We start from the raw sequence: 288,358 nt of genomic DNA on the forward strand, positions 1-288,358 counted from the left end.
CTCACATGCGCTGTCTCTCTCTCTCTAAAAAAAACAACCATTAAAAAGTTAAAAAATAAATATTGAAAACTTGCATTAACCCATATGTTCAACACATATTTACTGAACATGTGCTATATACCAGCATTGTACTAGGCACTGGAGATAGAGTTCTGAACAAAGTCTTCTTGGAAATTTGAAAAACATACAAATAAAGACAGTAGTTTGTAAAAGTGCTATATACAACTAAGAAATGATAAGCTGAAGGAAAAACAAATGATAGGCTCAGGTGTCAGTAAAGTGATGTTAAAGGGAAGTAGCAGTGACGGGAGAGAGCAGCATGTGCATAAATATTTCATAAATAGAATGGATAGCAACTCGGGATGAAATGTTTGCGAGAAGAATGTTGTAGAGATCATGGTAGGAACAGATTAAGAGTAGCCTTCTGGTTTGTTGTGCCATTGGGTAAACTATGGCACTATAGAAAATTAGTTCACATAGGGGGAAGATGAACTTGGAATGGGAAAAGGCAGTATGGCAGTTACCTTCAGATCTGTTCTTCCCTTTGTTCACCTTGTATATACTCCAGGAGGCTGACCTGTATGAAATATAGGTTCTCTTGTCCTCCAGCCTCCAGTTGGGTTCAGGCAATAGTGAGAAGATGGGAGGAGATATTCCCCTGAATCCCTCCATAAAGGCCTACCTTGGGCTGGCTGCCTCCCTTGACAGAATGTCACAGTTTCTATCAGTGTGGCGTATTGTATATGAATCTCTCCTTCTGTGTTCCAGAAACATTTCCTTTTCCCTTCAGCATTAGCAGTATTAATGAGTAAATCAGCTGTTACTAGTCTTGAGTTCCCGAGTTACAGGATTACCCCTCCTGGTGTTCTGGTGTTCTACAACTACCTACACCTGTGTAAAGACTCCCTCAATCAAATACTTTTAGAGTCCTCCAGTTTTAGATAACTTGGACTTTATATTAATTTGAGGATACTATTTGTTTCCTTTTGGATCCCCAATTATCCTGGTAATTAGGGGGATATCCAAGTGGAGGTATCTAGTAGCCAACCAGAAAATATGGCTGTAGGACTGAGATCTGAGCTAGTTCCATTGACTTTAGAGTTTTCTAGGATCTTCCTTACATACCTCTCTCCCCGGATGAGAAAACAAGTTTACCACCAGATGGTGCCTGTGATTTCTGGGGAAAAAAAATTGGGAGAAGAGTTGCCAAACCACAGACTTCTCAGAAAAATGCAAACCTTGATGAAATTCCCTCTACTAGTCTGGCTATTTCAGTTGTAAGTTTTTGTGCCTCTAGCTCCTTCTGCATAATTTACTCACAGCCTCTTTTTCTCCCCAGAAGTGTTTGCATAAAATCCTACAGGCACAAGGAGTCAGCAGGGTGGTATCAGCTGAAACTAAGCAAGGTCAATCAGAAAGGCTTGCTGGGAAGGGATTTAAGGCGGAAGGAAGGACTTTGTAGTTGTTGTAAAGGTGGGATCATATCTATTCCTACTTCTGATTTCTCTGTGAGCGTTCTGGAAACATCTTGTGGGACTTATTGAAATGTGCATCCCTTTCGTTGCCATGTACAGTGAAATGAAGATAATTTAAAGAGTAAGTGAAGGTTTCTTTTTACTTTTTTTAGAACAATCAAAATTGTGAGCTCTATAGCCAAAGAATAAAATCTAAGGAACTGATGGTCGTAATGATGGCACCACTGCTTTAAGGGCATGCTAGCTTAGCATGTACATTTGGTGCATAACCACTAGTATTTTTACATGTCCTTGTCTAGTATTTCACACTTTGCTCCTCTTTAAAACTTTGAGATGAGTACTTGGCTGTAATCATTTACTACACTTGGGTTTCTCAAGTTACTCCCTCAATGCTGTTTTCGGACTTGAGTGTTCATTCAGACCACACTGGTTGCACCCAGAAACCTAATGTTGTAGAACGGATGTTTCCAAAGCTTTTCTACACAAATGAGCTTCAGTAAAGGTATTCTCCTTAATCGGGGATTTATAACACAGATACTTACTATCTTTGTTGTACAGAAAGAAGGCAAATAGGCCTTTAAAATATCAATTTAAAGTTTTAGTTAGACAAGATTGTCAAATTTATTTTTAGACAAAGCCATAAAACTTCATGAAACTGTGGAATTTCTCCAGCTAGTGCATACAATTATGTCAATTTGTCTATTAACCTATGAAAAATGTAACTGTCCATTTTGAGCATAATAGACTATTTGCTATCTGCATATAACTTGAATTTTACCAGAGACAGCAGGGACAATTAGGTAAAATATTTTATAAATCTTTTATGTCTAGGTAAAAAAACACAATTATAAATACAAAACAGCCATCTTTAGGGTACAGTTTTTCATTTGCAAGCCTAGGGTTTGTGTGGACATATGTTTACAGCACTAATTAAGGAGTTTTTAATTTCTCATTTAGTATTTTGTGTGTGTTTTCATGAAGTTATTTTCTGTTTTCTTAAAAATACTTGATTTCCTTTATGCAATGGTTTAATATTTTTAACACAAAGATCATTGTTTTATTTCCTATGGATAGAACTTCTTAACAAGAAAGGGGTTGAGGAGGATGCATTTTCATGATTATTAAAACAATATTTTCAAAAAATATGAGGAAAAAGAAAATGGATGCATATGTATTTAGGAGGCTAAATAATATACTTTGAGACTTAACTGAATTGTCTATTATGTTGTATAATTGGTTTTACAGAAATATAAGGTGAGTATATTTTTATTGAAAGTTTACATTTATTATATATATATATATATATTTTTTTTTTTTCTTTTTGAGACAGCGAGTATGCATGTGCATACATGAGCAGGGGAGGGAGGGTGAGGGAATCAGTCTTAAGTTTCATGCCCAAGCATGGAGCTCTACACAAGGCTTGATTTCACCACCTTGAGATCATGACCTGACCCAAAATCAAAAGTCAGATGCTTAACCAGCTGAGCCATCCAGGCGCCCCAACATTTATTATATTCAATATTGTGAAACAAACACAATTGCTGCCCTTGTGCCCAGAAATCCTAATTTAGTGAGTTCTTGAAAGTAATGTGCCTACTAAGAATAGCAGAAGTTATTATTAGGGCATTGTAAACATAAGCAAAGAAATAGTTATAAACACAAAAGTAGAATTAGTCCTCAAGGAAGTATCCATACACATCAACGATCTATGATGAATAAAGTAACTTAATTTTGGTTTTGGTAGAAATGTAACTCATTGAGATCTGGAAATGATGTTATTGACTTGGTGGAGACAGAAGCCCAATGATAGTGGAGTGAAGAGAAATAAGTGAGAATATGAAGATAATGAATATAGACCAGTGTTAGAAGTTTTGCTCTTAAAGATTATAACAGAGGTGTGTATGTGGAGTTTGTGTTAGTGTGAGGGCATCAATTGCTACCTAAGAGGAATAGATGGGAGAAGGAAGAGACCTTGTAAACTGATAATTTTGGAATGGATAAATTCATTATGGAAATATTCTAGAGGAAACATTTCTAAGCCAATCTTGGTTCAAATCTTTGTTGGCCCTTGTTTGGGTCAAATTACTTAACTTCTGAAGTTTTGCTTCCCTCAACTTTGAAAGTAGGTTAATAGAATTTTTATCTTATAAGGCTTTGAAAGGAATAAAAATTATGTATATATCCTGCCTGGCATGTGCTAAGAAGTATATGTGGGCTTTCTACTATATAATTACTTAGAATCACCTGGGATATTTTTGGTCATAAAATACGTATTTCGAAGTTGGGTGATTTTTGCCATCAACTAATCAGGTATGAAGAGCTGAATTTTACCACAGTTGAATTTTTGCAGGTAAGTTCAATGAAGGGAAGAAGGGGAATGGAACTTAATTAAAAAATAATTGAATCATTTTGGCAATGACTAAGACCCAAAACAGGTTATAGACAGGGTCATATCTCTGTGGTCTCAGTGGGGATGAATAGTTGTTGGGTGCACTGTTGGTACAAGAGAGATAGAAAAATGATTCCTGAATCAATTTCACAAGTTAGTTAATAGAACCGTGAGGGCGTCAACCTGAGTTGAAGGGGACATTAACAAAAAGGTCTTAAAATGAAGCTAACAAGGACTAAAATGCCAGGTGTTAGGTATGTTACCATCACCAAAGAATAGCACTGCGGGGTGGAGTTGGGGGGGGGGAGGGGGGGGAGAGCGAGCCAGGCCCTTGAGTCTTCGTGAGTGACAGGGAATTAAGAGAATAGTAAATGACAAAGACTCCGTATAGTACCTTGACGAATCAGATAATGGGTAACTAAATTTGATCATCCTCTCTGCAAAGATTTGGGGTATTTTGAAACAGCAACAAGGAGAAACATTTTGGAAGCAGAAAGGGAATGAAGAAGAATGTAAAACCCAACCTCTCGTTCCAGAATGATGTGAGTTTTGTGGCAGAAAACTCCCTAAAATCAAGAGGATGCCATTCATAGGCAATAGTTACATTGATCCAACGCTATGATTCTTAAATTCAGTTCTCATGGAGGGCTTGTGAAAAACGGCTTTCTGGGCTCCATCCCTGGGTTTCTATTTAACTGATCTGGGATGAGGTGAGAATATGCATTTCTTACAGGTTCCTAGGTTATGCTGCCACTGCTGGTCTGAAGGTCACACTTTGAGAAACACTGATACAGTGGCTCTCAACTCTATTCTCACTTGGGAGACATTTAGACTTAGTCAATATCCATGTTCCTTCCCTCTGGATTTAATTGATGTGACATAGTCCAGAGAATAAATATGAGTTTCTATCATGATTCTAATATGCAGCCCATGATTTAGAATCATTGGAGAGCAAGGAGGAAGTAACAGGTGGAAACGAAAGATACAAGATGAGTTTGTTGAGGACTGACTCTGATTCCTGAAACCCGGTAGAAGGATATGGAAGACCAGGAAGGAATGAAAGGTGGGATCTTAATAGGAAAGGATCAGAGTGAAGGAATAAGGAAGCACAAAACAATGGATGATCTCGGCAGCTAGGCCTTGAATAGCATGTGAAACTGTCCTGGAAATTACGAAGCACAAAGAGAATGAAGACGGTGTAGTGACCTCTTGAAGCCTGAAATGTGGCCATTGGCAAAACTCAAGGGGACTGCTCTTGGCCCTAGCTGGAGAGATTATTATATATAAAATATTCTTTCCCAGTGTTGAGAAGAAAAGTTATCAAGGGAATAGGAGAAACAGGCAGTGTCCCAAGCCTCTGAACACTGTGATCTTGTATGTGTTGAGCAATTACTGCTGTGTTTTATTATTCCTAGCACTAAAACACAATCCAGAAAAGAGAAAGAGATAAACAATGATCTGATTCCCTGCTGCCCTATAGTAGGATACAATGAATTTGTTCACCTGAAAAAACAACAAAGTATTTGTATGCTTACTTCACCAAGCATTTATAAAATCTGTGACTACAGGAGAAAACGTGTTCTTCTGATCCACTGATAAGTAATACACATAGGAAACGTTAAAGTTTTAGTTAAAATAGAAACCTAAGTCCTATTTCCATCATCTCTTGTTGAGACTAATGTCTTAGCCCCTTTTTAACTCATATACGTGCTTGTCCCTCCAATCTGTCAATGTTATTCCCTGCTTCTCCATCTATTACTTAAAATGTCTAAATGGATTCTCCTAGCTTTTAGGCTATAGAGTAAATTTCTTAACATAGCCCTAAAGCAATAATTAACAGAACTTAGTGGTGGAAAGCATACTCCCCAGAGCAAGACTCGCTGGTGTGGAAGCTCATCATTCTATTCCAATTAAGTCAGTGAGTTAGGAAAATTAATTAGACTCTCCATGCCTCCATTGATTATATTAAGGAATCATTAAGGATATCTTTCATAAAGTTAAGATTGAATAACTTTATACCTATAAATTACATAATACAGTGTTGGCAGGTAACAGGAGCTCAATAAATGTTAGCAATTATTTTTTACTGGCAATACCGATGTGAAGACCCCTGCCTACCTCCCCTAGGCTAATGTTCTATGAGGCTTCCGGCTCATTCACACTTTGTGTTCCAGCCACAAAGCTTTTGTTTTCATCCCTTACAATTGAGAAGCTCTTTGTTCTTACCACTTACTTCTACCATTTAGCTCTACCATTCATCTTCCTCCCCTCTCCACCAAGGTAACTGCCATGCAACATCAGGATTTGAACAGCTGCTTCCTTGGGGAAGCTGTCACTGGCCTCTCTGACTAGCTCGGCAGACCCTTTGATAGTACTGTATACCTCTCATGTGTAACCATCACTACATTTGTGGTCACATATTTGTGGGATAATTTGATCAGTTTTCTCCTCTCTGGCTTCAAGCTGTTTGAGGCCACTGACCAGTTGTTGGGTTTTTCGTTGTTGTTTGTTTTGTTTTTCTTACCAGTACATTGGCTGTGTCTTGTGCAGCTCCTGCTAGTTAGGTAAATGTGTGGTTTTTGAATGAATAAGAAAGGACATTTAGACATGTACAATTCCTACAACTGAGTGAACTTGAGTTAAAATCTTTGTGTAATAGACTTTTACTAAGAATCTTGATATCCTAACAAAAGCAAGAATAAACAAGTAGACTATATCAAATTAAAAAAAACTAATACAAAGCAAAATTAAACAATAAACAAAATTGAAAGGTAATAAACAAAATGAGAGAAACTATTTGCAAATCTTGTTTGATAAGGGGTTAGTATCCAAAATGTATAAGGAACTCCAACAACTCAATAACACCAAATTCCAGTTTTAAAAAACAGGAAAAGTGAATAGACAATTTTTAATCTTTATAAAAATGACCAAAGAGACATGAAAAGATGTTCAATATTCCTAATCATCAGGGAAATGCAAATCAAAACTACAATGGGATATCACCTCATACCTGTTAAAATCGCTGTTAGCAAAAATAGCAAGAGCTCAGTCATGTCAAGAAAGAAGAGAAAAGGGAACACTTGTGTACTGGGACTATGCATTGGAATAGCCACTATTGAAAACAGTATGGAGTTTCCTCACGAAATGGAATACTATCTACCATATAATGCAAAAGTCACACTTCGGGGTATATATCCAAAGGAATTAAAATCAGAATCTTGAAGATTTATCTGCACTTGTATGTTAATTGCAGTACATTAGCCAATACATGGAAACGGTGTAAAGTGTTCATCTATGGATGATTGGATAAAGAAGATATACATACATATATACACACGTGCAATGGAATATTCAGCCATGAGAAGGAAGGAAATCCTGCCATTTGCAACAGCATAGATGGAACTTGAGGGCATGATGCTAAGTGAAATACGTCAATGACAAACTCTGCATAGTATTATATTCTGGAATCTAAAAGAGCTAAACTAGAAACAGTATAATGGTGGCTTCCAGAGACTAAAGTCTAGAGGAAATGAAGAGAGGTTTGTCAAAGAGTAAAAACCTCCATTTATAAGACGAATGAGTTCTCGAGATGTACAGCATGGTGATTATCATTATCAATACTGTATTAGTATTTATAATTATAGTTGCCCTATAATTTCAGATGTACAACATGTGATTCAACAATTACATATTAATCATATAAGCATGGGTTAATTTCTGGGCTGTCTATTCTGTTCCACTGATCTAGGCGTCCATTTTTCTGCCAGCACCATACTATTTTGATTACCATAACTTTGTAGTGTAGCCCAAAATTGACTGTGATATCTCCAGGTTTGTTCTTAACATTGCTTTGACTATTCAACATCTTTGGTGGTTCCATATAAATTTTAGGATTATTTGTTTTAGTCATGTAAAAATACTATTGGTATTTTGAGAGGGATTGTATTGACTCTATAAATTGTGAATAATACAGACATTTTAACACTTCTGTTGCAACCCATGAGCATGATCTATCTTTCCATTTATTGTTGTCCTCTTAAGTTTCCTTCATCATGATCTTAGAGTTTCCAGATTATAGATCTTTCACCTTTTGGTTAAATTTATTCCTTGGTATTTTATTCTTTTTGATGGAATTATAAATAAGTTTTTTTTAATTTCTCTGTCTAGTAGTTTGTTAGTAGTGTTTAGAAATGCAACAGATTTCTATTTTTTTGGTTGCTGTATCCTATAATTTTACTGAATTCATTTATTGGTTTTTAACAGCTTTTGCTACAGTCTTTAGAGTTTTCTCTCCATATATTGTCATCTGCAAATAGTGACAGTTTTTTTACTTTACCAATTTGTATGCATTTTGTTTCTGTGTCCAATTGCTATGACTAGGATTTCTAGTACTGTGCTGAATAAAAGTGGTAAGAGAGGCATCCTTGTGTTTTTTTCTGATCTTGGAAAGATTTCAACTTTTCACCATTGAGTATATTAGCTGTAAGTTTGTCCTATGTGGCCTTTATTATGTTGAGGTATGTTCTCTTATACCCACCTTGAGAGTTTTTATCATGAATAGTTATCAGCTTTTGTCAAATGCTTTTTCTGCATCTGTTGAGATCATCATAAGGTTTTTAACTACGATTTTGTTAGTGTGGTGTATCTTGTTGATTGATGTGCAGATACTGATCTATCTTGCATCCCCGGCATCAACCCCACTGGACTGTGATGAATTGTATTTTTAATGTATTGTTTAATGAGGTTGAAGATTTTTATCTGTTAATCAGTGATATTGGCCTGTATTTTTTGTTTTGTTTTTTTGGTTGTTTGTTTTTTGGTAGTGTCTTTATCTGGTTTTGGAATCAGGTTAATGCTGGTCTTGTAAAATGAATTTGGGAACTTTGCTGCCTCTAATTTTTTGGAATAGTTTGAGAAGGATAGATACTAACTCTTCTTTAAATGTGTGGAAAATTTTATCCGTGAAGCTGTCTGGTCCTGGACCTTTATTTCTATAGGGAGTTTTGATATTACTGATTCAATTTTGTGACTACTAATTGGTCTGCTCAGATTTTATTTATTCTGATTCATTCTTGGAAGATTGTATGTTTCTAGTCTTGTACACTGTCCAAATTCTTGGCATGTGTGTGTGTGTATACATATGTGTGTGTGTGTGTGTGTGTGTGTGTGTATAAATCTTAAAATCCTTTGTATTTAGTTGGTGTCAGTTGTGATTTCTCTTTTCTAATTTTGAGTAATCTTTTTCTTTAATTCTGGCTAAAGTTTTACTGTGTCATCAATCTTCTCAACCTAAGCTTTTCAAAGCATCATATCTTAGTGTCATGATCTTTTCTAATTGTTTTTGTCTCTTTCTCATTTGTTGCTGCTATAATCTTTATTTCATTCCTTCTAACTTTTGGTTGTTTTTGTTCGTCTAGCTCCCTTGTGTGTAAGATTAGGTTGTTTGATACTTTTATTTCTTGAGGTAAGTAAGTATCCCTCAACACTAACTCTTAGAACTGTTATTGCTGTATAAAGATTTCTGAACTATTTTTTTCCATCTTTGCCTCCAGGTATTTTTATTTTTTACTTTTCCTTTTTGGTTTCTTCATTGACCTATTGGTTATTTAGTAGCCTACGGTTTAGCCTCCACTTGTTTGTGGGGTTTTTTTTTTCTAGTTTTTTTTTTTAAACTGACTGCTAGTTTCATGCCATTGTGGTCAGAAAAGATATTTAATACGATAAGTTTAATCATCCCATTGAGACTCATTTTGTGACTTACCATGTAATGTGTCTTGGAGAATGTTCCATGTGTACTTGAAGAGTGTGCATTTTGTTTTCGTATGGAATGTTCTGTATCTATTAAGTCCTTCTGATGTGTCATTCAGAGCTGCTATACCCTAACTTCTGTTTGATACATCCGTTGATGGGTGTGGTAGTATTAAATCCCCGTCATATTGCATCATTGTCAACATCTCCCTTGATGTCAATGTTTGCCCTATGTAATAGGTGCTTTTATGTTGGGTGAACAGATACTTAAAATTGTTTTATCTTTTTTTTTTTTTTTTATGGATCCTTTCATCATTATGTAATGCCCTTCTTTGGCTCTTGCTACAGTCTTTGTTTTTGTTTTTTAATCAATTTATTTGAATTCCAGTTAGTTAACATACAGTGTAATACTGGTTTCAGGAGTAGACCCCTCAGTGATTCATCACTTAGACATAATACCCAGTATTCATCCCAACAAGTGCCCTCCTTAATGCCCATCACCCATTTAGACCACACTCCCCTTTAGTGTTGTTTAGAGTTGTGCCACACTCTTTAGTGTTGTGCTTGGATTCCTGTCTCCAGTGTTTGTGGATCTATTATAGGCGTTTGTTTTTTGGTTACCATAAGGTTCATATGTAATACCCTATGTATACTAGTCTATATTAACTTGATGTTTGTGTAAATTTTAACACATTGTAAAAGCTCTACATTTTTACCCTCCTCTGCAGTTTGTGTACATGATGTCATATTTTACATCTTTTTATTTTGACACTTTTCACTAATTTTTGTAGATAGAATTGATTTTATTACTTGTATCTTTTAACCTTGATACCCAATTTATAAATGCTTGATCTACTACCTGTACTGCATGCTTGCTTTTACCAGTGGAATTTTTGCTTTTCCAAATTTTCTTAACTTAAGCTATGGCCCTTTTCACTTAAGTTCTCTTAATACTTCAGACCAGTTTAGTGGTTATGAACTCTTAACTTTCATTTGGGCAACTCTTGATCATCCCTTCTATTCTGAAGGATATCCTTGCCAAGTAGAGTACTCCGGTTATGGGATTTATTCCCTTTTTTTTTCCTTTTTAACACTTTGGATATATCATGCCACTCCCTTCTGGTCTGAATAGTTTCTGATGAAAAACTACCTGATAGTCTTATGGGGTTGCCTTGTAGCTAACTGGTTGCTTTTCTCTTTCTTTTCTTCTCTCTTTCTTTCTTTTCCTTTCTGTCTTTTCCTTTTCCTTTTCCTTTTCCTTTTCCTTTTCCTTTCTCTTTCTTTTCCTTTCTCTTTCTTTTCCTTTCTCTTTCTTTTCCTTTCTCTTTCTTTTCCTTTCTCTTTTCGTTTCTCTTTCTCTTTTCCTTTCTCTTTCTCTTTTCCTTTCTCTTTCTTTTCCTTTCTCTTTCTTTTCCTTTCTCTTTCTTTTCCTTTTTCTTTTCCTTTCTCTTTCTTTTCCTTTCTCTTTCTTTTCCTTTCTCTTTTTTTTTCCTTTCTCTTTCTTTTCCTTTCTCTTTCTTATTTGCTTTTCTTTTTTTTAATGTTTATTTACTTGGAGAGAGAGAGAGAGCTAGAGTGCTTGCAGAAGAGCACAAGCAGGGGAGGGGCAGAGAGAGGGAGAGAATCCCAAGCAGGCTCCATGCTGTCAACACAGAGCCCCATGTAGCGCTCAATCTCATGAACCATGAGATGGTGACCTGAGCCCAAATCAAAGGTCAGCTGCCCCTGCTTGCTTTTCTTTTGCTGGTGTGTGTGTGTGTGTGTGTGTGTGTGTGTGTGTGGGAGAGAGAGAGAAAGAGAGAGAGAGAGAGAGAATTGATTGGGTTGATTGGGTCCTACCTGTTGAGTTTTGGGTGCTTTCTGGACATGATGTCTGTTTCTTTCCCCAGGGTAGGGAATCTTTCAGCCTTTTTTTTTAAGTTTATTTTTTTGGGAGAGACCAAGACAGTGCAAATAGGGAAGGGCAGAGAGATAGAGCTAGAGAGAGAGAATTCCAAGCAAGCTCTGTTTTGCCTGTGCAGAACCTGATGTGGGGCTCAAACCCACGACTGTGAGATGAGGAGCAGAAATGACAAGTCAAAGGCTTAACCTACTGAGTCAACTAGGCACCCCTCAGCTATTTCTTAACACGTTTTCTGTACCTTTTTGTCTCTTCTCCTTCTGGGACTTCTGTAACACAAATGTTAGTATGCTTGAGGTTGTCACAGAAGTCTCTGAAACTATCTTTTTTTTTTTCTTTTTCTTCCTGCTTGTTGTTGAGCTTGGGTGCTTTCTACTATGTCTTCCATATCATTGATGCATTCTTCAGTTTCTAATATGTTGTTTGCCTCTAGTATGGTTTACATTTCAGTTCCTGTATTCTTTAGCTTTGTTTCTTTTTCATACTTTCTATGTTGAATTTCTCAATGAATTCATCTACTCTTCCCTCAAGATAGGTGAGCATCTTTAGGACTATTACTTGAAACTCTTTATCAAGTGAAGTGCTTATCTCCTTTATTTAGCTCTTTTTTCTGGGGTTTTGTTTTGTTTGGATCGCAATTCTTTGTTGCCTCATGTTGTTTGACCCTGTGTTTTTTACTATATATTAGATGGCTATATCTCCTGGTCTTAGGTAGAAGGCATCATGTAAGGTCCAGTAATGCAATCCCCCCCTAGTCACCCAAACCAGGTGCTCCATACGTAGTCCCTGTGTGGGCTGCGTGTGACCTCTTGTGGTGAGGCTGTGACTGCCATGGCCATCAGCCTGGCTGACTGTAAAAACCAGCTGTGACTGCCATTGGTGCATTGTTGAGCAGAGCTTGTCTGGCTGCAGCCTTTGTGGGTGTGCTGGTGGGTTGGGGTAGGTCCCCACCTCTACTCCACTAGGCAGGAATATTCCAAATGGTTCAGGGGGAGGGTGGTGCTGGTCCTAGTGATTGCTGCTGGTCAAGTGTGGTGGGGCAGTACTAGCTCTAGGGCATGCTGGCCCCAACTGAGGCTACCTGCTGAGTATGGCAGAGAAGGAGCTGCTTTAGAGGATCACTTTCTGGTGAAGGTGGGTTGGACAGAGTGGAACCTCAGGGAATACCTGGGCTAGGCAGGCATTGCTACCAACATGGATGGTGTCAGAACTGGCTGTCTTAAGTGTCAAGTTAGCTAGGCTAAAAGAGGGCAAGAAAAAAAAATTACCTGACAGCACCTCTGTTATCAGAGAAGGCTCCTGCAGATCCCTGACCCTCCAGTACACATCTTAAAATTGTCAGTGATTCTTCATGGATACCCCCACACACTGCTCAAACTGCTGTTTCCATGCTGGGTCTCAGGCCAAGTGATCTAGCATAGTGCCCTTTAATAACAGAGATTTTTTTTCCTGCAGCCCTCTGGCTCTCCTAGAGCTAAGTACCACTGACTTTTTTCGAAGCCATAAGTTGAGGGTTTATTTTCCCAATGAAGGTCCTCAAGGCAGCTGTTGCCTGATTGAGGGCTCAACTGCCTTGTTTCTCATGGAGTGCCTCCATGCCTGTGATACCCTGGTGTGTCAGTAATCCACAAGTAGGGGTTTGGTTCTTAATTGTACCTCTTATCCTTGTACCCATCTTGATGTGACTTTGTGGCCTTTTCTTTATTTCCTTTTAGCTATTGCAAATGTGCTCTGCCAGTCTTAGGTCATTTTTACAAACACTTAGGTTACATATAGTTTTTCTTTTTTTTCAGTGTGTCCCTGAGAGATGAGCTCAGGATTCTCTTTCTCCACCACCTTGCTCTCTCTATCCAAACATCATAACAATAAAACAATTTCTCACCACACACACACACTCACACACAAAAGGTGGTAATGATGCAAGGTGATGGAGGTGTTAACTAGCCCTAATGGTAGCAGTCATTTCTCAATAAAGAAGTGTATGCTGTCATCACAATGTAGACCTTAAACTTACACAATATTAAGTCAATTATATCTTGGTAAAGCTGGGGGGAAAATGTTGATTTTAATCACATCCACAAATAGATTCTATGTGTTTAAGTCTGAATTATTTAGTAAAAAGGAAAGAGATAACTACTAAATAACTTTTCTGTATAAATATGAAGAGAAGTGGTGAAGATAACTAGTTTTTGGTTATGGCTCCTCCAAACATAGGGCCTAAGCAATAAGGTATAATCATTAATCTGACTGCTTAATGTGAGACACCTTCAGACAGGCAGCTTGCTTATTTGAAAGCTGGGCCAGTTTTCATTCCCTAGAGAGTCTCAGCCTCCCTGCATTCTCCGGAGGGGCAAAATGGTTCTCTATTCTCTCTGCCTGTTGTTATATTATGCAGCATTTTATTGGAATTAACTTCAATCCTTCCTTGAGTCATGGCTTACTTCCTGCTGGAGTTTCAGTGACATGTTGGCTTGGCAATATAATTAATGTATGCCTTTCCTGAGGGAAAAACAGTAAGATCTCTTAAACTGGCATTTTCCACAAACATACACGGGTGTTAACATTGTTCCTCATTTCTGGGTCACCTGGGTGGCTCAGTCGGTTAAGCATCCAACTTCAGCTCAGGTTATGATCTTACAGTTCATGAGTTCTAGATCCGTGTTGGGCTCTGTGCTGACAGCTCAGAGCCTGGAGCCTGCTTCGGATTCTGTGTCTCCCTTTCTCTCTGCCCCTCCCCTGCTCACGCTCTGTCTCTGTCTCAAAAATAAACAGTAAAAAAAAAATTTTTAAAAATCGTTCCTCATTTCTTCCTTGGTACCAAGCCCATGGTAAGTTCCAACGTGGATGAAGTGGGGTAGTCATTGAGAGAGGGGGAAGTAGTGGTTAAGAAGGGGTCAGGAAAGGATACCAAAGTGGAACCTCCTATTTCTGCCTTTCTCTTCCCCTCATGAAAATCTCTATTTAATGCGAACTTTTCTTGCACCATATTCTCCCTATGTTTTATGCTATGACTGTTAGTACAGCCCTACTACTCAAATGTAAGTTAATAAAATTGAAAAAACACTGCTCTCTCAACAAAGCCTGGTTTTCCATGCTATTGTTACTTCATGTGTTTGAAAAGATTAGATTTTGAGCTCAAATTAAACAAGGACTTTAGTCTAAGACTGTACCCTTAGTCTTAGAAATGAATATTTTTGCTTCATTCATTGTAGAGTTGTAGAGAATCAGATTTCAAGGGAAATGAAGGAAAAAAATTGATGGTTTAAGATTTTTCCATTATGTTCCTGTTACATGCAGTGGTTCATCTAAAAGCTGGAGTTAATATAGGAAAGAGAAATAAGGACAAGCGAAAATAAAAAGAGTAGATGAGAGCAAGTGAGAAAAGAGAAAAGGTGGGGTGCAGGCAGTGGGGGACTAGGCCCTGCCACCATCTCCTTCCATTTCACAGACAATCGTACCTCTACTTCAGGTAGTAAACAAGAGTGCCTGTTCTAGTAGGGAGCACCCCTAGGACTTTGGTGGTTGTAGTTGCCTCAATGTTTTGCAGGTAACTATAATCATCATAGCCACAGGTCAGAGAAGACCACAAATCACCTAATCTCCTCACACTGGATTTAATTTGCTAGTCACATACATACGTACATACACATAGTTTTTTTAAGTGTGAAAATCCATGTGACATGGTTCCTATTTCCGAACTAGTAGTTTGATTGCCCTCAGTGACTGGTTTATTTTTATTTAAAGGACACCAAATCTAGTATTTAAATGTTTGCTTGTATAATGTGGCTGATGGAAAGTTGAGTTTAATTTGTGTGTTACATTGACAAAGTATCCCTGATTCTACAGACTTTGATAATTTCACGCCTTCATTATTATTAGTTGTAATAGTAATAAGTACACCAAACAGAATAGGTTAGGTTACTCTATAGGATCAAGCAGCCACAAAATGTCAGTGGATCACAATAATAAAGGTTTATTTGTTCCTCACACTACATATTGAGTACAATTAAGTTCTAACTGTGCTCTGTTGCTTTCACTGGGAGATCCAGGCTGATAAAGCAGCTTCTCCCCAGAACACTACCAGAGGGAAATGAGAAATCATGACAAAGTACATCTGGGGTCCTAAAACTTTGATCTGAAATAACACCTGTCCTCTCTGCTCATATTTCATTAGCCAAAGCAAATAAGGCTCTGTGAATCAGTGAGGCAAGGCGGTACAGTGTTGATACAGAGAAGCCCAGGACACATTTGGGGATAGTAAGTCCGTCAAAATAAGTAGCATTTAAGTAATTATTCAGCACCCAGAATTTTTCTAAGACTGACATATTTAATACTCATCAGAGTTCTGTTGGGTACATACTAGATGAGAATATTGAGTTTGGAGAGTACGAAATGTCTTCAGGTTTACAAAATTGATAGTGGACTGAATTGGGATTGGAACTGGATTTGTTTCTGTCTCCAAACCCAGTCTCTATTTTTTTTTTATTTTACTGAATATGTTTTCAGAAGTTTTTCTGGGAAGAAAGGTGTTGAAATTTAAACCTCAGCTGATGAGAGGCTGAATGGTCCATATTACCACTCAAGTGTTAAGAAAATCCATTTTGATGGTAATTAGTTTTCCTCTAAACCTGTGTGAGGAATCAATTGCCAATAGGCCAAAGTACCTTCAAATGAGCCAATGATTTTCTCTCATTAGTAACTAATTAACCTGCAGCTTGGGGGCACTTGTCAGTAGGTGTTCAGAAAAAACAATAAAATGAGAGGTCAACTAGGGTAGCTGGAAAAGGTCAAAACAGATTTCTGAAATAAAGTGTACATGATAATGTATATGTGACAACCAAAGGTAGTATTAAAATCAAATCAATAAATTGTCTTTGTATTTTTTAAGATCCCTCATTTTATGTATGAAAACAGAATGGTAGTGAGCCATGCATGGGTTTCCTGGTCTAACCAATCACTGACCACAGTGCTTAAAAACATTTTTGGGTTGTTAGAATAGGTAGCTTTATAATTTTCTGGATGCCATTTTCTTTCACATACAAAATTTCTCTTGGTTCCCATTGTCCTACTCCAATGTAATTTCTTAAGGCACCCCTGAAAGTATATGAAGCCAACATAGTGAATAATTATTGAGATCCAATTACATACCCATGCTTGTGGTGAACCTGGATGTGGAAAAAAAAAAAAACCTTTCCCCCTTGGAGCCTAAAGTCAAGTAGGATGACTTAATGTGCAAAGGTGTTGGTGTAATTAATTTAATACCAATCACAGCAGCATTAAAGCATTTTGACAACACATTGGATTTGCACTCTTTACTGGCTGTCCTGAATTAAATAGGAAAGTAACAAGAAAATTCATTCAATTCAACTCTAGTATCAAGTTGTGGACTGAATAATTGGATTTCTTCTGAAATTTGTATTTTAAAATCCTACCCACACCTCCATGTGCTGGCATTGGGAGGTGGGCCTTAAGAAGGACTTGATGTCATCAGGGTGGAGCTCTCAGGAATGGGATTGGTGTCCTCATAAGAAAGACCCAGAGAGCTCTCTAGTTTTCCTTTCTCCGTGTGAGGATGATAAGAAGTCGGCAGTTTACAAACCTGGGAGAGGGATCTCCCCAAACCTAACCATCCTGGAACTCTGATCTCACTTTCAGCCCCCAAAACCATGAGAAATGAATTCGGATATAAACTATCCAGTCCATGGTACTTTGTTATAGCTACCCAAACTAATTAAGACCTACTATGATTTAACTTACACTACTTAAAAGACAGGTATTTGTTAGACTTGATTATTATTAATGCCTAGACAGTTATATAGCAAAGATTTGGAAATAGATACATCAGATTTGAAAATTTATGCATTTAATCTTAGCATTTTTGAAGGCTTAATATTTTCTCATGAAGTTAAAATTATATTTAATACTTAAATTTTGAATGTTGACCTAAAATTTCAACTATAATTGTAGGTAAACACAAATGTTGCAAAGTATCTTGTGTTAATTAAAATTTGTTAACTGAATTACGTTACTAATAGACTCCTTTTGTTGTCTGTGAAAATGGTACCATACATTTAATCTTACTGTAATAAAAAGCCTTACGTTTTCTGGTTTCTAGAATATATGACCATATATTCTCATCCTTGAGTACCTTGAAGCACCCTTGAAGCTTAGCGTAAAAGTAACAGGCCCTCAAACAGGTGGGTAACATAATTTTCGTTTTCCTAATGTATAACAGAATCTAAATTGCATCTTGCCTTCATTTGAAACCCAACCATTTGGTTATGGTAAACTGTCTTGATGGGAAGTTTATCTTAAGACTTATGTAATCTCTGCCCCTTGTGTATCATGATATTTGGGGAATATATTTTCTGGGGATAACATATGGTGGAACAATCTTTGAGGTTACCTGTTGTGACCCTGAGTTTGCATTATGGGGGAAATATGCTTCCAATTAAAATTGTCCTATGGGGATGCTATTCTTTATGAATTCAGGGTGAAGAATAGCTAAGGAGTCTGGTCTGTGTCTGACAGCTGGTGCAAAGCACCTTGAATCAATAAAAGTCTTATTAATTCCATTCTAAGTACTTGCTATTGGTTCACATGGACATGATTCTACAAAGAACTGTAGATTTGAAAACTTCTAATACAGGTTGTTGAGAACAATGCCAATATTCCTGAAAAAAAGCCTACATACTGACAAAAACAGCATCAAGTAAATACCTACATATCAGCAGTTTGTAGTCACTGTTTTAAGTGCTTTGAGGGTTACAAAGAAGTTGAAAGACATAATTAATTCTTTAATTGATACTTCTAGAAAACAAGACCCAGAACTTTAAGGCTATGTAGATTAGGGTTTATAGAAATTCCTCTCAAGTACATGAATTAACTTTTTGTTGAAAAGGATCCAACCATTTATGAATGATCTAGGTTGCCCCATGCATAATGCTAAACCTATTACACATTCTGCAGAGTCAAATAAAACTTAATTATAGGAAGATTTATTTTTCCTTACTGTTCTCCACGCTCTCACATTGTTCCATATTTAGTTTATTATCCAGTTCAAAACAGGAAAACACAAAGTCATATTGATTCTCCACTTAGACTTCATTATGCATCTCTAGTCTGTCGCTATACCCCCATTGATTTTTGTGGAACATATTCTACTATTTTATCATCTCATTCAGATATGAGTGTCCAGATACAAAGAAAAAAATTTCTCTTAATGTAGATACTACAGCTCCTCACCTTCAGTAGAAAATCAAATTTATGGTCAGTAATTTGGAAAGAGTTGAACATTCATTCCCTTTTCCCCCTTATAAGAATCTCAAGATGATTTTATAAAAGATCTGGTTCTCATTCTTAAGGTTCCTTAACAGCCAGTCAATAGGAGGAAAGGTCTATCTTCTTCATACTTGCTTAGTCATAAGGAATTGGGTGGTGGTTGAGAAACATTTATTGAAATGATATGACATGGCAAAATTCTTAAGTAATTGAGTAATCTTGGGGTGCCTGGGTGGCTCAGTCGGTTAAGTGTCTGACTTCGGCTTAGGTCATGGTCTCATGGTTTGTGGTTTCCAGTCACATGTCGGGCTCTGCTCTGACAGCTCAGAGCCTGGAGCCTGCTTTAGATTGTCTCCCTCTCTCTCTGCCCTTCCTCCTGTTCGTGCTCTGTGTCTCTGTCTCAAAAATAAACATTTAAAAAAAATTAGTAATCTTAAAATTTCTCCTCCTACTGAACCACTAGATAGGTGCAGAGTGATTACTGTGTTAAGCACTGAGCACATGGTTTTAGAAGAGCTTTGAAGCTGTAAACATAATTCCCAAGTATCTGCCCAACTGAATTCCTTGTGTTTATGAGCTCTTTATTAACCAGCTCATGTCCACACATCCATATTCCCCCATTTTTCCCTGTGCTTTAGCTGCACTAGACGCCTTTGAGTTTCCCATATGCACCCTACCCCTTCCTTGCAAAGGGTTTTAACACATAATGTCCCTTTCACATGCAACGGTCTTTCCTATCTTAATATTTTTTAGACTTCATCTCACGAACCATGCCATGTAGACGGACGCATTTGACAAGGTCATACCTTCCACTATATGAGGTTGGAAAAAGATAAATTTCTTCCTAATAGCACTTATTACAAGTATAATTGTCATTTGATGTGATTTTGATTTCCCCCTATTAGGCAGTTCTATAAGGAACCATGGATGATTTGACTCATAGTTACATCTCTAGCACATTGTACAACATGGCCCCTATTTGGCCTGGTTGACAGTTGCGTTCTCAGGATCCAGTCTCACTTCTGTACATAGAATTACGATTTTGTTTAGGGTAGCAGAATGTCCAAATGAAATGCTTGAATTCCCTGACTCTTCAACAACTAAGTATAGTGATGACACATTTCTGGCCAATGACAATGGAAAAGCTATAATTTTCCAGATAAAGAGGCAGATGTAGCAAGAACGCTAATGCCCCCTTTGCTGACCTTGAACGTGAATGTAAAGATTGGAGCTATAGAAGTTATTTTGAGACCAGAGGAAACCAGCATAAAGATGAAAAATAACATATTTTCAGCATGGTGAAGCAGAAAGATACCATTACAGTATCGTGATCACTTATACAGATGGGATGGGCTTTTACCCAAATTGGTTCAAATATTGAGACTGATGCTACTACATACACCAAGAAGATACGAAGAGCTATATTCCTCATATCTTGAATCTTTCTGATAAGATTAAGGAAGATATCCAAGCAGATATAAAAATGGCTTGTGCAGACGCAGGGGATGATTGGCCCTGGATTTTGTGGCTAGGAGGTAGAGTCAAGGTGGAGGTTCCTGTAGAGTTGGAACTTAGTTGCTGGTGATTGCATGGTTTGAACTTCACTAGCCCCAATGGAAAGCAAGTGGGCTTTCTTTTTAGCTTGACCAGATGTGGCACAGAAGGATAGGGAAGGGAGATTTAAAAACTGCCAGTAGTTATACACCAAAAAGGGAGTCAGACATTTTCTTACCTATGACACTACATTAGTAACTGCACCCATGTACCTCCATATTGATAATAGGAGGCAATCACAATCCTAACTGTTGAATAGGCCCTGAAAAAATACATGCTATTTGTTCTTGAGGTATAATTGAACTATAACATATTTCAAGTATATAACATAATGATTCAATATTTGTGTATAATAAAACGATCACAAAATGTCTAACATCTGTCATCATACACAATTACAAATAAAATTTCCTGGTGATGAGGATTTTTAAGATTCATTCCACTGGCAACTTTTGCAGATGCAGTAGAGTACTAACTACAGTCACAAAACTGTACTGCATCCCTGTGACTTATTTTATAACCAAAAATTTGTACCTTTTTAATCCTCTGTACCTGTGTTGCCTATCTTTCCACAACCCCCCCACCACCACCACCTCTAATGCCCACCAATATCTTCTCTGTATCTAAGAGCTAGTTTTTGTCAATTTTTTCAAGATTCCACATACAAGTGAGATCATAAGACCTAGGTCTTTGTCTCACCTCCTTTAGCATAATGTCCTCAAGGACCATCCTTGTAAATGGCAAGATTTCCTTCTGTTTCATAGATAAATGATATTCCATCATATATACATAGATATACACATATATGCATGCACATATGTGCATCCTATCCATATATCCACATTATTCATTCATGACTCAATGGACACTTAGGTTGTTTCCCTTTCTTGGCTCTGCAATAAACATAAAGGTGCATATATCTTTTCAAGACAGAGTTTTTGTTTCCTTCAGATAAACACTCAGAAGTATAATTTTTCAACTATATGGTAGTTTTCTTCTCTAATTTTTGGTGGAAACTCCATACTGTTAACCATAGTGGTTGCACCAGTTCATGTTCCCACCAGCAGTGCATAATGATTCCCTTTTCTCCACATTCTTGCCAACATTTGTCTTTGTGATGATCACCATTCTAACAGGTGGGAGGATACCTCATAGTTTCGATTCACATTTTGCTTATGCTTAGTGATGTTGAGTATCTTTACATGTACTTGTTTGCCATTTGTATGTCTTCTTTGCAAAAATAACTATTCAGATCCCCTCATCTTTTAAAATTGGATTGTGTGTTTTTCACTATTGAGTTGCAGGAGTTCTTGATACATTTTGGATACTAACCCTCACAGATAGATGATTTGAGAATACTTTCTCAGATTCATTAACTTACTTTTTCATTTTTTTGCTGATGGAGAAGCTTTCTACTTTCAGGTAGCCCGGTTATTGTTGTTGCTGCTGCTGCTGCCGCCTTTGCTTTGTGATAAAATCCAAAAAATCATCACCAAGATCAATGTCAAAGAATTTACTGGCTCTTTTTTTCTAGGAATTTTGAAGTTTCTGGACCATTCAGGTTTTTAACCCGTTTTGATTTTTTGTATATGGTATAAGAAAGTGGTCCAGTTTTATTCTTTTGCCTATAATTGTCCAACTTCTCCAACACCATTTATTGAACAGACTGTTTACCCCACTATATATTCTGGTCTCCATCGTTGTATATTACTTGACCATATAAACTTGGGTTTATTTTGGGGAAGTCTATTCTGTTGTATTGATTTATGTGTCTGTGCTAGTATTACACTGTTTTCATTATTAAAGCTCTGCAGTATATTTTGAAATCCAGGATTGTGATATTTCGAACCTTGTTCTTTTAAGATGGCTTTGACTCATAAAGGTCTTGTGTGGTTCCATACCAATTATAAAATAATTTACTCTCTTTCTGTGAAAAATGCCATTGGAACTGGTGGGGATTGCATTAAATTTTCATGTTACTTTGGGTATGGACACTTTAACATTATTCTTTCAATCCATGGTAACAAATATCTTATTTATTAGTGTCTTCAATTTCTCATCAATGTCCTGAAGTTTTGGGTATACCAGTCTTTTACCTCATTGGTTAAATTTATGTCTAAGTATTTTTGATGTAATAAGTGAAATTATTTTAATATTTTCTGATACAGTTATTAGTGTAGAGAAGTACAAAAGATTTTTATACATTGATTTTGTATTCTGCAACTTTACTGAAATTTTTACCAGTTCCAAAAGCTTTTTAGTGGGGGCTTTAGTAGTTTCTATATATGTCATATGCAAATAGTAATAGTTTTACTTCTTCCTTTCCAATATAGATTTTTTTTTCTTTCTCTTGCCTAATTGCTCTTGCTAGGATTTCTTCTATTATGTTGTTTAAAAGGTAAGAGTGAAAATTCTTGTCGTGTTCTTGCTCTTAGAGGAAAAGCATTCAGTTTTTCTGTTGGAGTATGATGTTAGTTGTGGCCTTCTAAAATACAGCTTTTATTGGGGTGCTTGGGTGGCCTAGTTACTTAAGTGACCGACTTCAGCTCAGGTCACAATCTCCTGATTTGTGAACTCAAGCCCCACGTCGGGCTCTGTGCTGACAATGCAGAGCCTGAAGCCTGCTTCAGATTCTGTGTCTACCTCTCTATCTCTCTTCCTGCTCCCTGCTCACACTCTGTCTCACTCACAAAAACAAACATTGAGAAAATTGAAAAAAAATATGCCTTTTATTAAGCTGGAATATTTTCCTTACATATCCACTTCATTGAGAAATTTTTAAACTGCAAATGTATATGGAATTGTGTCATATTTTGAGATGATTATAGGATTTTCATCCTTCATTTTGTAAATGTGTCATGTTGACTTTCAGATGAACTACCATCCTTGCATTCCTGAAATCCCATTGATCATGGTATCATCCTTTTCATGTATTAATAAATTTACTTCTCTAATATCAAGGATCCTCGCATCTGTGTTTCTTAGGAATCTTGTCACTTTTTTTTTTTGTGTGTGGTGTGCTTGTCTGGTTTTGATATCAGAGTAATGCTGGCCTTGTAAAATGATTTTGAAAGTATTGCCTTTTCTATGGTTTTAGAAGTTTTTGAGACACATTAGTATTAACTCTTGCTTAAATGTTTAGTAAATTGATCAGTGAAGCTGTCTGGTCCTGGACTTCTGTTTGTTGGGAAGATTTTAATCACTGTTCTATTTCCCTATTAGTAATCTATTCAGATTTCCTATTTACTCATGATTCAGTCTTGTTAAGTTGTATGTCCAGGGATTTAACCATGTCTCCTACGTTGTTCAATTTGTTGGTGTATAATTGACAGTAGTCTCTTAAAATGCTTTGTGTTGCTTTGGTATCAGTTAGAATATGTCTTTGTTTATGATTTTTTTTTTTATATAAGCTTTATTTTTTCAGGTGAGTCTAGCTAATGGCATGTCAGTTGTTTTATCTTGTCAAACAACCCTTTGTTGGTTCCATTGTTATTTTTTGTCTTACTATTCTATATTTCATTAGTAAATACTTGATAAATGGTGAAAAAAATCAAGTTTATAAGGTATCCAAAGGCTTAGACTTCCAGAGTTTCAAATTTTATATTTTTCAATATATACTATGCTCTGTAACTTGGGCTGAGGTACCTTCCCAGAACTAGAAGGTAACATTGATACAGGTAAGGACTTCATCTGTTTTGTTTACTATTAAAACCTCAGAACTTGCTAAATTGTTTATTTAATATATGTGCTCAAAAATACTTGTTAAATGAATTAATAAAATTTACCACTCTGATACATATAGGCAAGAACCCTGATTTGCACTTGTGCTTTTTTAACTCACAAGAGAGTCTATAAGTTTTATTAACAGCTTACTAACTTGTACATGAGGCACTTGGAGAAAAAGTGACTCAAACATCAAATATATCTTTGCTGTTAACTAAGATTCTGCTGAGATCCCCCCCCCCCCCCATCTTCAGGGATTTTTAAATAGTAGGTGAAATAGAAACTGTGAAGAGGTGACTTAATAGTGAGAGCTCTTCCAAATTAGGAAATAAAGGCACAGTTTGCCACAACAACATAGTCTTAAACCACTGAGGGCAGGGCATATATTTTGCCCTATACATCTCACTAACAACTGAGACTGTTAACTAATGAAATCAAATAAGTGAAGTTGATAATAAATCCCATATTATCAAGATACATTTGGGGCGCCTGGGTGGCGCAGTCGGTTAAGCGTCTGACTTCAGCCAGGTCACGATCTCGTGGTACGTGAGTTCGAGCCCCGCGTCAGGCTCTGGGCTGATGGCTTGGAGCCTGGAGCCTGTTTCTGATTCTGTGTCTCCCTCTCTCTCTGCCCCTCCCCCGTTCATGCTCTGTCTCTCTCTGTCCCAAAAATAAAATAAAAAAAAGTTGAAAAAAAATTAAAAAAAAAAGATACATTTATGTCAATTATTTTAATTCATGAAACATTCACTCATGAGGCCCTATCTAATATATGTTAGATACTAGGAGAGGCAATGGGGATATACAGGTCCATATGATAGAGGCTTTGAATTTCAGAAGACTACAGTCCAGTCAGATACATGGGTATGTAACAAACAATCACACAGAAGAGTGATAAGGTATGAACAAATTACAGTGGGAACATGCTGCATGCAAGCAGGAGAAGGTTATCAAAGGCCAAGGTATGAGCATGAGGAGAAGCAGGACATTGAGAAGTAGTGATTTATTTTGAGGGTTATTTCATTAGAGGTCTTAGAGGGTAGGGTAGTAAAAGATAACAAAGTTAAACTAGAATGGTAGATGAAGTCCATATGGGGAATTGTCTTCTGTGTTGTGAGAAGTTTTTAAAATAGGAGAACAAATAAATCCTGACCATGACAATAATGCCTACAGAAATGTTTATTGAGAAAATTGCATGTAAAGTAGAAATTTTCACTCACTTTAGAAAATCTGGGATCTTTAACAGCCTATCCCTATTCGTCTACATAAATGGTACTATATTTGAGTTACGGGATAAAAAAAACAAAACAAAATATATTTTTTTAATTTTTATTTATTTATTTATTATTTTTTTTAATTAAGATTAAAACAAATGATACCCCTTCAAAACTACTGACTTGCAACTCTGGACACCTATTCATTTTGCAATGAAGCTAATGTTTTTTTGGCTCACTCAAATTGTTTTGGAAATTTTTTTACGTTCTTTTGAATTATCTGAAAAGTAGAAAATACCTCTTGCGTCAGTCTGCTTTGGAGTTTTAGAGACAATTGAAAATCATTTGGATAGAAACTTAGTGAATAATGTGGGTGCTTGAATTGGTTAATGTATTATATTAACAATATTGATGAAACAAAAAATATAGTTGATACTATCTTTGTTAACAATAGTAACATAATATGGAAACTGAATGTGACTATACATTTGTGAAATTTAATTTTTTATTTGGAAAAACACAATATAATTCTAATTGTAAAAGATAGTATCATTGGGACACTTGGGTGGCTCAGTCAGTTCATGATCTCAAGGTTCATGAGTTGGAGCTCTGCGTCAGGCTCTGTGCTGACAGCTCAGAGCCTGGAACCTGCTTCAGATTCTAGGTCTCCTCTCTCTGTGTCCTGCCTCCCCCCAAAATAAACATTAAAAATTTCTTAAAATAAATTAAAATTTTCTTAAATAAAAGATACTGTCACTGACCTGGATGCATGACTTTCCCAAATGACAGTTTTGAAGGACAACCTTTCCTGTACACACAAAATACTTAATGATGGTGCTGCACTGAGTCCAGTGGGTCTAAGTAATAGCCTCTACTCACCTAAGTGGTAAAAGGCCAGGAGGAAGAAGCAGAATAAGAGCATGGCAATGTCTGTGTTGGCCATCATCTTTCACATGCGTGCATAAACCCCTGGAGAAAAACACATCTATCCCTATGCATGCTTCTAACATTTGTCATCACATAATTCTCCCTTCTTATTGTCCATAATTCTACCCTGAAATCCTCTGATCCTCAACATCTGTGAAGACCTTAAGAGATGACAAACCTAAGACATACTGTTTTTTGTTTAAAACACAGATTTTTTTTTTCTTTACGCAAATGTTAAAGGTAACTCAGGGTACTGAGACTGCTGTAAGAAAGAGACAGACATGCAGAATTCATAGCTCAATGATGGAGCATCATAAGCATGGGACTTTGTCAACTTGAGATTACATGTTTCTGGGATTTGATGGTGATCTATCTCTTTTGGAATCATGGCAAGCTCTTCAAGACCATGTCCCCTTTACATGGAACAGGATGAAGGATGATCTTTAATAAGAGCCTGAGCACTAAACAACTCCTAATGGAGGAGGAGTTACACTCTAAGGGCAGTTCCATAGCTAGGGATAGTAAGTGGTCAATAAATGTTAACTATTATCATTTTTACTACATGTCAAGTACTTTGTCAAATGCTTGTAAGTATTTCAGGAAATAAAACAGCTCTGTAAACAAGGGGTACTATTTAAGTTTTATAGGTGAAGGAACTGAGGTTTGAAGTTTAAAGTTATTAGGTAAAATGACCAAGGTTTGTATAGCCATAAGTAATGTATCAGATAGTACTAAGAAGACTCAAGACTGATGGATATGCAGTAGGTCCGTTATACCTTCTCTCTCCTTGGGCAAAGTAGTTTCCATAACAGAATGAATCTTCTTCCCTAAATTGAGGCATTATTTCTAGTTTTTCTTTATAACTATTCCAAATGTTCCTATTACTCATTTTAATTTACTTTTATACTTAAGGGTTTGAAGAATACCATAGATAGAAAACTGGTGGAATTTAGCTCTGACCTAAGTCTCCTGGAGAAATTCTTATGATTAGCCTGTTCACCTAGTTCTTGCATCTTATGGAGCTGGCAAACTGTCAAGGGGAGGAATGTTATAGGAGACGTTGACATTTGTTTTGTATATTCTGTTGATTCCCCTGTAAGATTTTTTCACATTGGAAATGGCTGTTTGGATTTTATGAGTGTTAGTTTGAAAGGATGCTTTGCTGTGTGAATGTGAAACATGTAATAAACTGACTCTGGTCTATTCCCCGCCCCCCCCCCCCCCCCCCCCCCCAACTGCAAGGGTGGTAAATCACTGTTTTGGAAAGAAGTTCACTCTAGCTTCTGATTTAGTAGATTTGACTTGGGGCCCAAGAATTTGCATTTCTATTAAATTCTAATCACATTCTAATGAATTTGTATTACATTGCTTTTCCTCATTTCTAGAGTATAAACACATTAATGGTACAGATTTTGTCAGCTGACTCCTAAATGATCTGGGTTTATCTGGGTAAAACTTCTAGGAAAAAAAAGTAAGCCATGTTGCTGATGCTGCTTGTCCTGGAAACAGATTTTTAAAAAACACTGTCTTAGAGTGGAGATTTAAACTCTTGCTTCACAGGAGACTACCTTCTATACATTAAAACCAAACAAAAACATAAAACCAAAAAAATTCATGCTTGAAGTCTTATTCCAGACCAACTACATCAGAATCTTTGGAGGCAAAGTCCAGGTATCACTATTGTTGTCCACACCCTCCACACTCTCATCTTTCACTGACGGATCAAAGGTGCAGCCTGAAGTGAGACCATAGACAGTAAGTTTGTGTGTCAGCCGTAGAGAATTGAGGGTGATATCTATGTTGAGACTTGATTCTGAAATACCTGTAAATGAGAACTACTGTAGGAACACTGAATCAATGAGGCCTTGATATCAAATCATTGTGGAACTTTTATATCTCATGATTACACAGATGACAGCTGACTTAACACAATTTCTCTCCTTGATGACCTGTTACAGTGGACTTATAAATAGGCAATGCAGTTCTGGTTCCTTGAATGGTTCTAGAAAGTTTAGATGATAAAACTGACCCTTACTGGCCCAACTGGAATAGTCATTTATGCTTTCATGAGACTGTGTGTGTGGTGTGTTTGTGTAAGAGAGATGTAGAGATAAAAAGGAATTACAAGTGCTTCTTATGATAGCTAATATCTTTCTTCCATCTCAGGAAGGTTTTCAATATTACCACTTTTGGACCAATTTTATGGTTTATTCCTGCTTAAAAAAATTACAATTTCATAACCTTCTTGATGTATATATGTTTCCATTCCTTAGTGCAATCATTCAACATAGATTTTAAGTATTGAATAAAAATTGCTGTCAAATTACTAGGAGACAAATCCTAAAGAATGACTAAGGGCTCAGGGAAAAATTAAATATATTTAACAGGCAGACTTCACATAGAATGGTTCCTTTGATTAAATTATTAAATATTTGATTTAAATTACTTCCTATTTTTATTTTTCCTTCTAACTAACATTTACTAGACATCTATTGTGTCAGGCCTGAGCAGTGTGTTCTGGGCACTAAGGAAGTAAAATTAAAGAGGGTAACAAAGCCCTTGTTCTCATGGAGCATATATTTTATTGGGGAAAGAAAGATCATAAACAACTAAATAAACAAAATTTTATAATAAAAGTTCAAGTTAATGTGAGAGAAAGTAATCGAGGCCTTTCCTTAAATTGGGTTTTCCACAAAGACTTACTACAGAGGTGATATTGATGCTGAATCTGAATAACAAGAAGGAGCCAGGCTAAGAGCTAGGAAAAGAGCATTACGGGCAGAAAGAATAACTAAAATAAAGCATCTGAGGTGGGTCTGAATCTTGCCTTTTCAAGGAACAAAGACATTGGGCCATAGCACAATGCAAGAGGGGTAAGTGGCACAGGTATTTTGAATACACAAAGCTTCAGGGGTGTCTGAGTGGCTCAGTTGGTTAAGCATCCAGCTGTCAGTTTTGGGTGAGGTCGTGATCTCAAAGTTTTCTGAGTTGGAGCCCTACATCAGGCTCTGTGCTGACCGTGTGGAGCCTGCTTGGGATATTCTCTCTCTCCCTCTTTCTATCCTTCCCCTGCTCATGCTATCTCTGTCTCTCTCAAAATAAATTAAAAAATTAAAAAAACAAAAGCTTCCGATGCCCATTAGACACCCAAGAGGAGGTATCAAACAGGCAAGTGCTTCTCTTCAGTGAGCATATGAGTCCTGTGAGGATTTTGGCCTGGGATAGAGCCTGAGATTGTGCATTTCTCAAAAAGTCCCAAGCAATGATAACCCTGCGGGCAGTGGAACACATTTTGACTGGTGGGCATGTAGGCAAATTTGTATGTGAGTCAAATAGGAGACAAGGAAGAGACCAAAAATTTTGAGGTGGAGGACATGGGACCAGAGAGATAGTGGGAAGTGCATAGAGTGGTCCCCAGAAACCAGGATGGGCTTCCAGTAGGTGGGAGTGTCAAATGAAGTGGTAAACATAGCATGAGGACCCATACTTGCATTGAACATATAACAGCCCCTGGAAAAGTTGGATAGACTAAGTTAAATTGTACTACTGCTCTAGGTGAGTTTCAAGCTTTACCATTCTTCTCTAGCCCTCACTCCACCCCCAACTAATGTCTGAAGACCTCACTTCCTGTATTCATTTAAAAAATTAGCAGGGTTAGCTACTTTCCCCCTTAAAATCTATACCCTTCAACTTTAAAAACTTTTGTTTCCATCCTTTGCTCCTGAGAGGAGGTAAATATGGTCCTTCCTTATGCTTGTTAACTCATTAGCCTCAACTCCCCTATCATTTCACCATAAAATGTGCTCTGCATCAGGTTTTTTTTCCCCCACTATTTCACTGATCTGTTAAAGGTGATCAGTGACCATAGTTGGTCTATTCTAATGGCTTGTTCCCCTCTCACCTTACCTTTAAGGAAGGAACATGTAATGAAGTTACTCCCAGTGAAACATGAGAAGTTTGGGATAGGGGTGTGAAAGAAAGTCTTAATTGATTAAACAAAACAACAAAACAAACAAAACCACATTCACAACAAAACCCTCCACAGTGGCTGAGCACTGTGTGGGATGTGAAGCTGGGAAGTATACTGACCATCTTGTGACCCTGAGGAGCAGTAGCCTGAATGTGAACCAATACCTTGAGACAAGAAAAGAGGAAAGTGTAGACAAACTTTTGCTTATAACATAATTGAGCTACTGAACTAAATGATGGTGAAAAAAACAATATTTCTAAAATATTGGAGAGAAGTTTTGTTGCATAAGCCTACTGAGTAAAGGCTTTTTGTTATGTTCAATTTATAGCAGCCTCGCTGATGGACTCCACCATAGCAGAATGTGCTTTCTATTAGAGCTGTTCAAGACAGACAATAGTTTCTTAACCCCCTCTCCTTTTCTTTTCTTCCACCTTTATTCCCTCCTTTTCTGAACCTCTCCTCCTTCCCTCTCTCTTGCCCAATCTCTTCCTCCCTTTTTCTGTCTCCAAAACTATTCTTTTAATTTCTCGATCTACCCCACATCTACAAAACTTCTATCTTCTAGTCTACAAAAGCAATTTGTAAATGATTATTGGTATTCACAGCAATTCTTCACTTGGCTGTTACTTCAATTTAGATTTCTGGCTGGCGCCCAGGCCTTTTATCTCTTCTTGACAATTCTGATAGGGATGATATTTGTGGCTAACTTATTCAATGTTGTGCAACTTGTCACTCTCATACCTGGAGTTGATCATTTCGGAGACATAAGATGCACATATATAGAAATGAATAGCCATGTAAGTCCAGCTAAATGTTAATCAGAATAAATAACATAAAAGGGCAAGTTGAATTTTTTCAGAAAGTCAGTCAGTTTCCTGTTTATTTGCTTTGTGAATTTCATGAATCTGGAACTTAGAAAATTTGTAGCTTTCAGAGGACTTCATCTTAGTTTCCATCTATAATAGGCCATCAACATATACATGTAATAAAATATGTTACATATTCTAGAACACAGGATATTTTCCTTAAGGGCAGATTCCACAAGATTATTTTGATAAGTATTTCAATAAAGGTCATAATTTCTTTGCCATTCTAAAGACTTTCCCCATGGCTAACTCTGACATGGGTTTCTGTGCAGGTTGTTTGGGTGGGTCCTACAATGATTCCAGGGTTTCCCGGTTAGTTGAAATATGGCTTTGGTGGGATTCTGCCTATGGACTTCAGGTAGCTTTATGTGCTTAATTGAGTTTTTCACCACAAATCAGAAATAAAACTCTAATTCAGCAGAAAGGTTTATACGGTTTGGGTGGGGAAAGGATAACAAATAACTAAAACATGGACCTTCTTGTGAGTGTGAATAGGAAACATTGAAGGATTCTCGGAACTGAATCTGTAGATTGATATTTGCGCTGTTTAAGTGTGTGCTAAGCTGCACCTGGGGTTTCCGATTACTTGCTCTGCTTACTTTCCGATTACTTGAAGACTGTATGGTTTGTGTTTCAAAACAGCAAAGTTTTGATCCTGGCTGTTTCTATAAGCAGTTTGTACCAAAAGATCGGTTTCCGGATATCTCATAACTAAGAACTCCACAGTTCTAGAAGAGAGGAAAATTCAGTCTTTAGAACATGGGGTACATTGCCAGCTGCGCACACTAGGGCAGGTGTCCCATTACTGCCCCACTGCACAGGGCTGTGTTCTCTGTGAAAAGAGAGACATAAGGGAGACGTAGCAGGCAGATCCATGAAGTTCTGTGATTCTGTTTGCCCCTGCATTACCTCCCTGCCAACACTAATCCAAATGCAAAGAGTTAGCACTCTAGATGACAGGCTCCTGCTCTAATACCCATCTCAACCTGATAAGCTGGCTTCTTCTTGGGAATTTAGTTTGGTTTTGTCAATTACCAATATGTTTCCCTTGAGACTTTTATTACGAATATCTTTAAAGTTAAGTTAGTTGTAATCAATAGTTCTCGTATTTTTTAAAATTTTTTATTTAAATAGTTGTGATGAATATTTATAGAAAGTCCACAGTGCTCACTTTCATATTTAAAGTTATATTAAAATTTATTCAAAGATAAGATCACCAAGTATTACTGGAGAAGACTACATAAATAGAACTGATGATTCAGACCCGCATTTAATAATTCTGTCCCCATATGATTTGCATAGGTTACAGAAATGCTTTTTCTTAACATAGTCTTTCTGCTCCTCCTCTCCACTTTGACATATTAACTTTTGCTATTCCTGGCAATGTTTTCTATTGCAAAAGATAAAATTTCAGCCATTTCAACATTAAAAATTACCATAAAGTCAACCAAAAGTGATCACATTTAATCAAAGTACCTGGAATCAATGAAAACAGTTTTGTTTTATTTTGTTTCATGAATTAAAAACTGCCTTACTATTCTTAGGATCATAGTGACATTTCCTCAGGCAAATTTCAATGTGACCTGAAAATTACCAAGGTGGATTATACTCTATGTATCAATCTGTTCTTATCACTGCAGCTGAGACACTGAGATGACAGTTGAACCTTATATTTTTCAATAGTTGAGTAACACCATGCTTGTTTTTACTAAACTTGATGAAAGAGAACGTATGGTAAACTGGATGCATATCACAAACATGGGAGGTCGTAATGTTTCCAGCATATGGCATCTTGCCATTGACCACAGCCTCTTGGAACAAGATAAAGTCGCTGAAATAGTTAACAGATGTTAGCCATACTTGAAATATAAAAGTTCTATTGCTAAAAATTATGTACGGTCAGATGGAGATTTGGCGCTTGGTTCATAATTTAACTGACTTGGCAAATGGGAAGTTGAGATCCAGAGGCATAACGCATAGGACTGAGGCCACACACTTTGCACACTACGCAGAAGCTCATAAACCACTGACAATATGTATACTGTGCTAAGCCAGCTTGATTAAGTATTAACACAGTATTTGATACTTAGGGAAACCTGAAGTTAATTTTCACATCTACTAAATTAAAAAGTTATTTCTATTGGAGCAAAAGAGTAGACTTTTCTCCAAGTTCAAAAGCATATCTACAAATTGTAGTGTTTTACTTCAGCTTCCAATTTACCGATGACTGGATATTACTTTCCACTGATTTCATAATTTGTCCAGTAATATACTTTAAAATTATATCTTTTTTCCCCCACTCTTGTCTATTACTTCACATTTCAGAACAACTTGATAGTAATGATTTTCAGATGAGTATCTGTAGATGAAATGGATCTTCTCAGCCTTAAGTCACAAATTTATTCAAGTCAAGCATTGAAGGAGGCTTGTGCTACTTTAGAGTTTGTGGTTTTATTCACAGCTTTGCAAATAAAGTCACCAGCTTCCATCACTTTGTAAATATTGACACCCTGATAAGGAAAAGAAGGGAGACCAGTTGGATTAGGGAGAAAGAAGACAAAACAGATTTCCGTTTATTAGTAGTTAATTCACAATTTGAAAATTATTAAACAAAATGTTCATTGTTGATCTAAAGGCAACATTTGTCTCCATGAATTCTGAAGTCAGCATTTTAGTTTCTTATGTTTTAATAAAGTATATCTTGAATCTGCCCTTTCTATAAAATCATAGGCTAGCCATACCTGAAAGACCTCAGAGTAATTCAAGGTTGTACCTAAACTCTAGGAAGGACAGTAACAAAACTAGAAACAATGTACAAAATACCAGTGAAGGGCAATTAAAATTAGAATGGTTTGGAGGAGTTCATAGATAAGGACTTAAGAAAGAAAATCTTTTTACTATGTAAAGAAACAAACTTGATCAACCTATAGGAGATAGAAGAAAAGTGAATGCATGATTTTAACCATATTCAGAAACACTATCAGTGTGATATCGAAGGAAGTAGTTGTAGGTCAAATAAAATGAAGTAGTATTTAGTACACATCTGGAACTTGTTTGTGAGGTTGTACTGGCTGAAAGCATAAACAGGATCAACAAAGGCTTAGATAAATCCACGAATGACAGATAGGCAGTTGGGTATGAAGGCCAAGTTTGGGGCATATCCCTCATCTCTTGGGCTTGGTGTAACAAAAGGTCCCTATCAAGGTTTCCACCCAGCACTTCTACTGTCACTAGGGGAGACAGAATTAGGTAGATTACCCAGAGGTTGCCCTCAGGTAGCATTTCATAAACTCTCAAGTCCTCCCTTAACATGGACTAGAAACTGTATGGACTTAAAATCGAACAGACTCAGGCTTTCGTGCTATTAAGTAATTCTTTTGTTTTAAATTTTTTAAATTGTTTTTATTTATTTTTGAGACATAGAGCATGAGCAGGGGAGGGGCAGAGAGAGAGGGAGACACAGAATCCGAAGCAGGCTCAAGCACACAGCCTGACATGGGCCTCGAACTCATGGACTGTGAGATCGTGACTCGAGCCAAAGTCGGACGCTCAACTGACTGAGCCACCCAGGCACCCGACTATTAAGTAATTCTTAATATTTATGTACAAGTCCATCCTTTTCTTAAAATAGACAAATATAAATATTCACAGGGCCTTCTCATAACAAGACTCATAAGGAGATCATCATTTTAATACAACCGATTTCTCTCTAGAAACTTGTAGAGCAATGTTTCCTTTGTAGTTCTTTGTTTTTGGGGAATGATCAAGAGAAATGTTTTGTAAAGTGACACTTATAAATGATTTTTATTTTAATTTTGCTATAAAGTTGTTCTAGGGTACCAACACTTGCTTTGGTCTGAGTTTATTGGTTGCGTCCTGAGAATGGCTTTAGGTGGAACATGTTAGGCACATCTTACTTGATATCCTAAATCCAGTGCTACTTAAGTTTTGTGAATAATTAGCTACATGTGTCTTTCATTTTTGAATTACACCCAGGAAGGAATAATAGAAAGATAACCAGTCTTCTTTGCTCCCCAAGAATTCCATTGATAACAAGTATGTACTGGAATTTGCTGACATTTTACCCAAAAATTTCATTTTGACCTTTCTCTCTCATTTTACTTAACAGAGACCATTATGAAATAACATTGCATGTTTAATATTGAGTCATTTGTCAGATGCTTAAATAGGTCTCATGTACTATGATATGTTCTGGGGTTTCAAGAACCTCATGGAGAATAAAGTTTCTGTCCTCAGGTTGTTTACAGTAAAGCAGGCAATGTGGAGCCCTGTTGAGGGGAGGGGGGGGACCCTGTATTATAATTAAAGACACTGACAGAGTAATGCCCAGCTGATTACGAGGGCAGAGGGTGGGTTAGTCAACCCACTGAGGATAAGAAAGTAGTGAGGAATGTGTCAGGAAACTGTGTCAGGAAGGGTAAATCCTGACTTGAGTGTTACCTGGGGAGTATAAGTCTTTGAGAAGGAGGACCAATGGGGCACTGCAGGCAGAAGAACAGTACAAAGTACCTGGAAAAAGGGATACTATATATGTAGGATGATAGGCAGAGATGACTTGAAAAGTTATGACTAGGCGCTATGAGGTGACAGAACACAGCTTTGCTTTTCAGTAAATGAGAACCCACTTCTGGGTGCTCGAGAAGAAACCAGGCATATTCACATTTGTATTTTGGATGAAATCCTCTGATAGCAGCATGAAGATGGATTTAAAGGCAAGTCAGAAGCCTGCACACCAGTGTAGAGGATGAATACCCAGAAAAGAGATAAGGGATTGTGCTGACATAGTAAGGGTATTAAGGAACAAACAACCAAAGTAACTTACAAGTGGCTCTTGGTAATTGATTGGACATGGGAGCCCTGGTGACACGGGAATTCTACAGAGAAGCTTGGCTTATTAGCTGGGTAGCTGGTTGAATTGCAACTCCTACCCAGTGTAACAATCCTCTCCTTAAATTGTGAATTCTTCTGAATGAAGCTATGGCTTATTTGCATTTCAGCCCCCAAAGTCTAGAACATGACCTGGTACATAATAACCATGAAAGCATCAGCTAAGTTCAAGTTGGTCATCTAAGTCACGGCCATACATTTTTACTGGAAATGATTAGGGAATTTTGTAAATGAAAGAGTTTCTCCTAACCAGGGAAGACAGGCTTTTGGTGTTAAGTCCCAGGTGATATTACCTATCACCCAGTAAATGTCACTGGAGCATCTCTGTGTAAAGGGAACAGTTGTAATAATCATTCACTGGCTGCAGGGGGAGCTAGACACATTATACATTATACAACCTCAGGGTAGGTTCAGAGATAGTAGCACACAGGTTGGCATAGAAACCCAAATGTGAGGAACCCAACAGTATGGACCTGGGGATCAAGCAGGGAGACACTAGAAGAGTTTTTGAAGATGGTAGCACTTCACTCTTCAGGTGAAATTGAGTATGGGGAGTAAGGCCAACCAAGTGGTGGTGGCAAATGGTGCTGCAGGACCTTTAATGTAAGTAGTGTGAGGAGAGAGAAAAGATGAGAGAGAGGAGCAACATTCCATTTTGTAATCCAGATGATGCTTTCAAGTAATGTTAACAAGCATGTGGTGGGATGCCTGGGTGGGTGGCTCAGTCAGTTAAGTGTCCGACTTCAGCTCGGGTCATGGTCTCACCACTTGTGAGTTCTAGCCCCACGTCGGGTTCTGTGCTGACAGCTCAGAGCCTAGAGCCTGCTTCAGATTCTGTGTCTCTGTCTCTCTGTCTTTCAAAAATAAATAAAGTTAAAAAAAAAGCATGCGGCAAAACTAATCAGTAATTTAGGTGAATATTGTAGAGGATGTGACTTTCCAGGTACTTTTTTTTTAAAGAGACTATTCTTTTTTAAAGAGACTAGTGTCTCATGCGGTAAGTACTGTTAAGCTCTCCTTTTTCCTGACCATTTCAATAGTGCCCTGGGCCCTTTTCCAGAAGCCCTAGTTGTCAGTGCAAGAAAATCAAGATCTCCATTTCCTCCTAGGAAAACATCCATCCAAAACAAAACGGCAAAAATAACAATCCTAACAGCAAAGACACAGGCTCTGACTCACAGTGTGTGAAATCAAATCAGATGATACATGAAAAAGTACTTTGGAGGTCATGAAGCACCATAAAAATGTGACATGGTAGCATTATTGGTGATGGGGCTATAGCAATAAGTTACTTTATAAAGCCCCCTAAAGAGTTTTTATTGTGTTTTCCCACTGTGCATTTTAGCAGATAGCAAAAGTGTAGTAAAACTTTGACCTCAAAATTGCTTCCCAAATCTGAGACACATTCCCCTTTGTATCTGCAAGGCATGCATGAATATTAAAATATGTTAAATTACTTACTGTGTTGAGCCCCAAGCCATTAAGCATATATATCAAATCCTCAGTGGCTACATTCCCAGAGGCACCTTTTGCATACGGACAACCACCTAATCCTGATACTGCGGAGTCCACCACATTAATTCCCATCTGGAAAACAAACCAGAACACTCAGGGCTTGTCTATTTATGGCACGCAAATTGTTGAATTTCTATTTAACCTGTTCCAAAGAGCAAATAAGCGAAATCTAAACCCATTATGCAAACATACTCACTTACTCACCTGCTGCTAGAACAGTCCCTGGGGTGCTGATTTCTTTTCTATCTAATCTTGTCTGTTAGGCTAATGGAAATTCTAAGGATCTCAGGAAGGAGAATAATCTTAGATAAAAATTAAAATGGTGTTATTCATAGGGGGTGAAGCTTGAAGTAAGATGAATTCACTCTCAGGTCATATATATTCTCCAACCAATTCTCTAGCTCTATCCTAGTAGTATTATATAAACACAAAATATTTCCAACATCCTAGCTCAAAGTCAGTGTGCCTTAGAAGACTGGTCTTAGTGGCAGGGTCACTGTATTTGAAGTAGTATTTTAATGGACTCAATTCACCTATTCAATTCACTCGATCTTTATTGAGCCACTATTTTGCATACCCAAACCTGTTGCTTTGGGAGAACTGAAGAGACACTTGTAAGGCAAGCCATTCACTGCCAATGCTAGCTCCATGTCACAGTTATTGGGTCCTCATTAAGTGCTAGATGTTCCTCCTAACATCTTAGGAGTATTAACTGCTAACCCTCACAAAAAAAACCTCATAAGGAAGATATTCTTCTATCCTCGAATCACAGATGAAGAAACTCAAGTACGGCAGGATTACGGAATTTGCCCAAGGTCACCTCTGTCTCCAGAGAATTCAACACTGGGATTATGGTCTCTGGAAACATGCAAATTGGCACAGGTTATGTAGGTAGGGACAGGAAAGCTAGAAGGTGTGTGTGCTGGAGGTGGTTTGGAAGACATGATCACAGTGGGGTCTGAAAGGGGTGTTGGAGATCGGGATCGGAGAAGACTGAGAAGACAGGGAGGCATGTATGCTTCTATAAAATGTGACAAGTGGATAATCACATGCTACCAAGAGGCCTAATCTGATTCTTCATCACCTGGGAATTGAAGAAAAAGTAACATGGTCTTAGCTAAAATGAGAAGTACCTGAAATCAGAGCTCTTGGGTGGCCAGCTGGCTTGATAATCTGAATGTTTCACAAGATCCCTGATGCTGCTCTTGCTGCTACTCTGGGGATCACACTTCCTTTTGCTTTTCTTTATCTTTTCTGATAAACTTTTTGTTTTAGAATGGTTTTAGATCTTCAGAAAACTTGTGAAGAACAGAGCATTCCCATATATTATGCACCTAATTTCCTGTGTTATTACATTATTTTACACTATTAGGGTAAATTTGTCACAGCTGATGAACAAATATTGGTATGTTATTAAAGTCCATTCGTTCTTTAGATTTCCTTAGTTTTGAACTTAATGGCCTTTTCTGTCCTTTCATTTGGGTTTGTCTGATTTTTTTTTTAATGGTTAGACTAAAATTCTGAAATATTTCAAGAAAGACAACAGAAGTAAAATGCCCTTCTCAATACACTGTATCAAGGGTACATATGATCAACATGTTTTATGACTCATATGCACCTTGATCACCTGGCTGAGGTTGCGTTTGTCAGGGTTCTTCTGCACCAGGAAGTCCCCACTCCCCACTTTCTAGATTATGCTCTTTGGAGGAAAGTCATTATGTGCAGCTCGCACTTAAGAGGTAGAGAGTATCTACAGAAATTATTTGGAATTCTCCCATTTGGGGGATTTGTATATTCTCCTCTATCTATTCAAACATTATTTTTTATCAGTAGGGACTCATGGTATTTTTTTCAGTTTGGTGTACAATATTACTTTCTATATTTGTGGCTCAAGTTGCTTGAGATTTGGTTTTTAGCTCCTGGGTCCCTTTGACATACCAAGGGGAGGGGACTGTGCTTTTTGAATCACTCTTCTAGATATTCTCTTAAGAGTTAAGAGGATATCTACCAAGGCCTACAAGTTTAAAAAAAAAAATTGGATGATAGACCAAAACGTTTAACAGTGGTCATCACTGGGTGGTGTGATTACAGGTAAATTAATTCTGTTTGTCTTTGTTTTCCAGTTTCTCCACAATGAATGTTAATTATATATAAAGAAAAAAAAGGCTCTGTAAACCGTAGTCTGTAGTAGAATGAGAATGAACATAAATGAATCTAAGATTCGTTTTCTTGATTAAAATCATTATTTTGCAATTAACTGATCTTCCTAGCATGTGAGACTGCAGGGTTAATCTGCATACAAAATCATTGAATACAGACATGATCTGAGTGAAAGGTTACCTGGAAAATTGTCTTTACCTCTTTCCTAGCATCAGAATAGCTGTAGACATGGGTTTTCTGTTAGTAAGCTCTATTCCCAAATTAATTGAATCAATTCTATGCAATATGTGACTTTAAAACAAAGTTGAAGAGATTATTAAAGTATACATTACCTGCGAAGGAGAACATTAAGATATTAGTGCCTTTTAAATTGTCTCTCCAAAATAAAAAATGACAGTACTATTTTAAAAGTATTTTTTTATGCAGTATCTCCTACATTCTGATCTCTATTAAATGTGCAGTTCTGTTCCCTAGAAATAACTCTTAATGGATAATGTTGACCATATACTAAGATTTTTAAACAAGCTGCTTTGGAAACTTCTAGTCTTAGTCAACTAAGCAAATTTGGTTTTACTATGTATGTTTTCTTTACTTCCCTATTCCATTAGAAATGATACATACTATCATGTAAACAAGTTCTTGACCCAATAGGAAGAAAAATATTTGATTCTGGATGGTAAATAGAAGGATGTTTTTGTACTTAATTATTGAAATCATGATATTATTGTAAATGTCACTACTTTTAATATATTACTATCATGTATTTGAAAATAATAGATAGGCTTTTAGATGATTTTATCATAAAGAGATTCTTTGCATTAAAAGATCATTCTTAGAAACCCCCTTCCCAGGTCTCCAAACAGAAACCACTACTTTCTGGTTCTTTGAGGTGTGTGTGTGTGTGTGTGTGTGTACACATGTGTGTTCCCGGGGTGTGTGCACAAGAGGTTTTCTTGCACCATAGATCGCCAAACAAAGCATTTGCTTTTTGTTTTGGAGAAAAGGTTATCTTTAGATGAGTAGCCACAAGGTGGCAATGCAGCTTCAAAATCCACCAAGTTAAAGTTAAGCATTTACAACCCTACTGGGTTCCAGCCCCCCAAAATGGCAAACATGTAAATAAATCACTTTATATTATACAAATAAATATTTTCTCTTTAAGAGAGGGAACTTACAAACTGTGGTTCAATATATTCAGTGTATGTTTTATTAGTCTTCCTTTGAATAGAACATATTTATGAAGTGCATTCTATGTGCCAGGAACTTGGAATACATACAAAATCCTGTAGCTCATGGGGTTTAGCATTAGAAATTAAAATTACTATATATTTTGTCACTGAGAAGTTATCAAACTAGAGGTCATTTTCTCTAGGGTAAGAGAACTAATTCTCCCTAAAATAAAACTCAGAACTCAAAGGGTGGAGGTGTGCTTGGCTCCCACATTTCTCCAAGCCTATGCTTAAAGCTATTAATCCAGTGACCAGGAAATGATAAACTTGTTGAGTTCAGTTACATGTGCTCTGTCTGCTTGAGCTCTGAAGTTATGCGCTTGGACTTAAGGGCTGAGAAAAATGAATGAAATATTAGGACCCACTTTTTCTGGAAAATGGGAAATTATAGATCTACCATGAGCATATCACTCTGTGCTACAATCTTAGGTGAGCTCTATGGAGTAGTAATCTTGTGTACTGCTTAGATGCCCAAACCATGCTGATATTCTAACAAAAAGTACATCTTGACTTTTTCTTGGTGCTTGCTGTAAGAACTTCCCAAACAAAACTGAAGAATACTTTAAGAGGTGTCAAATCATTTTGCAAAATTTACAATGTCCTATATGTTCATGATTTCAAAATATCTAATGGAATCTAAAATTTTAGGTATTGAGGATACTAAAATCTTAACATACCAAAATTCTGTATATTCCTTAAGGTTTGAAATAGCATTTAATTTCTTTACCCCCTGAGATCAACTTTCTCTTTAAAAATAACCGTTATGTTAGATTTAATTTAAAAATAAGGTAATTTCCGATGGTGTAAGTTACACATTTTGGATTTAAGTTACTCAGGGAAAAAGGCAAATATTCATGTAGGATACCTATTAAAAATATACTCATTTTTCTAATATTTGTCTCCTTAGCCATTCCTCATAGCTAGTATCCCCTCTAACTTAGGATTGCAATTTTCCATGCATGAGGGGCTACTTGTCTTCCAGGGGTCAGACCAGATAGCACTTATGGACCATGACATTCTTTCAAATAAGCCCAGATCTTGCCTTGAGATACTTCTCAACCAGTACTCTAAACAATTAGTATGTATTGAGTTATGATACCACCTGAGAAATAGCACTCTATGCCATTCATGTGCACTGTGAATATAACATATTACATAAATCACAGATAATGAACACTTAGCATACATGAATAAAGTCCAGTGTTTTAATTAAGTGACATATATACCAAAATTGGTATGTAAATGATAATAGGCATATAAATTGCTGTTGGGGGATAACTAAGCCATTGGTGATTGGTTATTAATACTTTAATATAATATCCTTTATCTTTGAATAGATTTTCTGACATCATTTTTTTTGCCTTACTATACATAATGAGATAGATTATATTCTTACATTCATTTAGTATATTTCAAATGGAGATAGAAATGGGACTGTGTACATAGGAGGGGGTAAGGAAATGGAAAAAGAGATAACAAGGAAATTCTCAATTGCGGTAAGACAAAATAATAAATACTATTAGTGAAAATTTATTGAATGTTTATTTCGTCACAGATGCTGTGTCATATGCTTTACATATGATAAAGTCACACAAAGTTAGTGTGAAATGGGTGGTAACCCAAGACCATTTTACTGATGAGGGAACTGAGCCTCCAAGAAGTCAAACACTATTTCTTGCTTTTTGCAGTAGCTGTGTGCTACTGCCCAATATTAATTGTTAACGTTTAATGAGCCCTGACTATATGCAGGGCAGATGACTAAACACTTTCCATTTAATCCTTGTAATAACTTCAGGAGGTGAAGTGTGAATTAGGAAGAAAACACTGACAAATCAAAAGCCTTCCCATTTCTTATGACGCTTTCTTCAACTTTCTAAAAAGTCTGTACACAATTTAGTAACGAGAGATTTGAGAAATTAAATGATTGCTGTCCAAAGGTTTTTTTTTTTCCCTATGAAGCTAGCCCAAGAAGATAGCCAGAAATGTTAATATAGATTTATGTTCGAGTAGATATTCTTTGTAGCATGATTTGTAACAGGAGAAAGAAGGCCATAAGTTAAATGTCTGATAATTGGGAAGTAGTTAACACATTAGATAAGATGGACTATTTATTATGAAATCATTAGATACCCACTGAAAAAACACATGCAGTGAGGAACAAACCTCCATATGTTTGAGTCACTATTCATTTTGAGGTGTGCAGTAATATTGGCACAGCCAATTAGAGCTGATATACCAGCTGATGAGATAGGTTAAAATCTACCATTTTGCAGCTAGTTTCTATTCTATCTTTTCTTTTGTTAATGGAGCATTTCTTAATTTTATTTTATCTTATCTCTTATCTATTATCTTATCTATTTTATCTCTTGAGATGATTTCTCTTGGCATCATCTACTTTTGCCTGTTCTTGAGTGGACGGTGCTACTATACCGCATTTCTCCAGTAACCTGTAGAAAAGGACAGAAAAATGTCCTTTGAAGTAGAGTGAGGAGAGGATGGACACAGGTACAGAGATGTGTTAAAGCAACACAGACCTCGACGTTTTCAGGAAAATAAATGATCAGTAATCTACCTCTTTAAATTGTTTAGTAGTTACCCTATGGTTTACAATAGAAATGTTTAATAAGTACCTTCAAATATCCATGCCACATATAATGAAAGACCTTAAGACAGTAGATTGTCCATTCCATCCAACCACCCTTTGTGCTTTAGTTTCCTTACCTTTACTTTTATAATCCCCTAATACATTTACATACCCATAACATGTTGCTACTCTTTTTGCTTTAGGCAGTTATCTTTTAGAGCAATTAAAATAAGGAAAAGAATTCACTTTGATTGACTCCACTTTGAGTTCTCTGAAGAAACTTGACAAGAACATCAGAGATTCAGATCACAGTATTCAGTTAACACTTTTTGGAGGTGGATGAAGGAAGATGAGTTATTGAAAGAGACAAGGAGTTCAGGAGGAGGTCCAATGTCACAAGAGAGTGGGAAAATTTTCTCTAAATACTTACACCACAGTAATGAAGGCTTCACAGAAGGAGAAGGCTTTCTATTTAAGGAAAATAAGAGCCTAGAAAAACTACTGGATATGAAACTGACAAATTTTGAAATGGATTGTTGCAGCATAGACAGGACAGGGAGAGCTAGCAATTACTTGAAAAACAAATGGAGAGCATACAGCCTAGTACTTAAAAAACCAGTTTAGGGAGACCTGTATTTGAACCTGGTCTGCCACTTGTTAACTGCATGACGTTGATAATTTTACTTTACTTCTCTGTCCCACTAACTGTAAAATGAATATAATAGTACTAAATGATGGCTTGTTCACTATTTTGTGAGATCTTCCATGGGAAGTGCTTACCACATAGTTTGGCACATAACACTCTGCAAATGTTGGCTTTAACAAGGATAGGTCAAGAATATAGAGACAGAGGGCATGTGGTCTTAAAGAAAATTAGGGCATAATTGGGGGTATGTGAATGGAGAGATAAGGGGAATATCTGAGACCTATAACTTGGAAGCCTTAAGGGACAAATTAAATGAAGTAAAGAATGATACCAGGGGCGCCTGGATGGCTCAGTGGGTTGAGTGTCTGACTTAGGCTTAGGTCATGATCTCACAGTTCGTGGGTTTGAGCCCAGTGTTGGGCTCTGCACTCCTCCCACCCCCAACCCCACCCCCATCTCTCTCTGTCCCTCTGCCACTTGCACTCTCTCTCAAAATAAATAAATAAACTTTAAAAAAAAGAATGATGCCATACATAGAAGAGAAAATTCACAGAGCAAAACCCTTAGGGGATGTGGATGAATTTGGGATTAAGGCAGAAACATGGAGTTGAGCTAGAAATTAGTGGAGAAAACTGTCCTTTGACGTAGAGTGAGGAGAGGATGGACAGAGGTACAGAGATGTATTAAAGCAACATGGACCCTGAAGTTTTCAGGAAAACAAATGATCAATAATCTCAGAAACACAGTGACTGAGTTTATCTGCTGAGATTTCAGAAACAAGTTATGTCATTTCTGGCTCCCTGATACTAGCTTCTCTTAGGCCCAGCCCTACCCTGCTCTTCCCACACTCTTTGATGTGTGCACAAATAGGTAGATGGATAATGGGGAGGAAGAAAAGTGGACAGATCAATAAATAACACTGGAAACAATAAAAATTGTACCTATACATTTTTCATAAGAATCTGTAAACTATTTTTCATAAGGATCTATAAATTCAAGAGTTTTACAACAATGCAATTTAGTCTATTTCCCTTGTGATTAATTGATTTAAAGGGAACTAAGCACCTGAGTTCTTTGTGGGGTTACCAAAAGTCACAGAGGTCATTAGTTCTTGAGGTGGATCTGGATTCTAGAGGTGGATCTTGTCTCTGGAATTTCACTAGTAGGAGGCAAATAAATTCTAGTTCCAAATGAATGTTAGTGGGAAGACTATCTAATGGTATAAATATGCAACTAAATATTAAGTTTTAAAAAAGTTAAAATAATGAAAGCACAGTGATGCTGACAAGAATTAAGTGTCAATGTAACCAATACTCATAAACCAAGAAGGGCTTGGGATAATAGGAGGACCAAATTTGGGGGGCAGTGGAGAGTCAAAACAGCAAGATATATATATTAACTGTATGAGAGCAAGAACGTTCCTCTATCTCACTTCATCATAGCCTCAGTATATGGCATAGCTCTTAGAACATAATAAGTTATTACTCAAATATTTTTGAAAGAATTGGACAAGTAATGTATCTAAAACAATACATGCAATACCAAGACCCGGTGTAAGTATAACTACACATGATAATAAATGAACTTGATACAATTCGATTGGAAACACAGAACTACGTAAGGAGGACACTAAAATAAATGAAATGGTTCAGTGGTTCACTACCTATGTTGTTTGTTCCCTAAACCTCCTTTTCTTAGAACCGTCTTCTCATAAAGATGGGTTCCTGGAACCTGTTTGTGTGTTCAGTGACTCCTTATTCAGTGCAGTTGATGGACCTCAATTGAGTCAACCACAGTCTCCTCTCCCAGAACTCATAACGGACACAAAGATAGAATTCACCTTTCTAAAAGGTCAGAGGTACAGCATATGAACTATGGAGAAACAACTTTTTATATGAGCAATGGAAAAACAGAGAAATTCAGTCTGCAGTAAGAGGGAACAGGAAGCATCACTGAATCAGAAATGTCACCTGAATTTCAGACAGCTTCTCAGTCTTTCTGAGGTCCAGTTTCACTTCCTCTTTACCTTTGTTTTTGAAATAACTTTTAATCAGAGCTATGTCAAGTGTCTTCAACCATATAATATTCCTAGGAAGTAGGTACTATCATCATTTTATAAATGAGAAAACTGAGTCACAGAATGTTTAATATGACCATGCATAGTGTTACATATTTGATAAGTGATTAAGCTGAGATGCAGGATTAGGTGAAAAAGTCTCCAAATGTCTGCTCTTGTGTGTGTACTTCTTTAGGAGGTTTTCATGAGACATCCCTGTATCCTCATAACAAAGGGTCCTTTTTGCTTAAGGTAGTTTGAGTTGGCTACTGTGGCTTGGAAACAAAGAGTAGTAACTAACACATCATTAAGTTAATGACCTGGCAGAGAAGATACTCATAAAAACAAAGAACTATAATACAAAGTATAGTGTGGTAGTTATTATGAGAATTATAAACAGAGCTATTCAGAAACACCAGTGAGACAGTTTCTATATTTTGTAAGGGAGCAAGGAAGGAGGGGCAGGGTGAAAAGGTTGATGAATAGTTTGGCTCAGCTTTGGGCCTTGAAGGATGTTGACAAGTGGGGGATGGTGAGGGAAAATATAGTCTACAGAGAAAGAACAGCTTGAGAAAAGGCACATATGATGAACAGGCCAAGGATGTACTGAGAATATTTTAATGAGTCCTGTACTGTAGGGGCTGTTGAGGTGTGGAAGGAGTGCGGTTCCAGATCATTATAGGCCCTGGATGCCTTTCTCTGGGGTATGAGCTTTATTTCCTACAAAATAAAGAACTACTTAAGGTCCATGAATAATCATGGCATCATAAGCATTTGTTTCACTCAAAGTTTGTTATCAGGGGAGCAATAATGGAGATGGATAGAGGTTAAGAAATATGTAAGCAGAAGTACTTGTTAGAAAAATTAGGGCAATGTATGAAGCCAATGGTGATGAGTATTTAAAATGAAGCTTTTGTCATTGACAAAAGCAGACTTCTAGCTTAACAGCTAATAGAAGGATGATCCATTAGCTGGAATGGGATACAGAATCAACTCTAGTAAAAAGTAGAAAATCATTATAGATATTTAAAACAAAACTGGATATTTAACATGTCATTTCTTAAAGCATTCATGCTTGTTCAAAACTAGCATTAATTCTTCTTAATCTTTAATTGTATACCTATTTCTTCTTGCTCACTTATATCTGGGGCGATCAATGGCTTTGGTAATGTTCAAATTAATGGTTAAGCATTCTTATAACCCAAAGAATTGACCTCTCTTGGGCAGTGAAACAATTAAAAAAGATATGGCATCGTGCTTCCTGGCTTGAAGATTTCTCCTCTCTGTTGAGTATGAGGGGTGCAGTTGGGGTGTAATGGGTGATAGAAATTTCAGACAGGTTAAGGGAAACCCTAGAATGCATGAGAGTGGTCCTGCTTATAAAGGTGTATTCTGGGAGTGTATAAGACTCAAAAGCTCCCATCCAACTGGCTAGAATGTCAGCTCAGCAAAGGTGAAGTGAGGAGCCTGGCAAGTGGGACCCAAGGTAGCCTCAAGGACAATAGAGCACTCAAACCGGCCACAGAAAGCATACAACAGTTTTGTATATCCCTCACCAGAGGTAAGAGAGCACAAGCAAATGTGAGAGAACTAGGATAATGACCAGGAAGGAGCCAAGTACGAGCCAACATCTATACACCATGATTACCTATCACAAGGGGCAAGGCTGAACAGGATGGAGAGATGCATCAGAGGAGATGAGTGAGGATTGAGAATGCCATAAAACCAGGTAACCCCTGACTAATGGTGGATGGGTACTCAAACTCCCTTCAAGTAGACAAGCTCATAGGAACAAAAGGCAAAGAAGGGCAGGGGAAACTTGAGGCACTGAGTTTTAAATGGAAATGATTCAGCTGATTTGACTTCAGCCATTTATTAGGAGATATTTGGAGCATTTAAACTGGAGGGATTATTAAACTGAACATTGTCACTTATTTACATAGAAAGTTTAAAACATTTCACAATGTTATATCACTGTATGATTACCACTCACATCCTTATTGTTCATTTCAAATAGTTCAAGTTCATTCTGATTCCCAAATGACTTACCAAAAAACTTGCTTACTCTAGAGACACCATTGATCAGAATATCTCACGAGATATTTATGGTTATAATGGTGTTAAGTTTTCTAAGCAGTGAGTATAACTTGAAAAGAGAGAAAGCTGAATATACATGAAATCAAAATGCATTTTCCTCCAGTTGAAGCCAATTATTCAGAGAATGTAGGAAAACAAAAGTATACACTTAAATATATAGCAGGTGAAGTGGGTTTGGAGCAAACCAACATATCTGGAAAACATGATAGGATCAATAGTTGAGGCAATTGTGAGCATTTTGGATAAGGCTCAGAGGTAGATAATAGTTGTAGTTACATAGTTCAAGATCATTATGTGGTCAAGAAACTAGACATATTTTGTATGACTCCCCAGGAAAATGGACAGAAGTAGATTTTGCTTGATTATGAGAGAGAACTCGGTAGCCATTTAAGGCTGCCCCAAATTAAATGGTTAACACTCAAAATAATGATCTCCATCCCACTGAAACTATTAAAAGACGGTCTAAAGATTGTAGAAAGAATCCCTTCTCCAGTGAGTGAAGCTATTGGCTTTGAGGCTCTCTAGGATTTTATCCAATCCTAAGGCTTTCTATAAATGCATATTTAACTTAGCTTGCTCAATACCATCTAATTTTGTCATAAAGTTATAAACGTAGATCACATTCAAATATTAAGTGTTTCTGCTATTGTGATTTGAGGTAACACATTCCTGTGGTAGGTCCATTCCTTGGCATCTGTACATGACAGGCAAATTCTAAGCAAAGACACAGTGACTTCTTGGGATGGTAACATTCAATAATCTTCTAGATGGCATACAACTGTGTGTCCAGTGCTAATAGCCAAGAAAAAAGACTTTTAACACACAGTTTAAGAATAAAACTTGAAGAGTCTCCTAAAAGGTGTCAAAACCATACATATTTGGTGTATATGGCAAGCCTGCCAAATACCACTACAGTTACAAAAGCTTAGGATTTGTTTTAACTTTAATACTTACAAGCACCTAAGATTCAATGCCATCCTTAGTTAAGAGTTAAAATAGAGAAGCAGATAGGAATTTTTAGATATGAGTCCAAGTACTATTCTCTCTCTTGGCTAGATAACATTCAGAGAAAAAGAAATCACTTATGAAATAAGTAGGAAAATACAACATTAACCATGGTAAAATGGATTGATATGGCCAAATATCCTGTTTGGGTGAGAATAAAGTTAGACTCCTCAACTTTTACAACAGAACGAGAAACCTGCCACCTGCATCTCTGATTCCAAAGTGTGTAGCCCAGTGATACTCAAGTGTCTGCTTGTCTGCCCCTTTTTGGTTCCTGGTTTTGTTTTGTTTTGTTTTTTATTTTGAGAGAGTGAGCGAGAACATGCACATTGGCAGGGGAGTGGAGGGGGGAGAGAGTGAGAGAGAGAAAGAGTGAGAGAATGAGAATCCCAAGCAGGCTCCATGCTGTCAGCACAGAGCCTGATGTGGGGCTTGACCTCATGAACCATGAGATCATGACTTGAGCTGAAATCAGGAGTCAGAGGCTCAACCAACTGAGCCACCCAGGCACCCCACCCTTTTTGGTTCCTTAACACAGGGGGCTGAGCTGTGTAGCCTGCATTCCCCCAACTTCCATGTCAGCTAGATTCCAACTGGTTCAGCCAACAGAAGGCTCTGATGGAGGAAGAAGCTAGAACATTTTCCCCTCTGTTTCAGGTGGTATTTTTAGCACAGCCTGTTTCCTCATTATCTCTAAATGTTGACCATGGACAGGCCCATCATGGTTTCACTTCCGTCCTGGTGACTCTGGATGGTGGGCTCCTATAACAATGTCGTCTTTGTCCAGCCTCATGGCCTCACCGATGTTGCAGTGTGATTTCCTGTTGCTGCTAATCTCAGGAGTGCCACTTTAAAAGTGAGAGCACCAGGGTGCAAGATATAAGGAGATATCTACTCTCAGGGTGGAGCAAATACAGTTAACACCTGAAAATGAGTGCACCCTGAGCACTGGGTTACCCTGCCCTAACCCAGATCTCACTCATCTTTGGTTGCTTTGCTGCCTAATGTTTAGTTTTATGGTTCTCCTTTCACCTGTACACAATTTCCTGGATTCAGTTGCTTATATGGCTCCTGCTTTCTGGCTGGACCCTGAGAGACTCAAGCATCCTTTTCATAGAGTTCAATTTGAATTTGTTTCCACCTAGCTGTTGTCAAAGGCAGATTGAGAAAATATTAAAGGAAGACCTTTTAAGAAATATACAGTCCCCCCTCTTCTAAGTATTTGAATTCTAGTCTTAAATGAATTTAGTTTATCAGAAAGATCTATACCAGGATCTCATCAGCTCAGACTCCTGCAGAGATAGCTTCCCTGAATCCTATTTTAAGGTTATTTTCTTTCATTTACTGATAGTCCTTATAAAACATAAAAAATAAGTCTCGTGATGGACAATTTTCCCCCACATATATCTTAAAACCTCCTGATGAATATCCCATTCATTAATTTTACTATATTGTATCCTGTATTAATCAGGATGATCAGGTTGAATTACTTAAGGGAATAAAAATGGGGGAAATGTGTTGGTTCACTTAAGTGGACTGCGGAGAGTTCCCCTAATCTTGGGAAAGACTGGACCCTTTCTGTTTCTTTCTCTCTGTCTCTTTCCCTACTCCCTCCCTTTCTCTTCACCCACCCCCATCATTTATTTTCTGTGTTGGCTTTATTTTTTTTTCATATATTCTATACCAAAGGTCACAGAATTTTATGTAAGAAAAGTGAGCACTTTTTCATGAGCTCCAACCAGGAAACTACTGGGAAAGGGATATTCATTGAGCTCCCTTGAATCTTATGTCCATTTCTAACTAGTTATTGAAGCAAAGTGCACTAGAGTACAAAGATTTCTTGTAGGATGGCCATGAGTATACCATTTCCTATACTTAGGAGGGGTGGTGTGTATGTGTGTGTGTGTGTGTGTGAGGATGGGGAAGGTGCTGTAATTTCTCTGCCCTCACAAGAAGTACATGGTCAGCCTGGTAAGGAAATGGTTTCTTAGAAGAAGGAAGGTGTTATTTTCACAGATCAAACAAGAATTCTTCAGTAAATTGCTTTTGTGGAAGCCACTCATTATATTCCATTTAAGTGTCAATACCATAACAAGATTTGTGTAACTCTTTAGGTCTTTGTTTTTAGAAAACTCGCAACATCATTTAATGCTCAGTAGTGCAAGTTTTCATCACGTCATTTAACAAACATTTGTTGAGTTCCTACATTGTTCTGGGTGTCAGCTCTAGAGTAGTGGAAAATAACATGTACATAACATGTACAAATATATGCTTTTATGGAGCCATCTTTCTGATGGAGGATAAAACACTTAACATGGTTAAACCACAAGATAAGAACGATGCAGGAAACAATTTACAGGGGAGAGATGCCAATGTACACCATTATTCTTCTACGGAACACTGCTTGAGAAAGGAGTATTTGAGCTGAGACCTGGGTGAAGTAGGAAAATGAACTAAAGAACTTATATGAAATAATTGCCTATAAGGCAAAATGAACAAAGAACAAAAGCCTTGAAAAGGGATGATGCTCTGTGTGTTCAGAGCAGTGAGCAGACCACAATGACAGAGTAGTAGGAAACAGGGAGACAGTGTTAGAAAATAACACCAGACACTTACCAGGGCCAGATATTGTACACAAGTATATTTTAATAAGGTGTGTATCATTAGGATAGCAGATGGGAGTCTCAGCATTTTTTCAATGATAGGAATAGAATGGAAAACATCTTGGGGCATTATACTTTTTTTCCATATCACAAAACATTTTACTGTATGATAGGTCATGATGTTTTGGATTAATAAACTACAGTGGACTAGGGAGAATGTTACTGGCCAAAGCTGATGAAGCTATTAACAAATTAATTGAAGACATGTTTGTGTTTCCTGTCAAATAAAACATGTTTACTTGAATAAAAGTCTCCTGTAATTGACTACAGGCTATGTAGTTTCTTACTTGGACGATACAATATGAATTTCATAAATATCCATTAGTTGAAATAGTTCTGATTTCACAAGGAGACCTCTTCGATCAAAATGACTATGAAATGATAGCTCTTATGAACATATTCAGCATTGTCAATCAACCAATACTTACCAAATACACCCTTACAAAGGCTCAGCATACCAGTATATTTAAGATACAGTTCTTGATAGAAAAAAAAAAAACCTTATAACCTAGTAGAGAAGATATGATGTACATATGAATACACAGAAGGACGACTGTGAGAAGTACTAATTCAAGTCAATTAGGAAAATATAAGAGTTCAAGGAGGAAGGAAATAATTTCAGGCCACGATAATCAGGGCAGGTTGCATGGAGGAAATGACATCTGAATCTGGCCTGAAGAGTAGGATGATTTTACAGAGTATGGCACTTGGGAGTAGTCCTTTAAAAAGAACTGAAAACACCAATGACTGAACTTGTTAATAACAGTTTCCTGTTTATTGATATTTAACATGAGCTCGATTCTTCCCACGATGTAGCCCAATTTTGTAGAAGTATCCAAAATATTATTTACTATGAAAACATTTATTAAGTGGTTTCTATGTACAACTCACTAAATGGGACAAAAATAAAGGTTATATGCAATATTATAAGTCTAGATGCTTAATGGAATGGGTTCTTAAAGGATTGTGATACGTACATACACATACTTTTTAAATTTCAGTCAAATGCTATGTTACTGAATATGTTTAAGATAGCTTATATATAAATACAGGAGATACACATATCCATATATAGCTATCAGTGTGTGTGTGTGTGTGTGTGTGTGTGTGTGTGTATTTCAACCATATTACATAATTACTATTTAATTTAGAACCTCAGAATCTTCTTTGCAGCTAATGTCCATGAGATATCTGTAAATACTATTCCATTTCTTAATAGAATTACATCTGTTCTTTCTCAGTATTTCAGGCCAGTGCCTAATCTTGTATCAATTACTCACATCATCTCACATGTCCAGAAGGAACTTATATCAAAGTTTGTAAGCCATCTAACAAATGCATGAATGCTTCTCTAAAGTATAGCTGTATTTGAAATTTTACAGAGGAGGAACTCTTCCAAGCATCTTATCTCACTAAGGATAAAAGAAATCCAAAACTTTACACAAAATAAAGTACATCATATAGTTGTCTATGGAAAATGTGCTAGTTATTTATTGCGATATATGTAAAACTAAAAATATCATGTCAAGTTGGTATTTAACTCAAAACTGAACCAGGTACGTGAACAAATAACTCATTTTTTCTTAACTGAAGATGAATGACAATTGAGAGTCATAGCACTGAGGTTTAATTTTACCCAAGTTTTTGTCCCTTTCACCAACCACATATTTATAAACGTCATTTGCTACCAGACAAGGTTTGGGGGAACACAATAGACAGGGGCTTTGACTTTGCTTTCAGTTCTTCAGTTACTAGATATTTGACTTTGGAAGAGTTACTTTACTTCTTTGGGTCTCACTTTCCATATTTGAAAAGTGAGTTGGTAAAATAGTTCCCTCTTGAGGTCTTACTTTTAGAGTATATAAAAATATTCTCTAAAAAAAGAGGAAGGATAGAGTTCATGGTTACTTTTCTAATTATAAAGGAAATGAGAGATGCTTAAGAGCTCCCTATAAAGTTTTAATAAAATGGCAATCAAGGTGCTAATATTATACCTGTCAAATATCATACATTTATAGCAGAGGTTTGTACATGGTAGGCAGACAGTCTATATGTGTTAGGTGATTGGGTGAGCATATTTTGTGCTTCTAATATATTATTCTACTGATAAAAAATGTTACAGTTAAAATGCATATTTAACATTAAGGGAATAACTTGTTTATTGCACTATAAATCATCATGCTTCTCAATATATAAAAAAAAAACTCTTCTTCTAAGTCACAGTTCCAAATGTTTTACAAGTCATAGATTCCTTAAGGAATCTGAGGAATCTGAAGAAAACATTATAACTTTTTGCTAGAAAAACTCAAAAAAGACACACATTCAAAACTGAATATACTGATCCGATCCATGGGCTGAACACTTTTCTAAAATAAATACATTGAACTCACTTGTCACTTTTATCCAAGGGAGGAAAAATACTCCATTGTTATTAGTGAGCTGTATAGCCCATGTATCTGCACATTTTTGTGTGTCACTGTTTTTTAACCCAGAAATGTCTGAAATTTGGAATGAAGATAGGTTTTAATATCAACGTTTCTTATTTATTACTAAAACACTAGCAACATTTAAACATTTATCTGACCAAGTAACATTAAGTAGGAAATCTCTATGAGACATAAAATATAAGATGTAATATCTGCTCATGAGAAACAACTTAATGTGTTTTATTAAGACTTTTGCCCTTAGGGTGCTGCTACAGGACTTGGAACCAAAATCATTTAACTCTGTGCCCTGAATATGGAGGAAAAGAAAAAGAAACACAAAAATCTAATTTGTAAAATTATTCTGTTGTGCTTTGTTGGCAAGCAGTATAAACATCCTAAAGAATAATGATCTGTTGTATTTTTTAGTCATCTAGACATTCCTTAAGGTAGTAAAGATTTTTTTTTTTAATTTTGAGAGTAAATTGTTTTTTGGAGAGTCAAAAAAAAGAAACATGTGGAACACATTCCTTGGCTTTCCAAAACCTCCAACTGTGAGTGACACATGTACAGTATTTTAAAATTTGCAAAAAAAAGAAAAGAAACAAGAAAGGAAAATCATATTATAATTCTCCAAATAATACTGTGTCTACCAAACAGTACTGGTTTTGCAAAGGTTTAGCTAGTGTTTCAATGCCTCATAATCAATAAGGTAGTGGGAAGGACTAAAACCAAATAGGCAAAGATTTGCTAAATTTGAAACACCCTTTGAGTAGAATACTTGGCACATAGTAAGAACAAGAATATAACTAATTTCTTCCTTCATGTTACTTCAACTAGTAAATTTACTTAATGAAAATTAATGTATTTTGGTATTTCCCTTAAAACCATCCTTTGAATAAGATAAGAGAAACCAACCATCACTTTATCAGAATTTCAAAAAACCATCAAATTAGACCATCATTTTACAAATTAATATTTTATATTTTAAATGTACTTGGACTCTGAACTTAAACTGAAGAAGTATTCAAGACAGTCAATAATGCCACTCTGGCAGCTGCAAAACTACCCTAAATACATGAATAATGAAGTCATCCTATTTATAACTTAGAGACATTAAATAGTAGCAAAATTTAATAAGAATATAAATGGCTGTGGGGAGCCTGGATGGCTCAGTTGGTTAAGTGTCTGACTCTTGATTTCAGCTCAGGTCGTGATCTCAGGGTTCGTGAGACTGAGGCTCATCTTGGGCTCTGTGCTGACAACATGGAGCCTGCTTGGAATTCTCTCTCTCTCCCTCTCCCTCTCCCTCTCCCTCTCCCTCTCCCTCTCCCTCTCCCTCTCCCTCTCCCTCTCCCCCACTCCCCACTCCTCTCTCTTCTCTTTTTCTCTCAAAAACAAACATTATATATATATATATATATATATATATATATATATGTGTGTGTGTGTGTGTGTGTGTGTGTATGTATGTGTGTGTGTATACATATAAATATATGTGTGTGTGCATATATATGGCTCTTTACTAATAGGGTATAAGAGGGGCACCTGGGTGGCTCAGTCTTAAGTGTCTGACTTCAGCTCAGGTCATGCATGATCTCATGGTTCATGAGTTCAAGCCCGGTATTGGGCTCTGTGCTGACAGCTCAGAGCCTGGAGACTGCTTCAGATTCTGTGTCTCTGTCTTTTTCTGTCTCTTCCCCATTCACACTCTGTATCTCTCTCTCTCAAAAATAAACAAACATTAAAAAAAAACTACAAGGGTAGAAAGTTTGTATGATTCATTGTGATCCATATGAATGACAAATACATCAAATCAAGACATTCAGTCCCATCAGATATGCAATATATGCATGTGATTATGGGGCCTTTGGGGCATAACTAATACAAATCTCTGCCATAATTAGAGTCAATACTTGAGAAATTTTAAAAAAGATATAATAGGTAGGGTGTTTTGTTTCTCTATGCTTACTTTTTTAAGAGAATTACTTCCTTTCTCAAAAGAGGCAATTTGCTCTCTTGGGACCTTGCCTTCCTCAAAACCTTCACCTTTGTATATTGGAACTGTATACAAAATCATTTCCGTTCTTCCTGTGCTAAACATGTATGCTCTCCTCTTAAACTTTGTTTTGTTCTCTTCTTCATTTATATGGCATCCTTCCTTTCTCCTCCCTGCCCACTCTCCCCCCATGACTTCCAAAACTCTCCTCTCTCCACACATCTGCCTTCATCCTCTTCAAGCTGGAATAACAACGATATGATTTTAATTTCATCTAGAGATTTAAGTTTCAAAATGTAATCCATTATATGTCAATATAGAATCTTATAAATTCTTTTGATCAGTTTAGATCAATTTAAAGTAGAGCATGCAAATGATCAATGAAAATGCTAGTGTTCTTTAGCTGTACTTGGATAAACTACTGTAAAATGGTCTAAGGATTATTTTGAATATCACCTAAGACCAAAACTGATTATGCAAAGTTTCTTTATTATGAGCATGCCTCAGATGCTTAGATCTCATATTGCTGCTATATATTTCATCTGGTAGACTTCTCAGAAGTAACGTGCAAAACGGGTACACCTAACACGACTATCACAATTAAAACATGGCTCGTGAAGGAAAATTGTGCATGGATGGTACAAAGAGTCTCTTCCCACACGGAACAATACATGTTGTCAAAAGTCACAAAGAGATTATGTTCGGGTTGGGTTGGGGTGTTGAGTCCATACAGTCTTTATCTGAGAAAAGAGATAAAGATATGTGGGAAAAAATGGCCTTTGCAATGTAAACAATTCTGTAACTCTTTTAAAGCAAATGAAAAGAAATGTTATAATTCCTAATTTAAATTACTTACTGTTAGGCCTTTGTTTTCATTGTTTCATTGTTTCTCTTTAATAGTTAGAGGGGTGTCTGGGTGGCTTAGTCAGTTGAGAGCCACTGACTTTGGCCCAGGTCATGATCTCACGTTTCACAAATTCAAGCCACGCATCAGGCTCTGTCCTGACAGTTCAGAGCCGGGAGCCTGCTTCAGATTCTGTACTTCTCTTTCACTCTCTCTGCTCCTTCCCAGCTCATACTCTGTCTCTCTCTCTCTCTCTCTCTCTCAAAAATAAATGAAAACATTAAAAATTTAAAAAAAAGAACTATTAAAAATTTCTAGAAAAGTTACACTAGAACATAGAACTTTCCAAAGTGCTCCTATGAGACAATAAAATATATTTTGATACAGGCATTTCAAAATATAATAATAGATACAAATTTTGGTCTAAAACTGTAAGTCAACTGCAGATTTTCTAATATCTCAAAGTATCTACTTCTGTTACCTAAATGTAGTAACCCCTGGCACTTCTCCAGATGGAATCATCGCTGAAAGAAAGGGAGCTTTGTCTTTTGTTCTGTTTCTGATTGAGCTGTTCATCTTTCTACTCCACATACTCTTGTGTTCCTGACAGAACACATGGGACATGCTTTCAGTATAAAATATTTCCAATCTCTTTTGAACGCCTTGGGTCTCACCTTTAGGGCCATACTGTGTATGTACAGGCTCATTAAAAAAAAAAATGAGTATCCAAAACATGGGCATCAGGAACCACATAAAACTTTTTAGATAAAATGTCTCATTTTATTTTTATTGTAGCTTGTTTTATTCCTTAATTTTTATTTACTTTAAATATTGGTAATGAGACTCTTATATAGTCACCTAGGATTAAAATTTCTGTCAAGATACACATTTCTAGAAACAATGACTGTGAACAATATTAACACTAAATTCCAAGAGAAATTAATTCTCTTAATTGTTAATATGTGATAGCAACTGAAAAACGTCTGTATCATTACAGTTTCATGAGGATGATTTGCTGATTTTAAAAAAAATGACATTATATAGGAAAAAATATTAGACTCCTAGCTGCAGAAATCAAATTTTAAAAAGACAAAGTGAGAGATGTAAAGGTCTTATTCTGCAGCCATAACAGTGATAATGTGACGTAGTGATTTAATGTTTTAAGAAAGCCCTCTACTGTCAGGCCTCTATATACCCACCTGGATATACATCTATAGGGTATTTTTAATAGATATAAACTAAAACAAAGTTCTCCAAATATAAATAATATGGCAGTAGCTGAACCTGACATTTGGTTCTGTGACTCAAATTCATTCAGATTAATAACCTAGTGAGGATTAAAGATAAAGTTTCCTCTGTGTGGATTACCATAGGTAAAACCCAACACCCTCTCCTACTTTGTAGACTTTTAGAATTAATTAACTGTTGATCATTGTCTCAAGCATTCTGATCCTATCTAAGCTCCAGTTAAAATCAGTCCTGAAGGCTTCTGTGTCATAAAGAAGTCTTTCCTTACTGGAATTTGATAAGGCAATTTCTCCTATCTTGTTTTAAAACTTTTCTTGTTTACTCTGCCTTTTGTTTTGTTTTATTTTTCTTATTACATTAGCTTTATTGAAAGATAATTGACATGTAACATTATGTAAGTTTAAGGTATACAGCGTGCCAATTTCATACATTTACGTATTGCAAAATTATTACCACCATAGCATCACCTAATACCTCTATCTAGTCAATTACCATTTCTTTTTTGGGGTGACAATATTTAAGATCTACTCAATTAACAACTTTCAAGTACATAATATAGTATTATCGGCTATGGTCACCACACTGTACATTAGATGCCCAGAACTTGTTAATCTTACAACTAGAAGTTTGTACCATTTCACCTCCCCATTTCCTCCACCTGCCAGTGTCTGGTAACCATTGTTCTACTCAGTTTCTCTGAGTACAGCTTTTTTAGCATTCACATATAAGTGCTATCATACAGAATTTGTCTTTTCTGACTAACCTAACTAACGTACTGTGATGCCCTCAAGGTGCATCTAAGTTGTCAAAATTGTCTTTCCCATCACTAAGTGTGTGTTCTACACCACATCCTCATCCATCAAAGGACACTGAGGTTGTTCCGTATCCTGGCTATTGTAAATAATGCTGTAATGAGCATGAGGTATAGGTAGGTCTTTTTTTTTTTAATCTTTTATCAGAAAAAAAAAATACTGCATAGGCCTTAATACCTGAACATCAAGTATATTCATGAACAGTGATATCTTCTCGTAAACAGTTTTCAGTATGAGACCCAGATGGTACCCCTTAGGGTAAGAGTTTTAGCCCCTACCCCAATAAGCCCCATCTCCTCACAGCTCAACTCTGCAGTACACATTGGGGTGCAAACCAAAGGTAGCTCCCGGGAATATTTTTTCTTCAGGTCTCAAAGATCCCCAAGTGATCTCAACATCCACCCCTTCCTGTTTTTACATTCGCTTGTCTGCAAAATAGCTGCTTAGCACAGGTCAGTAGTGAAGCTCTAATCAAAAATATATAATATACAAAAACAAAGAAGAAACATATTTGGCCCCTTAAGAGAAACCACCTCGATGACCTCCCCATCTCTCCAGGGCCACTCCTAGGAGCATAGATGTCTTGGAGAGGCCAATGCCACCCAGCTGCTCTCCTGGCTCTGTCACACCACTGTCATCTTAATTGTAACAATAAAAATAAGCATGTACAACATACACATCCACCCAGAAGTCTGGTTGGCCCCTAAGCCTTTGTTTCATGTTACAGTACTGGGGAGCATGTGCCCCCAAATAATGGTAGCCACCTGAACATCGCAGTAAGCTTCCTAGGAAACACAGTGGTCCCCCCCCCCCCACCACACTCATCGTCCTTCCCTCAGGTGGCTGTTGTCCATTTTCTAACACACAGGCATCAATTCTTCAGGTCCTGTCTGTCCATGTCCACCCCAAAAGTTCAGTGATGTGTGCCATGGGGGTAAGGTCTGTCCCCAGAACCATGTTCAACTCTCCTCAATGAGCAGCCGTTGGGAGCTGTACAGATTTTTCTTGATGATTCAGAAGCCCATGCCCAGGGTCTGGGACTGGCTGAAGCCAGAGATGAAGGGAGAGTTGGCAGAGCTGAACAGCCCCTGGATCTTAGGCCAGAGGCATTAGTCCACATGCAGCACGAGGGTCAGCTGGAAGGTGGGTACCAGGATGGGGTTGAGGGCCATCTGACCAATGCTGTGGCAGCTCTTCCCCTATTTCACGCAGACATCCAGCAGTGCTCCTCACCAATCACCGGGCTTGTTTTAGGCCATGAGCAGTAGTTCCTTGCCCACCTGGCTCACCAGCTGGCTGGACATTGATGACAGCCATTTTAACAGGTATGAGGTAATATCTCATGGTTTTGATTTGCATTTCCCTGAAGATTAGTGATGTTGAGCACCTCTCTCTTTGTATCTGCTGGCCATCTGTGTGTCTTCTTTAGAGAAATACGTGTTCAGTTCTTTAGCCCATGTTTATTTGGGTTGTTTGCTGTTGAGTTGCATGAGTTCTTCATGTATTTTTCTTATCAATCCTTTATCAGATATGTGACTTGAAGATATTTTCTCCTATTCCATAGGTTGCCTTTTTATTTTCCTGATTGTTTCTTTTGGTGTGCAGAAGCTTTTAAGTTTGATGAAGTCCCAAATAGCCTTGTAGTTGATTTTCTGTTTTTGTAGCTTGTGCTTTTGATGTCATATCCAGAAAAATGCTTCCATGACCAATGTAAAGGAGTTTTTCCCTGTTTTCCTCTAGCAGTTTTAGGGTTTCAGGTCTTCTAAAGTTTCATCCATTTCAAGTTAATTTTTGTCAGTGGTGTACGATAGGAGTCCAATTTCATTCTTCTGCGTGTGGTTATCCAGTTCCCAACACCATTTGTTGAAGAGACCATCCTTTCCCCATTGAGTATTCTTGGCTCCCTTGCAAATATTAGTTGAACACATATGTGAGAATTTATTTCTGTGCTATGAATTCTGTTCCATTGGTCTGTGTGTCTATTTTTATGCCAGAAACATACTGTTTAGCTTTGTAGTATAGCTGTATAGTAGAATTTGAAATCAGGCAGCATGATGCCTCCAGCTTTGTTCTTGCTTCTCGAAACTGCTTTGGCTATTTGGGACCTTTTCAGGTTTTTTTTTTTTCTGTGAAAAATGCCACTGGAACTTTGATAGGGGTTACATCAAATCTGTAGACGGATTTGCACAATGTGGACATCCTAACCATATTAATTCTTTTTTTTTATTTAAAGATTTTTTTACTGTTTATTTACTTTTATATTAAATATAATTTGTTGTCAAATTGGCTTCCATACAACACCCAGTGCTCAACCCAACAGGTGCCCTCCTCAATGCCCATCACCCACTTTCCCCATTAATTCTTAAAATCCACGAATACAAGATATCTTTCCATTTGTTGAGTTTGTTCAATTTTGTTTATCAAAGTCTTAGAGTCAGAGTAGAGGTCTATTACCTCCATTATTGAATTTATTCTCAAGTATTTTATTGTTTTTGTTCATATGAATGGGTTTATTTTCTTTATTTTTTGGATGTTTTGTTGTTAGTGTATGGAAACACAATTGTTATCTTTTGATTTTGTATACTGCAACTTTATTGAATTTAATAATTCTAGTCATGTTTTGATGGAGTCTAGGATTTTCTGTATATAAGACAATAGCATCTGTAAACAAAAACAGTTTTCCTCCTTTCTTTATTCTTATTTGATTGCTCTGGCTAGGACATCTAGAATTATGTTGAATAGGAGTGGTAAGGGGGCACTCCTGTCTTGTTCCTAATCTTAGAGGAAAAACTTTCAACTTTTCATCTTTGAGCATGATGTTGTTCGGGTATGTCATAAATGACATTTATAGATTTTGTTTTTAAGTTTCATGAACAAAGCTGTTAGAATCATTTCAAAGAATATAAACTTAATAAATCAATATTGGGATACTTTTCATCTTTAAGACAGTGAATTCTCTCCCCCATGAACATTATATATCTAGCTGTTTATTCTGATTTCTTTGTATTTCTTGAATATCGTTTTTAATTTGTGCAGGTTTTCATCAAAAGTTCAGTATATATTTGTTTTGAACACATATTTGGTTTCTTCTAGTATTCTATAGATTTTTTTAAAATTTCTAACATGAATATTTTATTTACTCTGTTATATCTTGATTGATAATTACTCTGTGTAGGAACACTATTTTGAATATTTTTTAGCCTGAAACTTTGCTGAATACTCTTAATACTATATATATTCCCATTCCCACAGCCACACAATGGTTACTACATATGATAGGACTGTCTACATGAAAATCCAAGAGAATATATATTCCATCACTATAAATAACCATTTGAAAATACATATGATTTTTAAAGTCCTAATTACTTTTTATTTCTTATTGTATTGGCTAAAATCTATACAGTGCTAAAACAGCAATAGACATCTTATATTAGAAACAGGATCAATCAAAAAATAATCATTTAGTATAATATTCATTGTAAGGTTTTGGTAGATAATATTCATGAATGCCATCTAGGAAGGTATCCATCTACTCTTAGTTTAAAGAGGGTTTATCACGAGCAAGTATTTATCAATTTTTGTCTGCATTTCTTAAATTGTTTTCTAATCTATATATGTTATATATGTTCACTTTCCTGTTATTGAAATAATCTTTCATTCATTTCTGGTATAAACGTTGGTGTCTTAGTTTGGGCTGTTACAATACTATCAACCACGTGGCTCATGAAACAACCATTTGTTTCTCACAATTTTGGAGGCTGGGATATCCAAAATAAAGGTGCCAACAGATCTGATGCCTGGTGAGGTATCTCTTGCTGATTTTCAAATGGCTGTCTTCATTTTGTATTTTTACATGACCAAGACAGAAACCACCTCATTTCTTCTCCTAAGAGCCTAGTCTTTTTCATGAGAATTCTACTCTTGTGACCTAAGTACTTACCAAAAGTTCCTATCTTCTAAAAATATAACATGGGCTTTATGGTTTCAACATATGACTTGGCTTGGAGTGGGACACAAACATTGAGTTCATAAAAATTGGTCATGTTCTATTTATTCTTACTGCTTAATTTTGTAACAGTTTAAAATCTGTGGTGTTAAAAGTCTTCATGAGATTTTTTTTCTTATTTTGTATTGGCATCTATACCCATGTATGTTTTCAGGTTGGTCTGGCTCCAAAACACTGCACTTAATCTCTATGGTGCACTATCATGAGTAATGGAAGTTGTTAAATAGCAAAAATTCAACAGAGTAAACTTTAAAGATCCAATTTGCTTTATTAACTGATTAATGAATCAGGCAGCATCCCATCTAGCAAGTAGATGGGAGCTCCAAAGAGTTACAGGGGGAAAGAAAGTTTTTAAAGGTAGAGAGGGAGCAGAAAAAATGAAATATTATTAGCAAAGAATCCACTGTTTTGGGCAAGGTCAGCCTCCTAAGGAGAATAGAAGGGGTCTATCAGTAAATTTCCCATGTTGACTGGTTAAAGGTTTTATTCCTCGGGGGTTGAAACTGCAGTTAAGTTAGGAATTAAATCTTGATTTACTGACTTGGGGCTTTAAACTAAGTGATGCCATTTTGGGCCTGTGGTTTCCTTTTTAACAGACTATAAGATTCTTAAGGGCAGAATCTATTTGTAGACCCTCTGAGGCTCAGTAGTGAGCCCCAGAACCATACTCCGTAAACCTCTGTGGTTAGTGGGCCAGACATTTGAGAAAAATTATGCCAGATGAGCCAAATTATTTTCACTAATCAAGAGGCAGTATCATCAGCCAAGCAGGAAGAAAACATAGTTTTGTAGGAAGCTGATAAGGGATGAACCTTTAGAATAGTGGTAGCTGAAAGGAATGAAGTGCCAAGTTAAGAACAAGAGCTTTGTCAGTAAGTGCCTCAATAAATAAGGGGTGAGATTTCACTTTGTGAGCTAATATGACAACCTGAAATGATTCCTGTGCTTTAACTTGTCTCTTTCCACTGCCTCTTCCACAGTTCAGGCACAATAGTTCTCTGCTCCGAAGGAAAGCAATAGCAGTTTAAATGTATCTACATGACAATACATACGGTTTGATCATTGACCATCCCATTACTCCTGCAAAAAACATGGGGATCAATCAGCCTCCTCTCCCTTTTTCTCTCTTTCTTGCCTTCCTAATTTAGCCAATCATGAGGTCCTATTAATATTAGCTCCTAAATAAATTTCCAATAACCCCCTTCTCCTACTCTGCATTGTATATGCCCTAGACACAAACCCATCAATATCTTTTGTTTGATTCAGTAAAAGAGACTATCACCTGATCTGCTCTGTCCTATGTTCCTGGAATCAACCCTTTACGGATCTGCCAGAAAATTTTTTCTAAAGTACAAACTTAAAGTTCAAATATCATTTCCTTGTTTAAAATCCTTTGTGGCTCTCCATCACCTACTGGATGAAATCCAAGACTGTTACCATTGCTAGGGAGGCCCTTCATGTTTTGGCATCAGGACATGTTGTACTGCCCCATCTTTTATCATTGTCTTACATTATGTTTACATGACCATTTTCTTTGTTACCATTATCTTGAAGTTCATATTTCAACAACTTAAAACTTCTGGTAGATTCCCTCACAATATCTGTAACTTCCTTGTTCTTACCACAATATCTTTTCTGCCTGGAAATTTGCCTATATATGAACTAACTCTTCCTCATCTGAAATATTACTTATTCTAAGAAACTATGTTTTTGGAATAAAATTATGACTTCAACTAATAAAGATATCATTTTAAGGAGTTCTTAGACACATGTGAAAACATTTATTTCATGGATTTCCATGCCTGCAGTTTAAACTGTACTGCCTATATTCAATATAGAATATATTTCCTCTTTGTATTTTTTTCATAGTTTCTTTGCAATTGTTTCAACAAGAGTCATATCAGATTTCTTTTGTATAGGCATCTATAATTAAGTTGTCATGTTACCTGAATGGATATTACCTAATTCCTGTTCCACCTTAGATCTAACACCAATTAAAATTGAATTAAATAATCCAACAAGAGCTCACATAAGGAAAATTAGCAGACCTAAACAAAACAAACAAACAAACAAACAAAAATCAGCTTCTGAATTGTTCACCGATTCACAGACTCCCCAAGTATCCTCACTGAATACAGGTGTTTTGTTCTTTTTGTACCCTTAGGTACTATAGTATCAGGTAGTCCTGTTTTCCACAAAGAAATCAAGAAAAAAATTCCTTTTTATATAAGAGATAGAGAGTTTCTATTGAAACTGTATATGTTTAGCAATATTTAGTCACTTTGAAGATAGGTATCAAACACTAAGTAATATTATGTGTTAAACCCTGTGTTAGATGCTGTGACTATGACACACACAGTCTTTCTCCTAATAAGTGGAACACTGACATGTAAATCAGCTGTGGATAATGCTGCAATAAACATGGGGGTCCAGATATCTCTTCAATACCCTGTTTTCAGTTCCTTTGTATATATACCCAAAAGTAGGATTACTGGATCATATGGTAGTTCTATTTTCAATTTTTTGAAGTACCTCCATACTATTTTCCACAGAGGCTAAACCAATTTACATTTCCACCAACAGTGCAGTAGATTTCCATTTGTTCCACATCCTCACCAGCATTTATTATCTCTTGTTTTTTTGATGGTAGCCATTCTAACAGGTGTGAGGTTATATCTCATTGTGGTTTTGACTTGCATTTTCCTGATAATAATGATATTGAACACTCATTATGCATAATAGTTAATATATAAACACCTGAATGTCCATGAACAGATTAATGCATAAACAAAATATGGAATAAATATGCAATGAAATATTCTTCAACTATGAGAAAGAAATCTCTCATTGCCAACAACATGGATGGACCTTGAGGTCATTATGCTAAGTGAAATAAGTCAAACAGAGAGGGGCACCTGGGTGGCTCAGTCAGTTGAGTGTCTGACGTCAGCTCAGGTCATGATCACAGCTTATGAGTTCGAGCCCCGCATGGGGCTCTGTGCTGACAGCTCAGAGCCTGGAACCTGTTTCGGATTCTGTGTCTCCCTGTCTCTCTGACCCTCCCCGTTCATGCTTTCTCTCTCTCTGTCTCAACAATAAATAAATGTTAAAAAAAATTTAAAAAAATAAATAAACATTAAAAAAAATTTTTTAAAAAGTCAAACAGAGAAAGACAAATACTGCATGGTATCACTTGTATGTAGAATCTTAAAGAAAAAAAAAAGAATATGGGGCTCCTGGTTGGCTCAGTTGGTGGAGCATCCGACTTAAACTCACGTCATGATCTCACAGTTTGTGGGTTCGAGCCCAGCATCGGGCTCTGTGCCGACAGCTTGCTCAGAGCCTGGAGCCTGCTTCGGATTCTGTGTCTTCTTCTCTCTCTGCCCCTCCCCCACTCGAGCACTATCTCAATATGTCTCAAAAAAATGTAAAAGAATTTAAAAAAATTAAGAAAAGAACAGAAAGTGGTTAACAGAGATAGGGTGGGAGTGAGGGAAATAGGGAGAAGTTGGAAAAAGAGTACCAACTTCTAGCTATGAGTGAGTTCTGAGGATCTGATGTAAAACATGGTAACTATAGTTGATAATATTCTATTGTATAATTAAAATGTGTTACAGGCACCTGGGTGGCTCAGTCAGTTAAGCATCCAACTACTGATTTTTCCTCAGTTCATCATCTCACAGTTCGTGCATTTGAGCTTCAAATTGGGCTCCACTCTGACAGCATGGAGCCTGCTTGGGATTCTCTTACTGCCCTTTCTGCACTCATGCTCTCTCTCTCACAATAAATAAATAAACTTTAAAAAAATGTGCTAAGACAGTAGAACTTACGTTCTCTCTCTCTCTCTCTCTCTCTCTCTCTCTCTCTCTCTCACACACACACACACACACACACACACACACTTACATGAAGTGGTGGATGTGTGGGGAATCCTTTCACAATGTATGCATATATCAAAACACAATGATGTACACTTTAAACATATATATTTTTGTTATTTATATCTCAAATTTAAATTAAAAAGAAATAAGCAGTGGAAATACTGTGTGGACAGCAGAACTGGGGATATGCCACATGTGTGGTACAGGAACATAGTCCAGAAACACCTGTTAATGAAGTCTGTATAACTTGAGACTTTGGAGACAACTAGAGATTGTCCAGAGAAGGAGGCAGAAGTATACCGTAAAGACCAGCCTGCCTATGTGAGGCCTCCAGCCCAGGGGATTTGAATGAGGGGGAGCATGACAAGCAGTAAGGTTGTGGTGGCAGGCCTAGGGCAGCCTAACAAGGGGTTGGAGATCTATTTTGAGAACGTAAGGCTACAGTGGAATCACTAAAGACTTGAAGAAGAATGTGAGATCTTAGGTCTAATAATATACTTCATAAGGTAGCAATAGATTCAAGTTGAATGATTTTGAAATTATTGGAAAATTAATGATCTAATATCCTCTCACAAATACACAATTAAGTTCGATAGCAACCAATTTCACCACTTAGTAAAGTACAATATCTTTTTTCATTGCAGTATAATTAACATACAATGTTATGTTAGTTTCAGGTGTATAACCTATTGATTCAACAACTCTGTACACTACTCAGTGCTCACCACAATAAGTACAGTCACCCTCTATCACCACACAACATTATTAAAACATTATTGACTATATTCCCTATATTGTACTTTTCATCTCCATGACTTACTAACTTTGTAACTAGAAGTCTGTACTTCTTAATCTCCTTTATCTCTTTTATCCATCCTCCCACTCCCCTCACCTCTGGTAACCACCAGTTCTCTGTATTTCAGAGACTGTTTTTTTTCGGTTACTTTGTATTTTTAGGTTTCACATGTAAGTGAGATCATGATTATTTGTCTTTCTCTGACTTATTTCACTTGGCATAATACCCTACAGGTCTCATCCATGTTTTTGCAAATGGAAAGATTCCATTCTTTCTTATGGCTGAGTAATATTCCTGTGTGTGTGTGTGTGTGTGTGTGTGTGTGTGTACAACATCTTCTTTATCTGTTCATCTACTCATAGACACTTGGGTTGCTTTTATATCTTGACTATTATAAATAATGCTATAATGAACATGGAGATGCATATATCATTTCAAATTAGTGTTTTTGTTTTCTTTGGGTAAATACCCAGTAGTGGGATTACTGGACCATTTGATATTTCTATTTTTATTTTTCTGAGAAAACATGACTGCACCAATTTACATTCCCACCAGCAGTGTATAAAGGTTCTTTTTAGGCTACAACATCACCAACACTTGTTATTTTTTGACTTTTTTCTTTTAGCCATTCTGACAGGTGTAAGTTAATGTGTTACTGTTGTTTACAGGTGAGGAAACATGGGGCATACGGAAGTTAAGTAATTTCCCCTAGGCCACAGGGTCAAACTTGGAACCTAAACATTTAGATTCCAGAAGCCCTGCTTGGAACTTGTGTTCTATATTCTCCCACTCAGGAGCTAAGATGCTATAGATTAAATCAGGAAAAACATTGAGTTGGCTTATCAGAAGCAATAGCTATGCTATATTTTTTCATTAGGTATTTGTGTATTTGCATATTTATTTTGATTAGGGACCACACAGGATGTTTGAGGATAGAGAAAGCTAACCTCTTGTGTAGCATGGATTTATAGACCTATATTTAGTCATGCATATTTCTTTTATTTTCTAATTCACGTTATGAGTTTCAATCGAGGGCTTTTAGGATAGTATTTTGAAATTGGGACAAATATATTAATGCTGAAAAGAGGAACTTAGTGGAAGTAAAACACACACACACACACACACACACACACACACACACACACACACAAGATGTAAAATGACAAAAGCCCAAGCCATGAAAAAGCAATTTGAAGCAAGGGCACATGACGTCAGGAGCAGTAAGCAGACTGAACCCACACTGAAGCTGAAGTGAGGAATAAGAAGTCCAAATCCTGGCTATGTTTTACTACTGTTCTGCATGCCCTGTAGATACTGCAAGATATAGGTGCAGCTTCTATCGCCTATTGATCTTGAAGCCAGACATTCATGCAGTGACCCTAAAGGTGACCGATAACGTGGAAATATATATTTGAAAGTAGTTGTGTCATTTTATTCCACTGATTATTTGAAATATTTAAAGTAAGAGCAGGAGGGGTGCTTGACAGCTAGTTAGCAGAGGAGGGACAGACAGAAAAGGGGAGAGGGGTGAAGGAAGGAGAGGAAGAGGAGCAAAAAATACTTGCTACTGTTTTTAATTTTCACTGGCCAAAGGGCACCAGTGTAAAGGGGGCAAATTACTAAACCCAAGTATAAACAAAGAATCCAGGGGCTTCTTATATCACGGGATTGACACAGGTGCATATTCATCTTTTGGCACATTTGGGAAATGAAAGTTCTACTCTTTATTCAAATACCATGAAGTTATTTACAACTAGATCTGGAGGCTTCATATTTATTATCATGAAGTATAAAGCCAAATGTCCCTTTTTCAGGAGCACCAAAGATTAACAGATTAGAATGTTTTCCACATGTCCATTTTTACTGTCAAGAGAATTTTAAAGTTTTCCAGCTTCCGCAGCTGAACCAGATGTCAGTGGATCCCACAGTGAAATAAAATTGGCAGAGTAGCCTTCTCATGACCCCGGTGTTGTTTTATCAGGGATCAGTTTTATGTCTAAGATCCATTCCTTGCTGAAGACTGTAAAGTTTTTGGGTCCAGTCTGCCACAATTACTGAAATCCGCTGACTTGGTTGAACCACTGAAACTAAGCAATATTTCTTGTAACTTTTCTCACATGATGCTATAATTGTTGTTTGTGTTGGCACAAGAAAAGTAAAGGGTCTTATTTCCACTGTGAGTTTCTGGTCTCTGGTTTCAGAAACATCAGTAGAGAATATTTTACCAGCCACATTTTTTGTTACGTAAATAAGTCCTAGGGATTTACACTATAGGTTCCTCCATTGTGTTCGCAAATGACCATGGGCTGAAAGACAGTGGATAGACACTTTGTAAGATAACTGTAGGAGGTAACGCAATACAAAAGTGTTTTATTTTCATTGCTAGCTTTGGTTCAGGATTTCATGACCAGAAGTCCAAATGCAGTTATATGGATATATTTCATTCTTTTCTTTCTTTAATTTGTAATTTGTCACTGTTAATTTAAAAAGCATAAAGTAGACATGTAGTTTAAAACATAATAATATGAGGGGTGCCTGGGTGGCTCAGTCAGTTGGGCATCTGACCTTGCCCAGGTCATGATCTCGTAGTTTGTGTGTCTGAGCCCCGTCGGGCTCTGTGATGACAACCCAGCCTGCTTTGGAGTGCCTGCTTTCGAGTCTGCATCTCCCTCTCGCTCTCTGTCTCTGTCAAAAATACACAAACATAAAAAAAATAATAAAATGAACATCCTGCTTACCTTACAGTTTAAGATAAAGCATCACTAATATATTTTTTTTATTTTTTTTTAGAGAGACAGAGCGTGAGACGGGGAGGGGCAGGGAAAGAGGGAGACAAAGATTCTGAAGCAGGCTCCAAGCTGTCAGCACAGAGCCTTATGTGGGGCTTGAACCCACAAGCTGTGAGATCATCACTAATATTTTTGAATCCCCCTGCAAGCTCTACTTGATGACATGTTCCCTCCTACAGAAAACTCTGCAAATCATGCTTTTGTTTTTCTTTATAGTGTTAAAATGATTGCTAATTTTGTCTATTTTCAAACCTCACATTTTTACATAACAAACATTACTTTAGGCATTCTTGAATAATTTGCTTTTTTCACCCATTATTAATTTTTGGAGATGAATCCTGTGATTACACATAGCTCTTAGATATTCCCTACCATAGCATATTTCATTATGTGAATATGCAATACTTTACCCAATTCATTTGAGATGGAAATTGGAGCTGATTCAGTTTTTATTATTAACATTTTTGCTATAAACTCACTGTATCTCCTGCTGTACATGTACAAGAGATTTTCTAAGTATATATCTCAATGAATTTCTGGATCATAGGGTAGGTACATGTTCAAAATTACTATAAAGAGCCAACCTTATTCAAAAGTGGTTGTATCACTACATAATCTCATTAGCGGATGTGAGATTTTCTGTAAATCAACAAAATTACCAGCACTGGATATTCTGGATATCCAACCCTGGATATGTCTGACTTTTAGCTGCTTGGCAATATACAAGGAATAAAATGGAATTGCTTATTTTCATCTGCATTTTTCTGATTAATAACACGGCATTTGTGTTCCCTTTTGTGTGTAATACCCAGTGGAGTCCTTTGGCCATTTTCCTACTGGTTTCTTTCTTTCAAGTATACATAGAGAAAGGAGCACAAATCATAACTGTACAGATCAACGAGTGTGCATAAGCCCACCCACATCAGAAAACAGAATCTCACCAGTCTAAGATGCCCTTCTCACATCGCCCCCCCCCCATTATGCTATTCCCATCTTAGCATCTATCACTAATGGATGAGTTTTATATGTTTTCAAATGTTACATAATATAATATACACTTCATCATGTCTGTCTTCTCTTGCTCAACAACTATTCTTGAAATTCAAACATGTTATATGTAGTACTGTTTTGTTAATGATCATAAATGATAAATGCAGATACCACCATCTATATACATTCAACTGCTGACATGGATTTGAATTGCTTCCAATTTGGGGCTATTACAAAGAATACTAGTGTGAACATTCTTGAACACATTTTTTGGTGAACGTGTGTACATTTTGTTAGTATATATTTAGGAATGCAGTTGCTGAGTTTTAAGGTATGCATATGTTAAAAAGTGGTGGTATCAATTTAAACTTCCACCAGCACTGCTTAGGAATGTCATCTGTTCAAAATTCTTGCCAATACTTACCAGACTCTATAATTTTAGCAATTCTTGCAGCTATACAGTGGTATCTCACTGTGGCTTTAATTTACATTACTCTGATGATTAATGGAGTGAGTACCTCTTCATAGCTTATCAACATTAGTATACCTTCTGTTGTAAAATGTCTTTTCAACTCACTTGTTCATTATTCTATTGGGCTTTTAATCTTTATTTTTTCATAGATTAATAGGAGTTCTACATGTAGTCGGTATACTATACCTTTGTCAAATATATAAAGTGCAAATATCTTTCCCCATGTCGTGGCTTGTTTTCTTTGTTGCTGTTGTTGTTGTTTAGTTTCATAATGTATCTCTTTTTGTTTTAATAAACTTAGTATTTTAGGGCAGCTTTAGATTTTCTGAAATGTGAAGATAGTACTGAGAATTACTATATTAACTGTACCCAATTACCATAACCAGTTAATCCTATTATTGATATATTTTATTAATATGTATCCTGCTTTCTTTGGGTGGAAAATTCTACAAATATCACTTAGAATAAATGGGTTGATACTGCTATTCATATCAATTCTAATTTTACTGATTTTCTGCTTGCTTGTAATATCAATTACTGAAAGAGGTAGGTCAAAGTCTTCAAATGTAATAGGCAATTGGTCTATTTCTTGTTTGACTACTGCCAGTTTTGCCTCATAAATTTTGATGCTGTGTTGTTAGACGCATACAGATTTACAATTGTTATTTCTTCTTAGATAATTATCCTTTTGTCATTATGTAATATGGAAATTTATCCCTAGTACTTTTCCTTGTTTTGAAGTCTGCTTTGTTGGAAATTAATATTGCTACCCCAGCTGTCATTTGATTAGTATGGGAGCCTTCATGTTTAAAGCAGATTTCTGGTAGACAAAAAGTAGTTGGGTCTTATTTTTATCCACTCTGACAATCTCTGTCTTCAAAGCAGTGTAGTAATACTATTCACATTTGAAATGATTAGAGATTATAGGTAGATTATATCCACCATGTTTGTAAATGTGTGTTTTCATTACCTTTTCTCTTTTCCTACTCCCTTTTTTTCAGGCTTCTCTGGTTTTAACTGAGCATTTTATGATTCTATTGTATCTCTTAGTAAATCAATCGTAGTTCTTTTAAGAGTTTTTAGTCATTTATTTAGACTTTCCAATATACCTTTTTAACTAGTCTAAATTCACCTTCAAGTAATACGATACCATTTCATGGGTAGTGTTGATACCTTATAACAGAGTATTCCCAATTTCTCCTCCCATCCTTTCTAACATTGCTGTCATTCATTTAGTTTATCATTAGGCTAATATTACTCTATCCTTTGTAACTATTTCTACTTTGAACCAACAGCTGTCTATTAGATGAATTAAGAATATTTTAAATAAAAGATTGTATTTTACATTCATTTATTGCATCTCTGCTCTTCCTTATGTAGATCTGATTTTTTCTGTCATATATAATTTTCCTTATCTATGAAGAATGTCTTGAACATTTCTACAGGGCAACTTACTGATGATGAACTCCCTCAGGGTTTGTCTGAAAAAGCACCTGTTTTGAATGGGGGCCAAGATGGTGTAGCAGCATGGAAGTTCTTGGCTTTTTTCATCCCTGAAATGCAGCTAGATAAGCACCAAACCATTTTTGCACACCTAGGAAATTGATCTTTGGAATAACACAAAAATCTGCATAATGCAAGACACAGAACTCAGCAGGTATGTAGTGTGGAGAGGTGAGGTGGGGGAGAGAGAAGCCTCAGAGAATAGGGAGATGTTTTTGTGGAGAGAGGACAAAGAAGAGGGAGAGATTGTGGCACATCAGAGAGTACAGGAAAAGGACTCCTCCCAAAAGTAGCTGGAGAGGAAGAGTGGAAATTCTCACAAGGGAATGAACAAGAAATCTGTTCCCCAACACCATTGATGGGGAGAAGGAGAGGGTTGCAATACCATTAGGACCCTATAAACTGGGGAGCGCAGAGTTGCAAATTCTGGAGCTCAATACCTGGGGGTGCTCTGGTAGGAAGGGCGAATCCTTGGGAACAGGCAGTGTGAGGTCCGAGGGATCCATGGGCCACACAGGGAGAAGCGGTTTCCCTTTTTGGAGGGTATTTGGTAGAGGCCACATAGCCTCCTCACAGGCAAAAGTCCCAGCAGACCCCAGAGAGCAGCCATGTTTGCTGGTATTGGAGCAAAGTCACCAGAGTGTGGTGAAACCTGGTGCCAGCTGTGTGTTGTGATTTGACATAATCTCTGAACCACTGCTGCTATGCAATTGCACACACTTTTTTCTGGGTAAGCTGGCACCAACCACAATCTCTGAACCTCTGCCACAGCATGATCACAAAAATGTTCTCTGGGGCAATGTGGCCCCCAGCCATTGCTCTGTGAGATCCTCCCCCAGAGGGATGGAGTGGGTCCAAGCTGCAGTGTTGTCAGAAGTGAGGGGTTTGGAAGCATTGCCCATCTGAGATAAAATTCAGGAGGGAGGTGTCACTTGGCAGGCTGATGGCTTGGATATTGTGGGAAAGTGTGGATACAGTGTAGAAGTGAGGAATGGACAAAAGCCTGAGACAAAAGAGAGATGTTTGGTTGTGGGTCAGTGAGAAACTCACAACCAGTGAAGAAATTGAATCATTAATCAAAAATCTCCCAACAAATAAAAGTCCAGGGTGGATGGCATTCCAAACAAATTCTACCAAACATTTAAAGAAGAGTTAACACCTATTCTTTTGAAGCTGTTCCAATAATAGAAATGGAAGGAAAGCTTCAAACTCATTCTATGAGGCCAGCATAACCTTGATTCCAAAATGAAAGATCCCGCTAAAAAGGGGAACTATAAAGAATTTCCCTGATGAACATGGATGCAAAAATTTTCAACAAGATACTAGCTAAGTGGATCTAATAATACATAAAAAATTATTTACCATGATCAAGTGAGATTTATAACTGGGAAGCAGGGCTGGTTCATATCCACATATCAATCAATGTGATACACCACATTTATAAAAGAAAGAATAACAACCAAATGATGCTCTCAGTTGGTGCACAGAAAGTACTTGACAAAATACAGCATCCTTTCTTAATAAAAACCCTAAAGAAAGTAGGGATAGAAGGATCATACCTCAAGATCATAAAAGTCATATATGAAAGACCCACAGCTAATATCATCCTCAATGGGAAAAAACTCTTAGTTTTTCCCCCAAAGGTCAGGAGCACAATAGGGTTGTCCACTCTCACCACTGTTAATTCAAAATAGTATTGGAAGTTTTAGCCTCAGCAATCAGACAACACACAAAAAATAAAAGGCATCCAAATAGATAAGGAGGAAGCCAATCTTAAAGTCTTTGCATATGACATGATACTCTGTGGAAAACCCAAAAGATTCTGCCAAAAACTGCTAGAACTGATTCATGAATTCAGCAAAGTCGCAGGATATAAAATCAATGCATGGAAATTGGTTGCATTTCTATACATCAATAATGAAGCAGAAGAAAGAAAAATCAAGGAATCCCATTTACAACTGCACCAAAACCAATAAAATACCTAGGAATAAGCCTAACCAAAGAGGTGAAAAATGTATACACTGAAAACTATAGAAAGTTTATGAAAGAAATTGAAGAAGACACAAAAAATGGAAAAATATTCCAAGTTCGTGGATTAGAAAAACAAATATTGTTAAAATGCCTACACTACCCAAAGCATTCTATATTCAATGCAATCCCTATCATAATAATAGCATTCTTCACAAAGCTAGAACAAACAATCCTAAAATTTGTAGTGAACCAATCCCAGACTTTAGCTTCTATTACAAAGCTGTAATCATCAAGACAGCATGGTATTGGCACAAAAACAGACACATAGACCAATGGAATAGAATAGAAACTCCAGAACTAGACCCACAAAAGTATGGCCAACTCATCTTTGACAAAGCAGGAAAGAATATCCAATGGAAGAAAAACAGTCTCTTTAACAAATGGTGCTGGGAGAACTGGAGAGCAACATGCAGAAGAATGAAACTAGACCACTTTCTTACACCATTCACAAAAATAAACTCAAAATGGACAAAGGACCTGAATGTGAGACAGGAGACCATCAAAACCCTAGAGGAGAAAACAGGGAAAGATCTCTCTGACCTCAGCTGCAGCAATTTCTTACTTGACACATCCCCAAAGGCAAGGGAATTAAAAGCAAAAATGAACTATTGGGACCTCATGAAGATAAAAAGCTTCTGCACAGCAAAGGATACAATCCACAAAACTAAAAGGCAACCAACAGAATGGGAAAAGATATTTGCAAATGACATATCGGACAAAGGGCTACTATCCAGAATCTATAAAGAGCTCACCAAACTCCACACCCAAAAAACAAATAATCCAATGAAGAAATGGGCAGAAAACATGAATAGACACTTCTCTAAAGAAGACATCCGGATGGCCAACAGGTACATGAAAAGATGTTCAGCGTCGCTCCTTATCAGGGAAATACAAATCAAAACCACACTCAGGTACCACCTCACGCCAGTCAGAGTGGCCAAAATGAACAAATCAGGAGACTATAGATGCTGGCGAGGATGTGGAGAAACGGGAACCCTCCTGCACTGTTGGTCTGAATGCAAACTGGTGCAGCCACTCTGGAAAACAGTGTGGAGGTTCCTCAAAAAATTAAAAATAGACTTACCCTATGACCCAGCAGTAGCACTGCTAGGAATTTACCCCAGGGATGGAGGAGTACTGACGCATAGGGGCACTTGTACCCCGATGTTTATAGCAGCACTCTCAACAATAGCCAAATTGTGGAAAGAGCCTAAATGTCCATCAACTGATGAATGGATAAAGAAAGTGTGGTTTATATACACAATGGAGTACTAAGTGGCAATGAGAAAGAATGAAACATGGCCCTTTGTAGCAATGTGGATGGAACTGGAGAGTGTGATGCTAAGTGAAATAAGCCATACAGAGAAAGACAGACACCATATGTTTTTGCACTCTTATGTGGATCCTGAGAAACTTAACAGGAACCCATGGGGGAAGGGAAGAAAAAAAAAAGAGGTTAGAGTGGGAGAGAGCCAAAGCCTAAGAGACTCTTAAAAACTGAGAACAAACTGAGGGTTGATGGGGGATGGGAGGGAGGGGAGAGTAGGTGATGGGTATTGAAGAGGGCACCTTTTGGGATGAACACTGGGTGTTGTATGGAAACCAATTTGACAATAAATTTCATATATTAAAAAAAAACCCATGAAAGAATTTCAAAGACTCTCTCTTCTTTCCTGGCTTTGGGAAATGTTAGAGTACAAGTACTGTGTTGTGTGGTTTTGTTTTTCAAATTCAAAGCTTGTTTATTATTTAAGGAAAAAATCCTATAAATAATAAATATAAATTAAAAAAATTTGTAGTGAACCAAAAGAGACCTCGAACAACCAAAGAGATCCTGGAAAAACAAACAAACAAAAAACCAAGGTTAGAGGCATCACAATTCCAGGCTTACAAAGCTGTAATCATCAACACGTATGGTACTGGCACAAAAACAGACACATAGATCAATGGAACAGAATAGAGAACCCATAAATGAACCCACAAACGTATGGCCAACTAATCTGTGATGAAGCAGGAAGGAATATCCAGTGGAATAAAGACAGTCCCTTCAGCAAACAGTGCTGGAAAAACTGGACAGCATCATACAGAAGAATGAAACTGGGCCACTTTCTTACACCATACACAATAATAAACTCAAAATGGATGAAAGACCTAACTGTTAAGACAGGAAGCCATCAAAATCCTTGAGGAGAAAGCAGGCAAAAACCTCTTTGACCTCGATCATAGCAACTTCTCACTCACTATGTCACGAGAGGCAAGGTAAACAAAAGCAAAAATGAACTATTGGGACCTCATCAAGATAAAAAGCTTCTGCACAAAGAAGGAAACAATCGGCAAATCTAAAAGGCAACCGGTGGAATAGGAGAAGATATTTGCAAATGACATATCAGGTTAGTATCCAAAATCTATAAAGAACTTATCAAACTCAACACCCAAAAAACAAATAATCCAGTGAAGAATTGGGTAGAAGACATGAATAGACACTTTGCCAAATAAGGCATCCAGATGGCCAACAGACCCATGAAAAGATGCTTAACATCACTCATCATCAAGGAAATACGTATACATGGTGTGCACACACATACACAATGAATATTACTTGGCAATCAGAAAGAGTGAAATCTTGGCATTAGCAACAACATGTATAGAACTAAAAGGTATTATGCTAAGCAAAATTAGTCAGAGAAAGACAATTGTCAGGGCGCCTGGGTGGCTCAGTCGGTTAAGCGGCCGACTTCAGCTCAGGTCACGATCTCGCGGTCCGTGAGTTCGAGCCCCGCGTCAGGCTCTGTGCTGACAGCTCAGAGCCTGGAGCCTGTTTCGGAATCTGTGTCTCCCTCTCTCTGACCCTCCCCGTTCATGCTTTGTCTCTCTCTGTCTCAAAAATAAATAAACGTTAAAAAAAAATTTAAAAAAAGAAAGACAATTGTCATATGACTTCACTCATCTGTGGAACTTAAGATACAAAATAGATGAACATAAAGGAAGGGAAGCAAAAATAATATGAAAACAGGGAGGGGGATAAAACATAAGAGACCCTTAAACACAGAAACCAAACTGAGGGTTCCTGAGGGGGTTTTAGGTGGGGGGGATTGGCTAAATGGACAAGTGGCATTAAGGAAGATACTTGCTGGGATGAGCACTGGGTGTTATATGTAGGGGATGAATCACTGATTCTACTCCTTAAATCATTATTGTACTATATACTAACTAAATGGGATGTAATTATTCAATTAAATAAATAATAAACAAAATACAGCTAGATTCTCATATCTTCTTCTGTATCCAGTCTCTTTTGATGTGACATTTTATAGGAGCACATGAAGAAAAGCTAGTCTTATTTAAATATGTAGTTGGAAAAGTAAGACTCTTAATAACCTAAAGTTTATTTCAATGTTGAGTCCAAAATCATGTCAATAAGTTTTTTTAGTCTGTTACCTTTAAACCTGTTGGAATATTTTTCACATTGAATGGATATTTTACCCATGTAGAATTTTGGAACGTCATGCATTAGTCACTTGGTAAATGTTGGTTCACAGGTACGTATAGATCTTGGCAGTGTTCACACATTTAGTTATATAATATGAAAGATCAAAATGAAAATTAATATTTTTTAAAAAGCATTTGTTTCTCCAATTCCTTTGAGGAATAATTCTGTTGAATACATAATTCTAGGATTCTTGGGTTTTTTCCTTCAACATTTTAAATGTTATTTTTTGAGAGAGAGCGAGAGAAAGTCCCTGTGCATGAGGCCAGGCCGGGAGACAGGGAGAGACAATTCCAAGCAGGATCCACATGGTGAGTGCAGAGTCCAACATGGTGCTCGATCCCATGACTATGAGATGATGACCTGAGCCAAAATCAAGAGTTAAAAGCTTAACCAACTGAGCCATCCAAGTGCCCCTTTCCTTTATTTTTAATATTTCACCCCACGTTCCTATTGGTGGCACGATTTCTAATGAGAAATCCAGTGTGATTCTTATCTATGTTCCTATATAGGTTAAGAAGTTTATTTTCCTTTGGCTTCTTTTAAGGTTTTCTCTGTCTTTAGTTTTCTATAACTTGAATATGATGTGCCTAGGTGTAGATATTTTTATATTTATCCTGATTGGTGTTCCCTGAGTTTCCTGGAGCTGTGATTTGGTGTCTGCCATTAATTTCAAAATTCCCTCTGATATTGCTTTAAATATTTCTTCTGCTCTCCTTTTCTTCTTCTTCTCTTATTCTAAGAACACATATGGTGTACCTTTCAAAATCATCCCACAGTCGTTGTATACTTTGTTTTTTTCTCTTTGCATTTCAGTATTATGAAGTTTCTATTGACATATTTTTTAATGGTTATTTTTTGAGAGATCAAGAGATTGTGAGGGGGTGAGGGGGCAGAGAGTGAACGAGAGAATCTCAAGCAGGCTCCACATTGTCAGCACAGAGCCCAAAATGGGGCTTAAACTCACAAACTGTGAGATCATAACCTGAGCCAAAATTGAGTACAATGCTTAAGCAACTGAGCCACCCAGGCACCCCTCTATTGACATATTTTTAAGCTCACTGATTATCTCTTTGGCCATGTGCAGTCCACTGATGAGTCCATTCTTCATTTCTGTTTCTTTTTCCCTCCTGCAATTCCTTTTAATATCTTCTTAGATTTTCCATCTCTATGCTATATTCACATCTCTTTTTTGCATGTTTCTACTTTTGCTGTTAAAGCCCTTAATATCATATTCATAGTTACTTTAAATTCCCTCTCTGAATATTCTAACATCTGTATCATATCTGAGTCTAGTTCTGATGTTTTGTCTCTTTAGGCTTTTTTTTTTCTCTTTTCTGCATGGCTATTGGCTGGTTTTGTGATATTTTGCTGTTGTTGAAAGCCAGACATTTTGTATCTGATGACAGAAACTGAGGTAAATAAGCTGAACACATGTGAGAATTTGAGAGTTTAGCTAGGAGTTTGGCTATTTTGAATGTTGTAGCTGTAACAGCCAGAGGCTTTAGTTTCCTTGATTTTGTCTTACCTCTTTATGTAGAATTCCCTAAGTATTCCTTCTCAGAGAGAGTTTATATCTTGCAGCCCTTTCAGCTTTAATTCACTGCTAGTATGCTAAAGACTTGTTGGTGTGATGATAAGGTGTAGGGGAAGGGAAAGACTTTATAATCTTAAGACTCTTAGACTTTTAGTGGGCCTGTATCTGAGATGACCTTCACAAGTGTTTCTCCAGCATTATCAATTTTTTCTACTCTCTTAGTAAGACATGAAGTCTAACAGGGAGTGCAGTGGGATGGATGTCCTTCCCCAGCTGGGATAAGTTTCTGGTAATGTCTTTTTCCCTAGAGAATAGGCTTTTGTAGGGAGAATGTTTTGGTAATATTACACAGTGAATATTCTTCCTCTCTCCTTGCCTAAACCACAAGATCTTTCTCGGCTCCTCACTATTGGAACTTGAAGTTCCTTGAAGTAAAACTCATGAAATTGTGATGACTCCTCAAGTTTGGAGCTAGAGTTTCTCCCTCTCCTTCTTATCCATGCTTCCCCTCCAGCAGCTGGTCAAAATACCATTTACATGTTTCTACCGGATAAGGAGATCTCAGCTGTGCAACTCTGGATTTGTCTATCTATCTCCAGATTTCAGGATAGAGGTTTGCCCTGCAATCTCAGTTCTCTGATGGTTCCAAGAAAAGTCATTTATTTTCAGTTAGATTTTTTTTCTTGTTTTAAGAATAAGGGTGATGATTTCCAAGCTCTTTACACCGGACACTGATAACAGAGTTTTATATCTTTTTTACAGACAGAAAATTCTAGTTTTTAATGTAATCTGCTTATTGATCTTTTGCTATCTTGTTAGCTCTTTATTAAATAATACACCACTGTCTATGCAAATCATTTTTTCTCATGTTGTTTGCTTCCATGCTTAGAGTTAGGAGGCATCAGGAATTGATACTATGTACAATGTAAGATAAGGATTAGGATTTTTTTCCCCCATGTGGATATCTAGTTGAATAAGCACCATTTATTGAAAAGATCACACTTTTCCCAGTTTCAGACTTGCTTTTAAATTTAAGGCAAGAGAAAAAAAATGGAATAGTGAGAAAAACTGAGCACCAAATGTATGGTATAGATACATTATACACTGAAATAACCATGTCTTTTTCTTTTTAAACTGTAAAGTAGTGATTTCTAATACATTTTCTAATGTTGAACCTAACTTGAATTCATAGAATAAAACAAAGTTCTCAGTTTATATGTTACCTTCTTATACATTATTGTATTTTGTTTATTAATTATTTAGGATATGGCATCAATGTTCATGAGTGAGACTGGCCGTTATTGTCCTTTTATATACTGTCCTTGATTGATTTGGGAGCCAGAAGTATATTACTTGTAAAATGAAATGGAATTTCATTTCTGCATTTCAGTATTGTCTGAAAATGTTTGTGTAATAGAGAAACGACTTCCTTTATGTTCAACATAACTCACCCATAAAACCATTTGTGTCTGATGTTTTCATTGTGGGAAAAAAACAAACTATTGTTTCAATACCGATCTATTTCTTTTTTTCCATTTCTGATCATTTATATCATTCCATGAATTTTCTTTTCACATTATTTTTCAAATATGTTGATGTAACAATTTCTTACATTTTGATCTATGCTACATCTGTAATAGTGTACATTCCTTCCATCTTCTCATTTCTCCTTATGATATCAAAAGTGAGATAATTTAAGCCATTCAAAGTTTCACAGAAAACTAATAAACTCTTAACAGAAGTTACAAAGAAACATAAATTTCCATATGAATTTAAAATAGAGAAGTGAAAAAAGAGTACATATGAATGAATGTAGGAATTTATCTGTCAGATAATGATAGAGAGGTCTTAAACATTTACAGACCAGCAACTTCTTTGGGTGAATGGATTATAAAAGAATAAATATGTGTTAAAAAGAGATTACCTAAATATTACATATAATCAAAATAGTCCTAAGATTAAAATACTATTTAAAGAAAGTATGAAAACAGACATGAATCTAGGTTAGTAACCACACAGATGTTTAAACACTTTACATATATGTTTAGTTTTTTAATGACGTAGCAAAACTCTCAAGTCATTAGTGAGGCACCATTGCAGGTCAGTCTCCTGGTCTTATGCAGAGTCAAAATTTGCATTTGAAATGACATCTTGTTTAATTGTCATTAAATTAATGTTTTCCGGCTTTATTGAGAAATAGCTAACATACATCACTGCATAAGCTTAAGGTGTACAGCATAATGACTTGACTTACATTTATTAGGAAATGATTACAGTAAGTGTAATTAGCAACCATCATCTCATAGAGACACATTAAAAAGAAACAGCCAAAAGAGAATAAAACTTTTCTTGTGATGAGAACTCTAAGGTTTTACTCTTAATTCTGCTGTATGATACATATGAAAGTTGTTAACTATAGTCCTCATGCTATACATCACCACACTTATTTATCTTATAACTTGAAGCTTGCACTTTTTGAAGATACTTTCCCAAGTTCCCTACTCTTCCCGCACTTCTGATAACCATAAAACTGATGACTTTCGTCATGAGCTTGCTTCCTGCCCCCCCCGCCAAGCCCCTGTGGGTGTCTTTTTTCTTTTTTTAGATTCCATATGTAAGTGAGTTTATACACTATTGTCTGTCTGCCTTATTTCACTTAATGTCCTCAAGGTCCATCCATGTTGTCACAAATGGTAGAATTTTTTTGTTCTTATGTCTGAGTAATATTCCATATTATATATTATAATATTCCACATTATATATTCCATTTTATATATAATATTTACATTATATATTCCATATTATATATTCCATAGCTTCTTTATCCACTTATCTGTTTTTTCCATGTCTTGACTATGGTGAATACTATTAGTATACATGTGGGGTGCACGTGAGAAGGTTATGCCAACATTTTTAAAAAGTTAGATGAAAGTAAAATTCACATAATGATATAAATGATCAGAAATGGAAAAAAGAAACAGAACTCACTAAATGATAGTTTACATATTTAATTTCTTTGACTATATTCTCAGAAGTGGAACTGCTGGATTATAAAATAGTTCTATTTTTAATGTTTTGAGGATACTCCATTCTTTTTTCTATAGTGGCTGTATCACTTTACAATTCCAGCAACAAGGCAAAAGGATTCCCTTTTTCTCAACATCCTCACCAGCACTGGCTATCTCTTGTCTTTTTGGTGATGGCCATTCTAACAGGCATGAAGTAATCTCTCATTGTGGTTTAGATTTGTATTTCCCTAATGACTAGTATTCCCTAATGAATAGTGAGTATCTTTTCATGTACCTGTTGGCCATTTGTGGATTGCCTTTGGAAAAATATCTGTTCAGCTATGTTGCCCATTTTTTACATAGGATATTTTTGTTAGTTTTTTGCTATTGAGTTGTCGTTCTTTATATATTTTGGTATTAACTCCTTATCATATATGTTTTGCAATTATTTTTTCCCATTCCATAGGTTGTCCTTTTACTTTGTTGAAAGTTTATTGGGCTGTGCAGAAGTTTTTTAGTTTAATGTAGCCCAACTTATTTTTTATTTTGTTGCTTGTACTTTAGGTGTCATATCCAAAGGGTCAGTGCCAAGATCCATGTTAAGGAGATTTCTTTCCAGTTTTCTTTCATAAATTTCATGGTTTCAGATCTTATATTTCAGTCTTTAATCTGTTTCAAGTAAATTTTTGTGAATGGTATAAGTGTCTAGTTCTGTTCTTTGACATGTAAGTATCCAATTGTCACTGCACCATTTACTTCAGAGACTGTCTTTTCTCCAGTAAGTATTCTTGGAATCCTGATCCTATTAGTTGAACATATTTCTTGGGTTTACTTCTGGGCTCTCAATTATATTCCATTGATCTATATATCTTTTTTAAGTTTATTTATTTTGAGAGACAAAGAGACTAAGCAGGGGGTGGGGCAAAGAAAGAACGGGAGGATCCCAAGCAGTATCTGTCAGAGCAGAGTCCAATGCAGGACTCAAATGCACAAAAGTGTGAGATCGAGACCTGAGCCAACATCAAGAGTTGGATGCTTAACCAACTGAGCCACCCAGGCACTCCGTCTATATGTCTTTTTTTAATGCCAGTACTATACTCCTCCTTTTGCTGTTGTATTTATTTTTTTTTACTTGAAGTATGGCTGACAAACAATGTTACATTAGTTTCAGGTGTAGAACAGAGTGATTTGACATTATACATCATGCTCACCACAAGTATACCCACCATCTGTCATCATACAAGACCATTACAATACCACTGAATATATCCAGTGCTGTGCCTTTTATCCCCATGACTTATTCATCTCAACTAGAAGTCTGTATCTCTCACTCCCCTTCACCAATTTTGCCCATCCTTCCACCCCCTCTCTCCTTTCACCATCATCAGTTTGTTCTATTTAGGAGGCTGTTTCTGCTTTTTGTTTTGTTTTTTAGATTCCACATATAAGTGAAGTCATATGGCATATTTCTTTGTCTGACTTATTTCACTTTACATAATTCCCTCTAGGTCCATACTTGTTGCAAATATACCTCATTCTTTTTAATTGCTAAATAATATTCCACATCTTATTTATTCATTCATCTATGGAAGAACCCTTGGATTGCTTCAATATCTTGGTCATTGTAAATAATGATGCTATAAACACAGGGTCCATATATATTTTCAAACTAGTGTTTTCATTTTCTTTGGGTAAATAGTAGTGGAATTACTGGATGATGTGGCATTTCTACTTTGTACTTTTTGGGAAACCTCCATAATTTCTTCCACAATGGTTGCACCAATTTGCATTCCTGCCAACAGTGCACCAGGGTTCCTTTGCCTCCACATTCTTGCCAACACTTATTTCATGTCCTTTTGATTCTAGCCTTTTTGAGAGGTGTAAGGTAATCTCTCATTGTGATTTCAATTTGAAATTCTCGGATGATTAGTCATGTTGATCATCTTTTTGTGTGTCTGTTGGCCATCTGTAGGTCTTCTTTAGAAAAAGGCCTATTCAGGTCCTCTGCCCATTTTTCATCTGAATGATTAGCATTTGGTTTTGAGTTTTACAAGCTCTTTATTTTAATGTTACTTTTTATCAAATACTTATGAATATCTTCTCCTATTTAATAATTTCTTTATCAATTTTTATGATTTCTTTCGATGTAAAAAAGCTTTTTATGTTGGTGTGGTCCCAATAGTTTATTTTTGGTTTTATTTCCCTTGCCTGAGGAGACAATCTAGAAAAATAATGCTAAGACTGATGTTAAAAAGATAACTGCCTTTTTTTTACTTCTAAGAGTTGTAAGGTTTCAGGTCTCACATTTAGCTCTTTAATCCATTTTGAGTTTATTTTTGTGTATAGTGTGAGAAAGTGGGCCAGTTTTGTTCCTTTGTGTGTATTTGTCCAGTTTTTCCAGCACCATTATACAGATTGTATTTTCCCTATTGTATATTCTTGATTTCTTTGTTGTATATTACTTGACCATATAAATGTGGTTTTCTTTCTGGACTATTTTGTTCCACATATTTATGTGTCCACTTTTTGTGCCAGTAGCATACTGTTTTGATTACTACATCTTTGTAGTTTATTTTCAAATCTGGCATTGTGATACCTCCAGCCTTGTTCTTTCTCAAGTTAGCTTTGGCTATTTGGGAACTTTTGTGATTCATAGAAATTTTACTATTATTCTAGTTCTACAAAAAATGCTGTTGGCATTTTGAAAAGGATTACACTGAACCCATAGACTGCTTTGGGTAGTGTGGACATTGTTACAAAATTAATTTTTCAAGTCCATGAATACAGAATATCTTGACATTTGTTTGTGCTGCCTTCAATTTCTTTCATCAGTGTGTGAGTTGTCACAGTATAGGTCTTTTACCTTCTTGGTTAAGTCTAATTACTTAGTACCACATTGTTTTGATGGCATTGTTGTATAGTTTGAAATCAGGACGTCTGAACTCTCCTATTCTGGTCTTCTTTTTAGGATTGTTTTGGAAATTCAACATCTTTTGTGGTTCCGAATAAATTTTAGGATAGTTTTTGCTGATTTTGTAGAAAAAAAATGCCATTAAGATCTCAATAGATCGTAATAGATCATGACAGGCATCACACTGAATCTATATATCGCTTTTGGTAGTATTGACATTTTAACAATATTCGTCTAGTCTATGAACAGATGATACATTTACATTCATATGCATATTTGCTTTCATTCATTAATGCATTTTGGTTTTAAGAGCAGAGATCTTTTTACTTCCTCAGTTAAATTTATTCCTAATTTTTTGTCCTTTTTGATGCTATTGTAAATGGGAAAATATTCTTTTTCAGATAATTCGCTGTTAGTGTATACAAATGCTAATGATTTTTGTATGTTCAATTTGTATCCTTTAACTTTACTGGATTTGTTTTTGTGTATTCTTTGGGATTTTCAACATATAAAATCATGTCATCTACAAAGAGAGACAATTTTACTTCTTCCTTTTCAATTCTCATTATTTCTTTTTCTTGACTAATTGCTCTGGCAAGGATTTCCAATACTGTGTCGAATAAAAGTGGTAAGTGGGAACCCCTGTTTTGTTCATGATATTAGAGAAAAAGCTCTCAACTTTTCTGCATTAGGTATGTTATCTGGAAGTGTGTCATATAAGACCTTTTTACACTGAGGTTTGTTGTTTATATCCTAATTTAAGTGGTTTTAATGATGAATGGATGTTGAATTTTATCACTTTTTGAATTTCTCTTGTAATGGCCATATAGTTCTTCATTTATTTTGTTAATGTATCCCATTGATTAATTTGTGGTGGTTGAAACATCCTTGTATCCCAGGCATTATACCCATTTGATTATGGTGAGTGATCCTTTAATGCCCTGCTGAATTCAATTTGTTAGTGTTTTATTGGGAATTTTTGCATCCATATTGATCAAGAAAATTGGTCTGTAGTTTTCCAATAGAGACTTGTTCTGGCTTTGAAATTAGGGATATTTTGGCCTTATAAAATGAGTTTACAAATGTTCTCTGATTATTATTTTTTTTAAATGTTGAGGATTGGTGTGAATTCTTACATAGGTGTTTGATAAAATTCATCAGTGTAGCTTTCTGATCTTGGGTTTTCCTTTGTTGGGAGGTTTTTGATTACTGATCCAATATCCTTACTATTGACTCAGTCTCTTATTAGATTTAAAAAATTCTTTCTGATTCATTCTTGTAGGCTGTATGTTTCTAAGAATTTTTCACTTCTGCTAGTTCAGGTTGTTGCATATGTTGATAGTGGACTCTTATGATCATTTATTATAAAGTTTATTATTTTGAGAGTGTGTTCATGTGAGTGGGGGAAGGGAAGAGAGAGAGGGAGAGACAGAATCCCAAGCAGGACCTGAGCTACCAGTGCGGGGCCCATTGAAGGGCTGACCCCACAAACTATGGGATCAGACCTGAGTCAAAATTAAGAGTTGGATGCTTAATCAACTGAGCCACCCAGATGCACTGATCCTTTATGTTTTTATGTTAGCTGTTGTAATGTCTCATTTTTAGTTTTGTTCGTACGGGTTCTGTCTTTTCTCCTTGGTTAGTCTAAATTAAAGTTTGCCAAGATGGTTTACATTTTCAAAGAAATGATTCTTGGTTTGGTCAAACTTTTCTTTTCCTGTGTTATTTTATTTTTATCTACTTTAATTTTGATTCTTTTTCTCTCTTCCTAATTCTGGGCTCATTTTGTTCCATTTTTTAAGGGAAAGAGTTAGGTTGTTTACTTGGGATCTTTTTTTGTAATGTGGGTATTTATTGTTAGGAACTTTCCTCTGGGAACTGCTTTGTTGCATCCTATGTTTTGATATGTGGTGTTTCCATTTTTGTTTGTCTCAAGATACTTTTTTATTTGTCCTTTCATTTCTTTTTTTGTCCATTGGTTGTTTAGGAGAAAGTTCCTTAACATACATGCATTCTAGAATTTTCTTGTTTTGGTCTTTTTATTTATTTCCAGTTTCATACCACTGTGGTTAGAGAAGACACCTGGTATGATTTCAGTCTTCCTGAATTTGCTAAGACTTGTTTAGTGGCCTAACATGGACACACCCAGTTAATGTTCAATGTGTACTTGAGAAAATGTGTATAGGCATACCTCATTTTATTGTTTGCTTTATTGTACCTCACAGGTAATATATCTATATCTATCTATCTATCTATCTTTCTATCTTTCTATAGAAGGTTTGTGTAAACCCAGAGTCAAACCAGTCTACTGGCATCAGTTTTTCAACAGCAACATCACTTGGTATTTCTATGTTATATTTTGGTAATTCTCTCAATATTTCAGCTTTCACATTAATACTTTACTTGCTATGGAGTCCTATCACCAGTGTTTATGACTCCCTGAAAGTTCAGAAATTTTAGTGATATTTTTTAATTAAGGTATGCATTTTTTAAGACAACATGCTATTGCACATTTATTAAACTACACTATAGTGTAAACACCACTTTCATACACACTGAGAAACCAAAAATTCATTTGACACATTTTTCAATAATCACTTTATTATGGTGATCTGGAACTGAACCCCAAATATCTCCAAGATATGTCTGTATTCTCCTGTTATCAGATGTATGTTCTGTATATGTCTGTTAGGTCCATTTGGTCACTAGTGTTGTTCATATCTGCTATTTACTAATTGATTTTCTGTCTGGTTGTAATATTCATCATTGACAGTGGAGTATTAAAGTCTTTATTATTGTACTATTATTTGATTTTCCTTTTAGCTAAGTTTATGCCTTATGTATTTAGGTGCTCTGATGTTCAGCACATAAATATTTAGTTGTTATATCTTGATTGACACCATTAGCATTATTTAATGACTTTTACTGGATCTTTTACTATTTTTACAGTTTTTTTGGTCTAATATAAGTATAGCTACATCTGCTTTTTCAGTGGTTAACATTGAAATGAGTTTTTCCATTACTTCGCTTTCTATGTTGGTCTTTAAAACTAAAATGAGTCTCTTGTTGGCCACACCTTCTTGGATCTTGTTTTTTTGTTTTCCATTTAGTCATTCTATGTCATTTTAAAACAAGTTTATTTATTATTTTTGAGAGAGAGTGTGAGCTGGGGATCGGCAGAGAGAGAGGGAGACACAGAATCTGAAGCAGGCTTCAGGCTCTGAGCTGTTAGCACAGTGCCCAATGTGGGGCTTGAACTCATAAAACGTGAGACCATAACCTGAGCTGCAGTTGGGAGCTCAACCAACTGAGCCACCCACGCATCCCTCTATGCCTTTTGATTAAAATTTTTAATACATTTAGGTTGAAAGCAATTACTGAAAGGATTTACTATGAACAGTTTGTTTATTGTTTTGTGGTTTTTTGTGAGTCCATTGTTTATTTTTTTTTATCCCACTCTTTTTGTGTTTTGATATCTTGTGGTATCAGTATGCTTTGACTTCTTGATCATATTCTTTTGTCTGATTATTACAGGTTTCTATGGTTATAGTGAGGCTTACATGATATATCTTAAAATCATAACCTTCTATTTTAAACTAATAACTTAATTGCAATGGAATTTCTATACTTTTGACTTTACTTTTACTTCCCTCACTTTTTTAGGTTAGTGATGTTAGAATTTACATATTTTTATATTCTCTAAAATATAATATTGTCATAAAAATAAACATAACTACATTTAATGTTATTTAAATAGAGTTGTAACTGAATTATATACCCTCATTACCATAATACAAAATTCAACTTTCACTACATATTTCCATTACCAGTAACTTTTATATTGCCTTCTAATGTTTTTTTATGACTCAATTAGCTTCCTTTTTATTTCCATTCAATTCTATAGCTTTTTTTTTTAATTTTTTTTTCAACGTTTTATTTATTTTTGGGACAGAGAGAGACAGAGCATGAACGGGGGAGGGGCAGAGAGAGAGGGACACACAGAATCGGAAACAGGCTCCAGGCTCTGAGCCATCAGCCCAGAGCCTGACGCAGGGCTCGAACTCCCGGACCGTGAGATCGTGACCTGGCTGAAGTCGGACGCTTAACCGACTGAGCCACCCAGGCGCCCCTCTATAGCTTTTTTTATAGGCAGGATTAGAAGTGATGAATTCCCTCAACTTTTTTTTTTTTTTTGGTGAATACTTTCCTTCAGAAATTGAGACAAAGTTTTGACATGCATAGAATTCTTGGTTGTTATTTTTTTTCTTTCAGTATTTTGAATATTGTCATCTTCTCTGGACTGAAAAGTTTCTGTTGAGACATCTGTTGACAGTCTTATTGTGAGGGTTCCCTCATAGGTAACCTCCCTCTTTTCTCTTGCTGTTTTGTCAGAAGTCAAAGAATTTTAAATTAATTATGTCTTGGTATAGCCTTATCCATGTCTCCATTGGGTTCTTTGGGCCTCATGAATCTGGATGTCTATTCCCCTCCTCAGCTTTGAGAAGGTTGTCAGCTAATACTGTTTAAAATATACTTTCTTTCCTTTTATCTTTTTCTTCACCTCCTGAAATTCCAATGATGCAAATATTGTTTCTTTTCATTGTGTTCATAAGTCCCTAAGTTTTCTTCACTTTTGTTTTGTTTTTCTTTTTACTGCTCTGATGACGGATAATTTCAAATGCTTTTTCAGGTCAGCACTTCTTTCTTCTGCATGATCAAATCAGCTTTTGAATCTAAGTAATAGATTAGTTAATTTACTGTATTTCCTAGCTCTAGATTTATATGTATGTATGTGTGTTGATAGCATCTCAAACTTCTAACTTTGTTCATGCATTATTTTCCTAATTTAGTTTGTGTTCTTATAGTTCACCGAAGTTTTAAAAGAAGATTATTCTGAATTGAGACTTCATACATCTTTATTTTAGTATCAGTTATTACAGCTTTTTAAATTTCCTTCGGCAGTGTCATATTTATCTCATTTTTTCAAGATCCTTGATCCCTTATGTTGTTATTTGAGCATCTGAGTAAGTGGTCTCCCTCTTTCAGACTTGGCAGGTTCTCTTTGTCAGAGACAATTCTCTACGAGTTTGTTCAGTTTCGGTTCTAAATATGTCTGATTTTAATGTCCTTGGCCAGGTGGTACCCATGACTATTGTCTATTTTAGGGCAATTCAAATGGTCACTCTTGAGGTAGAGTGTGAGAGAGTGTGTCACTGGCTGAAAAGAGTTGGATAGGACTGCTAATTTGGTCCCTTGCCCAAATGAGGCTGTAGAATGGGTTCATCAGTTGCCTTAGTCATCTGGTCAAATTTATTAGATGGTCATGTCTGGGTAGTATAATCAGCGTTATGTGAAGCTTCCCTGAATGGGCAGGGCAGCAGCAGAAGACCTGGGCCTGTACGGCTTGTTGTTTGTTGCCTCATGGCTCTGATCAGGCAACAGTGTATACTGAATTCCCTGATCAAGTGAGACCACCAGTTTTGCTCTGCAGGTGGGGGGAACCACAAGCTATGTTCTCTGTTAAAGTGCCACTGTAAGCGGGGCTATTGGATGGGCCTTGCAGCTTTCCATTTGCTATGGTAAGGTTCCCTAGTTGGAAGGCCTTAAGCTGTACTCAGCAATAAGTTGGGCTAAAAATTAATTTTCCAACCTGGGTACAGTAGAAGCAGCAGCTTCAAGGCCACTAATCCTTTATGTAGGTGAATTTTTTAAGAAAATTATTTTGAAAGGATTACAGATGCCATATTTTTAATATAAAGTATTCTATTTATTTAAACTTATAAAGACAAAACCCAAATATTCCAGTAATCTCCAACAATCACCCATATATTCCTGTATCTATGAGGGTTTCTTGTTTGTTTTTTTACATTCCACAGTATTTATCTCTACCTGACTTACTTCACTTGGCAAATGCCCTCCCTTGAAATCCATCCATGCCGCAAATGGCACATTTTAACTTTTTATGGCTAAATAATATCCTATCATATGTATAACATCTTTATCAACTAATCCATCAGTGGGCACTCAGGTTGTTTCCATATCTTGGCTATTGTAAATAATGATACAGTGAACATGGTGGTGTATATATAATCATTTCATGTTATTTTTTTTTTCAGATAACTTCCTTCCACTTCTTCAAAGTGGAATTGTTGGATCACATGGTAGTTATATTTTTAATTTTGTTGAGGTACCTCCATACTGTTTTCTATAATGTATACACCAAATTACTTTCCCACCGATGGGAATGAAGGTTACCTTTTCTACACATCCTCATCAACACTTATTTCTTGTATTTTTAATAATAGCCATTCTTACAGGTCTGAGTAGATACCCCATTCTGGTTTGATTAGCATTTCCCTAATTAGTGATGGTGAGGATTTCTTCATTTACCTGGTGACCATCTATGTGTAGTCTTTGGAAAAATGTCTATTCAGATATTTTGCCCTTTGTTTAATCAGATTGTTTTTGTTGTTGAGATATGTTACATATTTTGTCTTATTAGTCCCTTATCTGATACATAACTTGTAAATATTTTTGCCTACTCAGTAGGCTGCCATTTGATGGATTTCTTTGCTGTGCAGCAGCTTTTTTGTGTAATGAAATCTCACTTGTTCATTTTTGCTTTTGTTGGATTCAAAAAATCAACACCAAGGCTCATGTCAAGAAGATAATTGCCTATGTTTTCTTCTAGAAATGTTATGGTGTCATGTCTTACATTAAGTCTTTAATAAATTTTAAAATTTTGTTTTTCATATAAGATTGTAGTTTCATTCTGTGGTTTGTGGATATCTAATTTACTAATTTATCAGCTCCTGTGTCATAAATTATTTGACCCTACATTTGTGGGTTTATTTCTGGATTCTCTTCCATTCCATTGATCAATACATCTGTTTTTATGCCAACACCGCTCTTTTAATTGGTATAAGCTTATAAGACAGTTTGAAATAAAGGAGTATTATACTTCTGCCTTTATTCTTCTTTCTCAAGATTACTTGGATTACTTGGGGCTTTAAAAAACGTTTTTACTTTTATGTTTTTAATATGAAATTTATTGTCAAATTGGTTTCCATACAACACCCAGTGCTGATCCCAACAGGTGCCCTCCTCAATACCCATCACCCACTCCCTATCCCTACCACCCCCCATAAACCCTCATTTCTTAGTTTTTAGGAGTCTCTTATGTTTTGGCTCCCTCCCTCTCTAACCATTTTTTTTCCTTCCCCTCCCTCATGGTCTTCTGTTAAGTTTCTCAGGATCCCCATAGGAGTGAAAACATGGAATCTGTCCTTCTCTGTATGACTTATTTCACTTAGCATAACACTCCAGTTCCATCCACGTTGCTACAAAAGGCCATATTTCATTCTTTCTAATTGTCACGTAGTATTCCATTGTGTATATAAACCATAATTTCTTTATCCATTCGTCAGTTGATGGACATTTAGGCTCTTTCCATAATTTAGCTATTGTTGAGAGTGCTGCTATAAACATCGAGGTACAAGTGCCCCTATGCGTCAGTACTCCTCTATCCCTTGGGTAAATTCCTAGCAGTGCTACTGCTGGGTCATAGGGTAAGTCTATTTTTAATTTTTTGAGGAACCTCCACACTGCTTTCCAGAGTGGCTGCACCAGTTTGCATTCACACCAACAGTGCAAGAGGGTTCCTGTTTCTCCACATCCTCGCCAGCATCTAGTTTCCTGATTTGTTCATTTTGGCCACTCTGACTGGCGTGAGGTGATATCTGAGTGTGGTTTTGATTTGTGTTTCCCTGATGAGGAGAGACATTGAGCATCTTTTCATGTGCCTGTTGGCCATCTGGATGTCTTCTTTAGAGAAGTGTCTATTCATGTTTTCTGCCCATTTCCTCACTGGTTTATTTGTTTTTCAGGTGTGGAGTTTGGTGAGCTCTTTATAGATTCTGGATAGTAGCCCTTTGTCCGATATGTCATTTGCAAATATCTTTTCCCATTCTGTTGGTTGCCTTTTAGTTTTGTGGATTGTTTCCTTTGCTGTGGAGAAGCTTTTTATCTTCATGAGGTCCCAATAGTTCATTTTTGCTTTTAATTCCCTTGCCTTTGGGGATGTGTCAAGTAAGAAATTGCTGCAGCTGAGGTCAGAGAGGTTTTTCCCTGCTTTCTCCTCTAGAGTTTTGATGGTTTCTTGTCTCACATTGAGGTCCTTTATCCATTTTGAGTTTGTTTTTGTGAATGGTGAAAGAAAGTGGTCTAATATCATCCTTCTATGTGTTGTCCAGTTCTCCCAGCACCATTTGTTAAAGAGACTTTCTTCCACTGGATATTCTTTCCTGCTTTGTCAAAGATGAGTTGGCCATACTTTTGTGGGTCTAGTTCTGGGGTTTCTATGCTATTCCATTGGTCTATGTGTCTGTTTTTGTGCCAATACCATGCTGTCTTGATGATTACAGGTTTATAGTAAGAGGCTAAAGTCTGGGATTGTGATGCCTCCTGCTTTGGTCTTCTTCTTCAAAATTACTTTGGCTATTCAGGGCCTTTTGTGCTTCCATACAAATTTGAGGATTGCTTGTTCTAGCTTTGAGAAGAGTGCTGGTGCAATTTTGATTGGGATTGCATTGAATGTGTAGATAGCTTTAGGTAGTATTGACATTTTAACAATATTTATTCTTTCAATCCATGAGCATGGAATGTCTTTCCATTTCTTTATATCTTCTTCAATTTCCTTCATAAGCTTTCTATAATTTTCAGCATACAGATATTTTACATGTTTGGTTAGGTTTATTTCTAGGTATTTTATGCTTGTTGGTGCAATTGTCAATGGGATCAGTTTCTTTGTGTTTCTGTTGCTTCATTATTACTGTATAAGAATGCAAATGATTTCTGTACATTGATTTTGTATCCTGCAACTTTGCTGAATTCATGTATCAGTTCTAGCAGACTTTTAGTGGAGTCTACCAGGTTTTCCATGTAATAATATCATGTCATCTGCAAAAAGTGAAAGCTTAACTTCATCTTTGCCAATTTTGATGCCTTTGATTTCCTTTTGTTGTCTGATTGCTGATGCTAGCACTTCCAACACTATGTTAAACAACAGCGGTGAGAGTGGACATCCCTGTTGTGTTCCTGATCTCAGGGAGAAAGCTCTCAGTTTTTCCGCATTGAGGATGATATAGATATGTGCTTTTCATAAATGGCTTTTATGATGTTTAAGTATGTTCCTTCTATCCCAACTTTCTCGAGGGTTTTTATTAAGAAAGGATGCTGAATTTTGTCAAATGCTTTTTCTGCATCGATTGACAGGATCATGTGGTTCTCTTCTTTTATTAATGTGATGTATCACATTGATTGATTTACGAATGTTGAACCAGCCCTGCAGCCCAGGAATGAATCCCACTTGATCATGGTGAATAATTCTTTTTATATGCTGTTGAATTTGATTTGCTAGTATCTTATTGAGAATTTTTGCATCCATATTCATCAGGGATATTGGCCTGTAGTTCTCTTTTTTTACTGGGTCTCTGTCTGGTTTAGGAATCAAAGTAATGCTGGCTTCATAGAATAAGTCTGGAAGTTTTCCTTCCCTTTCTATTTTTTGGAACAGCTTGAGAAGGATAGGTATTATCTCTGCTTTAAATGTCTGGTAGAATTCCCCTGGGAAGCCATCTGGTCCTGGACTCTTATTTTGGGAGATTGTTGATAACTGATTCAGTTTCTTCACTGGTTGTGGGTCTGTTCAAGCTTTCTATTTCCTCCTGTTTGAGTTTTGGAAGGGTGTCGGTGTTTACGAATTTGTCTATTTCTTCCAGGTTGTCCAGTTTGCTGGCATATAATTTTTCACTGTATTCCCTGATAATTGCTTGTATTTCTGAGGGATTGGTTGTAATAATTCCATTTTCATTCATGATTTTATCTATTTGGGTCATCTCCCTTTTCTTTTTGAGAAGCCTGGCTAGAGGTTTATCAATTTTATTTGTTCAAATAACCAACTCTTGGTTTCATTGATCTGCTCTACAGTTTTTTTAGATTCTATATTATTTCTGCTCTGATCTTTATTCTTTCTCTTCTTCTGGGTTTGGGGTGTCTCTGCTGTTCTGCTTCTATTTCCTTTAGGTGTGCAGTTAGATACTGTATTTGGGATTTTTCTTTTTCTTGAGATAGGCCTGGATTGCAATGTATTTTCCCCTCAGGACTGCCTTTGCTGCATCCCAAAGCATTTGGATTGTTGTATTTTCATTTTCATTTGTTTTCATATATTTTTTAATTTCTTCTCTAATTGCCTGGTTGACCCATTAATTATTTAGTAGGGTGTTCTTTACCCTCCATGCTTTTGGAGGTTTTCCAGACTGTTTCCTAAAAAAAGTTTTTATTTTAATCCCAATATGTAAGTATTATATTGGTTTCAGGTGTACAGTATAGTGTTTCAACATTTGCATATATCACTCAGTGCTCATAAAGACAAGTGTGGCTCCTTAACCCCCATCACCTATTTAACCAAACCCTCCACCTACCTCCCCTTTGGTAACCATCAGTTCTCTATAATTAATAAGAATCTGTGTCTTGGTTTGTCTTTCTTTTTCCCCTTTGCTCATTTTTTTTTTCTTAAATCCCACGTATGAGTGAAAGCATAGGTTATTTTTCTTTCTCTGACTTACTTCACTTAGCATTATGTTCTCTAGCTCCATCCATGTCATTGCAAATGGTAAGATTGCATTCTTTTATATGGCTGAATAGTATTTTATTATATGTGTGTATACCTACATACGTACATACATATTCCACATCTTTATCCACTCATTAATCGTTGGACACTTGAGAGGCTTCCCTATCTTGGCTATTGTAAATAATGTTACTATAACATAAGGGTGCCTATATCCCTTTGAATTAGTGTTCTTGTATTCTTTTAGTAAATAAACTGTAATGTGATTGCTGGATTTTGGGTAGTTGTCAACCTTTTGAATTACCTCCATATTGTTTCCCACAGTGGTTGCACAAGTTGTGGGTCCACACAAATTTTAAAATTGTTCTATGAAAAATGCCATTAGAATTTTAATAGGGATTAAAATGAGTCTGTAGATCACTTTGGGTAATACATTTTAACAATATTAACTTTATAATCCATGAACATGGGATATCTTTCCAATTATATGTATCTTCTTTAATTTCTTTAATCACTATCTTATAGTTTTCAGTGTATAAGCCTTTAACTTCCTTGGTTAAATTTATTCCTAGCTAATTTTTATACTTTTTGATGTAATTGTAAATAAGATTTTCCTAATTTCTATTATTCATGTGTAGATATGCAACATATTTTAGTACATTGATTTTGTATCCTGCAACTTTATTGAATTTATTATTTCTAAAAGTTTTTTTTTTTTTTTTGGTTGAGTCCTTGGTTTAATCTTTTTGGTTCTAACAGTTTTCAATATGTGGTAGGCCATCTACAAATAGGGACACTTTTCCTTCTTCCTTTACACTTTGGATCCCTTTTATTTCATTTTTCCTGCCGTAATACACTGGCTAGGACATCCAGTATGATGTTAAATATAAATCAAGAGAGTGAGCATCTTTGTCTTATACCTAATCTTAGAGAAAAAGCTTTCAACTTTTCACCATTTAGTATAATGTTAGCTGTGGGGCTGTCATATGTGGTCTTTATGGAGTTCTCTTTATTCTACACCTACTTTGTTGATAATTATTATAAATGGATGTTAAGTTCTGTAAAATGCTTTATCTGCATCTATTGAGATGATAAGATGTGTTTTATCATTCTTTGTGTATATATGGTATATCATGTTGACTGACTTGTGAAAGTTGAACCATCTTTGCATCCCTGGAATAAATCCCACTTGAATAGGTATGTGATCCTTTTGATGTGTTGTTAAATGTAGTTTGCTAATATTTTGTTGAGGATTTTTGCATTTCAGTTTACCAGGGATATGGCTTGTAATTTTCTTTGCTTGTGGCCTCTAATCTGGTTTTTATATAGGATACTGCTGGCCTCACATTATGAATCTGGAATATTCTTTCCTTTTATAACTTTAGGAACACTTAGACAAGGGCTAGCATTATTATTTCATTGTTTGATAAAATTCACCACTCAATCTGGTCCTGGACCTTTTTGTTTTAAATTTTTTTTTAACATTTATTTCTTTTTGAGACAGAGAGAGACAGAGAGTGAACAGGGGAGGGGCAGAGAGAGAGGGACACACAGAATCTGAAGCAGGCTCCAGGCTCTGAGCTGTCAGCACAGAGCCCAATGTGGGGCTTGAACTCACAGACTGTGAGATCATGACCTGAGCCGAAGTCAGACGCTTAACCGACGGAGCCACCCAGGTGCCCCTGGACTTTTATTTGTTGAGAGGTTTCTAATTACTGGTTCATTCTCCTTAACAGTAATTAGTCTGTTCAGATTTTCTATTTCATTGTAACTAAGTCTTTGTAGGAATTCATTTCTTCCAGGTTGTTCATTTTTTGATATTCATAGTAGTCTCTAATCCTTTTTTCAAAAAAATGTTTATTTTTGAGAGAGAGGAAAAGAGACAATGTTAGTGGGACAAAGGATCTGAAGCAGGCTCCACACTGACAGCAGAGAGCCCAACGAGGAGCTCAAGCCCATGAAATGTGAGATCATGATCTGAGCTGAAGTCATGTGCTTAACTGACTGAGCCACCCAGGTGCCCCCCCAATCCTTTGCATTTTTTGTAGTATTGGTGATTAGTATTTCCTCTTTCATTTCTGATTTTCAGTCTTTTTTTTTCCTTTCAGTCTAGCTAAAGGTCCATCAATTCATTTATCTTTTAAAAGAATCAGCTCTTAATTACATATATTTTTTCTATTGTTTCTTCATTCCCTACTTTGGAGAGCTTAATTTGTTCTAGTTGCTTGAAGCTTAAAATTAGAATATTTATCATTATGAACCTCCTTGTTAGAACTGCTTTTGCTCTGTCACACAAATTTTGGTATGTTATGTTTGTACCTTTGAAATGTTGTCTTGGCACAAGGAGACCTATACCATGTTCCATGGCTGAATAGAGCCACTGGCTGTGCTGGGTGTGCCAATTAGCTCTATCCACTTGCTTGCCTTATAGTTTGTAGGTGTTCTCATTTTTACTGTCATATGTTGTTTGTGCCAAACTGGGTGGTCTGTGATGGCCCACTTTGGATTCTCAATTTTCTGAATATTCCTAATTGTGGGGGCCAGAAATCATAATCAGTAGGTAGTGAGGTTATGACTCAGCTCTTCTGCCTCGGCATGGGCAGACCAGGCTCCAGAGCAAGCAAAACTCTTCATTTGGGGGCTCAGAATAGTCAGTCCTGCACCCCCACTGACTTCCCTGGTTAAAGCATAACACCAGCTTGGATCTGCAGATGAAGAAAACTAATTGGGACCAGTACTTGGACTATATGAATAGAAACTCAGCCTGCTAAGATCCATGTACTGTTTGTTGGAAGCTGTTTCTTTCTAGCACAGATTCCCAGGGATTAATCCCTGAAGCATCTACTATGAGCTTTGTAAGGTGAAATCAGAGCAGAGGCTAGAGGCATTCACGATGCTGGGAGAAGGGTGACTGGAAGTGACACATAGGCTCTGTCTTCCCACTGGAGGAATGAGAGGCTGAGAGGAGACCTATTGCATGGTGTTGTGTTAGCCCTAGAAAGGGGAAATGTGCTCATCGTGTAGCTGTTCAGTTTACCCTTCTAATATAGTCTGTCTTTGGTCTCTCAAGTGGATGGTGGTGCCTCAGCCTAATTCCTGTGTTCTACAATTCTCTCAGTAGTTTCTTGTCCAGGAATAGTTGTTAGGTGATTCCTGACTTTGCTTTCTCTCACAAGTAGAACTATGTCACCATTTTGACAATGACAAAATGACAAAGAACAACCACTCTTGTTCTGGTTATTCTCACATAGAACTATTTCTTTTTGTGGTAAATTCAAAATCTTCCTTTAGAAAGTTATTCTTCACTAATATTTTTCCATAAATTTTCAAAATATGAAGACAAATGTCCTTACGTGTTAATTTGTCATATTTCTTCCTTATCTTCTCTTTAACTTTAAACAAATCACCCAAGCCACTCTCCCATACTATAGTGCAAGACACTGAGTTTATGAATGTAGGGTTCATCCTTCACAGGCTTGTGCTTTGTATATATGAATCATTTTTATCAGCCTTTCCATATTTTCTGTGGGAGACTCTGCTGAAAACAATTACCAGGCCTGTTGTTCTTAATTAGCACTCTTTTTCTTGCATTATATTTGCATTTTGTGCTGTGTATGTGTTGAAATATGGACACTTAATTTCCTCAAAAATTTTCATTGAATGTGAAATTACAAATCCCCTGACTCTCTCACCCTTTTCATTTATAGAACCCTAAGTGATCCTCATATAATCTTACACTGTATATGCATACTCATTTTTCCCCCAAGTTTTAATGATTTCTTTTTTTTAATTGAAAAAAAAATATTTGTGTAAAAAGCCTGCAGGTTAAAACAGTATACAGAGAGGTAATTATAAATATACATGTGCATATATACTGCTTTGATTCATTTTAACCCCCAATTCCAACTAATCTAATCTACAATTCCCATACCTACTAAAGACCACAGACTCCATTAGAATTCTGGATTAGTAAGGAGTTTACTATTTCTTATCCCATGCACCTACAATCTATTTAAAAAATTTAGATCAGGATTCTAAAACTCAAATTCTTCCCGGGGTTAAATAAGTGGGATACAAGATGCAAATCAGAGTTTAGGGCATGTCTTCTTTCCAGAACTCAGTTCCAGCCTATTTTTGTCATGCAAGAATATAAAGTTAGCACTTGAAGAAGTTAGCTTCAATAAATCCACAGCAAGATTTTTTTAAGAAGGTAAGTAAATCAACACATTTATCTGCTCATCTAACATTGTGCAACAAGATTGAAGGGAACAATAATGAACATATTTGTCAGATAGTTCCTTACAAATGTCCTCTTTTCAACTTCCTTTTCAGGCCAAATGGCCAAGAGAAGCTACTCTTCATCTGCCTCTCCCCTAATGTTGTTTTTACTTTTCAATTTCTTCCTAATTTAGTAACATCTTCCTACCCCTACCAAAAATGAACACACTCACCTAGAATTTCAGATAGGAGTACACTATTTGTTTCCATAGCTGCAGTAAATACCATGATTTTCAATAAGCAAACACCATAACCACATTGGCAAACATAGTCTCAGACACAGTGGAGATCCTTAAGTGCCTTCAGATTTAAGCAAATGAGTCAAAGTAGGAAAAAATTAATAAAGTCATATTTCATTTTTTAGTAGATTCAGCTATGGAAAACTGTTGGCCTTCTCATAGCTGATATGAATACTAATACATTTCACTTGACGGTCTATTATCCATAAAGTCTTGTGTATTTTCAAGGGGAAGTGTTCCAAAATGTCTATGTAGAAAAATAAATAGGATTTTCTTTTCTTACAGAATAGAAACAGTATTTTTTTAATTTAGACCTTCAATGAAAACAGTGGGTTTTGGTTATTGAAGTAAATGTTTCCTTTAAGAATGTTTACTGAACTGAAAACATTTACTAAGAAATGTGAGCTTTATTTAGTTATCTGTAGTTATTATGCGATCAAAGTAAAAGGAATCTAATTCTCAAAGCATCCTTTTCAAACCTCAACTTTTTACCTCAGGAAATTGATGTTGTAAACATTTTCCATATCCTGTAAGAAAAGTTTTTCCCCAACTAAATACTTATTAATGAGGAAATGAGCCTTGGGGAAAATCAATTTGTGAATAAAGAGAGAAAAAGATTGATAAAATACAAGGAAGAATTCAAAATCAGGAAGAAAAAATAATTCTCATCCAGGGTAGAAATCTCCATTTGTAAGCCTTAACAGAAAGAAAATAAACAACTTTCATTTTTATACAATTTGTTAATGGAAATAGGATATTCTTACGTCAATCCTTTCTAAATTTTTGAGGATGAGGTTTTGGATAAATTTAAGTATTTAAAAATAAGAATGGTTTGATAAAAAGACTAATATAGGGGTCATGACATTTGTATTAGATTTAAAATCTAAGTCCCATTAACATATTACACTTGTATGAAATACACAGGCCTAAGTGACATGAAAAGCCAAGATAACCTAAGTTGTTATCCTGGTTCTACAATCTTTCAAACAGGAAGCTTTGTGGTAAGCCACAGTTGTCTTATGTGAGAAAAAAAAATGTAAAAATATAGCACTTGTCATAGCTGAACATTTGCTACTGGTGAGGAAAGAAATTATGCAATAAGTGGATAACAATGTGCTTATATGAAAATTATTACATCATAAGTAGAGTACAGCTGGATTATAGATTTGAATATAAAAAATGAAGCCAAAGAAAAGATAAGTACGCAAATAATATAATTTTAGAGTAGTAAAGGTTCTTCTAAGCACAATTCCAAAGGCAGAAGCAATTAAGAGAAGGCAATATGATCAATATGTGGTCTTCATCTTACTTTTCCCAGCATTTAACATAGTCAATTACCTCTTCCTTCTTGATTTACTTCTTCCTTGAGATTCGAGGACTCAAGAATATCTTTTCTCCTACCCCATGAGACACTTTTTCAGTTCATTCTGGTGCTCCATCTTTTATCCTCTTTTCCCTTGGACTTAAAAATAAATTCCAAATTTGCTTCTCACCCAAAACCAATTCTTAAACATACAGGTATGTGTACGGGTGGTAATAGTGAGGTACGGGTTTTTTAGCTTAATATACTATCAAAAGCATTCTTTAATTATGCATATATACATTGTTATATATGTATGATTGAGGATGCCCTATTTTAATAATTAGTAATTTCCCCTGCAGGATGGGATTGTAGGTAAAAAACAATTTTTTATTCATTGTTAGCCAGAGTATTCAAATGTTTAAATGATTTTTTGGTTGTTAACACCCACCCAATAGGAGGAATGGTATCACCCAGATGGTGACATCAGTTGTTCCTGACCTTGCTCTCCCTCACAAGAGTATTCATGGACAAGACACCCCTAAGATAATCCTAGAACAGAGGAATGGGCCTGAAGTACCCTCATAAATCAAAGAGATGAGGGGATACTCTAAGAGAAGCAGCTACATGGTGGTTCTATCACCTGTCTGCTAGTTCAGTGCAGTACCATGCTGAGAGGTCTGCCCTGAGCCTCTGGTCCTGCTAGAGGAAAAAAATAATAGCCTAGTGGTGACATCAGGCTGGGTAACATCCGACTGGGGTCTTGCACTATATGGATTGAGGGGAATCTGCCTATGACTGAGGAAGGGGGAGTGGCTTATAATAGCCACACTCCTTTCTTGGCAGAGTGAGTTCATTCAGGAAGTATCCCAACCAGCTAACTGCAGAACCAAGTTAATGGTGCACTCTGACCAGGGAAATGAGTGCAATCATTTCTGCCTGATTCAAATCCTCAAGGAATTTTACTGGCCCTAGAGCTTGGTTTGCCCATGCAAAGGTGCTAGATGATGGTCAAACCTGCTGCAACCCAACCTTGCCCCAGCTGACCACAAGGGCTGACAAAAATACCTAGAAGCTACACAAACTAGTCATGCTCTTGTCCTGTTGCCCAGGCCACCGCAGGGAAAATAAGCTTAGTGTACCACCACCTGTTGGCTACAGTACCCAGGCACAACCATCCAGTAACCATATGAAAGAACCCCCCAAACCAGTGAGACCATTCTTCAGCCTCACTGGGGCAGGTAACCAAGCCAAATATCTAATCCAACTGCATTTAATCTTGAGGTCAAGGGTGGGAGTAAACAACTGGCTTGCATAAAAACAGACAATAGTAAGAGGCCCCCATGGCCAAGGACACTACCAGCAGATATTTCAAGAACCCAAACTGATTGGCGCAGGACTATTTATGGTAAAGTAAAGTTTGGAAGAGCAACCTTCTTAAGATACTTACATAAGGGATCAAGAACCCCCCAACAATCAGGTAAAGATGACACCACCAAAATAAATGAATAAAGCTCCAATAACTGCAATGAAATGGAGATCGATGAATTGTCATAGGATTCCAAATAATGCTTTCAGGAAGTTTAGTGAACTACAAGAACATGAAGACACATAATCAAAATTAGGAAAACAATGCCTAACACAAAATGAGAAGTTCAACAAAGAAACAGAAGCCATAAAGTCTCAGAACTGAAGAATCCATTAACTTCCAATAGGTTCAAAAGCAGACTTGATCATCTTTACTATGAGTAATTACTTCAGATAAAAATAGATGAAAAAGATATAAAATGAATGGATTAAAAGATACATCAATATGCTATCTACATGAAAACGCAATTATCTTAAAGACACATCGACTAAGATGGAAAAAGGTATTTTAAGCAAAGCAAATGGTAATTAAAAACAAAACAAAAGAAAACAAAAACCCCGGAACTTAGGTAAAGGTCATTACATAGTGTAAAAGAAGTCATCCCATCATGTAGATATATTAAGCAAAAAGTAACAAAAGGCGACAACAGTAATGAAATAATATTTAGGGACCTCAATATTCCACTTCAACAATGGGTAGATATTCCAGAGAATCAAGATGAAAACAGGATTTGAGCAACACTATAGACCATAGGGACCTAACAATACATACAGAACCTTCTATACAATGACAGAATAAGATATACCATAGGTTAGGCCACAAAACAAGTCTTAGCAAATTCAAGAAGACTGAAATCATACCAAGTGTCTTCTCCAACTACAACGTTATGAAACTAGAGCTCAATACAGGAATATTTATGAATAAGTTAAACAACACACTCCCAAACAGTTATTTGATCAAAGAAGAAGTATCTTAAATATGGAAACACAAAATCCAAAAACTGGATGCAACAAAATAAGTTCTAAGATGGAAGTTCATTGCAACAACTGCTTACATTAAGAACAATCACCAAGTAAATTCTACACCCTAAAGAACTAAAATAAAAGAACTAGGTCCTAAGGTAGCAAAAGGAAAGAAAAAAGATTGAAACAGAAAAAGACCAAACTCGGGATTCTTTGAAAAGATAAATTTGAGGAACTTTTATCTAGACAAGGGAAGAAAAAAATGAAAAAGAAAGCCTTACAACTGATAGCAACAAGAGGGGATAAGAGGCTACCATGATCAACTATATGCCAACAAACTGAGCAATGTAGAAGCAGTGAAAGAATTTTTAGAAACATACTACCTATAAGACTGAATTAGCAAGAAATAAAAATCTCCCAACAAAACAAAGCCCAGGAGCAAGAGTCTTCAATGATGAAATTTATTAATTAAGAGTACTGCAAAGAGCAGTAGACAGTCCCATTTGTTACAAGGCCAGTATTGCCCTGATAACACAGCCAGAAAAGGACACTACCAGAAAACTAGTATCAATCTTGATGAATACAGATGCCAAAATTCTCAATAAAATATTAGATACTAAAAACTAAATTGAATTGAGAAGTCCATTAACAGGATCATCCACCACGATCAAGTGGGTATGATACCTGGGAGGCAAAGATGGTTCAACATCAATTACATCACACTGTAATGAAAGAAAAAAAAATCCCATCATCTCAATAGATGAATGAAAAGTATCTGATGAAGCTTCATTTACAATTGTAAAAAATAGCAAGTTACATATAGAAGGAATGAATCTCAACATACTAAAATCCATATGTGATATCCTACAGCTACCATTGTACTCAGTGGAGAAAAATTGACAGCTTTTCCTTTAAAATCAGAACTAAGACAAGGGTTCCCACTTTCCCCACTGCTATTCAGCATAGTACTAGAAATCCTTGCAAGAGAAATCAGGTGAGAGAAAGAAACAAAGCCACCAGAATTAAAAAGGAAGAAGTACAATAGTCTATATTTGTAGATAATATGATTTTATATACTGAAAATCCTAAACCATTAGGATTATTCATCAGTGAATTATATGAAAAAGAAATCAACCCCATTTATAATACCTTCAAATAAAAAAATAATTTAACGAAGAAGATAAAAGAGCTCTACACCCTGGAAACACAGATAAATGCAAAGTATCCTGTGTTCATATATTGGAAGAATATTGTTAAAATATCAACAGTACCAAAAGCCATCTTATGGATTTGATACAATCCCTACCAAGAACCAATGGCATTTTTTACAGAGGTAGAAAAACAATCCTTAACTTTATATGGAACTATAAAAGATTCAAAATTGCCAAGGAATTTTGAGAAAGATGAACAAAGTGGGAGGCATCAGACTTCTAATTTCAAACTATTTTACAAAGCTACAGTCATCACAATAGTATGATATTGACCTTAAAAAGACAGATCAGGGGCACCTGCATGACTCAGTGGGTTCAGCATTGATTTTGGCTCAGGTCATGATCTCACATTTCTTTTTTTTATTATTATTTAAAAAAATTAACATTTATTTATTTTTTGAGACAGGGGGAGTCACAGATTCCGAAGCAGGCTCCAAGATGTCAGTACAGAGCCCCACCCGGGGCTTGAACCCATGAATCATGAGATCATGACCTGAGCCAAAGTCAGCCGTCTAACCGACTGGGCCACTCAGGTGCCCCATGAGTTCATATTTCCTGAGTTTGAGACTGCATCAGACTCTCTGCTGTCAATGCAGAGCCTGCTTCAGATCCTCTGTCTCCCTCTCTCTGCCCCTACCCTGCTCATGTGCATGAATTCTCTCTCAAAAATAAACATTAAAAAAAAAATCAATGCAACAGAATTGAAAGCCCAGAAATAACCTCAGGAAATAGGTTTAACATTTGACAGGTTATTCAAGAATATTCAATGGAAAAAAGATAGTCTTTAATAAACAGTGTCAAGAAAACTGGATATTCACCTGTAAAAGAATGTAACTAGACCCCTATTTTACACTACTCACAAAAATTAATTTGAAATGAGTTTATGTCTTAAATGTAAGAGCATGAAACTTCCAGAAGTAAATAGTAAAAACTCCCGGACATGAGTCTGGCAATGATTATTTGCATATGATATCTAATGCATAAATAACAAAATAAGAAGTGTGGTTACATCAAACTAAAAAGCTCTGGAGCAAAAACAGTCAATAACATGAAAAAATAATCTACAGATTAAGAAAAAAAAAGTTGCAGAACATCTTTGATAGCAGACTATGTATAGAACTCATATAACTCAATAGCCAAAAAATAAAAATCCTATTAAAAAATTCGCCAAAGATCGGAGTAGGCGTTTTACCAAAGACAATATGCAAATGGTCAAGAAGCACATGAAAAGATCTTACCATCACTCATCAGTAGGGAAATGCAAATTAAAACCACAATGAGCTATTACCTCCTGCCCTAGAATGGCTATCACTGAAAGGACAAGAAAAAAACAAAACAAAACAAAACAAAAAACGTGAAAATGTGGTTAAAGGGGAAAACTTGTGCACTGCTGGTGGGATTGTAAATTGGTACAGCCCTTAAGGATAACAGAATGAGGGATCATAATTAAAAAAAAAAAACACACTAAAAATACAACTATGCGATTCAGCAATGCCACTTCTACAAATATATCCAAAGGAAACTGCACCCCATGTTCATTGAAGTATTACTTATAATAGTCAAGACCTAAGTTAAGTGACCATTGATGAATAGGTAAAGAGGGTTTGGTATATATACACACAATGGAATACTAGTCAGCAGAAAAAAAAAAACAAACAGGAAAATAGTGCCACTTGTAACAACATGGGTGGACCTTGAGGAAATTATACTAAGTGAAATAAGTTAGACAAAAACATACATGCACTGAATTACATCATTTACATTTAAAACACACACAAAACCCCAGAGAGATCAGATTTTTGGTTACCAGAAGTGGTGGAGAGAGAGGGAACTGGAGCAAGGTGGTCAAAGACACCCACTGCTAGTTATAAACAAGTACTTGTGCTGTAATATACATTTTGATACTGTTGTATATATGAAAATTGTTAAATCATAAATTCTGAGTTCTCATTACAAAAAAAGTTCCTTTTTTTCTAGTTCTTATTGTCTACATATGAGATTTGGATGGTAATTTATTACTGAAATAATTTCACAAAATATGTATGCTTTACACCTGAAACTCATAAAATGATGTATTTCAATTGTATCTCAATAAAAATAGAAAAACCCCAATTAATATGCCCCTTTAAAACCTGCTTTAAACAATAAAAAATGTAGAATTTAGTTTTGACTGCACTTTTAAATTATTTGGCAGAGAGGCCTTCCAAAAGTCTATTTGCCTTAGGGATTGAAGCAATCCTGAGGAATTATTTTGCTGTGGTCATGTTGAACCATGAGTTCATGAAATATGGATTACTGTCATTAACAGGTGACTGCATTTGTTCTCATAAAACTGGCAATGTCTTGGAAAGATAAAATATCCTAATCACCTACTTTCTAAATTTGCAGTCTTGGAGTCATTACTCTGACTGCCTGAATCTACCCTTACTCTTTATTACCCTCACCTAGAAATACTCATGAGCAATTCCTATTCCCACTGAGTCTGCATTGGAATAATATTTCCCATATGTATCCTTCATTCTGTTTTCCCTCCTATCATTTATCACCAGGAAGTGACTATTGCAGTAGTCTTCTCCCTAGTGTCTGTGTCTCTATAACTTTGCCTTTTCATCTCTGGATCACCCCAAATCCCACTAGTTCATCCTCCACATAGAATTTGGAGTGAGCTTCCTGAAACAAGGCATTAATCAAGCTGTCCTGAATTTGCAAATTTCAAATACTGTCAACTGCCAGTAAAGTGTAACAAAATAAAAAGCTCTCTCATTTTGGTGCATTCATGGTCTTCTGTGGGTTCCTGTGACACTTACCTGAAATTCCCTCTGCTCATACTACAAACTCTACAATGTCAATTAGTAACTGAGCTTACTCTTGCACGCATTCTTCCCACAACTAGAGTACTCACTGTTCAAATTTTATACACACACACACACACACACACACATAGACACAGACACACACATACACACATGTATATACATGTGTACACACACATATATATAGTCAGCAATAGTCAATAACCGTCAGAGCAAAGCCAGTACCGAGTATGGTGGGTTGGTTTTCTTGCTACCTCCAGTAAGCCTATGCAAGAAAACTAATTCATAGTCCCTCTTAGAATTGAATACAGCTTCAGCCCATCTGACAATTGTGAGAGTACTTGGGAAGCTGTGCGGCTCATCTAACAGCACTGCTTACAGTGGCACTTGAACAGACAGAACTCCTAGCTTTTCCATATGCAGAACAAAACTAGTGGCCTCACCTGACCAGTATATCCAGTGCACACTCTTGCCTGACTGGGGTACCCAAACAATGAACTATGTAAGCCTTGGATCCCACTGAGTTGCCATCTCAGGGCAGGGAAGCAAATTCATACCCTCAGCTACCAGTGAATATAGTACCCAATCACAACCATTTAATAAGTCTAAGCAAAGAATCCTGGCAACCATAGAGCCCATTCTACAAAGTTATCTGGGCATGGAACCAAGCCTGAAGTAGTTTCCAACTATTCTTGACCAGTAGCATATCCCCAACCCTGACCTCTGAGCTCAAATAATTGCCTTTTCCAAAAATAAATCCTAATGGCAGGACCCACCTGCCCAAGGATGTTACCACAGACACATTCAGAAACTCAAACTGACTGGTGAAGAACTGTCTCCTATATAGCCAACCTTCAAAGTCCAGAAGAGGAGACTGTTTACTCAAATGTGCAGATAACCACGTAAGAATTCACAAATCTTGAAAAGTCTGGTAAATGTAACACTGCCAAAGGAAATTAATAAAGCTTCAATAACTGTAAACAAATGCCTATCTACAAACATAATCCAGAGTAATCCTCTTGAAGTTTAGTGAATTATAAGAACACACAGACAACTAAACAAAATCAGGAAAATGAGAAGTTAAATAGAAACCACCAAACCAAACAACAAAAAAAATTCTTAAGCTGAAAAATGAAATAAATGAATTCCAAAGAGAGTTATAAAAGGAGACTCAACCATGCAGATGAAAGGATCCACAACTTGTAGGATAGGACATTTGAAATTATCAGAGGAACAAAATGAAAAGGAGTGAAGAAAGCCAACAGAATTATGAGATTCAATGAAAAAGAACCATGTTCTTATTATGGGAACTCCAGAGGGCATGAGAAAGACAAAAGAACAAAAAGTATATGTACCATAATATTGGCTGAAAACTTCCGAAATATGGGGAGAAAATAGACATCTGGATCTAAGAAGCCCATGAGACCTAAATATTTTGAGCCCAAAAAATGCTCATAGAGATACACAATAAATTGTCAAAACTTAACGACAAGAATGCCAGTCCAAGATGGTGACACGAGAAGACCATGAACTCCCCTCCTCCATGGACATAGAAAATCTATACCTCTTTGTAAAGCAATTTATCCTGAAGAAGAATGGAATGCTGACTCAAGAGCTTCTGCACAAGACAGAGATTATATAGAGAATCAACATGAGAAATACAAACATGGTACCAAGCGAACCTTGATCCCCTACACTACCAACTACAGTAGGGAGAGATGATACTGAGAGAAGGCAGATTTGTCTGCTCTAGGGCACAGAAAAAGCCAGGGTTTATAAAGGGCAACTGTAATATAAAGAACTTTCCAAATGACAGGGGAAGTGCTGAAACTCTCTGGGTCTGAGGTCCTGAAAAGGTCCATGGTTTAAATTCCCTCAACACTTCAATAGCACAGAAGGAAGAAAGGTTCCAGGTGCAATAGCTAGTCAGCCACCTCAGTGAGTCCTAGGTCCCTAACCAACACTAGTCCTGGACACATGGGGGCACAGGAAAAAAAAGTCATGGTTTAAAAGAGCAACTAGAATATAAAGGGACGAGCACTGGAACCCTTCCAAATGACATAGAGCCACTGGAACTCTCTCCAGATTGAAGGGGCTAGTGGGCACCATGGCTTAAGTTCCCCTCCACAATGACAGAATGGATGGGAAAAGGATACAGGCACCCTAGCTGGCCTACTACCTCAGTGAACCCTAAGCCCCTAGCCCACACCAGACCAGGGCATCCCACCGGACTGGCCCCAGCATGGCACACTGGGACACCCCTGGTTAGCACTCACTTGTATTCCCACCAAGGGAATACTGGCATCAATCACATTCCATGCCCACACCACTTTGTCTCCAGGTGGCTTGCTAGGATACTTTTGGTGCACAGTGCTCTAAGACCTGCTGGCTTAGGGTCTGCTCAACCAACCAACCAACATGGCCTAGGCATGGAGAACCCTGGGAACTCCCAATTTGTGCCCATGTGGGTTTCAGGCCCCTATCTCTTCCATAAAGAAACTCAGCAGAATGGAGAGCATAGTGGAAGAACTGAGAACTTTGACAAAGAGACAGAAAAGACAGAAAAGAAACGATCAGAATTAAAAAAAAAATAAAGTGAAAAATACACTAAAGGAAATTAACAGATACAGAAAAACAGACCAGTTGAGCTGAAAGACACCACCTATGATGACCAGAAAGAAAAAGGACAGCTTAAGGGTTGAGTTTGGTCAATGTCAAGCAAACCAACACTGCCATTACAAGGGGTCTCAGAGGGAGATGAGAGAGAGAAAGGGGCATAAAACATCACTGAAGACATAATAGTTGAAAATTTCCCTGACCTGGCAGAGGAAATATACATCCCTGTTTAGGAAGCACAGACACTTCCAAACAAGATGAACCTAAGGAGGTCTAAATCACAACACATAATGATTAAAATGTCAAAGGTTAAAGATCAAGAGAGAATTAAAAAGTAAAAGGGAAACTTCATAAGGCTATCAGCTGATTTTCCAACAGAAACTCTGAAATATATCATGTCACTCCCTGTGACCTGCAAAGAGCTGAAAAGAAAAAAAAGAAAAAAAAAACCATACTACCAAAAACATCTACCTGGTAAGGTTATCATTTAGAATTAAAGGTAGGTATAGTTTCCCTAACAAAAGTTAAAGGAATTTATCACTACTAAACCAGCCTTCCAGGAATGCTCAAGGGACTTCTCTAAGTGGAAAAGAAAAAGCCATAATTAAGAGAAAATTATGAAAAAATATTAAAATAGGACAAGATATACATAAAACATGGACAAAGGAGTACAGCAAGTTCTTTTATTATTTATTCATTTTTATTCCTTTTTCTTTTTTTTTAATGTGTATTTATTTTTAAGAGAAACAGAGCCTGAGTGAGAGAGGGGCAGAGACAGAAGGAGACACAGAATCCTAAGCAGGCTCCAGGCTCTGAGCTGTCAGCACAGAGCCCGACCTGGGGCTTGAACTCACAAGCTGTGAGATCATGACCTGAGCCAAAGTCTGATGCTTAACTGACTAAGCCACCCAGGTGCCCCTCATTTTTATTTTTTTAATGTTCATTTTTGAGAGAGAGAGAGGGAGGGAGGGAGGGGCAGGGAGAGAGACGGAGACACAGAATCCCAGGAAGGCTCCAGGCACTGAGCTGTCATCACAGAGCCCAACACGGGGTTTGAGCCTAAGGACCACAGGATCATGACCTGAGCCAAAGTTGTAGGTTTAACTGACTGAGCCACCCAGGTGCCCCAAGAAAATTGTTTAAGAATATGTTTAAAGTTAAGTTACCACTGGGGCGCCTGGGTGGCTCAGTCGGTTGAGTGGCCGGCTTCGGCTCAGATCATGATCTCACAGTCAGTGAGTTAGAGCCCTGCGTCAGGCTCTGTGCTGACAGCTTAGAGCCGGGAGCCTGTTTCGGATTCTGTGTCTCCCTCTCTCTGACCCTCCCCCGTTCATGCTCTGTCTCCTTCTGTCTCAAAAATAAAAAAAATGTTAAAAAAAATTAAAAAAAAAAAGTTACCACTAACTTAATCTACATTGCTATGTACTTAGGGCACAATAAATGACCTTCATGATAACCACAAACCTAAAACCTATAAAAGATACACAAAAAATAAGGAGAAAGAAATCCAAGAATAACACTACAGAAAGTCACAAAAGGAAAAAGCAAGAGAATAAAGGAAAAAAAGAAGTACTACAAAAACAACCAGACAATAATTAACAAAATGGAAGTATGTACCTATCAATAATTACTTGAGGAGCACCTGGGTGGCTCAGTCAGTTGGGCCTCTCTTGATTTCCAGTTAGGCCATGATCTCTCATGGTGCATGATATCAAGGTCTGCATTGGGATTCTCTCCCCCTTCCTCTGCCCATTTGCATGCTCTCTCTCTTAAAGTTATAAAACAATTACTTTATATGTAAATAGTGTAAATGTTCCAATTAAAAGATACAGGGTGGCAGAATGGATTTTTAAAAAAAGGTCATCTATATGTTTCCTACAAGAAAATCAATTCAGACCTAAAGACACACACAGACTGAAAGTGAAGGGATTAAAAAAATATATGCTAAAGGAAGGGGAAAAAAGCCAAGGAAGCAATACTTACAACACACAAAATAGACTTTAAAACAAAAACTGTAACAAGACTGGCAAAAGGGATCAATCCAAGATGGTTACAACAACGTAAATATCTATGAACCCAACAATGGAGCATGTAAATACATAAAGCAAATATTAACAGACATAAAGGGAGAAATTGACAGTAATACACTAATAGTAGGCAACTTTAATACCCCACTTATATCAATGGATACATCGTCCTGAGAAAATTAATAAAGAAACAGTGTCTTTGAATGACACATTAGCAGGGATGGTCTTAACCAATAATACAGAACATTCCACACAAAAACAGCAGAATACACACAAGTGTATTCTTTCAAGTGCGCATGCAACATTCTTCAATTTAGATAATATGTTAGGCCACAAAACAAATCTCAATAAGTTTGAGATTGAAATCATAAGTATCTTTTCCAACCACAATGGTATGAAACTAGAAATCAATCACAAGAAAAAACAAACAAAAAACACAAACACATGGAGGCTGAACAACATGCTAAACATCCAATTGGTAAACGCAAATTAAGAGAAAACCAAAAACTACATGGAGACAAATGAAAAGACAATGGTCCAAAAACTTTGTAATTTGGCAGAAGCAGTTTTAAGGAGGAAAGTTGTGATACAGGCCTACCTGAAGAAGTAAGAACAATTTCAAATAAACAAAATAACTTTATGCCTAAAGGAACTAGAAAAACAAAAAAGCCTAAAGTTAGTACAAGGAAGGAAACAGTAAAGATTAGAGAAGAAACAAATGAAACAAAGGTTAAACAAAACAAACCAAACAGACAAAAAACAATGGAAAAGACTGATGAAACCAAGAACTGAAAAGAGAAACAAAATTGATAAATCTTTAGCCAGACCCATCAAGAAAAAAGATATAATCTAAATAAAATCAGAAATAAGTAACAACGGACACCACAAAAATACAAAGGATGATAAGGGAATACTATCAAAAATTATATGCCAATAAAATGGATAACCTAGAAGAAATGGTCAGATTACTGTAAATATGCATTCTTCCAAAACTGAATGAAAAAGAAACAGAAAACCTCACCAGACCAATTAGTAGCAACAAAATTGAATTGGTAGTCAAAAACTCTAAACAAGCTAACTTCCAGGGCCAGAAGGCTTCTCAGGGGAATTTTACCAACATTTAAAGCAGAGTTCATATTTGTTCTCCTCAAATTATCCCAAAAAATAAAAAAGGAAGAAAAGCTTCCAAATACCTAATTACCCTGACACCAAAACCACATAAGGACTACAAAAACAGAAAACCACAGGCCAATATTTCTGATGAACACTGATGCAAAATCGTCAACAAAATATTAGCACATCACATTCAACAATATAATATTCACCACAATTAAGTGGAATTTGTTTCAGGGATGCCAGGATGTTTCAATATTTGCAAATGAACCAATGTGATAAACATCAACAAGAAGAAGGATAACAATGAGATTATCATCTCAATATATACATAAAAAGCATTTGACAAAATTTAACATCAGTTCATGATAAACCTTTTAACAAATTGGTTTTAGAGGAGACATACCTCAACATAACAAAGGCCATACATGAAAAACCCACAGCTGATATTACACTCAATGGTTAAAAAATGAGAACTTTTTCAGTAATAATACAAGGACATCCACTCTCCAGTTTTCTCAACATAATAATGTAAGTTCTAACCACACTATTCAGACAAGAAAAAAGAAGCAACTAAATTGGCAAGGACATAAACTATTTGCTGACACTGTATGTAGAAAACCCTAAACACTCCATCAAAAAACTATCACAAAATATGAATTCAGTAAAGTTTCAGGATACAAAGTCAATACACAAAAAGTGTTTATGTTTCTATACACTAATAAAGTAGTAGAGAAATTAAGCCAACAATTCTATTTGTAATTCCACTAAAAAGAATTTAAAAAAACAAGGAATAAACTTAAGGAGGTGAAAGACAAGTACTCTAAAAACTATAAAATGTTGATGAAAGAAATTGAAGACTCCACAAAGAAATGTCAAGATAATCTATGCTCGTGGACTGGAAACACTAATACTGTTAAATGTCCCCACTACCCAAAGCAATCTACAGATTCAATGCAATCCCTGCCAAAATACTAATAGCATTTTTCACAAAACTAGAACAAATAATACTAAAATTTGTACAGAATCACAGAAGTACCCAAATAGCTAAAGCAGTCTTGAGAAAGAACAACAAAGTTGGAAGTATCATAATCCCAAATTTCAAGATATTCTACAAAGCCATAGTAATCAAAACAGTATGGTGCTGGCACAAGAACAGACACACAAATCAGGGAAACTGAAGAGAGAGACCTGAAATAAACCCTCCTTTATATGATTAATTTATAACAAAGGAGGCAGGAATGTTACAATGGGAAAGGATAGTCTCCTTAACAAATGGTGCTGAGAAAACTGGATATCCATATGCAAAAAAATGAAACAGGACCACTTTGGTATCATACACAAAAATAAAAAATAAATACCTAAATTTGAGAGCTGAAACAATGAAAATCCTCAAGAAAACGGTGATTTGACATTGGCCTTGCCACATTTTCTAGATATGTCTCCTTAAGCAAAAGAAACAAAAGAAAAAAAAATAGATTATTTAAATTACACCAAATTTAAAAAGTGTTTACAATGCAAAGAAAACCATCAATAAGACAATAAGGCAACCTACTTAATGGGAAAAAATATTCACAATGATATATCTGATAAGTGGTTAATATACACAATAAGGAACGCATACAACTCAAAACCAAATAATAATAATAATAATAATCCCATTAAAATGGGCATTTTTCCAAAGAAGACAAAGGTGGCCAATAGTCAAATCAAAGATGTTCAACATTACAAATCATTAGGGAAAAGCAAATCAAAATCACAATGAGATATTACTTCATACCAGTCAGAATGGCTGGAATCAAAAAGACAAAAACAAACAACAAAAAAAACTGTTGGTGAGGATATGGAGAAAAAGGAACCCCAGACCACTGTTGTTGAGGATGTAAACTTCTGTAGCCACTGTGGAAACAGTACGGCGTTTTCTCAAAAAGGTGAAAACAGAAATACTATATGATCCATCCACCTTGCTACAAATGGGCAGATTTCATTCTTTCTCATATGTGGATCCTGAGAAACTTAACAGAAGACCATGGGGGAGTGGAAGGGGGAAAAAAAAGTTAGAGAGGGAATGAAGCAAACCATAAGAGACTCTTAAATAGTGAGAACTGAGGGTTGATGGGGGGTGAGAAGGAGGGGAAAGTGGGTGATGGGCATTGTGGAGGGCACCTGTTGGGATGAACACTAGGTATTGTATGGAAACCGATTTGACAATAAATTTTATGTATGTATATAAAATTAAAAAATAAATAAAAAGAAAAAATACTATATTATCTAGTAATTTTACTAGTGGGTATTTACCTAAAGAAAATGAAAACACTAATTCAAGAAGATTTATGCACTCCTGTATTAACTGCAGTATTACCTACAATAGCAAGATATGAAAGCCACCAAAGTGACCATCAGTAGATAAAGAGATAAAAAAGTGGTATGTATGCACAATGAAATATTACACAGCCATAAAAATTGTTAAGATCTTGCCACTTGCAACATGATGTAACTAGAGGATACTATGCTAAGTGAAGTAAGTCAGAAAACGTCAAATACAATATAATTTCATGTACATGTGGAATGTAAAAGAAGAAATGAATAAAAAGCAAATGAAAAGTAGAAACAGACTCATACAGAACAAGGTGATGGTTGCCAGAGGGGAGAGAGGTAGGGAGATGGGCAAAATGAGTGAAAGGGAATGGGAGATACAGAGGTCCATTAGTGGAATGAATAAGTCACAGGGACAAAAAGTAAACCACAGGGAATATGGTGTTATGGTAGCGTCTTATGGGACCAGCTGAAAGTCATACTTATGAACATAGTATAATGTATATACTTTGTATATGTTGTACTCCTGAAATTATGTAACATTGTATATCAAATATATTAAAAAAACAAGTCAAAGACCAAAAAACAAGTTTAAAATTAGCAAAGAAAAATAGAGAAGTACATGCAAGGGAACACACAAAAGACTATCAGTGGATTTCTCTATAGAAACTTTTCATCAGGCCAGAAGACAATAAAATTATATACTCAAAATATTGAAAAAAAAAACTCAACCAATATTTCTATACCAGCCAAGCTGTCCTTCAGAAACGAAGGAGGGATAAAACAGATAAAAGCAGAAGGAGTTCATCACCACTGGACTTGCTATACAATAATCTAAAAGGGAGTTCTTTGATTGGAAATAAAAGATTTATTAACATCATAACATTTTAAGAATGCATTGTAAAACTCATGGGTAATGGTAAACACATAGTTAATAATTCTGTAATTTGGTAATGGTAGTGCAAAATTCATTTACAATTCCACTTTAATATTTTTTAATATTTAGGTTTTTTTGGGGGGATAGGAGGCAGAGAGAGACAGAGACATAGACAGAAGCAGGCTCCAAGCTGTCAGCACAGAGCCCAACACAGGGATTAAACTCAAAAACCATGAGACCATGACCTGAGCTGAAGTCAGATGCTTAACTGATTGAGCCACCTAGGTGTACCTACAACTCTACTTTAAAAGTTAAAAAATGAATATAGTAAAATAACCATAACTTAAATTGTCTGTTATTACACAATATAAAAAATGTAAATTGTAACATCACTATCCTAAAATGTAAGGGGAAAGAGAAATCAAAGTATAAACTGTAGAAATCCTATTGAAGTCATTAGTTGAATTAGTTTAATTCGTCTAACCAATGCATTCAGTAAAATTGTAGGATACAAAATTAACATTCAATAATCAGTGGGATTTCTATACACTAACAACAAATTATCTGATGAAGAAAAACCAATTCAATTTACAATAGCATCAAAGAAAATAAAATACTTAGAAATAAATGTAACCAAAAAGGGGGGAAACCTCTATAAACTATGAGATATTGACAAAATAAATTGAAGAAAACACAAAAAAATGGTAAGTATCCTGTGTTCATACATTGGAAGAATATTGTTAAAATGTCAACACTACAAAAAGCCATCTATAGATTCAATGAATTCCCTATCAAGGTTCCAATGACATTTTTATAGGAGTAGGAAAAAAACAATTCAAAATTTATAGTCCCTTAATAGCCAAAGCAATCCTGAGAAAGAAGAACAAAGCAGAAGGCATCATACTTTCTGGTTTCAAAGTGTACTATAAATCTGCAGAAATCAAAACAGTATGGCCCTGGTATAAAAAGAGACACAGAGATTAGTGGAAAAGAATTGACAGCCCCAAAATAAACCAAGCATGTATCTTCTTCAACTAATATTTGACAAGGGATTCAAGAATACTCAATGAACAAATGATAGTCTTTTCTGTAAATGATGCTGAGAACACTGAGTATTTACATGTAAAAGAATAAAAGCTAGGGACACCTGGATGGCTCAGTCAGTTGAGCATCTGATTTCAGCTCAGGTCATGATCTCACAGCTTGTGAGTTCAAGCCCCAGGTCAGGCTCTGTGCTGACAGCTCAGAGCCTGGAGCCTGCTTCAGATTCTGTGGCTCCCTCCCTCTCTGCCCCCCTCCCACTCATGCTCTCTTTCTCTCAAAAATAAATAAACTTTAATTTAAAAAAAAAAAGACTAAAAGCTGGATCTCTGTCTTACCTCACTCTCTCACAAAATTGACTCAAAATAGATTAAAGTTTGATATGTAAGATCTGAGACAAGGAAACTCCTGGAAGAAAATATAAGGGAAGAGCTCGTATAAAAGCAAACGTTTTTTGGGGGGAGGATGAAATGACACCTACAACACAAACAATAAAACCAAAAATAAATAAGTGGGACTATATCAAACTAAAAAGGTTTTTTACACAAAAGAAACAATTGACAATGTGAAAAGACAACATATGGAACAGGGACAAAATAGCAAAACATTATCTAATAAAAATATAAAGAACCCATGTAACTCAATAGTTAAAAATAAATGATTCAATTAAAAAAGGACTAAAGACCTGAATAGACATTTTTCCAAAGATAATATACAAATAATCAACAGGTACAAGAAAAGATGCTCAACACCACTAGTCATTAGGGAATTGCAAATCAAACCCATAATGAGTTATCACCTCACACCTGTACAATGGCCATCGTCAAAAAAGACAAGAGATAACAAATGCCGGCAAGCCTGGAGAAAAAGGAACTCTTATGTACTGCTGGTGGGATTGTAAACAGGTATAGCCACTATGGAAAACAATATGGATAATCCTCAAAAAAATTAAAAACGAAACTACTGTAAGGCCCAAAAATTTCACTTCTGGGAATATATCTAAAGGAAACCTAAAACACTATCTTGAACAGATATGTGCATTCCGTGTTCAGTGCAGCATTATTTACAATAGCCAAGACATGGAAATAATGTAAATGTTCAATGACAGATAAATGGAAAAAGAAGTTGTGGCATACATACACGTAATAGAGTAATATTCAGCCATAAAACATGAGGAAATCCTGACAACCCTGCCAACATAGATGGATCTTGACAGCGCTATGCTAAGAGAAATAAGTCAGACAGAGAAAGACAAAATGCTGTATGATCTCACATATATGTGGACTCTAAAAACAAAACACCCCACCAAACTAAGAAAAAACAAGATCCTAATTTTGGTTACCAGAGGCCAGTGCAGAGGGAAGGGGAATGGATGCCAAGTGGTCAAAAGATACCAACTTCCAGCTATAAGATAAACAAACACCAGGGAATGTAATTTACAACATGTAATATACAATATACCACTTCTGTATGATACATAGAAGATAATATAGTAATAAATCATAAAATTTAGAGTAAATCTCATAACAATGGAAATTTTTGTTTTCCTTTTTAGCTTGTTCTTATTATATCTGAATGAGATAGTTGTTAACTAAGCCTGTCATAGTAATTTCATAATAAATTTAAGTATAATCATTATGCTATTATCTGAAGCTTTGCAGTAATGTATGTCAATTATATCTCAACAAAATCATAAAAAGATAATCATAGAATATTTTTACTAAACTTGAGAAGTCTTTAGTAGAAATGTGTACCCATAACCTGATTCTTAGTTATTATAATTTATACAGATTTTTAAAAAATTAGGTCTGTAGAACTTAAATTTGTAACCTATGTAAAAATAATATTACCTAAGCAATTTGACATGATTTCAATATTTTGAGAGATGAAAACATTGAGTAAGGTGATGGTATTTTATACTGCTTCCTATTATCTATCGTACCTAATAGATTGTCACATACAAGGTAGATAAGTTTTTTGCTAAATGAGCATTTTAAAATGAATTATAAAATAATTCTAAATGGTCACAGTGGTACCCATAATTTCCATTTTATATTCTGCTCTACATTAAAGAAATTGATAAATAATGGGGGAAAAAAAAAACCTTTATCTTCTTGTTTGGGATTCCATGTTTGACATGCACTCTATTAAGTTTCTCTTCCTACCCTGACTATTCTTGAATCTAACCTTTACAGAGAGTACCATAAACAAGTTTGGTATTCTAAAGTGAGTAGTTTTATAAAAATGAGACAATGTGATCTAACAACTATATTAGGAATATATATTACTCCCATTATGTTCAAACCCAGAACTAGAAATCTCTGTAACATATGAGACAGTTGATTGAACAACAAAGTGGAAGGATTCTTGACTTTGGCTATTGGTGTTATCAGTGGTTCCAATTTTCTGTGTGTGTGTGTGTGTGTGTGTGTGTGTGTGTGTGTGTGTACTTGGTTTTGGTTTTGGTTTTAGTGCTGGGCATATAACCATCAACTGATTACATTCCAAGAGGCCAAAAACCAGTCAAGCAAATAATACTTCATGTTAATACCAAACTAATCAATTTCAAACCAATATTTCTAAAGGAAAATAAGTATTCACATTACATTCAGTGGCAAGAATATATATGTACATAAAGTTTCCTTGTAAACATGAACTTCCATAAGACAACAAAAATTGAGAAAAAAAAACTTGGAAGAATTAGAAAATGAAAATCTGAATGTGTTTTTATACAAACAGGGAAAAACAGCAAGATTTCCAAATTAAAACCATATGTGTCGAGAGAGAAGTGATGAGTACTTGGTTGAAAACAAGATATTGAAACAAAATTAAAACAATAAGATGAGACATTTACAGAATGAATAAGAGAGGTGCTTGAAAAGGTAGTGAGTTTTGAAATTTCCATCTGTTATGCCAAGAAAAGAATATCATATCATATCCTGGCCCAAACAGCCACCATAATAATATAAAAGCCAAAGTTAAGTACTAAAGAGAACAAAGACTAGACCGGGAAGAAGATAATTTTATGAACAGATGATGTTATTTTTTTCCCTGAAGGTGATAACAGCAACAAGGATTCATTTTAAACTAAAAATGGTTATTTTTTAAAAGCTGCTAAAATTTACCAGGGTGAGTCTGTCCTCCTGATTCAAAACTTGATTCTGTGCAAAGACAATGAAATCACAGCTACGGCCCAGGATTTCTGTCTTACTCGGTGCACTCAGACGCGAAGACAAAGAGACTTCCGTTAATCTCATTTTTGGAATAATATGATCATGCTAATAAAGTCAAAATATCCAAGAAGAGCAAACAAGATATTTTGATTAACTATATCTGCTATGAATTGATGAAAATTTTGTGAATGAGATACCTTCATAAAGAGAAACCCTCATAAAGAGATAGCTTCCAGGGTGACAGCTTTTTTTTTTTTTTTTTAATGTATCAAGAATTGGGAATCTGGAAAAATAGGAGTCTTTCTCAATATCGTATTTTATCGTTATGGGAAAAATGTGTGTCTCAGCATCATGTTGTTTTAAAGTCTTAAGTGAAAACAAGGAGTACCCACTGGGAGAACTCTAGGTAATTTTAAGAAAATGAAGCAAACAGCACAACATTCAGGCTCATGGGCAGTGAAAAGACCTCAAGCAGATCCACTCTCCACTTTCTACTCCAAGGTGCATGGTGTTTGAGTCTACCTTTCTGTTTACACCCGCTCTCCACCAGGGCTGCACCTCCAACCTACTCAGCCTCTGGGCCCCGAGAAAGATTGTCTAACTGACTAATAGGTATTAGGGATTTTCCTGGATCCTCAAAGTTGTGATTTGTGGGAATGGAGATCTCAAGGGTAAATGTGGCTCCCCATGAATACTCCTTTATCCCAGAGAGTCAATCAACTGTAAATTAAATGTTCTGATATAGTTGGGGAAACGTTGATTTTTTCTTTGGCAAAGCTAAACCATAATTAAAAACAAAATATACTGCTGATGAATTCAGTGTTCTTTTTATTGTCTCACGGAACGTTTTCTAAGTAAAAAAAAAAAAAAAAAAAAAAGAAAAGAAAAAGAAAGGCACTGATAACCAATTTAATCAGCATGGACGCGTTGCTGTAGAAGAGGCAGACTGTTTCTGGACAGATTTTCCTTCTTGGTAAGCTTCAAGCTTATGATCTAAGCATAATCCATTGCATAAAGATTGAATACTTGCATTTTTAGCATATTACAGAATTCCATGTGTTATTTTTATGTATTAATTGAATGCCAGTTTAAAATGCCATCTAACTCCAGAAATAGATAAAAATTATATTATCTCTGAAAATAAAAACTAATTGATCACCTATTGCTAAAACCACAGACAAGTTTATATTAATAAAAAAAATGTTGGTGGGGGGCGCCTGGGTGGCTGGGTCGGTTAAGTGTCCGACTTAGGCTCAGGTCATGATATCACGGTCCATGAGTTCGAGCTCAGAGCCTGGAACCTGCTTCAGATTCCGTGCCTCCCTCTCTCTCTGCCACTCCCCGTTCATGCTCTGTCTCTGTCTCAAAAATAAATGAACGTTAAAAAAGAATTTTTTTTTAAAGATGTTGGTGGTAAACAAAAGCAAGCTACATTTTTTTCAAATATTTAATAATTTTCATCACTGATAGAAGCAATCCAACCAGCTGAAAAAAATATAGGAAGCTACTTTGTTCATCTTTTGCACACTGACTTTTACGGCCCAGGAGCCCTTCTTCTACACGTTGGAAATGTGGACATTAAACTTTTGCTGGAATTCTTGTCCTCTTTTATTTCTGTATTTTTTGATAAGTTATATATTATCTCACCTTCCAATAAGAATATTTTCCAGCAGAACACTGTGATGGAACAAGTTTATTGTGTAGAAAAAAAGATTATCATAAAAAAATTTGAAAATACGAATTTAAACTAAGACAATTTTCTTTATAGCAGTACTGTTCAGAGACTTTAACAACTAAATCTAACATCTACAAGAGTGTCTGATAAAATTAGTGTCTATTAAAAATTGATATTTTTTAATTTTTTTTTTACGTTTATTTATTTTTGAGACAGAGAGAGACAGAGCATGAACGGGGGAGGGTCAGAGAGAGAGGGAGACACAGAATCTGAAACAGGCTCCAGGCTCTGAGCTGTCAGCACAGAGCCCAATGCGGGGCTCGAACTCACGGACTGTGAGATCATGACATGAGCCGAAGTCGGTCGCCCAACTGACTGAGCCACCCAGGTGCCCCTAATGATACTTTTTTTTTTAACACCTCTGTAAGGGCATCAAATTTTCACTTTTTAAAATTTTCTTTCTAGCTCATTCTATTCTATTTAGTTCTTTATTTTTTTTTAATTTTGTAAATGTTTTTGTTGGTTTGTTTGTTTTTTGAGACACAGGGTAAGTTGGGGAGGGGCAGAGAGAGAGGGAGACACAGAATCCAAAGCAGACTTCAGGCACTGAGCCTTCAGTACAGAGCCCAATGGGGGCTCAAACCCACGAACCTTGAGATCATGACCTGAGCCAAACTCAGACATTTCACCGATTGAGCTACCCAGGTGCCCCTAGTTAGATCTTTATAGATGTTAAAAAATGAGTAACATGTATTTACATGTATTTGTAATGCATGTATTTACACATTTGTAATGCAACTCTGTCTCCTGGCTCACAAATAAACTGAGTAAGAAGTTATTTTTACTGTTACTAGTTTTAATTGCAATGACTATAATAACTATTAAATGCAGTATTACCAAGGCAATTGTTCTAGAAACTCTACATCGCATATCAAGTATGCATAATTTCAGGAGGCAGACATCATTGTATGCATTGTATAGATACAGAACTGACAACAGAGAGACTCCTCTGGCTAGTGATTAGAATTTTCAGAAATTCTCCCTGAGAACCTCCAATACAAATTGCATAAAGAAATATTTGCTGTTTGGTAGCATTGAAATATGGTTTAGCAAAAGTTAATATAAAAAATGCTTTGATATAAACATTAGGAAAACAATTTGGATTTTCTAAAAGAGAATAATAAACATATGGAAAACATTATGAAGAAAGGCACATTAACTAAAAGTCTATTAAGTTTAAGGAAAAAAGACACAAAGTATTTCTTTAGGAGAAAGCTAAATATTGCCTATTCTGTTTTGTCTCCATGCTACCAATTAACATGTACTGTTATTTGTGGTACTGGATCTCATTTGTTTTATTGTGTTTTTATCCAGTTATGAAGACAAATCATTTGAATGAAAAAAAAATAGGCTGTCCAATTGTCTGATATTAAGTAGATTAAATAATTTGTTCATTGGCATTTTCCTCGGGTACTTGGGAACATGAGAAAGGTGAAACTAATTTTTTTATAGAAAAAATTAAGACAAGTATATTGGTCCATGTACATTTCTTCCATTACTAAAATGTTGCATGTTTTCTCACCTCATTTTCTTGCTCTTTCAATTTTGAGTGGTTATAAATATGCCACACTTAAAGCTACAGTCTCAGAATTATTTCTCTATGTTAAATATCTTATAATTACGAGTTCTTGACTTGCATACAATTATGTACACTTGAATAAGTCATATGTTCAAGTAATAAAAGCACACAATAAAACCTGGGAACCCAAGAAAGATCTTTCTACTACATGATTAGTATGTGCTTTCCAGACTGAGGGGGGATGTTCCATTTATAACTCATTTGTTTCCTACAATTGTGGCCAAGTTTCCACTTATTATATGTCTCCTTGCCTTAATATTAACTTCCAGTTTAGAACACTGTAAACTGTTTCTCAAGCCCCAAATTAAAGCAAATGATATCCACTCCACATCCACCACCAATTTTACTAGAAGCCACTTCAAAGATTCCATTTTTAAAAATGAAGTAGGGCCACTGCTTCCCGAAGCCAAGGTTAGTCCTGTTAATAATGAAGTGGAACTTTCTCTGATTTCCTTTCTATTTAAACATGGGCAGGTTTTTTCCAAGACATTTTTTCTGCTCCACTAAAGGTAAAAGTGGTCATTTTGTTGTTGTGGCTCCTGCTATTGGGGAGGGGATGTGAGCTGAGAAAAGGAAAACATCCCTGGAGAACTCAGCCTTACTCAGTGTTGCTGGAGCCCAGTATATGTGTGTTTGCAAGGACAGTCCAGAACCACAGTCAGGTCGATTTATGAGCATAAAAGCTCCAAAACATTTAAACATTGTCCCAGCTACACTCAGTTTCAAAGACAGCAATAGTGTAGATTGTCAGGGACATCAAACTGGATAAAGGTGGATGGCAAAAAAGACAAAACTCTACAACTTCAAATGTTAGAGTCCCCAGCAGGTTTCTGCTTTTTGGCCATGTACTCACTTGTTCATTTCAACTAGCCTCTCCAGGTTTACATCATGTTCTTTCCTAGACAAGCCACTGTTACCCTCTTCTCTACCAATTTACACAACAACTTATGATCTGGGGCAATGGAAGACCAGGCTGGAAATACACTATTGCTTTCCCAGGGCCCTGCCTCCATTCTACCCTCCTACCTCCCATACTTACCTGGTGCTTATGCACATAGTACAAGAATAGAACACATAGTTATAGAAAGTGGTAGATATATTTCCTACTAAGTGCCACAGGGGCTGCTGAAGACAACATCCACCACCTTTGCCCTTTTCCTCCCCTGACACACACAACATAACACAACATAACACAACACACACACACACACACACACCAAAAATAGTTCAGCTTAAGTTGAAGACGTGTTCTTTCAGAAAAAATTTAAATCATTCCTGGCACCTCAAGGTGCCACTAACCCGCAACCAGTTAAAAACAATTTATTGGCCTGGGTCTTTCACTGCACAGGTGACGTGAATTTGAACCCTAAGTCCACACAGGGATTGGCAAAAAGTTATGACGTATAAAGCTGGACTTAGTATTTCTCCTGTATACGTAGCCAAAGCCATGAGAATGAATACCCTTGCCTTTTCCTCTCGTGAGGAGGAATTTTTGCTGGTTCACCTTTTGAGAGCGTGGCATTTGGGAGGGGTCTCCACCTTATACACGTTCTCATTCATGTTACCATCTTGCTTGGGACCAGGGTTATTTCCCAACCCTTTGTATGGCTGTTTCAGGATGGGAAAATGCCCCAAGATTTCAGTCCTCACCTCTTTGCAAGGAGATGCTCTTCAATTAATTCAGCCTATGTCATAAAGCTTAGCTTCTCTTATAAATTATTTGTCTTCTCTCAGTTCCTAGGACAAAATCTTCCCCTCTCCCAAGGCCTTTTGCCCAAGTGGTGTTTCATCTGCTTGAACTATTCTTTTCACACACTGGCATGTGCACATGCATGCACACACAGATACTTACACCCCTTATAGGGGTTAGTTCTCGTGTTTTATATCTGATTTTAAGCATTACTTTCTCAAATAGGCCTTGTTAACCTTTAAAATCACATTAGGGTATCAGCAATATTTTGCATTTGGGCATTTTCAAGAGGTAGTTTCCAGAAGAAGTTTGGATTCTCATATTTTGCACCATACTCCTAAATCCCAAAGAACTAAATTATCAGTCATTATATAGTAACTGTGCTACACAAATAAACCACCACCCAAAGTGTCACCATGCATAGAAGATACACCCATATAGTGGGATGAGAAAAGGAAGGGGAAGGGAAGGAGAGAAGTGAGGGGAAAGAGGGGGAGAGGGAGAGAGAAAGGGAATATCCACACAGAGAAGTCAGAGAGGGGCGGGGGAGGCAGATGTCTTCAGGAGCTGGCTGGTCAGGAACACTTAATAAGTTACAGTTGTAGCTGAACACAGAATCCTGAAGTGATCCCTACTTGTCTATTGTTTTAGAAGCTAGAATACCTAGGAAGGGAAAATTGTAAAAATTCCCACGCCCAAAAGTCCATGGGATATCATTTTCTGTTGTAATTCAATACAGTGTTCCTTGCCTGCTTCCAGAGGATAAACATGGATTTGTGCACATATGCTACAAAGTCAAAATAAGCCCTTTGTCGGGCTTGATCTTCACATTGTTTTTTAACTTCTGCCAAACAACTGTACACTTTAGGACTATGACATACAGTTCTACAATACGGATTTTCAGCCACACTAGAAAGTTTTGATACAGTCTTGTTTTGTCAAAATCATGGGTTCTATAAACATCACACAAACCTATTTTTAACTAAGGTTATCAAGCTAACACTAATTGTAAGATACATCCATAAACACTATTTATATGTAGTGTTTTAAATAAGTGCATTAAAAATAACTAAGTTATTAGAATTTAGTAAGTAATTTTTCATCACCCAGCTTTCCAAATATCTTCATTTTGATGACCTAAAATAATGTACTTGATAAAAAAAGCCAAGAATCTCTGAAGAGGATGCCTGCAACATCACAAAAACTTGTTAAACAAAATATAGGTACAAAAATCAGATAAAGGCACTATTAGAAAAGAAAATTACAGGCCAATGTCTCTGATGAACATAGACACAAAAATCCTCAACATTATCAAACCAAATAAATAATACATTAAGGATCAGTCGCCATAATCAATTATTACAGGGACGCAAGGATGGTTCCACATCCACCAATCAACATACATGATACACCACTTAATACCATGAAGAACAAAAATCTTATGATCCTCTCAACAGATGTAGATAAAGCTTGTGACAAAATTCAACAGCACTTAATAATAACTCTCAAAAAAGTGAGTTTAAAGGGAATATTCCTATATATATTAAAGGCCACATACGAAAAACCCACAGCTAACATCATGGTGATAGCTCTATGGTTAGCTCTATGGTGAAAAGAAGAAAGCTTCTCCACCAACATCATGAATGAGACAAGTGTACCCAATGTCTCCAGTTTTATCCAGCATAGTTCTACAAATCTCAGCTTCAGCAATCAGACAAAAAAATTATTATGGAGGAAGTAAAACTGTCACTCTTTGCAAATGACATGATCTATATAGAAGTCCCTGAAGTCCACACCAAAAGCACTGTTAGAACTACAAAATGAATTAAGTAATGTTGCAGGATAGAACATTACTAAAGAGAAATCTGTTGCATTTATATACAGTAATAACAAAGTGGAAGAAAGAAAAACTAAGAAAACAATTCTATTTACAATTGCATCAATAATAAAATACCTAACAATAAATTTAACCAAGCAGGTGAAAGACCTGCCATTTGAAATCTGTAAGTAATTAATGAAGGAAACTGAAAATGACAGAAAGAAATGGAAAGCTATATCATGCTCATCGATTGAAAGAATATCATTAAAATGTCCATACAACCCCATAGTAATCTAAAGATTCAATCCAATCCTTATCAAAATACCAACAGCATTTTTCACATAACTAGAACAATAATCCTAGTATTTGTAGGGAAGCAAAAAACACCCTGAATAGCCAAAGCAATCTTGAGAAGGAAGAACAAAACCAGAGGTCTCACAATTCCAAATTTCAAAATATACTGCAAAGCTAAAGTAATTAAAAGAGAAAAAAAAAAGACACATAGATCAAGAGAACAGGATACAGAGCCATAGTTTTATGGTTAATTCATCTGTGACAAAGGACTTTGGAAAATACAAAAGAAGTGAAGAATATACATTAGTCCGTTTAATAATGATGTTGGGAAAAATGGACATCTACATGCAGAAGAATGAAACTGGATCACTCTGTTATGCTATACACAAAATAAACTCAAAATAGATTCAAAAAAATAAATATGAGACCTGAAACCATGAAACTCTTAAAACAAAACAATGGCAGTAATCTCTTAGACACTGGCCTCAGAAACATTTTTCTATACATGTCTCCTCAGGCACAGGGAACAAAAACAAAATTAAAGTATTGGAACTATTCCAACATGAAAGGCTTTTGCACAGTGAAGAAAATCATCAAGAAAACAAAAAGGCAGCCTACTAAGTGGGAGAAGATATTTGCAAATGATGTATCTGATAAGGGGATAATATCCAAAATATACTAAGAATTCATACAATTTAACACCAAAAAAAAACCCAATAAAAATAGGAAGAGGACCTGAATATTTTTAAAGGAGATTCCAGATGGCCAACAGACACATTAAAAGATCCTCAATATGACTAATCATCAGGGAAACGCAAATCAAAGCCATAATGAGATATTGGCTCACACCTGTCAGAATAGCTGGTCTCAGACAAGAAATAACAAGTGCTAGTGAGGATGTGGAGAAAAAGTAGCCCTCACGCACTGCCGGCAGAAATTCAAACTGGTGCAGCCACTGTGCGCAATGTTACAGAATTTCCTCAAAGAATTAAATATACAAAGACCATACAACCATATTTCAACTTTTGGGCATTTACCTGAAGACAACAAAAACACTAATTCAAAAAGATATATGTGTCTATCCATTCTGTGGCAGCATTATTTATAATAACCAAGATAGTGAAGCAATCAATCTGTCCATCAATAGATGAAAGAATGAAGAAGATGTGGTACATATATACACAATGCAGTATTACTCAGCCCTAAGAAAGAATGAAATCTTGCCATTTGCAACAACGTGGATGGACCTAAAGGGTATTCCACTAAGTGAAATAAGTCAGAGAGGAAAAAATAAATACTACATGGTTTCTCTCATATGTGGAATCTAAAAACCAAAACAAGCAAAGAAAAAAGCAGAAATAGACTCATAAATACAGAGAACAAACTCTGGATTGTCAGAAGGGAGTAGGGTATGGAGAATGAGTGAAATAGATGAAGGGTATTAAGAGGTACAAACTTCCAGTTATAAAACAAAGTCATAAGCATGAAATGCTCATGGAATATAGTCAATATTGTAGTAAGTTTGTATGGTGCAGAGGGTGACTACACTGACTGTGGCAATCGTGCATATAATTACTGAATTACTATGTTGCACCTAAAACTAATATTGAACTTCCCTTTAGTAAAAAAAAAAAAAAAAGAGAAATTTTATCAAATAAAATTAACAGGAATAGGAGACATCATTGCCCTAAAAATAAATGCGCAATTTGCAGATGTTTCCTGAGTACTTGTCATGGGGTGGGTAGTTTAAATATTATATTCGTAGCAATTTATAAATATTACTTCACTAAACCCTTTAACATGTTTATATTATCATTAAGGATACCCATTTTACACTTACACACAAATAACGCAAAATACCTGAAGGGCCGTAAGGATATTTGCTAAGGCTTGTCCATACGTGTCATGGCAGTGAACAGCAAGCGCACTGGGTGGGACTTCTTTCATGACACTCTCCAACATTCTTTTCATGCTTCCTGGAGTTCCCACTCCAATAGTGTCTCCTAGAGAGATCTCATAACAGCCCATGCCATATAATCTTTTAGATACCTGTTGGGAAAGGTGAGAAGCTAGTAAAAAAAAAATAATAATAAATAATAATAATAATGGAAATGAACAAATTCAAACCCTGTTACTCCTTAGCAGACATCATCTACAAGTAAAAGTCATACCTAAGATCAGTTATGTATTCATGGGAAACACATATTTTAATTTTCTGGTCCTTTTCCTTGGTTATTAAATCCCAACTATTATGTAAAAGTTTTAAAGACATTACTATAATTATCTTTTTCTAATATTCAAGTTGGTCTTAGGATCATAACTGTCCATCTCCATGTTCAGTTATGCAATTATAAGCTACAATTTCAATTATGGGAGGCTTACTTTCTCAGCCCTTTAAACAAACAGAAGCATTACAAATTTACTTTGGAAGTAGTATTTCTCAAGGCATGAGATTTGAGGTCACGAGATATCAAAAATACTTTCAGCTTTGTCACGAAGTAGTTGTGTGATTGGTAGAGTCACTTAGTATTTCTAACTTAATACTTCTGGTTCATGAATGGATGCACTTATGCCAAGTAACCTGCAAATTCCCTTTATGTTGGATAACTAAGGTTAAGTCTAGATGACTCACTTAAGGTTGCTGGTCATGCATTCTTAATGCTTCCAATCTGCCTGTTATGCAGTTCTCTTCAGCAACTCCTCAGACATTCTGGTGCAGTAATGGAGAGCCTGAGGGTATGTGTGGTCCATCCATAGACCTCATCCATGAGGCAAAAGGCAGCAAAGCAAGGGGCTTGGTGGACAGGTAGATTTGGAGCCTAGTTTTTGTGGAGCCTGAAGTTCTATTGTTTTGGAAGTGTTTTTTAAGAAAATAATATATAATTGTGAATGCAAATTTATAAGGAGTCTTAGAAGGGTACCATATAGGTGAAGGACTAAAATATTTAAGCTTCTTTATTTTACGGTATATCTGCCTCTGTGTGCAAAGGACTTCCTTAAATAGACTGGGATAGCACGCATCTGAAAAATCTGCAGCAAATTTCAAAAGTTCAAATGAAGGCACAAAAGAGGAATGGCTTTAGCCAAATCAAAGGTTTATCCTAAGTTCTGAATTTCTAACAATGTCATCTTTAAGGACTATTATCTATTCCTGCAAAACTGCTCTCTAATGAAAGGAACTGGAGTCTCAGGACGAAGTATAGGATCTCAAAGGGATGAACAGTGTACAGAAAAAGCAGTGTATACACTCTGATACAAGTGCCCAAGTATGCAGGACAAGAACACAGGGATGATACCTGAGCAATCAAAGTTTAAGTGTGCATGTACAAACTTCCCTGACATTCTGATGGAATGTGGAAAGGTCACCCACTAAGTTCCACCCATGTAAAAATGTTTCATCTATGAACCCCAACATGAGCAGACTCAAATGTTATTTAACTTTGAATAGTTGTAGCCAATATATACATCTTCAGTGTCAAAATGAAACTACTGGGTAAGTGATCGATCTTGTCTTCCATGTTTCTCCTGAAACTTGGTTGTGCAGATGCAATCAACAGGAAGGAGAACAGCCCGCTTTTAAAACTATTATACATCATTTTACCAAGAACCAGAAAACCACAGGTATATCTTACTTCTGTCACTTTTTGTGGTGTGATGTTTCCTTCATACGGACAGCCCAGGGTGCAAGACACATACCTAAATTTAAAATATAGAGCCATATAAATATATAGATGATTTAAGTCATTTCCTAATTTCCATTTTATAAAAATGAATAGCTAAAAAGTCATCAAAATATTGTTTACCCTAGTCCATTATTATTCTTAGAACAAAGAAAAACAATTTTGGAACATTTTTAACTTAACTCAATTTTTTTTCTAATAATGACAATTTGATAAATGTTATTTGATGGCAGATGGAGTAACAGGTGTTTATCTTGTGGAATTATTTATGCTATAGCAGCATATGAACATTCAAAGCGGAAGATACCGGTGAACTACATAGTTTTATTTAAGTAAGTACACACATCCAACTGTTAAATATCTAGTTCTTTGGAATCATAGAGAAATAGTGAGTAGATGACTAACTGAATTTCTCTTCACTCCCATCTGGATCTTTTGGCCTCATTTAGATAGAGTCATTAATCACCCCAAAACTCCTAGAGTTGGCCACAACCTCAAAGTTCATCTTGTTTATCTCTCGTGGGTATACCTAAATCATCCTATACGAAGAGTGTCTAGTCTACGTTTTAAAGGCTCCATATAAAGATATTCTGTAAGCTTCTTCAACAATTTACTCTAATAGAAAAAGTCAAGCCTTTCCTGAAATGATAATGATACTTTTCCATCTTAAAGTATTAAGCTTTAGAAAAAGCCTGTTTTAGCTATTTTCAGCTCAACACCAATCCCATTTTATTAAACTTTCCTCAGAGATTTTTACAACACTTGTATTAAAATAATGCATCATGTGTCTGATTGTCAGGGATGAAGCAATTCACATGAGTGAGAGAGGGGTGGTAGGAAATGAGGCTGGAGATCCAATTCTGTGAGCCAGAATATAACAGGCTTTAGATAATAAGGCCCTTGGAATGCCATGCCAAGGAGTCTGAACTTTGAGATCACTCAAAATTATTAGGTAACGTAGTGACAAGATCAGAGTAGTTTTCCAGAAATGTTAATTCTCCGGGAACTCTGGAAGTGGTTGCCAACAGAAAGGTGGAAGCAAAAACAAGACAAAAGATAATACCATATTTCCTTGATTCTAAGATGTTGTCCATTATAAGATACACTATAAATTTTATAACAGGTTTTGGAGTAAAAAAAATATACATATTAAATATATACATATATATTCAATGATTCAATACATACTCATTGATTCTAAAACCATAATCTAATTTCAAAAGTATTAAAATGTGAATAGAAGTTGTGTTTTGGAATTAAATAAACAATTCAGTAAGTCAAGTAAGCAGTAAAGAAGACAGAGGGATAAATAGGATAATTCAAGTACAACTTGAAAGTTATGCAGGAAATCATTTCTCTGCTCTTGCAATTACTATAATTATCTTATTTGAATAACTGTGTAAATTTAAACAAGATATGTAGAAAGAAAATGTTCTATAAACCTAACACTTGGAAAAGGTGGCTAAAGATGAAAAAGAACATTTTCGATTCAGATATAATGATTACAGATAAATAAATGAATAATTACTTCCTTCTGAACCCAAAATATCTAGATGTGGTTCAATACAAAATCCAAGCCATCCATTTACATGCCATCCCTCTAAATATGAAAAACAATGTAAGAAAAAACCAACAAATTCAAAACGATATAAAGCAAACCAACCTTTCTTGCATTCTTTACTATCTGGCCATAACTACCCTTTGGTAACATCACCTGCATTTTCATTCACTCAAGTTTTCCCTCAGACTCCTTCCTAGGCCTAAGGTTTGCCTGGTCTCCATTCTTCACTGCATTTCATCTTCCTACATTCTTTTCCATCCTTGTGAGCCACTTCTCCCACCTATTTACACATGGGGCTACTTTCCCCCCGAAACAAATGTGATGGTTCTCAACTACGTTCATTAGCTTACTTTAACATCCTATAAGCACAGGTTGGCAAACGAAGACCCATAGGCCAAATCCTGCTCATTAGTCTTTTGCAAGTCAAACTTTATTGGAACAATGCCATGCCTATCTGTTTACCTATTATCCATGGCTATTTCTGCACCATAAGAGTTGAATAGGAGCACAGAGATTATCTGACCCACGAAACCTAAAATATTATTATCCAGTCTTTTACAGAAAAAGCTTGCTGCTGGTAAAAAGTGAAACATTTTCATGAGTATGAAATGGCCTCCCCCATGATAAAAATAGTCTATATTGTCCGCTTTGAATAGTAGCTAAAGTCAATTTCTATAGCAATCTATTAGAGTGGTTCTCAAACTTGCCTGCACAGAATCACCTGGGGAGTTTAAAAGCCAAAACTCTAATGGTTGACACACTCCAGTCCAATTAAATCACAAACCTGAGGAACTAAATTCAATCACCAATATCTCAAAATAATTTCTAAAGTTCCATTTAGAAACTTGCCAAAATTGAAAACCACTGAAACATCAGCAATACTACCTCCCCTTGAATGCCTGATTTATTCCCTTGTAAAAAGTGTTAATACACAGATTTTAGTCTCAAGAATCTCACTACTATGCCCCAGCACTTTTTATCTATTTTCAATTGGCTGGTAGTTCAACTTCTCACAGATCTATCTTGAATCATTTCTATTCTGCTGAAGCCCCAAACTGCAACCTCTCCATTTCTTATTTTATCCCATTTCTTACTTCTGGCTTAATGTCCTTTTTACTGAACTACACCGTTTAGTTCTTTCAGTAATGGTAAAGTTTTGCAGACTATTTTGTCACCAAATAATTTTACTTCACCTTCATTAATGTTTAATAGTTTGGTTAGGTATAAAATTCTAGGTGAACAGTCATTCTGCCATTTTGAGCATATTTCACTAGCTCTGGTCTCAGTTTTGCTGACGAGAATTTTGCTATTTAATGGTAATTCTGTTATAGCAATTTTAAAGTAATTTGTTCTCTGTTTATATCTAATATCTAATATTCTGCATTTTACTATGAGAATGTCAGGACTTATACTTCTTTAATATTAACACTGATGTTGTTCCTCAAATCTAGAAAATCCTCAAGGTACTAGTTCATCAAATCTATCTCTAACATTTACTTTCCCTGCTTTCTCCTTCTGAAAATTCTGTGAGGCACTCTCTCTTAACCTCATTTTCAAAAGTTCTATTACATTTTTCTGTGTTTTATTTTTGCAGTTTCCTTGAATACTACTTCTAGTCACCAATACCCCTTTCAACTGTATGTAATCTGCAGCTGAATGCAATCATTTCCTTTATAAATGTATTTATCATTTCAAGAAATGTTTCTTTTTGTAAAATCTTCATCATTTTCATAAAGATCTATTACGTTCTTCCTTTGCCTCTGTATTTTAAGGGGTTAATTTAAATTCTTCAGATTGTTCTATTTCCTTCTTTTCTGTTAAAGTTTTCCTGCTTTTCCTTTTTGCTTCTTTCTCTCTTCTTTCTTTTTGCTTCTTTGTATCGTCATGTGGTTTGTAATTTTTACTGTATCTTTCCATGGTGATTTTCCTTCCTATGGGAGTTTCATGAGACTCTTGAGTTATTCAAGTGTCTCTATAAACAAGATATGACTGCCTTTTGTCCTTGCCCAGTGGACTTTACCAATTCTTGGACAAATTTCTACCTTAATTTCTTATTTGGGGTTTCCATAATATTCCACAAATTCCATTGACTTTGCATTGGCAAAGAGGAGATTCCAGGCTCCAAGAATCATCACTTTAAAATGCATGTTTTAGTAGAACATCTATCTCATATCATGTCGACATTAAAATCCCATTTTCGAGCCACTAGGAATTTTATCTGAAATAGATACCCCCAGGTGCTAGTGGCATCAACCTGCATCCTCACCACACTTTCTTTGATGAAACCTGAGGACTTTCTTTTCTGAGTTTAGCTATATGTTTCAAAAATGGTTATTTTCATATGTTTGTAATGGGAACAGAAAAGGGAGTTTTTGCATCAGTTCAGTCCCCCATAGTCTCTGTCTTTCATCATTATGCAGATAGATAACTCAAGGAACAACTCCAAGTCTCAGGAACATTACAAATTGGTTTCCTGACACATTGACATGACATATTAAGCTCAGCATGTCAAAAATGATGCTCATTCTTGCTTCCCCTGCATTTGCCATTTAAAAAAATGCAGTCATTTTCAGAGTCTGTCCTGCCAAATCACTTAAAGGTCACCTTTGAGAACATATTCAATAACCCAGATACCCTGGTTCTTCCCTTCCAGCCTGTTGCACGTGACATCTGCTAGTGCCAGTCCAAACATACAGAACAGTCCCTGAGTATTTTCCTCAGGACAGCTGCATACATTGCCAAGCGCTCTCCTTGCCTCTGGTCTCACACCACTCATTTGTACACTAATACCTATTGACAAAATACGAGGACTACAGCATAGATCTGATTAGTTTTACACTTCAAAAATCTATGGTGACTTGCCATCGTCTACCAAGTAAACTTGGTATTCAAGTTCAGCAGTTTGTGAAACCTCTTTCTACCCCTCTCCCACTATACACCCTGAAAAACTCCCCTTCCAGTGGAAGTAAGCTCTTTCCTGTTACCTAAATGCTTTTTGAGATTGCTCTTCACTATGCCTTTGCTCTTTGTACATTTCTTACCCTGCCTGTAAAGATCATTATTTCTGATTATTTTTCCCTATATTTACCTATCTTTAATGACTTCATTTTATTGACACCTTCTGCATTAAGTTTCTCCATATAACCCCCGAGAAATTTAATATAGTATTACTTTAAACTTGAATAGGATCTGTCTGTATGTCTCTTAATGTATTTGCCTTTTTTGACAGTTAAATAACAATGTCTATATATACTATTTTCCCAGTCTGCTAGAAACTCTTTGAAGTTTGGCTACTTTTTCATTTTCATATTCCATACATTATCACTAGACAGTACATTATATAAAACATTCAGTATTTCTTGAATGAATTCATGCACAAATTTGTTATTTAAGGTGCCATTTTCATTATTTAATTAATTTTCTATGAAATTCCTGATCTTTACTCTAAATATGTAGTTACATCCAGGGTATTAATGCACTTACTTCTAAATCCTGTAGCCAAAGATGATAGTATATGAGTTCAGACTTAGAACAAAACCTTAAACACTATATAGGATGACAGAATAAGAGAATGGCCAATCATATTGAAGATAATTGTGCTAACATTAAAGGCATGGTGTTACAATAAATTCTGTGGATGGAAGGCTGAGTTATTTTTATTTGTGCTTGTGAAGGCCATTTATCAATATTGTGCAAAATCATGATAAAAGAGAAACTGAGGCAATCAAGTCTTAACAACTTTATCTGGTGAAACTGAGTCATGAAAAAGCACCTACACTGAGGCCTTACCCAAGGCCTTCCCAGTATTATCCTCTGTCCTTTAAAATCATTCTGGCAAAAAGCAACAAAAACGATGAGCCTGGAATAAACGTCACAAATACTTGCAATGGAAACAATCAATGACTGCTATCCTCAGAAGAGAAAAACAATGCCAAGAATGAAGAGGTGACATGTAATGTCAATTAAACATAATTAAGACATTTAAATGTAGGAGCTGTTTTGATGCAGTCATGCACAGTATGTCTGCCTATAAACAATACAAAATAGCATTCCATTACTAATAAGCCAACCAAAAACAGATTGTGAGAGCCTGCTAAGCACTTAACACTACAGATAATGTAAGAAATAAATACTGTCCCTGGGTCTCAAGGAGCAATTCTGCTAATTCTCTTTTTGCTCTGAAATGCTAATTTCATGAGGAATGACAAAACATGCTCTTCAAAGGCTCTATATGAAGGCTGTTTAGTGATGACTACACAACACAGCTTACACATATTAACTATTGCTGGGTAGGTGTTATTCTGATACACAGCAGTGCCAGATTAATATGTAAGGCTAAAAAAAAGGATACCTTCAAACAAACCATATGTATGACAGAAAATAGCTCTAACAGATGTCTCATTTTTAGAGTTTTATGTACCATGTTTTGGTAAATGAGGTTTTGAATTGCTCTTCAAATTTTTTCTTCCAGGCCAACAGAAAGGCCTCAGTCTAAGATATTGGAAAGGAACTTGGCCAATCAACTGTACACTTGAAAGATGGTGCCATATATGCAAGTGAACTCCCCTGGGGTAGACTGTCCAATGGAAGGTATTTGCTACATTAGTCATGAGAAACATGGTGTATTTAAAACATTGAGACTTAAATAAGGAAACTCATTATCACACTCACCAATATTACTACTACCTTCAAGATCAGCATCAGAATCCATAATAGCATGTTGTATTATGCAGAGGAAAAATAAGAAATACATGTGCAACATAACGTAAATGGTTTGGCTAAGAAACAGGTTGCAAGTTCTTAAATAAGTTTGTGTTCAAAATTATCTCTTAACGGGAAAACCAATGAAAACTGACCACTTTGAGGGAGAGGAATCTGCACTTACTTCATGGCCATTTTATAGGTTAGAAATTATACAGAGCTAAGCAACTCATCAAAAAATAATTAAGCACAAGAATTTCCTAATATTAACATTAATTTCATCGAAGAAATTGGCCACTAATATACATAATACAATTTTATCCAGAAGCTGTTAAACCAGACTGGATTATTATTGCTATGGGATAAGCAGAAAGCAGGCGGTGAGGGTCATAGATCAAGAGATGCATAAAACATGCACTTTAGAAAAACAAATGTGAAAAGGACCATTGAGACAATCCCAACATAAAAAGCTTTTTTCATTGTGAAGGAAATCGTCAACAAAACAAAAAGGCAAACTACCAAATGGGAGAAGGTATATGCAAATGATATAACTGATAAGGAGTTAATATCCAAAATATATAAAGGACTTATACACCTCAACATCAAAAAAAAATCCAATTAAAAATGGGCAAAACACCTGAATACCTTTATCCAAAGAAGACATACAGATGCCAAGAGACTCATGAAAAGATGTTCAACATCACTCATTACCATCAGGGAAATGCAAATCAAACCACAAGGAGGTATCACCTCACACCTTTCAGAAGAGCTAGTATGAAAAAGATTTAAAAAATAGAAAGTGTAGATGCTGAAGTGGAAAAAAAAGACCCCTTGTGCACTGTTGGGGGGGAATGTAAATTGAGGGTCACTGGAAAAACAATATGGAGGTTCCTCAATAAATAGAAATTCCATACCATCCAGTCATTCCACTACTGGGTATTTACCCAGAGAAAACAAAAACACTAATATGCAATGTAAACCATTACCACATCCTAAAATGATCTTTGGTTTTTCTGTATCTAAAAGTTATATATGGTTGTCTATATTAACTACTAATCTGTCTTTTATTCCTTGTTCTCATTATTTTGCACATTTTTTTCTGGGAATTTGAGGAATCCAGCAGTTACGGTTCATAGTTAAATATTTTTGCATTTTGTAATTCTTTAAAACAAAGTATGGTAATTTTGTTTGGCTTCCAGGAAAAATGGTACAAAACTACCTTCTTTCAATTTTTAGTAGGCTCAACCTTTCAGAGTAATCATGGTTCAGATCATTTGAAGTCATTTTACAGAAGAGGCCTAAGATATAATTATGTAAGAAGTTTTGCTTTGATATGCACAACTGCTGACCTTTTGAATTTGTAATGTAGATTTCTAAGCCTTTTAGTAGTGAAATTGATAATGGCTCCTTAGTGATGGTCTCCTTTTTAAAAATAATATTCTCACAAAGAGAGTATGTGATTCTTGTGACTTCATTTAAGGTAGGTCAATACTCAGACAAAAAGGAATAAAACTAAATGTCTCATATATTAGTGCACTACTTCATAGCTTGAAGACGTTCCAATTTTGGAAGGATCTTGACAAACCAAGAGATAATAATTTCAGGAAATGCATTGATAAAAATAGAGAAAATCATTACATGTATCACAGAGTTTCATTTTTCTTTGCCTTTTTAACTTTTTAAAAATTTTGTTATTAGAAAAATAACCTAGATATTTTAAACATATGTCATATGAATTACACATTAAAAATGAAGTCCAAAATGTAAACATTTCATTGCTCATTCATATATAATGTATATTCAGTGGTAGTTAGCTGACTTTGCATTTTATGTCAATGATCTGGCATGGTATGTTTTCGCAATGTGTCCCAGATGTTATGTAAAGTTCTGAGCACATATAAAAAATGTGTACACATGCATGTGTATATGTGTGTTACAGGATGGGGGGGAATCAAACCACAGCCTTAATAACTTTAATAAAAGCTGCTATTTAGACCATATGAAGGTTTACTATTTTTATTAAAATTTAAATGGTTTTAGTGAGCATTTATAAAATGTGTACTGCCTTATGGCCTTTAAATCTGACAGCTGATGACATAAATTTTCTGGACGGTGATCAAGTACATGTTGACGCAGCTGCTGCCATGTTGCCATAGTAAGATGCTGAGGTGTCTGCTTCAGTTTCAACTAGTTGAACATGACTCTCTTTCTTAACTGAGTACCAATGACCTATGACTTCTAATATTGCGTATCTAAATTCTAGATTGCCAGCAAAAATAAAATCTAATTTAAACTCTATTAACATTTGGGGGAGTAGGTAGATAATTCTCATCTGCACAAAGAGGGAACTCACATACTAAAAGGCCTATTTCTAAAAATGAATACTGTTTCAGAAGATCTAGGAGTTGTGCTCAAAGGAACAAAATCTGCATTGGAAAACACATTTATTTATTGTATACTTCTGCAGTAAGTCTCTAATGTACTCTGCTGATGGCACTGGACTGTGAGTCAGTTTTTGTCCATCTTGCACTTTGTACCCTTCTTATTAAGGCCTGGCAAACTTTTTAAGTTATACCATGGTTAGAAGTTTCTTTATTGGGGTGCCTGGGTGGCTCAGTAGGTTTAGCATCCAACTCCTCATTTCAGATCAGGTCATGATCCCAGGGTGGTGAGATCGAGCCCTATGTCAGGCTCCATGTTGAGTGTGGAGCCTGCTTGGGATTCTCTCTCTCACCCCCTAACCCCCTCCCCAACTCACACACACTTTTCTTCTTCTTTTTTTTTTTTTAAATTTTTTTTGTCAACGTTTATTTATTTTTGGGACAGAGAGAGACAGAGCATGAACGGGCAAGGGGCAGAGAGAGAGGGAGACACAGAATCGGAAACAGGCTCCAGGCTCTGAGCCGTCAGCCCAGAGCCTGACGCGGGGCTCGAACTCATGGACCGCGAGATCGTGACCTGGCTGAAGTCGGACGCTTAACCGACTGCGCCACCCAGGCGCCCCTCACACACACTTTATTAAAAAAAAAAGTTGCTTTACTGATGGGACAATATTAGTTGCTCAAAACTCAGTATTCAAGAGGATTTAAGATTTCTATTAAATATATTACCTATTCTACTTTATAAGAGAAAAACAGATAATAAAATATGATATTAAACAATTTATGTTTACATCCATCTTCTAACATTAAAAAAACTTCCTATTTGAAGTGCAAGCTGCACATACACTTTACTTTGCACAGTTATGCGTTTTTCAAATTTCTAATGAGTGACTTTACTGTAAAATCTATACCCCATGTTTAAAGATGCATTAAAATACAGTAGCTTCTTCATTTTTCCCATTCTTTAAAAAGAAAGAGACAAAACAGCTTACATATGTTTGAATTTAGAAACTTGTAATACATGGTTTTGTGGCTATTCACCTTTTTTTTTTTTTGCCTTAAGAATACACATCCTTTATTTTCCTATGGATACACATTTCTTGGTTTATAAATTTTTCTTGCGTGTGCTTTCCATGATGTGTATATTTTAATTACAAAAACAATTTTGTATCTTTAAAAACTCATGCTGAAAACTATTGCTATGGAGAGAGGAAAAATAAGCTAACAAAAGTAAGCAAACCAATAAGACAGTTCCCCATGGCGTGGTCTAATTCTATTTGCTCTCCAAAGGACCTTGGTTGAATTCTAACCCTTTTCTAATGTTGTCACTCAAAATTGGATCCACTTGTCTTTCTCATTAACCCCTAAACCTCTCCCTGCCACTACGGATTTTTCTCTCCTCAACTGAAGGAAGTAAACCTGTATCCAAATCTAATTATAGCTATCAGACTTGTCTTATGAATGCTATACGTCTTAATTGATTTCCATGAGAAGACTATCATACCACTATAATTATAAAAAGCAATAGAAAATTAGCTAATGTCTTAGAAACAAATTCCTTCTTAAGTGATCATTTATTATACATTTCATAGAACATGGGTCTGGGAGTAGAGCCTGTTTGCAGTACATGCTCCAACTGCTGGTTCTGGAAGCAGGTAAGAATCAAAGCAGATCTTCTCTCTCTTCCTCTTCCCCATTTACCTTTGCTTTTGGGTCACACAGAGAAAACAGGGAAATCGGCTGTTGAAAGGGATGCTGAATGAGGGGAAAGATGGGCCGAATTTCCTGGGGCAGCTTGAAGGCTCAATTTTATGTTTTAAATACTCTATTGAAGGTCTACATAAAATAATTTTGGAACAAAAAATAATAGGTCTTAAAAATTTTTTAAAGATGTGGAAACCACATTAGAGGGTTCCTTCGCAAATGGTACTACGAGTATACACAAATTGATCAACCCAACAGTAGGCTGAGATGAAAAGATAGTTGCATTTGGGTAAGTGTTAATAAGATGAGTAACAATGTCAGGTTTGCAAAGTCAAGTCGGCCTCTGATCTTGGAGCACTATACCCTCTAGGCTAGATAAACTCTAATAATTATTAACTTGTATTCACGAGACAGATCACTATACAGTGATGGCCTGATCATACCAGGTACAAAAGACACTCTACATATATTATGAATGCTAAAATAATAACTACATAGTTCATATACGAACTTAAGCAATAGATAGTAACTAACTAGAATTTGTGGAATTTCATAAATACCCTCGTGCTGGAATATTCATGTGCCTTGCCGACTTAACAACCTCCTCAAACTTCTCCATGCTTTCTTCAATAGAACAGTTAATATTCTTCTTGCTAAAGGATTCAGATGCGGCACCAAAAACTGATATCTCGGTGGCTCCGGCAGCAACCTGAAAAAAGAGAATTAAGGGCAAAAACAATTAACTTAAAATATGTAAATGATAACAATAGAAGAAATATTAATTACTCAATAAAGGCATACATGTATTCATTAACATTTGCCTTGGAATTCACAATTAGAGTCTTTCATCTTGCCACATAAGCTCTTTTCAAACTTACAAGTATCTCGTGATAACAAAATAATTCCCCAAGCTGCAACACTCTATGAATCTATGAAACTATGAAGTACAGAATCTATGAAGTACAGAAAACAGTGATGATGTTCCAATTTAATTTCATCTTTCCTAAATTATGCGTAGGTATCAAAAATATTTTAACTGTAATTATGGAAAATACTGGCACCCCAATAAAGCCTTTTAATATCTATGGAAAACATTATTTTTAGACCAATTATTAAAGAGTAGTAAATGCTTTCTGTTCTCCTCTTCCTATAACCTAACAGAAAAATGTTTTTCCAATTCATCATTTAGACTTTGCGCCAAATTTTTTTCCTGTCTCTTAAGCTAGCTTCCATTGTTTCATACCTTGACTGCTACAACATACTCTTGTATGTCTAATGTCTTAATCCTCTTGCCTAGTCTTTAAATCCAAAATATTAACCTAATATTTTTCCCTTTTGCCATCTTAAGTCCTTTCCCCAGACTTCTCCAGTGACTTGTTTTCAAATATCACATTTCCTCATTTTCCAGCTGGATTTTTTAAGACTTTCTATTAATGTATCTGTAGCACTGTGCCTAGATTCTCCTCTCTTTCGGATACCCTATTAACGTATTAAGAAAAAAAAATCTTTTTTTTTTTAATCCAACATTTAAAAAACACCAATTGGCTTCCAGTCCTCCACCAAAAATAAATTTTTAACTTCTAAAATCAAAATTCTACTTTAATACTTACTGTGTGCCAGAATTTTAGTACTTTTGTGTGTTCTATCTGTAACCCACAATCTTACCCATTTTACAGACGAGAAAACTGTGGCTCAAAGAGGCTAAATAACTAGCACAAAGTCCCAAAGCTACTCTAAGTTATCAGGTCATGCTTTGAGAACAGGCATGCCTGACTCCCAAGCCATGTGTTCCATCCCATTATTTGCCCTCCCAAGCTACTGTTGAGGGTGTACTCTCAGTTCGTGTCTTTTTCAAGGTGGAGACATTCGTTACTTTGTTAGGACCAATGACAGCAATATTTATAATTTCTTAAAATGCCTCTTTCTTTAGAGTAGAATAAAAAACTTACACCAAAATTAACAAAAGAAGAATGGTTTTAACAAAGATACACAACAGGTGATATATCAATGAGCATCTACAACCTCAACTTTATGCAACACAGTCCCAAATATAAAAGTGAAAAATAATAATTAACACCAGAAATAGCTGGTGAAAAACTTTTATGACAAAGCCATTTAAGCACAACACCTCAAGCCTTCTTAATATTGCCTTGATTCCTCTTGTATGTGCCATTATCAAAGTTTTTTTTTCACATATAAATTCTTAAATCACATAGGATTGGGAGAAACAAGCCGGAAGGGGAGAATAGGGAAAGTTGCTAGAGGCAGTTGTAAGTAACAGTGGTTAGCTTCACCTACAGGGAGGGAACATCAGCACCAAAAAGCTGATCCAAAAAAGTTGGCAAAAATGATCCACTACAATAACACTAATATCGTACTGAGAAATGTTTAAGTTAAATTCAGTATTCCTTATTTACGCAGGAAACACAAAATATACTTTCAAAAGAACTTCAGCAAAATGGATAACTATTTTTGTGTGTTGATTCCTGAATGGTTAAAATGGAAGGGCCATTTATGTGGAACACTTTAGTCCATACCAATACCATGGAGTTACAGATCACCAGGTATTCGTGTGCATACATTAGCATTTGTGCAGGGTAACAAGGGAGCCACATTGGATACTGTTTTAACTTTGTAAAGATCCTTAAAACAGCAAGAAGCATTTTAAAAGAATTTTAAAATAATTCGCAGCACACTTACAGCACGGTGAAAACCCTGAAGATTAGGAGTAAGGACAGGATATCGAACTCCTGGGTATTGATGAATGCCTTTCATCACTTCAGTGTGATCAGCCATCTGAAATATGTAATAGTTATATACAAATATTTAACTTTAAATATTTTGTCAAGCAAATGTTTCATTTTTCAAGAAGGTTATAATTACTCATGCAATTATATTCTAAAATTAATGTCAGAAATAATAAAGCTCTGTCAAGATAGCTAATGATAAGTAGTTCGTAAGGTCATAAATACATAAAAACTAGATCTGGGTTTAACTTATTCACATAACAGGATCTGGTTAAATGAGTGATTATGAATAGTCAGCAACTCTCTACTATTTTCACTTGGCTGATCTCTGGTCTCCTTTTATTTCACAGCGCAACCTTCAAAAACTCCTGAGACTGGGGAAAATTTTAAAAGCAATATGCCATGCTTTTAACTTCCATGTGAAAATCTCACATCCAAATAATTTTCAATGTTTGAAATTTTACATTATTTAGTAAAAAATTACATATCTTTTAGAATACTTTAACAAGGCTGAAATCATAGTATATATGTTATTTGGTTAGCATGGATGTTTCAGTAAGAGTCATAGTGCTCTCTGAATTATCATCAGATTACTATTTGTTCTTATAATGCAAACAAATGCATACAATGGAGTAACAAACAGGAAAATTTAACCCATCTCTCCAAGACTTTATTTTTCTATATTTTCTGTGATCCTATAAAAAATCAGCTTTATAGAATCAAAGTTACTAGTTTGCCACAAAGTCTATTATTTAGCCTCCTAGAGCAAATAACCGATGATCAAATCTCATAATCAGCACATAGACAAATTATCACTGACATACCATGAGCTTTATATAATTCAGAATAAATTATGGCATAAACAATAAATATAAGGAATAATATATAAACAATGAAAAGTATAAAAAGTGAGCACGGGGAAAGCCATAGAAACATACACCAAACCAAAATCTTTACCTTCAATATGGGAATGGATAATGAAAGACTTGTTTTTTACCTATATATCTTGGCTTGTTACAACAAGTATTTTTAATTTTAAAATACAGTAAAAAATTAATCAAAGTACAAATGCTTTTCTTAATAGAACTACACAGTTTAAATATATTAAATATTACAATATTTACTCCTATTAGCCCCTTAGTCTTACTCTCAGTGAAATGCCAGTGGAATTAAGTAAATGAGTTTTAAATACATTTTAAATTGAAAATTAAATATTTAAGATGCAAAAAAAGGTGCCTCCCATTGACTGCCATCCTACCTTATTGACATTTAAGTCTCCAAGTTTCATACAATCCAAACACATTTACTTCTGTCGAAAACATGATTCTTGCTTACTTATTTCTTAGAGATCACATCTACTGTCTGCCAACCAATAACTGCATTCTTTACAACGACTATCCCCCATGGTCATCTACAGTGCATAAAAGCCAATGCTCTAGTTTCATGCTGAGACTATTTGACTTTAAACCAGATGTTTATTAAGCACCTACTGTGTCCAAACCCCTATGCTAGGCCTTGTGGCAAATATAAATACAGGAAAGTAAGGTCCTTGCACTAAATAATTTGGGGAGATAGCACAGATGCACACAGAAACATAACCATTCAAAGGAATATAGTGGTTGCCAATCAGAGCACAGGTTATAAGAGTTCAGAATGGGGAAAGGTTAGTAGGACCTTTAATAGCCTAGGAAAATTTTAAGAGGTATGGAATACAAACTGCAGAACATGACTACAGCATATTAAAATTTAAAAAGATATGGCCACAACAGTATTTCTAATTCCACATGCTCTTCCAGAAGTTCAACAATTCCTATCAATAGGTGAACTATATTTACTTCCCACTTGAACCTGGGCAGATTTGTGATTACTCCAAGCAATAGAATATAGAAGAAATAATAATATGTGACTTCAGAGCCTAGGTCATAGAAAAGTACACAGCTTCCATATGGCTTTCTCTTTGGGGGAAGCCACTGTGGGGAAATCAGCTAACAGGCTGTGAAAAAAAAAAATTAGCTCATGCAGAGAGGCCATGTGTGGCAGCTAATGTGGAAAGTAACATGTGAAAAGAAACTAAGGCCCCCAGACAACAACCAGAATCACCCCTAAATTTGTGACTGAAGAACCATTCAGATGACCTTAGCCCCCAGCATTCAAGTCACTCACATGAAGCCCCAGACCTTGTGGAACAAACAAGGTGTCCTCCTGGGCCCACCCTCAGATTTCATGAGCAAAGCAAATGCTTATTTACACCACTAAGTTACCAGGCAATTCATTACATAGCCATAGAAGCTGAAACACAGAAAAATCAATAGGGTGGAAAGGAGGGAGGAGTGGGCAGCAGCAGCAATACATAATCTGGCTAGAGAAGATTATGGGTAAATAATGTGGGAATGGATTATAAATGAAGATAGGGGACTATACACTGGGATGTGTCCTTGAGTTAGCTTCACATTATTCTAAAAATACAGCATTTATCATGAGGTCAACAGGAAAGCCATGGGGAGTGTGTGTTGAATTAGCCAAAGATTGGGATAAATGCAGTATTTTTGGAAAGCTACATCTGGGAGAGATGCAAAGGGCAGTATGGAAAAGAAGTGAGGCAATTGTCGGGCACTTCTGAGAATGCAGCATGCAACAAGTTTCAGAGAAATGGTACTGGGAATAGAAGTCCCAAGAAAAATTAATAGGACACAGTGGGATATTAATGTAAGGAAGAGGACTTTACTCAAAAATGTAATCCTCATTATTATATAGCCTTCTTTTTATGTTAAAAAAAATTTTAATGCTCATTTATTTTTGAGAGAGACAGAGTGTGAGCAGAGGAGGTGAAAAGAGAGAAGGAGACACAGAATCTGAAGCAGGCTCCAGGCTCTGAGCTGTCAGCACAGAGCTCGATGCGGGGCTCGAACTCATGGACCGTGAGATCATGACCTGAGCTGAAGTAGGACCCTCAACCTACTGAGCCACCCAGGTGCCCCATATAGCCTTCTTTTTAAATTATTTAGCATTTGTGCATATTTCAACACAGTCCTTCACTACTTATCTATGAATTTAGCGTTTAGGCCTGATGCTACAGGGTGAACTCTATCTGTATCTCTCTCTCTCCCTCTTTCTCTGTCACACACACACACACATACATAAATGCACATGCTAACATATACACACAATTTACAATAAAAAATTAGAGTACTACTAATTTCAATCAAAGAAAAGCAAAGTAACTACTAGTTCTAGGGAAGTGTAATAAAATCTGAAACAATACTCTTACTAGAGAGTAATATTAATCGATACTACTAGTACTTATGGTCTAGAATGTTTAAATGTTCATTAGAAACATTTATATTATATAACAGAAATGAATAAAGTGTTGCTGTAACCAATATACAGATTTGGTTAACGTATGCAACATAAAGTAGCATAAAGAGCACAAAACAAATTTTAATCTTTAAGAAATACAGATCATATTGACCTGTATGCTAGTATTTCATTCTACATGCAAATTAACCAAAATATTGACTCACGATGAAAAAACAATGATTTAACAGATGTTTTAATCACTAAAACTAGAAAACAGAGATGATAGTATCAAAATTCTTATGTGATGAAAGTTTAGCTTTGGTAATCATTGAAGATACCTTAGTAAAATTATAACACATGAATTTGAATCCGACAAATCAGTACTTTTTCCTTCTTTAAAATAGCCACAGTATAATGAGGTCATTCAAGAAGTAATAGCAGTCTATCTAAATTTGGTCAATAAAGACAGTTATATAAAGAGCTTTAGAAAATCCTGATGGGGTATAATTTTATTACAATGAATAAAATAGAACAGGTTTCAGTTAAAGTATATACTTTCAGCTGAAGGTATAAAATTCTTGCCTTTTTTTTCCTCTTAGGAAGTTTATGCTATACTTCAATCTTGATGTTATTTTAATGTCTCAAATTTAACTGTTATTCAAGCAATAATGGAACGATTCCTTTACAGCACTATTTTGACAATTTAACGAAAACTTTCTACATCTGGTTTGATTTAACATATTTTAAAGATTTTCCTATGACTTTTAAGATCATAAAAATCCCATAATTTGGTTGATAACATGATTTGCTATCACCTGGCCACAGTCTGGAAATGGCAACACCTATGTCTATCTGGCCAACCAAACAGGTTATACCATGGTTAATCAATTTCTTAGGCATCCACATTTATATATGAATTGAAATAATATTTTGCAATATGTTGCAAGGGCATTATAGATATGAAAAAGTTCATAAAGATTAGAGTGTAATAGGCATATAGTTTAGAGATTGCATTTGCTACTATCATGGGTTAATTAAATTTAGACACGCCACATAATATATGTTTAGATATCTTATTAATATTTTGTCATTATCTGAATTCTATAATCTCCCCAAAATACACAGTGCCCTCATCCAAATTCCCTAAGTTTACCGGGATTTCAAGATATTGCACATGTGTATAGTCATAAACAATAACAAAAAGTTTCTCATAAACTTAGAAAAAAACAGAAGTTTCAATTCTATTTTGTACACAAACTATTACATTTATATTGATGGCATACCAAAGTTAATTTTAAGAAATCCTAACACCTTAAAAATCATTTTTAAAATTTCATGATTTTTATATGGATTCACTATTTCATACACTTACTACATATTTAACATGGCATAGATAAATGAAGCAGACAGTTCATACACACTTAATACACAGGCCAGTGGGGAAGGAAATGTTTGTATATGTGTACATAACAAATCACAAATGTCCTGTGATCTGGAGTTTTAAGTAGCACAGATAAGAAAGCATTTTTCTTGGTAAACTGAACTAAAATAATGACAAATAGTTAAGCTAAGTGTTGTCTAGGCTAAATGTAAGTAATTCAGGGATCTGGTTTTTAACAGAGCAAATTATTCATGAGAGTTTGATGAAGCAAAACTATTCATACAGCTTGAAACTATTCAAATATATTCATAGAATGAGACGATTCACATATATCTATTTACATATTTCCTATGATAAATTCAACTTTCTGTGTACTGTAAAAGGAAAGAGTTTAAAAAGCCTGAACTTAATTTTTTATTAAAATTCTTCAGATAATTATGGAGAGAAATATCATACAGAATTTCTTTTTTAAAATCACACAATTCTTTCATTTTTCAAGTCCAATGAAATGAAAGTAAAAATACCTATTACACTTTATCTCTCTTCCAAGTAACAGCTGACAGAGAAAACAGAATATTCACTAAGTAAATTTTGTTCAGTTCCAAATGAATATATGATGTCTGAGATGTTCAATCAACTGAAATAAATATAATTAATTTTAGATAAAACTGCAGAAAAATCAAGAAGTTCTATTCTTGTTTACAATAACTGATTCCTATTCACTTAGCAATGATTAACATCTTTTTTTCTTTTCCCAGAACAAATGCAATTATGAAGATAACATGTGGTACAAATTTTTCAGTTCCAGAGCTGCATTATAAAATTTTATGTGAAAGTCTTTTATACATATTGATGACATATAAAACTGCTACATTTATTATTTTAAGTCAGTAACAGTTTAGTCACTAACAAGTCACTAACAAGATTACAAAATACGTGACTTGAGTTGTTTTGTATCACCATAGAAACTATTCAATTCTTCACTGGCTCTGCTAAAGGTGAGGAAATTGTACCATGTTATGGGGTGGACATATTAAGAATTTAAGTTAGCATTGTGTTTTTAAATGGCAAAAGTGTGTAGAATAGAATCTAAAATTCATCTGAGGAAAAAAAAAGATGTTAAGAGATTCCATCTTTACAGTGCTATCTACAAAGTGGTATCTGTAAAATTATATAATTTGACCACGTCTTACAACTAGATCTTGTAACCTAAATAAAGAACTCTTTCACTCTTTTTTTTTCTTTGTCCTTCTCCAGTCAATATGACCAAGTCAAGCATCATTAAGGAGTGAGCATTGCCCATTGTCCCTTCTTTCATTCCATTCAACTGCTAAAGAAGTCAAATTGTTTCCTCCCCTTCACTCTAACAAGAATCCTGCACCTGATTTCTTCTCACAGTATTTTAAGAGGTCAACTGTTGAGTGCTAGAAGCAAGAGGACAAGAGAGTGAGAAAGTCTAAATAATCAAAATAGCAATAAAGTTGGAGGAAAACAGGATGGGGGGTGAGAGGTATGTCTTGGTGGCAAGATGCTTGTACTGCTCTGGAGCAATGAACAAGTATGAGAAGAGAAGACAAATGGGAAATGATACAAAATGTTGCTTTAATCTATAGAATGGGTCTGCTGTAATGGTCTCCAAATAATGCACATTAGGACTGGAACACCATTTAATCGCTTTAAATTGCTATTTTATATTTCTTTATGTATGAATTCAGGCACAAAGTTTGCCACTAGGGAGAGCTCATGATGGTTGCCTCTTCAATAATATTGGTGTAAATGTTCTCATATGTTTAAAACACATAAATATTATATTACATATAATACTCGATTATACCTCCTATTAAAACTGTCACTGTAGGGTTAAGCAAAGAGTCCATATTCACAATGTCCTACAATATCTGGGACCAGACGTATATAAATATTTAAAGAGAAACGAGTTTCAAAATGTACAGAGCCAGAAGCTAGTTTAGAAAATTCTTCTAAACATTGTATGTGTAAAATTCTAAGTGATAAACCAGTTTTCACCAATGTCAAATTAAATGGAAGTCTTTTCTTAACAGAAATATATTCAAAACACAAGATATAAAATTTTAAATACATCATTCATATTGTTATCTTTTACAAAAATCACAGAATATATATCAAAATTATTCATTGTGAAGGGCACAAAACTGTAGTAATTCTTCTCAAGCAGTGTGTCTGTATATAAGGTTACATATCACATACAAAAAACAAAAACAAAAACAAAATGAAAAGCAAAACAAAAATAACAAAAACAAAAAAACAAAAAAACCCTAAACACCAGAAAAGACTGAATCATCTTTCTAGCTTCTCTAAAGAAAGTATTGTAAAGTGCTATCATGAGAAAGGCTTCAAAAAATGAAGGAAAAAAAATGAAGAAAAGGAAAATCAATTTCAATCAGTTTTGAACAAAGCTACAACTAGTAATGAGACTGAATCAGTAATTTAAAAATCTCTGAACAAAGAAAAGCCTGGAACCAGAAGACTTCACTGGTGAATTCTACCAAACATTTAAAGAAATCTTAATGCCAATCCTCCTTCAAACTGTTCCAAACTTTCAAGAGAAGGGAATACTTCCAAACTCATTTTATAAGACCATGCATTAGGAGCTGGTCTTATAAGACCTTGATACCAAAACCAGACAAGACGCTACAAGAAAACTATAGGCCAATATTCCTAATAAACACAGAATAAATAATCCTCCAAAGACTACTAGCAAACCAAATTCAATAGAACATGTAAAGGATTATACACCATGGCCAACTTAGATTTATACCTGGGATGATAGAAAGATTCACATGCACAAAGAAATTAATGTGATACACTACAGTGACAGAATTAAGGATGACCATGTCAATATACGTCAATATTTGACCAAAAATGCTTCATCAAAAAGCATATGACAAAATTCAACACTATTTTATGATAAAAACTCACCAACAAATAAAACTTTAGGAACAGAGTGAAACTACCTCAGCATAATAAGAACCATATATATGAAACCCACAGCTATCATCATATTCAGCAGTGAAAAACATTTCCTCTGAATCAGGGATACAACAGTATGCCTACTTTTTCTGTTTACATTCAATATAAAATTAGAAGTCCTAGCCAAAGCAATTAGGCAAGAAAAAAAAATAAAGGCATGCAAAGAAGAGGAAGTTGTAAAAGTATTTATGTTCACAGACGACATGATCTTATATGTAAAAAACTCTAAGGGCCACATTAACAAAAACAAAAGCCTCTTAGAACTAATAAAAAATTCGGTAAAGTTGCAGGATTCAAAGTCAGCATACAAAAATCAGTTGCATTTATATACAGTAACAACAAACCATCCAAAAAGGAAATTAAGAAAACAAGATCATTTACAATAGCATCAAAAAGAATAAAATACTTATGAACAAAGTTAACCAAGGAGGTGGAAGAACTGTGTACTGAAAACTATAAAACATTGATGAAAAAAATTAAAGCAGCTAGAAATAAACGGAAAGATATTCCATGTTCATGGATTCTAAGATTTTGTACTGTGAAAATATCCACATTACCCAAAGTGATCTATAAATTAAACATGCAATCCCTACCAAAATATCAATGGCATTTTTTGGGTTTTTTGTTGTTTTTTTTTTTTTTACCGAAATAGAAAAACAATCCCAAGATTTATATGGAACAATCCCAAGATTTATATGGAACTATGAAGAAACTCAAATAGCCAAATTAATCATGAGAAAGAAGAATAAAGCTGGATATATCACAATTCCTGATTTCAAAATAATTTTCAAAGCTATAATAATTAAAACAGCATAGAAGACAGATATATAAACTAATGGAGAATAGAGAGCTAAGAAATAAACTGATACATAAACGTTCAATTGATCTTTGACAAGGATGCCAAAAATACACAATGGAGAAAAGATAATCTCTTCAACAAATGGTACTAGAAAAACTAGATAACAACATGTAAAAGAATGAAATTGGATCCTAATCTTATGCCATATACAAAAATGAACCCAAAATGGACTGAAATGTAAGATCTGGAACTGTTAAACTCCTAGGGGAAAAAAGAGAAAGAAAGAAAATAGTTTCATAGCATTCATCTTGGCAATGATTAATTGTATATGACACCAAAAGGACAAAAAAAGCAAAAAAGACAAGAGGCACTACGCCAAAATAAAAAGCTTCTGCACAGCAAGGGAACAATAGAGCAAAAAGGGAGCCTCCAAGTTGTAAGAAAATATTTATAAGCCATATATAAGATAACAGGTTAATATCCAAAATATATAAGGAATACAGCCAACCTTATAGCAAAAATAACAAACCAATTAAAAATGGACAAAGGATTTCCATAGACATATCTCATATGGCTAACAGACATATGAAAAGATATTCAACATCACTAATCATCAGGGAACACAAATCAAAACTACCGTAAGATATCATTTTATACTTGTTAGGATGAAAAACAGAGAAGATAACAAGTATTGGCAATAATGTAGAGAAAATGGAACTCTTGTACGCTCCTGGTAGAAATGTAAAATGGCACAGCCACTGTGGAACACATTATGGAGGTTATTCAACTAAAAATAGAAATACTGTATGTTGCAGCAAACCTACATCTAGGTATTTATCCATAATGATTAAAATCAGAATTTCAAATAGATATCTGCATTCCTGAGTCAGAGCATCATTATCCACAATATCCAAGATGAAATAATCTAAATCTCCAAGGATGAATGGATAAAGAAAATGTGGCAAAACCCACAACGAAATACCATAAGCATTCATAAAATAATTCTGCCAAATGCAACAAAGATAAACCTTGAGTACATTATGCTAAATGAAGTAAGCCAATTACAGAATGATAAATACTGCATAATCCCACTTATATGAGGTAGCTAATATAATTAAACACATAGACCCAGAGAATACAATGGTGACTGTGAGGGGCTGAGGATAAGGGAGAAATGGGAAGTTGTTATTCAATGGGTACAGTTTCAGTTATGCAAGATGGTTAAGTTCTGAATGTGGCTGTACGACATTCTGCCTATACTACATTGCACCTCGAAAAATTTGTTAAGACGATAGATTTCAATTGGAACAGTTAAGATGATGGAGCAGCATGGAGACCCTGAGCTTGTCTCATCCCTGAAACACAGATAGATCAGCACCAAACCATTGTGAACACCTAGGAAGTTGATCTAAGAATTAATACAACAATTGCATAACTCGAGCCACACAACTCAGCAGGTACGTGCTGTGGAAAGGTGAACTGGGGGAAGAAAAGCTGTGAAGGGTAGGGAGCCATTTTCACAGGGAGAGGACACAGAGAGAAAGATAAAGGGGAGAGTGCTGTGCATAGGGATTGTGCAAGAAAAGCATTCCTCCTGAAAGTAACTGGAAAGAGAAAGAGTGAAAACACTCACAGGGGACTGAATAAGAAATGTCTTCCCCAAAACCACTGACAGAAAGAAAGGAGAGGGTTGCAAACCACCAGGTTTCTATAAACAGTGGAGCGCAGGGTCTGAAGTTTCAGAGCTCCGTGCCTGGTGATGCTCTTGTGAGGAAGCAGGGCAAATCTCAAAGAGCAGGCAGTGGGATCTGAGGGGTCGGTGCGCCACACAGGGAGAAGTGGTTGCCCTGCTTGGAGTGCATTTGGTAGAGGCCATAGAACCTCCCTGTAGGCAAAGGTCCCAGCATCCCCTGGAGAGCAGTCATGTTTGCTAGTATTAGGACAAAGACACCAGAGTGTGGTGAAACTTGGCGCTGGCTGTGTAGTGTGACTGGCAATATTCTCTGAACCTCTGCTGCTGCATGATCACATGAATGTTTTCTTGGGCAAGCCAGGACCTGGACATTGCTCAGGGAGACCCTCCCCCAGACAGTTGGCATGGATCCAGCCATGGAGGTCTCTGAAATGTGGGGTTTTGAAACACAACCCCATCTGAGATAAAATTATGGAGGGAGGTGCCGCTTTGTAGGCAGACAGCTTGAACACAGGATAGAGGCAGGGAATGGACAGAGGCCTGAGACAAAGGAAGGGTGCTTGATCACGGGTGAGTGTGTGAAGTTCCTGTTCAGAGACTAAGGACCTGGGTGAAGCCATTTCCACTTCTCCCTTGCACACTCATTTTGCACAGGTACACTTATCCACCACAGTAATATAAGCAGTGTCACCTAATGGAGTGCCACCAATTACACGAAGCCCCTCCCAAACACATCGACAGAAGACACAGCACAAGTCACTCCACCTGCTTAGTGTACAGACTATAGAGTGCTTCAAAGTTTCAGTTCTATGGAAAAAGGGATATAACTCCAGGTTTCATTCTGCTTATTAATTTGTTTGTTCACAGTGTTTTTTGCTCCTGTTTTTGCTTAAATTGTTTTATTCCTTCATTCTTTCTCTTTCTTAGATATAAAGAGAAAAATTTACTTTTTATTTTTAAAATTTTTATTCTACTGGATTTTATTCTATTTATTCTATTTTATTCTATCACTTTTTTAATTTTTAAATTTTTCTCAACTTTTTTCCATTCTTTTCTTTCCCTTTTTACTCTATTCTGTAAAGCTGCTTTCAACAAGCAGACCAAAACATACCTAGGATCTAGCTTCATTTATTTTTTTTGTGTTGTTTTTAATTTTTTAATTTTATTAATTCTTTTCTTCCTCCAAAATGACAAAATGAAGGAATTCACCACAAAACAAAGGAAGAAATGACAGCCAGGGACTTAATCAACACAGATGTAAGTAAGATGTGTGAACTAGAATTTAGAACCACGATAATAAGAATAATAGCTGGAGTTGGAAAAAAAAGCTTAGAAGAGAGCAGAGAACCCCTTTCTGTGGAGATAAAAGAAATAAATCTGGTCAGGCTGAAATTAAAAATGCCATAACTGAGATGCAATCTCAAATGGTGCCATGATGGCAAGGATGGACAAAGCAGAGCAATGAATCAACAATATAGAAGATAAAATGATGAAAAATAATAAAACAGAAAAAGAAGGAATCAAAGGCAAAAGATAGTGATACAAGACTTAGTAAACTCAGTGACTTATTAAAAAAGGGTAACATTTCAATCATAGGAATACCAGAAAATGAAGAGCAAGAAAAAGGGCCATAAGGTCTGTATCAGCAAATTATAGCAGAAAACTTTCCTAATATGGGAAGGACACAGACCTCAAAATCCAAGAAGCACAGAGAACTCTCTTTCGATTCAACAAAAAATGACCATCACCAAGGAATGACTTATGAAAGCAGCAAGGGAAAAAAAAAGTCCTTAGCTTATAAGGGAAGATGGATCAGGTTTGCAACAGACCACAGAAACTTGGCAGGCCAGAAAGGAGTAGCAGTATATATTCAACGTGCTGAACTGGAAAATATGCAGCTAAGAATCCTTTATCCAGCAGGCTGTCATTCAAAATAGAAAAAGAGATAAAGGGTTTCCCAGATAAACAAAAACCTAAAGGAGTTCATGACCACAAAATCAGCCCTGCAAGAAATTTTAAGGGAGACTTTTTCAAAGGATAAAGGACAAAACAAAACAAAAAAGACAAAAAGCAACAAAGACTAGAAAGTACCAAAGACCATCAATAGAAACACCAACTCAACAGGCAACACAATGGCACTTAATTCAGATCTTTCAGTATTCACTCTAAATGTAAATAGACTAAACATTCCAATCAAAAGACAAGAGACATTAGAATGGATAAGAAAACAAGACACATCTATGTGCTGTTTATAAAAGACTCATTTTAGACCTAAAGACACCTCCAGATTGAAAGTAAGGGATGGAGAACCATCTATCATGCTAACGGTCACCAAAAGAAAGCTGGAGTAGCCATACTTATATCAGACAAACTAGATTTTAAAACAAAGACTGTAACAAGACATGAAGAAGAACATTATATCATAATCAAGGGGTCTATCCACCAAGAAGACGGAACAATTGTAAATATTTATGCCCCCAATGTAAGGCAACCAAATATATAAATCAATCAATCACAAACATAAAGAAACTCATTGATAATAATACAACAGTAGGGGACTTCAACACCCCACTTACAGCAATAGACAGATTAAGCAGAAAATGAACAAGGAAACAATAGTTTGAATAACACACTTTATGTGAGCAAATTATAGCAGAAAACTTTCCTAATCTGGGGAAGGATTATCTGTTATATTTACCAGATATATTCAGAACATTTCATCCTCAAGTGGAATACACATTCTTAACAAGTGTACATGGAACATTCTCCAGAAAAGATCACATACTGGGTCACATATCAGCACTCAACAAGTACAAAAAGATCAAGATCATACCATGCATATATTCAGTTCACAACACTATGAAACTTGAAATCAACCACAAGAAAACTGGGTTGCAGCAAAGGAGATCCTAAGAGGGAAGTATGTAGCATTCCAGGCCTTCCTAAATAAGGAAGAAAGGTCTCAGATACATAACCTAACTTTATACCTTAAAGAACTGGAAAAAGAACAGGAAATAAACCCTAAAAACAGCAGAAGAAGGAACATAGCTAAGATTAGAGCAGAAATCAATGATATCAAAAACCAACAAAAAACAGTAAAATAGATCAACAAAACCAGGAGCTGGTTCTTTGAAAGAATTAACAAAAATCAATAACCCCCAGCCATATTTATTGTAAAAGAAAAAGCAAATGACCCAAATAAATAAAATCACAAATCAAATAGGAGAGATCACAACAAATACTGCAGAAATATAACAATAATAATAATAATAATAATAAACAATCAAATATTATGAGCAATTATATGCAACAAATTGGGCAATTTGGAAAAAAAACAGACAAATTTCTAGAAATATATCAACCACCAAAACTGAAACAGGAAGAAATAGAAAATTTGAACAGAACCATAACCAGTATAGAAATTGAATCAGTAATCAAAAATCTCCCAACAAATAAGAGTCGAGGACTAGATGACTTTCCAGGGGAGTTCTGCCAAACATTTAAAGAAGAGTTAACACCTATTCTTTTGAAGTTGCTCCAAAAATAGAAATGGAAGGAAAACTTCTGAACTCACTCTACAAGGCCAGCAGTACCTGGATTCCAAAACCAGACACAAACCCCAGGGAAAAGGAGAATTACAGACCAATTTTCCTGATGAACATGAATGCAAAATATTCTCAACAAGATACTAGCAAACTGGATCCAACAACACACTAAAAAAATTATCCACCACAATCAAGTGTAATTTATTCCTGAGATGCAGTGCTGGTTAAATATCTGCAAATCAATTAATGTGATAAATCACATTTATAAAAAAAAGCATAAGAACCACATGATCCTCTCAATAGAAGCAGAAAAGGCTTTTTACAAAATACACCATACTTTCTTCATAAAAACCCTCAAGAAAGTAGGGACAGAAGGATCATACCTCAAGATCATTAAGGCCATATATAATAAAGACCCACCACTAATATCATCCTCATTGGGGAAAAACTGAAAACTTTCCCCCCTAAGGTCAGCAACACTATAGGGTTGTCCATGCTCACCAACAGTTATCCCAATAGTGTGGGAAGCCCTAGCCTGAGCAATCAGACAACACAGAGAACTAAAGGCATCCAAATCAGCAAGGAGTAATTAAACTTTCACTCTTTTCAGATGACATGATACTCTATGTGGAAAAACCGAAAGACTCCACCACAAAACTGCTAGAACTGATCCATGAATTCAGCAAAGTCACAGGATACAAAATCAATGTACAGAAATCAGTTGCATTTCTATACACCAATAATGAAGAAAGAGAAATCAAGGAATCAATCCCATTTATGAGTGCACCAAAAACCGTAAGATATCCAGGAATAATAAACCAAAGGGGTGAAAAATCTATACACTGAAAACTATAGAAAGCTTATGAAAGAACCTGAAGACGACACAAAAAAATGGAAAAACATTCCATGCTCATGGATTGGAAGAAAAAATATTGTTAAAATGTCTATACTACCCAAAGCAATCTACATATTCAATTCAATCACATCAAAATAACACCAGCATTCTTCACAGAGCTGTAACAAAAAATGCCAAAATTTGTATGGAACTAGAAAAGACCTCAAATAGTCCAAGTAATGTTGAGAATGAAAACCAAAGCTGGAGGTATTACAATGCCAGACTTCAAGCTGTATTACAAAGCTGTGATCATCACAACAGTATGGTATTGGCACAAAAACAGACACACAAATCAACGGAACCGAATAGAGAAACGTACCCATAAACATATGGCCAACTAATCCTTAACAAAGCATGAAAAATATCTAATGGAAATAAGGCAGTCTCCTCAGCAAATGGTGTTTGGAAAACTGGACAGCAACATGCAGAAGAATGAACCTAGACCACTTTCATACACCAAACAGAAAAATAAACTCAAAAGCATGAAAACCTAAATGTAAGACAGGAAGCCATCAAAATGCTGGAGTAGAAAACAGGTAACAACCTCTTTGACCTCAGTCACAGCAACTTCTTACTTGAGGTGTCTCCACAGGCAAGGGATACAAAATCAAAAATGAACTATTGGGACCTCATCAAGATAAAAAGTTTCTGAACAGCAAAGGAAACAATCAAGAAAACTAATAGGCAACCGATGGAATAGGAGAAGATATTTGCAAGTGACATATCAGATTAAGTGTTAATATCCAAAATCTATACAGAACTTATCAAACTCAATACCCAAAAAATATTCCAGTGAAGAAATAGATAAAAGACATGAATAGACACTTTTCCAGAGAAGACATCCAGATTGCTAACAGGTGTGTATGTATGTATAACATCACTCTCATCACCTTTTGTATAATTTGTTTTATGTATCTCTCTCCTTGACTAAATTATTAGCTCCTTGAAGACTTTGCATAAAAGGAGCATTTAATAAATGGTTGTTAAAGGGCGCCTGGGTGCCCTAATCAGTTGAGCATTCAGCTCTTGATTTGGCTCGTGTCATGATCTAAGGATCATGGAATTGAGCCCCACTTTGGGCTCCGCATTGAACATGGGGCTTACTTAAGATTATCTCTCTCTCCTTCTGCCCCTCTCCCCCACTCACCATAATACAAAATAAAATACAATAAATGGTTGTTGAAATGAACTCAAATTTCTTTCCTGCCCTTTATTCTATTTTGAATTCGACCCATCTTGAACCATGATTCTTTTTCTCTACTAATTCTTCTAAGATTTTACTTTTACCAAGAATGGTAATAATGATAAGAACAAACATTTACTTTATGCTCATCTATATGTTATGTCTGTATGTGTTGAATTTATGCACATTATCTCTTTAAACATTTATTTTTTTGTAATGTCATTTTTGAGAGAGAGAGAGAGAGAGAGAGAGAGAGAGAGAGAGAGAGAATATGGAGGGGGGGGGACAGAGAGAGAGGTAGACACAGAATCTGAAGGAGGCTCCAGGCTCTGAGCTGTCATCACAGAGCCTGACATGGGGCTTGAACTCACAGACCAAGAGAGCATGACCTGAACCAAAGTCAGATGCTCAAATGACTGAGCCACCCAGGCACCCCATCACTTTAAACATTTTTAACAAACCAATGAGGGGGCAATTTTTGTAGAAGATGACTAGAGATACTAAGGATGAGGGAGATTATCCAACTAGTGACTAGGAGAGCTGAGATGGGGCCCAAGTCTACTTGCCTATCTGCCCATTCTCTAATACCTCTTTGATAAGTATATCCCCTATAGCATCTATTTTCTGCATCTTTATCTTAGCCATTGCTAAAGATTTTGTGTGTCACAATGTCAAGGGAGTAGCCCCTAGAAAGACTCCATCCTCAAGCTAAACAATTTGGGTGGGGAAGCATGGTTTAATTATCTAAACCAGGTTCTCCCACACTAGATTCACTATCAGAACGATTTGATATACTTTAAAAAATATATAGATTTTGGTACAGATTCTGATTCTGTTCTGCTGTGGGACCAAGGAATCTATAGTTTCAAAACTTCTCAGGAGATGCTAGACATCAACAAGACAGAATCACAGTGGATTTAAGTCACAAAGGCTGTTGCTGGCTTCTGCTCAAAGGAAGACCAATCTGTACACTTCAGGACCTCACTCCTGCTTCAGTAAAGGACATTAATTTCATTTTTATTCAGAGGTACATGCAGGCTATGTGGACCTAAAATGACTGCAATATGAGAGGAAGCTTCTATAAGATAAACAACACAAAAATATCTAACTTTTGTAAATTTCCCTGAACTGTATGGCCAGTTGAGTACATTGCTAGTGCCCTCCCAGGGCCTTGAGAGGCAGCTATACAAATATTTTAAGGTAATTTCCTCTCTGTAGCACATATTGAGGTTCTAAAAATGTTTCGTCTAGGGTGGAAAAATCCCATGGATTAAAAAATAAAGTTTGGAAAGTGCTAAACTTTCTAGTTTGCTCTTCACAGTTATCAAGATAGTTAAGGATCTTCCTGAAATACACATTCATGGTGTCTATAGTATTCCTTTTCCTTACCACTCCAGAAGAAAACTCTCAAGAAAATAGTGACATCAGTTTGGAATGTCTTATTCTTGATATATCATTATTTCTGGATCTATGTTTATACATTCTCTGCTTAATAAACCAATTTATAGTTTGTCAGGAATGAGATTTAAACTCATGGATTTATAACCCTCATTTTCTCATGCTTGCTAGTATCATTTGCCAAATCAATTTAAAAAATATTTTTGAAGGAATCTTTTTGTTTGCCTCACCAACACCACCATCACCCAGGACAACATTCATTTAAGTTCAAAACAAGAAGGAAATGTCAGAAGGCATTTCCTTACCATCTCCACTTGACAGATGAGACATAACTGATGGGATTACTTTTTATATGCAGGAGTACAGCAGGAAAGACATACAGAAGGTGCAATTTCTTCAACACATGCCATCTATTACTATAAAAATGTAAATAATGTGGTTTCAGACACTATAACTCAAAATTCAATCTGAGCAGTAACTCCTCTTAAATGTAATACTTTTGTAAATTCAGTAATGAGAAAAAATGGACTAGAGCTGTTCCTGACAATTCTGGGTGAAAATGCTCTAACCAGCTATGAACAGCATTGTAGCCTGGGTACTATAACCCTGTCTCATTCACAGACTCTTTGCACCAACCCCATATATCTCAGCCTCAGTAGCACAAAGGAAATCTTGATCTGCTTGAAGAAGTAAGACAGTTTTAATAAATCACCATCTTATAATAATAAACACAGGAAATCTCTGGAAAATTGAACATCTAGTGTTTCTTTTTTTTTTTTTTTTTCCTACCCAATACCCTGTTTTGGCTGCACTACTAAAATGGTCTGACACCACACTTAAAAAACTTCTTAAGTCCAGAAGCCTTAAAACTAATTTGGTCTGGTGTATAATTTCCTGTACTTCCTTGTTTGGCATTGCCTTTGTGTTCTAAGGACTTTTGTACTGCCCTGTATTGGATGGAACACACATGCTTCTTAAGAGTGACCAAATCAAGTAACATATGACCCCTACTCTTTTACTACAAATGCAGGCAGGACATTTTAATCATAACCCATTAATGTGTACAAATATTAATTTTTAAATTACAAAACAAATCCAATCTACCCAATGGATTTGTGGGTTTTAGACTGGAAAACCAATGTTTCACACAGAGAAACCAGTAATTTTATTTAATAACATTTCCCAGTTTCCTAAGATAAACTTAACAAATACACATTAGTTATTCTTTGTTCAGGTCAATGCTTTTCTGACCACACTCCTGGTCTTCCCAAGTCAAAACAATCATGTTCCCAACATCACTCTGAAGTAGGGGCAAAAAGTCTCAAAGCTCCCAGTATATAATTTTCTTTCCATTCAACTGTGCTACCTCTCATAGATCATGCCTCTGGGTTTGATAATAACACTGTCAACATTGTTATTTTCCATACATGGAAGAAGTCACTTTTAAAATATTAAATTTAATTGTACTCATTCTATACTGACAAACAGAGCTTCCCTTTTTATATTTCTTTCTAGAGGGCACCTCTGCCCACGGTGGATAGCCACACTGATGAGAAGAGGGTAAGCCTGATTTGTTTGAGGGAGATCATCTTGCTGGCAATAAGGGCTGTAGCAAAAAGGGTCTTACTACTCTGACAAGGAATTCCATCATTGTTAAAGTTGTATGATCATATACAATGATTTGGCCATCACATGGATCAGAAGATCTATTTTTTAGTCAGTAGTACAGAACACAGAACTTTAAAAAGTTAGAGCGACCAATGGCCAACTGCTTAATGTGTTCTGGTTACCAAGTTCCCTTTTATTGTAACTAATTTACAGATATTCAGTTGATTTTAAAACCTCTAAGTTTTAATTGTTTTTAGTAATTACATTCTTATTAACTCTACAATTGCCTTATCATGTCAATATCATGACTACTGTTAGTAAATATGCATTATTCAATTTTTAAGCTCAACAAAGAACTCAGTGAAGTTTTTAATAAACATAATAAAAATAATGAATAGGACAATGAACAACTGGAAAATATACAAGGCATAAGAGGGATAAAAAAATACTTTGCCAGGGGAGGCTGAGTGGCTCAGTTAAGCATCCAACTCTCGATTTTGGCTCTGGTCATGATCTCGCGGTTCATGGGTTTGAGTCTCACACGAGGCTTTCTGCTGATGGTGTGAAGCCTGCTTGGGATGCTCTCTCTCCCTGCTTTCGCTGCCCCTCCCCCACTCACACTGTTTCTCTCTTTCAAAATAAATTAACATTTTAAAAAATACTTAGCCAACTCATATGTGAGTTAAAAGTCAGGTCTCAGATTTTCTATCATTCCATTAGAAAATGTATATGTCATTATATCTAGGCAGTAGATATAATAATGTCACTAAAAGCTCAGGAAACCTGCAACCTGAAGGCTTGAGGGAAAATAACTATTTTGAGGTTACTAAGAAATACATTTCTTACTATACATTGTAGGCTGAATTCAATATAAAATTCACTAGCCTTAACTAAGAGTAGTGTTATAATTTATAATGGGTCTCACATCCCAGCAGTGCATGAAGGTAGGAAGTTGTATTAGTTTTCTCGAATTATTGGCATGAACCAGCTTTCACATGTTAGTATTTCAAAAATTACTTGATTTATGCAGTTACATAGGGAAACATGAATGTGAATACCTAAAACAATTAAAACCATAACATATCAACCTTTTCAATTACAGATGGATGTTGACTAAAACCTTTATAAAATGTATAAAATGAACAGCATTCTTCAAAGAATTTTTACATAATAATGAATGTCTAAAATTCAAAGAAGTTGTAAAAAATTCTCTTCTAAATTATAATTACAATCAGTGTATAATTTTATAAGTTATTTAACATAAATTAATTTGGGCAAAAATGTTTAAAGTAAAATAAAATTTGTTATAAAATATGCTTTCTATTGACAGGTACACAGTATGTGAAAATATAAATTTATGGTCCTTTATCAAATGTGGAAGAAGTGAAACACTAGCATACATATCTCAATGTGTATGTTTTCAAATATAAAACTTATTTATTGCTTAATGTGATTCTTTGAATGTAATATAAACTTCAGCATTCATATTTATCTAATTTCTCTATTACATATTTTTTTTTACACCTGTAAAACTTTCAAAAAAATTAACCAGGTATTTTATTACTTATTTATTTATTTATTTGTTTAACTTTTAGAGAGGGAGAGAGAGTACGGGCACTTGGGGGAAAGGCAGAGAGAGAGAGGGAGAGTGAGAATTCAAGCAGGCTCCACAATGGCAGCACAGAGCCTGACCACTGGGCTTGAACCCACCAACTGTGAGATCATGACTTGAGCAGAAACCAAGAGTTGGATGCTCAAACGACTGAGCCACCCAGGCTCCCACCAGGCATTTTAGATCAGAAGGTTTGTGTGTGTGTGTGCACGCGCGTGCGTGCATACAAATTTGGATAAAGATACTTCGCTTTTCTTTTTAAAAATTAACTAGAAAGCATAATTCTTCATAAACATATTAACAAAATATGTATTTTACATCTATCTACTTAAAAATGAATGGTGTAATATTTTCATTTTCAAAGCTCATTTTATAAGGATCATCAGTTTTTCAAAGGAAATTTAGTTCATTGACATACTCTGCTTCTCTTAAAGTGGATTGCATTTAAGTGGCTTGGTCAGGAGACACACCAATGGAATGAGTTTACACTAAAATAAGATTGACAATGTTTATCAATAAACTGATCATCAGAGTATTGCAGAAAAGATCATTAATAAGTTAGGCTCACATCTTTCTTGTGCCAAAATGTACCCATATTCAGCTTTTATGCAATTATATGATGTGCAGACCTTTCAGCTGTCAATGCATATAGACAGTTCCACAAGACTAGATTTTAAGATTAGTTTAACCAAATACAAAAAATTATTTTAATATAATCAAGCAGCTTTGAACAACTGTTCCTTTCTTTCAAAGGAAAACTTAGAGGAAAATACGCTAAACGCAATACATTCAATATTAGTGAATAAAAAATGATAAAGTGTTTTAACATTTTGTTATAGTTCTTTTTATAAATCTACAAACAAAATAAAACCCAATTTGTTAGTCAACATGCAATTGATCCTATTAAGTGATCATAAAAGCAGTAAATTCTGAGAATAAATCTTTGAGCATAATTATAGTTTTTGGTCTCATGAGGAAAGACATCCAAATATATTGAATTATACCTTCAGCATGAAAAAAAGAAGAAAATCTGACCAGTAGAAATGGTGACATTATTGCTCTTAACTACAGGTTTACTTTTGCTTTGGATACAGTAATGAAAAACTCTATCTTAGCTGCAAAGTAAGTTGGTATTGAATGCTAAATAATATGAACAATGTTAGCAACTTATATTTGTTCCTATTTTATTGCAAACTATTACCTTAAACCAGTTCAAAAAGAAAAAAAAACCAGTAATGTCCACTATTATAACTAAAACACCCATTTTCATATTTCCATGTTTGTTTCTGAGACAAAAGGTGTTTTAAAATTTTGTGAATATGTTTTAGGCAATTTTCTTGCCTTATGTGAGAACCATAGTGATAATTTAAGTGTGAATACTTTTAAAACACTTTAAAATTTTTCACTTCAGGTTAGTCACTGCTTAAAAACATAGAAAATGATTAAGCAAAACAAAAGAAAACAATACAAAACAAGTCAGTAAACCCTGCCCCCCCAAGTGGAGAAATACGAATTTACACCATCACTATTTGTAAAGCTATAGTAATACCTGCTGTTATACAAGCAACACTTGTAGAGGATATAAATCAAATTCACCACCGTTATGTAGAGAGATCCTAGTATAGTACTCAGAATACATTTGATTATTCTTACTTAAAAGGAAAAAAATGTAACTGCAAACCTAGAGAAACATCTTAATACAGTAACTTAAAATAATGCAGGATGTTTCCTCATAACAAAGAGCAACAAAAATCTAATTGCGACTTTTCATTTCTAGAGTACATTGACATTTGCTTTTTATAAAAAGAAAAGGACTTCCTACTCTCTACTCTCTCAAAAGGAGGCAGGCATTACCTAAACAGTTAAACACATTGAACTGAATCATGTGTACCTGCCAGGCATGCCAACTAGGTTACAAGAGACGATCTAGAAAGGTATTAGTCTAGAAGTTACGACACTGCTGAGCAGGTCTGGACATGGAAGGCAGGGCTTCTAGGTCTACAGAAATCATATCCTCCACAGTGAAGACAGCGATTCCTGCATTTGCGTGGGCTCACCACCTTCACATGGATGGTGGGGATTTTGGGGGTATGAAGGCAAACTGCAAACTCTAACTTATACGTTTTGTTTTCTGGCGTTTTCTTTTTCCTTCCATCCCCATCTTTGGGCAGGATGTGATTCTTCCCTCCCGTGGCCTCATCTTTCATCTTGGTGCATGTTTAGAAATTGGGATGCAGGAAAAAGCTGGCTTCGCTCCAGGGAAGAGGTGGTTCTGAAGGCAAAGGCCTAGGACTCCTGTTTCACCAGCTTCTACTTCATTTCTGTCTCTCTCCTTCATCTCTTATGCTGTCTGAGCAAAAACCCTCTCCTTCAAATGCCAACCTGAATTCCCTTTGAGGCACACAAATTTATAAAGGGGTTGGGTAAGATTGAGGTCATTATTAGCAGCCCTGATAATGCTAAAATATCTTTGTTTGTTTTTGTTTTGTTTTTGTAATTTAGGAGCTTCAGAATGCAGAGACTGTTTTTTTAAATCAACTATATTTATTCTTTAGTTATTAGTAAGAAAGAGTATGAAGCTAGATTAATTACTGTATAATTTTTAAAAACCTAAGTGTCAAAAATATAAAAACCTCTCCAACGAGATTTCTTCTCCCACTCCTCTAGTGCTCCTCTAGAAGGCCACTCTCCAATCAAGAGGTGACATCTTAGAAAATGGATGGCTTTTTAATTGCCTCAACTAATTATTAATGGAAAATTAATGCTGTAACATTTATAAGACTTGGTTATGAAAGGCACACCATTTTTGCCTGCCTCTTGCAACACTCCCCTTTGCAACTCTAAGCCACCATTGAGGAAATTCAAACTAACCCATTCAGAGAGACCACCTACAGAGGTTCTGAGAACACACAGAGAAAGAGGTGCCCAGCCAGGCCCCAAATGAGCCAGCAGCCAATCCCTGCTATTCCAGCTGGGACCACCATCTATGCAAAACCCCTAGCCAGAGCTGCCCAACTGAGCCATGTCAAAATTCTTGATCCATAGAAACCATAAGCAAAAACAAAGGCTGTTAAGGTTTTAGGAGGCTAAATTTGAGCATTTGTTATGCAGATAATCAAAAGGACCAGAATTCATTTTACTAGCTTTCAAGGACTAAGACAATCGCAGATATGTGGATCTGTGAATACACTTGTGAACACACAGGTGTATACACATATGGGATATCTGGTACATGTTATACACTCAGTGGAAAATCGCTAGACTTATTGAAACAATCTGAAGAGGTTGTGGTTCATGCCATTAAACGCCGGGAAAAAATGAGCTAGAAAATCTGATGTGCTAGTTTTGTTTTGTTTTGTTTTTATTTTCTTGAAGAGCTAATGTACTTTACCGTATGAATACAGCTTTCATAGCACAATCTTATCCCCATTTACTTTTTTTCTTCCAAATTTTTAAATTCTAGTTAGTTAACATACAATGCAATATTGGTTTCAGGCATTGAATTCAGTGATTCATCAATTACATACAATATCCAGTGCTCACACTAACAAGTGCCCTCCTTAATACTCATCACCCATCTAGCCACATGCAGAAGAATGAAAGTGGACCACTTCCTTACACCAAAAATAAATTCAAAATGGATGAAAGACCTAAATGTTAGACAGGAAACCATCAAAATCCTAGAGGAGAACACAAGCAGCAACCTCCTTGACCTTGGCTGCAGCAATTTCTTACTAGACACACCCCAAGAGACAAGGGAAACAAAAGCAAAAGTGAACTATTGGGACTTCATAAAATTATAAAAGCTTCTGCACAGCAAAGGAAACAATCGACCAAACTAAAAAGCGCCCATTTACTTTTTTGTTATTTTTTTAATGTTTATTTTTGAGACACATACACACACACACACACACACACACACACACACACACACACACACGGCATGAGTGGGGAAGGGGCAGAGAGAGAGGGAGACACAGTATCTGAAGCAGGCTCCAGGCTCTGAGCTGTCAGCACAGAGCCCGAAGCACGGCTCCGACTCACAGACCGCAAGATCATGACCTGAGCCAAAGTTGGGCACTTAACTGACTGAGCCACCCAGGCGCCCCTACTTTTTTGTTAATTTTTCAAGAAAGGGAGCACAAGCTGGGGAGAGGGACAGAGGGAAAAGAGAGCATCTTAAGCAGGCTCCATACTGAGTATGGAGCCCGACACGGGGCTCGATCCCACAGCCCTGGGATCATAACCTGAGCCAAAATCAAGAGCCAGACGCTCAGCTGCCTGAACCAACCAGGTGCCCTCCCTTTTTAATGTTTATTTATTTGACAGAAAGAGACTGGAGCAGAGAGAGAGGGAGAGAGAATCCCAAGCAGGCTTTGTGCTGTCAGTGTGGAGCCCAACACGGGGCTCAATCCCACAAACCTTGAGATCATGATCTGAGCCAAAATCAAGAGGGAGATGCTTACCCCACTAAACCACCCAGGTACCCACCAAAGATTCCCTTTTTTAACCTTTTTTTTTAATTTTTGGAGAGAGAGTAAAAGGCACCCATTTCCTTTTAATAACTATCAGAGCTCATATACTGAAAACCTGCATGTCTATTTCTTCTCTGAGATCAACCGTTGAACAAATATTAACCAATTATTATTTGACACGTAAGAAATTCAACATGCTCAAATAAGTTGAACAACAAGAAAAACGAAAGAAAGCCTAGTACAGTTAGAAGCTATTGTTAAAACAAACAAACAAACAAACAAACAAAAAACGACCTTTAAACTTCCTTAATATAAACCTTTTTAAAAGGAAGTCGCATTAGTGTGTGTACCACAACTACAAATTCAGGAGCTAAGGAAAGGAAATGAAGACATCACCAATGACTAGTCTGATGATCCAAACTGGCAGGTGCTTGATGCTGACTGTGATAACTGACCAGACACATATCTACTATAGAAATGACATGTGGAAAGCCTCAAAGTACCAAGAAGGACAGCAGTTAAGGACAAGTCAGTTAATCTTAGTGTGTAGTAGCAGCAAAGAGTATCTTAAAAAGAGAGTGAGCACACTCAGGCCACCTCCACTGAAGAGAGTTAAATGTTCCTCCTTTAGTTCACCCTCCCCCACCTATCTGGGTACTGGGACTTCTGTAATCATGAAATGGAACTGCTGTCTTGGTAAATTTATCCTCCATTTTCTGCGGAGACAGCAGAGGCCAAATCATGGGAGGTATAGCGGATGGGACTTGCACTGCAACACTTCCCAGATGATGAAATTAACCTATCAGTTAACTGTGCCTCATAAGCAAAATACTTGGGGGGGGGCGGTGTGTGTGTGCATGTGCTCTCTCAACCTCTGAGTGTGTCCCTCTCTCTCTCTCTCTCTCTGACACACACACACACACTCACTCACTCATCACCTATGCTAAAATACCTTCTTCCAAGCTTCTTCTCCACACACCCATCCTTTCAACAAGGGCAGAGCAAGGAAGAGAAGCAGAACACTCAGGAGCAGAAGCTACAGCGTCCTGCATCTCACCAACATAAATCTGAACCTGAAATGTCAATCCAGTTAACTGTCTTCATTACTAATAAAGAATTCCATCATACACTAAAAGGAGGGCAGGGGAAAGTTTACGCATTCCTTGTTGCTCACATTGCGCTTAGGTTATATTTATAAGTGTTTAACGAATTTGTAAGTAATTGTTACAGTATTTTGAGGGTTTTTTCCTACTTTTACAGAGAAAATCTCTGTCCATGTCATGACTTGGCACCCACCCTTTCCAACTGTTAAAAAATGAATTTGAAAGGGAGCATTTGCTGATACATTGCATATAATCTACATAAACATAAGGTGTTGTGGACGTTCAATGTATTCTTATTTTTCCGTAAGTGATGTTCACTTTCATCACTCATGTGATGAAAAAACATTTAAAACCAAATAGCTAAATAAGATGAATATAAAACAGTAGTTTATTTTGAAATTATTGTCTCTATCATGATTTAAATAACTTACTACTAAGAGCCACATTCCAAAGTTGCAGTAAGCCTATCTATTTTTATAAACATGTTTTCTTTCTTCATTCCATAGAAGTGAGGGGCTATCTGGATTCTTTTCAAATGTTCTTATATTATATGTCACTCTAAGGAAGTCTTTTTTTCCAGATAAGTTGTAAAGAACATGTTGTGTTTTGTTTTTGTGTTTTTTTTTCTTTTAATGGCAGGTATTTTATCATCTCTGGCCATTTAGATGATAGGTGTGGGATCCTGTTTTATATGGCACCCTGCTACTGTGGAACTTTTCTTTTAGCTGCCTTAGAAAGCCGTTGCCAAACACAACAGTGGGCGGCAACTGTAAAAACGCTTTAAAACGCTAAAAAAAGAATAAGTGAACAAGCAGCAATCTAAACATAAACTAGACGACTATTCCCATGACCTATATTTAAGGAAAAGAAAAAGAAAATGCAGAGAATTAATAGAACACCGATTTAGAGCCACACTCCCAGTCTTTAGAAGTACAAATCACTTCACACAAATACCCGTAAGCAGTTGCACTAAAACTGTTCTGTCCCATCTCAGATGTTATTTTAAGTTAGAGGAGTCTAATGTCATGACAGTTTCTTCTAAAGTCAGTGGTTACAAGATAAAATGTCCAAAGAAAAATTAGCATTATGAATTCGTTCTGATTTCCAGCTTTTCATTAGCATGACAATGCAATGCAATCGGCAGAATTACATGATAAGACAATCATTGACTACAATAAAAACTGCTCTGCACAGGCCATCTCAGTGAAATCTAGAACACAAGCACAACTATGGAAAATCGAATTGACAAAATGGGATATTCTCGCAATTGCCCTTTGAAAAGACCTCGGTAGGTTGATAGGTCATCTAGAAAATGACTGGCATAACTTTGGAAGACTCAATCCGATAGTTTATTTGATTCAGACATGCTTCTTTTTTACAGATGTTTAACAATTTGAAACACTTTGTCATGCACGTGCCCACATGAGAATTAAAAGTGAAAAACACAGGACATATATTTAGTATTTGAATAAGTATCTTCAGTTATTCAGATCGGACCTGTCAGCTGCAGTATTTAAAAACATACTTTCATCTCTAAGAAAAAGTCTTTTTATCAAAAAGAAGGAAGTTAACTGTGTGGAGTCCAGGGGTCAGTCAATGCATCTGTTAGGCAATCACTCAGGTAAGCCTGCTGAGAACTGGTCAGAGCCAGGTGCTCTGGACTCTGGGCACTCATATGCAGGAATCCACTCATGGGCCTTACTGCCCTAAGTGCTCCCATGCTATTGGCAGCACTGCTGGGATTTCCAAGGTCCAAAGAGGTGAAGTCACTTACTCAAGCTCAAAGCAGAATGCGGACAGCAACACAGTCCCAGAGGTACTTCGGCCTCACCACAGCTGTCCTCAAGAGCCACAATGGGAATTTCATCATTTATTCAATAATACTTTGAGCCTAGGAAGTGTTCATTCAATCTCAATAGGTTAAGTCATGAATTTACCAAGCCTAGAATAAATCATCTTATTTTATGGCCCCATCACACATCTACTTACATTATGAGACCAAAAAGCAGTTTTTCATTACTGCATACAGAGGGACAGCCTTCCCTTTTGCTCTGACCATCTTTTCTCTAAGCTGGCTAAACAAGAAGGATGGTCCTGTAGAAGCGTTCTAGCCTCATTTTTCTAAATGTCACTTAGATTAGTTTCAAGAGTAATCTATCAAACAATTTCCAGAGTTGTGTAATAATAGGATGTGACAATTGGTGACAATTTGCATCACTTCAGTAAAGAAGAGTATTTTGTAAGCAGCCTTATGAAATCATTGGAAAATAAAAAAATCTTGAAGTGGAACATTATCTTAGTAAATTATCTGAAGTAAAATAATATCTTAGTAAAATATTATATCTGAAATACTACTGTGATTGGTCATCAATTAATATTCACAAGAACTCTCCTTTTTTCTGACATTACCCTGAAGTTATACATGTCTTTCTAGTTTTTCTTCAACAGTCATCAAATTTGTGAAATGAACACTAACTGAATCAGAGGCAATTTCATGAAGACTTAAATATGATACAAGGGGCTCACATTCCCTTAAAATTAATGACAGCTCATAAAATAATGGTGAGCAATTTTACAAAATGGCATTGTCAAGGAAATAGGTCTAGTCTCCTAAAGCTCTTTGTGCCTTCCTAAGGAAATTACCTGTGGTCTTCATTACACAGAACCAAATACATGAACAAAAGAGTCAGCCGTCCATACCAAAAAATTCGATGTGACATGTTATTATTATTTCAGGCTGATTGATTCTTTATTCATTTCACAATAACTACTTACTAGGCACTAAGCAGTGGGGGAAGAGTGGCAGACAAGGTCACTACCTCTGTAACTCTTACAGTCTAGGAAGCAGATAATTAAAAAATGTTTGCCGAAATGAGCTATTAACATAAAGCAGGATGGTCAGTAGGGAGTTTGATTTCAACCCAAGTGAGTCTGAGGTAATGACTGCACATCTAGATGAAGCTTATCAGAGAAGGCAGGACCAAAAGTACAGATCTGTTATCCTTTTATTTATTTTTTAATGTTTGTTTATTTTTGAGAGAGAGACAGACAGAGCATGAGCAGGGCAGGGGCAGGGGCAGGGGCAGGGAGAGAGAGACACACAGAATCCGGAGCAGGCTTCAGGCTCTGAGCTGTCAGCACAGAGCCTGAGGCGGGGCTCTAACACAGGAAAGGTGAAATCATGACCTGAGCAGAAGATGGGTGCTCAAATGATGGAGCCACCAGGCACCCCTAGATTTGTCACCCTTTTAAAGTGACTGTTAATGTTGGAAGGACAGGCCAAAGAAGAGAGCACAGGCAAGGAAATTACTGAAGGTAGAATGTTAAGGGAACTTTAAACTTACATGATGTCAAGGATGACAGAAAAAGAGCAGTTGGACAAGTAACTGAATGAGGATTACAGAGGATAACAACCAAGGGAATGAGATGAGAAGATAATCAGTGAACTTAAGTGCCAGGGAGAGACTGAAGGATCCCAGGAATGAGCACAGGTATTAGATAGGAAAGGGAGAGGGATTGGTTTAATGGCTACTAATCATGTTTCAAAGACCAGAGCCAAATCTCAGAAGGGATGATTGTTGCCACATGACTGTCAAATCTGGGTAGGCTTTATCTTAAGAGAAGATTGAGATGACTCCCTTTGTCTTGCTATGACAGATTTCTCTAGCAAATTTAAGTGCTAAAAAAAAAAAGTGACGAGTATGTATCTACATTTCTAATAGGAGATTTTATCTTTAAGGTATCAGGCAACTCATCAATACTTCATTCTAAGAGATAAGAAAGTGAAAGCACCTAAAGATATTCAGATAATTTATGAAGTCAGTAAGTAGTTAATGGACAGCAGGCTCCTAAATTGCTATTTAAGAGCCTTATCTACTCATCATATTGGGCCATTATACTCAGGTAGGCTTGGGATGGAGTTCCCAGTAACTTTTTAGGACTTAATGGATAGAAGATGTTTCATCAGAGGGATTTTTCCTTAATCGTGTCTCAGTGCATGGGCTAATATTTTGGAAAAAAAAAACATAGTAAATTAGTAATTATATCAGGTTAATATTACAATTTACAGTATTTGCTAAATCTTGGCAAAGTTGAATTAAAGATTCAATTAAGGAATTATGGATTTACATACCTGTGGTACCCATCTGGAGGACACAAAGCTGGTCACTTCTATTACAGACAAGCCAGTTTGGGAAAGTTGATTGATAAATTCAATTTTTATGTCTGTAGGAACTATAACCTATGAAAGCATTAAAAATTATCTTATAAGTAATTTGCATAGTGTCTATTGAAGCATAAATAGAAAATTACTTCCTAACAGAAGCAAATCATATTTAAGATGCATAAATTCAAGTAGCAATTGAGGACAAACACAATCGTATAATATATGAAACCCATCTAAGTCTTTAGAATCTTAATAAATATTTTGATTTAGCATTTGTAATAACTATGTTAAACTAGTATCAAACTACCTTTTCATTCTGCAATCCATCCCTAGGTCCAACTTCTACTATTTTAACATACTCAGGGAGTCCAGATAACTGGGATGTTTCCTGAAATGGAAAATACAAGGCAAGACAAATAGGTAACAGTTAGATCATCAAACCTGCTTATTTGAAAAATCAAACAATTACACTTTGTTATAGAAAGTTCTCACCCCAGAAAGCTAAATTCAACACAGTGCTATAATCCAAATATCAAGTTTGTATTATCAGCAACATCATTTTTTTCTTCTAGCTCAGTAATATCCAGTCATTAGATGAAAACTGCAAAGACTAATTTCTAAAATATAACTGTGGAAAAGGTAATATACTTAGGATTTATAGAGCAAATTTGTTGAGTGACTCTCTGTGTGTTGATAAAATTTACTATTGTTAGAATTCATTACAAAAATGTTTCTTTGTATTAACATACTTCTACCAAGCACAGTCTTAAAGATGCCACACTCCATACCTTGAACTTGAGGAATGTGGTTGTGGTTCTCTGGCCTATGCCCAGAAAAGCTGAGACTAGACAAAAAGTTATGCTGCTTATTTATTTTCTCTGTCCCACAGCACAACCAGCACCTAAACATAGCTCCCGAAGTACAGAGCCACTCCAGTATGGTCTAAACCCTCAATATTCCACTGGGAGCACCTAGTTGTAACCCAGTGTAATACTGTTCCACCTTTTGCCCAAATCTGAAATGGCAGAAGGTCTAGACTCTAGAACCTCTGGCCCAAACCAAGTACTATGGACACATATTTAAAAAGACACTAGTTTATGGGGCACCTGGGTGGTTCAGTCAATTAAGTATCTGGCTCTTGATCTCTGCTCAGGCCATGATCTCACAGTTCATGAGATGGAGCCCCACATCGGGCTCTGTGCTGACAGTGCAGTGCAGAGCCTGCTTGGGATTCTCTCTCTCCCTTGCTCTCTCCCTCCCCTGTTCACACGTTCTGTTTCTCTCAAAATAAATACACTTTAAAAATAAATTAAATAAAAAGACAGTTTAAAACAAGAAAAATAGGAACTGCCTTTCTCAATGTCATATCACAGTTAAAATGATAATAATTCCCTAGAATCTCTAAGCTATGTTAAGTGTGGGTAACTACCATCAATTTCTTCAATAGATAGCTGATAGAATCCATCAAAATCAGCAGGACCTGTACTTCAGAGTTGTTTTTGTCTTGCCTTTCAATAGGGATGATGGATGTGGGCCAACCAATGTGTATTGTCTCACTCTGTCCTTGTAGCAATCATCGACATATACTGGTCAAGTGGTCTGGATGCAGAACCCAGTTTGTTTTCTGACACAGAAAATTGCTCGTTGGCCCTTTTAGGGCCATAGCCAATATGTTCTCTTATTGGCACTGTGTGCTAACTCAGCAAAAGAACCCAGAAAATCCCTGCTACAATGTTTACATACCACCCTCAACATTTCCATTAAACTGGGCAATTTAATGAGCAAAAATTAACTAAAAAGGAAAATAATTCTCTCTACATCCTCTGAGCAGGTTGTAAGGGAAGCATGGGGCTCCTCATCTTTAAGCTCAGTTTTGGAAGGCAACCATGAAACCAAGTCTCATTTACAGTGGCCATAATTTCAAGGCAATAAATGACAAGGACAGCATGGAAAAGTGGAACAGAAGCTGATTCTTTGTTACCTTCAGTCCTTAAACAGCAGAAATAAAAAGCAAACAAAACCGACCAATCTTAAGCCATGTTTTTTCATTCCTGCTTTTTCCTGAACCTGCACCTTCAACAGCAATTAGCTTGGAGTATATATACATGGATGAAGAGTACTTCTTTATTCAACAGCAATGTTTTACCAACCACAAGAAACACAGTCTTTTTTAAGGTGGTAACAACATGCCAAATGCAATTAAAAAACTTAAAACACTCCTTTACAACACTGTGTAGCTAACAGAAGCAACAATCTGAAAAAACTGAAGTAGGAACCTCTACCAAGTACAGCCATTTCAGTGTTAGGTAGAAGCTAGATATGAGCAGTGGAGAGAATGCCCTGAGGCAGAGTCCCAATTCCTTGAAGAGGAATGATAAAGACAGGAGCTGGAGCCAAGGGTGTTGACAAATAAACTACACATTTAAAGCTGGGGAGCACAACATCCTGATCTGATGGCTTCTAAGACCTCAGGAGTGACAGACCAAAGAGCCACAGGTACAAACTTGTCCTCTCCTCATCCAGCTCTGCCCCAGTAGAACCCTACACTCATTATAATGCATTCGCACTGCACGTATACAGCCCTGCCTGACAAATGATATGATGATTCCACAAACCTCATAGGGTTAAAAACTCCCCCTCCAAATGACTAGAAACAGCCTCCATTAGAGACCATCCCACTGTAACTCACAGCACTTCCCTAGCCCAGAGAGCCCCCATAATATCCAATCCAATAACAACCTGGGGGCTGGTTCCACCTCCTGGAACCTGCCTGCTCTCCCACCTTAGGAATGTGTTTTCCTTTAATAAAACTGCTTTGTGCTGGCTACTTTCCTTCTAGCTGCCTTTATTTGAGCATGAGCACGGATCCCCTTGTAAATCTTCTCATGGGGAATCCAAGACTGAGACCTCCATTCCTACAAGGCAGACTTTCTCTATCCCATAACAAAAGCAGAATATCAGCTCACTTGATATTAGATTTCTTCTTGAATATAATATTATTCTTCTTGAATAATTCTTCTTGAATATAAAATCCTTGTTAACAGCAAAATAAATTAAACAAATAAATAAATAAAACCCATTAACACTTAAATATGTATGATGTGAGAACCCTCTCTCAATGATCTTTAGCCCTTTTCTAGTCATTACTATCTCTGTATTGATTTCTGTAAGGAGCTTCGGCTACACATAAACAATGTCTACTGGACAAACTCACCTAAGTGCTGTCCAAGTATATAGAAGTGATTCATGACTGATCTCATTATTTTCCCCACCTCATGCCTCTCTTCAGACATTCTCCCACCACATGCTATTCTTCACCTTCTTTCTTACCACTTATATCTAAGTGGCCCATTTATTAACTGTTTTATTTTGGCATATACCCAGCACTCAGCACAATGCATAACACTTAGACTGTGCTCAGTAATTACTTGTTGATTATGCTGGTGAATCTCTTCTGTCACTGGCTTCATTAAAATTGTCATTTTTTTTCTCATCCAATCTGTTGCTATGGCTTCCTAGGTAGTGTTTCTCATCTTGTTTTTCCATGACTAAAATCTTTCAGCATCCAGCAGTCACCTTCAGAGCAATCCATCAGTCTAAGGTAAAATGATTTATGACAAGCCTCTCATCTTCTACCACTGTCTCTACTTCATGCATCCTCTGATTTTAGCCAGGGCAAAATCATGTCTTCCACCCTTTCATGTCTGTATACATGAGGTTTCTGCTGCTTAGAAATACCTTCCATCTGTGAAAAACATTTTCCACCAAATCCGTTTCTCTTCTATATGGACAAAGGAATGGACTACATTTCTCCCCTATGTAACAGTTATATCTGAACAAATTCCAATCAATTGGATGAAATATCCAATGTATATCCCTCCATGCTCCTTGCCTTTCAGCAAGCTTGATGCAGAGGAGCATGGCAAACTTGAAAACTCAAGACCAAACAAAACCAAAAGTAAGTCAACAAAAATAATGAAGTAGCCTGTATCTTTCAATCACTGCTTAAATAACGACTCCATGCCAATAAGAAGCAATCATTTTATACTTTATATGGACAAAAATAAAGTTCAACTCTTTAGACCATTTACATTACAGGTAAATATTTTATAGTTACTAATTGTGAACGATAGTTAAGGATCTGAAATTTTAGCCTGCTTGTAAGCTATCTAATGAGGCAGCATGGATGCTGGTGGAAGGCATAAGACACCTGGGTCAGAGGAAAAATTTTAAAAAAGCTTACTACTCACAACACTCACAGCAAAACCAACAGCTAGAGGATTAGCCTTTGTGCTGGTTCCTCAAGCTCCAAATCCTACAGGGAGAAGCAAAGAAGATGAAGTGACACTTGCACAAGCAATGGGTTACACTACAGGAAAGGAACCCCAAGCACAGTGAACCTGAACCTTTAGTAATAGGCGGTAAGCATGATCTTTTCATGGCTATAGAGGTAAACATGTTTGTTATACTTAACTATGAGCATGCCTACCTTTTGCTCTGCAGGAAGACATTATCTCTATTTTCTAAGACTTTAAGGACACTTAGCCTTTGCTCCAGAAGACTTCTAGCATGTAACGCTGTTCCAAAAAAACAAAAAGGTGTTTGTTCCCAGTTAAAAATACTTTTTTCTAAAGAGAGAGAGACAAGAGAGAGAAAGTGCATGAAAGCGGGGGAGAGGCAGAAGGAGAGGGAGAATCTTGGGCAGACTCCATGCCCAGGGTCCCAGTGCAGAGCCCAATGTGGGGCTCAATTCCACGACCATGAGATCATGATCTGGGCCGAAATCAAGAGTCAGGCACTTGACCGACAGGGCCACCCAAGCACCCCCTTCAATACAAAAATTCTTGAAAAGAGAGGTTGGAATCAAGGCAATTGTAACTCTGCTTGTAGACATACAGAAATTTAAGACATGTATGGAGAATTACTTCCCAATAGTAATCACTCTTCATTTTTATACCATCTTGATTTATGGCAAATTTTCCCAATAAGTAAGCCACTCTGTTGGCTTCTGCAGTTATGAACAGAGCCTGGGACCAAACCTGTTCAATTTATCTCATGAGACATTTAATTAAGGCTACTCTCAACAAAACTATAAGTAGTAGGATAAAGCCAGCCAGCAGTATTGACCTCAGCCATGCCCCCTCCTCCTCTGAAGGGTCCTGGACCCAACCAGCTGTATAAATCCTATGCAGTAGAGACTCTGCACCAGAAGCAGAGTTGTTTACTTTCTGTCCATTTTATGATGGTGGATATGTTGCCATGCCCACTACTATGATCCATCCAGATAGCAATGATGGTAATCCAGATGATGGAAGTTGATCAGCAACGTGATTCTAGGGGATATTAGAATGTGGGCCTCGTGTGATTCAATCAACACAATTCAGAGCACCTAAAGATCTGTCTTTGATTTTTCAGTCTATACACGTCCAAATGGCAAATAAGCTAGTGCACTGACCACACCCCAAAGTCAGTTAAAAAAAAAAAAAAGGAATATCCTCAAGTTCTGAGTGGGTAGGATGATCACACTCATTTTTAGTTCTGCACAACTGTTACAGAGGTTGTGAAACCACAGCAGCCCTGTGCACATCATCAGGTTTTAGCTTAGCCAAAATATCATCCAACCAGGCCAAGGCCTCTGGAAAAGCACTGTAAATAGAAGGGTGCCACTGAATCAGTAGCTTTGCTTTAAGCAGCAGGGTGGGCAGGAGAGGGCAACTGCTAACTTTTTGTGTGTAAAGCTGAGATTGCACTGGGGACAGGCTTACCACTTTCTTGAATATACCATTTCTATTTGATTAGTGAGGCCTGTTGAGGTTGTACTACCTTGTTAGTCATTTCCAAAATGAAAATAGGCCATAGAGTCACAACGTCCCATGACTCAGGTGTCCAATTTCAGCAAGAGCTCAATAGCAAGGTAATACCTGATTTTCAAAAGATACCTGGTAGCTCTGTCAGGGCAGTGAGAAGTACAAATTCCTAAGCAGCACCTCTAAGTGGATGCTGCCTGTCTTTGGTCAGAAGGATTCAGGGATTCCCAAGCGTATCTTCACTACATGCAGCTCTTCCTAACTGAGGTGATCCCCTCTGGCACTTATGGGACAGACAACTACAATCCCATCACGTGTCAACTCTTACTATATGTTCAGATGTGGAATCAACAATACATTGCATTGGCCTCAACAGCCCCACCCAAAAGGTTACTTTGATTCTCTTTTCCCATTGGGAACACTGCCCAAACCTCATCAGTTGAAAACAGGACTCCCACCCATGGGATTGAGTAGGACGCTGACACCTTTAGATGACAGCCAAAAATGTTTGAGTCCTCCCTCTCCCCAAAGTTCCCCAGCATACTCAGATGGATGATCTCCATGAACTAATAATCATCTTTTTCCTTAAAGCAGATGGAGGAAGAAGACTGGAAATGATCCAGGGGCACAGAGGGAAAGATTAGTTCCATAGCAGTAAGGCACCTTTACTTTCTATTTTGGGCAGCATAGTAGCTGCTCACCAGTTCAATCAGATGAACTTGCAATGTTTGGAAACCACACAAAGTACTACATTACACATCAAAATCATCATTACTGGGGCACGTGGGTGGCTCAGTCGTTTAAGCATCCTACTTCAGCTCAGGTCATGATCTCATGGTTCATGAGTTCGAGCCCCGCGTTGGGCTCTATGCTGACAGCTCCGAGCCTGGAGCCTGCTTCGGATTCTGTGTATCCCTCTCTCTCTGCCCCTCCCCCACTCATGCTCTGTCTGTCTCCCTCTCAAAAATAAATAAACATTAAAAAAATTTTAAAAAATCATCATTACTAACACCATGGATTGTAACCTAGGAAACCCCTGGACTCAGCATCCACAACTGCATTGGTTTCCAGCAGGATAATGAGGGGTTTGTTCCCACTGGCTGGCATGGGCTTGACTTGCACATGATCCACATCTCCTAACTCTTTACCTAGTCACAATATATTGGCTAAGGGAGTTTTGCAAAGTGGCAAGGCTAATGATAAAATTTATCTAGAATTCTTTGGCTCCCTTCTCATTCTCCAATATGTTACCTTTCAGCACTATAAACACAATCTGGGACAGTAGGATTCCCCCATACTAGTCAATGACTGATTCATCTATGGTTCCTTACAGGAACCCCAGCTAAATCTCTCCAAGAGGGCCAAATTTTCTGTAGAGCAGCCAGGACTCACAGACTCAGAGATCTTTTGCTGTCATCTCCAATTATATCTAAGTTTTCCATGAGAGATTGCAGGACAGGCTAAGTTGTAAAAAGGTGCAGTTACTGCTATTCCTCTATCACAATCATTGCTTACCCCATACCCTCAACTCCCAACTGAACCGAAGTTCTTATGATTCACCCAATTTCTTTTCATAACATTGCCCCCATTTATTTCTTCTCTACTCCTAGTAACTGTTGATGGAAAGAGGGAAGAGAATCTTCAGCCCACACAGTGTTTATCTTAGTGCTAGCTGTTACAATGGGTGGACCTGAGACTGTCCACCAGGAAGGAAGTCCCTACCTGCCCCTAAGAAAGTTAACATAATCAAGGCACCGCTCAACCCTTGAACCTGCTTCCTGGAAACCAGGCTGCAACCATCTTCCCAATTTCTCATCATTAACAAGCAATAAAACAGTAGACCCTATTTTGCTCAATTGACTATAAAATCTGGTCAATTTGTTCATTATTAACTTCCATTTTCTTCCCTCAAATCCCTTTAACTCATCAGAAAAGTTTTCATTCTTCCTCTTTCAGGAAGTTATGTCTTCCTCTATACTCCATCCTCGTTAACAAACTGTCACAACCTTTGAAGGAGTAAGATTTTACCCTACATACTAGCTCATAAGCAACTCTGTCACAGTTTTATGGGTGCTGGCAGAAGATATTCAGCTCTTGAATCTGAGACAAAAAATTTATTATTCACATTAATACCAGTCCAAGCATCAGAGCATCAACATTTTCTTTCACTGGTTCCCTGAGCATGACATGAGCAGTGCTTGGGGGAACCTGAGTATTTCACAGTTGGGCAGTTAGCACGCCTGCCCTTTGCTCTGTTTCCCAAGGTTGTTTGCCAGACAAACACCTTGAAAAGACATTTTCAAAGAAATTTAATCAATTCCTTGCTAATAATACATACAAAAATGCAAGAGACCCATGAAGAATTGCGTTTCAACATTCTTATTACTTCAATTAATACTCAGTTACTATTCTCAACAAAACCTCTTAGTCATTATCTAAGAATCTATTTGTCATCTACTCCAGACTCTTCTGATCTCCTCAAACGCAGTAATTTCATTTCTATTATCCTATAACACTCTGTAGAGACTTATCTTAAAATATATCTAGAAGTACCACTTTGCCTATTTCTAAGCCTATTTTGATTATACATCTTCAGAGTCATTAGAATGGACACACACTAAACACTCAAACGCTCTTTGTTAAATGAATAAAGGAGCTTACATCTAACCAGAAAAGTAAGTTTGAAATTTCATCTATCCAATACGTATTAGCAGCATTATTATAGTTATCAGATATGTGGAAATAAACCAACCAAACAAAAATCTGCACCCATAGTAAGCTCACACTTTAGTGGCACAGGGAACTGCATGCTACTTTCTGAGAGCAGGGGGAGTGGGGGCACAGCATTTTTTTTTTTACAGTGAGTATCTAAGAGTTGATAAATGACGTATATGTTCCAAGGAACATATAAGTCTTTTTTTAAGTAGTCTGCAGAAGTTAGCAACATAGTCTTTAAATAGGTCTATAGTTTGAATTTATTTTTATAGCATTAAAAGGTCTATGTTACTGAGCTCAGTGTATCCTGTTTAATGTGGAGTCATGTATGATACTGGTGAAAACAAAAGGTGTATTATCCAGAACAAGGCATTCAAAAAGCCATGTTATATGCTGAATGTATGCCCACATTTGGCATCAGATTTCTAATGGTTCGCTTTCATAGAACAACAACAAAAGGAATACTATCTTGCATTTATATGTTGCTTTATTATTCTAAAGCACTTTTCTATCCACATTTCATCTGTGAAGCTACCCTGTGAGGTAGGCAGAACTGAAAGAGAGATTAAATGACATTCTAAGGTTACCCAACTAAGTTCCCCGGCTCCTTTTCTAGTTTTCTTTAGGATGAGATTAAATATACCACAAACTATTGAGCTTAAGGTTGTGAAATAATGAACCATTCTTTTATGTAGAACATAAATGGGCTGCTTTACTTACATTTTTCAATCTTACATAAAATTAAATGGAAGGCATATTTTGATGAGGGTTTCTCTGAAATCTTAATGGGGTGTGTTCATGTATTTATTTTATATATTTACACATAAAATATATATGGGAGACTTCTATATATACAGTCTATCCTCCTGATGGTGACAGATGATTCCTTATTATTCGCTCTACAAATCCTGCTTTTTTTTCCCCTCTAAGAAAACACCACCATCCACAGGAGAAATTTCCTAACAGATTTTTATATGTTGCACTCACTTCATTTCCTGAGGAGTAATTTTATGTGTAAATAAAGTCTTTATAATATTGACATATCCTGTTTCATAGTCAGTATTCTTCCCACAGAGAACTGCTACACCAGCCAAATCAAATGCTCCCACTACACAGATGAGAAGTATGAATCAGGAAATTGTAAGATTATCTTTTGAAATTAAATTGAACTTTTTAAGGGTGCGTAAATTAGATGTCCACTTTTACAAAGAATCTATTTTTTTTCATCCCATATGAAATATGCACATGGTGCATTTTGTGGTAACATTAAACTCTCCACATTCTGCTATTTGTTATTTCTTAGATATTTCCCTGTTAACCTAACATAGTCAGAAACACAGCATTCTCACTGGTAGGATAGGTATCAACAGAAACATTGGTCCTCTAGAACAATCTAAAGACATTTCTGTCTCTGGTGCCTTTCCAGGATGGACTGAATCAACAAAGTTGATATTTGAAACCCTTCTTTCAGAATATCCATGCCCCAGTGCTCACTCAAAGGCGATCTCTGGCAGTTTAAGAAGAATTTAATTTCTAATATGGTACAAGTAAGTTTGTAATGTACCATTAAGTCACCTCCAACTTTATGAACAATATATCTTAATTTACAAAATCAAAAGGTCAAAGAAGGTCTCTACTTACCTTTTAATAATTTTTGACAGCCAAAAGGAAAAGGGGAATATATCCAGTACTTTGTTCCCAACTGCATTCAGTCAATGTTTAACAGAGATTAAGAACAAGATCTAAAAATGTAAACACGCTCCTGATGTATGCATGCTAATAATTGTCCTAGGTACTAAATGGAAAATTAATGCTGGGCATCAGTGCAGATATAAAGCATAATTCAACATGAATTCCTTCTTGAAATATGTAAATGTTATGAGCACTTAAATAAAAGTAGTTACAAAAAAGCATAAGAACATTATATAAGATTATCTTCCATAACAGCAGATTGAAATATAGAATGATGAACAATATGAGATCTAAATTTATCAATTATTTTTTTAATGAGGCTCTTAGCATCTCCATCACTGGAATTCATTTCCCCGTTAAATAAATTCCATTTTTAAATGTGTCTTAAGCAATAAATGTATACATACATACTTAATATTCATTCATGGATTGTTTCAATATAAATCCATAACTGTATTATAAATCCAATTGTGTATGAGGACTGAAAATACAGATTAACACAGACTGTGTGAACAGTTTATGAAACATGGATGGTAATAGAAACAAAAGTGGGATGAAACACATGTAAGGAGAAAAACTGAAGAAATCAAGAAAAATAGTTTTTAATCCAAGAATTCTATAAACTGTCCAATAAAAGCATTAAGATAAATTTCAAAGAATCAAAAAGAAAAACTTCTATGCATTGAGATAGCATGAGATCTTGTACACATAGTTATGCTTTTTTTTTTAATTTTTTTTAACGTTTATTTATTTTTGAGACACAGAGAGATAGAGCATGAACGGGGGAGGGGCAGAGAGAGAGGGAGACACAGAATCGGAAGCAGGCTCCAGGCTCTGAGCCATCAGCCCAGAGCCCGACGCAGGGCTCAAACTCACGGACTGTGAGATCGTGACCTGAGCCGAAGTCGGACGCTCAACCGACTGAGCCACCCAGGCACCCCTAGTTATGCTTCTTTAAATGGTTGCTGTTACTTAGGCTATTTAGTTTGAAGAAATGAAATTATTTATTCCTACATTCATGGCAATTTAACAATAAAATAAAATAAACTTTATGAAAAATTAGCCAACATCATCTATAGATTTTTATTACTGTTATCATTATTACTGTATTAAAGATTAAGATAGTAATAAAAGTGTTAATTAGAAAACCCAAAAAAAGTTTAACATGAAATATTTAAAGTATAGAAAGTTACCTTTTCCTTGGTGTCTTTGCCAATATATATTTTTTAACCACTACAATTGTTTTTGCCTTTTGCAGACACAATAAACAGCCAGATTGATTGAAAACGTAAATGCGCGCGCGCGCACACACACACACACACACACACACACACACACACACACAAACAGGAAAAACTCCAACTCCCAGGAAAAATGTGGGCTATGTCATGTAATACACCAAGTTTCATCATAGAAATGTTTTTAGGATGTTAATATTCTCAAAACACTGGCTTATAATAGAACATGCAACTAATTATGTTAAGCTAGCCATACAAGCAGGATGACTTTATAGCCACAAAGTTTAAGAAAACTATTGGAATACATTAACTTGTGTCAGAGCTTTAAAGTTCATACACCCAACGTGGTACGGCAGTGCTTTTGCTGGGGAAATCTGGCTTATTTGGCTAAGAAGCCACAATTCATTATTGTAAATAGTTGCTTAAGTTTGGGTTGCCATTATCATTGGCAAAAAGCAATTAAAGTGCTTTAAGTGACTTTTTGGTTTTGCCATGTTTACTGTTTAACAATGGCAAATGATGAAATCACATGAGAGATGTGCCAGGGAGTTTTCAGCTTTGTAATACTCTTTATTAAGTACAATAAGACTAGATACCTGAAGAATCCATTCAAACTTTGAATAAAGTTTTTAGATGTTAATGAAGTCCCTTTGTCAAAACGCTCCTTTAGGTAATATCTATGTTCTGATTAGCAAAAATCAAAATGCCTGAGAAATACATGGTCATAGACATACACCAAAAATTCTCTGGAAATAATACACATTAATAGTTTGTGGTGTCTCGTATCTCATCATATGTGAAGTTTGACATTTGTGAGTGATGAATTGTTGAGTGCTAAAAATCGTTGAATAAGAGACTGATAGAGATACTACCACATGCTAGTGAAATTAGGTGGAATCTCTATCTTTGGAAATTTTGCTTTCCATTATTAATGGACTATAGTGCATGTTTGAGTATGCTGCTCAGCTATCCCTTTCTGTATGGAGACATTCCCAGAAGCCAAACCTTTGGCAGTTGAGGACACTTCAGTTAGCCTTTTTTCAGGGAATGCCCTCAACTAAGGAGAGCCACCTTACCTACAGTCTCATCTCCTCTCTGTGATCATCCAGAGTGGTTTACACAGGGATTTAACAGCCCAGCCCCTTTGCTGTACAACGGCACTGTGCAAGGCAGTGCCACAGGACCTTATCAGCTCCGAAGACCCCAGTGGGACTCAGACCTTTAGTGTCTGTCACAGTTCACTTCTTCCTCTGCCTTGTCCTGCCTGCTCTACTTCCTCACAAGTACTATCAAGGGCACCAACCTTCTGCACACAATTCCTCCTCCAAGAATCTGTTTCTTGAGGAACCAGACCTAAGAAGATTGGAGCCAGAAGTGAGCTGAGGAAGTACACTCTAAGATGGGATTGGGGAGATAGAATACTTATTATTTATTTTTCAGTTAGTCCTCCTCCTTGGAAGAAGATGAGACATTAATGGTCCCTGGTAACCTGTAGTAATGCCACTGTTGAAAGTTTCACTGGTTCTACAACAGGATAATCTTTGTCCCCCAGGGGACATTTGGCAATGTCTAGAGACATTTTTGGTGTCACAAGTGCTGGGAACTACTGGCATCTAGTGTGTTGAGATCAGGTATACTGCTAAACATCTCATGATGCACTAGACAGGCCTCCACAACCAAATGTAATCCCACATAAATGAAAAGAGTGTTGAGTGTCAGGCATCCTGATCTATACAACTGAAGTTATTGAAGGTTAAGGTTGTTCCATCAATGATGTTAGCTGCTCCAATAAAAAGTCAAGATCCATCTCCTGGTTTACATAGCTGAGCCAATTTTCAGACCAAAAACCAAATACCTCAGGGAAAAAGAAAAAAAAAAAAAAAAGAAAGAAAGAAAACCAGATTCCCATGTGAAATAACCTGTACTACTACAGCAACTATATGAGTCATTTAATTAATTACTCTTCCATGAAACGGAGATCATAAAGGGTTAATATTCAAAATATATCAAGAACTTGTATGGGGTACCTGGGTCTCTCAGTTGGTTAAGCATCAGACTCCGACTCATGTCACAATCTCATGGTTCATGGGTTCGGGTGCCGCTTCCAGCTCTGTGCTAACAGCTCAGATCTTGGAGCCTGCTTTGGATCCTCTGTCTCCCTCTCTCTCTGCCCCTCCCCTACTCATGTTCTGTCTCTCTGTCTCTCTCAAAAAATAAACATAAAAAAAGAACTTATACAACTCAACACCAAAAATAAAATAATCCAATTAAAAATGGGCAGAGGACCTGAATAGACATTATTCCAAAGAAAACATACAAATGGCCACCAGATACATGAGATGATGCTCCATATCACTATCATCAGGAAAATGCAAATCTTAACCATAATGAGGTTAATCACCTTACACCTATCTGAACGGGTAGAATCAAAGAGACAAGAAATAATAAGTCATGGTAAGGAAGTGAAGAAGAAGGAACACTCATGCTCTGTTGGTGGGAATATAAATTGGTGTAGCCACTGTGGAAAACAGTACAGGGGTCCTCAAAAAGTTAGAAATACCATATGATCCAGTAATTTACTCAAAGAAAATAAAAACACTAATTCAAAAATATATAAGTATCCCTATGTTTATTACAGCATTATTTACAGTAGCCACAATACTGAAGCAACCTAAGCATCCCTCAACAGACAAAGAAGATGTGGATAAAGAAGATGTGGTACACACACACACACACACACACACACACACACACACACAGAAATATTACCCAGCCATAAACAAGTATGAGATGTTACCATATGCAAAGACATGGGTGGACCTAGAGGGTATTATGCTAAGTGAAATAAGTCAGACAAAGACAAATATATGATTTCACTTACATGTGGAATCTAAAAAACAAAAAGCAGAAACAGACTTATGAATACAGAGAAATAATGGCTGCCAGAGGGGAAGGGGGTGGGAGGATTGGCAACATGGGTGAAGGCAAGTGGGAGGTACAGGCTTCCAACTGTGCAATGAGTAAGTCATAGGGAAAAGTACAGCACAGGGAATATAGTCAATGGTACTGTAATAATGTTTATAATGACAGATGGCAACTTCGCTTGTGGTGAGGACAGTATAACATGCTGACTTGTTAAATCAGTAGTTGTACACTCAAAACTAATGTAACGTGTGTCAACTATACTTCAAATAAAAAATAAGACATTGGCAAAGCAATGAGAAAAAAACAAATGAAATATAACGGAGATCAAAATAGCTACGAAGAATTTTGGCAAAGCCATGCATACTGCTGCACATATAGTGGTCATTAGACAAATAGGCCCAAACAGTATTTTTTATTCATTCATTTATTCATTCATTCACTCACATGACTCTAGCTGCACAGCTGACATAGGCAAAACCCTATTCTATAAATTGCTCTAAGAAAGCCCATATGGATATGGAAATCAATTTTCAAGGAGTTACCCTAGTGAGAACATTCCTAAAATAAATCATTAGTAACTCTAGTAGCTTTGTATCTAATACTACTCCTGAAGCAACTCTTCGACGTCTTTTAAAAACCATCATGGAAGGGCCCTTCAGTGTGGTAATGAAAACTCTCAAAACAAACGACCTGGCTCTACCATACACATGATGCACAAAGCTGGTTCTACCATGTACTTTGATGTACAAAGTTGAGGAAATAATTTGATTACTATTCCTCATTTTCCTCTGTCTGAAGTGGGAAGGTGACTCTCCTCTGAGCCAAGTGGTCCTTGGCTTATATGTGTATTGTGAAGATAGAATATGAATATATATCATTTAGCATTTAGCTCGGTGAGGAGTTAATACTTGATCGATGTTTGTCATGTGACATGAAGCTAACATGAAGACATGAAAAGCTTTTCTAATATTTTAAAGGAAGGATAGTTTAAAATTATTTCATTATCACTTTAAAATACACCTATTTGTTTAAAATTTACAATGAAAGGAGTCATTGCCGATAGCAGACCAGATTACCTTATAGAGTTCTAGCCATAATCAAAGTAATACATGGAAATTATTCAAGGTCTTTCAACAAGGAACTCAAAACACTTTGGAGACAGTATCCTATTCTGGAAGCTGCCAACAATTTTATCCACCTCCAGTGCTGACACCATCAACTCCACCCATCCTGTTCCACTTGGCAATGTCAACCTCAGTTTGAACTTTTGAGAGGCGACAGAGGGGCACTCACTTCATTAAGAGGGTAAGTAAGAGCTCATATTCAAAACCTGGCTGAATAATGCCATAAATGAGCACAGGAGTCAGTTTTTTACTTGTTGGAAACGTTCTCCTGGAAAAAAAATGAATTTAACGGCAAATTAAATACATTAATAATTCTGATTGGCACGATGTTCAAGGCAAGACTATCTAAAAAATCCCTGCATCATACTCTTCACAAACTAGATTTTAATTTCTCTTCTTTCACCCCAGGGAGCTTCCTTTCAACTTCAAAGAGTAGTATTGGGGTATGGAAGATCTAAATTCAAACAGACAATATACATCTTTTTTGTAGAACACAGAGCCAGCAGATGAATGGTTGACATTCATACAACAGTATAAGGTTTAAGATGACCAACGCCCTTGAGCAAAAAAGACTTCACAATGCCTTAAAACAACCCAATTACTCATTTTGTCCTCATTCTTGAAGTACACTGATTATTCTAATTGTCACTACAGGTAATGGAAGAGAAAAGCTTCCTGATCTCAAAATCAGAATTTTCAGAAATCTGATCATTTGGGACATTCAAAACATATGGGAAATAAAATACACTGAAACACAGCAGTGGAGGGAGGCTAGACAATTTTGAAAAAGTTATACCAATGCATATGGCCCCTTGAGGCAGGACCAGACCAGGACCCTAAGGTGATTATGTCTATAACTGAGACTTTAGTGTGTCCCTCTCCAGCCTATCCTTCTGCAGGCTTTCACATTTCAGTAAATTGCATACTTTTAAGCTGCTGCTGCAGACTGCAGATTTGTGCCCCCCACAAATTTGTATGTTGAAACCTAATATCCAATGTGACAATATTTGGAGGTAGAGCCTTTGGCAGAGCCCTCATGAGTGGGATTAGTGTCCTTATAAAATAAACTCTGGGGTCCCCTAGGTTGCCCCAGAGGATTAAACATCAGACTCCTGTTGATTTCAGCTCAGGTCATGATCTCACGGTTTCATGAGTTCAAGCACCACACCAGGCTCTGTGTTGGCAACGCAGAGCCTGCTTGGGACTCTCTCTCTACCTCTCTCTCTGCCCCTCCCCATTCATGCTGTCTTAGTCTCTCTCAAATTAAATAAACTTAATTTTTTAATGTAAACAAATTAAAAAATTCAAAAAAATTATTTTTAAAAAAGAGACTCTGAAGAGCCCCCACTATACTTCCACCATGTGAAGACACAGAGACAAGACAGAAAGACAGCTTTCTGTGAACTAGGAAGTAAGTCTTCACCAGACACTGAATCAGTAAGCACCCTGACCTTGGACTTTCCAGTCACAAGAAATGAAAAATAAAGTAGTTGTTTATAAGCCATCTAGTTTATGGTACTCTAGATAGTAACTCCAATGGACTCAAGTAACAGCTAAAGCCTGCACATGGAACCATCCTCAAAACCTCTCTTCTTCATGTGCCCTCTCTCAGCCTGATCAACAAACTGTGTTCTATCTTTTCAATAATCATCTCCAAGGCAGCAACCTCATTAACACTGCAAAACATACAATCAATCGCATCATTCCTCTGGTTCAATACCCTCCATGACCTTCCTTTTTTTAGAGAAAAATCCAAAGTTTTTACCATGGCTTTTGAGGCCTCCAAGATATTATACCTTATTACTTTTCAGAGCTGCTCTCCCACTCCTCCTTCACTCCTGCTCCAGCCACACTGATTTCCCCACAGTGCCCTCAACCCCTGGGCACTTGCACTTCTCCCGCAGGACTGCTCTTCCCCCTTGTATCTCTGTGTCTCACTCCCTCCCTTTCATCCTATCTCAGCTCTCTGTAGAGCCTATATAATACGGAAAAAAAGAAACAAAACAACAAAAATCCTCCTTACCATTTTATCACCCTTAATCTTCATTATTCTTCCAGTACTCATCACCACCTAGCACGTTATGAGTATGTCTATTTATCTATTGTCTGTCTCTTCCCATTAGACTAAGAGCCCCTTGAGCGTATGGACTTAAGTTCACTGCTATATCCCAGCTTTCTGAACTTAGTCTGGCATATGGAACATGCTCAGTAAACACTTATGGAACAAATAAATGGATATGATTTATTCAGAGTTCACAGAAGTTAGTCATATAATAGAAGATGTTCACAGTCATTATGGCTTAGAAAACTAACAAAAATTTACTCTACATAGTGCTCCCTGATACTCTGAGGAAGACACTTAGAATCATTATTTGCACATGAATGGTCTAAGGGAAGCTTTCAAAAACTCCAAAGAAGCTGCATGTGGTAAAGAAGCTTCAACAAAAGAAGTTAGGTCAAACATCTGGGCCACTGCTTTTCTAAAAAATAGAATGTCCTGTGGTCTAAAGGAATATACGTGTTTTTGTTGTCAGTTCTCCTCAGCAGGGTGGGATACAGTTGAAATCATCCACTGGTATTACTGGCTATGATAGATCAAAATATATCCAGAGTCTTGGTCCTGAAGCTCTAAATACCTACTAGAGTACAGGCGTGGGGTGGGAGGGGGGAGGTTCCCTCTATTAGAGGAGGAAGAGTTGTGATCCTTGTCATTAGCGTCAACTTACAAAGGGCTCCTTGGAGTTCTGTGACTATTAGTTAGCTGGGCTTTCTTTATCCATTCATTTCATCAGCCCTGGCATACTGCAGTGAACAAAGGACCCCTTTTTTGTGAAGTTTACAGACAACAGCAAAAAATAAAATAAATGTGCAAGTGTCATAAAGAAATCAATGAGGGAAAGGGAAGAGGAAATTGAAGGACAGGAGACATGTTTCAAGTTTACATAAGAAGGTATACTTTGAGAAAAGAATAGAAGGAGGTGGATGATGGGATTGAGTGCCAAGTTATACAGATGTCTAGAAAGGGCCTTCTAACAGCCACGTTCTCCAAGTTGATTGGGGGAAACACATACGGTGTGTTAACTGCTATAGGAGGGGCCACGTGGCCAGTGTAAAATGGAGAAGAGTGAGCAAGAAGTCAATTAAAGTAATACAATGAAATAAAGAATTTGGAAGTATAGAGAGGACCCGGGTAAAGACTTATTCCCAGGCTGATAGAAAGCCACTGGAGCACTTTAGAGAAGAAGAATGACACAATAGGAAGTGTATTTTACTAAGCTCACTCTGGCTGCTGTATCAGTAACAGACTGGTGGAGGCCAGAGTAGAAACAGGAGATGAACAGAAGGTTACGGTAATAATGCAGATGAGAGAGAATGGTGGCTTGGTTAGAATGGTTTAGAGGTAGAGGAAGCCAAAGGAGACCCTGAAGGTACAACTTTTCACCCTAACAAAGTGTCTCTTGATTTCCAGGCTAGGCAGGACAGATGAAAAACTTATATCCTGATGTTCCCTGGAAGTCTGACAATGTAAAATGCAAAAGAAGTCAGAATACTTATGAGAGGGAAAAAGTCCCAAGTGTTTTAAAAAAGGAAAATAAATTGTTAAATTTATTCAAAATCTGCTTCCCCATTAAACTCCTTCCCACCTCCATCCATTGAGAAGACTACTGCTATCTTCCTGCCTGGAGCTTCTAACCTCAGGCCAGCCTGAAGCAAAACAACTACATTAGGTTGCCTGGCAACACCAGCTGTATCCTGACAGTTCTTGCCCCGCAGCAACCCCAGCCCTGCATTAGGTAATTTCTAGACTGCTTCTCTGACTTCTCACCTGTCTCTGCGTTCTAACACGCTGACCTCTCCTGGCCCTAATTCTAATTAAAACTTATGTTTTGTTTCCTTAGGGCTCTGAATCCAACTGATGAGGTTGCTACTGGCTTTATTACACTTTGCTTTCCAGGTGGCCGATTTCATTTTAGAGACACTGTACCTCAAACCCCAGAGGTGTCTCTAATGTTGGAAATGTGAGCAGGCTGGTGAGGGGTGGTCTGGGGCCGCTGAATTTCTGATCCTTCTTAAATCACATCACGTGAGTGTTTGCTCATTCCATGTAAGCCAAAATCTAGCCCTGCTTAAATGTTCTTCATATACTGAGAAGTCGGGGCGGGGCGGGGGGGGGGGGGCAGTACTCAATAAATTATGTTGCCTAAATAGAGTACAGCTGGTACCCACACTGTATTTAAAAATGCTCCATGTACTTCAGACTATGCCTAATTCATTCCACAACCTCCTATTCTCAAGTAGGACAAGTGAGCGACAGGGTACTTTGATAAAAGTTTAACCTGGTGGGGTCAGTCTAAAACAGCCCTGTTTTTCCAGGATTCAGTCTCCATTTAAAGAGACAAGAAACTTAGGAAAGGTCTGCAAAAGAATTAAAGTTGCAGGTATAGCAAAGGTGAGAGGATACAAAGTACTAGAGCTATTTAGGCTATGGTATAGAGAACAGGCAACTACATAACTTAACATGTAAAGGATTACCCTACAAAGGGAGCTTCTGACAACGTTTATTTAACACAGGAATACAAACAGCAGGTGGGGTATGAGGATTAAATTTGCTTCAAGTGAGGGCTATTAAATATTTTGAAGAGTTGTTGTTACAGATGGTTGACTGCAGTAACATGGTCTGAAAAATAAGGTAGCCATACATCCCTTTCTGTTTGAAGTCATCCTGGTTTATACCTGTTGTCCAAGGTCGTTAATATTTTGCCCGTTTCCCTCAAAGTACCCACACTGGAGGAGAGCCTGAGTGGCTCAGTCCATTAAGCATCCAACTTTGGCTCAGGTCATCACCTCACTATGAGTTCGAGCCCCACGTTGGGCTCTGTGCTGACAGCTCTGAGCCTGAAGCCTGCTTCGGATTCTGTGTCCTCCTCTCTGTCTCTGCTCCTTCCCTGCTTGCACTCTCTTAAAAATAAATAAAACATTAAAAAAAATTAAAGTACCGACACTGGAACCATAAATTTTATGATCACTGCACTTAAATTTCCTACATAAATTTACTTTGAAGGAATACAGACTTAATTTCACATCCATTCCTTCTACCCCTACCAGAATACAGAGCTTTCATAGTGACAGGCAAGATTCCTGTCTCTGTCCCTGCATACCACTCTCACAGTCTATCCATGTGATTATGATGACCAAGGATAATCACAAATAAGCAAAGCTATCCTTCTAAGAACGCTTTAATCCCAACATGTGGAATGCCCTAGAAATTGAGCCTTTTCCAGTCCCTACATTTGTGTAGAAATATCTGGGCCATGTGAAAAAGGAGATGTGTTTTCAACCCTACTTCCTCCAAGATGTTTCTTGACTTTTTGTTCTCTCAAATTTTCTATCTCCCAGTGGATCCACCATCCTCCAAACTATCCAAACATCCAAATCTCATCAAACATTTTATGACCATGTCCATAATCTGTCAGGACTATGGTCTTGGTGATCAAAGTGCTATCTTCACCCTGAGGTAGCCCAGAACCAAATTTGGGTAAGCAGACATTCCCATACCTTTCACCTAGCAATGGAATCAACCCCAAGGCACATTTTAGCATCCGAGTCTCTTATGTTGTGACTTCTCAGAGCCACTTGATGAAATAATCATTCTAAGGGAACATCAGTCTAAAGAGCTAATTGTGCAGGATGGGAGGAGAGGCCAGAGAGATATTTTAGTAGAATTAAATGGGGCCTTTTCATTTTGGGAGCAAATACTATGTACATAGCCCTCAATTTAATTTGCCCATTTCTTTTGTTTTTGAATATGCCAAGTTAGATTTAATACTCTCTTATAATCCAGAAAAAGAGCCTGACTAGAGATTTGGCAGAAAGGTTAAGTCTATATGGTAGGAACTGCTATGCATACTCTCCTGCCACCCTCACATGGTATGACCATTCAAGTGAGATCTGGACAATGGAGTATAACAAAAGCGTGTCACTTTCAGAGTGAAGGACGTGGTTCAGTCACTGGAGGATCTGACTTCGACTCAAGTCATGATCTCACTGCTTGTGAGTTTGAGCCCCACATAGGGCTCTGCTGACAGCTCAAAACCTGGAGCCTGCTTTAGATTCTTGGTCTCCCTCTCTCTCTCTGCCCTTCCCCACTCTCACTCACTCTCTCAAAAATAAACATAAAAAATAATTTAAAAAATAATAAAGGACCTTTAATGACCACTAGGAGGGATGACTGGTATGAGAGCAGGTCATAAACTTCTATAAAGCTACCTTATCTCTAACTGTTCCAGATGCTCAAATAGCTGGCATCAAGAAGGAAAGCTTCCATTCAGAGATAAACTTGATTTTGTCTTTAATGATAAATATGAGCCTTTGTTGGAAAAATAAACCATTCCCTACCAACAGAACAAGCCTCCCCAAAATGCAGCATGTTGATTATTTTGAGCTGAAAACAAACAAGGCCCTTAAAGACTCACCAAGGACTTTTTACTTCTCCATTATCTGCCTCTAAGATTTCACAAAGAGGTCCTGGTCCAGGAAGAGAGCTATCACCAAAGATAACTTTTGTAGAGTATAAGCTAAGTGTGGTAAGCTGAGGGGAGCTTGGCAGGATGCCTGTTCACATTTCAACGTCCCACTGTCTCTGTACATCACAACTAATATTTGTTTACCAACTTTTTGCTCTTCCCATCTTCCTCTGAATTATCTTCCTTCCCTTTTAAACTTCAGACCCCTACCCTCTTCTCTTTGGCTCAGGATAACCTGCAAGCCTAATTGCTGTCTTTGAGCCTCTTGTGTCTTTGAAATTAAATTTGGTTACTCTGTCTTGTGTCAGTTTAATTAATAGACCAGCCCCCCGACAACCTCAAACAAACCTAGAAAAGAGAAGGAAAATTTTTCTATGCCTGCAATTGGTGACCATGAAAGGCCCTTCAGCAACTGGACACTGTTCACTCTGGGACTTCTGCAGCTGGGAGATCCTAGGACCCCTGATAAACACCAGCAGAAGGAAAGAATTCTTAACATGTCAGTCTCCCAGAGCTCTAGCTGCAGGGTCCAATGGAAACAAGAGTAGCAAGAGTCCTTTTTCCTTTTCTAAATTTGTGAGGTAGCATTCCTTTTGTCCAACTGTGGCAGCTCTCAGGGGAGTTTGTCAGAAAGGGTCCGGATCCATAAAGGATAATCTCAATCTTCATTTGTCTTGTTAGCGCGGGCAAAGTCCTATTCCAGGAGCACCTGACCAGTGTCAACGACTAGCCAGTTTATGACTGGAGGCAACACACATTCTCAGGAGTAACTAAAGATGCCATTTGCACTATACCATTCTTCCCAACTGTGACCATGAAGATTTTTTGCTTTCTTAGGCTAATACTGGAAGTCAACTTTCTGGACTTTGTGAGGGCTGCATTCTCTGCACTCTCCTTTGGGATGCCTCTTACAGAAAAAAAAGGCTTATTGGTTTGAGTCACTATTAAGAATTTAAGATCCTACTCATCAATGGCCAGATTATGGATCCTCTGAATTAGCTATATTTGAAAAAGAATTTTCTAGAGTACTCATCCTAAATAATTGTCTTACTGGTACCTATGGAAAGACCAAACTACAAAAAAGAATACAAAGGATTATAATGGCTAGCCTTAGGGACTCTTAACAGAAATCAGATTTATAACAAAAATTAAGGTCCACACCCAATGTTAATTCCCCTTCTTAAAAACCACCCCATCTCCTCAGCAAATTCCCAGGCCCTTCTGCAAATAATCAGGAAATGGATCAGCTAAAGGCCAATGTTCAGGGGCTAATGAAACCAATAGTAGAGGTTTTCACCCTACAGTGAACTGGTGTAAGGTTGAATTGGTCACTCAGAAAGGAGAGTCGTTAAATATTTTATACAGACTTTCCTAACCTCCTGCGGTTGACGAGATTCTAAGGAATTTTCTGGTAAAATGCTACATTATTCCCTTACATAGTTAAGGGAAATTAAAATAAATGAAAAATCATGCCCAATTCTGGCAAATCCTGGAGTCTATAGAGGAGACCCTAGGAAAACTGGCAGAAGCCAGCTAAGAGCAAATACTCACGCCAGATTCACCTCTCTTGCATCTTTGTCTGTAGGGCCCGTTAAGAGAGGAAAATAAAATTTCACATCCCTTCCTTTCCAAACCTAGACCCATTGATTATTGATCCTTTCTCTCCCAAGGATAGGTACTGCCTTCTAGCTTGTGTGTCATTTCGTGCCCTGAGAATGTGGCTTGGTATTCCCTCTTTCTTTTGGTTATCTTTAGAAGTGACTCCAGATTTTGTGAAGATGGTATCTCCTGTGCTCTCCTTGAGGGCACCACTTGGGTCCATAGAGTTGTTTAATTCTGCCAGAAATACTTAGTTTGTCCCAGATGAAACCTGAGGAGATATTTGAAAACACTTAATAACTCTATAGTTAGAAATCTGACTACATTGGAATCTGATACCCACAGCCTCATAGGAGATATATATATATTTGTATATGTATATATATGTATATGTATATATATGTATATGTATATATATGTATATGTATATATATGTATATGTATATATATGTATATGTATATGTATGTATGTGTGTGTGTGTGTGTATGTATATATATATATATATATATATATATATATATATATATATATATTTTTTTTTTGTACCTTCTGCTCTGAGCTAAATGCCCAGAGGAAAAGAAAAATATTCCAATGTACTTGGATAGATAGGTCAGTCGTTTATCATCCAGAATTCACTCTAGTTCTTTAAGATTAAAAGCAACTGAGGGTGCCTGGGTGGCTCAGTCAGTTAACACCCAACTTCATCTCAGTTCAGGATCTAGCAGTTTGTGAGTTCGAGCCCCCCATCTGGCTCTGTGCAGACAGCTTAGAGCCTGGAGCTTGTTTCAGATTCTGTCTCCTCCTCCCTCTGCCCCTCCCCCACTTGAGCTCTCTCTCTTTCAAAAATAAATAAACATTAAAAATTTTTAAGAAATATTAAAAGCAAAGGTCTTTATATTAAAAATCTTTGCAAAACCAGAAATGCAACTCCAGGCACAACACAAAGACCACTTAGCCTTTTCACCACTCCCCAAACCTCCTCCATTTATCTCAAAATGCTTTTAAGTATTGTAAAAATTCTAGCCTTAAGGGAGTAAGAGTTCTTCTGGGAAGAACTTGGATTCTTTCACTGTGCCTCTGAAAGGTAAACCTTTTACCTAGCCCTCCCTAGAATTCTTATTTAGGTCATCACTTTAAAATACCAACTTCAGAAAGGTATTTTTTTTTATCAAAAGATAAACAAAACCACAAAAGATTATTTGAAACTTAGAATAAAAAAATCATCTAATGTGCCTTCTCCACAAATACCCATCTCCTGGTTAAAATTTTAAAGTGGAAACTTTAATGTCTGTATTTATATGTTCATGACTGTCTATACGTGTGTGCTGTTTATGTATGGTATTTTCTAACCCTGGATGGTACTGCCCAATTTAATTTATTAGAAAATTGTCTTAAAATTTTGCCCTGTATTATCAAGCAGCTAAAATTGAATTGTTATTATTTCATATTTTAACAATAAGATTTAGTATCAACAGTGTACTTATGTATAACTGGAACTTGATTTTATCTCCTAAAAGTTAAAAAGTTAAAGAGAAAACTAAAAGTTTTCTTGAACTATTGGTCTGACTTTGATAAGAGATAATAAAGTGTTTTCTTTATTTTTTGTGTGTGTTTTCTTCATTTTTTCAGCAATATGCCTAGAAAACAAAAATTTTGATAATTTGTCCTATAAAAATAACTTTGTGTTTCATTTATTTATCAAGTCTTTGATTACTTAAGAAAACTGTGTCTTCTCTATTAAGAGAGCTAATAGGGTTTATGGGTTTGTGTTTTAAACTATTTCATTTTTTGTATTTGCTCTAAATTTTTTTTTTAATGTTTATTTATTTTTGAGAGAGAAAAAGAGAGACAGGGTTTGAGTAGGGGAGAGGCAGAGAGAGAGGGAGACACATAATCTAAAGCAGGCTCCAGGCTCTGAGCTGTCAGCACAGAGCCTGACATGGAGCTAGAACTCAGGAACCATAAGACCATGACCTGAGCCAAAGTCCAAGATCATGACCTCAGGGAGCCACAGTCAGAAGCTTAACCAACTGATCCACCCAGGCACCCCTTCTGTATTTGAGCTGAAGTTGGTTACTTAACTGACTGAGCCACTCAGGCACCCATGTTTTAAAAACTGATATTTTTGACAAATTTCCCCCAGATCGCATTCTAAATGAAATCTTTGACCTTGAACCAACTTTGGGATTTTTTTAGAGGGTCGCTAGAACATATCAAAAGATTTGGTCTTTTTAAAAAAAAGAGATGCTAAACTAATCAAGCTAGGAACCATTGTCAAAAAAGAATACTAAGCATTATTTACATTGTCTTTGTAGATATATATGATAAATGTTCCAGAAATTGTATAACATTCCTAGAAATCTGGTATGTCCTAATAATGTTATCACTTGTAATTCTGATTACAATTACAATTACAATACTGTGTGTGTCACAGAAATAACCAAATTCCTTGTCAGCTACATTATAATGAATTTTCATCTGACCTTTAACATTGCCACTTTTAAGCCTTTGTCACTCACAGTTATTGTTTTACTTTGATGTTTTTGTAAAAGTGTTTCTGCAAAAGTGTTTCCACTTCAAAGAAATTCATGGAAAGGATTCTGTGTAAGTATTGTAAAAATTCTGGTCTTAAGGGAATAAGAGTCCTTCTGGGAAGAACTTGCATGGTTTCACTGTGCCTCTGAAAGGTAAACTTAGAATACATTTTCTGATAACTTGCAGATTATGCCACTGAAGTAACCAATTATAGAACTTCAATGGGGGAAAAAAACTGATGGCTTTGTGACATTGCTAACAAAAGATCAAAATCAACAAGAATTGATTACATAGGACTGATAAACTGATGAAGAGGACTTTAATTTTGACTCTGTTTATATTACTGGTTCCTTACTCATGAGTTTTCCAGATCTCGGAAAAATTGTCCTCCTAAGCTATGACTGAGAGCACTTTAAGCAGAATATATCCTTATAAGCAAAGATTAATGAAATGTTTATCTTTTTCTCCCTACCTGAACCCTCAAGAATTTGGAAACCCTCAGGGAGTTTTCTTAGTTTCATGGCAGAATACTTACTTGCCCAAGTTCTATAAGAATCTGTTGTCTTTGTAACAACAGGACACAATTGGAAACATCAGTTATATTACCAAGGCTTTGAATGAAATATCCTATTTGGAGAATGATGTGTACAGACTCAGATAGGACCAGATAGCTTTAAGGAACTAAGGTTATGTTATAGAGCTAACAAAACCTCTTAGAAAAATCAGTTTGGCACCTTGCTTACAAGGTTCCTAGCAGTCTTGCCAGGTGAATACAGTCACTTCCTGGCAGGTATAGAAACCTCAATATATTTGGAAAACTTGAGAAGAGAATAATTAACCTGAATCTACAGGTATTGCTGGTGAAGACAATGGCAAGTCACTGCCTTGATTTCCTTGCCTTGAGAGGCTTTTAAAAGTTCAATCTGAGATTTTTTATAAAAAGTTCCAGGGGTGCCTGGGCGGCTCAGTTGGGTGAGCATTCAACTCTTGATTTCAGCTCAGGTCATGATCTCACAGTCCCTGGGTTCAAGCCCCACATCAGGTTCTACACTGTTAGTGCTTGGAATTCTCTGTCTCTAACCCTACCCCCCCCCCCACACACACACTCTCTCTCTCTCTCTCTCTCTCTCTCTCTCTCTCTGAAAATAAACTTTTAAAAGTTTGAGCAAAGCATATTTAAAAGAGCCTATATGATCAATCACCATTCTTGCTCCAATTGCATAAGTAATCATGCCAAATTTATTAAAACCAGACTTAACCTGTGAACAAATTAGTCTTCCTATGTACTTAAGTAAATTAATAAAAATGGAATGATTGTAGAGACAAAAACTATGTTTGAGCAAAATACACCTTTGTGGATATCAAATTCTGGTGCTGGTAATCGTCTCTGAGATTTGGTTTTCTACCTATAAATTGGATTAGATTCTGAATTCTTCCACTTTTTCCATTATTTGGCTACAACTCTCCAAATTTACATTTCAAGTTTCTCCTATCTTTTGACTTGGAATCACTGAGAACTAAAATTTCCCTTTTCCCTAAACCATGCAAGCTAGAGTTGGACAATTTGATACGAACTTCAGAGAAATCACAACAGTTTACATATGGACAGTTTTCATGCAGGTTGCTCAGTGACCACTTAGATCACCAAAGACATTCAAACTACAAACCAGGCATATCCATCAGATTGCCTCTGCCAGCCCTCATGGCATCTGATGATGCTTCAAACTAGTCATCTAGAAATTTTCTCAACTACCTGGCTTCAGAACTCAGAAACTGGAATCATAGTCTGTCCCATTATTAACCATTTTCTTCTTTTGTTTCCATAAAAATGTCTCTTATTAAATACCCGATTACACCATAAAATTAACTTTGGGAGTCCACCTGTATCACCACCTCCTGAAAGGAAACACAAGTGCTTAAATGAACTCATCTATTCTCAGGACTAAGAGACTGCTCAAGTGAGATGGAGCAATCTATAACGCAGCTTCTGGACAGTGAACCTTCTTGGTGCAGTTTTACACATGAGACTGAAGGGGTTCAGAATGAGTCTTCCCAAAATGTGCCAGTGTGGCATGTAGATTATTTTGAGCTTAAGACAATCAAGGCCCAAAAGACTGAGAAAGGGCTTTTCACCTCCCTATTAACTGCCTCTAAAAATTTAGATTCAGAGCCTGATCCAGGAAGAGAGCTATCAGAAAAGATAACTATAAAAATTATAGGCTAGGTGTGGTAAGCTAGGGGGAGCTCCACAGAGGCTATATATTCAAATTCCTCTCTGTGTCCCACTGTCTCTGTGTGGCATGACAAACTTGTTTACTTAACTTTTGCCCTTCCCATCTTCCTATGAACTGTCCTTTTCCTCTGAAGACCCAGATCCCTACTTCCCTTCTCCTTGGTTAAGAATGGTGCTTAAGCCTCAATTGCTTGGCTATCCTTGAGCTTCTCATGCTTTGTTGGTTTCCCTTTTGTACATTTTTTTTTTCATTTAACTACTAGACCCGCCAAAAGAACCAGGGCAGGGGGATTTTTCCAACCCCTGCACATCTAAACATAGCTTTATATATTCTTTTCTTCCTTTGTTCAACAATTCATTCATTCATCCACAGTTTGGAGTAGAAAATAGTAAGGAAGAGAAATGAACAGGAAGATATGCTCATTTACAAGAAGAGTAAAAAAAAATCTATAGAAAGCAATGTAAAGTAAGACTGTCATTCTGTATTATGAACAAGGTAGTATCAAACTGCTAAAGCAAAACCACTCACTTGATCAAAGACTCGGATTTCTATTTACAAATCCCAGAGCTTTCTTAGGACTTTAAAGTAGGGCCAATATAATCAGAGTAAGACTATAAAGGTGTAATGCAGTATGTCTTTCCAACTCTAAGAAATGATTTCCAGTGGCTCTGAATAGCTAGACATCATCACTGTCCCTTGCTATTTCAAAAAAAAAGTTATGTTCCAGTATGTTCTGTATTATGTGAATTTCATGTTCTGTTTCATGTGATACCTATAAGCTATTCTGTCCAAATTCCAATTCCAGCTTTTTATAATTTCAGCTGTGATCTACGGTTCATTCTGTTAAGACTTCTCCATAATCCCTCCGTTCCATATTATATATACACCTTCAGTGCTTCCTTCCCTCCCTCACATCCTAACACCTTCATTTAATCACTTCTTAATCATTTGCCTGAAAAGTAAACCCTCCAGTCACTTATTGTTTCCTTCCAGATGCTGCTGTGGAATGACTCCCCAAAGGCTTCACCTAACATTCCATCCATGTTCATCTGGCTGTGCAGACTGTGATTCCAGGACTCTAAAGCTTTTAAGCTCTTTCTTTCCAAGAAAACTCATAGCTAACACCATTATTTCCTCACAAAAACAGCTAACATCTGCAGTCTGAAACATCAAAACAAAGAAAAAAAATTGCACAGTTCTGCTAAAGTTGGATGCAAACTTTATCAGCCATTTTAGGCAATAAATCAGTGTTCTCTTTTTTTCACTTTCCATTAAAAAATAAACCATGGTGGGTGATTTTCAATTTCCCCTCAGAGGAACAATTAACAAACAGGTTACATGCAATGACTAATTAGTCTTTATGCCCCCTAGCTAAGCAAACTAAGCTTCTATTTAAAAACCTAATCTCTAACAAAATTTATCAGGTTGCTCAATAAAATTTAATTTTATTCTGTACGTAATAGTTCACTTTAGCAGCATTATTTATTCAATTTATTCAGGAAGCAAATACCCCAGCAAACTGCTTATTCTAAACTGATAGCGTTCAATTTTTGTTAAAGTTATTCATCACAACTCTCATATTAATAAACTTGCATATAATTAAACTGTATTCTTAGAAAACAATTTTTAAGACTTTGATCTTTCTTCTTTTACAATCTTAATGTAGATTCTTTTTTAGAAATAAGGTCCCTAGAAGACTGAGACAAACTTCAAGCCTCCTCATTCCAGCTGTTTCCTGTATAGATCATAATGGCCTTTAGTTATGGGCAATTCCTTTAGATCAGTATTTCTCAAATTTTAACGTGCATGTGAATCCCCTGTGGAGCTTATTAAAGACAGTTTCTTGGGACCATCTCCAGAGATCATGATTCATTAGGTCAGGTTGGGTCCATGAATTTGCCTTTCTAACCAGTTCACAGATAATGGTGATGCTATTGATCCAAGGACCACAAGTTGAGAGCCATGGGTCTAGTTTAAGACAACTTAAAAGAAAATCTGTATGATTATGCTTAAGAGCCCATCACCATCAACTACAAAATCCATAAAATCCCTCTACCAATGTAAAAAAGATAAAAATTAAAATCACAATCCTTATAGTAATATCCATTCTAATCCCATAGTTTGAATAGCACTTTCTTAACCCCTTTCTTTCAAATACCATTATTTAATGTCTAAGTGGAAATGCTTTATCTTCCCTCATCTGGACCATTACAAATCGGTCTTTTCAGCATGTGACAGAGTAATATATGAAATTTTAAACCATAACACCAGAATCTCAAACAATTCTATAAATTCTCTTTATAAAGTGTGCAAGATATTTAAACATTTTTCTACCTGTCTTTAAAATTTTCAGTGATATTTAAAAATACTAATGATGATAGCATCTATGTATATTAGAACACACTAAAAGAAACACACACACACACACACACACACACAGTCATTTTTATGCTGAACAGCTTGAGAGAATGGGAGAAAGTTGTTCAGGAAAGACCTCAGGATTTGCTGCCCCCCACCACCAGGCCATCTGCCCTCTAGGGCATCTTTTTAGTCCTTGTGGAGGGAAACAGTTGGAACATCAATGGCCTGATTTACACAGGTTTGATGTAGCAAGAGTATGTCCTACTGTCCAAAGTGATACAACAGATGCAATAACTTATGGTAGTCATTTCAAAGTTTCAAATAATATCCTGAAATCTCAAGGATACTCAAACATATCAGTAGAATAAGCCAAGAAATCAACTACAAGGTAGGCAGGGTAAACAAGCAGATACTATAGGAGATTCTATCCTATTTGACGCCTTCTCCCAGATGCCCACTTTTTAAGTGGCTTCTCCCAGTTCTTCTTATATCAATCTCAAATACAATATTCTTAATTGCTCCAGGTCCTTAATTCTCTTTGCCCAGCTCATCAGTTCCATCCTCCCTAGTTAGAGTGTTCTAATTCCAAAAAAAAAAAAAATCAAAGTTTTGATATACCACAATTTACCCAATATTAATAAATATGAACTTACATACATCCATAGCCTTAAACTTATATACATGGGGACGTACATTCATACACTCGCAAACACGTTTGGACATGGATGGGATGATTTTCAGTGAGTAGATATACAAGCCCGTGATTGAAAACCTATTCACAGGAACAAGCTCATGAGCTATGTTTGTCTTCATGAAAATTAGAGCAACTAAAGTGTATTGATACTTGGAAAACATTCAAATGTTTATCTAATTACAATGAACAAATTATAAACTAGGGTTCTAATAAAGTATTTTATGTGTTGATGGGGATGTTAAAGCCAAAATGTGAAAAATAAAACACACACCCCATAGACCAAATTTAATTATACCCTGCCACAACTGAAATACAAATATCAAAACTATCTAAGAATAGGATCAGTTTTTCTGATTTCCAGCTTTTGTAGTTTTTATAGTATATGAGAATTGTGTAGTTCATTAAATATTAGGCACAAATTTAATTTTGCACACGGTGTTTCCTTCCTGGGAATTAATGACATATCTGTATTCTAGCATGTCCCAGAGCATTTTAATCATTCCAGACTCTCTAAAAAAGTTCTTGGCATTCACTTTCTACTATCCATGTTGGTTTAACAGATTTGGTCTCCAACTACATTATGAATCAGAAAACAGAAAAAAGTTATTACATGTAGCTTGAGTAATTAATTCATCTGATACCAAGGTTTACCTGTGGCTTCATCAAAACTAGCTAACCAGGACTTCCTACAAAATGTATGACAACAATCATTTTTATTTTCCTTTTCCAACAGTTGAAAAAGAAGCTCCTGGTCTTCGCTCGCTTTTCTTTTTTAGTAAAAGAACAAGTGGCATCAAAACTCATAGGGCTTATGGCTTCCTCAGAAGTGGATGGCGCAGCATCACAGCTCAATGTTCCCAAGGAGCCAAGTCCGCCCAGTGGCAAGAAGAAATGAGGAAATACAGACACAGGCCACCCCACGTTCTGCACTTCAGCATGGGTTTTAGAATTGCTGAGCAGAAATTGAGGACAGATAAACCACTTGAAACAAGTACAATCTTTAACGGTGTAAATTCAACTCAAATGTCCAGTCACAACATGACTGGTTCCTGAGCTCCTCATTTCTCAAATGGAAGTATCCTGAAGTTCTCTTAGGGACACATTGTAGAGCTAGAACTGTGTTGTCATTATTTTTTTTTTTTTATCACTCCATTATCTTTTTTATTCTGTGATCAGTTATATACAATTTGTTTCATTATCTTTACATTTGTATTTGTTTGTGTCCAATAGAAAATTGTTTCCTATGCTTCCAACAACCCAGGTCTTATTAATAAAGTTTTTATTGGGGCGCCTGGGTGGCGCAGTCGGTTAAGCGTCCGACTTCAGCCAGGTCACGATCTCACGGTCCGGGAGTTCGAGCCCCGCGTCGGGCTCTGGGCTGATGGCTCGGAGCCTGGAACCTGTTTCCGATTCTGTGTCTCCCTCTCTCTCTGCCCCTCCCCCGTTCATGCTCTGTCTCTCTCTGTCCCAGAAATAAATAAAAACGTTGAAAAAAATTTTTTTAAAAAAATAAAGTTTTTATTAACCTCACAATAGCACTTTAGCACATATTAGGGGATTGAGTTTTTTTTTTTTTTAATTTCACTTATTGTATTATAGTGTGGTTTTACTCTACACACTGTGGTTTAGATGACCACTTAGACCAAAGAATAAAGACGCCAATGATTGAAGGAAATAGATTTTTTTTTTCCCAACAGAACTTACTCAGAAATTTTCAATAGGTGTGTGAGGTCTGCATATATAATATTTGGTATGTATACAATGCCTTTTGTATAAATCTGACCTTTTTGGTATGACTTTAAGTCAACTGTACCTGTCCCAAGTTTAAGGCATTCATTAAGAAACTAAGAAAGGATCTATTTCTCAGAAATATCCTATAACACCATTTACCCGAGTACAGAGGTAAAAGAAGGGCTGACGTGAGGTACAGAGTGAAAGAGGGTTGTCAAAGTTTAACAAAGAACAGTGGCATCATTTTAAAGAGTCTGAATAACTTCTCCCTAAAATAACAGTGATTCATTCACATTCATCTACCTCAGATTTTCAAACTTGGGTCTCAAAATGAATAAGGCAGGGTAAGCTATATCATCCTAAGTCATTTGTAACCAAGTGCAGTTTCCTTCCTTAAAGTGATTGATTAATCTAGAACATTACCTAGTCTGTTAAACAAAAAGAAGTTACAGTAAATGAGTACAAAATAATTTTCTTGTAACTCAAGTTCCTACTGGTCTTAATACGCTGGCATGACGTAGCATAAGAAACTCTGGCTTTGGAACCCGTTACAGGTTCAAGTCCAGTACTGCTACGAGTTATGTGACCCACAGAGATTTTTATTAACTCTATGAGCCTCCCTTTCCTCACATTAAAAGTAAGCAAAACAGGATCTTCTTCGTGCAAATATAAGTTCAGAAGTTAAGTAAAGCCTTTAGCAAAGTCATTGGCATAAGTTCTATATGTGGTAGGAATGGTTGCTATTATTATTGTTGTGTAAATTCCCAAACTCTTGTCAATAATACTCTATTAACAGTTAATGTAGCACTTTATAGCTCATGTGTTCTTCCATTTGTTCCATTCAATAAGTTAGTTGCAAATCTAGAGCAGGTATGCTCAAATACTATTGACCCTAAATCATACTTTTTGATTACGGGAAATGATTGGCATTCTATTTAACAAGTTATCACTATTCTTTTCTCCCCAAAAGGTCACTATCTGTATATATTCTTCAAAAAGCAAATAGATACTTAAGAGATCTAGCTCTCTAGAGATGAATATTTACACAGGCTTATGTTCCATTTCCTTTAGCTCAAGTTTTTCTTTCAATATTTTCTAGAGCATACATTTAGCAGAATTATATTAAATATTAAAATCTTGTCATAAGGGAACGGGGACTAAGTGATAGCAGACATTCATGAGTGAAAGTCTGAATAACTACATCTGTTTCTCCACAGGTCTTGCAAATTTCTTTTAAACACAGTCCTAAAACCTAGGCAAACAGAACTCCAAATTGCCCTAAGCTTTTATGTTTGACCAGGTCCACAGCTTTCTATAAAATGTAAGGTTTGAACTGTGCCATAGGCAGTTTTAAAAATCTGAGAATTCTCAGTCCTTAAATCAAAATTCTCAGAAAGTAGAAATTGTGTCTAAGTAAAATAAGATTCATATTTTGACTTCAACATTAACCTATGTGATCAGCTTCTATTTCACAGTGAAATAAATACAGATTGAGGAAAGAATTTAAAAAGTGAATGCCAGACTCTGTGCACTCAGTGGGTTACAGATGTATGAAAGTGGTGGCAGAGAGCCACTCCACTTCCTTCAAGATCGAAAAACATTTGGAAGGAAGCCCCAGAAGGAAAGACGTCTGACAGACATGTTCTCTTTGGGGTTTCCTGCCTCCTTTTTTGCCAAGCTTCCTAGACCCCTTCGCTTGTTAATAAAGTTCACCAAAAAGACTTTATGAAATGCTGATTTCATAGAGTGAAACTTATATTAAAGGCGTTTTTATGTAGTCGAAGTTTCCTGCCATCTGCATTTCCGTACTTCACAAATCCAAGGAAGCGTGACTTGGAAAGTTAACGAGCCTAAGGTGACATTTGATGCGCTTACTATCAGTGGGATATTCAGCCCAAACACTGAATCCAAAACCAGAGACCATGGCTTAGACACTGCAATAGAGAAGCTGCTTCACCCTAAGGGTATCATTATACCCCTCAATGTTTCTACTCCTTTTCCCATAAAATGGAATCCTGAGAAGATTCATATTGTACACCGTGTGAATTAACTCAGTAAAAACAGATATGGAAAGTAAATGAAAAGCTAGATTCTACTTTCTCTGACCTTCACAGTGATAGGAGAGAAAACACAGGTTTTTCAAAACTTCCAAATTTAGCACCTGGATTTAAAAATACACATTATAGTCCAATATGGAAAATACAGAACTAAAACTACTAATTATAGTCTACAAAAATAACATCTTTTATATAATTAAACACATACTGTTGCCCATCAGAAGGTCAGTTAATTTGGCTGAAAGCAGCTGAAGTTTGTATTATGGATATTTGCTGTATTTAACATATAGAAACTATTTTGGTCTATAGATATTTTTAAAGGATCTGAGTATTTAGATCTCCTGAATAACAGAAAGGTAAATAAAACATAGCTTCATCTCTTGAGAAGATCTCACTCTAGCACTAAAAAAATATTACATGTTTAATGCCTAGATGTTTTAATCATTTCAAACATATTTGGTAGGGAACTCTACTTGAATGAGGAAAACAAACATAAGTCCACTAAGTACTATACAGAAATTGGGTCTGGCAGAAAGAGAGGCAAGAGACACAAGCCAAACACTCAAAAGAGTCACCACTTGCAAAGGTGAGCATCCATTTTCAAATCAAACATGAAAAAAAAATTAATAAGTAGATTTTCAAGATTAGGGGCCTGTCAATTATTTTTTTCCTATAAGAGACAATAGATAAGATAGATGGTACAGATACAGGTTGATATGTATACATTCACACACATCACTATTCATACCTTAATGAATAACTCTCCATGAATTAGTGATATTAATTCTGCCAGTATATTTTCAACCATCTTATTCTGACCAGGAAGTTCTTCCATCTATCCGAATCCCATTTGACCTTCCATCTACCTCCAACACAAAGACTATTATCATCATCACTGACTCCCCCTGTGCTGCATTAGAACATATTTACAGGCTTGTGTTTTTAACTGAGTTGTAAGAAAGGAATGCAGGAAAAAGAGTGATTCAAATAAAAAGCAGGATGAAGAAATGAGCTTTCAGAAGAAGATAGCAATGAAAAATGAAAATGTGGCCTGAATAGTGCCCTTGGGACAGAAGCTCTAGTGGTTCTACTTCCCCTTCCTGCCCACCATGGTCCTAACCACCTTGCCAGCATCAGAGAGCCAGAGCACAGCCCTTTCTCTCTCTGAATCAGGGAAGGAAATACCGGCTTCTCTCATCAAAATCATGTTCAGAACTCACAGCTCTGGTCCCTTCATCACTGTGTAGAAACAATAGTTTTGTTTATACTTTATATTTTTCAGAGAGCCTTTCTACTAGTGGGCTTTCCATTACATTATTACTAGGCTTTCCTATAAACTATATGAAAAAGGTTTAAAAATATAAACATCTATAAACTTGAATAATGTTCTAAGTTATCTTCACACAAAAGTCTCTTTATATAAAGTCTGATTTTAGAATGAATGTTTTGGGAACAGGATATGCCAGCCAGTATTATTTTCTGAAGAAAATACAAAAATGTCCCCATCAACATGGGCAGATGTGGAATAAATGCAACAACACCTGAGTGTTCACTCAGGAATGAATTCTGATTACTCAGAAAATATCATCCAAAGGGGAAGATAGCAAATTTCTGGTAATTTAAAGACAACTCCTTCTTACTGCTAATTACCATTAGGTTCTATATTGTTCAAAATACGCCAATGTTCAGAAATGTCCTAGGTGATCTCATTAAAGCATCCCCATGTAATTGTCCATCAAGAATTTAAAATACATATTTATATCCATCAGCACAGTAAGATAATCTGGACGCCCAAGGCAGAGACATAGACAGATAAAGAGTGCAGATTGTGCTTAAGGCATTTCTATGTCCTTAACTTTTAAATGTAGCCTTGACCCAACAAAATACTTCCAGAGAATAAAGTCTGCTCACCTGTGCAGAAGCCAATCTGCATCTCCCACTTAGACTAACAATAGAGAGACATGCGGGAGGAAACCAGAATTCTGCATGTTGCTTTTATTATTAGGGCTTTAAGCAGGCTGGACGATCACTTTCAAATCAGAATTACTGTTAAAAACAATATTCCCCAAATATATGACTTTGCTTTATCTCCTTTAATATGATCTGCTACATGAAAGTGACCCATAAAGTTACAGTGCTGCACAGTCTAGCCCCTTAGTTGATTAGGAAAACTAAAAAGAAACAAAAATAAAAGCTAAACTTGGAAAGGGATAGTCAAGGAGAGAAGAAAGGGTCAGGGAAAGTTACAGCACAGAGTGAATAAGCATAAAGAAAGCCAGAAGACTTGGAGGAGCTCACAGCTAATGAAAAAAACAAGAACACAGAGTGGGGGGAGGGAAGGATGTGAAAGCCAGCTGGAATAAGAGAAAGCAAGAAATACAGGAGCCAACAAAAATCCAAGGACAGAAAGTATTGGAGATTGAAGGGAACAGGAAATTTATTGGAAACCAAGTTGTTTTTCCTTTTGTATCCAATGCAATTCTATTCCAGGCAGAACTCTAGTCTCAACCTCAAAGAGGGCAGAAGGGAAGTTGAAACTCATAGGAGTCTTTCATGGACAGGAGCCAGGAGCTCTGGAAAGATAGACCAGAGAAAACATGATATGACAGCAGACCCTCTGAAAGCAGATGCAGCGATACAGCGGTGGCAGTCTCACCCAGCACAGTATTTGCAAAAATAAACCAACATCAACAATAACAACAAAAGAATGTAAAAACAGTGATGGTGTGGCTCCACCTCAGAGCTATGGAATCAGAATTTCTGGGACATTTGATAAACACCTCAGGTGACTCCTATCACCAGAAAAGTTTAGGAAACACTGATATAGGAGGAAAAATCAGGGGCTCTGCAACCACAGCTGCCTGAATTCAATTCCCAGCTCTGCTATTCACTAGTTGTGGACCACGAACAACTTATTTTACCCTTCTGCATCCTTATTATTCAGTTCATAAAATGGATTGTTGGAAGGATTAAAGGAGTTATTGTACGCAAAGCAGTTAGTACCTAGTACATATTGAATACTCCACAGTAGTAGCTATATAAATTAAAAAGCGTTCTGAATACAGAACTCATACAAAATATTGTATCTTAATTAAAAAAAATATGAGAAATATATATAAAAGCTGCATCTTGGATGTGGGATGTATGGAATGAAGTATCCATAGGAGCATCCTTCCCAACGGTACAGAGACCAAGCCACAACCATCAGGGTTTCTGTTCTTGATCTCAGCATTCATTCACCAGCCAGGCATTTCCCTTCAGGAATCAACATGTGAACAACCTTGACAAAAAGGTTTTTGTTTTTGTTTTTTTTCAAAACCACATGTAAGTCAATTCAAACTAAAGGGGACTCCAAGATGTGCAGTCTCCATGCTCAAGAGACGAGGACTCTCTCAAAATGCAATAAATCCAGTCCTGACAGATGCCAAGATACCCAAAGAGAACCACATCCATCAAAAGACTGTTGAGAATCAAACACATGATGACCCACTTTATTTTACAATACTGTTTCTTGGGTCATTCCCCAAAAAATTATTCCCAACAACCATCTACTTCTTCTATAGAACCCCACATAGTTCTCTGCCTTTCTCATTATGTGAAGACTCAAGCCTCATAAGTTTTCCATCTGGAAACAGCTCTGTAATAACAAACTCCACTATATGCATAACCTCTGAACTGAACATTCCCATCATCTTATGGTCTCAAATGAAGCCTTGATCACTAGTGTGGAAAGCATCAGACCTAGAACCCTCTCACATAGAGACTGCTTAGTTTCCTACACCTTGCTCGTGACCAAAAGTATGGATGGCATCTTTGGTTTCTATTACTTCCTGAAAATTGTTGCACTTTTTTACTCCTATAAAAACTCCTGCTCTTTTGAGATCCATGTGATTGGGCTATACTGTCCTTCATCTCTGTTTGAGGACTTGTATCCCTTATCTACCAAAGCCAGGTTCCCTTATCCCCACATTTCGAGATTGTTCTGCAGCGTGTTCAAGGTCCTGGTGAACCTGCCATCCACTATTCGACTTCCACTGAAATTTACTGAGTTAACTTCATCTGAGCCATTAAATCGCATGGCCATACAAAGGGCTCGTCACTGCTTGTGACTGTTCACTTTATAAGCTTCTGATCACAAATATGTGTATTTTCAACTTTCTAATTTTGTTGTGCCCATGAGTAAAGTCTTTGGCTTCATCAGTAATACAAGTCTTTGGACTCTACTTTCACCTACCTGTCAGAGGGTAGGTGATCTTATGTCACCTTATGTCAGAGGTGAGATCTTATGTTAACAGAGATCTTATGTTAACAAAAACAGTCTTGAGAATGGCCATATACCTGGTAACGTGCTATGCAAGGAGCCATGGTGTAATAATGAAACAGACTTTTGCTACAGATGCAACGAGTTCACTCTGTGAAGTACATATTTTGTTCCAAACAATCATACTGATTTAAATATCAAGTAATAATACTAAAAAGTATAAACAGCCTCAGAGATAAAAACTATAAAGTGGTGAGGCTGGCAGACGTGGCAGACAGGAAAAACACATCAACAGTCACAGAAAGTCACTTACTGAAAGGTACAGACTATCAGGTAAGCAGCTTATAAGAGACATTTAAAGCAAAATGATAGAGAAATGAGAGTGCCTTAAGACACTTCACATGTTTTGAAAAAGACTAACATTACATGAGCTAACCATTCAAATAAGGGAAATGAAAATGTTAATTCAAAAACACAGAAGTACTTTTTTTTTTCCAAGAAATAGAAATTAGTTTTTGGCGCATCATACATATGCACAAAGATACAAACATATACATGTAGACAAGAGGATCAACAAACCTACAAAATACTTTTCAAATGAACTAATAAAATACGTGGATTTCCAGAAAGGCTTAAGAATTGACAAAAAGAATGAAACAGAAATAATGCAATGCAAAGGATTAAAAAGAAAAGGTTCATGACAAAAATATGTTTACAAACCTCATGCCCATAAAATCAAAGATTTGAGATAAACATATCAATAGAGACAAAATATTATAAAGGGATTATCCATATAATCATTCATCGATTTATTCAAAAATTTCACTGGACTATGTCACACATAAGTAAGTAGTGTATTGTTTTTCTAAAGCCAGATACTGAAGTTGAGCCTAATTTTCTTTTAAAATCTTTCAGGGGCGCCTGGGTGGCTTAGTCGGTTAAGTGGCCGACTTCAGCACAGGTCATGATCTCACGGTCCGTGAGTTCGAGCCCCGCATCGGGCTCTGTGCTGACAGCTCAGAGCCTGGAGCCTGCTTCGGATTCTGTGTCTCCCTCTCTCTCTGACCCTCCCCTGTTCATGCTCTGTCTCTGTCTCAAAAATAAAATCTTTCATAATTTTTATTTATAGTGAAAACCATTGGAATAGTCTATTTTTCCATAAAGTATGATTTTTTCCTGAAGCATCCAATCATCTTTTTATTCCTTTTTTTCTTTTTGAACTTTAAGTTGTTACTCTATACAAATATCCAGCTATAAGTAAGTTCTGTGAATCTAATGTAAGCATTGCAACTATAGTTAATAATACTGTATTGGGGCACCTGGGTGGCTCAGTCGGCTGAGCATACGACCTCAGCTCAGGTCATGATTTCACCGTTTGTGGGTTCAAGCCCCACATTGGGCTCTGTGCTGAAAGCTCAGAGCCTGGAGCCTGCTTCGGACTCTGTGTCTCCCCCTCTCTCTCTCTGCCCCTCCCCTGCTCACGCTCTGTCTCTCCCTCTCTCTCAAAAATAAACATAAAAAAAATTAATAATCCCAGGATGTGTGTTGATATCTTATAGATAGCAGCTAAAAGTATAGTAAAAACAGTATATAATTAACAAGCTATTGCAGGGGGAAAATTAATAATAGGTCATTTCAAAAGAAGCTATAAGAGGAGAAAAAGGGAGAAGGAGTCAAAATGGAAGGGAGAAAAAGAGGGAAAAAACACTTGAGACAAATAAAAGAAAAAAAAAGTGAAATGGTATTTTTTTCTCTTCTGAAAATTCCTCCCTAGTCCTAAGATATTTAGTAAATGTGCTAACAACTGCATAGATGCAAACTAAAAAGCATGCAGTCACATTATCCTCCGCTTAAATTTAAGCAGAAATATATTCAGTTTAAAATTCTAGAGAAATTTGAACACCAAATCCTTTCTTTGAATCACAATTTTTGCAGAGAGCCAATGTAACTTAAAGGAATCAGGATATGATGTACATTAACTATAAAGTTAATGTCACATAATCTACAATTTTGCTTTTATGCATCTAATACATTTAAAATCATTTGAATTAGAATTTAGATTGTTCAGAATTTTATTGTCACATGGGTTATTAACATATGAAGAAACTGAGGCACCTGGGTGGCTCAGTGTTAAGGGTCTGACTTCAGCGCAGGTCACGATCTCACCCTTTGGGAGTTCGAGCCCTGCATCGGGCTCTGCACTGACATTGCAGAGCTTCTTGGGATTCTCTTTCCCTCCCTCTCTCTCTGCCCCACCACGCCTGACTCTCTAACTCTCTCTCTCTCAAAATAAATAAACTTTCAAAAAATAAAAATAAAAAAATAATATAAGAAGAAATTTAGATACTGCTTATGTAGCACTTGGAAACCAAAAAGGAATTGCTTTCCCAGGTTACATTTGATTTGATCACACTGAATCAAAACCTTGAAACATACCAATTAAGCCAGTTTCTTCATACCCATTTTAAGAGACACACATAGGAAATCAAACAGGCCTTAAGAGATACCTTGAACCATAGAATGATCTATTTTAACAGCCTCGTCTATTGAAAGTCTTCTGTAAAACCAGCGCCATTAGCAAAATACTAGAAACTCAAAGAATTTAATTAGTGGAGCTGTGGTACAGTAAGCCTTTCATTTACAATGACCCATTTTGTATTTGATAATAAATTGTGAAACTTCCGATGTATGTATACTTACACATACACACCCTCAATATTTATTTTTAATCCTAATAATTTATCAGGGATACATTATTACCACTCATGTGTAAATGGAAATTTTAAGATCTAGCCAGGATATCGCCTACACAAAATCACAGAATGACTTGGTAGCAGAAAAAGATCTAGGTTTCCAATCTTCTATTGCCTAGCGCAGGATTCTTTCAAAACACAACATTCTATGTGTCCCAACTGTTATCAAATTGTTTCAAATCACAGGGGCCCTGCTCATCATTCTGTCTGCCAGATTTTATGGTGAACAAATGATTAAGCATTCTGCTGTCTCTGCGCAAACCCCAGAATCCATTTTCAAGTCTCCTCCCCATCAAACCTGAGTAGCCTCTATGAGATGAAGAGGTAAGACCCCAACAGAGTAATATCCGTCTTCTATCACTAAGACCAAACTGTATTGTCACCAAGTATTCATTCTCCTAACATTAGCATTCATTTAACTAATATTTATCATTGAACTGTGATGTATCCATCATTGACCTGGCAAGTGCTAACAAGTATTTCATGGTCCGCATAAGCATATGAAAAACATCCATTCATTTGTTCATTCAAGAAGTATTTACTGGCCATTAAAAACTAACCATTCTGTTACTTGCTGAGAATGGTATATGTTTCCCTTACTTTTATGATGCTTTGAATCTGGTAGGGAACTAAACATCAAATAATCACAGAAATAAATATATAATTCATACTATATATGATGAATTGTGCACTAAGCAATATAGGATAGCAAGGGTTGCCTATCTTAAGAGTCTTGGCAAGATTTCATGGGAACGCAATATTTGAGTGAAGATCTGAAGGGTGAAGAGAAGTTAATTCGCTGAAAAGAATCTTCCCAGCAGAAGAGAGAACGATCAAAGATCCTGGTCCCAGAAGAAACATTAAGAATTCAAAGAAGGCCACTGTGGCAAGAACAAAAGAATACCTCTAGATGGTGTTGCAAAGAGATGCAAAGAAAATACCATTTGAAGCTTCAGAGACACTTTAAAAGTTGTGGTATTCATTCCTAATAGTAATGGACATTCATAGAAGGCTGTAAAATGGGGGAGCGGCAGGATTCTATTTGAAGTAGAGAACGTCTCCCAACTAGCCATACAAACAGTGGATTGAAGAAACCTCACTCGTTAATAGTCCACGAGAGATAATGCCATTTTAAAATTGGTAGCAGCAGTAAAGTTGGAAAAATATAGATGGATTTGAGAGAAAGTCAAGATGTAAAATTGCAGGAGTTAGTGATACTTTGGATGTAGGAAATGAAAATAAAGAGCTCTTGGTTTGTGGTTTATAGAAAGGAATGAACTGTGATGGGGTTCTTAGGAAATACTGGAGAAGTTCTGGAGATTAGGGAGGGAGAACACAAATCTAGTTTTGGAAATGCTGAGTCTGAATTGCTTTTCCAATTTGAAAATGATGATGTCAAATGAGCAGTTGAACGTGAGGACTGGAGTCTAAGAGGGAGATGGGAAAATAAATCTGGATAAATAAATACACTATATATATATATATACACACACACACACACACACACACACACACACACACACACACACACACAATATAAATAGTAAATGAAACTCTGAGTGTGGTAAGAAGTCATGAGGAACTGATCATTTCCCAGACTGGTAGAGGCCACTAAGTCAGGCTGGTTCCAGATTTAGGAACCACAGAGGTAGTCCTTAAAGCAGTTACAGGTGTTGTTTAAACAGATGCCAAGGGAGGAGATCAATTGCAATGAGTGAAGTGTCAGGTGTCAGGTACCAGGTGTCAATGGTGCTGTGAGTTCAAATAAGATTTAAAAATTACAATTCAACAAGATTGGGACTAAAACATAATTATACATGAAGTGCCATGAGAGCACAGAAATGGGGCTTCAACTGTAGACAGGCAAAGAGTTGGTCAAAGGAAGCGACATTTAAGCTGTGTTTGAAAAATGAATAGGAGTTTCCCAGGCAAAGCAGTCAGGGGATAAAAGGGCAATATTTAGAGAGCATATAGCTGTTTCTCATACTGCTAGTCATTTTCAATTACCTGTTTCCACATATTAACAGGGCAAAGTAGACATGCGCAGGTAGCAGCCTAGCCTCCATCATTGCCCCCACAAAATTAGAACGTAAGGGAGAGAAATACAATGTTAACATAGCAACAAAAGTGATGTAAATTCTCAGAGTTAGGGAATAAAAATTAAGGATTCCTTATTATATAACAGACTGAATATGAAAGTTAACAGTTACAATAGATAAAAATCAAATTAGAATGCAGAAAAATTAAATAGACATGTAAACATACAAGAAGAGTATCTTTCTCTTTTGTGAATTCTCAGCAACAGGCTTTGAACCAGATGACTGTGGCCATCTTTTAAGTAATCAGAAGCAATGTATCTTCTGATTGATTTTGAATGAATCCACAAATGCTGAATTCTGATTTGTAGAAACAAGATCTCAATTTCACATAAGGATACACTAAATGGAGAATACACTAAATGTAAAACTACAGGAGAAGGGATACCCAGTATTAGAGTAGTTGATTTAAAGCCACATAGTAAAATGTTTACCTACTAAAATAATTAACCCAAGTTATTATTCTGTTTACAAGATGAACCAGGAATAAACATTTTGCATTCAGCAAAACAAAAAAGAGCTAAACCATTATACTGTTCCTTCCTTTGTCCATGGTTTAACATTCATATAAACAATGATCAATGTCACTACTTGCAAAATTTTACATTTTGACCTCTTTTAAAGGAAAAGCAAATATATATTTCTTTTTTACCTGCCATTTGAGAGTGCATTAGGCTGCAAACATGTGGATACTATTAAGTTGCCTGTTGTCTCAAAATAGGTATTCAGGAATCACATAGAAATAAATTTTGGTTTGAAATTGCTGTTATTTACAATGTTTTTTTCAAGCTTATTCAAGTGTGTTCAAGCATAAATTGGGGGATAATTACTGGTACGACATTAGGGATAATTACTGGTACGACAGATAATTTCATTCTACCATTTTATCCTAGCCTTGTATGTTGGCTTCATTCCTTTTTCTGCCACAATTTTGACAAATGTGTCCTCTTTGTTCCACAGTACAGGAAAGGAAGTGAAAACAAAGGCACTGTCCCTGGAGGAATGCCTGCAGATAAGATTATATAATGGGTCCCCTCCAAGGGGAAAAACAGAAAAGAAACAGTTTCTTTTGGGGGACCGGGAGAAGGCCACAGGTAGGGATCTTGCTGGATCTGAGCTATAGAGGCGGGTCTACATGTTCACAGCACAGAGATGATGGGGAATCTTTTAAGAGGTGAGGCCTAACAAAACGGAACCGCTGCTGGAAGGGCCCTAGGGTGCGGTGGCTACATAACAGGGACAGAGATCAGCTGGCAGTGTGCAAAAGGGTGGGGACACCCTGGGCCGCGAGGTAGTACCTGCGCAGGGTCAAGTGCCCCAGCCACTGAATCCCCGATCCAGAGATGCTCCCGGAGAAGCTGCTGGTAGCTGAGGCAGTGCTTCACCGCTGATGGCACATTCCCCATGGCGGGGCCTGGGACTGCAGACGGCGATGGGAGTGCTCCAGGAGCCTGGAGGAGAGGGATGCGGAGCGAGCGGCGCTGGCCCCGAGCGCGCCCCACCGGGCCACGGGCGGAGAGCACCAGCCCTGCTCCGCGCACTGCGGCGGCGCCGAGAGGGTGGGGAGCGGACGGCAGCGGCGGCTGCGCCCGGGGCAGGGAGCTCGGGAGGCACCTGCGGCGGACGCCCCCAGCACTCGCAACCGGAGAAGAAAAGGAACTGTACCCACGGCTCCTCAAGTGTGGCGCGTTTTCCTTACTGCGCTCAGCGTGCGGGGCTATCTGCCCACGCCCCACTTACCGGCTTCTCACCTGGTTCAGATCCTAAGAGAAAGAAAGGGTGTAAATAAAAGGAAGGGCGCATGCGTTTTTGTGCCGGTGAGTTTGCTCAGTCCCAGCTGCAGACTTTCATGCTTAATGTGGGTTTCTCCAGCCTTGAACTCATTTGAGTTTCTGTTTGATGATAGTAAGCTCGATTTTAAAATATTTTGAGGGCATCCGCAAGGTAAAAACACCGTGTAATAAAGAAGAGAATATACAAAATACAAAATTGGGGGAAATATCACAGATAACTTGGTAGGTCACCACACTGTCAGTAAATTGGTACTACAAGTTAAGCACTGAGATAGAATTGAGTAAGAGATACATGGCTCAAAATTATTAAAGCCCTAAAGGCTAAATTCGTTCGAACTGACTATGCTATACAAATCCTTGGGACATTGAATAGGAGTACTCTTTGCTGTGGAGGGGATTGGGAAGATGGTCCTGGAACAGACCATTTCTGTACCTCCTCTCCTTTCACACAAGCACACTTACATCACCTGGACCCACTCTAAAACTTTTCAGAGTGGGTTCAGCAGCTTGAGAGTGACTAGACATTCATCAAGAACAGTCTTGTGCAACCAAGCCTGCATGGCCAGGGACACCAGTCAGCTGGACTGGTTGCTGTAGCAAATAGAAATCAGAAGCTGGCTGATGTTGCACTACCAGATGAAAGGATACAAAGATTATGTTGTGGAACAGCATAAACACACTTAGAAGGAATTTAACACCCAGAATAAGGACACAATCATTATTACCTGTGAGGATGGTAAGACTTCCCATGGGTAATAGAAATAAAACACTAAAGACCAAAAAAGGCGTAGAATGGAGAGGTATCACGTAGATCCTTACTGGAACAGCCTTGGAAAAGGCAAAGCGGATGAGGGGATCTTAGACCCCACGGCTTTGACCAAGGAGATTAACTTGGAGAACATGCTCTGAGCAGCCAAACTGAACTCCTGCAATTATTGGATGCCTTTAATTCTCTAAAGCACAAAAAAATTCCAATTGTTATTGACCGGATAGTGACTATTTTATAGGCATATATTCATAGTGTTAAATCGATTCTATGTCATTTTTACCAGAGCTCAACTGTTAATTATTTTCCACACAACTGAAATGCATTTAGGTTGCAACAATGCCTATTACCATTTTTTTTTCTCACTGTTGTAATACTATAACAGGGAACATAAGATTTGAAAAAATTTTAAAGGACCAGTTTGAACAATAGTAATAGCAAGGTAACCTTCATAATGGAGTCAGTCCTTCAAAACTTGAAACAGTTTTGATAATTATTAGTGAAGCCTAAGCTTTTGGAAAATATGACTTCTGAGATAAGCCAAATATTGTATGTCCCTTGGTACTAAGAACACCAAGAAGTAAATTTTAGTGCTTACTAGTTTTCTAAATAGGATAGGTCTTCAGAAAATGTCATTTCCCAATGAGTTCATGATAGTAATATAGTGTTTGTTTTGTTTTGTTTACAGAAAAGCCTTATAAATATGAAAATATTTGTTGGCACAGATTAACTTCGTGCATTTCATATGGGAAATGCTATATAAAAAATTTAAACTATAAATACCAAAATCATTAGCAATAATAAGGACCAAATATCTTAAGAATGTATAATCGCACAAGTGAAAGATAGTGAAAATAGATGGGCTTTTGCTGGAAGGTACAGTTTGACGTTAAAGCTAATTATGAATGAGGAAAATTTATAAATTTGAACAGTTACCTTATTGTACATCTTTCTTTTTTACTATTAGAATGAAATTCTCAACATGTACCCCTATTATTACAAATCTAAAAAGCTCTAGACGAAATGAGAATAGATAACAGCAAATCCCTGCGGTAGGCAATGTAGCTCTTTCTCCCCATATGCAGGTAAAGAAATGTGGGTTCCATCAGGGCAGTAAAAGAAATATTTGTTCAATATCACAAAGTGGGGCACCTGGATGGCTCAGTTGGTTAAGCATCCAACTCTTGATTTCAGCTCAGGTCATGATTTCATGGTTCCTGGGATCGACCCCAGAGTGGGGCTCTCCCTCAGAGCACAGAGCCTGCTTGGTATTCTCTCTCTCCCTGTCGCTCTCTCTCTGCCCCTCCCCTGATCATGCACCCTTGCACTTGTGCACACATTCTCTCTCTCTCTCTCTCTCTCTCTCTCTCTTTCTCTCTTTCTCTCTCTCTCTCAAAATAAAAAAAAATAAACATTAAAAAAATCACAAAGTGTGTGGCATACATGATCTGCACTCTATGCTACTCTCATTATGCATCAGAACTAAACTATTTCTGCTTCATTGCATTTCAACATTCAAATAATGAGAAGACACAAAAATTCATTGCAAATTAAAAAAAAGGAATTTCCTGTTTTCTCTAGGGAATATAAGTAACTTTTAAATCATGTATATAACTTTCAATTACCTGTCTTTCCTGGATTGTTCTCAACTCCCTTCCCTCCTTAAGCTCCTACTCAAAATCCAATCTCTCAAGCAGAGATGTTAATTAATATCTTGGACCCATCCATTGTCTCTTTCTGTTCTGTTGCTTTCTCTCTGCCACATTTCTCTTTGAAAGGCATCACCTATAGCATAGTGAGGGAGAGCCCAAGAACTGGTTTTAGAGTATCTGAGATGGGAGACTGATTCCACCACTTAGGAACTAAGTGATCTTCAGCAAGTTCTTTAGCCTCTGTTTCGTTACATGTAGATGGGTGATGATGAAGTTTCTCACCTGAGAGAGCTGTTGCAAAGATGATATGAGCTAGACTGTATAAAGTCATCAACACATGGTCTCTGGCACATAGTAGGCACCCAATAAAATTTAACTATTATTACTACTGTAGCCTGGTTTTCTGGTTTATTTTACCTTAAAAAATCTACACTGTACAGCCTGAGAAGTTTTTGAAAGTACATACCTGATCAGTATTTCTAAGCTTAGAATTCTTAGAGATTTCTCACAGAAATCTCAAAGAAGTTTATTAAAACTTCACTCAATTTTTCTTGAGATTCTTAATTATCTTTACAGTCTCATCTCCTGCCCATTTTTTAAACTTATTCTTAACTCCATAAGTATCAAAGTTTGTGCAATTCTCAAAGTTATAGGGCTCTCCTATGCTGTATTATCATTTGAATATTTTTTCCATATTGTAGACATTTTGGGAAATACAAAAGATGCATGAAGATATCAATGAAATCACCTAACATTCTAAAGCTAGAAATATTTTAATATATTATATCTTAGAAAATAAATTGATATTTTCCATCTATGCTTTTCATTCTGACCATTTCATTTAACATTGAATTAAATTCTTTCAAACTATGATGACAATGGCTATGCAATATTCATATACACATTTATAATCAAAAGCATTTTTCAATAATCTTCTAAAGTACAGCCTTGGGGCGCCTGGGTGGCGCAGTCGGTTAAGCGTCCGACTTCAACTCACGTCACGATCTTGCATTCTGTGAGTTCGAGCCCCGCATCGGGCTCTGGGCTGATGGCTCAGAGCCTGGAGCCTGCTTCAGATTCTGTGTCTCCCTCTCTCTCTGACCCTCCCCCATTCATGCTCTGTCTCTCTCTGTCTCAAAAATAAATAAAGGTTAAAATTTTTTTTTAAATTAAAAAAAAATAAAGTACAGCCTTTTACTTATTTTTGAAAGGGAGATGGGTAGCTAGAATATGATCATGTGAATGTTTCTATAAATTATTGTCTAATTAATCTCCAAAACACAACATCTTCCATGATAGTTGTGTTTCTGTCAATTTCTGTTTCTATTTATAACAAAGTTTGTTTTCATATATACAGTATTTTCTCGTGTGGTTCATAATTTACTAATATAAGTTTTAGCCTTGGTGAAAGGTTTTTGTTTTTGTTTTTGTTTCTGTTTTTGTTTTTGTTTCCCCCCCATGGGAATCTTCTATGGGTTATTGGTACATCCCTAAAGAATGGCTTAACTTTGGCTTGGCTGGAATTTCCAATGAGTTTGGTTTAACAGCGCTAGGATTTATTTTTGTTGTCGTTAACATCTTAGCTTGAGGTACCATAAGGACATTATGAATCTTTAAAACCATGCACAATGGAATTTGGCTTCAGTTTTCTTGCAGGGATTTCATCTCTCACTCACACACTCACAGATGAACCTTCACCATCTCGTACACACGAAACTGCCTCTGGAGACCTAATGGTTTATGATCTTGGCTCAATTAGCTCCCTTTCTCAGATGGCTATTGGATATCCCATTCCCATGTGATAAAAACACCAGTCTCTGGCTATACAGACTTTTACTCTCTTGTGGGCTTTTTGGCAATATTTAGTACCTGGGTGTGTCCTTGATATCAGTGTTTGAGGGGAAGGAAACACATCTTTCAAATCAGCATGGGGCGCCTGGTTGGCTCAGTACGTTCATCCTCCAACTTCGGCTAAGGTTATGATCTCATGGCTCATGAGTTCGAGCCCTGCGTTGGGCTCTGTGCTGACAGCTCAGAGCCTGGAGCCTGCTTTGGATTCTGTGCCTCCCTCTCTCTCTGCCCCTCCCCTGTTCACACTCTGTCTGTCTCTGTCTCTGTCTCTCTCTCTCAAAAAAATAAAAATAAACATTTATTTTTTTTAAATCAGCTTAGTTGTCTATGTTTATCAGAATTCTAACTTGAATTTTTTTTTATATAATTACTGTGTTTGCACATACTTTTCAATGCATTCTGGGATTCCTATCACCTCTAGGAAAGTAAAGGCAGAATCCAAGAGATGGTGAAGTGAACTAAGAATATTCAGTTTAAGTAGGAGAAACTGAGAAACTTACAGTAGAGTTCTAATATTTTGATGAATCCACAAGAAAGAAAACTAGACTGAAGCCACATATTCTGTATAACCCCTCCCATCCTTCTTCCTACTTCTCCATATAAAATGACAACAATAAATTACATAGTTGTGCATTATCTATATCCTAAACAAAGGCTCTCAAATACATAATGAGGAGGGGTTTGTATTCCAGAGACCAGTCGACCCAAAACAAGGTGGACTGACCATATCAATCCTCTCAAGTGCCAAGTTCTTGGGGGAGAAGGGTCCACTTAAAACAGGTCATTTCGTGAGTCTCTTTGGTCCCAAAGATGGCTTTTTAAGGGTTTGTATGATGACAGAATGGATAAAATCAGAAGCAAGTGAAAAAATCAAAATAGTAATAGTAATAAGTGCCAAACTGGCATGTAGCCAAGGTACCTACTGGGCAGGGATCAAAGACACATATGGTGAGTCTCAAACAATGATGCTATAGAACTTTGGCAAGTATCACAAGACTAATGTGCACCAGCCTTAAACAATAAAAAAGAAAGAATGAAAACAACTTGGTTACCAATACTGGATGATACCTAAGGGGAAGCAAAGCTTTCATCATCTCAGTTTTATTACTGAAAAATTTAGATAACTTCTCACATATGTTATGTCTGGCTGATCTAAATTGATGGGAAGGATAACAGAATGTTTAAAAACATTCTTGGCATTTGGTCCCTAAAAATAAAGTTCCATTAACAATAGCATTGTTCTGAAATAGAGCATTCTTTTGAGAGTAAGTAATGAGATCTATTTTACCAAAATAACACCCCACCCAGGTGATGGATACCTGGCACTAGAAACAGAAATCAGAACAAAGCTGCAAACCACACTGTACCAGATGTAGGAGTCCATTTCTTCTTTCACTAATTCAGAAGGATCCGAAAACATTAGATTTGCCAGCTGTGTTATAAAATAAAAGATACAAACATTGACTGTTCACTAACTATTTTTAGCTTATTAGATGGCTGCAGTGCACATAATTTTTGGCAACACATATAAAAGCATCTTTCCATTCCATTACCTACAAACTCAGACTCTATTTGGCAAATGTTTTATCAATCAGTTAATATATTTTGATGGTTTACAGTAAATGTGACCTTAACAGGTAAAGTATAGTCACTCTTACCCATGGACAGGATCATTCTTTGAATCTGTATAAAGCACTATTAAATCAGAAAACAAGTCAATAGCAATTACAAATACAAAGAACTTGGTATTTTGCTTTGCACATAGCAAGCGCTCAATAATACATCTTAGCTTTCTATACCTTCTCCTCTTTCAAATCAAATCAGTTCACTGTTAAGAATATATATATATATATGACATATATATGTCACATATATATGTCATATATATGTCACATATATATGTCATATGTCATATATATATGTCATATATATATATATATATATATATATATGTCATTGCCCCAGTTGGAGAGACTTTATAAAGCCCAAATTTAATGACGTCTATAGAACATTAGTTTAATTCACTAAAGAAATTTTTTTGATGTTCAATAGTTAATGGGAAAATAAATATGAACAGATATGTAAGACATACCTTCTTGACTTTAAAGGTCTCACATTGTAGTGGTGACATCCAAAGAAAACTAAAATTTAACTTTAAATATATATACTAATAAATAAATACTAATATATATATAGTAGCAGATGCATTTTAGTCAGATGACTGTAAGACACTAAATCCTAAAATATAGAATCTAGATTAAAAAAACATTATTTATAGCATAATTTGCATGTTCCTTAAATGTGTATTAAATATTTAAATGCGTAATAAGTATAGGGCACTATACCACCCTGCGAGGAGTAATAATGAACAAGCAGCCTTTCACACAAAAACACTTCTAATTTAGTAGTGAAACATGCCACTCAAATATCTACAACAAAGCAGGATGTTGATGAGTGCCAAGTGATAACATGAAAACCACAGGGGCAGAGCACACTCCATTTTGCGTTAGGGACATAAGAGAAGGCACCAGAAGGAGGGCATATTTGAGAAGATTGGACAAACCAAGCCCATCATGTGAAGGGGAACAGCAGGGAAAGGAAGAGAAAGATCAATTGATAACAGGCTACATTACCACCAAGAACTATCAAGACATGGAAATAATTTCAAATAAAACTGTTCATAAAAGTACCTGATCTAATGATATTTTTATGTTCGTGATTATTTCACGGTGGAAATTACAGGTACAATGATCCTTTTCAGTTTTGCCACAGATGAACATAAACACATAAATCCACGGAAGGTGCTAAAACGAGGCTAATTTTAAAGTATTTACTTTGCAAGTCAGACTTTTATATACAGCCTTAGATTTTCTTTAAAGTGTGTCATACCTGTTCTTGTAAGCTGGGGAGGAAAGATTGGATTTATTAAGTGACAAGACCTATGAAGCACTCCACTGGAGGTTTTAACTATGTGACTGAATTGTCATCTCCATTTAATAGCTGAAGAAACTGAGGCTCAGAGACCTTGGACAACTACACCAAAACCAACAGGAAATGTTAGTGGGTTCAAATTTGTGTATCTCAAAGACTTTGCTCTACCTTTTTTTAATCTCATGTTTTTCAAGAATAAACGATAAACAGGCATTATTCACACACATACAGCCATTTGTTCCTTATAACACTTTCTAGAAAAGGAAACCTTTGTTCGCAGAGGTTAAAATGTTTATTCTAGACCTCAGTCTTCTGATTCTTCATTCCGTGAGATTTCCACAATGTAGGGAGGAACAAATCTTGTCCTAAGTCTGAAATTCAAAGACTTTCAGGCTTGATGACAAAGACTTTCAGGCTTGATGACAAAGACTTTCAGCCTTTTCAGGCTTGATTACATTTAAAGTACTGTCCATGGGAACAACATAAGATTAAATAATTCTCTTTATAACTTTAGCATTTATATATGCTCTGTCTTACTGAGGGTTTAAGACTAAGGTCTAGGTCCTCAAAGAAAGTTTGCAGAGAGGACATCATCTTGATAATCATGTGTAGTGGTGGTGGTGATATTACTCTTATTGAAAGTAATTCGAGCCATGAGTTCACGCCCATGCTATAAGCTTATCAAAATATCTAATAGGAATTATGAGTTGTGAATGCCCGATGATTTTTTACTTTTCATTTTTTCTTTCTCTGTCACCTGGGATACTCATTAGTATATTTCTCCACATATCACATTTTTTTTTCCTGACCTAATGAAGTTCTACTCTACCACTTATAGAAGTTTTTCCATCATGGAAAAAGTAGTTGCCATGGCAACAGCTTCCTAGTGTTCTCTTGGAAGGTCAATTCTCCAAAGAACTCAAAACAACTGATTGGATAATGGAGTCCCTTTCAAACTGGAATGCCATCACTCTGAGAACATTTTAGTCAAAAATTGTAAGGGCAGAAAGTCATAAGAGTGCATTAATAAGTGGCATTACTCAATGCTCTGCATTTTACCAGCCTCAAGTCTCCTCTAAATTCACAAATGGAAATGCATCAATATGGAATCATATGAATTTTCAAGGCAATGATCTATAGCTGTTGTGTAATGCAATATTAATTTTGACAACTTTCAAAACTCATACATGATGTTTGGATAAGTTTTCACTCACTCATTTAAAGTTTGACATCAGCTAAAAAATTATAAACCCACTAGATAGGTAGGGGTGCAGGAGAGCAAGGAAACAGGTTCTGGAGATTTCCTTCTTCCCACTCAGTCCCTGCTCTCATTATTTTTTTCCAGTATCTTCTATTTCACTTTCTCACTCTATATTGTACAAACATACTTGTTAGTTTATTTTATTATGCCCTCAGAAACATTTCCTTTTCTCATAGTTATATATTATTCATAGAGATTTCTGATTCTTGGTAACTCATAGTTTGCTTAACAAAAGCTTAAAGGTATAGACTTAATGTTAGGATTAATCAGCATTATTTGCAACACTGTGAAAATGTTTTTTGACCTTTAAACTTCATTTTCAAGGGTGCTTGGAGGCTCATTCAGATAAGCATCCAACTCTTGATCTCGGCTCAGATCATGGTCTCATGGTTCCTGAGATCAAGCCCCTCATCAGTTTCTGTACTGTCAGGGTTGAGCCTGAAGGTGAAGAGATTCTCTCTCTCCCTCTCTTTCTTTCCCGCTCCAGCTCACACGCACACTCTTGCTCTCTCTCTCTTCCTCAAAACAAATGAGCATTAAAAAAAAAACCTGTAAAAAAAGAAAAAGAAACCAACAAAATCATCTTAACAGAATAGCTTAAAATCAGTATTTCTCAACCTCAACAGTATTGACATTTTGGGTCTGCTAATTCTTTGTGTGGGGGCTGTCCTTTGAATTTTAATAATTTTAGCAGAATTCTGGCCTCTAACTCAGCAGATGCCAGTAGCCTCCCCTAACTCATGACAACCAAAATTATCCCCAGGCACTACCAAATGCCCCCTAGGAGGCAATAACCACCACTGATTGAACATGACTGGTATGCTAGATGATGATGGCAGTGACTTTACCTGTGACAGGAACTATGGTAAGTACTCTGCTATGCACATTATCTAATTAATGAGAAAGGTTCTCTGATTCTTACCTCACAATTGAGACAGTTTGAGCACAGAGAAGTTAACTAAGTCGCATAAGATGACATGGCTAGTTAGCAAGACAGCTGAGTTCAAACCCAAGTGGTCTGACTACAGAGCCTACATTTTTTTTTATCATCAGGCTATAGCTACTTTTGCGGAAATCACACTAAGCAAGAATGAAATCCATCAGAGACGTGGATCATTTTAGATTTGCTTTTTTTTCTTTTCCCATAATTTCAAATGTTTAACCTATGGAAAATAGACTTCCTACAAATGTAAAACCTCTTCCAGTAAGTAGTTCCCTTATTCCCTTTGTCTTGCTCATTGAGTTGTTGAAATCCCATCAAAGACCAGATTTCCCAGGCAGAGATTTAAAGTTCAGTTCAAAAATTACATTCCTGGGATCATATCCTGACAAAACCATAGTTATGAGTATGAGACCCATAAATATCATAAAACTGATTACATGTTATCTCACTTTATAATCATTCAAATATGAAGAGGATCAATATATTTTTATTATCATTAGTTCAAAACAAACTCATTAAAATTAGTTTATAAATCATTTAACTCTTAGCATTCAAATATTATCTTCTTACAAATGATAGCCAGCAAAGCTTAGATTTCTCTTGCCACCCCTCTTTTTTTTAACTTATTTTTTTTTAAATTTACATCCAAGTTAGTTTACACATAACACAGTAATTATTTCAGGAATAGAATTTAGTGATTCATCACTTACATATAATACCCAGTGCTCATCCCAACAGGTGCCCTTCTTAATGCCCATCACCTGTTTAGCCAATCCCCCCACATACCACCCCTCCAGCAACCCTCAGTTTGTTCTCTGTATTTAATAGTCTCTTATGGTTTGTCTCCCTCTATGTTTTTATCTTATTTTTGTTTCCCTTACCTTATGTTCTTCTGTTTTTTATCTTAAATTCCACATATGAGTGAAGTCATATGATATTTATCTTTCTCTGAATGATTTATTTCACTTAGCATAATTCACTCTAGTTTCATCCACATTGTTGCAAATGACAAGATTTCATTCCTTTTGATACCAGAGTAATATTCCACTGTATATACCACATATTTTTTATCCATTCATCAGTCGATGGACATTTGTTGCCACTACTCTATCTTAACTCTGTGTGGTAGAAGTGATATTTTGCAGAAAATACACACTATCATACAGCACAATTTATAAAGATTTTGCCTTTGTAAGTATTGTGTCTTCAAAAATTATGATTTCTCTCTTGGTCTAACACCTTGTTTTACTTTGTTTCATGCCGACTATAAAATGTTAAAAGGAATATAGTCTAACAACCAACATTTTATCTGATCAAGAACAGTTAATTTATATCATATTAAATGCATGGTGTATATTATCTCCTTCTAAGCTTCTAGGAGAGTTGATTGAAATGATAGCAACCTATAGCTGGCTTGAATTGATTGATTTCTATGTGCCACACACTATATTAGCAGTTCTTCATATATTAATTCATTTAGTCCTCAGAAGAACAACTCTTTTACATAGGTATCTTTAATATCAACCTTTTGGAAGCAAAAAATTGGAACCATAGAGAGATTAAATAATTTGACCAAAGTCGAATTGCTAAGAAATGAGTTAGTTGGTTTATAAACCCAAGCCATTTGGCGCCAAAGCTATACTGGAGTCACTTACGTATACTTCCTTCCTACTACAGTGGGGGAATTATCACCACATATTATATTAGTCATCATTTTAATAGATAAATTAAATTAGAAAGTGTATCTTACACTGACACAGTAGGAACAATGTACTCAGCTTCTTACAAATTGTGCCATCCATAAAAAATTCTTGGCAGGAGAGGGTAAGAATTTTATCTTATGAAGAAATGAATAACTATAAAGATGGTTTTGAATCCAATGATTCTAAATTGTTACTTAGACAATTTACTTTCTTCCCTTCTCATTAGTTCAACTATCTGAATCCTCCATATCTCAGTGAGACCAAGTTTTCCATGTGCTTGGGTTAGTCCCAGATTCTACTTGTCTCGCTATCCTATACTATACAGAATTTCATGAATTTCTCGTTTTTAGCAAAGGATTTTATTTAATAATTATATGAAAATAAGCCAGGATGGGCTAAGTCAACCTTCAGCTTCTGCCATAATCTCATCTTGCAGAGTGTGAGACATTTGTTCTGAGAATGGAGTTCTCACTTTAACACGTGGTTAAATCTGTAAGAGGACCAGCAGCAAGCCTCTTTCTTTATTTGATCTTTTCCAGATGCAACATGTAACTACTATCTCCTTTTCAAGGACAGCATGCAGGGTGCCAGCTGATCAAATAAAATGGGCTTTGTGAGAAACAGCTAGGGACAGCTAATTCCATGTGGTCTTGGGTGATGATGGTCAGAAAAGAAATCTATCCATCAATTCCTGCTGATCCCTTGGTCTTACTAGCTGGTTAGTTGTTCCATGACTCCTTCTTAGTCCTGTGAAATGTCTGAAGCTGACAAAATACCAATCCTCTGAATAGAAGGAAATATTGAAAATCATAAGCTAAACATGCATGAATCATGTAAAGAAATAGAGGCTGAGCAGTCCTGCGATGGAGTATGGAGAGTAGTGGACACGCTGGATATTGTGAGGTTTTTGAAGACTTTACTATACAATGTAAATCTACAACTGTGCATTGGATTTTTACTTATGCTCACACTTTTCATTTTGGAATATTTGGATAGCAATCTCAGGAGAAAACAAATGTGCATTTAAAGTACTAAGTTCTGAATTTCCATTTCTCAAGAAAGTTGATGAGGCACTTGTAATTTAAACAAAATGTATTTCAGTATTTACCATCCACCCTGGGAGTTGTACCGATCACATTAAAATCAAAAGACAAATCTACAACAGAAGCACCAGCATTTTAAGAAGACTATACCAAAAGACAACACGTACAGGCAGAGGTGGAATATCTATCAATCTATAAAGCATGACCTTTGGTTTAGTTATTATTCTAACTTAATATTCCTATTTATATTCTAAGACTTTGTGTGTGTGTGTGTGTGTGTGTGTGTGTATTTGTGTGTTTGTGTGTGTGTGCATGCATGTGCACAGGTGAATAGCAAAAATAGGGCTGTTAATACACTGGCTCCATGAGAAAGAGAACTTGTAAGTAATACCTTTTTTAGTACATTGTTCAGAGATTTCAATAGAAAAGCAGCTTAGCTAATTACTACAAAAGTTTGATATGGTTTCTCATCTGATTCATGGAATGAAAGTCAAGCTGTTGAAATATATTCAAGGGAAAGATCTGACTTGACTGTGAATGCTATTATAAGTTCAGTTAAAAGTTTAACATTGAAGATAATTTTTGTTGTTATTGTGATATTACAAATAAGGTCTTTTGTGTAACGCAGCAGTATAACAAAAGTGTGTTCCTACTAAAAAGCCTATGAAGAAAAATGTAGCTGGGATTGGTTGTGATACACAAATAACTCACGAATGTTGCTAAACTAGGGAAATATTCTACTAATCAAACTGAAAATATGGATGTCAAAATTTACACATATCAGGAAATATATCATTGAATCACAATCTTTTGAGATGAACTGATGTTGAAAAAAATACTATAGCATAAAAGCATATATAACATTCCTTTTTTAAATGTTTACTTACTTATTTGGAGAGGTGAGGGGAGCAGAGAGAGAGAGAGACAGAGAAAGAATCCCAGGCAGGCTTCACACTCAGCATGTCTAGCCCAATGTGGGGCTCAATTCCATGACCCTGAGATGATGACCTGAGATGAAATCAAGAGTTGGATGTTTAACAGACTGAGCCACCCAGCCAACCCATGAGATTTCTTCTTCACTGTTTATCTTTGATCTGATTTTAGACTGTTAGAACCCTTGTGAACAACTTTGCAAATCAACCTCAGTTTCTAATATATACTAAATGTTTTGTTTTTGTTTTTGTAAAAGATTCCTCTGAATTGTTATGGCATTTTCAAAACGAGTTGGAAATCTTTAATACATATGATCAATTAATAGAGTGCCCAAGACTTCAAATTTTGAAAATTTTAGGAAATTGCACTTAAAGAAAACAGTTTGCAAAGAGAAGTTGCTAATATTTATCTTTACTACTTTAAGCTAATGGGTAAAAGTTAAATGATATATAAGATTTAAGTCTGAAATTGTATAATTGAGTTGTGTGTTATCTTGAATTTGGGGAAGAACTTTTTGATAAAAATCTTATGTGTTCTTGGATAGATTCATATTCTGTATGGGAATGAAATGAAGTAAGAAGGTTGATTCTTTCACAACACCTTATTTGGAAAATATTCAACAAAATAAATATTAAATAGGATATTGATATTTACATTAAAAGAGAAATATTGAATTGAACAGAATAACAAATATTCATGGGGAGTTTGCTTGATGAATTTTATCTTACAAATGATTTTGTCAAAGCAAAAATATTATAAATGCAGTTTAAAAGACAGTATAGGGATGCCTGGGTTGCTCAGCTGGTTAAGTGTCCAACTCTTGATCTCAGCTCAGGTCGTAATCTCATGGTTCAGGAGATTGAACCCCATGTTGAGCTCTGCATTGTCAGTGGGATTTCTCTCTCTCTCTCTTTCTGCTCTCTCTCTCAAAATAAATAAATAAACTTAAAAAAATAGTATAGTTACTTGGACTAAAATATTGGAATAAAATATAGGAATTGAGATACCTTCTATTTAGAAGATTTTTTTTCTGAGGGTACCAGGAAACTCAGTTACTGTACAAAAATATTTTATCATTTAAAAACTATTATTTTTCATAGGAAAGAGTTCAATACAGTGGTAAAATTTCAATTTTATTGAATAAAATACATAACTTTAGGAAAGAATGTAGATATATGGAAATTTTTGATATTAAGTCTGATAGTTAATAGTTAAAAGTGATGAACTATTAAAGACATGACTAACAAATAGACTAAGCTCATAAATGTAGTGCTAAGATTTTTTTTAATGTTCAGGTATTTGCTACAATAATATCTATTTTCTTTTTATATATGTGTATCTTTTTTATTTTTTAAGAAAATTAAAAATATTGTTTTAAAAGAACGATTTTATAGGTTCACCAATATATTTTCCGTAAATATTTCAAATTTACACAATTTCAATTACTTTGGTACATTTTTTCAAATTCAAAAGAGTCAATTTAGACAATAAAATGATGTGATCACTCTATATGATTAAAACCACAGCACATAAGATTGGATTGGGTGCTCCTGGGTGTCTCAACCGGTTTCAGCTCAAGTTATGATCTCACAGTTCATGAGTTCAAGCCCCACATAGGGCTCCATGCTGACAGTGCAGATCCTGCTTGGGATTCCCTCTGTCTCCCTCTCTATCTGCCCTTCCCCTGCTCATGCTCTCTCTTTCAAAATAAACACATAAACTTAAAAAAAATGTGGTATTGGTATTTTGTCACTGTGTAACCAAGAAGCTTAAGGTAACACACATTTATCATCTTACAGCTCTATGTGAATAAATCTGGGCATAACTTAACAGGGTCTTCTCCTCAGGGTCTTACAAGGCTGCAATCAAAGTAAATGGACTATATTCCCAACAAAAAGCTCAGCAGGGGAAGAATTCCATCCCCAGTTCATTTGAGTTGTTAGTGGAATCCATTTTTCTGTGGCTATATGATTCTAAGTCCTCATATTTGCTGGCTGGAGGCTGGAGGCTGCTGTCAGGTCCTAGTGACCATAATTCAGTGCCATGTGGGCACTTCTCCAACATGGCTACATCCTTCATTGAGCCCACAGGAGACTCTCTAGCTCCAGTTGGCTAAGATAGCACCTTATGTGATATGATATAATTGCAGGAATGACAGTCTATCACATTATTTTATCAGTTAAATGTAAGTTCACAAATTCTGCCCATACTCACAAAAGGGGTATTTACACAAAGATGTAAACCCCAGGAGGTGAGAATCATTGGCTGTCAACTTAGGATTTGTCTGTGACAAAGATAATATTCGATATTTCAAAATGTAAAAAAAAATGAACATGATGTGTGATCACATATTACTCATACAGTACACTGGTTTTAAGATATGTCCATAAGTTCTTTGATACCCCTACCCTCAGAGATGGTCTTTATGTCCTCTCTCCTTGACTCAGAGCCAACCTTAGTTGACTATTTTTTTGCCAATAGAACCCAATGGAAGTGATATGCTGTGACTTTTGAGACTAGGTCAGAAATGGCCTTGCAGCATCCATTTCTATCACTCTTTAGAGGCCTCTCTTGGGACACATCCTTTCAGAACCCAGCCACCATGCACTGAGAAGTCTATATCACATGGTGAGGGCCTGTGTAGGTGTTCCAGTCAAAAGACCCAGCCCAGATGCCAGAAAAGAAAAAAAAAACATCTTGGAAGCAAATTCCCCAGTTCCAGTTGTTCAAGGCCACAGCCATTGCTATGTCTTCCCAGCTAAGGCTCCAGACATGGTGGAACACGAAATAATTGTCCTCTGTGCTGTTTTCTAATTCCGGATCCACAGAGTCAGTGAGTGTAATAAAATGGTTGTCACTTATAACTCCAAGTTTGAGGTGGTTCGTTACACAGCAACAGTAACTAGAATACATATTGAGAATTTATGTGCAATTTGTATTTACAGTTATAAGTTCAGAAAACTCAGATATAATGCAAATTGTCCTTATCACAAATATGAAAAAAAAGCACAGTGGAAGTTTAGGAACTTCATAGATTTGAATTGTAAAATTTCAAATACATTTCACTATGTATTTAAATCATATCTATACTTAAATTTTTGTCTTTCAAATCAGTTATTAACCATTAGTTCATGAAGTTTGTCACTAAGTGCTGAATTTTAAATTACTATCTGCCAAGTTAAGCATTTAACATTTAAAACAGCTGTGGCAATTCTATTTACTACTTAGATATTGAAAATCAATGACAAATACTAAAATACATATAACTTGTAACTAAAGCCAGTTGTTGGATTATAAACATGGAAAAATATTTAAATTATATACTATCAACTAAATGAAAAATATATTAAAATAACATGTTATATATAAAAAGTAAAATGTTATGTGTGAAATTCAATGATTCTTGATCAGCAACAAAATATGGGTATCATTTACTTTTTCCACATTGCATTTGAGTTTTATTTCAAGGTCAAGTCGCAGCTTTTAGATGTTATGAATAAAGTAAGATCTTCTTTGGAACCTAACATAAAATATTGTGACTTTTGGCTTTAATTGCAAACACCATGTCAATAAAGTTAATAATACTTTAATAAAGAAATTCTAAAAAAATGTAATTATACATACTTCTATTTTATAAAGTTCAAAATACACTGCCTCTATGAGACTTTTCCTTTCATCACAAGACTACTAAAGGCATATTAAATCTTTAAATATGATTTATAGCCTCTTTCTATCTATGAAGACATAGTTTCTTCCATAACAAAACAGTACTTATGTACGAATTAATCCCAGATTTTCAAAGCTGCGATTGAAAAGGATACAGAAGTTGTTAAGAGGGAATTGAAATACAAGACATATTAAGAAGTTGTAAAAGGAAGAAGTTGTAAGAGCTCAGGACTCATGGCCCAGAAAATTACATGTCTGGAGTCTATGGAAATTAAAATCGAACAAACAAACAAACAAAAACCTCCCTGCACTTACTCTATTATCTGTGAGAAATGACATAAAGGAACTACCAATGACAATGGTAAAATGAAGTAATTATTCTCAAAATAAAGAGCTTAAATATTAATTCTGGGTGAGATGCCAGCTAAAATTATAGATGGAACAGTCTGTGAGTACAGAAAATAGAAATGTTAATCATAATGGCCAGTAAAACTTAGAAAAATAAATCATTTTAAACTAAACACAACTTTTTTTAACAGACTTAATCTTGTAAGACAGAGAAATGGAGTTAGGGTCTGGGTACTTCACCTCAATAAGACACAATTCAGAAAGGGGCATGATAACTACAGGAAAATGTCTGAGGAAAGCCATTGAGGAAGAAGGATTAGACTGGTTTTGCATGATTACAAAGATTAGGATTTGGATCAGTGGATGCAAATAAAGGTGCAGTGTACTGAAGGGCAGGTTTCCCACAATGAGAGCATGGTCAACTAAACTGTACAAATTCAGGACATGTAAGGTCCTCGTCCCTGGATATGTTCAAATAAAGGGCTAAAAACAACAAACACCACCCCAAAATAAAACAAAACCCCAGGGTCTGTTATCTACTAAAATTATGGTTTCCAAGTGTCCTGTATGCACAGAACATGTCCTGTATTTCATGATTTTGTTCTGTGTCCTCTACTAACTTTGATAACATACTTTAAATGTCCTTTATTTAGCTTTTGTCAAAAAACTACAAAAACATACTAGACCTATTTTTCTGCCATACTAACTGGTACTTAAATAACTTAGGTGCCAACAGTAGGTGAGGCCATACCTTCACTAATAAAGATCTGACTAATCCCTTATGGTTTCTCCTGGAGTTTTGACTAAGGGAAAATGAACAGGGAGGACTGAGAATTAAAAGTACTTATTTTCCTATACTCACAGAAAGGAAAGAAAAAGACTATTTGGGCCAGAGTTCTAAGTTGTGACTAGTAACCACCAATAAGTAGAGATAACTCCTAATCTGTATACATGCTCAGAAATCAGCCAGTCAACAGTTTCATTTTGGAAAGTTAGCAAATGCATAACAGCCCCAAGCATTTGAAGGTCAGCAGCTTAATCAGTGACCCATCTAGACAATGGCCAATCAGCCAGTGCCTCACTCTAGTCAATTTGAATGTCACACAGTCAACAGCAGACTTATTTCTACAACCCACAAGAGCACACCTGAAAGTCCATCAAAAACACATCCATTTATGGAAGTGAACCAATACTTGAACTCCAGGCTTTCCTAAATCTTATGGAAGATCAACTCTAGCTTTGTATTTGTATCTTAAAATACAACTCTCTTTTGCAGGCAAATGGCAAGTTAACCATTTTTTGCATCAGATATAAAAGTCACTTGTTGTTAGTTTACAATTCTTTCAATGATTCAAACTGATTATAGTTAGTTACAAGTTTGCACTTGTGAAATAACACACCTACTGGTATGGCTGTGAGGTTATTAAACGGAATCTTTTTGACTTTTGGAGTGGTTTCTATGATTTTTTTTTTTCAGCTAAGACAACAGAAAGTATGGTGTATTGTACACATTACACTCAGACACAAATGAAAACGGAGTTAGTCCCAAAAGTCATAGGTCCAGGGCAAAAGACCAAAAGGAACTATTTTGGTATGAGGAAAGTGGGTGTCTCAAAGGTGGTCCTCGCAATCGGATGGCGATAGATGTCCTAGGTCCACGGAATGCAGTCCGAGTCCTAACAGCATCCCTGGCCTCCAGCTTTCCATATTTCTGCTCCTATGGCTTCCATGTGAGCATAAGCTTCGATGTGGTGGTTGACATGGACCTCTGCCTCATCCATCTTTTTAGCTTCAGCCTACACATTAGCTTCTTCCTCCCTTTGGCTTTCACAGTGTTTGGGTTTCCAAGAAGATGGCGCTAAGGCTGAGAACTCTATTATCTATTTTTATGTGTATATATTGTAGCCCAAATGAAAGAGTAAATTTTGTGATACATTTTATGAATAGCGGGCATTTATTAAACAAAGAAAAGGAACTCTTAATGCTCTTTGAACAGTATGAATTTATTAATTCAATTGATAATGATGGAAAACAGATACAAATCAGTATTTTCCAGCTAAGATCTTCAACTACTATCAAAGAAAGACATATATATGAAGAGAAATTCATATAAAGAAAACAAGTTGAAATGGTCTTCCACACTGAATATTTTCTTCAAATGACTGAACATACTCATACCAGAAGTATATTCTGATTTCAAAATTGCAAGCAAATTTTCAAGTGCCAGAACAAATCTATTACAATAATTTTTAAAAAGTGCGAACTCTATTTACTAACACAGAGATTATAAAAATATAAATGTCTCACTTTTTAAATCGTAACTTGTGGTTTATACAAACCACAGGTAAGCAATCACGTTGCAGAAAAAAAAAATTCCCTTAGTTTATATAATACTTTTTGGGGAAAATGTCTTCTTATAAAATGTGATTTGAGAAACAATAGAAAAATTTGCAGAGATTCCCTTACTTAGTAGTGAATAAAAAAAAAGTACTGCTTTAAATGGAGGTCATACAAATATAAATTTGGTAAATGTTTGCATAAAGGTGAAGAGAGTGTTTATCTGAAGTTGAAGCAAAACATGAATGGTCTGGGTGGTTTAGTTGGTTGGGTGTTGAACTCTTGATATCGGCTCAGGTTATAATCTCACAGTTAGGATCCAGCAGTCCTGAGATAGAGCCTGGTGTCAGGCTGGTGCTGACAGCAAGGACCCTGCTGAGCATTCTTTCTCCGTCTTCTCTCTCTGCCCTTCCCCTGCTCATTCTTTCTCTCTCTCTCTCTCTTTTGTCTCTCAAAATAAATAAACAAACAAACAAACAAACATTAAACATTAAAACAAAACAAAACATGAGTGGTCTTGTAGAAGGTGTGGCGGTCTTGCCCATATTCTAATAACACTCCTCAAGCATCGTTGGATGTATGTTCTATTGAAGTAAATATTATACAATTATTCTTTTACTTCAGCATTTGTTCTGTTTAAACTGAAAGATTAAAGAATTTTTGTGATTCCTTTGGCATTCACCATTCTTTCATTTTCTTCACATTCAAAACCTGGTATCTCTCTTAAACAAATGCAGATAAGAGAATCCTCAATTTATGTGAAGCTCTGAAATCTGTTTTAATTCTAAAGAAAAGTTCCCCCCAAATTCTTGTTGACAAGAATGTTGATAATACATTACCTGAAGCCTATACATTAACAATAGGATTATGCAGATTGAAAGAAGAGTTAACAGTGTTCTTGAAATACTCTCTGGCGTAAAGGAACTTTTCAAAAAGTGCTAAAGAAATCAATAAAAAATGTAGCCCATTAGGTGCCAAGGCTCTAATGGCTTGGCTCTTAGGCTCTTCTTAAAAGAGGGACATCACTTATAAATTGAAATAAATTCTGATTTGAGGTATATAGTTGTCAGGGTGCCTGGGTGGCTCAGCTGGTTAAGTATCTGACTTCGGCTCAGGTCATGATCTCACGGTCTGTGAGTTCAAGCCCCATGTCGGTCTGTGTGCTGAGAGCTCAGAGCCTGGAGCCTGCTTTGGATTCTGTGCCTCCCTCTCTCTCTGCGCCTCCTTTGCTCACTCACACTCTGTCTCTCTCTCACTCTCAAAAAAAAATGAGTAAACATTTAAATTTTTTTAAAAATGAGGTGTATAATTATTAAGGAACTTGTTATGACTGTCTTTTAAAATGGACTTTACCCTTTAAAGAATCTGAATCTTCTATATGGATGTTAGTAAATATTCATCCAGAATGAGAATATGAAATCATTATGTGTTGGGTTGATGATGAATGGAATAAAAGTTGATAAGAATGCTCTTTCTTTCATTAGTGGAAAAATTTTTTAAAGTAGCTGGTCAAGATATGCAACATCATCCTGAAGAATGCAAAAGCAAGTTATGCCATTAAAATAGTATTATGTGTTGGGGCACATAGGTGGCTCAGGCTGTTGAACATCCAACTCTTGGTTTCCGCTCAGGTCATGATCTCATGGTTTCGTGGGCTCAAGTTCTGCGCTGACAGCAAGGACCTTGCTTGGAATTTTCTCTCTCTCTCTCTGTCCCTCTTCTGCTCACACCCCAGCTGTCTCAAAATAAATAAATAAACTTAAAAAAATAGTATTATGTGTCATATAGTACCTACATTTGTGGTGAGCATACCATAACATATAGACTAGTTTAATTGCTATGTATATTTGAAACTAATGTAACATTGTATGTCAACTGTTTCACAAAAAAGCAGAGTATTATATGCTTCAACAAATGAAGTTGAAAGTCAATTCTGAGTTAACTTTATGCTAGTAAGTGTTCAGTATACCAGTGTATAATTCTAATGCTCAGTGTGTTTTCTCATTAATGAATGTTCAATGGACCAAAGAACAAAAGACGTTGGCTCTGATGATTATAGAGGCTGTGCTACAATAGAATCTGTTAAGCAAATTATGCAAAACAAGAAACTGCTAAGTAAGGCCAAATCATCGGGGAAATATAGTTAAAGAAAGAAGCATATAATTTAAATACTTGTAGTTTATTGCAGATAAGTCAGAAATAATTTCTCTTTCAGATATATCTCATACAAATTTTCTTTTATCTCAATGCAATATACAAAGCCAATTAGAAATAACTCAATATTTAAGTGACATCTTGTTTTTTTTTTTTATTTATTAGCTAAATATGGCAACTCAAGCGGCCACAAATAGCAAAATCTCAGTGCCATTCATTCATGAATGTGAATTGTGTTGTGCAATGTGAGTTTGTAAGTCCGTTGAATGGTGCTTCTGATCTTGGCCAGAGTTGGCTAATCGAAGGTGGGCTTTCTCCAGCATCTATATGCAATTGATGGGAAGGCTGAGGGCTGGCTGTTAGAGGATGACCTCACTCATTTTTCTAGTTAGTGGTTTGCTAACTGTTGACTCAGGTTATTGGGGTGACTGTGACATATGACTCTTATCATTCTGTAGGATAGCCTTGGCCTTTTCTTAGTAGCTGCAAAGATTTCAAAGAGAAACAGTGGAAACACAAGGTCTCTTAACTGGCACATTATCAATTCTACTACATTGTATTAGCCAAACCAAGTACTAAGTTTAATCCAAACTCAAAGAGGAAGGATATATACTTTATTCCTTGAACCCATATGAATCACATTGTAAAAGGAGCTAAATACAGGAATAAGTGGAGAATTGTAGGCATTTTTGCGATAAATTTACCACATAGGAATTCAAGCAGTGTACCTCTAAAAACTATTGTTTTTTTATTAGTAAATAAGCACATTTTCTAATTGTAAAATGTTCTTGTTAAGAAGTGAATAGCATATAAGGTAATGTTTAAGAAAATCAACTTGGCTCTCTTAATTAGCTTGTTTTATATTATTAATATCTTATATTAGGTAAAGGCTAAATAATATAAATATTTAAACCATAGGTAATATAATTTAAGCTTAGTATTTTTCTTATTCTTTCATCAATTGTTTTCCTACAGATTTGATTCTATCTAAATAAATCTGATCTGTCAAATCCCAATGCTTTCCCTTTATAGATCCTTACTTATAGCTTCCATGAAAGTTTCTCCATTTTAAGATAGGATAAATAAGAGTAATCATATTTTGTTAACAAAATAACTATCATCTATGTAAAATGTTTCATTTGGCTCTAGATCTCTTGGCTTGCTAAATAAAATACATAGAAACTACAAGAAGATAATACACTCATCAAATGATGAAATCGGCAAAAAGGCAGGATGTAGACCATGGATTAGCATAGAGCTGGCATTTTATATTTGACTCCCTGGCACCAAAAGAAATTGCATAGACCTTTTAGTTTGAGAACAGTTGATTGAATATTGTTCACATGCATGCAAAAATAAAATTATAAGGAAGATAAGATTTTTCTACACACGTTATGAGTATTTCCATTCCAAGAGAGCCAAAAAGGTGTTACACAACCTGTAATTACATTTTCCTTTAAATCATAATCTGATGATACATTTCCAGCTTTTCACGCATTCTCTTAACTTGTTTGTATTTCCTTCCACAATTGAACACAAAATCGATAAGATTAGGTCCCGTAAGTATCCAAGTCTGGCTAAAAACCTGTAATTTCTGGTGCACACAATTTCAGGTGTTATTTTACTTACATAAAATTATGAGAATTCTGTTTAAATAAATAGTATCAGTACTTTGGTATTTTTGTTTTGCAATCTTTCTATATAAAAACAAGTAAAAAAATCAATTGACCAGGCAAATACTTCTATGCAGTTTAGGAACTGATCCTGAAGAAGGTGAACTGTTGGCATCACCATGTGATGAAACCAGTTGGTAATGAGTCAGCTAATATCTAGAGTACATTTTATCTGAAAAACAAACATGAAAATTGAGATATCCAAGTAATTTATTAGAGCAACATTTCTTTTTTTTTTAATTTTTTTTTTAACGTTTATTTATTTTTGAGACAGGGAGAGACAGCATGAATGGGGGAGGGTCAGAGAGAGAGGGAGACACAGAATTTGAAACAGGCTCCAGGCTCTGAGCTGTCAGCACAGAGCCCAATGCAGGGTTCGAACTCACAGACCGCGAGATCATGACCTGAGCTGAAGTCGGATACTTAACCGACTGAGCCACCCAGGCTCCCCTAGAGTAACATTTCTTTAAAAAGGCATGTAATTTCCTCTAAAACAATGTTTCTCAATCTTTACCTTGAATTAGAAGCACCTGAAGGGCCTGTTAAACCCCTGTTTTTCATTGGTTTTCAGACCTTCTATTGGTAAGTCTGGGATGTGCTTAAGAATTTGCATTTTTAACAAATTTCCAGGTAATGTTGGTACTGTTGGTCCAAAAGCCAAACTTTGACAATTACTGATTTCAGAGGGACTGAAGAAACAGTTTAAAAATTAATCATTATTCTTGGGTCTCTAATCTACTGCTCTCTTCTCTAGGCATCTTAATAAAACTGGTTATCAACTGGTGCTAATCTAAAGGCAAATGCTGCGATTAAAAATTATATAACTGGACACCTGGGTGGCTCTCTCAGTTAAGTGTCCAACTCTTGATTCTGGCTCAGGTCATGATCTTACAGTTCATGAATTCAGGCCCCACGTCAGGTTCCGTGCTGACAGCATGGAGCCTACTTGGGATTCTCTCTCTTTCTCTCTCTCTCTCATCTCTCTGTCCCTCCCCTGCTCATACTCTGTCTCCCTCAAAATAAATAAACTTAAGAGAATTATATAACTAAGAAAAGTTTTAAACTTTCTCTCTATGGAGTGTTGAAATCATGTCCTAACTCATTCCTACTTGATGGTTTCACACACTGAGACTGTCCTTTGAACTGCTTTAAAGTTTAGGTAGGTTATACTTTATTTTGGCTTTTATTTCTAATTAGCAAACTCTATTTCTTTTTTTTTAAAGTTTATTTATTTTGAGAGAGAGAGAAAGAGGGTGGGAGGGGCAGAGAGAGGAGAGAGAGAACCCAAGCAGACTCCACAGTGTCCATGCAGAGTGCAATGTGGGGCTCAAGCTCACAAACCATGAGATAATGACCTGAGCAGAAACCAAGAGTCAGACGCTTAACTGACTGAACCACCCAGACACCCCAACAAATCCTATTTCTAAATACAGTACAGAGAGATATTTGTGAGTTCTCTTGATACCTGTGCATATCTATTCATCTCAGAGGTTTTCATTGCTCAATTTGGGACAAGTTTGACAGTTTGCTATTTTAGCTGATATAATATCTTGTGATTACTCAACACAGAAATGTGAAGTTTCAAAATACTAAACTCTTCTCAGTGGTCTCAGTATTTGACTCATTCACTTCATGATTTGGGGGACAGAAAATGCCCGTGCCACCAGCTTAGTCTAATTTGTGTCACCATGAAAGTTCTTCTTGCATAAAAATTGGTGGTGTCCTTCCTAAGGCCCCTCATTAACTTTTGTCTTTTATTACATCTCACTAGTCTGAAAGTTCTTAAGACACGGTGCTTGCTTAACTTCAAAAAATCAGAAGTTGTATAGCATGTTATGTTTCTCTGAAATTTATTTTTTTTAATCAGTAATTTCTTTTGTAGTTTATGATTTCTCCATCAAGAATGTTCTTTTTTTTTTTCTTAATAGGAGCAAACTAACGAGCTGAAGCATAAGAAGCCCCTTGGTGCTATCATATATCAAAGTCAGATTGTTTTCTCAGTGACAACACTCAATAAAAAAAAGTAAGTTGATTTTATTCCATAAGTGCATACAGAAGTTACATTGATTCAATATCTGTTTCCATAGAGAAGTAGTTTGTTGGGTGTCTAGAGAGGTTGATGAGGAGAAGGTCATTCATAAAAATGTCTCATCCAAAATTTTCCTTCTGCCCCCCCCCTTTTTGTAAGGAGAACAAAAGTCAAGGGTAGCAGGGAGCTGACCCAGCTGTCAGAGGCTCCACCACCAGCAAATGTTTTATCTGCACAGCTCTTTGCCAAGTTTTCTACTGACAAAGAAGCCCTGAAATGTGAAACTTTAAGTCAGTTCATCAGAAAACAAATATTACATATAAATTAGTTTGAGGAAAAGAAAATCATACACATTCTTTAACTTCTGTAGTTGTTTTGAAACAAAACAAACCCCTCTTACCTCTGCCAAAGAATGTGGCAAACCCGCGTAACCAGTTACATTTTTATCCTTAGGACTGAGTTTATATTTGTAGAGTAGTTTCACTTAACTTTTGTGTTGCTCAAGTTTTCTAGGCTTATATTTTGTAATTTTAAAATTATATTTTCAAAGATTGTACAGTTTCCTAAAGCTTTTTATTAAGACAAAGGAAATTTTAAAAATGTTATTGTAGAAATAGTGATACTTGTACCAGAGGGACACATTAAAAACATAATGAAAAACCAATGAAGTTTTCAAGGGCTACTGGCATATAAAGCTTGCAGCTTTAAGGTTGTCTTTTCAGCTTTTAAATTAATACTAAATGAAGTATTTTCCTTGAAAACATCCCACGTGGCAGAAATACAACCTGAATGTACAGAACAATTATTAGGATGATACAAGCTATGAAGATTTTACCCTCTCTGAATGCAGGGGTTACTTCTATTACTGTTTTATAATCATGAATATTCATGCAGTGGGCACCATAATACAGTGAGTATTCAAGCACTTTTACATGTATTAATTTTCAACAATCCCGTATTGAAGTGACCATCTTAAAAAATGAAGAAACCGAAGTACATGGGGATCAGTTGGCCAAAGATCATACACTATTGTCTATATTATTTAGTGTTTTGATATTTAAATTCATAATATGCTATGTATGTGGTAGTCAAGGAGATGTGCCATCCAAATTCTCCCAAATGAAGAGTTTATAGCCTCAGCTGCTAGATGCTGATGGCAGGAAGTCTTCAGCTGGCAGTGCTTGTAAAGACTGCCTCAGATGCGGAGAGCTGACCTCCACTCTCATCCCCACCCCCTCCAATGGTCTCCAATGGCCAAATGGAGACGGCATTAAAAGACTTCACCAGGGGCGCCTGGGTGGCGCAGTCGGTTGAGCGTCCGACTTCAGCCAGGTCACGATCTTGCGGTCCGTGAGTTCGAGCCCCGCGTCAGGCTCTGGGCTGATGGCTCGGAGCCTGGAGCCTGTTTCCGAATCTGTGTCTCCCTCTCTCTCTGCCCCTCCCCCGTTCATGCTCTGTCTCTCTCTGTCCCAAAAATAAATAAAAAATGTTGAAAAAAAATTAAAAAAAAAAAAAAGACTTCACCATTGTAACCAAGATGGATCATTTCTGGCTGGCCACGTTGGCTCCAGAGGCTATCGTCAGGGTTACTTTGTGCCTTGGCTACCCTTTCTACCCAATCCTGCTTTTCTTCCTTTCCTTCCACAGACAGTGATCACAAGGACACTTACTAAAAAATACCTAGTGCACTAAACTTCATCTCAGGATCCACTTCTCAGAGAACCTAACATGGAATACTTTATCTGCATAATAATAAAATGCATTTGTGGGGTGCCTGGGTGCCTAAATAGGTTAAACATCTGACTCTTGATTTTGGCTCCGGTTATGATCTCGCAGTTCTTGAGTTCAAGCTCCACATCAGGCTCTGTGCTGGCAGTGCAGAGCCTGCTTGGGATTCTCTCTCTCCCTCTCTCTCAAAGTAAATAAATGGGCTTTAAAAAATAATAATAACAAAACACATTTGTGTCTGTGATACGTACATCTAAATATTCAACATACTATTTCATAAAGCATCCTTGTATAGTTATTTGAATTGGCAAAAATTCATATTCAAATGGATATGATTTTTTTTTATTTTATCACTAATTTTGCTTCAGTTTAGCATTCCATATTCTATCCTAAACAGTTATTATACTATCTTGATTTGGAAAAGTCATAATCACTCTCTAATTGTAAGTCTTCCTACCTACTCTAACAGTAAATCTTTTAAAATAGTGCCAGTTTCTGCAGTCTGAGTGATCCTAGCCATCACTATGACAATCCTCTGAATCAGACTCCCAAACCCTTGATTTAAAACCATTCCAAACATTATACTAATGGGTTTTTTTCCCATAAATCATTCCTATTATATAAACCTTGGAATTATGTTTTCATCGATATCATAGGTACTTTGCCATTTTCCTCTAGCAAAATGACAATACAGTACCACTTTTACTGCTTACTTTTTTGAAATAGATGAAATTATATAGTCTTCATTTTATAATTTTCCTATTGGGTAGATTGAAAAGGTACATGTTATTGAAGGGCTAATCATCCAGTACAAAAGTCATCTCCCTATGTACTTTTATTGCTGGTTTTTGAATATTTCATTTCTGTCTAAAGCCTAGATTTCATGGTAAGTGAAGAGAGGAGTAAGGAAAATAAGAAACTAGAATTCAAGCTACTGAATAAAGTTTATCTCTCTGACTAAAACTTTGGTTGAAGGATATTACAATTAGAAAAATATGAGCTATCCAAGTGATCTTTTCATACGTATACTATATCTCCCTAATCGGGACAAATAACCCATTAATTTTTACATTTTATATCTCTAATGGACCATCTCACATTTAGAAAGAGAAACTAAGAGCCAAGGCAGAGGCAAGATGTGAACCTAGGTATCTTGAATTTCTGGTCCAATATTCTTCCACTGCCCAATCAGTGTTTCATGGACAACTAACCATAGTCCTTCATTTAATCTTCTGTACAGTACAAACGAATTGCTACACAATTTTTCCATGAATTTTTTCACAAGTGTCCTAAAAAAAAAAGGATGATCTGTATTTCTATGTCAAAATATGAGTATAAAGGCCTCTCATCTCAGCCCATTTTGGGGCAATGTCAAAGGACATTCTAACACCAGAAAGTTTCCTGTGAGGTTAGCTGCGACTGTCACTATTGCTGATTTTTCCCTCTACTCACTCTTGCTTTCTTCCCCTTTCTTTCTCAGGTATTGATCCCAAGAACATTTCTTAACAAATGTGTTGCATGCTCAACTCCACTTTGAAAATCTGCTTTTTTTCAGTACCTAACCTGCAGAGATAAGATTCTTTGAAATCTGGTTCTATCTCTGCCATTAAATATTTGGAAGATGAAGGGAAAGTAAGTCTTCCTGCCCCTCTAACTCAGACTTCTACTTTCATATGAAAAATAATATTTAAAAAAATCCTTTTGTGCTTTTCTTTCATTGCAGTTAACACTAGTCTAAGACAATTTTCTACCTTCCTAGTACACATTAATGTACTGTTATTTTAGTAAACATCCGAGGATATAAATCTTGGCATTCTCCCCAGTTTTGTCAATTACTGTACTGAGTTGGTTCCACTCTGCACCATTTCCTGGGTCCACTAGGATCTACTGCTACCACTTGTCATCTTCCTTCAAAAGACTTAAAGCATATCTTGTAATATTTCTTTCATGGGACACCATTATATGTACAGTTACATATGTCATCCTTAAGGAGAGCCCACAGCCTGCACTTGTCTCTGTCAGAAGTAAATTCTAAATTTACTAATGAATAAGTCAGAGAAGTTTGTGGATGTTTAGTTTGTCCCTTGTCCTATTCCACACTGAAAGGAAACCCTACTGACTCACGTATTTCTGCCAGAGATTCAAACATTCTTTAGATAAAGGTACTGACAATGAAAAAAAAAAATTAAAGAGAACACCAAGCTATCTTAGATCCAAAGAAAGTTTATTTTAGAACAGCCAAGAAGACAAGTCAGAGTCATTGCACTGCAATAAAGAAGAAAAAGAAAAAGCCCAATTCATTATGGTAAGATAATGCCTCTTTTTCTATTTTTTAAAATATTCAATGCATGTGTATAAATAAAGGAAAAATAACTGTCTTCTTTCCAGTCTCACCTAAAATAATTTCTAAAATTTACACTGTGGAAACCCTAGAAGTTAAAAATCTGCTTCTTAAACTTGTATTTAAGCATTTCAAAAAGTACTAATATTTCTGTTTTAGCAAGTAAAAAGATACTCTATTCTGACAAATAGCAAGTATTGATAAATACTGATATGACTTCAATAAGTCACCATTTTTCAAATATCCAAATATTCTCCATGCTATTTTTAAATTATATATGTAATGATTGGTGCCCTTATAAGAAGAAACAAGATATCTTCTTCCCTCTCTGCCTCTCTCTCCCCCTCTTTATGATATTCATAGGGTCTAGTAAGAGGCAGCTGTGTGCAAACCAGGCAAATTGTCTTCACCAGATACCAGATCTGCTGGCACCTTGATCTTGGACTTACCAGCCTCCAGAACTATGAAAATAACTGCCTGTTGCTTAAGCCTAAGTTATTTTGTTATAGCAGCCCAAGCTAAGATACCATAATTTTAAAATATTTTATTATATGAGCTAATTCTAATCATATGCAATCCAATAATCTTTCTAGGTTGTTAAAGTTCTTTCTTCTGATTAGTTTGAGATTTGGAGAGATCTATGGGTTTTTTATTTTTGTGTTGTTAAACCATCTTTGACTAAAGAAAGTTTGGGTTTTCATTACTTTCAAGTTCTATAGAGTACTTAGTATATAACTTTCTAGCATTTAATCTTAAAATTATAATTATGAAACTTCAAGAATTTTTATAATAAAAAAACATATCCTTCAGTCTAAGCAGTAGCAAAAAATATCCCCACATATGGTCATTTTCTCTATTAAATGTTAGATGGAAAAATTTATTCCATATTCTAATGAATAAACTTACCAATAGAAATAATCATCATGAACTATATTTTGTTGCCATTTGCCAAGACCCCATTTCATCTTTGATTGGCTTTTGGTGTGAACAGATGGTGATTTTTGAACATCAGGTTATATGTAAATGTTTTGTTTTATATACATGTTTGTTTATTGCATGATTGTAAAACCAAAAAAGAAAAAGAGAACCATGTCTACCTTCTCCACTTCCTCCTAAAAGAGTACAGTACAGTTAATTAAAACCCTCAAAAACCAAAAAGGAAAGGAGATGATAGCAACAAAGCATTGAAATCTGGAAAGCATACAGGTGAAGGATAATGGCCTCACCACACCAGTGAAAAGCAAATCCAAAACTAGCAGTGGGAGCAGCCTTGCCAAAACTAGTAAGGGTCAATCAAGGATTGCAGGCATCTGGCTCCTCTAGAAAGTGTGCATACAGTTGGAGATGAGGGGAGGTTTAGGAAGAAATCTTTTTAAGATTCCCCAACTCAATTACCTGATCTAGTGTACTAATTATGGCAAGACTTTTGTGGAATGTCTTAGATTTATTAAGATGTATTAACTTTAATGTTTGGTAAATGAAACATACAACATTTGAAATATGTCATTGGGGGAAGATTTATCCACCGACTATTTCCAGATAATAGTACCAGGTAAGTCCTGCTTAAAAGCCACTTCGTTGCTGACCATAACTACAGCATCATAGAGAGCAAACATTACCCAGCCAACAGTCCACCAACCATCACATGTGAGATCCTAGATCATTCAGGTGCCAGTCAACATAGCACTTAACCAAAAAGTGTGAGCTTGCCAAGAAAGGTCAATGAGCCAGTCCAGACTCCACCTGAACCACAGAATCACGAGCTAAATAAATGGTTATCAGTTTAAGTTGTCCATTTTGATGTTGATTTGTTTCACAGCAAAAACTAACTGGTACAACTAGCCGACCAAGCTATTATAATTCCTACTATAGAATAAGACCCATTTTTGAATGTGGAACTTCCTAGTAGCTTTACAGGACTAATTGTTAGCTAGGAAAAAGAAAGTCAAGTACAGTCCTAACCCACACATGGAGAAAACACTTCATCAGAAAACTGAGGCCAAAACAGGAACAATGTTAATTTTTAAGAACTATGAGAAAGCATAACCAGTAAAAATAAAAGAATAAAGCATCACAAAAAACTTATTTAATGTCTTTGGAGAGATGAACAATGGCATTTCACCATGTAATAAGAAGCTAAGTTTATAAAAGCAGCTCTTTAAGAACAAAAAGGTGCTTTTGGAAATTTAAAATATGAGAGCAGAAATGGATAACTGAATAGAAATGCTGGACAATAAATTGAGAAAATCTGCCAGAATAAAAGACAGTAAGATAAATAAAGAAAATAGGAGGAAAAGATAACAAAATGTGAATGTTTCAGAATTTTAATATGAATAATAGACACAAGAGAGAGTAGAAAAAATAGAGAATAAATTACAAAGAAATAATTTAAGTTTTGTTTTTACAAGTTAAGAACATTAATATTCCAGATTACTGTAGAATAAATTTTAAAAAGACAGACATAGGGCATATAATTTGAAACCTTACAACTCTAGAAATAAAGACTGTGCAGAAATACAGACGAGAGAAAAGGAAAAGTTCATAAGCAAAGGATTTGAAGTAAGAATGTTACAGGATTGCTAAATCAGTAAGTTTTTAGTTGCCATTTTACCATTTTAGTAACTAAAGGAGCTTTTTAACTGGAGACTAAAAAACTAAAGATCACTGGAAGTTAAAATGCACTGAAGTCCAAACCCCTTAACAATGCTGAAAGGGACTTAATTCTTAACTAGAATGATACACCCAACAAATTTATGTCCAGTGTGAGAAGAAGCTAATGACATTATCAGGCATGCAAGGTTTTAAGGTTTCTGCTGCCCATGCAACTTTGCTCAGGAAATTACCAGAGGAGGTGTTTCCTCCAAAGAGAAGATAAAGCAAAAAATGGGAAAATATGGATTCCAGAAAATGGTGGAAAACGGTGGATTCCAGGACGAGGGAGACCATCAGCAGGCTCGAATGCAAGCTGGCAGAACTGTAGCAGGATGATGGAGAACGTGAAGAGGGATGTGACAAGAAGAGAGAACTGGCAGAACACTGGATGTGTTTCGAAGGCGTGGAAGGTCATGATAAAGACCTTTCATGCCTGCTACTGCAGTCATGTTTTATGAAGTTGAATACACACAAGTGTTCATAATGAAAAATGTTTTCGTATAGAAGGATTGTGCTCCAAGGCATTAAATTCATACTTCCTGTAAAATGGTTATCTCTAAAAATATGACTTGGTGTCCAACATCAAATGCAAATTATATTTCTGACAAGTTCATTCAAGGTTACTGATGTTAATGGCTTTTCATATATTTCAAATTCAAAACAGAATTAAAAGAGTGGGGGTTTCTGTAAGCTACCTGTGTTCAAATCTGGTAAATTACAGGCACTTGATTCCTCCCCAAATCATAGACTTAATAATTTATAGTGAATTATTCATACCAGTAAAACCATGAGCATTCTCCCCAGGAAAATATAATGCTATAAGGACATTAAGATCATACTTGTCTGCCCAAAGCCAAGATATTGGGGCAGGCTTTCAGAAGCGGTACTTTTCCAGGGACAGCCGGCACCCTGCTTGGGTGACCACCCCTTTCCAACTCCTCAGCGTAGTGCAATGCCCATGAAGTCCCTGATTTAAACTAGAAGGATACAGTTGTCAGAACAACTTTTAACATGTAACAATTTACTGATTTCTAGTTACTAGGCACCATCTCCCAATTTCCTCTGGGATTGATTCATGTGGTCTAAGTATAACATGATACACAAATGAATACATTTAAAAATATATATAAATTACATTGGATATAACAATGTTTATTTGCCCCACACTTCTATGTCAGGTCTGATCCTGACTGTGTAATTTAGAAACTCTGAAAGAGTAGCAAAAGAAGAAGGCAGGACACTTTAAAGACAGGTATTCTGCTGGCCTTACCTATTTTCTCATACTCCCAGAAGGTACACTGAGATTAGCCTGTATGAACACTTCTGTTTCCAAAGCTTTGAGGTTTTGTTTGTTTTTCAAACTTATAACCGAAGCCATGACTAAAATAGATCAATACCTCAAAGAGACCCTCAGATAAAGAAGCAGTGAAAGCCTAACAACATTTGAGCCAAAATGAAGATTAAAGCATGCATTTTAAATAAAACAGTATTTTTCTAAAAGCCTAGAGGACCATTTCTACTTGCCTCAAATTTCACCTTAGTAAAAACATACAATATATTGCAAATTCAAAACAGACTAAATAAAGTTCTAGTCAGTCATTTCTAAGAATTCCGATAATGAGAGAAAATGGAGAATAATATGGCTAATCAAAATAATAATACAAAATAATCTAGGCATGGTCATGGCATCTTTCTTAATTGAATGAACACATTTTAATAGGTGATTGTTATAATATATTTGATTATTAATTAATGTTAATAAGTATATTTAAATTTCATATAAAGTTATATGTAATTTATTATATATACTTTATAGTTCAAAATTTATCATTCTTGTATGTGAAAATATCAAAAATGAGCAAGGCTAGCATTTTGACTCAACCTGAATTTCTTTTTCTTTAGATTTTTATAATCAAATTTCCATATTAGTTCAACTTTTTTGGAAATACATAGATTTTTAAGGAATCCCTTCATCACATCAGTTGGGAGGTAGTGAATTTTGCATATATTTATATTATAGCATGTATCATATTATAATGAAGAATGAGGTCGTAAGAGGGAGTAAGAAATTCACAATAACAGATAGTACACCTGATTGACAATCAACATACAGTACTTTGATTCAGTAATGGCATAACATTCTCTTCCTTGGACTGTGCTAGGAAATGTCTAGGATAGAGAATTTCAGTGCACAGTTCTCCTGTGAATTTAAATGACTGGCTGGAAAGACCACATAGCAATACATAAAGTACAGAGGCTCTTGACATCTCTGAGAGTCATCTAGAGTCCTGTGTGATGTTTCATATTGGCAAGGATTTGCCTGTGTGGTGGGTGTTATTTTTCACATGAAATACAAATTGTACTACTTTACAAAAGACTGCAAGAGTAAAATGTAAAGCAGGGGACCACAGTGTTGGCCAGTGTACTTACTGTTATGTGACTCACTAGCCCAAGTCAGCCTCAAGGAATGTGGGATTCAAATTTATGCCTCACCAAATTACATGGAGTTTTGTGATCTTGCAAAGGTCAAAACCACAAATGTAAATATGAAAATGCCTATGGTCTAATATATGGTCAAGGGTGTCCTTTAGTTACAGGAATCATAAACAGGAGTAAGCCAATATTGGTTGGTCTGTCATTAATTGCTCATGGAAGAGATATATGTTGAATACCCTCAGAAAAAGAGTGTGTTTGAATAGGCAAAGAGAGTATTTCAAATAAACAAAGTAGCATAATCTGGGAATAAAGATTGAGGTGAGAATGCTGTATTCATGGAACGATGGAGAAATGGATTTAATGCAAGTAGAAAGTAGATGTATGAAAAAATGGAAAATAAGGTCAGAAAGTTTTAAAGGAACTATATTGTTCAAAAACAAAAACAGAAACCATTAAAGTTCATGCGAGAAATTCAACCTTGATACAGAAGGCATCAGGGAGCAACTGGTAGTTTTCCAGTAGGATAAAGTGATTTAAGCAAATATTTCCAAAACGAGTAAGTCAATGTGGGTGGGCAGCACAGACTAACCATTAAAAATGTACAGCAACAATAATTTTAAAAAGCTCAGAAGTGACTAATTAAACAGTGGAGAGTAACAAGCGAAGAGGAGTGCACAAATCTAAATGATACTGGAATTATATTAGTGCCAAAACTTGGTGACTGAATATGGAGAAGGATAGATCAAAGTGCCAAAACAATGTTTTGTCTTTGAGCTAGTTTCCTCAGGTGTTAGAAATATCTTCTGAATAAGTTTGCACATACCAACACATCTCACTTTAAGAACTGCGTCACCCTTGTGTCTTAGCAACTCAATTATATATTCTCATATCTTATTACTGTCAACCCTTTCACGCTTATTAAAAAATTATATCTGAAATTTTTCGGTCCTACTTTCGCCATCTTTGTTTTTTTTAGCTGAAAGGCGAAATTGTTGTTGAAAATAACACCAAAGCCCCATCTCAGGATAGAAAGCAAAGTAAACTTATCAGGAATAGGAGTGAGACAACATGGCACCATTGATTTAACGTGACATCTAGCAGTTGAGATTAGGGAGACAGATTTTAACAAAATTGATCAATTTAGACCTTTACCGGAAATGTGTGTGTTTGTGTGCATGTGCATGTGTGTGTAATGTTTGCTAAAACATCTGCTCAGCTACCTCTAGCAAGGGTAACAGGAATAATGAAAAGGAAAGGGACATAGAAGAGAAACTGTGTGCCTGAAACCTCAGAACGTTTGAGTAAGCTTTTGCTACTTGACTTTAGCACTCTGCCTTTAAGATTACTACTGTGAACCCAGCAGGAATGTAAGACAAAGAGGAACTGGAGAAATGACTTGGAACATCTCAATTCATGTAGCCAGAAGTAATAAATGACATTTCTAAAGTAACTAAAATGCTTCTTCCCAACATGCCTGCAGTTGAATGCCCATGATGATGAATGTAAACATGTCACATCTCTTTTCCAGGTAGATCAATCTGTTGATACCTTTCCCAAATTCTAAAACCTTACTTGGTTGAAATAATGAGAACCCTCATGGCACATTGAGTAAATTACTCATCCATATGTGGTACATTATTCATATCCTGGAAAGGGAAGAGTCCTCAGAGGAGAATTTTAGTCCCTGGAATGTGTTTTACTTCCCTTGATCACCACCTAATTGGGCCTTTTGTGAATAAAATCAAACACTGCTTAATGTGAGGGTGGAAAAACGCATTCTGCATAGGCAAATTGAAGATGAGGATTTCTAAATATGCTAAAAATAATGGAGACAGTTTATTATCTGTTAAAGCACACACATCCTGAGTCTCCAAGTAAACAAACCTCTGAATATAAAAACTCAAAACGTCCCCAAGGGAGAGTTGGATGTGCCCACAAACTGGAAATAAAGTGTCCTAGACAAAACACTTAAACCTATATTGTCTGGATAGACAAAATAATCTGATTCTAATAGATGTGTTTCCACGCCATACTCAAGACCTATGAGTCACTTATAGAAAAAAAAAGTCATATGCCTATGACAACAAAAATAGCAAAATTCAAATACCTATGGATTTTTTCTTGTAAAGTTTATCTCTCTGTCCATGTCTAATAGTAAAGTAAACAGACAACAGAGACCTAGCTTTCAATCACACATAATTATATAGCTAAGGAAAATGTTGACTAAGTAAAGCCAACCTGTAACTTAGCCTGAAACATCACAGAACGAGACTGTCAAGTTAGAGATGATAAAGACCTGACTGTTATGAGGCCCAGCCAAGAATCCTGGGTGAGAAAAAAAAAATCTCTTAATTTTAGTGAAATATACAGCTGAAAACAAAGAATTAAATTTTATATATTATATTATGTTTAATTTTCTGTGGTTGAATTGGTTACTGTGTCAAGTTACTAACACTATGTACCTTCCCCCCCTCCCCACCCACCTCACCCCCCCCACCCCCCCACCCTGTTAAAATGCATGCTAGTTGTCACTTAGATGTCATCCCTACAGAGGGTCAGTTTTCACTTCTGCTTAAGTTCATGGAGAAGGCACATCATTTCAAATTTTTTGGCCAGGCATCTACAGCAGGATTTCTTCTTTATGACATCAGTAGAGGAATGGAACAGTGAAGAGTAAAGGGAGCTCAAGAGCTAGGAAACAAACTCTGAAAAAAAATTCTTTGCCCTAGCGTTATTGACCCTAGCCATTGCTGAACACAAAGAATGGCGATGTTTACTAGTAAAAACCAGACAAGTCAAGTTAAAGGTCTGGGGAATTGCTAACAGTCAAGAGAAGTGATCACAGGAGCTGCTGTAGGAACCCTTCTTGTTTGCTAGCCCTGTCCACATCTGACCCAAGCACTGGTCTGATAGGAAGCAATCAGAAGTCCCCCAACAGTGAATTGAACTCCCAGACAGAACGCGACTCCATTCTGAGACACTGAAACTATAAATCTCATGGTCCCGTACAGCACTAGCCTTTAGGACACTTGTTTCTTTTTCACACCTGATCAGTTATGTGACTCGGGACATCACACAGAGCCTACTCACACACACATTGACAAAACCTAGATCATCTCAAAGGGGACTATAAGTGAAGAATGAGCAAAAACGTTTTAAATTAAAAACAATTTTAAGCATTTTAAAAGTGGATGAGTCAATAATTCCATAAATATTGTACATAGGATATACATTAAGCATCCAGATAGAAACCATGATAGAATTTAGTGCAACTTTGAAGGATAATAACGCAACTAATGAGTAAAACGCACAGTAACGTGTTCTCACTAAGAACAAAAGGTCTCAGTTTCCTGGCTGTGCCAGTGATAGCTCATTCATATTTCCACATGTCCTTATTACTGTAAATGCTTTCTTTCCAGTGTTACAGCTGTACTCACAACCTAAATCTTTTAAATTCAACTGGTGGTAAGCTAAATAGCTTATGGCTTTGTGCAAGGATTCATATTTCTTAACTTTAAGCAATGAGTTGTTGCCTGTGGGGATGTGTTAAACTAACATGTGAGTAATATATGTCTAGAGAGTCCAAACAAAGGAGGTGTCTTGCTTTCACACCAGGTCCCCCATATATTTTTGTCATTACAATTACAGACAGAATAGTATCATTTTTAAATCTGGACAATAATAAGGAAAAGAAGTTTTGAGACCAAAGTAATGAGGTATTTAACAAATTTAATAAAAGGAAGCAAGCCCTGCAAAAAAAGTGGATTGGACCAGTGGTTCCTGGTATCATGATTTATTTCTGACAGATCCACGAGGAGTGAAGGACAATGTAAGGAGTTTCCTGCAGTGATACAAACTTAAAAACCCTGAGTCAATTGTTCCTCAAAAGTTGAAACAAGTGTGATAATAAAATGACTTCCACAAAAACACATTTGAAAATTGCCTTTAAAAAAGTCCATTGAGAAATTTAAAAAAGATAATTCTTTTTAAAATATGCATATTTAAGGAATTTCTTCTATTCTCTGAACATCCTTGGTAGTATTCATTTACATGTTTCAGCCAAAGAACTAGTATACATCCCTCTGAATAGAGACCACATATGAACATACAGCCCTCCTGTACTCTTCCTAGAATAATGAGTGGATGGGATGAGTATCAAAAAGACACATATGTCCCCTTCTGTTTCTTCTACAATTTGATGTGCACGTAGTGTGTGTGCACTCACACATACATATGCATACAGCATGATCAATGTCATTGTCTAGTAGAGAACTGAGACTAAACCACTTGTCACAATAGTGGCTTTGTGAATCCAAGGCAAAGGGCAGAAAAAAGGCACAGAGGGAAGAGTACACAGTGGTTTATGTCTGCAAGGCATGATTTGTTTTATCCATACTACTGCCAAATGTTGAAACTATAAAATTCCGCTTAAACATGCTCTAACTTTGACCCTAGAATTCAATGCTTAAAACTGACGTAATTCTGTCACTACTGCTATCTTGATAACTTTACTACATTTTTGCTAGGACTGTGGACAAAAACATCAGAGTAGGGCAAGTGATATTAGAAATTGGAAATAAAATGTAATTTAGAATTAGGAATTTTTCCACAGTGAAAAATAGTGCATCAATATTTTGTTTCCCAAACTCCATTAAATGACAAAAAGCAGTTCAATACTAGAAGAGTGAACCCCAAAACAAAACAAAAAAGTAAAAAAATTGATCTTCATGGTTCATGGGTTCAAGCTCTGTGTCAGACTCTGTGCTCAGAGCCTGGAGCCTGCTTCGAATTCTGTGTCTCCCTCTCTCTGCTCCTCCCCTGCTCATGTTCTGTCTGTCTCCCTCTGTCAAAAATAAATAAACATTAAAAAATTTTAAAAGAAAATTGATCTTAATAGAGTTCTGGATTTTTCGTTTCCACTCTTTATTATCTTGTAAAAGTCACATTAACTTCTTGAAATCTCAATTTCTTCATTTGTAAAATGTAGATGATAAGCCTGCCTAATCTGCAGGGTTCTTGTACAAATCCCAGGAAATAGTACAAGAGAAAAATTAATTTTGATGTGTTCCTGACTTTGTTCTGTTTTAGGTAGCTTGGTGGCTTTCAAAAATACGTACAATAAAAGAGATAAAGCAAATAGCTTAGAGAATTAGGATAAATGGAAAGTAGGAACAGAGAAATAAAGCCAGGAGAATAATAAACACTAAATTTATACCATATGGTTCTAAATATTGTTAAGGTAAGTTGTGATGTTAAACCTATGTTTTCTAGCAGCCCAAGCAAAGACTGCAAAATGACAATATGTACGACACCTGAAAGACCCATTTTTTAAGTTTATATGTAAATATTAATATTTGTAAATTCTAATTTGAATTAGTAACCATGATTTGAGCTTTCTTTGCTTCAGTTTTCTTATGTGTGAAAAGATAATTACATCTATGGCAAAAATGGTCCAGTGATCGACTTAAATAATCCATGTGTGTGAATATAGTACAGTTTCGGTAAGTGTTAGCTACGTTATTCCTAAAAGCAACATCGCTGTCATTAACACAAGCACTACCACCACCGCCACTTTTACTGATGATATGATTTTTAATGTTTCTTTTTTTTTTTTGAGAGAGAGAAAGAGAGAGAGAGTGGGGGGAGGGTCAGAGAGAGGGAGGCACAGAATCCCAAGCAGGCTCCAGGCTCCAAGCTGTCAGCACAGAGCATGACTTGGGGCTCGAACTCAACAACCACCAATCACGTCCTGAGCCAGAGTCACACGCTTAACAGGCTGAGCCAGCCAGGTACCCCGATCATATTTTTACTGCTACTGCTGCCTCTACTGCTAATAGCAGCAGGACAATGACTTACTAGCAAACATTTAATAGGCATTTACTTTGTGCCAGGCACCCTGCTTAGATCTTTCCAGTTGCTATAATGTTTAATTATTTAATTCATTCAGTAAATATTCATTGAGTAACTACTAGATGACAGCACTCTTCTAGATATGAAAAATATAGTGGTGAACCAACACACATATTCTGGGTTTTGTTTTGTTTTGTTTTGTTTTGTTTGTATTTGTGTTTGTGTTTTTTGTGTTTTTGTTTTTTTTTTTTTTTGAGCTAAAATTCTACCGGAGCAGATAGGCATAATTCTATTTTCCTAATTTACTGATACAGAAATGGAGATCAATAACCCATGCAAGAACACACAGCAAGAACTGGCAGAGCCTAACTCAAGCTCACATCTACTGCTTTCCACACATAAGGCCATAGAATTCACAGTCTCTATTTTTTAATTTTAGAGAGAAAGAGAGAGAGCATACAAGTAGGGGAGAGGGACAGAGGTAAAGAGAGCAACTCCCAAGCAGCCTCCATGCTCTGTGTGGAGCCTGAAGTAGGGTTCGATCCCACAGCCCTGGGATCTTAATCTGAAATCAAGAGTTGGTCACTCAACAGATTAAGCCATCCAGGTGCCCTCACACTCATTTTTAAGAATGGTTTAAATATCTTAAGATTAAGATCTCAAAGGAATTGTGAAGTACAAATTCAATGGAGCTAAGTATTATGACTAAATCTTTCTCTGCTCTATATTTTCTTCCAGTTTTCCTTGACCAGTTGTATAAGCCAGGTTAAAGGAAAATGATGACAACATTCATGACTGTGGAGAAGGAAGAGGAAGAGAAGAAGGAGAGGAAGGAAGGAAGAGAAGTTGCACAATATCTCACAAAGCTAAAGATGCTCACACCATATATTCTGGCAACTTCACTCTTTGCTACATATAAATAGTGAAGAATGTAAATTTGCATCATTAGGAGAGTGAGTCAATTTATCACACTTTATTACTGAAAGGAACACTATGCCAAAAAAACACAAAAATTAATAAACTAAAGACTTGCCTATCAACATGAATTGTATAAATGCAGTGCATAATAAAAAGGCAAGGTGTAGGGGTGCCTGGGTGGCTCAGTTGGTTAAGCACCTGAATTTGGCTCAGGTCATGATCTCCTGGTTCGTGAGTTCAAGCCCCACGTGGGCTAATAGTTCTGTGCTGATAGTTCGGAACCTGGAGCCTGATTTGGATTCTGTGTCTCCCTCTCTCTCTGCCCCTACCCAGCTCATGCTCTGTTTCTCTAAAAATAAATAAACATTAAAAAAAAGAAGGTATAGAATAGTACATAGAGCACTATTATATAAAGCTGTAAATCTTGTGTTATTTAAACATATACATTAATTGATTAATTAAAATGAAAAACTTATATTCAAGATTATATCTATCACTGGTACCGTAAGGAGGTAGAAGAAAGAAAGGTATAAACTGCAATCAAGAATAGGGAAGAGCTTTTTCCATTGGTGATTTGTATCACTACAGTAGACACATGACTACTCTTTATATCTTTATCACATCATATGTGTATATTATATATACATTATGTGTTATATATTTCACAATATGTTATATGCCATATCACATAATTTACATTTCCCTTGTTGTACACACTGTAATAAAATATTTTTATATTTTACTTCCATGAAACAAACTTTGTTTACCTTTTAGCAGTACAATAGGAATTCTAATCCAAAGTTATAAGTAAGTGAAAAACATTTTTTTAAAAGCACAGTTAACTAATGTTAACAAAGTCCATTATACTATAGTTTATAAAGCAGAACTTAAGAATAAATGAATTTTTACTAGTGGAGGAATGGTTGGAAGAATTGAAGAATATTTACATCATGAAATATCATAAAGCCATTAAAAATAAATTAGAGTCATACCAATATATTTGGAGGGCTTTTCATAAGATATTATTGAGCAAGAAAATAAGATAGAGAGAAGGAAAACGTGAGAGTCTTTGGTTAGCAAACAGTGCAGCATCTATACATTTATAGTGGTATATATTTTAAGTTACTGAGAAGGATAGGAAGGAAGAGAGGAGAAGCAAACAAGAAAGCAAAAGACTGAATATGTTTTTAAAGCCAGCATGCATGGTATAACCCCTTAAGTATAATTATTTTTTATATTTATATGCATTAATAAATTAGAACATCAAAACAATAAAGTGAGATCTATTTATACACCAGAAGGACCAATATACTGAGTGAAAGCAAGTGGCAAAGTAATAGGTATATTAAAGGTAATATCTGTAAATAATAACAAATTATGAAAATGCTTTGTATATGTGCATAATACACCATATATATGTGTGTATATATGTATATATATGTGTGTATATATGTATATATATATGTGTATATATACATGTATATATATGTGTATATATGTATATATATGTGTATATATGTACATATGTGTGTATATATATGTGTATATATATATGTGTGTATATATACACACACACATATATATGTATGTATATGTGTATATATATATATACACACACACATATATATATATATATATATATATATATATATATATATAATTTGCACACTCATAGTGCATATGCTTTTCTGGTCCAGAGAATGTAACCTCTGTGGTTAATCTTGGTTACCTAAGAAAAAGTGGGGTAGAGATTAGAGAGGAAGAGGGGAGATGGCCAAATGCATTTTTGTACATCTTTGAATAATTTAACCTATTATAATAAATATGCACAATTCTATAACTTAAAAGCAACCAAATGGAAAAAAAAATATGTGATTTTTCTAAGAAAATTTGTTTCACTTGCAAATACATTTCTGTTATGATGACTAAAACAATCCATTGTAATTGTAATAAAAATAAATTACTTTCAAATTCTATCGTTTTCTTTTTTTATTAAAAATTTTTTTCAATGTTTATTTATTTTTGAGCGAGAGAGAGACAGTGTGTGAGTGGGGAGGGGGTGGGGGGCAGAGAGAGAGACAGAATCCAGAGCAGACTCCAGGCTCTGAGCTGTCAGCACAGAGACCGACGCGAGGCTCGAACTCACAAACCGCGAGGTCATGACCTGAGCTGACGTCGGGCGCTTAACTGATTGAGCCACCCAGGTGCCCCTCTAGTATCATTTTCTTGAGAAAAGGAAATGATATGAGAACAAGGAAAAGAGGGAGCTTTCTTAATGAATTGGTTAACAATAGGTAATATAAAATTATGGATCAATGAATAAATTTTTGATCAGCCAGGTTTCTGTTGCTTCCAACAGAACATCTATTTTGTGTGACATTCTTCAATCTATTTCTTAAGAAATCTCTATTTTAGAAAAGAAGCCCTCCATGTTCTTATACCAGTATTGGGACATCATTGTCAAAACTCAGTGGAGACCTAGTAGGCATTTGAAGGTAAGTAAAAACTGATTTTGAATTTATCATGCCTTGACACTGAAGATTCTGGATTTACACAAAATTTAGACACTTCAGTTAATTATGCAGAAAAAAAATTAAGAAAAGACAATTTAAGAGAATAAGCTGTTATAAGAATAAAGAATACAATGCTCTTCACCAGACAGAAAACATATATAAGTGTTTATAATAAGGGATTCTTGAATGTTTCTGCAGGTGTTTCTGCAATTAGGTTTGTCAAGGATGACCACGGTCTGCAGTTTGTCTGTCACTTTTTTTGTCTTACAAAGCTTGAACTCACAGAGCTGATGGTCAGGGGAATTTTTTAGCCTTCAGAAATTGTATTCTAATCAGTCTTTTCTGCAAACCCTGTCTACTTGGGGAAACACAGAATGCCCCTTTCTTTCTAAACATTCTATAACTATCCTAAACACAAGGAAATACCTATGAGCAAATGATTATGGGGACAAAAATGAAGAGTAGATCTTGGAGTGTGACATTATAGGACAGATTTTACACATATCTTCTTAAATAGCTTCTTTCATTTATCTGCATGAAAATTTGTTATTGCTGTCCATCTAATAAAACAACTAGCTCATTCCTTATTTTTTAACTTACATGCTTTAAGTAATTATGGGCTTATTCTGGAATTTCCATTTTCTCAACAAGTCTCTTGTGGAGGAAATCTCATGATTCTAGGGGAAAGAACTAAATTCATATCCAACTTGGTTTCTGAAATTCATTCTATACCATCATTCTTCCATCCCTGTCTTAAGGAAAGGAAAGGAAAGGAGAGGAGAGGAGAGGAGAGGAGAGGAGAGGAGAGGAGAGGAGAGGAAAGGAAAGGAAGAAAGCAAGAAAGGAGAGAAGGAGGAAGAAAGGGAAGGAAGGAAGGAGGGGAGAGGAGAGGAGAGTACAGGAAAGGAAGAGAAGAGAAGAGAAGAGAAGAGGAAAAGAAAGGAAAGCAAAAAGAAAAATCTGTTTTTCTCAAGTTCACAGCATTTAGCTTTTTCATTTCTATTATGGAAAAATAAATTTCTTAGCTAATAAAGATTTTTCTCCCCTGAATTTTTCTTGTTAAATAGGAATATCTACCCCTGAGCTAAAGGTCTTCATTACTCTAGGGTAAGAACAAACAAAGGAATGCAAAGAATTTTAATAAACCAACTGAATTTTTAAATACACTTTATTACATCCAGAGAAGAAACAATCTTTTTGATACCCACAAGATTTGGACTTTTAAGAGCCAGATCTTGGAGAGGAAAAGATTTTTTCTTATTACCAAAAAATATATCTTCAAATAATGATGAAAAGCTCAGAGAGTTCTCTCTATAGGTGGGATTTAGATTATGTAAAAAGAACTGCAAAAACAAACAAACATGTGACATGCAAGGTATAAACAGTAGGAATCAGGATAGGCTGAAGGAAACCCAGAGCATAGTGAACCTTCCCAGTGTGTATTCTGGGAAGCCCATTAGGAAGACTTAACCTCTTAGAGAAGTTCCATTTCCCACATGGCACAAAAGTATATGATTAGAAATTAAATACAACATATTTAAGCAAAAAGACATGTATCAACTGAGTCCCCTGGGGAATTTTTATAAAGGAACACTTGAGATTTTTTTCATATTTCAAAATAAATATGTCGAGTTTGACAGAGATGGCCAGCAGGCATGGAGATTCTTCATAGTAAGAAGAAGGAGGTCAGTATCTTAATGGTGAGTATGGCGGGCCTAAGGCCAGTTATTTGAGTATAAACTAGAGAGGACAAATGCCAAGAACACAACAACATAAAGCTACTCACTCAGGTTGTACATTTCAACAAAATCCTGCATGAAAAAGACCTAAAGACCAAGTACCAGAAATGTCTTTCCCAGATACCAAACAATACATAAAGCTATGATGGCGGAGAGGAAGGGAAGAGGCAGAACTTCGAATTTGACTTAGTTGAAAGTTTGAATACTCACCAATTTAACTGTGTTTGTCTCCTAATAAATCTAATATTGTATAAATATATATCATATTAATTATAATAAATTCTATGTTCAGTAGAGAATTTAAGCTAAAATTTACAGTTATTTTATAAATATGAATTATGTTTTATACAACAGAATAAGTTGTCTATGAGCATGTGTTCACTATAATGTCATCTACTGACTTGAAGACTTTAGCATATCTTCTTCTCCACTAAATGTTCTGCCATCTCTAGGTAATTTCAGTGCCAATGAGGATGATACACCCAACAACACAGCTTCCTACTTCTGACTCACACATTGCCAGAAATCTTGACCATACCCTACTTCAATCTTACTGTCAAAATTGACATCTCAGAAATACCCAGGACAGCTCCATCTCTGAAATATTAAATTTCAATATCTAATTTGGTGCTCCTGGGTGGCTCAGTCAGTTAAGTGTCTGACTTCGGCTCAGGTCCTGATCTCACAGTTTGTGGGTTCGAGCTCCGCATCGGGCTCTGTGCTGACAGCTCGGAGCCTGGTGCCTGCTTCAGATTGTCTCCTTCTCTCTCTGCCTCTCCCCCACTCATGCAGTCTCTCTCTGTCTCTCAAACATAAGTGTCAAAAAAAATAAAAAATTAAGTATCTAATTTGATCGTCACAACTTTCCGTCTTCTGGTTTGCTCATATCACTTTGTTTTAAAATTCCTTGTGATCTCAAGTATTTGAACACCTCAAATTTCTTCCTCTCTGTCAACTCATCTCAGGATTCATTTCCTACATCAACTGCAGGTTCTATGGTTAATCACATCAACTCCCCTTGTCCTCATAACTCTTAAATCAGGCATTCTATAGCCTCATATTGGTCCAATGTGCAAACCGCAATCTTGAATCTAATGGTTCATCTTTTTTTATGCCTGCACACACAACTGCTGAGCACTGTTAGAGGAATTTTCAAAACTACATATATTGGGTATAATATAAATCTAAGTTTTCCAGCCTAAATAGAGTTATCTATTGTGCTAATTGATATTTCTATATTTTCCAAATAAGCTATGTTTTCAATTCTCTATGACATGTTTTCAACCTACTATAATTTTATTAGTGTATTTTTACTTTTATTTCATTGCATTAGTTGATATGCTTTTCTCCTACTTATCAGAGAAAATATAATTTGTCAATCAGAGGTTTAAACAATTTACTCATAAAACCTATATGATTTACCTTAATAAGTACGCATCCTTTCTCCTTCCTCAGGTTATGATTAGAGAAAATTTCTCATTCTAAGGTAAATCCCTTCACCCAAACTCTGGACCTCATGTTCTCTCTTTCATAGTCTATTTCTACTGGCTTCTTCCCACTAACATTTATATATGCTGTAGTGTTTTTTCACCAAAATAGATAGGTGATCCATATGGTGATAGACTAATAGATAATTTCCTCCCTAGACCTCGAGTTTCCCTTCAAATATCACCCCAGCATATTGAAAGAAATTTATCATAATGTTTTGTTCACTCACCTCAATTTCTTCCTCAGTTCATTAAAATCTGCTATCTACTTTAAGAATCACCAATACTTATCCACAATAGGCTCTTAACAGTTATCAGCAGACTATGTTGCTAATTGTATTGAATTACTCTCAGTTGTTATTATAGGTGACCTCTCAACCACATTTGAAAATTTTAACTATTTCTTCTTTTCAGATCTATTCCTGTATCACCCTCTCCTGGTTTAACTCCTGATTTAATCTTCTCCACATTATTCTTTGCCCCCCCCTTAAAATTTGCTGTTACTTTAGTTCAGTTCTATACATTATTTCTCTTCTTTTTTAAATAAATGTTTATTGACTTATTTGGAGAGAGAGAGAGAGAGAGAGAGAGAGCACTCACGAGTTGGGAAGAAGGACAGAGGGGGAGGGAAACACAGAGATAGAATCTTAAGCAGATTCCACTCATGACCCTGGGACCAGGACCTGAGCCAAAATCAAGTGTTGGAAACTCAAGTCAAAGGTGGACTGAGCCACCCAGGCACCCCATAGGCATCATTTCTTCTTAATCTTCTTAATCTCATATATACTCTTTCTTTCAATTCCTATCCACATACTAATAAATTCCAAATAAATTAATATCCACACTGGGAAGAATGGGATTGAATCCTTATGTCACTTCATTTATAAAACCCAGTTGAAAATGTGTGGGGAATACATTTGGGACTTCCCTGAGCTTGCACCAATGGGTTAACAAGGCTTAGGACAAAAGCAGCACAAAGAGGACAAAAGTGCCCCCAGCATAGAACAAAAGTGTAAGAGCAGGAAGCCACTTCCCTAGGACAGAAGCATCCAGAATAGGTAACAAGGTAAACAGGGCAATAGACTGCTGCAGCCGGGTGAAATTGCCTGGCGCTAATTAGCAAAAGAAGGGTGCCTTGCTGACCCTGAGGTAGCATGTTCTGTCTGTCTTATCCCCTAGGGAAGTTTAGATAAACATACGTGGTGCCTTGTGCCTGCTGTAAACAACCATCTGTTTGGTGCCAGGATTTTGTTTTGTATTGACCCAAACCACTAACACCACACCCCTTTGAAACCCCCTTTCTCTCACACACATGAGATAATGATCATTGTTTCATTGTCTCTTTCTGCACATTCATCATGTGCAGAAAGAGATGCACATGAAAGGCATGTAAACCTTCTTCAACGTTTATTTATTTTTGGGACAGAGAGAGACAGAGCATGAACGGGGGAGGGGCAGAGAGAGAGGGAGACACAGAATCGGAAACAGGCTCCAGGCTCTGAGCCATCAGCCCAGAGCCTGACGCGGGGCTCGAACTCCCGGACCGCGAGATCGTGACCTGGCTGAAGTCGGACGCTTAACCGACTGTGCCACCCAGGCGCCCCAGGCATGTAAGCCTTCTGACGCTAATAAAAACAGTGCAGGGACCCATACTCAGGGCTCTTGACTCCTTCCGGACATTAGCCTCTCTCATATTTAGTTCTGCATTCTCTCTCTTGCTGGACAAGAAAGACTCCAGTCTCAAAGTCTGCGACAAAAACGGATTAAAGACTTAAATGCAGGACTTGAAACTATAAAAATAATGCAGGAAAATTTAGGGAAAAAGTTCCTTGACAGTGGTGTGGGCATTGATTTTTTGGACATGACCCCTGAATCACAGGCAACCAAAAGAAAAATAGACAAGTGGAATTGCAACAAACTAAAAGACTTCTGCACAGCAGAGGAAACAATCAACAGAGTTCAGAGACAACCCATGGAACTGGAGAAAATATTTGCAGATCTCGTATCTGATAGAGGTTAATGTCCAAAATATACAAAGAAGTTAAATGACTTAATAGCAATGAAACAAATAATCTGATTTTAAAATGGGCAAAGGACTTGAATAGACATTTCAAAAAAAAAAAAAGACACACAGAGGGCCAACAGGTATATGAAAAGTTATACAGTGTCACTAATGATCAGAGGAAGGCAAACCAAGACCACAATAAGACATCACCTCACATATGTTAGAATGACTATTACCCAAGAAGGAAATGGTAAGCATTGATAAGGATGTGGCAAAAGGGCAACACTTTTACACTGTTGGTAGAAATGTAAATTGGTACAGCCAGTATGGAAAAAAATATATGGATTTTCCTAAAAACATTAACAGTAGAACTGCCAAATGATCCAGCAATCTCAGTTCTGGGTATACATACAAAGGAAATTGAGTCAGTATTTTGAAGAGATATTTGCATTCCTATATTCATTGCAGAATTATTCACAATAGCCAAGCTATGGAATATGGATATATGTGACAGAGTAAGCAGAAGTTAATGGCAGCCTGATCCTGAGTGATGCCAAGAGAAATAAAGAGAAGTAGACAAATGCAAAAGATATTTAGAAGAAATCTATCACACGTGGGTGTATATAAGTTGTGTGAGAGATGTCAAGGGTTAATTCTAGATTTCTGGTTTATGTAATTGAGTAGATAGAGATGTCATTCCTTGAGAGAGAAAATACAAGGAAAAAAGGCAAAAAAGAACAAATGACTATTTGTTAAATGATTAATACAATAGGATTATATGACACAGCCCTAAATTAAACAGATATTGACTTCATTGGATATTGTTTCAAGTATAGTTCTCAATTACCCTCAAGGTGGAAAATGGTAAGTTTATCTCCTCTTTCTCTTTCCCTTCCCTTCCCTTCCCTCACTTTTCTCTTCTCTTCTCTTCTCTTCTCTTCTCTTCTCTTCTCTTCTCTCTTCCCTTGAATTCCCTTCCCTTCCCTTCCCTTCCCTTCCCTTCCCTGCCCTTCCCTTCCCTTCCCTTCCCCTCTCCTCCTCTCCCCTTCATCTCCAGCTACTTGCCTGCCTGAGCACTCTCCCCCCACCCCTCTTAGCAATCTACTGTACAGAGATAGAATCAGAAACATATGTCTTAGATGTCAAAATGAATGCTGAAGAAAATAACTAGTGTAATTGCTTAATTGGTGGTTGTCAAGTAATTGAAGAGAGAAGGAAATACAATTAGGAACAGGTGATTTTTCCAGACCTCTCAAATATCTATCATATTCTTTCTTTTTTTGTGTGCAAGAGGTGTACATGAAGTATAATGTTTCATCAACTGGTTTACTTGTATCTTTAAATTTTTCATATTTTCTGAGATTTTGATTCCTTTGTATAACAATGATTATCCTGAAGTTCTACAGGCATATATTTTTATTCTTTATTTTATGCTAGATAATTCCTTCCTCAATGCCTCTGGGAAGTAAATTTCCCTACAATATCCTCCAAACATAAAGCTACCAAAGTATTTCTCCCTAGAGGTTGCAGTTTATAATGTAGCTGCAAGACCAAAGAGTTACTAATCTCCTTCACATTTTGGAAATACCACTCTCTGGCCACATGTCAGAGGGTTGCAGAATTAGTAACTCATTTAATTCACACTTTGATAGGGTATTCTAGTGCCCAATGGCACAGAAGGGCAATTCTACTTCAAAAATAAATGCAAGTTTAGTTACATAGTTAACAAGCAGTTCAGGATTCTCTGCCGTTTCAGAAAGTCAGGGACAAAGCCAAGGATAGTTAATGCACTCTCACTTAGCTTTTTCTTTTTTTCTATTTTTAATGTGCTGTCAGCTGCCTTTCCTTACCCCTCACACTCCACTGAATATTTTCATCTTTATAATGGTTGTGGTTATTCCTTAAAATTAAACACTAACTACAGCACTTGCATGAAGGCTTTCCTAAGGCTTTACACAGTGATATTACCAAAGTAAACAATCCTCCTTCATTGGTATATCTCTTTTGGAAACACCTTTTATGTGGTACTTAACTTCCATTAACCAATTTTTCATGACCTATCTAGTTCCCTCAATATTCTATGTCTATATGCCCATAAAAATGTACAAACAAATTACCAACTTGGGTAAAGAAATTTGAACATATATAATAGACAAAATGTTATTTTTCCTATCTGTGAAAATGCTTCTATAAATCATAAAGAAAAAGATCAGTGATCCAGTAAAACTAAATGGGTAAAGAGTATGCATACACTGTTTATAGGAAAGGAAATACAAATGGCTTTTAAATATCCAAGGAAATGGCCAACCTCACTTCTAATTAACATGAGACCTAAGGAATATCCAGGCCAAAATGAGCTATTTATTTGCTAGACTATGAGATTAACAAAGAAATCATAGTTTGAGGGGCGCCTGAGTGGCTTAGTCAGTTAGGCATCCGGCTTTGGCCCAAGTCATGATCTCACGGTTTGTGGGTTCAAGCTCCGTTTTGGGCTCTGTGCTGACAGCTCAGAACCTGAAGCCTGCTACAGTTTCTTTGTCTCCCTTTCTCTCTACCCCTCCCCCACTCATGCCCTGTCTCTCTCTCTCTCTGAAAAATGAATAAACATTAAAAAAATTATTTAAAAAAAAGAAATCAGGGGCGCCTGGGTGACTCAGTCGGTTGAGCGTCCGACTTCGGCTCGGGTCATGATCTCACAGCTCCTGAGTTCGAGCCCCGCGTTTGGCTCTTGCTGACAGCTCAGAGCCTGGAGCCTGCTTTGGATTCTGTGTCTCCCTCTCTCTCTGCCCCTAACCCACTTGCATTCTGTCTCTGTCTCTCTCATAAAATAAATAAACTTAAAAAAAAAGAAACCAAAATTTGAAAACCATGTTAATAAATGTATGGGAAAGTGAACACTGTCTTAAATTGTTTCTGGGAGTGTAAGTTGAAACAATGTTTATGGAGGAAAACTGGGCAATAATTAATTAAAAATTCCAAATAAAAATTGGACATAGCATTTCCATCAAACTTATCCTACAAGCATAGATACAAGACATTTATTTTAGCACAGTTTGTGGTGGCAAAATATTGTAAATCAAAACATTTAACAGTTGAGAATTTGATGGATAATTATCGTGTGTAGGTAGTAAAAACTACAAGGCACCCAATGACTTGATTCAAAAATATGTCAGTGTGTTAAAAAGCCACGTGTATAATGGTTATGTGGATGGCTACCAAGTGTTTTTTAGAGCTGTATAATCATACTTGTATATGTAGTGACTATCTATGGATAGATACATGAAGCAGTAATAGTGGTTACCTATAGGAAAGGGCACAGGACAATGGGAGCATGGATAAGAAAGAAACTCATTTTTCAAATATATACAGAGATAAATAAATTATATGTAATTATACACAATTATGTATATATGCATTAGTGAATATATGATTAAAAATGTATCTATAGGGGCGCCTGGGTGGCTCGGTCGGTTAAGCGCCGACTTCAGCTCAGGTCACGATCTCGCGGTCCGTGAGTTCGAGCCCCGCGTCGGGCTCTGGGCTGATGGCTCGGAGCCTGGAGCCTGTTTCCGATTCTCTGTCTCCCTCTCTCTCTGCCCCTCCCCCGTTCATGCTCTGTCTCTCCCTGTCTCAAAAATAAAATAAACATTTAAAAAAAAAAATGTATCTATAAAATAAAATGTTCTCTCTTCAAACAACCAACTTAAGTATTTTTATTTAGCCATATATTGCCATGTAACAAATTACCTCAAAACTTAGGGCTTTAAAATAAGACCTATTTATTTAATAATTTCCATGGGTCAGGAATCTAGATGAAGCTGAGCTAAGTTCGTCTGGCCCAAGGTGTTTTATGAGATGTATTCAAACTGTAGCCAGCCTGAAGTCATCCCACAATTCCACTAGGGTGAAAGGATCCACTTCCAAGGTCCCTCACATAGTTGTTGGCAGCCCTCAGCCCTTCGCTATATTGGCTTCTCCACACATGTGGCAACTTCTCACTGAGTAAGTGATCAGAGGTGGAGCAAGAGTGAGAGAGAGAGAGAGAGAGAGAGAGAGAGACCAAGAAAAAGCCATGGTCTTTTTTATATGATAAACTTGGGAGTGATGTCTATCACTTCTACCATATACAATTCTCTAGAATGAGTTAATAGGTTTAAACCACACTCAAGGGTCTATGGAGGGCGTGAGGGGGACATCGGGGTGGTATATAAAAGTGTGAATACAAAGAAATGGAAATCATTGGGGGCCCCTTAGAAGCTGCCTGATACATATTTTTTAATGTTTACATTAAGAGAATAGACATATATCTCAGTCAACAGGAAAATTTTAATTTTGCCATCATGGGCAATCTTTTCGATTTTTCGGTTTGATTTTTGAAAGCAGGTAAGTATCTTTTTAAGTAGAATCTGAAGAATATGGTGTCTAATCAAGTTAGGTAATGCAATTTATGACAAATAAGGGTGTGACTGTGAAGTAAGAATACACTCCCCTTTTGAGTCATTTATGAGATTTCATTCATCAGAGCAGCCACAAGATAATATTTAAGTACTCACATTTTCTTAATTAGGTTGTCCCTTTATATTTTGGACAGAAAAACTTAGTCAGATTATGGTTGACTGGGGAATATAAGATTCAGGAGGAGATTCCAACATTGAAACAAGTGGTGCCCCCTCTCTTGTTAATTTCTCTAGCACATTATCTGCTTCCTTCCCCCACGCGACAACTTTGCAGCTGTAGAAGTTGCTTCCTCATCCAAGGGCAGCTCAAATGCTTTCCTTTTATTTTGGTTGGGAAATCCTCTTGGGCTTTTAACTGGAATTAAAACATTATTGAAAAGTCATCTGTCTCAAATCTCAGCTGCGGTGCAAAAGATCTGCATGTGACTGAACTAGTTACATGAGGAAATTATTTAAATCACTGTTAAAAAAATCCTCATTGCAGCCTGTTCTAAAATTTCTTAAGGCAAATAGATGCATTTCACTGAGATGTTTATTTTCTGGGCCGTAAGTTATATCTTATTATAAAGACAGAATAATAGAATATACCTATTACAAAGTTGGACAAATCAGTAAATTATTAGTTATACAATTGAAACCTACGGGAAGGGCCACATTTTGCTTCACAACAACCATTCGAGAAACTACTGCTCCCTTGACTAGAGCATAAGCTTCTGAGAATAAAGTAACATAAAGAGGCAGAGGGAAAATAATCCCTGTGCTCATAACTTTTCAGCTCACAAGCTTTTCCCCTAAAGGAATGCACTTTTATAAACCCTCTGTTTTGGTTCTGAATCAAGCGTAGACTACGCAGTCCCAATTGTACGCTAAAAAAGTAATGGAACCAACATGACCTAGCCATGCAAATAACTTTTTACAAATAGGGCCTTAAAACAGCATTCACTGAAAATGTACAATATGCCAGAAATAGGATCCCCTTTCAAGAATTAACCCACAGGGTACTCGGTAATAAGTTAACCCTCTTCATGGAAAACCACATTTTTATCCACTCAAAGTATCAGAAATCAGTTATTGTACTTTGTGAAGTGCCTGAATTACTCAGGGCAGGCACTTTTTCTAAGACCATAAGCAAAAGCAATTCCATTCTCTTTTCTCACTCCTTGCCATGTGAAAGAAAGAAGAAGAAAAAAACCTACATGTTATTACACCTAATATTACATGTTAAAGCCTTGTAAGGAGTCAAGTTTTTATTTTTTATTGTGGGGGACCAAGCCACAAATTATCATAGATGCATAACAGGACTCATTCATTTTACTTTAATATTTTCTAACTAATGGAGCATGAAGAACTCACACAGATATTCTTTCCAAAGCAATAAAACGCAAATTATTTTCTCTGAGCTATCATCTTAAATGTTTGATTTATACCAAAAGGAAACAAATCCTACTGCATGGGTAGCAGCCAATTGCAAAAACTGCACCAGTTAAACATTTCAAAATTTTTGGAAACATCATCTGCCAAAACTACATGGAACACCCACCCCTACAACAGACATGGAGGGGAGTACCAGACATTGCATTCTGGTGTCTTTTATAACATACACGGAAGCCAAGAAACATTCACAATTTTTTTTCAAAGTTTTGGACTTCGGTATGTTATGTGTTTATATACACTAGGGTATAAAAATCAGGAGCTGGATTTCCATTGACCTTTGCCCTTTCTTCTTAACTTTGAAGAACACTGTGACTTGTGTTTGAAGATACACATTAAGTGGGCTTCCAGTAGAGATATTCTAATCTCTAGTTATCTGCAAGACCACCACATACAAGAAGGTGGGCATGTTCAACATTGGGAAGCCTTTAAATTTTCTTAATCGCTTATCAGAGTGCATCATAAATAAGAAAATATTCCCTACTGTAAGCAGGTAGTTTTCATATTACTCAACATTGAGGATATTTTTGAGTGTCTTCAAAGATAACATGAATACATGTTATTACTATAGTAACAAAAGAACATAAATAATACTAACCATAACTGAAATTTACTGAGCATTTACTATGTACCAAGCTTTGCATTTACCTTGTACAATTCTCTCAGTAAGTCTATGAGCTTGGAACCCATAGCATCAATCTCATGTTATGGATAGGAAGCCTGAGTGCAGAGAAGCCAAGTCACTTGTTCAAGGCTACATAGGTCGTAAGTGACAGAAAAGGGTACAGAGTAGGCTTTTTTACTTGGGAGTTTGTGCTCTTAACCACTACATGTTAAGACATAAAAACTTCAGAGGGGAAAAACTCAGTCTGCATTTTGTTCTTGTAGCTTGTCGGCATGTTTGTAACAGAATCCTAAAAAAGAAAATATCTATGGTATTACGAATTCTAAGAGCAAGTACAGACACCAGTGTATGTATGTTTTCCTTGTCCACCTTTGTTCATGCCATACTAAAAACACTTAAAAATAGCAATTGATTTCATTTTTTACTAACATAATTAGTATTTTTACTAGCATAATTAGTATTTTTACCAGCATAATTGATTATGGAGTAATTAGTAAATATTTATTTACTAATATTTATTAGTATAATTTATTTATACTATATTTATTATAATATATAAATATATATATATATTATATATAATATATAATATTATATATAAATATAATATATATATATAATATATAATATATATAATATTATGTATATTTACATAATAAATATATTATACTATATTTATTATAATAAATAATAATTTATTATTAATATAATAATATTAATTACTAATATTTATTAGTAAATAAAGCAAGGCCATTTATTTTGTCTTTCCCCAGTGTACTCGGGGTGCAATAAACATGCACCCAGGTTGTCCAGCACCTTTTGAATATCCTGGCTATGCTTGAGGGTTTTCCCTCAATGAGGTAAAACCAATACAACTCTCTTCTATGGCCTTTCAATGTTAAAAATACAGGCAGGTGACTTGATTTGCATAAATTAGATCCACTTCTGAGAGACTCTGATTTAGAAGTAACTTGAGCAAGAAAGCTCAGTTGGTGCTAAGATGAATACCAGTGGGTTGGTTTGAGTGGGATTTGGAGATAGACTCCCTATTGACAGCAGTAGCAGTCATGGAAAATTTGAGTTTCTGGTAAGTGCTAACTCTTGTGGTTATTGCAGTTACTTCTGATCAAGAAGGTTCTATGACAGGATTTGTGGCATTGTTCCTCAAACATGGCTTCCAGCCTGATTCAACATTCTCAACAATTCTGTAACTTATCCAATAACTTTAAGAACAAAAACAAAAACTTTTTTCTTCTTTATCAGCCAGAGTCAGCCTCTATTGCTTATGTTTAAGAACTCCAACGTGGGGTTTTCTGGTTCTGGATAAAGTGGAAGTAAATACATACCACTCTGTCTTATACACTGCTCCAAACTATAAAATCTGGACAGATTGTATATACCACACTTTGAGGATACTGAAAAGTAGGTGGCAACAGGTGGGTAGAGGAAATGCATGAAAATTCAAAATATCACCAAGCCTGTGGCCAATTACAATTGTTTTCCTTCTCTTTTGAACCCACTGGAGCCCTTCTAGACTCCTGACCTACAGAACTATGAGGTAACAAATGGAGGTTGATTTAAGCTGCTAAGTCTGTGGTAATTTGTAGTACAGCAATAGAAAACTAATACAAACACATAAAAAAAAAGAGAGCTTCAGCATAAAGCAAAAACTGACAGAACCAAAAGGAGAATTAGAGACTTTAATCTCTAGTTGAAAACCTCAACACTCTTCTCTCAGTAAAAGATAAAACTAGTAGACAGAAAACCAGCAAAGATATACAAGACCTTGACCTTGAGATTTTTCACTCATTTGTATTTAAATGGTGGAAGCTTTCAACTTGAGTCTTTGAGGAAGGACCATATGGAGTCAGGTACCCAGATCTCTGACACAGTGGACACAGAGCATGAGTGAAAATTAAACTTTTGTTACATAAGCAGCTGAGACCTTGGATTGTCGTTGCTGTGATTACCGCGGCAATATCTAGCTTCTTCTGGCCAACATGGTCCATCAACAGGGTATATGTAATTACAAAACATTCATGTAATAAAATTCAGTATTAACATTACATAAATAAGAAAGCTTTCAGTATACCAATAAGGATTGATCAGTAAGATAATCATTAGCTGAAAAAGATATGGTGCAGAAGAAAGTGAAATATATGCTAGCGTGTAAAGGCATGTGTTTGTGTGGATGTATGCTTGTGTGTGCATATGCTGTTGATTAGCCTGGGAGGGTACACAACCTTATAATACTGATTACTTGAACTGACAGGGGATAGAGTTGAGAGGGAGATTTTCACTGCATATATACCATTTTGTACCTTTTGGATTTCAAACGTTAACAATGTATTACCTTTCCACATACCAATAATTAATCTCAAATTTTAAAAAATCTACATGATCCCAGTCATGTTTAAAAATATGCTTATACAAAAAATAAAGAGAAATAAATATACTACTTTCCAAATTTTCTGATTCTTTAAAATTTAGTCTGCATCTTTTTTGTCTTCCATGTGTTTTAGAATAAACATAACTTAATTTTATCAATTTGTTTTATAAAATAAAATATATTTATTGTTCTCAAATTCTTACCCTAAAGAATAAACTTTAATTCCTTGTTTTGGCATTCCAGATCGCCCATCACTTACACTTAATCTACCTTCCTAACCCATACTATTGTCCTCCTTAATATTCCTATCATAATCACATTGAACAACTTTCTTTCCTTGAACACATTTTGCATTCTATTGCCAAAGGCATAAAATACATTGTTCCTCATGAAGAATCCTGCTTCATTCAGAGTTCAAGGGTATGTAATAGAAAAAAAAAAAAAAAAGAGCAACAAAGCCATGTTGGGAAGTAGATACCTTGCAGTTAACTTTTACTTAAATGTCTTGTTATTGAACATCAGCCTTGAATATAAGAAATACTATTCAAACATGTGAATACCACACTGAAATTACTATTGTTTAATTGTATAATACCACAACAATCTGTAAAACCTAATCTTAATAGGAGCCTATATCAGTTTTCCAGTTGGTGTTAATAATTAGTATTTTTGCATATTAAAAGTAAAATAATAATTGGCTTAGCTATAAGAGCTATCTGATCACAAGTGGACATTACATATTAGCCTGGAACACTTTTGGGCACACTACATTGGAACTCAAAAAAATTTCTGCGGGACTAACATTTCCAATTTTCCTAGTTGAGACCATCATTATTGACAATTGAGTTTATCTACTGGATGACTAACCAGCTCTTCTTCAAGAGATATGGAGAAACGAAGGAGTAGCAGTGTGGGCTTTAAGGTCCTCCGCTGATATAAATGCTAATATGCAAACTACCTTGGGAGTCAGTGTCCGAATACAAAGTGATTCTCATGACAGCAAGACCTTAAAGTTAATAGAGAAATCCAGAATTTTCCAACTTGGTTGGGTGAGGATCTGACTCCTCACAGTTCCTATATAAATATCAAAGAAGGCAGGAAACTGGGTACCTCTCTTAGTGGGGAATCTAGCCACCTGCAGTCCCGGTGTATTGTTTGTTTATTTTTGTTTATTTATTTTTGAGAAAGTGCTAGCTGGGCAGGGGCAGAGGGGGTCCAAAACAGGCTTTGCGCTGACATCAGTGAGACAACTCATGAACCATGAGATCTTGACCTGAGCCAAAGTTGGATTCTCAACTGATTGAACCACCCAAATGACCCTCCTCCACCATATTGTTTAATGAAGTAGACATATTGTGGAGAGCTGTGTGTATCCTGCCAGCCTCTGCCTGCGAGCTTCATTGAGCCTGTATTACGTGTTTTATATGGTGATTGTCTTCTCCCAATGTTCCACAATTATAAAACCTAAAGAAAAAAAAAAGGAGGAAACAAAGCCAAAACAATCCACATAAAGATAAATATACAGTATAGCAAAAAAAAATGTTCAAACAAGCCAGAAGTAATGATTTAAACTAGTGCAAGTGCAAATAACAGCTGTGAGACAATAGGAAACAACCATTAACATAATTAAACAAGCAAATAAATGACAACAACAAATCGGATTGGAAAGCAGTAATTTTAAACATTCTTAAGGTTAATAGTATGCTACAAATTAGATATGACTAAAATGTACCAAAAAACTCTATTTTGATGGTGATACCACTTAAGAAATGATGAAAATAATAAAAATCATAATGTAATTTCAGGACTAGTAATATTTAATGTATGCTCATTGTGGGTCACATGCTTTACAAACTATTTCAAATGTATCATCCTGTTTAACTTTCACAGTCACCCTATGATGATGTGGTCAGTTTGGGGCATATTTTTTATTTGTTTGGTTGGTTTTTTCGTTTCAAGTTTTTATTTGAATTCTATTTAGTTAACATATAGTATAATATTGGCTTCAGGAGTAAAGTTTAGTGATTCATCACTTACAAATAACACTCATTGCTCATCCCATCAAGTGCCTTCCTTAATGCCCATCACCCATTTAGCCCATCTTCACCCACCTCCCCTCTGGTAACCCTCATTTGTTCTCTATAGTTAAGAGTTTCTTATGGTTTGTTTGTACTCTCTTTTTCCCCCTTCCCAATGTTCATCTGTGTTGTTTCTTAAATTCCACATATGAATGAAATCATATGGTATTTGTCTTTCTCTGACTGACTTTTTTCACTTAGCATAATACACTCTAGCTCCATCCACGTCATTGTAAATGGCAAGATTTCATTCGTTTTGATGGCTGAGTAATATTCCATTGTATATATTTAGACATGGTCACTTCCGTCTTTGCCATTACATAGATGATAAACTGGACTTTAAAAGTATTTAGAGCTTTCACATGTATCAGAGAGGGAATACATGCCAAAGGTAAAACTCAAAACCCATGCTTTTAATGACTGTACCATGTCTACCTATATAGCTAATCTATTTACATCTGTAAATGCAAATAGAATAGGAGCGGGATCCTGAAGTTGGAGAGTAAGGAGGGATAAAGAGAGTGCTTTAGGAGTTACTAGCATTTCACAGTGTTTGTAGATGAAAATGCTCTAGCTCCATGTGATCACCATCAAATTATTCTCTAAATGCCATTTTTCATATATCCTGACTCCTACCATGAATTTCATGAATCAATAAAGTATGATGTTATGTTATAAAAAGGAAAAGCAAGATAGTTCCATGACTAATCCTGGCCTCAGAAAAGAGATACCTAATCTAAAATAGGATGAGTGCCTTCAAAAATATTGAAGATAATTCAGGAAAGAATAACTAATTTTAAGAATATGCAATACAAAATTAATTATGAAAAAGAAAGGACCACATGGCACCTATAAATTTACTTGTACTCCATGTTATTATCATAATTACCTGAAATGTTAGGCAGATGAGCTAGGCAACCATACCTTTGCAATAGGGTATGGTCTTTCTAAGATCGCTCTTCCCAAGCTAAGGCTCCACACATGTGGGGCAGTGCTGTGTGACTACAGGATTGCATCCAACAATTTTAGCAAGGATAATAGGACCTATGAGGAAAATTTCAGGGCTTGGGGTTTTAAAATGAACTGGAAAAAGAGAAGGTTAAGGAGGGACTTATTATTGTAGGGGGGTGACGTCCAACAGGTGTTCTCTTTTTCTAGTTGTTCAAGTGGAAGAGGAGACAGGCTTCAATTGTGGCAAGAAAAATTTAGATTTGACATCTGCTGAGTTGACAAAATGGCCTCTTTTTTTTTTGGAAATGGGAAAAAAAGAAGAAATCCATGAGTTAATGTTTCAGAGTATTATGAAAACAATTTCATAAAAGCTGAAAATCCAGTCACACCAGTACATTCTGCAAAAAAGAAACAAAAACATTGCCTTCTGCCTAACAGGTATTTTTTCTTACATCATCTGATTGTACGCTAAATAAATATTTTTGATCAAAGTATTAAAAATCAAAAGTTCCGTGTAAACATAGTTATAAGGTCCAACTTAATCACTGGAGTTAGCACAAATGTACTTAATACTATTTAGAGCGAGTTTCCACAATAAGTTTTTGGCCAAAAAAAAAAAAACATTCTAGAGAAACTCATACATTTTTATCTCGCCTATCCTTATCTTTTCTGCGTATACTAATGCTGCCTGTAACAATAAAATGTTTTCCATTCTTAGAATAAATTATGAATCTTTTCAGGCATCAGTGACTAGGTACAAATTGACTAAAATATCCAAAGCCACTTATTTTCTAAGGGCTCTAATGACTAGCTATCTTATCTTGGAATCCTGGATTCCTAAGGCATTTGAAAGAGCAACTGTATGAAATAATGAGTACTAAATGAATTAAAGCAAGAAACATAATAGCAATGGTCACTGGCTCTTCTGTCATGCATTACTTTGTTTGAAACTCTTAAGACCCTTTAACTGATATAACTATGTCATTCTTGTGTGTGTGTGTGTGTGTGTGTGTGTGTGTGTGTGTGTCCTGTTATTTTATCTGAATAAAAACTAAAATGTTTTCATTTTATTGGTCAATTTTAGAACTGTTAGTAATACAATCATTCCCATTTACATATCAAAGTCTCCAACTCCTGAAATGCAATCCTTGGAATCAAGGACTGCATGCTTATGCCCCTTACAGCCAATTTGCCTAAAGGTTGGTCTTCTGTGTTTGATTACTTCTACATATTTAAGGCACATGCGTTTTGAGAAGGCACACTACATATTTTTAGAATTTCATCACTCAAGGCCACAGCTGGTTAATACCAAACACCACTCATTTCCAAACTTTTAATGACCATCAAAGTACAATTCTGCACATCACAGAAACAATATTCTTCTGCTCAGTTAATGTGCAACAGGCAAAGATAAACAGACATAAGCAGGACTGAAACCAGGCAAAAATAAACAAAAACAAAACAAAACAAAACAAAACAAAACAAGGTGCTACATCTCAGCTACTGGAAAGTGCTAGCAATAGGGGTGCAGCAAATATTCCTTCAATTGTCTTCTTCCTACCCTTTTATAAGAAACAGCATAGCAAAACAGTGTGAATAGTCAAACATCTGCCTTCCAAAATTTCAACACTACTAAAAATCTGTGGAGGCTAAAATTCATTAAATAGCCTTGCACTGAGGAAGTGCTGATAGCAACAGTGTAGGCTAAATTCCACTCTTTTCCTCACCCCTTCTCCACGGCCCATTTCCCCCACTAGTACACATTTGCCCGAATGTAATAATGTCAGTGCAGGGACAGCATGGGAACTAATGTTGAGACTAATCTTTACAGCCCTTGAAATAACCAAAGTAGTAACAAACCCCATATACTTTCTTTAAAAGGTTTGGAACAAACACTGTGCACTAAAACTCTCCAGTTTGCAAATGTCTTAGCTGTCCATGGTTTTCATACAAGAACCAAAAGCAAACGCTTGGTTCTAAGAATAAAAATAGTTTCTTAACAAAGGAAGTATAGAAGCAATTCAAACTGCCTATCTAGGTCGAAGTTAAGTTCCTAAGAGATGGTTCCCATATGCAGGGGAAAATGCTTTGCCTGCTTTTGCATTTGCTTGGCACTTGGGGCCTATATATTACTTCATATACCTGGATGCAATGGCAGTTAGCACATAGTTATAATGGTGGAGAGAGGTGGTATTGTAATAGGTATAATCTGAGTGTTAGCAAATGTCATATAATCATTATTTTCTAGGATTTACCAAGCCAAGATAAGAAGAAAGTTAAAGGGTATGACTTTACAAAGTATGTCCTATATAATACTCTCTACAGCCTGAGATATATTGGGAGGAAAGGAAAATTCATTCCATTAAAATTCACACTTCTAACAGTCAAGACTGTTTTTCTTATAATACTAAAAGTTGCTTCATACATATGGGCTCCTATCTTAGAGTCAAAGGAATTTTGAAATTTCTCTGGTTGGGAATTCCGCTACACTAATTTTTCAATTAAAATATGTCTTCAATGTCACAAAATGCTATAATTCCTACTTTAGACTATATCTGTTATCAAATGATTACATGAAGATAACTTAGTCACATCTACTTACAGCTCAATCTCATAGTCCATTGAGAGTGTGAAGTAAAACACAACCTTCAAATGATATCACAGTGGCATATGTTCTCTTTTGAAAGACCATTCACATTTATCTTATTTCATTTTCACATTTATTCAGTGAGGTAACTGTTTTTTATGGCATCATATTTTATGCATTTTGGCTGACTCATGCCATCTGTCATGTGTAAAAACTTAGAATCTGACAATGATGGCTATATCGACTCTGATGATGGCTGACCCTTAAGCACTCATTAAGACTGTGTCCTTGTATGAACTAAATTCATGGACATACTCTAGCCTTCAGACTTTTCCCATAATACCATGCTGACTACACTTACGGGGTAGGTAAACAGCCAAAAAGCTACCACATGAGAATTATTATCCAGTCTAGGTCAGGGTAACGGTTCATGGATGACTGGTATTTCAAGAAACCAGAGCTATGGCGGAGGTAATATTAAATACGGATTTAAACACCTGACATCTCCAAGATGATAAAAGATTATTCTGAGTCTATCTTGCCTTTCTCTTCCAAATTATATACCATTCCTCATTATTTGAATTAAATAGCTACAAAGACTGAATTTACTAGGGACAGCGAAAGGTCAATAGCATAACATTTAGAGTCTCAATGCATATTATTCTACATACAAAATAACCAAGAAATGGAATAAAAGGAAATAGAGGGAATAAATTAAAAAAATAGGTTACTAATAAGTCTGATTTATGCTCTTACAGGGACCAAAAATGGCTGGAAATGACATAATAGTAAAATGGCACCTAGGTTGTCAGGCACAGTGCCTATGAAATCCGATACAGCTAATGATACTGAGCAAGTAGGAAGAGAAGCCATGAAGAGAAGGTGGCTGTTTTTATACTAGGCTATCTCATTAACTCAGTGATTTTGCTTAGAAAGGAAAAAAAAACCTAGTTTTATATCATTTAGAAAAACAATAATCTTATTTACCTTCCAATCTGTTACTGTCATTGGATATAGCCTGAGAAAAGAAACAAAGCTTTAACAGAATTATCTTTATTAACCAGTTAAAAAAACAAATAGGAGTGAGGAGAAAGGGGAAAAGGAACAGTGCAGACTGATCCCCAACACATTAGCATTATTCAACACTTATTGGTATTTTCTAACAATAAGCTGAATGTAATGTAAGCTGTTAATACCAATATGCTCAGTGCCTGTCCATAAATCTTACTCCTTGGACTCAGGTGCCCATGTGCTCTCAGGAGAGTGTCTATCAGACCATCACAAGCACATGATCGTGGGGTCATCATGTTTCCATGCAGGTTCTGATGCAGGAGGTCCGGGCTGTATGCCTATGCTGTTGATCAAGGGACTATACTGAGTAGTAGCACTTCAGGCAAACCTGTATTAACTTTACTGACTTAACTTCCTTTCTCATAATAGGTTTAAATGAAGAGATTAAATATTTTTCTTAAGCTTCTAATGAAGACTTACATTCTCAAAGAGGAAGATCCCCAATCTTAGCAGATAATATCAAAATGATTTATGCCACAATGAAACCATGCTATAAAAAACCCGTGTCTCTGCAGTATCTTCAGGATAGACAATAAGCAGAATGAAAGACTGTTTCACAATGGACTCTTCAAACAAAAGTAATGAAATCATGGAACTGAAGGCTTTCTCCCTGTGCACGGCAGGGCCACAGAAGTACAATTTTTTTCAAGTAAGTTTTAGTGGTAACTAGTTTTCCAATGAAACCTCTTATCCCTCTCTATAGTCAATATCTAAATATGTGAAACATTTAAGTGGGAAAGAGAACCACTTTCCTCAGACACGGTGCATTCGTAATGATGGTAAGAACCCTCTAAGTACCTCTGGGAAAGCCCTCTGGTTCAAAAGCAACTTTTCCTGGAGAAATGTCCTGTTGCCTTAAACCAGATCTGAGACTAAGCCTAATACATAAAGCAAACCACAAAATGTGTCTTTGTTCATCAATACTGGTTTTCAGCTCAATTAACTCTGTCCCTTCCAGCCCATTGACTACATTGCCAACAGTGATTTTGCTTAAATATCAC

General features: G+C 36.3%; 1 protein-coding gene across 3 annotated transcripts; it reads right to left on the minus strand.

Moving 5' to 3' along the window:
- Window positions 1-32,193: 32,193 nt before the first annotated feature.
- On the minus strand, window positions 32,194-222,772 carry HMGCLL1 (3-hydroxymethyl-3-methylglutaryl-CoA lyase like 1). Of its 3 annotated transcripts, none has more exons than XM_047859125.1 (9): window positions 222,315-222,772; window positions 176,977-177,057; window positions 176,637-176,744; window positions 146,460-146,555; window positions 144,320-144,468; window positions 133,365-133,428; window positions 131,593-131,781; window positions 37,417-37,542; window positions 32,194-33,557 (listed from the first exon to the last, which is right to left on the minus strand). In XM_047859125.1, the coding sequence occupies exons 1-9, from the start codon at window positions 222,420-222,422 to the stop codon at window positions 33,456-33,458; spliced, it is 1,023 nt and encodes a 340-aa protein (XP_047715081.1). In that variant the 5' UTR covers window positions 222,423-222,772; the 3' UTR covers window positions 32,194-33,455. The 3 variants fall into 3 exon arrangements, with proteins under 3 accessions (XP_047715081.1, XP_047715083.1, XP_047715082.1); XM_047859127.1 differs by lacking the exon at window positions 222,315-222,772 and adding an exon at window positions 180,929-180,956; XM_047859126.1 differs by lacking the exons at window positions 176,637-176,744; window positions 176,977-177,057.
- Window positions 222,773-288,358: the final 65,586 nt, after the last annotated feature.

This window comes from Prionailurus viverrinus, chromosome B2 (genome assembly GCF_022837055.1).
Source record: "Prionailurus viverrinus isolate Anna chromosome B2, UM_Priviv_1.0, whole genome shotgun sequence".
NCBI classification, from domain to species: domain Eukaryota; kingdom Metazoa; phylum Chordata; class Mammalia; order Carnivora; family Felidae; genus Prionailurus; species Prionailurus viverrinus.

What these genes read in the sequence shown, in the direction of transcription:
- HMGCLL1 (XM_047859125.1), bottom strand. Translation starts at nt 222,422, where the DNA reads ATGGGGAATGTGCCATCAGCGGTGAAGCACTGCCTCAGCTACCAGCAG. An exon ending in ATGAATATTCCAGCACGAGG is followed by an intron (nt 133,429 to 144,319) that starts GTATTTATGAAA and finishes TTTTAAATTTAG; the next exon opens with GTATGTGTCTTGCACCCTGG. An exon ending in ATGGCTTGGGGCTCAACACA is followed by an intron (nt 33,558 to 37,416) that starts GTAAGTAATTTA and finishes TTTCCTTATCAG; the next exon opens with GGTGTCAATATTTACAAAGT.